The sequence below is a fragment of the Schistocerca gregaria genome, chromosome 5, assembly GCF_023897955.1.
Source record: "Schistocerca gregaria isolate iqSchGreg1 chromosome 5, iqSchGreg1.2, whole genome shotgun sequence".
Taxonomy (NCBI): Eukaryota; Metazoa; Arthropoda; class Insecta; order Orthoptera; family Acrididae; genus Schistocerca; species Schistocerca gregaria.
The window spans coordinates 375,106,094-375,360,239 of record NC_064924.1 but is presented as its reverse complement, the minus strand read 5'-3'; the positions used below and the strand labels follow the sequence as shown (position 1 = coordinate 375,360,239).

The 254,146-nt window shown below is 42.2% G+C and overlaps 2 protein-coding genes and 1 non-coding gene across 4 annotated transcripts; 2 read left to right on the top strand and 1 right to left on the bottom strand.

Annotated features, from left to right (window-relative positions):
• Positions 1-11,415: 11,415 nt before the first annotated feature.
• LOC126272535 (E3 ubiquitin-protein ligase MARCHF2-like) lies at positions 11,416-55,464 on the bottom strand. Of its 2 annotated transcripts, XM_049975450.1 has the most exons (6): positions 55,362-55,464; positions 54,989-55,201; positions 54,687-54,819; positions 29,805-29,968; positions 28,885-29,099; positions 11,416-12,341 (listed from the first exon to the last, which is right to left on the bottom strand). In XM_049975450.1, the coding sequence occupies exons 2-6, from the start codon at positions 55,052-55,054 to the stop codon at positions 12,179-12,181; spliced, it is 741 nt and encodes a 246-aa protein (XP_049831407.1). In that variant the 5' UTR covers positions 55,055-55,201; positions 55,362-55,464; the 3' UTR covers positions 11,416-12,178. The 2 variants fall into 2 exon arrangements, with proteins under 2 accessions (XP_049831407.1, XP_049831406.1); XM_049975449.1 differs by lacking the exon at positions 55,362-55,464 and having other exon boundaries at positions 54,965-55,201.
• Trnas-cga (transfer RNA serine (anticodon CGA)) lies at positions 39,007-39,081 on the top strand. Its single transcript has one exon. It is a non-coding gene; the product is annotated as a tRNA-Ser (tRNA).
• Positions 55,465-55,688: 224 nt separating the features above from the next.
• On the top strand, positions 55,689-200,122 carry LOC126272534 (uncharacterized). Its single transcript, XM_049975448.1, has 4 exons — positions 55,689-55,853; positions 83,273-83,483; positions 83,563-83,693; positions 199,685-200,122. Exons 1-4 carry the CDS (start codon positions 55,795-55,797, stop codon positions 199,734-199,736), a joined length of 453 nt encoding a protein of 150 aa, XP_049831405.1. The 5' UTR covers positions 55,689-55,794; the 3' UTR covers positions 199,737-200,122.
• The last annotated feature ends 54,024 nt before the right edge of the window (positions 200,123-254,146 follow it).

Below are 254,146 nucleotides of genomic sequence, written 5' to 3'. Positions count from 1 at the left end.
TGTAGGTTGGGCTCAACAAAATATTTTCGCATTCGGAAGAGAAAGTTGGTGACTGAAATTTCGTAAAAAGCTCTCGCCGCGACGAAAAACGTCTATGCTGTAATGACTTCCATCCCAACTCGTGTATCATATCTGCCACACTCTCTCCCCTATAACGCGATAATACAAAACGAGCTGCCCTTCTTTGCACCCTCTCGATGTCCTCCGTCAATCCCACCTGGTAAGGATCCCACACTGCGCAGCAATATTCTAACAGAGGACGAACGAGTGTAGTGTAGGCTGTCTCTTTAGTGGACTTGTTGCATCTTCTAAGTGTCCTGCCAATGAAACGCAACCTTTGGCTCGCCTTCCCGACAATATTATCTATGTGGTCCTTCCAACTGAAGTTGTTCGTAATTTTAACACCCAGGTACTTAGTTGAATTGACAGCCTTGAGAATTGTACTATTTATCGAGTAATCGAATTCCAACGGATTTCTTTTGGAACTCATGTGGATCATCTCACACTTTTCGTTATTTAGCGTCAACTGCCACCTGACACACCATACAGCAATCTTTTCTAAATCGCTTTGCAGCTGATACTGGTCTTCGGATGACCTTACTAGACGGTAAATTACAGCATCATCTGCGAACAACCTAAGAGAACTGCTCAGATTGTCACCCAGGTCATTTATATAGATCAGGAACAGTAGAGGTCCCAGGACGCTTCCCTGGGGAACACCTGATATCACTTCAGTTTTACAATCTAAAAACAGCACTCTTTTGTGGTATCCTGAAGTCATATGAACAAAGCACTAAATCTGTGAAATTGACACACACACACACACACACACACACACACACACACACACACACACACACACACACACACACACACTACTGGGTTTAGGAGCTCACAAATTAAACACACACAAGAAAATTCTGTCCCTATGTGCCTGCAACATATGGGAGCTGGCTAACTATTTGCCATAAGAAGATGACTCCAATGGAACACTTAAACATTTGCTGAGTCCAGAAAGTGCCAGCATCACACATCCCATACAATGAAAACTTTCAAGTCACATTGACTGCTATTGTAGCTGCTCCCATAAGGCACCACTTATTTGATGGCTGGTCACAATTTGCCATCACTGTGCCTGTGGTGCACACTCCTCCTCCTGCTGCTGCTCCTCCATCCAGCTTGATGGAGGACAGATAAAAGATGCTGGATTGTCATGATTAATGGCCAACAAGGGTAGCACTGGTCTATAACATAAAGGCTGTTGCTGTAGGTTACAAGCATCTTGCCGGTGCAAGAACGGGCATGACTAAGGTCTCATTTGATGGCCACTAATTCAGCAGTGAAGACACCACATCCATTCGGGAGAAAGCGTATTTCATTGCAACTTGCATATGTGTATGCAAAACTGGTTCATCCACTGAGCCATCAGCAGACACCACTTCAAAATCTGAAAATGTGTCGAGGGCAGCCAGGGACATATGACAAAAACCAGGTCTACTGAATCTTTTGGTCCAAAGAATAAATCAAGACAGATCTGAGAAAGTCACATGTCATGGGGGTGCACACACAATTTCTCCCTGATGAGATGACAGTCATGGAAGTTTGAGTTCAGAGCAGAGACACTGTAGTCTTAACTGCAATTGTGACCCAAGTTCTGGGTCTTTGTTGGGGGGGGGGGATTTCCCTACTAAAAAAAGTTGTTTTGGGGGGGGGGGGGATTTCCCTACTAAAAAAAGACGCTTAGGTAACTGCAAACATGTATGGTGTAACTGAGTAGCCTGATCCATAATGTAGGGACCCCAGCCTCCACGAATTGGCTGTTCACAGGGCTAGTTCGAAAGGCTCCTGGTGCAAGTTGGATCCCAGAGTTGGTGTACTGAGTCCAATGACCACAATGCCATGGGAAATGCCAAACCATATGCCAGACTCTTATAATTACAATGGTACAGGATTTAGTGTCTGTAAAGTTAGAGGGGTAGTTGTGAGTTAATGCGCATTTTGCTCTCATTTAAATATATGGCAGAAAGAGTCATCCTTTAGGAATTGTGAAATGATCCCTGTCGTCCAGGACTGTGTGCCACAAAGAGCACAGCTTCGCCATGAGATGGGGAAATTCACAGACATCTATTGTGCTGAATGAGACCAAGTGCTGCAGTGTGCGAGTGAGGCAGACAGGAATCTACATCATAGGGAAATCCCGTAGCAGCAATTTGTGGCCAGGGAGACGTAGCAGTTTTAAATATGGTGGACCTTAGATCAGGCATAAAGGGAAACATTTATGAAAACTATTTAATTCTGTAGTAATTCAGGGAATTAAGCCAAAGTAATTTTAGTCTACCATCCTTCATAAATTTTCATGGTGATCCCAATAAAACTTGAATATTGGTCGTATCTATAATAGTTTAGGACTTACTGTTAAAGTGAAATTAACAAGTTTTGCAATGAAGACCTGAATGCTAAACTCTGAACGCTTTGGTTCGATCTTAAAGATCGACATTTCATATAGCAGCACATCATTAAAATGACAAATGTTGTATGTATCAACTCAGTAACTTTATTTGTTTAAAACATATAATGAATTTAAATTATCAGTACTTTCAGTTAAGCATCAGATCATCATTTCCTCCATACAACACACATTGAACGATGACAGCATAACACCTTATTAAATCATTAGGTAACAGAATATTTATTGTAAAGTTTAGTGCATTATAGTTACTTTTGTTCTTTATTTATTTATCAGAAATAACATTGGTACAAGGCTACTGGCCGCGACATTGAAAGTTAATAAGGAAATTGTATTTATTTATGTAAAAGAATTTTACGTTTATTATATAATGGATATTATTGTTACTTTATTTTTAACGTGACAGTGGTCAAGCTTTGATTATTTGAACATGTTAAAACGTAAAATAATGTAAAATAAGCTGTAGCCAGGAAAGGGAACTGCCCTAGTCAGTTAGGCAACGATGTTTGGCATGGAGGAGGAAGTTAGTGTTTAACATCCCGTCGACAACGAGGTCATTAGAGACGGAGGGCAAGCTCGTGTTAGGGAAGGATGGGGAAGGAAATCGGCCGTGCCCTTCCAAAGGAACCATCCCGGCATTTGCCTGAAACGATTTAGGGAAATCACGGAAAACCTAAATCAGAATGGCTGGAGACGGGATTGAACCGTTGTCCTCCCGAATGCGAGTCCAGTGTGCTAACCACTGCGCCACCTCGCTCGGTGTGTTTGGCATGCAGTGGATGCGGCCAGAGACAGAGTTCTGGTCTAGACACCAAAGGGTACAGTGCTGGTAGAAAGGCGAAAGAGAATGGGTGGTTTTTAGGTAGCTAGGAAGTGAAACGACTTGGAAAATTTCACGTTGTGTTGTATCATGGGACTTAGTGTCTGAGTGGTGAGCTGCTGCGGGCCTGGTGTGAACTCTAACTCTTTGCATAGATAACTTTTATTTTGTGATGAGATTGCAAATGAACAAACTGTGTCAAGTGGATATGTGCTCAAGTATAACGACCACTTTCGCTATTAGTTTGCTTTCTGATTAAACATTACTCTAACCAAATCCCAACTGTGTGGCCTGCACCATTTATGAGTCACTAATTTAGTTATTATTACTGTTATTATATGTATTCCACAAACTTGCCATCAGCCAGACAATTTAATCAAAGGGTCACAAGTGTATAATTTGGAGCATGTAATGCGACACGTGCGGTTGAACCCCTAAACGAGTTTGAGCCAAGACATTTCAATGAAAAGCAACTGCATGTGAGCCTGAACATCTTTGGAATGTTAGCTTGCATAGTGCTGTCTGCACCCCAGCTGATGTTACTGAGGTGGTGAAGTGTATTTGAGGTTTGCTTAATTTGACAGAGATGGAGAAGCCACGTCACCTTGGCATAGAAGGGGCAGTCCCAAAGGTAATAAGTCTCCACCACAATGAGTAATTGGTTGTCAAAGAAAAGTTTTGGTTGTGGATTAACAGTATAGCATTCACAGAAGAGTGTGACAAATCTTGGCAACTGAAAACTGAAAGCTGTGGGTGAAGGCCCATGACTGTGTCTTTCAAGCAGCACCCTGCAGTCAACGTTCAGCAACATTCACACTAGAACAGCAATAGTAAAAGCTAAACTCGTTAGCATACAAAGAGGGTGATTACAAAGGCATCACAACTGCTGCTACTGTTGGTAACCACTAGAAAGAGAGGGACACTCAATACAGAGCCCTGTGGGACCTCATTCTCTTTGATACGGAGGGGTAATTGTGGGAAGCACCAATGTGAACCTGAAAAGTATAGTGCAGCAAGAAGTTCTGGACAAAAATCTGAAGCAAGCCCTTAAGCCCCCTCACTCATGTAAGGTAACAACAATGTGTGTTGCCTTGAGATGTCATAAACCTTTTGTAGGTCGAATAAGACAGCAATAAGGTGCTAACGTCGGTCGAAGTCTGTCAGGATGGCAGAGTCCAGGCTAATCAAATTAATCATCAGAAGTGGAACAACATTTGCGAAAATATCCAAAGACAGAACCACAAGGGCCCCAAGACTCAAGGGGACAACAAAGTTGCTGGCTCATCATGCATTTGAGCAACTTACAGAGAGCATTGGTGAGACTAATTGGATAACAGCTGTCCATCTCTAGGGGACAAGTTTGCCTGTTTCAGTACTGGGATAATGATGCTTTCTCACCACTGAGATAAGAACTCACCTTCACTCCAGACACGGACCCACACTGGCCAACCTTCCCTATATGAACTGTACTTCTGAAAAATATGGGTAAGTGGTGAGTCACATTAATGAAAAGGTGCAGAGTGCGCTGCAGTGAAATGGACAACTAGGGTATTAAATCATGTACCAGGTTCAAGTGGGGTCTGCACCAGGAAGACCATCAGTGGAAAAGTAGAGGGAGGGGGGGGGGGGGGGGGAAGGTGTGTTGGAAGTCTTCTACGGAAGTAGTGCAGCAAATGGCCAACTCCTCGTGGTAGATGAGCATGCACTCACTAACGAGTTGTGGGCCACCTGGATGGAGGAGGTGGAGGGGGGGGGGGGGGGGGGGGAGAGGGCAACCTGAGGTGTCCATGTTTAAAGTTTCTATTTTGTGTGCTTGGATGTCGTCGTCGTCGTCGTCGTCGTCTTCAGTCCTGAGACTGGTTTGATGCAGCTCACCATGCTATTCTATCCTGTGCAATCTTCTTCATCTCCCAGTACCTACTGCAGCCTACATCCTTCTGAATCTGCTTAGTGTAATCATCTCTTTGTCTCCCTCTACGAATTTTAACCCTCAACGCTGCCCTCAAATACTAAATTGGTGATCCCTCGATGTCTCGGAACATGTCCTACCAACCGATCCCTTCTTCTGGTCAAGTTGTGCCACAAGCTCCTCTTCCCTCCAATTCTATTCAATACCTCTTCATTAGTTATGTGATCTACCCATCTAATCTTCAGCATTCTTCTGTACCACAACATTTCGAAAGCCTCTATTCTCTTCTTGTCCAAACTATTTATCATCCATGTTTCACTTCCATACATGGCTACACTCCATACAAATACTTTCAAAAACGCCTCTCTGACAATTAAATCTATACTCGATGTTAACAAATTTCTCTTCTTCAGAAACACTTTCCTTGCCATTAGCAGTCTACATTTTATATCCTCTCTACTTCGACTATCATCAGTTATTTTGCTCCCCAAATAGCAAAACTCCCTTACTACTTTCAGTGTCTCATTTCCTAATCTAATCCCTCAGCATCACCAGATTTAATTCGATTACATTCCATTATCCTCGTTTTGCTTTTGTTGATGTTCATCTTATATCCTCCTTTCATGACACTGTCCATTCCATTCAACTGGTCTTCCAAGTCCTTTGCTGTCTCTGACAGAATTACAATGTCATCAGCGAACCTCAAAGTTTTTATTTCTTCTCCATGGATTTTAATACCTACTCCAAATGTTTCTTTTGTTTCCTTTACTGCTTGCTCAATATACAGATTGAATAACATTGGGGATAGGCTACAACCCTGTCTCACTCCCTTACCAACCACTGCTTCCCTTTCATGTCCCTCAACTCATAACTGCCATCTAGTTTCTGTACAAATTGTAAACAGCCTTTCGCTCCCTGTATTTTACCCCTGCCACCTTCAAAATTTGAAAGAGAGTATTCCAGTCAACATTGTCAAAAGCTTTCTTTAAGTCTACAAATGCTAGAAACGTAGGTTTGCCCTTCCTTAATCTTTCTTCCGAGGTAAGTCGTAAGGTCAGTATTGCCTCACGTGTTCCAAACTGATCTTCCCCGAGGTCGGCTTCTACTAGTTTTCCATTCGTCTGTAAAGAATTTACGTTAGTATTTTGCAGCTGTGGCTTATTAAACTGATAGTTCGGTAATTTTCACATCTGTCAACACCTGCTTTCTTTGGGATTGGAATTATTATATTATTCTTGAAGTCTGAGAGTATTTTGCCTGTCTCATACATCTTGCTCACCAGATGGTAGAGTTTTGTCAGGACTGGCTCTCCCAAGGCTGTCAGTAGTTCTAATGGAATGTTGTCTACTCCCGGGGCCTTGTTTTGACTAGGGTCTTTCAGTGCTCTGTCAAACTCTTTACGCAGTATCATATCTCCCATTTCATCTTCATCTACATCCTCTTCCATTTCCATAATATTGTCCTCAAGTATGCCGCCCTTGTATAGACCCTCTATATACTCCTTCAACCTTTCTGCTTTCCCTTCTTTGCTTAAAACTGGGTTTCCATCTGAGCTCTTGATATTCATGCAAGTGGTTCTTTCTCCAAAGGTCTCTTTAATTTTCCTGTAAACAGTATCTATTTTATCCCTAGTGAGATAAGCCTCTACATCCTTACATTTGTCCTCTAGCCATCCCTGCTTAGCCATTTTTCCACTTCCTGTCGATCTCATTTTTGAGACGTCGGTACTCCTTTTTGCCTGCTTCATTTACTGCATTTTTATATTTTCTTCTTTCATCAATTAAATTCAATACCTCTTCTGTTACCCAAGGATTTCTACTAGCCCTCGTCTTTTTACCTACTTGATCCTCTGCTGCCTTCACTACTTCATCCCTCTAAGCTACCCATTCTTCTTTTACTGTATTTCTTTCCCCCATTCCTGTCAATCGTTCCCTAATGCTCTCCCTGAAGCTCTTTAGAACGTCTGGTTCTTTCAGTTTATCCACGTCCCATCTCCTTAAATTACCACCTTTTTGCAGTTTCTTCAGTTTTAATCTACAGTTCATAACCAAGAGATCGTGGTCAGAGTCCACATCTGCTCCTGGAAATGTCTTACAATTTACAACCTGGTTCCTAAATCTCTGTCTTACCATTATATAAACTATCTGATACCTTTTAGTATCTCCAAGGTTCTTCCATGTATACAACCTTCTTTCATTATTCTTGAACCAAGTGTTAGCTAAAAATAAGTTATGCTCTGCGCATAATTCTACCTGACTTGTACCTCTTTCATTTCTTACCCCCAATCCATATTCACCTACTATGTTTCCTTCTCTTCCTTTTCCTACTACCGAATTCCAGTCGTCCATGACCATCTGAATAATTTCTTTTATCTCATCAAACGTTTCATCAATTTCTTCATCATCTGCTGAGCTAGTTGGCATATAAACTTTTACCACTGTAGTAGGAGTGGGCTTTGTGTCTATCTTGGCCACAATAATGCGTTCACTATGCTGTTTGTAGTAGCTTACCAGCACTCCTATTTTTTTTTATTCATTATTAAACCTACACTTGCATTAGCCCTATTTGATTTTGTATTTATAACCCTGTATTCAGGTGAACAAAAGTCTTGTTCCTCCTGCCACCGAACTTCACTAATTCCCACTATATCTAACATTCACCTATCATTTCCATTTTTAAATTTTCTAATCTACCTGCCCGATTAAGGGATCTGACATTCCACGCTCCGATTCGTAGAATGCCAGTTTTCTTTCTCCTGAAAACGACATCCTCTTGAGTAGTCCCCTCCTGGAGATCCGAATGGGGGGACTATTTTACCTCCGGAATATTTTACCCAAGAGGACGCAATCATCATTTAATCATACTGTAAAGCTGCATGCCCTCAGGAAAAATTATGGCTGTAGTCTCCCCTTGCTTTCAGCCATTCGCAGTACCGGAACAGCAAGGCCATTTTGGTTAGTGTTACAAGGCCAGATCAGTCAATAATCCAGACTGTTGCCCCTACAACTACTGAAAAGGCTGCTGCCCCTCTTCAGGAACCACATGTTTGTCTGGCCTCTCAACAGATACCCCTCTGTTGTGGTTGCACCTATGCTACAGCTATCTGTATCATTGAGGCACGCAAGCCTCCCCACCAACGGCAAGGTCCATGGGGGATATTGTATTAAGTCCGTTTATATGTAACGTGCTAGCTATGCACTCTATATGGTCTCAACTGATGAGACAAAACCTAATCATTTCAGATAATGTCTCGAACTGAATTGCAACATTTACTGCAAGTATAGTTGACATGGACTTTTAATCTACCACTATTATCAACATGACTACTGTTCACACTTCACAGTTTGGCAGGGGGTTCATAGAAACACTTTCAGACTATCTCCTTACTGTTCCTCTCTCCAGTAGCATGTGGCAGAAGCGAGCACTTCAGTATTTCCACATGAGCTCCAGTTTCTCTTATTTTACCGTAGTCCTTTCTCTTTATGCAGGTGGAAGACAAAATATTTTCACATTTAGTGGAGAAAGTTGGTGACTGAAATTTCATGACTACATCTTTCCATAACGAGAAGGCCTGTTTTATTACTGCCATCCCAACACTCATATCTGTGTCACACTCTTCTCTAGAATAAGAACTTGTATGTCACAATACTTGCCACACAGTAAATAAATAAATAGTGTTTTGTATGAAAAGGCATAGCAATTTAGTGATGGAAGGATGAGTACTTTTTTCAGGGGGGTAATGATGGCAGAATAAAGCACTAAAAACATCCGTTTTATTGAAGTATAAATCAAATTGAAAACTTTTTAAAAAAAAAGACGACATGCCTGCTGGTAAAATCCAATATGACAACTTTATACAACAGTTAGTTTCACTGCTGCCACCAACACATTGTTAAACATAATTGAGGCATATAGTAAAATAATGGTGAGCATTTGTTATGTGCAATGAATCATTAAACACTAAGTATTTATGCAGGTACATATACAAAGCTCACAATGTTTAATCATTTGTGACACACGATGACTATGGTTTATCATAGTTCAGCCAGCCCATCTCAATCATATACCACCAAATGATAATACATCAAAACTAACCACTGAATAAATTTGTGTACATCCACCTTTTAATGGGTACTAGGGCAGTAGCTTCTACATTACATGTAATAATTAGTCAAACTGCAACTTCCCAGTTGTCCTGTTGTTTTTGACAAATGTAGGTGGTTGGAGTACCACATACATACAGTACAGGGAATCTGAAGTACCTGTACAAACATGGCATGTGTCGCATGTGCCTGATACCCATTCCAAGTTTCTTCTGAAGAAAAGATTTGCAAAATTCAAAGAATGATAAATGAAGACTGATCAAATTCTAGGTTTTATATGAATGGGTAAGTACAATCTTGAATGAAATTCTATATACAAAGATGTTAAATGCATAATGGGTAGTAATTTTTTTGCCTCCAGACAAAAAATGATCAGAGAAAAGGGATTTGAAAACTAGAATTAGAGGAACTGAATTATAATATGAAGGTTGTCAACGTCGTTATGTAATAGTCATGTTAGGGTTCTAGTATTACAGCTTTTAAAATATAAGGTGCTCTGAAACAAGTTCCTCGCCACTAACAAATTTTGTCAACATTAAATTTTTTCCCTGCATGGAGACAGTAACTCCAATGAATATAACAACAATTCCCAAATTTTCAAATGACAAAATTGTTGTCTACAAGTGTGATTAGGCTACTTACAGAACACAGCTTTTCTCTTTCTTTTTAACATATCAGCATCAGCAGGAAGAAAGTAACCATTACTTAAAAGAACATTGGTTTCTTCCAACTATACCTTGAAATTAATTAATTGCTAACTGTCATGTTTAAAATCATTGTGAAGTGTTTCTGAAGTACACCTATTTTATGAAACTGCAGACTAAATTTGAAACCACTACGATATTATGAAGTTAAACTCCACTCATAACCATGGCGAAGGTGTAAGTGCATATAAAAATGTGAAATTATTTTATCAGTGGAGAATATGAGGCTGGCTGTTTGTAAAAACATACAAATCATGACAAAGACTTTCTTTTTGCAGAGTTTTGCTGGACAATTTGCATGGCAAGATTAAGCAGAAATGGGAAAGATTGGTGGGCATAAAATGCTGTTGCAGCAGTGCCTGTTGACACACTTGATGTTGCAATGCCAAAAATGGCAAATTTCAGGAGTCAAAATACCTACTTGTATGTAGTACCCTCCAGAAAAGTCCCCGTATACCTGTTCTATTCCACAACTTTAAAAAGGTGTAGAGAAATGAAGTTTTGTAATTAAGAGTTTATCTGAGTTGCAAGTGTAATGGGCAACTGCCTGCTGCTTCGCTCACACAGACTACTGACTGCAGAGCCTTTTTTGTTTTTATTTAATCAACTTTTTACATTGGTCACAAATTACAACACCTAGTCATGATAATTAAGGCCATATAAGCTTGGCTTTTCTGGATGTAATTCTGACAAAAGCGATTCTGGTAGCTGGAGTCCAAAAATTTTGTTAATTGTACCTTTTGCATTCTTGTGGAGATATTTCCTTAGCAACCCTTCATCCCGTAACAAATATTTCTTCATATCTAACCAAGACGTAAAAAGTCAATTTTCATAATTTTATCTTTAAAAAAATCTTAATGTAACAAAATATTTTCTTAAAAATTTTCATCCCCTGTTGCACTCCCTTAGGGGTTGACTTTCAAGGAACATTTATTCTTTTAATTTCTAACCAAATACCAATCGTCAGATGTAGCCTTAAAAATCTTTATAAGTATTTTAGTGATTATTTTCGAAGAAAACTGTCACCCTCTATTTTACCACATTAGTGCTTTAATTTCCAAAAATGCTGAAACTTTTTTATTTCATAATCAAGAAACCGAATACCAGTTTTCGTAGTTCTAGCTTCAAAATTCCCTTAATAGTGACACTTTCAAAAAGCCTTTCATCCCCTATTTCATTCCCTTAGGAGTGGAATTTTGGACAATCCCTTTGCAAATGATGCCTACAGTATAAGAGCCACACCCTCTCCAAAACTTCCTGTTCCTATCCTTAGCAATTTTGGGCTGGATGATGAATTAGTCAGGACATTGCCTCGTATACAGAGATGTAATAGTGAACTACAAAAACATGCACTGACAGTCTCACAGAATGCAGGTTTGAAGCTGATACACAACAAAAAAATATACAACATAGTTCATAAAATCACTATTCTTTCAAAGATATACAAAAAAAATTAGTGTACATTTATCACAACATGATGAAACACTATAAATAATGTTGGTGAATATTATTACAGTATTTGCATGCAATACTGTTACACTTCTTTGTGCTCTTATCGAAACTGAAAATTCCTGGCTGTTCATACTGTTAGTACTTTTTAGAGAAGGTAAGAGACATTTGTAACATTTTGTACTTCAACATTGGTAATAATACTTACATAGGACAAGAATGGTAAATCTGTACTGTTAAAAAGGCACTTAAAATTACTGATTAAAAAGTTAAAGAAATAGAGTTAAAATAGTTGTTTACACCTTCTAAAGCTGTCATTAATACTGGTCATTTCACTTACATTAATCAGTCTAAAAACTGACATCACCTATAATAATGCACAACTGTTATCTGCTGTTGTTTATACCAACAGCCAAGGCACTTCATAAAATATAACATGTATATTAATATATAAAATTGTTAACCGTGTAACACAAGGCACTGAATATTAGAAGAACTGGAGCTCAATTTAACAATACGCAATGGCTGCCTTAGGAGCTCTTACATCTCTTGGATCCCTTATGTCATTATTTGAAGCAATCTGCCACCCTCCAACAAAATTGGTGACAGTGGAATGCTTCAAAACAGACAACTAGTGTTACATTAGTAACTTCCATATAAATAATTAAAAATATACATATTTAAAAATATCTAGCAGCAGCAAATAAACAACATTACAAAAGAGCATCATACGAAGACACTCATTTCGATATCTTCTTGATGAGTAGTGTTTCTGTTTGCTGGTGCATGTTGCTTTTCAATACATTCACTGAGAGTTTTCTTTCCAGTTAACAAAACGTGAACTGTTTGATACTTCCTCTGCCATTCCTTCAGCAGCTTCCAATGATACCTGGAAATCAAAAGCAATACTGACGTCAGGATTCCCTTAATAATTCCTAATTATGGTACAAAAAATGTGAACATTTCATTATTACTTCTGTGCATTTAAATACATTTATCTAACTACATAGATTTTGAAATGAATATACATAGAGTTTACTATATGCCTTTTGTGTCCTATATGCAGAATAGTGTAATGGAATGTGAATATGTGCGCACACACGCACACGCACACGTCCCATTTTTTATTACATATTCGTGCAGTACGTAAAGAAATATGAATGTTTTAGTTGGACCACTTTTGTTGCTTTGCGATAGATGGCACTGTAATAGTCACAAACGTGTAAGTATGTGGTATCACTTAACATTCCGCCAGTGCGGACGGTATTTGCTTCATGATACATTACCTGTGTTAAGGGGACCCAGAACGTCCTATACCTCCAATGTTAAATGTAAGGAACATTTTCTTATAAACTATTAACACAGTCTAATATTACATATATTTAATACCATGTACCATATGGATTTTAATTTACTGGTGTTTTTTGGGAAGATATTAATTATTTTGTTACTGAAAATAATTGACATTTTTTGGCATAGTATCTTTGAAATAAAATATTATCAGTTATGTATCACAAAAAGGCTATGATACAAGGTGTATTTTGGCACTGTTCACATTCGTTGAAAATTTTAAGTCTTTATCTCTAATAGTTTAGCAGAAAATGTTCCTTATATGGCAAAAAAGTGAACTGGTGGAAAAAGAGTTTCAAAGTTTCACTAACATTTTAGTGGAGTCCAGCACCATAAGAGGGGTTTTCACTGTCACTTGACATCTCCCCATCTAGCCTTCTTTTCACACCTTTCATTCTTCATCTGGCTTGCCTTTCTCATTCCTTTTCTTTCCTTTCAGCATCCCGTTTCCTCTCATTGTTTATCAACATCATTGTACTCACCATGTACTTTCCGGGCATCATATCCAACTTCTGCAGCACATTGCACTTTATAATCTTACCTTTGTTGTACACAGCAATGGCATCATATACTCCAAAATGAAGAGTATGAATTTCCACTAACACGTTTTTGGGATTACGGTCCAAATTACATTATTCACACTCCATGGAGACATTTCTTCAAAACCTCAGTTGCAGAAAGATCTCTGAAAATCGGTTTTATAGCCTTCGTGACAGTTTCTGGTAGACTGTGATGATGCTTGTGTACAGGGTGTTACAAAAAGGTACGGCCAACCTTTCAGGAAACATTCCTCACACACAAGGAAAGAAAATGTTATATGGACATGTGTCCGGAAACGCTTACTTTCCATGTTAGAGCTCATTTTATTACTTCTCTTCAAATCACATTAATTATGGAATGGAAACACACAGCAACAGAACGTACCAGCGTGACTTCAAACAAGTTGTTACAGGAAATGTTCAAAATGTGCTCCGTTAGTGAGGAAACACAGCCGTCCACAATATGAGCACGAAGAGTCTCTACATTTGGTACCGCTGTTGCGTAAACAAGAGCTTTCAAATGCCCCCATAAATGAAAGTCAAGAGGGTTGAGGTCAGGAGAGCGTGTAGGCCATGAAATTGGTACACCTCTACCAATCCATCGGTCACCGAATCTGTTGTTAAGAAGCGTACAAACACTTTGACTGAAATGTGCAGGAGCTCCATCGTGCATGAACCACATGTGTCGCACTCTTAGAGGCACATGTTCTAGCAGCACAGGTAGAGTATCATGTATGAAATCATGATAACGTGCTCCATATAACGTGTTTCATTGAGCGTAGGTTGAAGAACATGGGGCCCACTCAAGACATTACCAACAATGCCTGCCCAAATGTTCACAGAAAATCTGTGTTGATGACGTGATTGCACAATTGCGTGCAGATTCTCATCAGCCCACACATGTTGATTGTGAAAATTTACAATTTGATCATGTAACTGACGAAACTAAAATGAGCTCTAACATGGAAATTAAGCATTTCCGGACACATGTCTGCATAACATCTTTTCTTTATTTGTGTGTCAGGACTGTTTCCTGAAAGTTTGGCCATACCTTTTTGTAACACCCTGTATATGTTCAGATCCCTGATATTTGTTGTACTTGCACCAGGAATTGGGTCCCTGTGGGCATAGTCCATGTAGTGGTTCCTCGTCAGTCGATAAGGTGTGGTAGTAAAGTGCCATTACAGCCTTTCCATTGCATCAACACTGAGTATTTTGTCTTATTGCCAGTCCATAGTCTCTCTGCAATCTGTTGATTACCTCGTCTGTCAATCTCTTAGCTCCACCCAAAGGTTTTCCATCACTGGGTACTTGGCCTTTCATTGTGGTCTTCAGTCGACACAGCCTTGTTCCCATACATTTCTGAACGTGACCTATGTGCACTCCTGTTTAGTGATGGTAACGTTATTTCCATAAAATTTCAGCTCAGATACAGAGCAAAAGACTTCGAATCACCATCATCCAGGAACTGTAAGTATCGGGCCTTTTAACACAGAAGAGAGCGACTGAAAATGTCGCTCACACCAGAAACTTCCATGGCCCCACTAGACCCACTGTAATTCCTTCGACAGTTTTCTACATGCTCATCCTTCACTCTTTTAGGATACCTACAGTGGTTGGATTTAATTACAACTTCTATAACTTTTGTAGTATCAGCACTTGTTGCCGTTATTACCCCATCATGTGAAGTGCGCCCGCACTTCTGCCATGTACCATCTAGTGCAGCAGTCAGGTCCCGAGGATTCTGAGCATCTGGAATTTCTTCATTCACCGCCACAGCCTCCTCCGCTGCTTCTTTCATGCATTCTTGGGCAATATCTTCAACACAGGATCCAAAAACCGAGTTATATTTTGAGAATTTCGTTGTTGGTGGTGGTGGTAGATTCATTACTCCACAAAACATTTGGCCAGCAGAGTATCCCTTACTGACTGACCTTAGAGCATAAACACATGTAATATTTACACCATAGTACTTGCTTTTCTCACTATCAGTTTCACCTTGGCCAATTTTGACATATTCTGAGTTCCAAAATGAAACACTGTAGTGACAACTAGTACAATGGAGACAGATTTCTACTGCAAGTCCTATGTGTCGCTTGGCATTTACTGACATGCTCAACTTGCAACATTCCTTACACAGTACTGAACTCTCGGTCAACTTTGAGAGCAATGAAATGTTAATTATTTTGTTCACATTATCCTCACTACACTTCTCCAATAAACTGCAGTATTTTTCAGTTGATCCATGCAACTTCTTGCTTGTGTTAGAGACAGGAGTAGATTTCACTTCATGAATAACCTCACTATTCTCAGAATCATTTCCCAAGGTCAGAGGAATTGTCACAGTTCCACTAGTTTACCTCGGAGGAGGCTTTTTCCTCTTGTAAACTCTGTTACTAAATCGAGGCATATGTGATAAGTTCCAGTTACACAATAGAAATACAACACAAATCGTGCAGCAACCACCAAATGCTCAATGTAAACAACAGTAACCAAAGACTACAATACGCAGACAAAACAATTGCCTATCAAATCGTGTTGCCAACATAATATAAAGTCTTTGGAAAGATCGGATGTTTTGGCAAACGATGTTTTCAATGAACATATATCCATGGAAATTCAATGTTGCGACATGTCCTCTGCAGCACATTATTGAAAATAATATTTTCAATACTTGGAGTTGAGCTACAGGTAAGATTAATATGTCATTTTAAAGAGGAAGATCTGTAGTATTTTATTTCACAATAAACTGAAAACCCCAAATTTCATCATTCTTAGGTTCCAGGTTCCCTTAAAATGGAATGTTTACCAATTGCGAAAAAGGTCGATATTGTGTTGATGTATGGCTATTGTGATCAAAATGCCCAACGGGCGTGTGATATGTATGCTGCTCGGTATCCTGGACAACATCATCCAAGTGTCCAGACCGTTTGCCGGATAGCTACGTTATTTAAGGAAACAGGAAGTGTTCAGCCACAAGTGAAATCATCAACCACAACCTGCAACAAATAATGATGCCCAAGTAGGTGTTTTAGCTGCTGTCGCGGCTAATCCGCATTTCCAGACAAATTGCATGGGAATCGCGAATCTCAAAAACATCCTTGTTGAGAATGCTACATCAACATTGATTGCACCCGTACCATATTTCTGTGCACGAGGAATTGCATGGCGACGACTTTGGACATAATGTCTAGTTCTGCCACTGGGCACAAGAGAAATTACGAGATGACAGATTTTTTTGCATGCGTTCTATTTAGCGACGAAGCATCATTCACCAGCAGTGGTAACGTAAACCTGCATAATAAGCACTATTGGGCAATGGAAAATCCACAATAGCTGCAACAAGTGGAACATCAGCGACCATGGTGGGTTAATGTATGGTGCAGCATTATAGGAGAAAGGATAATTGTTCCCCCATTCTATCCATGGCAATCTAAATGGTGCAATGTATGCTGATTTCCTGCATAATATTCTACTCATGTTACTACAAGATGTTTCACTGCATGACAGAATGGCTATGTACTTCCAACATGACTGATGTCCGGCACATAGCTCGTGTGCAGTTGAAGTGGTATTGAGAAGCATATTTCATGACAGGTGGATTGGTTGTCTAAGCACTATACCATGACCCTCACGTTCACCAGATCTGACGTCCCTAGATGTCTTTCTGTGGAGAAAGTTGAAGGATATTTGCTATTGTGGTCCACCAAGAACACCTGACAACATGTGTCAGAGCACTGTCAACGGAAGTGCTAACATTACGGAAGGCGAACCACTCGCTGTTGAGAGGAATGTCGTTACACATATTGCCAAACGCATTGAGGTTGACGGACATCATTTTGAGCATTTATTGCATTAATGTGGTATTTACAGGTAATCACACTGTAACACCATGTGTTCACAGAAATGATAAGTTCACAAACGTACAAGTATCACATTGGAACAACCAAAATACAATGTTCGAACGTACATACATTCTGTATTTTAATTTAAAAACCTACCCGTTACCAACTGTTTGTCTAAAATTGTGAGCCATATGTTTGTGACTATTACAGCGCCATCCATCACAAAACGAAAAAAGTGGTCCAAATATAACATTCATATTTCTTTATGTACTACATGAATATGTAATAAAAATGGGTGTTCCTATTTTTAAAAAACCCGGGTTACATCCGTTTGATGTATGGCAGCATCATCTAGTGGGCCAACCACAGCGCCATCTGGTTTCCCCCTTGAAGCTAGACGAGTTTCGTTCTTTGTAGTTTTTTCGTTTGACGCTTATTTCGTGAGATATTTGGTCTGGTCACGATCAATGGACCAACTTGTGTGTGTGTGTGTGTGTGTGTGTGTGTGTGTGTGTGTGTGTGTGTGTATATACACACACACACACACACACACACACACACACACGGTAACAGACATGTGTACAAGAGAGTTTTTGCAATTCATTACGTGCTGCATGTCAACGAACCTTCCTTTAACCTGACATAATTATGTTCAGGATTTGGAGATTGTTGGCCTAAACTGGTTGTTGATAAATACACAAACATTACAGTAGCTGAATTTAATTCTTGTAGGGTGGTGGTAGACTATAAGAATGGCAACCCTATCAGAGGTACAGAAGACACCATTGTGAAGTGGAAACAGTAGTATGGAAAGTTTTATTATGGAATTAACAAAAGTGGGCCATCCAAGTAGTTTAGCAACTTAAACCAGAAACTACAATCTTGTGCAGCAAAATAAACACAATTCAACATCTGAAGACCTATAAATCCTCTGGTCTAAGACAGTATGTCTGAGGAGAAGATTGAAGAAATGCGGCAGGAAGGTGGTGGTGGTGTGCTGCATTCATCGTGTACATGAATATGGGAAAATAGGAAGTGGCCACAGTACTTTAAGTCTCTTCACCCTGTTATACAAGCAAGGTGAAATGAGGCACTGCTCCACTATCTAACTATTGCTCCCACAACCCATACAAGTAAAATTTTGCTCTGACTCTTGAACCAGCATTTGAAGTGATACATTCAATATCATACCCTCAGGGCGTCCAGGTTTCGTAGCAGGAAAAGGAACTCTTGCACAGATTCTCAAAATATGAAAAATGAAAAACTGCAAGAATTCTGAGATCCCATCTTCCATCTGCTTCCTTGAATATAGGAAAGCCTTTGACTGTTATCGGGGAAAAGTTGTAGCAGGTGCTTGCAGAGTGTGTGTCTCATCACATCTGACAGCACTGATCGGAAGTCTGCGCAATAATCACTTAACAGCTGTGGAACCAAGTCCTGGCAAGTCTGATTTCTTTGGTGTATCAAAAGTTGTCAGAGAGGGTTGTGTTCTGTTCCCACAAACTGTACAACATCTATGGAGAACATGTCATTAAGAATGATCTTGCTGGTTCAACTAAAGTCATCTCAATCTGTGGTAAAATTTAACAACCTCCAATTTGCTGATGACACCACACTTTTAGCCAGCAGCAAACATGAACTTTCTGTGCTACTAACAAAAGCAAATGACAGTCTATCACATGGCTTAGTCATCAATCTCAGTAAATCCAGGCTCATGATGACTGGCTGACAAATGCACAGGTTCCAACTCACAGGCCGATTGAAGGAACAAGAAATCTTGCATTCTGTCATCTTCCTTTCGATCAACAATCTGAGACATGAGAAGCTATGAAGATGGGTCATGCTACATTCAGTGGCTATGAAGAAACTCACCAAGACCTAGCAAAGCAGAGTGATAACTGACACCACAAATATGCAGCTTGTTGAAATGACTGTTTTCTGCCTTCTTTAATGGTTGCAAAACATTGACCCTTAAGGCCTGAGACAAGTAGCATACTAGTGCATTTCTGCATTTCAGCTTTGGTGCTGGTGCATGAAGTTGCACATAAAATGGAATGAATGAAGGCTAAATTGTACATTATTCAACAACTCAATATCTCTAGCAATTTTCTCTTCATAACAACAAAATTCTCCAGTTCTCTGGCCATACTGTGATATAAGATGGAGAAAACTCTTTAAAATAGTCTTGGAAGAGGACATCGAGGACAAGCGACCAAAGGGAAGACCAGTAAGCAGGTGGTTGGATCAAATCAAGATCTTCTGTCTACTTCTTTAGAAGGCTCTAGGTTCATGGCGGTCACAACAATCGGCACTGAGCACAAAGACTCGTGACGACAGCAGCTTTTAGTGGTTCCGCGATGTCATTCTTGCAGTGTTAGTTTAGTGGCAGCTTGCATTTAGATATGTTTTTTAACAAGATGGAGATGACTATAAACCATACTGTGTGAGTAATAAAACCCATGAAATAATCATGGAATTTACTAAAATGTGAACCACTAATATTAATGTAGAACACTAAATCAAATATATTGCATGCATCTTTTCCGAATCAAGATCCATTCACTTGAAAATTAACACTTTGTGTACCAGTGATTTTTGCCTGAAACCGCCAGTTTATTAATTTTGTTTTGAAGTATCAGTGTCTTTAGCATGAAACGACAACTGCTGCTGTTGCAAGACAAATACATCTAAAGGTACACCGAAATACTTTTAGGAATGTTATGCATTGTAGCACTCACTCACAGCATTCAAACCAACTGTCAGCGCAGTAACTGTGCTACACAATTATAGGAGATTGTGGCATGTTTGACTTTTTATAGTGGCCATACTGAGATCACCGACAGTGATATGTAAGTATATATAAAGTTATTGCAACATAAATCTGAGTATGACTACTGTTTTTACGAGTTGCTTTGAAATGAAACCACTGGAGCAGTATACAACTGTAAGGGGGTTGTTTGTGTTGTGCCCAGGATGATGATTACACAAATGTAATGTCAGGATTTGTAAGGCGGTAGGTCTTTCAGGTACGGCAATACGCAAGCACAAGAAGTAAGTTTAAACAGTTTTATCGACAAAGGCAGGTTATAAAACACACACCCTACATGCACCCATCATCAGTGGGTCTGACACCCTAATTATGGTCGTATCGAAAGGCTCCATGGAGATCTAAGAAGAGAGAGAGATATTCACACCCAAGGCCACGCTAGTTAATACCGCGCACGTCGGCCAGTGGCATACTCTGTGTCACCTCGCACTGCGGCTAGATACTAGTGTATTGACCAAGCAAATTGTCTGCATTCCAGACAGGTTGGCTGGTGAGCACTCCTTACGTACCGTACAGCTGTGTGCAACCCGTAGACCCTTACACAACATTTATTAAATTTTATGCCCATTTTTTCTTGTTATTAAGACTTAAAAAAACTTAAGAATTATGAGTTTATAGAAATTTCGAGATGGGGAGTGTGTCCATGGAAAATATGAATATGCTTTCAAATATAACATGACATGTTCATGGTTGAAAACTATACATTCCAGTGGTTCCAGACTAAAACCAACTCCTTAAAATTAGTTTACTTTTTGCAAATTTCTTCTTATAATCATTGCTTATTATTATGATAATATTTAATGTCATGAAAAATTTTGAAATTATATTGTCTTTCATATTGTTGGGACACAGAGTTAATTCAGCATGAAAGGAAAAGATTACACAAAAACACTGTCACATATGTTAGTAATGAAAGCAGGTGTCCCTTTATTTGGCTAAAAATGAAGTAATAATGCGATGATTATATACACTTATGTTTGTGGAATGGGACCCTGCTATCATTTTAAGTATGCCATGTGGGCTTCATGTGGTTCGATTTATCTATATTGGGCTGTCTCATCAGCAACAAGAACCACATCCATTCATGAAACAGGTTCATCACTGCCACCTGAGTTGTCTGTAGGATACTTACAAAGACTATATTATTAGATGTATAGTTTGTGAGTTTTGGGTCAGGGCCCAATGTTTTCAGTGTCACACAAAGGCTCATTCTTAATGTATTTGAAACAGATGTGTGTAATTATGTTTGTACTATGACTGCAGCGAAATATATATAGGGTAATTTTAAAATAACTGGGAAATTTAAGAACTTTCCAACTCACAGCTGTGTGTTTTTTATATTTTGCATCACACACTTTGAGACCATAATGAACTTTGGTGAGTATGGTACTCTTTCATACTTCACTTTGTCCACTTAGACCAGAAAATTATACTAAGAAATGATCCTATTTTAGAAAATAAGCGGACACTGTGGGTCTAGTTTCTGCAAATGCAGTTCGCAATGTCTGACTGCGACAAATATTGCAGCAGTGCTGGCACACAAGTCCATCTTCTATAAAACAAGACCAAATATTGTTCTCAATAGGCTTTTTGTAAAGTTCTTGAAGTCTGAAATTACTCTGGTAGAAATTGTTAGTTTCTTTTGCCAGGATTGCCTCCTACTTTCGGCATTAATTTTACAAATGTTCTACAGAAAATTTACCCGAGAAAACTGTAAAATTGTGATATAGGTCTAGGTTACGACGTATCCTAAAAGCTTATATCATCAGAACTGACCCACCAGTAACTCAGGACCTTTACATTTGTCAAATTTTAACTTACTACACCTAGCATCTTCGACTGATAATGTGTCTTATTGACTTTTATTGATATAATATGTCACGATTGAACAGTCTACGGGTGTGCTGCTGGTCGATCATATCCAACAGGCACAATATTTTGGGAAACAGACGTATCACCATCATCATGTGCAATGATGAACTGAGCTGCTGAGGGCACATGGCCAGCTTATATCCCCTCTTCCACTGCAAGCCGTTCCCTCCACAATCCACACCCGAGGGTACAAGTCAGCAATCACAGAGAAATTTGCAGTGGCATCTGTGGTAGTGCTGCTGCTTCTTCAGGACGCAATACAGTGCAGGTCATAAATGTCTGTGCCATTACTTAAAATGGTCAGTTACCAAATGAAATTAAAGTTCATTTTTAGCTCTCCCTGTACTCTAGTCGATTAGGCTCAGAGCATTAGGATCACTTTCCCTTTGAGGAGGTTGCTCAAATAGTTGAAAATTAAATTTCTTTCACCATATTACTACAATGAATAAAAAGTAAAGTACAATCTACAGCTTGTGCTGTATCTGCTAAAATATCTGATAATTCAGGTGGCACACATACATTAAAACGTAAATGCTGAAAGGTTTCGGTAATGAAACTGTCCCAGTATTTCTAAGTTTGCACTAAAATTATTGTATGTTCATAGCAAGGCTTGGGAACCACCACAGTCTACTTAAGAAGACGCTCAGCAAACAACAATCTGGAAACTAGTGCAAACAAAGCAACTACATTGACACCACTACAGATGCCGACACAAGCATCTCGGCGACTGCTGACACGTGCCCTTGGGTGAAGACCACAGAGGAAATGGCTTCCAGTGGGAGGGAATATAAGTCCACTATGCACCCTCAGGAGTTCAGTTCATCAGCACACTTTATGATGGCAACTTGTCTGAACACCAAAATATTGTGCATGTTGGACACTGTGGACCGGCAGGACAACTGTTGACTCTTCAAACAACAAATATGCTAGGAGAAACTGAAGACTCATAAGTTAGGCCATGCTTATTGTTCAGTATACTATAAAATTTATGTTAAGATACATTTTTAATTTACTCAGCTGTGATATGTACAGTAAAAGGAAACAGAAACATCTGTCCCAATTCACATACCACCTCTCAAGAACATTCTTATTCCACATCCACTTTTAGTTCTCTTTTCTGTTGTCGAGGAGGGGGAATTGTAATAATATGTAAGGCAAGAAGCTTATGAAAAATTTACACTAGTTGGAGTGTGAAGTTTATGTACAATATTAAGGAAAGGAGAGACTGCTGCTTAGCTTACAGGGGAGATACTGAGTTGCAAGCAGGTAGAATAAAAAGCTTACTTGAATAGCAGTCTTTTTATTCTACCTTCCTGCAACTCAGTATCTCCCCTGTATGCTAAGCAGCAGTCTCTCCTTTCCATAATATTGTACATAAACTTCACTCAGATTAGTAATACACATTGATGGTGGCTATGCGTAGTGCACATGAAGTAAAAGAAAGCATCTACAATCCAAGTGTACAATGAACAATTATAGTTGTACTTGACAGCAAGAAAAGATAACATGAGATACAATGATTGTTATACAGCCCTAAAAATACTGAGCCTCCAACATTGTAGACAATTTATACATGTCTTATTCATTCAGGAACTTCAGTGCTCTGTATATTTGACCAATATAGACAATGACAACATTCAGTAAAACAGAACAGTGTCTTCCATCAAGAGCCAAACACACACACACACACACACACACACACACACACACACACACACACACACACACACACACACACACACTTCATTTTCTCTGGCTGCTGAAGCCGGATTACGAGCTCAGGCACTTTATGGGAGGAGCTACTGAATGGTGGGAGTACAGAGGCGGCTGGGGCGGAGAGAGGGAGGATTAGTTGGGTTGGGGTGGGGGATGGTAAAATGCTGTTTGTGAGAGCATGCAATGATGTGGTAGGGAGAGGGTAGGACAACTAGGTGCAGTGAGGAGGATTGACAGAGGGCTGGTCGGAGTGGGTGGGGGGCAGGTGGAAAAGAGGAGTGATGTAAATAGACTGAGTACATTGGAATAGAAGGCTGTGTAGTGCTGGTATGAGAATAGTGAAGAGATAAGTGATGCTTGTAACCAGGCTGGGGTAGGTGGTGGTTGTGGGGGAATGTATGGGGCAGGTCTTGCATCTATGTCTACTACAGGGATATGAGCCGTAAAGCAAATTGTTTAGCAGTCCTCCTGTTTTGCCTTTCTGCAGTTCAGCATCTCCACTACATTGTGAGTAGCAATCTATCCTTTTCATAACACTGTCATCATTCTAGCCTAGATTTTCCACTGTTTGAAGTCTATGTATGCTGTGTTAACTACCATTTGTTCATGTACCATTAGGTTCACCTTCATTACTCTGACAGTCATTTTCCCCCTACTTATTCAGTAGTAGTCACTGGCAATATTGCATTAGAAACATGTGCAATGTACTTGCTTGATTCTGTACATTTATGATAAGCTTGCACTGGGTGCACACATTAATGAAATGTTTTTCTAATACTGCATTAATTCAGGTGTACAATAAGACATTTTGCATACTGTATGAATGGCTTGATAATCGATCAGACAAGTACTTGCATGTGCTGATCATCATATGGAAATTTAACAAGCATTGCAAAAGGGAAGGAATTTTTTCTGATAATTTTGGTTGATAATAGTAAATTTTAATGTTTATCAGCTCTCAGATGAAGTATGCAGAATTTGATCAATATGTGATTATATTCATTACTGGTTGGTTTTCTGACTACAACCGATGTAACATACTGATGTATTAAAATCAGATTGTTGGTACTATTGCTTATGTGTGTATGGTGGATTTTTCTTTTGAAATTGCAACCTTAATAGAAGTATCAGCTGTACAATTAGCTTACCCGAAGTTTGGGAGTTGTGAATATTCGGGTAATTCAATTCAGGCAACTTACTTTATGCTCTTTTGAGTAACTGTTTGTTGCATTCAATTGAGTTTTAATTTGGTCAATTTCTTTGCTGCTGGGTCAGTATGTTTTAAGAGCAGTTAAATGATCTCATGCTACTGCTGGTTTGAATAATTATCATGATTCAGCACAATTTGTTCTGATGGGATGTTTTAAGATGAAAGCCAATTGTTCTATGTAACTCTCAATTTTAATTTGCTGATCTGTGAAATCCTTTAAATAAATCTGTTTTATCTAATGCATCTGTCAATCAATCACGTCCACTCTTTCCTAATCTATGGATCCCAATACACCACCAATTATCAATTATGTTGATTGTTTAAGTACATAGGAAGGAGAAGTCTAACAAAAGATGAGATGGGAAACAGCATATAACTAGATGAACAGTTTTGATACTACTACTATTAAGCAAATGATGAGAAAGACCTGCCACTTTAAGAAGCAGGAATGGTGAAAACATTTCTGAGTATTCCATATATCAGGGTGTTTCTTTAAAATATGGTTCGACAAGATTGAATCAGAACATTAGATGCAAACCAATCTTCAAACATCACACCAGAAAGCTGCTTATGTTGCGCTGATGAAATTCATAATGAAAGGTCACAAACAATCAGAAATACAAAAGGGAGGAGTTGATATATGTGGCTATGTTCCATTTTGTGCTGTTTTTCTCTTTTTTATGTAAGCATCAACTTTTGTAGCACAATTTTTGTGACGTGACATTATTGTTTCGTGTTACTTATGATTTCCAGGACTGTTTGCCCATGCATGTGGCCCGTTAGTTTTCCTGCTCCAATTGGCCAATTTCCAATAATCTTTCACCTACATTTGATGCAACACATCACTTACACTTTCCATTTTGTTGTCAACATGTGTTTTTGATGTGTAGTGTTGCCAACTGTGTGTGTTTATCAGCCATCTTTTGTTGTTGTTGTTGTTTATGGTTTGATATTTTTCATTTTTTTTTCATTGTGTGTGTGTGTGTGTGTGTGTGTGTGTGTGTGTGTGTGTGTGTGTGAGAGAGAGAGAGAGAGAGAGAGAGAGAGAGAGAGAGAGAGAGAGAGAGAGAGAGAGAAAGTTTCATTAATTATTTATTCTGGTTACATTTTGGATCTCTGTTATTGTTTTGGTAGCTAGCATTATCAGAGTTTATATGGATTTGGTCACTGAGTGCCTTTCCCATTGCAGTGGTTCTTTGATGTGAAAGTTTTGTTGCAGTGTCAGGAGCTTTTTGTTGTGATTATTCACTTTGATAGCTGCCATTTCACATTTCATGTTGGATGGTTTGTATCCATGTTTTATCAGGTGTTCAGCGAAGGTAGAAGGCTATCTTCATATTTTTATCTTCTTATATGTTCTTTATATCTAGTTTTGAAGTTCCTGCTTATCAACAGATATAGTGATTTACCTTCGAGCACTCTAGCTGGTATATAGCTGCTCGTTGGTATTTATCTGGTTTGTCTGTTGTAAATGTGATTGGACTGTGTTTCTTGTTCTGTAAGCTATGTGTAAAACCCTGTTTCTTTAATCTATTTGCTATATTGTGTGTTGCTTTGTGTTTGTATTTAAGAGTGTTCCATTTTTTTCTGTTACTCATGTCATGAGTGTTGCTGTTTTGTATTCCTATTGGGCTGTAGTGTGTGTGGGGTCCTTTGGTGTTTGTGTTCTCTACTTGTTTTCATTTTTCTTTATTTGCATTTTAATTTTTTGGTCGAGTTTTTGTAATATATGGATGTTTTAACCATTGTTTGAGGCTATGAGTTGTATTGTTTGTAATTCTTTTTTGTATTTTTCTTTGCTGAGTGGGATGTTATTTAGTCTGTGTAACGCACAAAAAGCTATAGTATGTATAGTTTTTGTAACAGTCCGGAACTATCAGTTTCTTAGGTCACTGTCACAAATTTCTGACAAATTATTTATAAAAGAATGAAAAACTGGTAGAAACCAACCTAAGGGAATAGCTGTCTGGGTTCTGGAGAAATGTAGGAAGATGCAAGGCAAGCAATTACCATAGGAAGTTTACAAACCCATGATTAAGCAGTTGACGATTTAGAAAAAGCCTGGACTACATGCATTGAAATTTTGAAGGTGTTAAGAGGCAAAATACTGGGAGGAAAAGGTTGTTAATAACTCTTACAGAAATCAGTCTGCAAGTTGTTAAAGGTAAGCAGTAGTAGAGAAGGGAGTGAGACAGGGTTGAAGCCTATCCCTGATGTCATTCAATCTGTGAATTGAGCAAGCTGTGAAGGAAACAGAGGAGAGCTTTGGAAAGAAAAAGTTCTGGGAGAAGATATAAAAACTGACATTTGTTGACAACAATGTAATTCTGGCAGACACAAAAAAGGATTGGAAGAGCAGTTGAACACAATGAATAGTGTAACATATCAGCTCAACATCAACAAAGGTTAAACAGCTGAACATAATTAGTCTCCATCAGGTGTCACCGAGTGAATTAGATTAGGAAGTGAGACACTAACAGAAATAAATAAGGTTTGTTATTTGGGCACCAAAATTCTGAAAGTGGCCAAAGTAGATAGTATGTGAAATGAAGGCTGGCTACAGGAAGGAATGCATTTATGAAAGTGAGGAATTTATTAACATCTAATATCAATGTAAGTGTTACAACATCTTTTCTGGAGAGTCACTTTGTAAAGAAGTGAAACATGAATAATAAGCAGTTCGGAGAAGAGAACAGAAGCTTTTGAAATGTTGTGCTACAGAAGAAAACCGAAGATCAGATGGGTACAGTGAATAATTAATGAGAAGGTACTGAACTGAATTAGGGAAACAAGAAATTTATGGCTTAACTTGACCAAAAGAAGCGATCAGTTGGCAAGAAACTGAGGCATCAATGAATATAAGCCGAGGGAGACTAACGGATGAATACAATAAGCAGGTTGAAATGAACGTAGGTCACACCAGTTATTCGGAGATGATAAGGCTTGCACATGATTGACTAGAATGGACAGTAGCATCAAACCAGTCTTCTGACTGAGGACAGCAACAAATAAACTAGTTACATACTGGTGCAGAACTCCTGTATGCAAGTGGTCCACTGTTTCAGCCTTGTGTTTACTACATTGGAATATGACTTCTTAAATTCCTTTCAGTATTAATATCTGTTTTGTCATGATTTGACAGACTATTACTAATTTTCTCTCACTGTGCTGTTCCTCTACACGAAAAATTATGAAGATATATGTGACTGAACTACTGCTTCTCTGTAGCCTAATTGGGTATTAGGACCAAATTGGTTTCATTAACATTGTTACCTATGAGGACAAAAAAAAAAAAAACCACAGGATGAACTTTACTTTTGCTGATGAGCCAAGTTTGTCACATTACCTAGAGCAGCAAAAATTCTTTATTTTGCTTTAAGAACAAGTTTTTTGCAGCACTATTTATATATTTACTCTTAGTGATAAAAGTTATGGTTCAAATGTCTCTAAGCACTATGGTACTTAACATCCGAGGTCATTAGTCCCCTAAACTTAGAACTACTTAAATCAATTTAATCTAAGGACATCACACACATCCATGCACGAGGCAGGATTTGAACCTGCGACTGCAGCAGTAGCATGGATCCAGAATGAAATGCCTAGAACTGCTCGGCCACAGCAGCAGGCGATAAAAGTTACATGGTGAGCTCATTTTGGCTTTTTGCCATTATTGGTTCATCATTATTTATTACTTAGATGCACATTCGAACATTCCTGTACAGTTCTCAAGTACTTTAACTGTGCAATGTTTTAAATATCAGTACTTTTGACAAACATGAGATGTGGCATAAATGGCGACTGGCGCCATCTGCCAATAATGCTTTGCATATAAATCCTATTGGATATGACCAATTACAAGAGGTGCAACCATTTCTTCCTTAACATAACTTATGTTCTGAGATATGAATAACGTAATATCATAGTTGAGATTTATCAGCAGGTAATCTGCTTCACTTCTAATTCACCACTGGCATGACATTCAAGAAAAAAGGAAATTAATAGTACAGATAGAATATACAATAATTATATCTACTATAGAAGTCTTGCATCAACTGCCACAAAGCTTCACATACCTTGCTGTCACACCACACCACAGGAGGAATACCATCAGCAGGAAACAACCAACCACAGCAAGACCTACCCCTTCCCATGCTCCATGGCTCATATATATAAAGGCGCCGAAACTGCATATATAGACGGAGGCAAGACTTAATGGCGTAAGTAAAGCAAGACACAGGAGATCCCCCAACACAGTTTTTGCTCCCATTTTGTCATTGCTCTTCAACCACTGGAATAGAAATTTCAGATTTTCTGTAATGTAACCTACACTTATAAATAGTAATACATTAGTGACCAGATGGATACATTTACACTAACACAGTACATCATTAAAGGACACACATCTTAGTTTGACACACTACAAAAAGGGTTTCTGCAAGTGATCTAAGGGATCCTGCCTATTCCACAGCTCACAACATGCCCATGTGAAGTGTATAGTTAGATTATGTTTGTAACATATTCTAAAATCTGCTACCAGATATTCCAAAATCTGGTACCACTTGTTTATTACTCCTGTTCCCAACTCTTGCAATCTGTTGCTGCTGTTTGCACTCCAAAATTTCCTTAACTACAAGTCTACCTGTCTCAATGCAGTTAAAAACTTTAATTTTATACCCTCAGTGGATGCACATTTATTATAGGACAATTTGTATTTATCAGTTTTGTCATCTCTCTCACTTTGATTTCTCCTCTACCCTTTAACTCCAGAATGGGTTCCTTGTTAAAAGTGCCAAAAAACAGAAACTAATTTTTATCTAATTTATTTTTTCTAAAGCTGTTACACCCTTCCCTATCAAAGATTAGAACTTTTAAGCTATCATTCAGATTATGATGGCCTCACATAATGATTACTGAGCATGTAAAACAGTACCTTTTGTTATCTGTGATAAAACTATCACATTCAAAGTACAGAATGACACAAAATATTGCTCACCTGCAAAAATGACCCAGGTTTCCTTACAATTTTGAATTTAAATTGGCATATTTCACATTTATCTGTGTTTGAAGTTGACAGCCATTTTTCAAGGCAACTAATATGAATCAGTCCTAGTGTCCCTAAACAGTCACATGGACAAATTAACATGCCAGTCTTGTCATCTGCAAAATAAAGCAATAAAGGTAATGTTAATTAAGATGTCAAGAACATTTCTCTGATGGTGGATACATAAGGTAACCAAGGTATAACAAAACCAATCTTACAGTCTTGTTTGCACATCACAATTACGTAACTGGCAAGAATATGGTCTTGCTGTAACTTCTGTATGTAACTCATTAACATAGTGATGCTATCTTCACAAAGCTGCCAGCCTTATGTGGAAGAAGAAGACGAAGACGAAGAAGAAGAAGAAGAAGAAAAATCATCAATTCAGGTGAATTAAATAATAACAAATTATGTACAATGCCAACTCCACAAAGAATACAGCACTCATTGAAATTTTATCTGTCGCAGGTCAATAAAGGCAGGCAGGCTCAAGCACGTCTTAAAACTGAGTACTGTCCTGTGTACACATTTCTCCAAAGGAATCAATGAATGACAATACTGTTTACTGGGAAACGCATTTTCACTTTAAGTCACATACATCAACCTAAGAAAAAAAAGGTGTACTCAAGCTCATCTAAGTGATGGGCAGCTAACAGATGGGATGGCTGATAACATATCCATTACTGAAGAGAACAGCTAAGTGATGAGTGAAACTATAGAGTATCACACGTAGGTCAAGATCTGTTTCAACAACTGTATATTGAATCATTGATGACAAATTTTTCAGATAAAGGACAGAGGAAGCTGTGTGTATCAGCTTCTTCTGCAGCTAAATAGTAATAATGCATGAGGTGTTTTCTATAGGTTTTGTTTTACCTCTTAAGGAAATGAAGATGAAATTTTGCAATCTGTTATAGAAGGGGGTGAGATACTGAATGTCTTCCAAGGAACAGCTCAATGACTCTGCACAAACTATCACTGCTGAGGAGGGGGAAAGCTTCTCAATCCACCAAGAAAACAAAGCCAACACTATAATGGAAGCATAAAAAAACAGGACACTATTAAGAAACAAACAGTTACTACTCTCAATATAGCAGAGATGTTGAGTAGCAGATATGCACTTCAGAAAGACTTTCTGAAAGTAAGCTTTCAGCCAACAAGGCCTTCATCAGGAGGAGGGATAAAAAATCCCTGGCTGCTTTGTGTGTGTGTGTGTGTGTGTGTGTGTGTGTGTGTGTGAGAGAGAGAGATTATATATATTATATATATGCCTTGTTGGCTGAAAGCTTATTTTCTGACAGTCTTTTTGTTGTTTGCATCTACAACTCAGCATCTCCACTATATGGTGATGTAGCAACTATTCTTTTCATAATATTGCCATTTCAGACAAAAGTTAATATTATTGGTTTGTTAATGCTTATAGGACTGTTTACGTTACAGCATTACAGGCTTCCTTGAGATCATTAAAAGTGCTCTAATATAGGAAATAAAATAAAAACGAAAATAGAATACTATAGTAAAACTGAGGTTAAAACCTAAAGAGATAGAAAGTTATTTCACAACAGAATATAAAAAATATAGATATCTGAAACACAAAACCAGTGTATGTACGCATTACATCTTCCATCACGAGTTTACACACAACATTTGTGCGCTCAAAAAATTTTGAGATTAGCTGTGCTGCCAGTGCACCATTTACAGCCATTCTCTTTGTCACCTTTCTATGGCTGTCTCTAAAGAATGATATTAATGAACATAACTGGTTGCTCTATTCAGCTGTTTCCACATTAGCCTATTTGGCTGCTACATGTGTAACACTGACATTGTTTTATATTTTCCAGAGGTAACTGCAAAGAATTGCCCTTTGTGCTGCTTCAATTTTTATTTACAAGTTCCAGTTTCAAATTGTCTACCAACCTATTTTCAGAAAGTACTTACTTTTAATGAATGTCTGTAGCATTGCGGGGTCTTGTGTCTGTGGCATGGTAGAAAAAGAAATGCTGAATTTGCTGAGGTATCAAGAAATATTTCCATCGTAAGATCGACTTCGATAACTCATCACATCTGATGCTTAACTTGTTACTTTTTTTTTTTGTCTTGCCAGAGCTACACACCCCTTACAATGCTACTAAAACTTTTATTAAAATGTGTACCATGAGACAATGATTTGAAACCAGACATGATAAATGAAAATTAAGGGATCATAAAAGGCAAGTGGTCAATTATTTCCGAAAACCTTTATTAGTCAGAATTGATGTTTCATTTTACTGCTACCATTTATTCTGACAGGACCTGGTACACTTATGTATTTCCTCTTACCCAGATTTCTGAGGGGAAAAAGGGGTATCTTGGAACACTAAACAAACTTCACTGTTTGCTACATTCACTGGATAGCCTATAGAACAACAAGAAAATGGGAACATGTTTGATATTTCAATTTAGGGGCACATCTTCTTTGAGAGTTATAGAGATCCTGTCCAACTGTGTGCAGTGGCAGTTATTCCCTACATATGTATATTCGAAACTTATTCTGTGAAGACAGGGGAGCAACTAACAACTGCCTGGGTTTGTCACTGCTAAAACTTAACATGCTAAAATATTTTGAAATTTATGAAAAGATACAACTTGCATTAATCATCTTTTTGTATCCAAGTGTCTTTAAAATTCTAATTATTCTGCAGATCAAACACAGAAGCTACTTGTTCCAACTTAGCAGGAAGACAGTGTCTACCACACCATGACTTCACTATTTCCTCTAATTACTTTGACTATTGGCTCATTAATGAATAGTCACTCTGTTGATCAGTGAACAATGATGCCAAATACATAAGAGACCATGGCGACTGTCCTTAATGCAAATTTCTTACTGAGGAACTGCAACTGAATTGTTGCAAACTGGGTAGTTCTGTGTAAGTGTAATTGTCACAAGTAGTTCTGGATTAAAATTTTTCCAATAAAACAAACTGATATATAGATGCACTGAAGTTAGCACTTATCAGCTGCACAGTCCCTTTTGTTCAAGCACTTCAGAATATTCTCAATGTTCAATGCTCTCACACTTATGTTTTGCATGTCAGGAAACCAAGAAAGCTTCCATCAAATAGGAGGAACAGAAACTGCAAAGAAGTGCTGATGTAGAGGCTAGCACCCTGAAGTCACAATTAAGATAAATTAAATACTGACTGAGTACGACTGAAATGAATACACTTTCTCTTCAAAAATTTAAAGCTTGTTCTTGTTGCGCTTTTCTCCAACTTCAGTACTTAAGTGCAACTGACGAGCTGTGTGGTTGGAGGAATAAATCAAACAAATAGTGCCTCACTGGACATATGACTAACAAGGTTACACAGTTTTACACCAACAGAACCACATAGCTTTGAGACCTTTCTTTTGCACCATATTTGTAACTAACAAGTGAGCAACTGCTTTGCATGACATGACTGCTGTGTAAGTATAATGCAGCCACAGAGCACTATGAGCACAGTTCAGAGAGACAGAGATAAGAGAGCTATATATACAACAAAATTTTTGAATAGCCACTTAAAGAAGTGGCTGACTGTAAAGGAGGCCAACAATACCCTCTGAACTCAGGGAGTGACAGATCAGTTTCAGTAAGTTAGGAACCCATATGAAGTCTTATTTGGTATTCTCTGAAGTCTTCTCTAAACTGCTTGTACATACGATAATAATTACTTGGGAGAATGTGAACTACTTAGCCAATATCACATGTAAACAACTTTTATTGTTTAATCTTCTTGGCAGATTAAAACAGTGTGCCAGACCAAGGCTCGAACTCGGGACCTTCACCATTCACGGGCAAGTGGTCTACCAACTGAAGCTGTGAGGACAGGTCAGGAGACTTGCTTGGGTACCTCAGTTGGTAGTGCAGTTGCCCACTAAAGGCAAAAATCCTGAGTTAGTCTTGGTCCGGCACATGGTTTTAATCTGCCAGGAAGTTTCATATTAGCACACACTCCACTGCAAAGTGAGAATTTCATTCTGGAACTTTTATTGTTGATTATCAGTTTCAGTAAGCACAGTTACCATCTTCAGATATTGATAAAATATTATTACATGTCTCTTATACCACTTGTACAAGTACTTTTTCGAACACGTTTCCAGGTACGTTAAGAACGAGATGAACAAAGCATACGCACGTCAAAGTTAAAGCCAAAATCGATAGAGTAATTTGCTAAATGCTTGTGTGTGTGTGTGTGGGGGGGGGGGGGGGGGGGTGAGATGGCAACACTACAAGGAAGGAAAACTGGTAAACTTCCAGAAAAGCACCAGCTATGGAGTTCTCTTGGTACACTATACCTCATGCAATGTCAACTTGAGCTCTACTGACAGACATGGCATTATCCAATTCCCACATCAACAAGTGACTGTTGCATTACTCTTTACAATTTATCTAAAACCCAGCTGTCCTTTTTTTTTTTTGCAGCTTCTTGTGGAACAACAGCATAAAGTCTTTATTGCCATAAGAAATTTCATAGAAGTAATTACTAACTGCCTCTCCTGTATCAAGTGATGAGGTTTTAAGAACCCCTTCATTCTGTCTGGTGGGGATATATTTTTATCTGATGATATCCAAGATCCTAATGATAGCCTGCCAATCATAGGTGGCTGGTGTGGCAAGAATAAAAGAATTCACGAACTCTTGCCATTACCTTCACTTGCTGTCTTCAGTTAATCACTGTCCCTGAATGTAGAGCAATATTTGTCTATCGATCAAGAAGCGTATTTAAATTTAACTAGATGGCTGTAAAGCAGAAAATTTTCTTAGCACTTTTAACTGTGGCCTCTTTTCAGGTCATCTGATTAAATAAGTATCAAAATAAAGTTGTGAAGGCTAGAATGAAGTTCAGTGTCCACTCCCTGCTCAACAATGTGGTGATCAGAAGGGAAGGTCAATGGCAAGGAATAAAGCTGCTGAGGAAAACTTAAGTGACCTCTGTTCGAAAGGCAGATCTCTTCTGATAAAATGCGAGTAAAAAACTCAGCCCCCGGGCAAACATTCCAGTCTCAAAGCCCATGGTGTGCCTTTCAATCTTAGCCAGGGATGAATAGCCAAGGTAGGTCACGATTAGAGAAGAGGTGCAATTCGACACACTTTATCAAGTGGAGATGAGCCAGGACATACATTATGTAGTTAATACGTGGCACATGGATGGCAATGGTTACTGCATGCAAGCTAGTAGTAGCATTTGGCACAATCTTCAAACAGTGAGGTCAATAGCCCAAGGTTACTGTTGTCATAGACATCACCAACCTCCACAAGACATCATAAGAAGGTTATCACATTGACAGGGATCACAGACATAATATGGCCAATATACCTCAACATCTAGCCGAGCACAACCACTTTATAGTGTTGAATTTTCTGGACCAAGACACTCTTGCTCTTATCTGCATTTGGATTGTTATACTTGGTAGCTGATTGAAGTGACCATGGATTTTAATAATATACTACCTATTACATTTACGTCAAGGAACAGGTTGGTTCTGTAAGTTATCACTATATTTCGTGCTGCGTACAAAGTAGTGAAATAACTTCCTACAACAATTAGGTGTATCAAAGGCAATGAGGGCTATAATTTAGTGTGAGTGTTTAGACAGTAGACACTTTGAAAGCAACCACAGGCACAAGCACAAACATCGCAGCAATGTGAGTAGCAGCACACTCAACTGTAGGCAATCCTGGAACAACAAGAGGAGGAGGCTGCACTACAGCACTCCACTACAGTGGCTCATCATGCCAATACAGCAACCACTGCACCAGTCACAACATTGCAGCCAGAAGGTGGAGACTAGGATTCTTACTACAGATGTCTGTAGCTTTGCTTCCAGACTAGTAATAATAAAACACCTTCTCTGACAGATGGCACCCCTATCAGACTCTCTAGTGCATCTGCAGCTGAGGTAACACCTCTTAACTACAATCTATCATATATCCCTCAAACAAAAAACCATGTGCAGTTGGTTGATTGGTTGACTGATTTGGGAGAGATGACCAAACAGTGAAGTTCATCGGTCCCATTGGATTAGGGAAGGATGAGAAGTGATGACAGCCATGCCCTTGCAAAGGAACGATACCAGCATTTGCCTGAAGCAATTTAGGAAATCATGGAAAACCAAAATCAGGATGATCTGATGTGGGTCTGAACTGTCATCCTCCCAAATGAGAGTGCAGTGTGCACTACATCACCTCATCCAGTCCACATCCAGTAGCTGGAAGAAAGCAGGTCATACCCATCTATCGAGAAGAGTAGTAGAAATGGTCCATAAAACTGCCATCCAACAACCTTTACATCAATTAGTTTTAGAATCTCAGAACACATTCTGAGCTCAAACATAATGAGGTATCTCTAACAGAATGACCGTCTGCACATGAACTGGAATGCATTTCAAAAACATCATGTGTGACCAAACTAACACTTTTCACACACAAAGTACTGCAAGCCTAGGATCAAGGCACTCACATAGATGCAGTATAATTCAATTTCCAAAAAGAATTTGCCTCAGTACCACAGCTACACCTATTGTCAAAAGTATGATTGTATGGGGTATAAAGGGAAATTTGCAACTGGACTATTTTTTGTGGGGAGGCTGCATGTAAAGCTATCTCAGATGGAGTGTCATTAACAGATGTAAAAGAAACCTCAGGCATGCCCACGGAAGTGTGTCAGGACCCTTTGCTAGTCATGTTTTACACTAATAATTTTGTGGACAACAGTAATTGTAACATCAGACTTTTCACAGATGATGCAGTTATCTATAACAAAGTACCGCCTGAAACATCTTTCTTTCAAGGGTTAGGCTGTTGCCTGTTCCGAACTCACAAACAAAATCATTCCCATATTTTTCTAGGTCTTCTGCTATCTCATTTCCCATTCAGCTTTTCAGGATCTTCAGAGGAATTCTGTGATGTGAAATTCTCATGAGGTTATTTTCAATATTTATGACCTTTTTGAATTTTTTCATTCGTGTGGAAAATACTTAATTCTGTTCTAATACCTTTGTTTCTAGTCATCTCTTTCTTGTGCAGCCTTTTGTCTTTTTTAGAAACCTCATCTTAGCTGTTTGCATTTTATTTTCTTTCCTTTGTGGTAACCTAGCTTTTGCTTCTGTAGGATAACATTGGAACTGCCATTACTTTACAGAATTTCATGATGGTTTCTTTTTGTACTTTATGGCCCACTGTACTGCTAACAGTACCACATACATGCTTGGAATTTGTGTGTTTTACTTTCACTAACTATCTGAAACAAGCTGCATAAATATTCAGTCAGACTTTGATAAGATTTCAGACCAGTACAATGACTAGCTACTTGCTTTGAATGTTCACAGATGTAAAATTGTGCACTACATAAAAGGAAAGTACCCTACAACAGTAATATCAATGAGTCACAGCTGGACTTATTCAACTGATACAAATAACTGGGTGTAACACTTTGTATGGATATGAAATGGAATGATCACACGATTATTGTAGGTATAGCAGGCGGCAGACTTCAATTTATTAGTTTACAAAGGAGTCTTGTACAAGTCACTTGTGCAAGCAACACATACTACAGACATCAAAAAAAGTTTTGCATCACCCTGCTTCCCAGAACTGCTGAACATACACGTTGACTGTGGATATTTTATCACAGGCACAGTGCCTTTGACTGTTCAGAGATGTCACTAAACCCACCCAAAGATGTAAACAACTATGTAAGAGTAGTGCCTATTAGATGGAGGTGGTCCGACGGCCATTCAGTTCCAGTCATTCCACCAGGAAGGAGGTACATGGCTGGTGTTGTCTGTAGTTCAACCATGCCTAGACAGTCAGTACCGTGGATCCATCAGGTCCGCATTGTTACTCTGTGCCAGGAAGAGCTCTCAACAAGGGAAGAGTCCAAGTATCTCTGAACAAGATCACCCTGGTTCATTCTGACATGGAGGAGATACATAGAGACAGGAAATGTCGACACCTCGCTCAGTCCGCCCAAGGGCTACTGCTGCAGTGGATGACTGCTACCTATAGATTATGGCTCGTAGGAACCGAAACAGCAAAGCCACCATGTTGAATAATGCTTTCATGCAGTCACAGGACATTATGTTACGACTCAAACTGTGCACAATAGACTGCATGATGTGCAACTTCACTCCCGACGTCCATGGCGAGGTCCATCTTCACAACAACGACATGATGCTGCATGGTACAGATAGGCCCAAAAATGTGCTGAATGGACCACTCGGGGTTGGCTTCATGTTTTCTTCACTAGAGTGGCCAGCATGTTCTCCAGACAAAGGGCTGTTTATGGTTGACATGACTTACCAACCACACTGAGTGAGCTACACTGTATCGCTGTTGAGGAGTGGGACAATCTGGACCAACAGTGCCTTGATGAACTTGTGGATAGTATGCCATAATGAATACAGACATGCCTCAGTGCAAGAGGACGTGCTACTGGGTACAAGAGGTACTGGTGTGGACAGCAATCTGGACCAGACCACCACCTCTGAAGGTCTGTATGGTAGTACAACACGCAATGCGTGGTTTTCATGAGCAATAAAAAGGGCAGAAGTGTGTGTGTGTGTGTGTGTGTGTGTGTGTGTGTGTGTGTGTGTGTGTGTGTGTGTGTGTGTGTGTGTGTGTGTAATACTGCTTAAGCGTCTGGGTATGGTACCAAATTGGACTAATGGACTAATGGGGGTGTCGAATGTATACAGGGAAGGATGTGTCTGACACTCTTGAGAGGCTTACAGAGATGCTGAAGAAACTTAACTGGCAGATTCTTGAAGACAGATGTAAACTATCCTGAGAAAGTCTATTAACAAAGTCAGTTCAAGTGTTAAAATGAGAGATGTAAACTATCATATGCTCGATTATCTGTACAAGACATAATAATTAGGTATGCACCAAATAAAGAATTTTGTTCAAAACCACCTGAACTAGCAAACTGCACCAAGGAAGTGTTAGCAAATGCAAGAAACTTCTGAAATGAAACTTCCTGGCAGATTAAAACTGTGTGCCGGACCGAGACTCAAACTCGGGACCTTTGCCTTTCGCAGGCAAGTGCTCTACCAACTGAGCTACCCAAGCACGACTCACGCCCCATCCTCACAGCTTTACTTCTGCCAGAAGTGAGGACAGGGCATGAGTCGTGCTTGGGTAGCTCAGTTGGTAGAGCACTTGCCCACGAAAGGCAAAGGTCCCGAGTTCGAGTCTCGGTCCAGTGCACAGTTTTAATCTGCCAGGAAGTTTCGTATTGGCCCACACACCGCTGCAGAGTGAAAACCTCATTCTGGAAACTGCTGAAATGTCTAATGCAGCCAGCAATCTTTAGATGAAGCTGATATGTCTTCTACAAAACTGTTCCCATTCATGGCACACTATGCACGATTAAAACTCATGAGGTTCATCATCTTTGTAGGTCTCACAGTTCAGACCCTGACATCCAAGTAATGAAAAAACTGTTATTGAAAGCACCCTTGCACTAAGTGGACATATAAGGAAACCAACTGTGTGCACTGTTATAAACACAGATGCAGAATGGAAAATTGCTAGGCCATATTGAGTGCACCCATCAACAAAGCCCCAAGCACACCAACATAGCAGAACACAATCTTCAGTCAGAGCTGAATTCTTTTATGGCACGACCACAGAAATTTGGTCTTCCACAGCTAATGAATTTTCTTGCCGATATTAGTGCAGCGGTCTACGACAAATGAAGAAGCCTGAGTATAGACTGGTTCACTGGCATTTCATCCTATTTCTGCAAGACTGAAGTTCTATAGCAAAGATTGCATCACATTTGGTGGTGGACATACAGTAAGAAAATTGTAAAAGAAGCCAGCCGTTCAGTTGCGATTTTTTTTGTGCCTTCAGTAAAAGCACAAACCTTAACTGAAATTGAAGCTTCCATTGCTTCCAGGTTTCTAATAGTAGATGACCCACACATCTTATGTGCTATGGTATCATATGATAATCTCTGAACATCAAGCATTGGATTTTCTGATCTCTGTTCTCCCGGTTTATGATGTCTCAACAATTATGTGGTACACATTCAGTTAATAACTTTTGCAACACTTCATTATTTCTAAACCTGACCAGCCCCAGTAACATAACAAGACCACCACAAAACACAGTAAAACTGTTCAGTGAAACACAATGTCCTCACACATATCACATCTAGTCAATGGGCAACTCTTAATAATTTTATGAAAACCAAATGGTTCCTTCCACATTTGCAGTGGTTTCAAAGCAACTGAACACATTAACACTGATGTGTACCCCATTACAAAGCCAAAAGAGCTCTTGTCAGAAGTGCCTACATTTCCAAGATAAAGCCAGCTGCAGCATACTGGCAATTGCAGCTAGATAAACAAACGTAAAACCTGTAATGGTTATTAAAATGTCAGTCAGATCACACAGATTTAACAGACTACCTTTCAAATCTGTAGCACACTGCAATTTTTGCAACATTACTTGCAATACCAATTCAAATGGGTCTTAACATAGGTAACTACTCGTAGATGTAGTTGTCACTAGTACAAGGGGGACGCCAACCAGGAAAACCCATGTATGCTCTTCCACATGTTACGGCAAGGGATCGAAGTGTAATCTAAACTGAGAGCCAAAGAAACTGGTACACCTGCCTGATGTCATGCAGGACCCCTGCGAGCACATAGAAGCTGCAACACGAAGTGGTGAGGACTCTTACTAATATCTGAAGTAGTGCTGGAGAGAAATGACACCTGGAATCTTGCAGGTCTGTCCATAAATCGGTAAGAGTACGAGGGGATGGAGACATCTTCTGATAAGCATGTTACAAGGCATCCCAGATATGCTCAATAATGTTCATGTCTGGGGAGTTTGGTGGTCAGCAGATGTGTTTAAACTCAGAAGAGCATTCCTGGAGCCACTCTGCAGCAATTCTGCAACTGTGAGGTGTTGCATTGTCCTGCTGGAATTGCTCAAGCCCATCGGCATGGATTCAGGTGATCAGATAGGATGCTTACGTAGTTGTCACCCGTCAGAGTCGTATCTAGACACATCAGGGGTCACATATCACTCAAACTGCACACACCCCAAACCATTACAGAGACTCCACTAGCTTGAACAGTCCCCTGCTGACATGCAGGGCCCATTGATTCAAGAGATTGTCCCCATACCCCTACACGTACCTCCCCTCAATATAATTTGAAACAAGACTCGTCCAACCAGGCTACATGTTTCCAGTCATCGACAGTCCAATGTCAGTGTTGACACACCCAGGCGAGGCGTAAAGCTTTATGTTATGTACTCATCAAGGATACACGAGTGGGCCTCTAGCACCAAAAGCCCATATCAATGATGATTCATTGAATGGTTTACACACCAACACTTGTTGATGGCCCAACATTGAAATCTGCAGCAGTTTGCAGAATGGTTGCACTTCTGTCGTGTTGAATGATTCTCTCAGTTGTCATCAGACCTGTTCTTGCAGGATTTTTCTGTCCACAGTGATGCTGGATGTTTTACTGGATTCCTAATATTCACAGTACACTTGTGAAAGGGTTGTAGGGGAAAACCCCACTTCATCGCTACCTCAGAGATGCTGTGTCCATCGCTCACACGCCAACTATAACACCGCTTTCAAACTCACTTAAATCTTGATAAAATGTCATTGCAGAAACAGTAGCCGATCTAACAACTGCAGCACCTTATTCTGCCTCTGTATTTGAATATGCATGTCTATACCAATTTCTTTGCGACATCAGTGTAAATAAGCATGATTTTTTTTCCCCTCCCCAAATCCAAGTTGAATGTCTAGGTTATATCTTGGGGTACAGAGGTTAAAACCAACCATATGTAGAAGCCATGGACAGAAGCCAAGCGCCTACAAACTAAAAATACCTCCAACAATTCTTGGAAAAAATTAATTATGCCAAATTTATAGCAAGTGGTGCCCAGATTGCCAGACTCAATGACTTATAGAGGAATGGAGTAAAATATTAATGATCCCATGGCCCCAAAAAAATTATCAAAAATTAAAACTGAGTCATATGTATGATTTCTGTCTATCAACTTACAACCTGTTCATGTTACTTATCTTGGCTACTGATGCCTCAAAGAACAGCATGGGGGCAGTATTCATTTCAGATACTTTATTCCCACACGGAAAAAAGTTCCTGCAATCTGTTTTGGGAATCAAAAATTTCACCCATGTCTCTACAGTCCTAAATTCCACCTAATCACCCATCTCAAACCTTTAATTTTCTTTTCAGACTCAAGAATTTGCTTTGCTACAGTCTGTAATTTTTTTGGTAATGTGAAATACATTAATGCAATGTTCGTACTGCTGTTTGCTATCAAATATGTAAATGACTAATGTTGAAGTTAACTACTGTTTCCACCAAAGTTCGACTAAAGCACCAATGTACATATGGGCAAATGAAAAATTGAATAATGAGAGGACAACCCAGTTTGTATAGCCTCCTAATGGGTGGTTCCATTTTAAAATATTGACTACACTTCTGCCCAAGGTCCAAACAATGCATGTCACATTAACCCAAATGAACTTTGTTGCAAGTTTAATAAATGAGCAGGAAGTGGCGGTGAAATAAGGTTCACTTTTATAAAGACAATTTACTGTAGAAACATTAAATGAAATGTCCTTTCACTCTACCCACAACAGTTTAATATTTGTGAATCACTCAATTTCTCAAGAACTTCACTGTGTAGAAAAGGCACAAAAAAGCAAACATCTTTTTTAAGTACTTTATGTACCTTTTCTGCACGATATCCTTAGATGAAATGGTGGCCAAATGGTTAGCATCACGGCTTCTTAATTTTGTGCCCCGTGTTTAAAGCATGATTATTGTTTTAATTTTATTTTTATTGTTTTCATTTACTTACCATAAGAGATTACTACTTTAACGTTTCTTATCAAATTAAGGGATACAAGGAGGTTATATTACTTGTAATGTTACAACTGGACTTCACAATAAGTTTCACACTTTTATTATATTATTCATGTGTGTGTATGTATGTTGAGGGGTTAGAGTCCTTTTTGATTCTCATATCAGTTGTTCTATTTTATTCGTATGGTCATTCTTCAAGAATGATTTGGTGCATTCACTTGGACAATACCAATCATGGGAAAATTCAAAACACAGATTTCTGAATACCACAAGCATTGGGCGAGGGCAGATTTGACACAGCAAAACATCTTTGTATTAATCTAACTCAGGAAAGAAATAAGGTTAACAATGGTGAATATTTCCTGTTCTTGTTGTGGTCTTCAGTCCTGAGACTGGTTTGATTCAGCTCTCCATGCTACCCTGTCCTGTGCAAGCTTCTTTATCTCCCAGTACTTACTGCAACCTACATCCTTCTGAATCTGCTTAGTGTATTCATCTCTTGGTCTCCCTCTACGATGTTTACCCTCCACACTGCCCTCCAATGCTAAATTTGTGATCCCTTGATGCCTCAGAACATGTCCTACCAAGCGGTCCCTTCTTGCCAAGTTGTGCCATAAACTTCTCTTCTCCCCAATTCTATTCAATACCTCCACATTAGTTATGTGATCTACCCATTTAATCTTCAGCATTCTTCTGTAGCACAACATTTCGAAAGCTTCTACTCTCTTCTTGTCCAAACTATTTATCGTCCATGTTTCACTTCCATACATGGCTACACACCATACAAATACTTTCAGAAACGACTTCCTGACACTTGCATCTATACTCAATGTTAACAAATTTCTCTTCTTCAGAAACGCATTCCTTGCCATTGCCAGTCTACATTTTATATCCTCTCTACTTCGACCATCATCAGTTATTTTGCTCCCCAAATAGCAATACTCTTTTACTACTTTAAGTGTCTCATTTCCTAATCTAATTCCCTCAGCATCACCCGACTTTATTTGACTACATTCCATTATCCTCATTTTGCTTTTGTTGATGTTCATCTTATATCCTCCTTTCAAGACACTGTCCATTCCATTCAACTGCTCTTCCAAGTCCTTTGCTGTCTCTGACAGAATTACAATGTCATCAGCGAACCTCAAAGTTTTTATTTCTTCTCCCTGGATTTTAATACCTACTCCAAATGTTTCTTTTGTTTCCTTTACTGCTTGCTCAATATACAGATTGAATAACATCGGGGAGAGGCTATAACCCCGTCTCACTCCCTTCCCAACCACTGCTTCCCTTTCATGCCCCTCGACTCAAACTGCCATCTGGTTTCTGTACAAATTGTAAATAGCCTTTCGCTCCCTGTATTTTACCCCTGCCACCTTTAGAATTTGAAAGAGTATTCCAGTCAACATTGTCAAAAGCTTTCTCTAAGTCTACAAATGCTAGAAACATAGGTTTGCCTTTCCTTAATCTATTTTCTAAGGGGCATAGACTCAGTATGCCTCATGTGTTCCAACATTTCTACTGAATCCAAACTGATCTTCTCCAAGGTTGGCTTCTACCAGTTTTTCCATTTGTCTGTAAAGAATTCATGTTAGTATTTTGCAGCTGTGACTAATCAAACTGATAGTTCGGTAATTTTCACATCTGTCAACACCTGCATGTGTTGGCAATAATTCCACAGCAAATCATGCAAAACTGATCACTCCTTCAAAAACTGGCACTTATAATTGACTATGAATCAAGATAAACAACAGTAACCGAAAACAGTTTCAAATAATTTTCTTGTTCTTTTTTTGTTTTTTATTTCATTCATCAGACAATTAGTAGACAAGTTGGTACGAGCGGGGGAGGGGACCAAACGGCAAGGTCATCAGTCCCATCAGATTAGGGAAGGGTGGGGAAGGAAGTCTGGCATGCCCTTTCAATAGAACCATTCTGTTACCTGCCTGAAGCGATTTAGGGAAATCGCAGTAAATCTCTATCAGGATGACTGGATGTGGGCTTCAACCATTGTTGTCCCGAAAGTGAATCAAATGTGCTAACCACTGCACCACCTCACTGTTAATAGATGATTAAGGACAACCTTATGTCAATATATATTGTAAAACATTCATACAGTCACCTGCAACCTCAGTACACAAATGAAAGAAGTAATAATTGGTTTCGACTATAGAGTGCAAAATTAAAAAGTGGTGATGCTAACCGCTAAAAGCCACCATTTTGTCTGGTGATACCAAGCGGTAAAAGGCACAAAGTACTTCAGGAATACCTCAAAAACTATGACTATTTTCTCCTCCTCCTCCCCCCCCCCCTTTCTTTTTTTTATTATTTATTTTCCCCCTCATCCACTAAGCGAAATTTTTCTGAAATCAGGTTATGGCACTTACTGTTGTCTCCTTCTACAATGCCTAATGCAAAATGGCTGTGGGGTCGTCATCTTGCTATCACTATCTCACCATATCACCAGCCTTCTGCATTATGACCGCTGGCAGATGGTCAACACCTCCGTGTCAGGTGGGAGAGCATACATGCTAACTTTTCCAACCAGTTCCTCTGTGTCTAGGATGAACTACATATCCCAATCTCTAAATTCTTTTATCTAGTGTGAACAGTACCATATACAGAAGTAATCATAAGAGCCTTACAGAATATCTTTGCCACATACCGCATCCTTGGGAACCACTGTGACAGTCAACAGTCCTCAAGTCACTTCCAGTCTTATGCACGCGAAATTGCGTAACCCACCTTACAACAATGTCACTCCATCCAGCCTCCAATGGGGAACCTGAGAACTTCTTTCATTTGTTCAAAATAAAGATGCATAAAAACACAGTCTCTGAGCTTGCAACTCAGTTCCTGGCTTCATGTAGGACCACACTGGCTGCTGTGTGATTGCCATCATTGGACACTGTTAATTTTATTTAACTAACACCTCGGCCACACCAGCACAGCAACAGCACATGTTATTGTGCGAGTTCACGTCCACTCTTTTGGCTAGGTCCCAGTCTGGCTCCCCAGCAACACCATAGACACCCACAACCAAAAAATGTTTGTAACAAAGGCAACAGCACGAGGCTGGAGGGAGGCACACAAATCAACTGCATCTGCTAACTGTGGCACCATCACTGATGCTTTAGCTGGCCAATTATGACTCAAGGCCACATCGAGCCCCTGACCAATATCACAGGCCAAGAGATGTCAAAGCTGGATATCAACAGAGAGGGATTCCTTTCATTATCTGAACAGTTTGCTTTCAGTGAGAAGGCAGTCATCTGGATGCCAACATCTGACTCCAGTAATGAAATATCACCACTGCTATATGCAGCTGACACTGTGATCACGGAGCCTCTACCACCGACATTGCCCTATGTCAAGCTGGCTCCACCAACACATTACTGGCACACACACACACACACACACACACACACACACACACACACACACACACACACACACACACACACACACTCTTCCTGCCCTTCCTATTATGTCAGTCCCATTGTTGGTAGGGGCACTTAATCCTATACGTTAATTAAGGTGATTTTTTGGGGGGCGGGGGGTGAGGGAAAAAAGGTTATACATCTATCTTCAGATAGCAAGATCAGTAACCTAAGATCATTGCTACCACATACTAGCAACTGCTTTAAGATAGCACAGCACGGTTAGCACATGGATAGAATCACCGACATTGTCTACCTCACATGCTCTTGTCACTGCCTAGCAGAGCAGTATCGCTTCAGACTGTCCTGAGCTTTTACTGACAACTCTCGCTGGTACCTTGATAAATCTACCTGTGACATTGTTATATTTGGTGGCCATTTTTACTCTAGCAGAACTGCAAATTTACTTTGTGGATCTTTTGGCTGACAACCAATGTTTACAAGACGTGGACTGGCCATTCAGGCTATCAGTGTATTCTGTATCATGCAAAATAAATAGCTTTTTACGTTAACCAAGTATTACAGTATTAAGGAAGACAAATGAAGAGCAGCATGTATTAATGTCACGTGCCTGCCTTCCTTCCTTCCCCGTTTTCTCCTGAAAGGTAGATGAGTGATAAATGGGTTTTAACATCTTTCTGTGTAATTATAATGCACAATTTGTTCACCATCATCTAAAACTAAAGAAAGTGCGATTTCAGCTGATGATTCCCCTCATCTCTGTGGACCTGAAGGTACAAAGATGGATACTTCATTGGCTGGAACAGAGTGGGAAACAGTGACTGGCTTTAGTTTATTATTTTGAATGTTTGTCACTCAACAGAGCAGCAGCAGCAGCCTTGACTGCTCGGCATCAGTGCTTGTACTGCATACTTCGCAAAAGCAATAAATGGGCAGGCAGTGATAAGGTTGCTTGTCATTGTTTCTGCAGAAATATGTTAACTTTGACGACTAGCTGCTTTGGGGCTCCACAAATGAGGCAGTGAATATTCTGTCCAATTTCTAACACTTAAAGCAGTGTAAAGAATACAGAACATACCAATATACCTACATACTCTCAGACGACGGCACACAGCTTTTGAAAGTTTTGGAAGTACAGGAAAGTTAGTTATCTATACTTCAAATTACTATTTATGACACACACAATTTCAGCAACATTTTATTTTCCACTGCATCTTCATCTTTATGCAATGTCGCTCTGACACTACACTATTCCATCATTTAATTTAAGAGTATCATGTGGCCCTGACACTACAGGATCCACAGAATTTCTTGGATTTCAGAAAGTTTATCACTTACTGGCTGTAGCAGTATTGATAAGGAGAATGCCACTTATCAGTCTGTCTGTATTTAAGTGTGTATACAATTCCAATGGATAAGGAACATGTAGAGACAAATGTGTCCTCATATTTAAGCTAGACTTAACACAGTCTGTATAGATTGCAGTATGCCACATTCATTTTCTCTGTGATTAGAAACAAAAGCAAACTTAACAATGCTACCAGTATGGTGATGTATGATCAGTTTTGTAGAAAACAAATCTACAAAACATTTTGAAGCAAAGCAATAGCAAAGCTCTGTATTTTGGCCCTGACAGACCAGATGGGACTGACCGACCACTTTGTCATTCTATGCCAACTGTCTCTGGACACGTATGGAGTGGCTTGTGGTCAGCACACCACTATCTCAGCCATTGTCAGATTTCTTGATGTTTGAGCCATTACACTCAAGTCACTCCTCAGTTGGTATCACTAAACTGAGTGGGCTATGTTCCAGTCGTCCTACAAAGGAAAATCCCTACCAGCACTGGCAATTGCATAATAACCAGACATGCTGACCACCACATTACAGAGGCATACAAAACTAAGAGAATCTATTTTCCATCTTTCAATAAATTTATTCCATTGACACAAGAAAAATATAATCCATAGCTTACAACAAGCGCAAGACAAATTCCAACAACCATCCACGAGCTGATGTAGAATTTTGCAATGTTGTTGTTGTGGTCTTCAGTCCTGAGACTGGTTTGATTCAGCTCTCCATGCTACTCTATCCTGTGCTGCTTCATCTCCCAGTACCTACTGCAACCTACATCCTTCTGAATATGCTTAGTGTATTCATCTCTTGGTCTCCCTCTACGATTTTTACACTCCACGCTGCCCTCCAATACTAAATTGGTGATCCCTTGATGCCTCAGAACATTACCTACCAACTGATTCCTTCCTCTGGTCAAGTTGTACAACAAACTTCTCTTCTCCCCAATCCTATTCAATACTACCTCATTAGTTATGTGATCTACCCATCTAATCTTCAGCATTCTTCTGTAACACCACATTTCGAAAGCTTCTATTCTCTTTTTGTCCAAACTATTTATCGCCCATGTTTCACTTCCATACATGGCTACACTCCATACAAATACTTTCAGAAATGACTTCCTGACATTTAAACCTATACTCTATGTTAACAAATTTCTCTTCTTCAGAAACTCTTTCCTTGCCGTTGCCAGTCTACATTTTATATCTTTTCTACTTCGACCATCATCAGTTATTTTGCTCCCCAAATAGCAAAACTCCCTTACTACTTTAAGTGTCTCATTTCCTGATCTAATTCCCTCAGCATCACTTGACGTAATTCGACTACATTCCATTATCCTCGTTTTGCTTTTGTTGATGTTCATCTTATATCCTCCTTTCAAGACACTGTCCATTCCGTTCAACTGCTCTTCCAAGTACTCTGCTGTCTCTGACAGAATTACAATGTCATCGGCGAACCTCAAAGTTTTTATTTCTTCTCCCTGGATTTTAATACCTACTCCAAATGTTTCTTTTGTTTCCTTTACTGCTTGCTCAATATACAGATTGAATAACATTAGGGAGAGGCTACAGGGTGTCTTACTTCCTTCCTAACCACTGCTTCTCTTTCATGTCCCTTGACTCATAACTGCCATCTGGTTTCTGTACAAATTATAAATAGCCTTTCGCTCCCTGTATTTTAACCCTGCCACCTTTAGAATTTGAAAGAGAGTGTTCCTGTCAACATTGTCAAAAGCTTTCTCCAAGTCTACAAATGCTAGAAACGTAGGTTTGCCTTTCCTTAATCTAACTTCTAACGTAAGTCGTAAGGTCAGTATTGCCTCACGTCCTGCAGTATTTCTACGGAAGCCAAACTGATCTTCCCCAAGGTCGGCTTCTACCACTTTTTCCATTCATCTGTAAAGAATTTGCGTTAGTATTTTGCAGCTGTGAATTACTAAACTGATGGTTCGGTAATTTTCACATCTGTCAACACCTGCTTTCTTTGAGATTGGAATTATTATATTCTTCTTGAAGTCTGAGGGTATTTCACCTGTCTCATACATTTTGCTCACCAGATGGTAGAGTTTTGTCAGGACTGGCTCTCCCAAGGCTGTCAGTAGTTCTACTCCCGGGACCTTGTTTTGACTCGGGTCTTCCAGTACTCTGTCATACTCTTCACGCAGTATTGTATCTCCTATTTCATCTTCATCTACATCCTCTTCCATTTCCATAATATTGTCCTCAAGAACATTGCCCCTGTATAGACCCTCTATATACTCCTTCCACCTTTCTGCTTTCCCTTCTTTGCTTAGAACTGGGTTTCCATCTGAGCTCTTTATGTTCATAGAAGTGGTTCTATTTTCTCCAAAGGTCTCTTTAATTTTCCTGTAGGCAGTATCTATCTTACCCCTAGTGAGATAATCCTCTACATCCTTACATTTGTCCTCTAGCCACGCTTTCTTAGCCATTTTGCACTTCCTGTCGATTTCATTTTCGAGACGTTTGTATTCCTTTTTGCCTTCATGTACTGCATTGTTATACTTTCTCCTTTCATCAATTAAATTCAATATTTCTTCTTTTACCCAAGGATTTCTACTAGCCCTCGTCTTTTTACCTACTTGATCCTCTGCTGCCTTCACTACTTCATCCCGCAGAGCTACTCATTCTTCTTCTATTGTATTTCTTTCCCCCATTCCTGTCAATTGTTCCCTTATGCTCTCCCTGAAACACTGTACAACCACTGGTTCTTTCAGTTTATCCAGGTCCCATCTCCTTAAATTCCCACCTTTTTGCAGTTTCTTCAGTTTTAATCTACAGTTCATAACCAATAGACTGTGGTCAGAGACCCCATCTGCCCCTGGAAATGTCTTACAATTTAAAACCTGGTTCCTAAATCTCTGTCTTACCATTATATAATCTATCTCATACCTTTTAGTATCTCCAGGGTTCTTCCATGTATACAACCTTCTTTCATGGTTCTTAAACCAAGTGTTAGCTATAATTAAGTTGTGCTCTGTGCAAAATTCTACCAGGCGGCTTCCTCTTTCATTTCTTACCCCCAATCCATATTCACCTACTACGTTTCCTTCTCTCCCTTTTCCTACACTAATTCCATTCACCCATGACTATTAAATTTTCGTCACCCTTCACTATCTGAATAATTTCTTTTATTTCATCACACATTTCTTCAATTTCTTCATCTGCAGAGGTAGTTGGCATATAAACTTGTACTGCTGTAGTAGGTGTGGGCTTCTTATCTATCTTGGCCACAATAATCCGTTCACTATGCTGTTTGTAGTATCTTACCCACACTACTATTTTTTTTATTCACTATTAAACCTACTCCTGCATTACCCCTGTTTGATTTTGTGTATATAACCCTGTAGTCACCTGACCAGAAGTCTTGTTCCTCCTGCCACCGAACTTCACTAACTCCCACTATATCTAACTTTAACCTATCCATTTCCCTTTTTAAATTTTCTAGCCTACCTGTCCGATTAAGGGATCGGACATTCCACGCTCCGATCCGTAGAACGCCAGTTTTCTTTCTCCTGAAAACGACATCCTCTTGAGTAGTCCCCTCCGGGAGATCCAAATGGGGGACTATTTTGCCTCCGGAATATTTTACCCAAGAGGAAGCCATCATCATTTAATCATACAGTAAAGCTGCATGCCCTCGGGAACAATTACGGCCGTAGTTTCCCCTTGCTTTCAGCCGTTCGCAATACCAACACAGCAAGGCCATTTTGGTTATTGTTACAAGGCCAGATCAGTCAATCATCAAGACTGTTGCCCTCGCAACTACTGAAGAGGCTGCTGCCCCTCTTCAGAAACCACACATTTGTCTGGCCTCTCAACAGATACCCCTCCGTTCTGGTTGTACCTACGGTACGGCTATCTGTATCGCTGAGGCACGCAAGCCTCCCCACCAACGGCAAGGTCCATGGTTCATGGGGAGGAATTTTGCAATATGTTGCACTAATACTATAATAGCCTCTTTGGTTTCCAAATTAATTGGTTCACAGAATGTCTATGATGCTTTGAGAAACAGATCAGTCTCCTTATACTGGCAGCAGTTGTGGTGGGCATATACAACTGTGGAATTCAAATAGAATGCTTGGAAGATTAGGGGTGCCAACTGTGGTTGCCAAATCAAGAAGAGTAATATTTTCACCAAATGCCTTTCAAAATAGACTGCCAAGCTGCATATAGCAAATGCTTTATTTCAGTTACTGAAGTTCAAAGGCACATTTCTACAGCTTCCTTAAATATGTTACACCAACGAGATCAATAGGCACCACAAACTTCATAGTTTATGGCATATAAGTGCAGCTTTTCCGTTAAGTCTTCATATCTTTTTCAGATGTTCTACACAACATTAAAATTCCGTATTTTGTAGGTAATCAGAAATATGGGTTTAATAACCCTTCTTATTAAAGATCGGGTTGATTCTCATGGAAGCTCAACTAGCACAATGTAGGAATGTAAGCTGGTTGCTTCAGTTGTACCATCACACAGCCATCAGAAGTTTGTGTTCTTCAAGCAGCTGGCAAAGCCACAGATAGCTGCTGCTACTGTGTGCTGGACCATCATGAAAAATAAATATTTTAATGATTGTCTTAAGGGAATGCAGCCAACACACTCATAACCAACTCAACAAAACTAAAAATAACCTTTCTGGGGGCGCCACCTTGAAGTACTGGTTATGTTGGTGGAGATGCTTGCACGTTCTCTTGAAGCTGAGGGCTATGCTGACTAGTGCAACTACTATTGGGGCCTCCCATGCCAGACAGACCTCAGTGGATGAACCGGACAGTGTGTCTCACAACAACCATCTCTCCCATATACAATTCCATAACCCTTCCCCAATTCCCAAGACACTCACTCCAAGGTGTGATGCAATCCATGCCAAGGGCTGCATGGCAGTGGTGAAATTGTATCATTGATGGTGCCTCAGGGATAACAGGCAAGCTGTGGGGGGGGGGGGGGGGGGGGGGGGGGTATCCAACAGGGGTATCCACTGATCCACATTACCTTACAATGGATGGAGGTTGTTCTGATGGCTCTCTCTGATAAGACTTGATGGCACAAATCCAGACCCCAAATTCAGGAGAGTCTCCCTGGACTAAGGTGCTTTACTTTTTGTCTGGGAGGGAATGGGAAAAGTAAATGGTGCCTAAGATAGTCGTTTGGACATTGGTAACAGTGCTGGTCGAGACAATAGCCGAACTCTTCCAGACCACAAAAATATCAGTTTGGAACAAACTTTGAGGATATTCCTTCAGAGACTGTTTGAGAAACTAAGTGAAAATGACCAGAGTCAGAGAGATTGTTCCACATTTTTCAAATTCCTTTATTACAGCTTTCTACCACGTTTCATTAAAATCAGCAGCAGCAGCGCAGTTGAGACATCCAGTAGCCTACTGCACGTGTATGCACAATGTTCTGCAACGCTGATAGAGCATGGTGTGGCAGAGTGGTGGCCTAATGTCACTGCTTCTGTCAGCAACCCTAACTCTGGTAGTATCTTTTTGCACTTTCCATTTAAGGCACTGGTTCCCGAAGGCTACTACTCTGATAATGACCAGTAATCTGGTTGACCTGCATCATCTTGTCTGATTTATCCCAGCTGAGGACAGGTATACCTATTAACCTTTCTTCCTCCTAAAGCCCCTGCTGCAGTTCATTTTGCCTATAGTAAACATTACACTACACTTATCTATTGCTGCTCTGCCTACAACCTCTCACTTGTTATTCTGTGCCTTCTTTTATCTTTTCTCTTTCCAGTGTGGCCCTCCAATTCCCAGAATAATCTCTGGACAGCACTGAAAACATTTCAGACATCCTAAGTGCACAATTGTCATTCTTGTTGACAACTGAATCTTGCAGTTCACTTGTCATATTGCTTCCACAACTTCGTAAAAGATTTGTCTTCCCTTTGTAGGGTAAGAAGTCAACAGAATCACCCACTGATCAATCTCGTATTGCAGCATTCTTGCTCTATGGACAATGCTTCCTCTTGCTTTTCCATTGCCTATGTATTTGCCCTGTGCAACCTGTTCCATATTTCTCCTATCACCCTTGCAAACTTGTTAACTGCTACTATTGACTTCCCATTCTCAGTTCTGAACATGAAGAATGGTGATATTTTACAACCATATACTACCTCACATGGTGACAACACTGTATTCTTGGGACGCTTTGAGTTGCACACTGAGGCCACATACCTGAAATAGATATCCCAATTGGTAGGGTGTGCACCCATATAATGGCCTACTCTCCACTACTCTTCTGTTGGTAGCCCTATGTCCTCCACAACCTGCTAACATGTGATCATGTGTTCCCTTGTAGCACCCTAGCCCTCAGTTTTGCTGGTACTATTACTTATGGCACTAATTTTGTTCCTCTGTACAACAACCCATCATGAATATACACCAATACAGAGTACAAATAGCTGGCATCTGATGATATCTCTAAGTTTTCTTGGCATGTTTAATGCCATACTTTCTGACGTGCAGTCAAGTTGTCTAGACAGCGACCATGTGTAACAACTCATAGCGCCTGCAAAGTGTGGAAAGGACTTTGCATCAAAATACAGTGCATACAAACGAAATACGTAAAAAACTCTGATGAAGACATAAAAATACACTTTTGAAATCTCTTTCAAGCTTGCCTTTTGTCATCATGCAAGCACCCACACCTATGAAGTATTTATTGTATGATTTTGTAAACTCTTTTGTTGTAAGCTGCCTACCGTTTGTTACTATTCTTACCACCAGGTTACTTGATAATGCCCTAGAGGGCAAACTTAGCTATTCAATGAAGTAATTAAGAATCAATTCAAATAAAATTGGCCTCCTGCAAATTCAGGACTACTACTGAAAAATTTACTGCAGGTGCTGACAAGCATAACGAAACATATTTTCCGCTCCGAAGGAACTTCTGTTTTCCATTCAAAACTGTACACCTTCACCAGAACATATTAAACTATACTGATAATTTTCGTTCCAAGTGAACTGCGAGAAAAGAAGGCTAAAGAAATGCACCATAATTTTACTAAAAATACGTACAGCTTTGGACAAGTTTCTATTTGCTCCTGCAGTCTAATCATTAACACTTTTAAAAAGAATAGAGCAGATACGCCAATATAACAGACATATTTGTTAAATTCAGTTTTGCTTATAAACGATTAAGGTAGGGCATACCATCGTGGCAAATCCTGCATACAACACTCGAGCTTGAAGAAGTTGAATGGAGCGATTTCGACACATTTCCTGCACTTCTTGGCTCATTTTGTTGCAACTGAATCACAATTGGGCTGACGTACAAACGACTCTCCTGGAATAAATTATATTTACTCCGTTATTATGTCATAACATATAATATCATGCTCCTGTCAAGCATGTCCGACGAATGTTGGTAGTTTTGTACTTCTTTTAACTTCACTAGCATCTTTCCTATGAATAGCTTTTGCCTACCTTACCTCTGTACTACAAACAGAGCTTGCCTGGGGCGTATTTGGTGAATCAAACAGGTCGTTGCAATGTGAAATTCCTTTCTTTTCTCGGTCCATATTTTGGTACTCAGCCCACTTTATATCTTAAACGCTTCGCTCCAGTAAATTCTTTCGTGTCAATCCAAAAACTGAACATTTTATGAGCAATCTTGAGGTACATCATAAAATCAAACGTAGCTACAACGTTAATCTTTGGTTCACGAGCTGTCAAAATAGTCAAAGATGTAAAATAGAAGAGACGCCAATGATATTTTACAAAATCAAAATTATTTTAGTTATTCATTATGTGATCTATTATTCTTAAATAGGGTGTTGATATTGTTTTTCTTGTACACTCTTAATGTCACTATTTGAATGAACGCACCCAAATGATTAAAAAATTACGAAATTTTTGTAAATAGTCACTAGATTCGTTAAAATAGATTTGTAAGTCACTACTGTTAACGTGACGTAGGCAACAGCGCAATGAAATTGTAATCTGAGAGGAAGAAAGTTCGTTGTCAGTTGCACATATCAGTAACTCTCCCAACCGAAAAAGCCATACGAATCAGTGCACTATTTCAAACAAAAAAAAATAAACAAAAAAGTTTAAAACTTTTTGCATGTTGAGTTCACAGAAATGTATGCAGTTCATAAGCATAAACAATGGTAATAGTTAAAAAGCTCCGTTTTGACTTATTTAAACCGGAGATAATACAGTACACGTCAAGTTGTTATGGTGGTAACAAGTTTGTTACTTTGACTTGCAAACGCTTACGAAAAATGAATTTGCAAGAAATTAGTAAAAGTTTCATAAAATGAAGAATAGTGTTTCTTTCATCTGTTTATGTTTGTACTGCATTCTGCTTATGCCAAGGTCAGTTTTTTTTCCTCTGTCATAAGCTGTATGTTAGTAAATACAATTTTCGAACGAAAGACTGAAGGATTATTTTGTAGAGCCAGTAAATAAATGCTGTTTTCTCCCATATCATCATCATTGCCACGAAATTATTTCCATGGATTATATGTGTGTCCGCAATCTAATCCAAATTATATTAATCTTGTAAAACCAATGTCGCATTCATTGTATTCTGCACCCCTGTCTGCCCCCTAGCTACTAAACGTTATTTACTTTTATTGGCTGATGAAGTTGGTTTGCATTCGTCTACATTAGACTTTATGAACACGAGTGATTTGTGGGTTGCGTTTTAGTCCTGCGGTTCAGTTTTCAGTTAATTTTTATACTCATGTTTTATTTACTGGTAACACGGTTTTTTTCTGTTACATTTGCTTATGGCCATTTTATGGCTTGACATTTAGAGATAAAACCAGGTATTGACTGCACATTACACAATCTGGAAAATAACATTTCCCCTCAATGCTGACAGCATAATTAACTTGAGGGCCTACCCGTTTTTACTTCTGATATTTGAAGACAGGAAAAACAGTTAAGATCCTGGATTTCCTTTGTGTTTAAAATACTATTGCCCTTCTTGAATCAATGGATTTCAGGCTTTCTCAGTCTACATTTATTTTGGCATTCAGTTTTTTGTGTAAAATAATCTTCCATCTGAGATGTGCTCAAAAACTGACATTCATGACAGTGTTGAAGGCGTTCAAAATCAAAATGGTCTAATACAGTCATTCTCCAATTTTTTTAAAAAAAGAAAGAAATAGAACATAGATGCTGCTCTTGCTGTCCATAATTTGTTAGTAAATGTGCTGGTCATTCTGCATGCACATGTGTGCCACCTTTCTGATGCAAATGCAGAATGGTGTTAAATAAGCAGATATTTATTGGTGTGTTGGTGTGTTAATATGTACATGAGGAATAATCCAATATTTTACCTTTGTTCATAATTTGTGTTTTAGAAAATGAGCAGTGGTACTGAAATACTTATCACCCTTACTTCGGAAAAACTTAGATTTATTGGAAAACTGTAATTTCAATTAGGACACTGATCAAAATCTTCCAGCTCCATACGTATGCTTCCCATGTGTTCAGGTTAATGAGATAAAAGTTAACAACAGCAAGTTCTCAGTAATATAATCATTCTACTAGTGTGTAGTGTATGATCCCCCAAACTTTCCTTACCTCCATCCCAACTCTTGAAATCCTATTTGTGGTGACAGGCTGCACTGTAGCATATACCAAGCTCTACATTTGGTAAGTGACACCAACAAATATGAAGGTTGTGGTAACAGACTGTCCTGAAGCTTAGCCAGTTATTTACCTTCATATCATATTTAATGCACTTGGCCATATTTAAAACACATTTCTTCATAAAAACTACAAAGTAAAATCAGAAAACCTATATTAAATAATGGACATGGCTCAGGTGAATATTTTGATGCGTAGTATTTGCATATATCTCACAATGATCCAGTGCAGAATTATGATATTTAGCATATACATACCATGAAAATAGAGAAGTTTTGATCTAGTGTAGTATGTACACTAAAAGTTATGACGTAGTACTTTGTATTCATGAGTACTCTTTTTTTTCCAACATTTCAGTGCCATAGTTTTAACGTTCCTCTGTGAGGCTGAAAAAATATTGGGAAGGATGGTATTGAACATAAGGATGTTCTGTAAAAAGCAACTTTTTAACTTAAATGACAGTGCTGCAGAAGCCTAGACTGTCGGTATGATGTACTGTTAAATTTCAGTATTTTAGAAGCAGGAATCTGAATGACATGTTAGTATAACATAATGTGCAGTGTGTTAATTTATGAGACAGAGAGGTGAGCCAGACCCGGATAACTGTTCGTAGGCTTTCACTCTGGCCAACCTGCATGCAGTTTTTAAGTGGTTCCCCTCACTCGTTTAGGCAAATGCTAGGCTCGCTCCCAAATTCTACTTCAGAGAATACAGTAAGCAACCAGTTAAGATATGATAACACATAGAACAAAATTTACACAATTAACAGACAAGGCTCATACGATTCCCCTCCCTCAGGTTATCTTGATGACTGTGATGTCAGGGAGGACATCCAGCCCAAAGTTAAGAAATAAAATAAAATTTGCCAAATCGTGGCAAAATGGACTTTACACTAGATGGGACAAATACTAGGGAGAAAAAGAAAAAAGCAGGAATGAAGAATAAAAACTATTTGCCGAAAGAGCACTACTTGTCATTTCCTTTCCTGTCCCACTCACAAATAGGTTTCTTGTATGTTATCTTCGTGGTCCTTACACACAATGTGTGTTAGCAGCAGCAGAATCATTCAGCAGTGAGCTTCAAATGCCAGTTCTCTAAATTTTCTTAATAGTGTTTTTTGAAAAGAACACTGCCTTCCTTTTAGGGATTCCCATTTGAGTTCCCAAAGCATCTCTGTAACACTTACGTGTTGTTTGAACCTACTGGTAACAAATCTAGCACCCCCCTCTGGGTTGGTATGACATCTTCCTTCAATCCAACCTGGTACAGATCCCAAACACTTGAGAAGTACTCAAGAATAGGTCGTACCAGCACCCTATATGCGGTCCGATTTACAGGTGAACTACCCTCACCTAAAATTCTCCCAATAAATTGAAGCTGACCAATTGCCTTCCCTACCACAGTTTTCACATGCTTTTTCCACCTCATATTGCTTTGCAGCATTGTGCCCAGATACCTAAATGACTTGTCTGTGTCAAACAGGATACTAGTAATACTGTAACTGAACATTACAGTTTTGATCTTCCTACTCATCTGCATTAACTCAGATTTTTCCAACTTTAGGGCTAGCTACTATTCATCACATCAACCGGGAATTTTGTCTAAATCGTCTTGTATGTTCCTACAGTCACTCAACTTTGACACCTTACCGTACACCACGGCATCATCAGCAGACAACCACAGATTGCATCCCAACCTGACTGCAAAATGATTTATGTATATGGAGAACACCAGTTCTCAATTCAATCACACTTCTGTGGGGCACTCCTGATGGTACCCTTGTCCCTGATGAACACTCACTGTTGAGGACAACATACTGAGTTCTATTATTTAGAAAGTCTTTGAGCCACTCACGTACCTGTCAACTTATTCCATTTGCACATTCCTTCATTAACAGCCTGCAATGGAGCACCATGTCAGAAGCTTTCCAGAAATATAGAATTGTGGAATCTGCCTGTTGCCGTTCATCCATAGTTCTCAGTATATCTTGTGAGAAAAGGGCAAGTTGACTTTCTCACGAGTGATGTTTTCTAAAACAGTGCTAATTCATGGATATAAGCCTCTCAAGCTCAAGAAGTTTTATTGTATTCAAACTGAGAATATGTTCAAGGGTTCTATAGGGATATTGATCTGTACTTTAGCAGGTCCATTCTCTTATCCGTATTATATACTAGAGTCACCTGCACTTTTCTCCAGTTGCTTTGGACTTTCTACTGGGCAAGAGATTCACGATAAGTGCAAGCCATAGAGTACTCGATGTAAAATCAAAGTGCGATTCCATACAGACTTGGTGACTTATTTGCTTTCGAATCTTTCAGTTGTTTCTCTACACCAGATATACTTGTTACTGTGTTGTCTCTATGGGAGTCTGGGTGACGGTCAAATGATGGAATGTTTGTACGGTTCTCCTTTGTGAACGATTTCCTGAATGTTAGATTTAAAATTTTGGCTTTCATTTTGTTATCTTTAACTGCCACACCAGACTGGTCAACAAGGGCCTGAATAGAAGCATTGTATGTGCTTAAGAGTTTTACATAGGCCTATGACCAGAATTTTCTCATGTTCTCTGCCAGATCTTTTGCTAAGATATAACGGTGGTAGTTATTCTATGCTTCACACACAGATCTTTTCACAGACACGTGGATCTCTACCAACTTTCGCTTGTCATTATTTGCACATTCCCTTTTGAACCGAGATTGCAACGGCCTTCGCTTCCTCAGCATCCGCCAAATTTCATTATTAAACCATGGTGGGTCTTCCCATCCTTCATCCAGCTCACAGTTGAAACACTCTGCTATAGTTATACTTGACAGTTTTCAGGTCGACAGCAGGAAATACCTTAAATTTAATAAAAGAGTAAGGGTATTGACAATCATTGTTTATGGATACTTTGGATGATTTCCTGTCAAATATTAGTAATCAAGAACCATGAGAATTGTTTATATTCATCACTATATTATTTGCACAATATAGTTCCCAATAATTATTTAAGATTTTTGTGGCTTTCGTGAATCAGTTCAGGAAAATGGTGCGGTGGTTTCTTCAGAAGACCACAGTTGGTGGCTGGCCCTATCATCATAAAACCTTACTTATATAATTTATTTTCAGTGTATTTTTATGGAAAATCTTATATCATTGTGAGGTGACCCTCGGAAAAACAATAAATAAATAGGTCATTTTGCAGCTTGTTTATAGAATCCCAACTTTCCTGAGTTCCATGTGAAAAAAGTTATTAAATATTGTTTCCTCTGACAATGTCTAACATAAACAGCTTACACTACACTCGTTCGTCCTCTGTTAGAATATTGCTGCGCGGTGTGGGATCCTTACCAGGTGGGATTGACGGAGGACATCGAGAGGGTGCAAAGAAGGGCAGCTCGTTTTGTATTATCGCGTTATAGGGGAGAGAGTGTGGCAGATATGATACACGAGTTGGGATGGAAGTCATTACAGCATAGACGTTTTTCGTCGCGGCGAGACCTTTTTACGAAATTTCAGTCACCAACTTTCTCTTCCGAATGCGAAAATATTTTGTTGAGCCCAACCTACATAGGTAGGAATGATCATCAAAATAAAATAAGAGAAATCAGAGCTCGAACAGAAAGGTTTAGGTGTTCGTTTTTCCCGCTCGCTGTTCGGGAGTGGAATAGTAGAGAGATAGTATGATTGTGGTTCGATGAACCCTCTGCCAAGCACTTAAATGTGAATTGCAGAGTAGTCATGTAGATGTAAAAAAGGTGAGTGGAATATTCAGATAAATTTAGGGTTTTCAACTGCTTGTTGCTTGTTGTTTAATACATTCCACGATATTTCAACTGGGTACTTACCAGTCATTCTCATCAGAGCCATTGAAGATTGACAGTGACCTTTTCCACAATATGCAGGGTATTTTTTTTAACTTGAGACAACTATATTCTTGGTGCAGAGTTAATACTGGGAAAGGTGCCATCTGTCTATAACCAACTGGATACCTCCTTACCACACCACCAGCACAGGCAAGGTCAACTTTGTATTTTAAAATGGAAACATCCGATTTTTATTGCATATTCAGATTCTACAGCAAAAAATATGTATGGTTTACTCAAACTATTGTTTCCCATATGTGGTAGGTGGTGCTCTAATTGACAAATATCAAATGTACCTGTTTTTGCACTTAAGAACTAATTCTACCTATCACTTTTGTGACATGAATGTAAACCTTTGTGTTCTGACAGTGTTACCAGTGTGATGATACAGTACAAATAATATGGCTAGACATTGACATTTCTGTCAAATAGGCTACTTTATGGTATGTAGTTTTCCGTTCTCTATGGGGTTGATTTTAGTGTGTCCGCAAACCACCAAAATGCTTGATTTCAATGGCTGCCCTTGAAGCCTGGCATCAGGCTGTTTGTTTCCATCCAAGCACCATAACTCTCTTGGTGCATGCTGTGGGGCTACCAACATAACACTGACCACAATCATTGTAATAATGTAAAATCTCCATCAAGAGATAGTGACTGGGGCACCTCTCATGGATACCTACTGAAATAAAGGTGAGGGGCAAGAGGAGTCACCAATATCAAGCATCCTGATGGGAACAGGAAACTATCTTGGATGGTGGGTGGCAAACCACTTTCATCTAAAAGACTGCAGGCCTTCTGGGATCAGTGGAGGATGCTTTTTACTGTGGAAGGCCAGAATTTTCAAAACTCCTTGCAGTGTGGTATGGCTTACATAGATCAGACAACGTGCACCATGAAAGAATGCCGCACTGATCATCAACAATGCACTCTCCTTTTACTGCTAAGTTAGTCTGCCATTGTCAGACTTTATATTCCCATTGGGCGTTCAAAAGTGCATTATAAAACAATTATTCTGACCAGAGCAATGCCTTCTTGAGATCCTATTATTAAAGAATCTGTGGAAATATACCCTGGTGGAAAATCTGATGAACCACAATAGTTGCTATCAGCTGGTCAGTGCATGTGAAATCCTATGATCTCCACGATTTTCTCTAATCGAAGATGACAGTGTGTCCCCTGAGGCCACAGTGAGCAGTAACTCAGAGGACAGCTGAGGTCTGCATCAAGCAAGGTAGTGCAGTGGTTAGCACACTGGACTCCCATTGAGGAGGATATCAATTCAAACCTTTGTCCAAACACCCAAATTTAGGTTTTTCATGATTGCCCTAAATTAATCCAGGCAAATGTTGGGATGGCTCGATTGAAAGAGGATGGCTGCTGACTTACTTTCGCATCCTTGACACAATCCAAGCTTAAGCTCCGCCTGTAAAGACCTTGATATTGGTGGGACATTAAACCCTATCTTTCTTCCTTTCCTTCTGGAGTTTGGCAATTCTGTGAGGGTGGTACCACCAGTTAGTGAGGTCCACATGTCAAATTGATTTTGACTCAGGCAGGAAATACTCACAGACATCTTTGCCAGTCTCCAGTGGCTCCCCAAAGGATGACTGGTAGTGCCCACTTGAAATACTATGGACTGTATTGAACGACAACCGCCCTCAAGCCCAAAATTTGTTTGCACGTAATCATAACTAAATACCCAGTTTCAATGCTTAGAGACATTATGTGGAGAGGATGTGGAATAGATTTACAAGGAAGTTACCATGGATGAAAGACTTAACTCTCTCTGAAACATATTGTGTTGGCACTCTGAACTATTTCTACCATTGAAACAAATGAGGATCAGATTAATCATGAGGAGAGATAAGGGTAGGATAATGCATGGGATTAGAGGGGGAACAGTTGCTAATTCAGTGAACAAGCTGTAACCTACATCTACATCCATACTCTGCAAACCACTGTGAAGTCCATAGTAGATGATACTTTCTCTTTCCATTCATCAATGGAGTATGGGAACAAAGACTGCTTAAATGCCTCAGTGGCACTATGATTAGCAAAACTTCTGTGTTTTTTTCCCCCCTAAGAGGTGTATGTTCTTAGATTTCTAATTTAATATTGGTTCTTGAAACTTTGTAAGTAGGCACTGTGGAGTAATTAGTACCTTTCTTGAGGCATCTGCTAGTTCAGGGTTTTTAGCATTTCTTTGCATTACTGTCCTTCTCAGCATTCGATAACTGAAGGATCACTTCATATGGGCACAAAATCACACAGCCAAGTAATAAGGTAAAAAGTCAAATGATACTTAAGATCACCTGTCCCTGGTGAATTGTCGCAACTGGTTTTCATAACAGCATCACATAGAACCATCACTGCTATGGAAAGGAGCCATTTTAACAATTTTCATAGAGCTTTCCAATTTTTTTTTAAGTTTAACATGTTTTACCAGTGCATTCTTAAGGAAAAGCTATCATGCTTGGCATGTAATGCACCTTCTTGATAAACATACGACCGTTAAAATTTACTGTTGTGTTCATTACACATCCAACCAACCTAACAACTTTTCTGATATCAATATTTACCACATGGAAGTGCCACAATGTGTGAAACTACTGCCTCAAAATGAAACACCTTTTTTTCACATGCCAACTTTCAAGTGCAGCACTCTTTTTTAGTGATGTCACACATCACATGATAATTACAGTTGCCCTCAGTGGCTCAGCATTCACTGGCTGGGTACAGGATTGGTGACGCCAGGATTCCTGAGCTGGGAACTGGTAAGCGCCCCAATCCTCTGTCACTGTAATCTCTGGGCATGCTTCAGCGACCACTGTGTGGCACAACAGTGGAACATTGTGTGTCACAGGGAACAGGGATCTTGGGTTGAACACTTGGATCACAAGGATGGTAAAAACCTCTACAAAAATACCCTCAATGTCAAGGGGTGCTGTGCACTGGTGAGATGCACGGATGTTGAGGTGGAACAGTTGTTAGTGGGCAACCTCTGGAGAACCTGCCACACCCCACTTGTATAAGGCTTACTTAGCCACATAGGGCTTTGTCTAGGTTGACTTTTATTTTCCAAACTGCTCATGGGACCAAGGTGAAGCCCTCAAAATTTTCCTCCCAGCAGAATGGTTGGCTCACCGGTAGGTACCAACACCCAAGCAAACAAGAGGATTCATGGAGCAAGTCCTCCAGATTTTGGGTTTACACAGAGTTCTTCATGAAATAGTAACAGAATGCATACAGTTGCTCAGAATGTGTTGTTGACTGTGAAATGGAAAGTGGGCAGCTTTTGAAAGGTTTTGCCTTTTTGCATTCAAAAAGATTTAAAAGGCTTCACAAGTCCATTAAAATCAGTAAAGTAATTTGCATAATGGCACGCTGTTGGTTGAACTGTTAGTTCCTGACGAGCAACCAACCACCTAAAAGCTAAATGCCTTGGGAAATATGCCCTAGAAATGGAGCTTTACACACCTTGAACTATAGTAAAGGTGTTGTGTCATGGAGAGATCTAGTAGACATTCCCAAGGAGGAACTTGAAAGATGAGTGGACTCAAGAAGAGATCATTGATGTGCAAAATATATGGAAAAGGGTGAATGGGGATCTAGTAAAATCTGTCTTCCCCCATCCTTATGTTTAGTAGCACGAAACTCCCATAGCATATCAAGCAGATTTCCTTTGCCTAAGTATATGGCTTAATGTCCCCAACTCAACACGCTGTTCTAAATGCCAGCACTTTGGGCACGCCATCTTAGGATGTAAGAGTGGAGCCACTTGAGAATCATTAAAAAGCCTAGTTCCTCAGCCAATGCGTCTGTACAAAAGGAGGTTCTAGTGTTAGTACTAGTACCTGCATTTGTCAGTGCACTTGTAAAGCTGCAGTTGCTTCAGAGCCCACTGCCATCCCTAGAACATCAAATAAAGCCACACTTCTCACCATTGTGATACTCCCATTATTCCAGTACCTCCCCATCATGGCAGAAAGAAAGAGTGAAAGTGCAACCCCAGTGATAAATGGCTCCCATACCACAGTGGAACATAAGTAGGTTCAGGACTCACGTGTAGGAACTGAAACTCCTTGCAGAGGCACACCCACTGTGTTTGTATTTACAGTAAACACAATTCTAAGTCACTGATGCCTTTTGCTATGGTGCTGTACCGTAATCCGAAAGGATGGCCTGACTGAGGGAAGAGCCAAGGGAGAGGTTGCTGTGTTTGTTCATAATACACACAACTACCCTGCTCTCTCCTTGGTAACTGACCTAAAATCGGTATCCATTGCAGTTCATGTGGGTCAGAAGCTCACTATCTGATTACTGTGCTTGCTTCGCGATAGACTCTGAGGCTCTCACAGTTCTTATTGCACAACTCTCCCACCCATTTCTCGTACTGTGTGATTGAAATGCCTATAATTTATTATGGGGCTCAAACTATTCTTACTCTAGGGGTCAAGTCTTGGAGACCCCATCCCCACCCTCCCACTCACCACCACCCTCCCTGCTGGTTCGGGGGTTAGAATAGACCTGAGGTATCACTGCCTGTTATAAGAGGCGACTAAATGGAGTCTCGCACTTTTCAGCCCTATAAGTTCAGGTCCCATTTTATGGTTTGACCTACCACCTTCCAAATTATACATAAGTGTGGGCCATATGGGAATGGATGCCTTACATGGTGCATGAGTCATCCATAGTGCCCTTCGATCTGAACCTCTTGTCATGGATTTGCATCTCCACCTGCAATTCAACTATTTGGGTGAGGACACTTTCTGGGGTGTGTCATCTTCTTCCATTGTCTCCTGCCATCTTTCACTCCCATGACAATATTGGATTTCTCTGCACCCAATATCCAGCATGGTAGCCAGTCCGTTGAGGTGGGGCCATCATGTACACATTTGGATACAGGGCTCGCACTGCTGATACCTGAGCTGTAAACTCTCCATGTATGCCAAGGAGTAGATGCCCGTCTTCCTGGTGAATCAGGACTCCTGGCAACGGCCATCATGCCAGGTGGTCTTTGCTGTGGCTGGATGGCGCCCGTGTGGAGAGCCCCTGATTGGAGTGGGTGGAATCAGGACGGATGACCCGCAATGAAGCAGACTAAGTCATCTCTTGCTGGTGACCATATGGCGCCAACAGTCTCTAAGAAGGGAAAGATTGAGTACAATGCTGACACATATGACCCTACATTGTTTTCTCCCTCGCTAGACCATGGGAGGAAAGTAGGGCTACAGAAAGAAGAGAGCCATATTCGCTTCGTATTTAGTGTGTAACAGAATGAGCAGGGACTTCTTTCTAGCTATGAAGCCTCAATTTTTTGTTGAACATATTGAGTATAAATTTGGGGAAGTGACAGCGCTGTCCAAGATGAGAAGCAGTGCAGTTTTGATTCAGATAGCATCCCCAGCCCAATCCCGGGTGTTACTCACTTGTGAGCAGCTGGGTGATATTCTTCTTTCCGTCACTCCCCATAAAAGCCTCAACATGGTTCAGGGAATTATTTTCAATCGTGACCACCTCTTGCAGTCTGATGATGAGCTCCATGCCAATCTAGAACAGCAAGATGTTCATTTCATCCGGCGCATTTACAGAGGACCCAAAGACAACAGCGTTGCTACAGGTGCCTTCATCTTGGCCTTTGAGGGTGATTCATTTGCGTGAAAAGGTCAAGGTGATGATTTACCCCTCTGACACTAAACCATGCATCCCTCCCCCTATGTGGTGCTTTAAGTGCTGGAAATTCAAGCACATGTCTTCCCGCTGCACTTCTAGCACCACATGTCGAGACTGCGAATGTCCAATGCATCCAGATACCCCATGTGCGCCTCCTCCCACTTGTATCAGCTGTGGAGAGCAGTACACCCCCTGCTTGCAGACTGCACAGTACTCCAAAAGGAGCGGAAGATCATGGAATACAATACCCTGGACTGGTTGGCTTACCAAGGGGCTAAACATAAATTTGAATGATTACACTCTGTTTGGTTTACATCCACATATGCTGTAGCTACATTACCATCGCCGTCACAAATACCAGTTGTACCGCACTCTGTGCCACGAACAGTGGGCCCTGTGGGCCTCCAGAATACCTTGTTGGTAGGGGGAAAATCTCCTTCCATTGCTCCCAAGTACCTACTTTGGGAGCAAGCACCCCCCCCCCCCCCCTCCCTCCCAAATGCAGGGGACTTCGGTCCCCTCTCGCCAGCCAGAGAAGCAACAGCCTCCTCCAGCTCCTCTCATGTGGAAGGGGTCCCACTAATGCCACAGCTGACAGCCACTACTGGCTAAAGGAGCCAAAAGCTGCTGGACAAAGAGCTTCACGGTGTTCCTCTGTGCCTGAAGCTACTTCAGAGATGTTCTCCCAGCAAGCCCCTATAGAGAAGCGAGAGGGCAAGCAAACAAAGAAGTCTGCTAGGAAAAAGGACCCTCCAGTGACCCCAACACCACCACTTCCTACCAATTTTGCACCTGAGGATGAGATCTTAGCGTCCCCTGAGGAACTGGATCTCACTGATGCCTCATCCACAATAGGAATGGATACAAATACTCAGTCAGTGGCAGTAGGTCACCTGAGGTGTAACCTGTCTCCTTGCATGCTTCATCTGTCTCCTTGCGTGCTTCATCTGTCTCCTTGTGTGCTTCATGTCTTCCCAGGCTCAAGATAACATCATCCTCCAGTGGAATTGCTGCGGTGTTTTCTACCACCTGGCTGAGCTACGGCAACTGTTAAGATTTACACCTGCTTTAGCCTATGCATTGCCCTCCGGGTTCCCAGCAATGCGGACCGCTGCCCTGCGCAGCTATAGGGGATATTACAAGAACCGTAGCAACTATAGTAGAGTGTCAGGTTGAGTTTGTGTCTATGTTTTGAACTCAGTATACAGTGAACCTGTGCCCCTTCAAACCCCTCTTGAAGCTGTGGCTGTCAGGAAAAGGATGACACAGGAAATAACTGTCTGCAATGTATATCTTCCTCCAGCTTGTGTGGTATCCCTGAATGCATTGGCTGCACTGATTTCAACTGCCTAAACCTTTCCTACTTTTGGGAGATTTTAACGCCCATAACCCCTTGTGGGATGGCACCATGCTGACTGGCCGAGGTAGAGATGTTGAAACTTTCCTGTCTCAACTCGACCTCTGCCTCTTAAATACTGGGGCCCCCACAAATTTCAGTGTGGCTCATGGCACTTACTCGGCCATTGATTTTTCCCTCTGCAGCTCAGGACTTCTCCCATCTGTCTGCTGGAGAGCCAAGATGACTTTTGTGGTAGTGGCTACTTTCCCACCTTCCTGTCGTTCCCCTATTGCCATTCCCCATATGTCTAACAAGATGGGCTTTAAACAAGGCAGACTGGGAAGCTTTCACTTCTGCTTTCACCATTGGATCTCCCCCACATGGTATCATAGGTGTGGTAGTTGAGCGGTTTACTAGAATGATTGTTTCATGTGGTGGAAAACACGATCCCTTGTTCTTTAGGGTACTCTGGTGAAAGTTAATACCTTGGTGGTTGCCAGAAATCACTGAGGCCATTAAAGGGCATCAGTGAGCTCTACAGCGACATAGGCAACATCCTTCCCTAGAGCAGCTAATAGCTTTTAACCGGATCCATGCCCATGTTCACCAGCTTATAAAAAGACAGAAACAGGAATATTGGGAGAGCTACATTTGGACCATTGGGTGCCATACGTCACCTTCCCAAGTCTGGCCGAAGATCAGACGTGTTTGTGGGTACCAGACACTGACAGGTGTCACTGGCATTAACATCAATGGTGTGTTATCTGCCAATGCAAATGCAATTGCTAAGCACTATGCTTGAGCCTCCACACCGGAGAATTATCCACCAGCATTTCGCACCCACAAATGGCGGACAGAAAGGAAAGCCCTCTCGTTCACTGAACGTCACAGTGAACCCTGTAATGCTCCATTTACAGAGTGGAAGCTCCTCAGCATCCTTGCACATTGCTCTGACACAGCTCCTGGGCCAGATTAGATTCACAGTCAGATGATCAAACATCTCTCGTCAGACTGCAAGTGACATCTCGCCATCAGCTTCAACCGGATTTGGTGTGATGACGTTTTTCCATCACATTGGTGAGAGAGCACCATCATTCCGGTGCTCAAACCAAACAAATATCCGTTTGATGTGGATAGCTATCAGCCATCAGCCTCACCAACATTCTTTGTAAGCTGTTAGAACATATGGTAAATTGGTGGTTGTGTTGGGTGCTGAAGTCATGTGGCCTACTGCTTCCATGCCAGTGAGGTTTCTGCCAGGGTCACTCTACCATTGGTAATCTAGTTTCCCTCAAGTCTTCCATCCGAACAACCTTTTCCAGACACCAACACCTGCTTGCCATCTCTTTTGATTTACGAAAAGCTTATGACACGACCTGGTGCCACATTGTATGAGTGGGGCCTTCAGGGCCCACTCCCAATTTTTATACAAAATTTCCTATTGCTCTGTACTGTCCATGTCCAAGTTGGTGCCTCCCACAGTGCTCTATATTGAAAAACAACATTGAGAAATTTACTTTCTAAGTCTTAAGTTACCATTAATATTGACAATATCATGAAAGGATAATTGCTACTCACCATATAGCGGAGGCGCTCAGTTGCAGATAAGCACAATAAAAAGGCTATCAAACAAAGCTTTCGGTCAAACAGGTGTTCGTGAGGATTAGATCTCACACACACACACACACACACACACACACACACACACACACACACACACACGGTCACAGTCACGCTCACGCACACATACAAATGCAAATCACGCACACATAACCACAATCTCTGGGTGGGGGGGATTATAAAGTGCTGCTTGAGGGAGCATGCAGGTGTGAGGTGGGGAGAGGTTAGGCCAGTTAGATGCAGTCTGTAGGTTAGACAGTGTGGGGGGGGGGGGAAGTAAAAAGACTATGGGTGCATTGGTGGAATAGAGGGCAGTGTAGTGCTGGAATGGGAACAGGAAAGGGGATTGGTTGGTAAAAAACAATGAGTAACATAGGCTGAGTCCTGTAGGATTACAGGAATGTAGAATATATTGTAGGGAGACTTCCCACCTGCACAATTCAGAAAAGCTGGTGTTGTTCAGAAGGATCCAGATGATAAAGGCTGCAAAGCACTCATAGAAATGAAGCATGTCATATTGGGCAGCATGCTCAGCAACTGTATAGTACAGCTGTTTCTTGTCCATAATTTGTCAGTGGAAATTCATGCGGAAAGATGGCTTGTTGATTGTTACGCCCATGTAGAATGCAGTACAGTGGTTGCAGCTTAGCTTGTAGATCGCATGACTAGTTTCACAGGTAGCCTTGCCTTTAATGGGATAGGTGATGTTTGTGACTGGACTGGAATAGCTAGCAGTGCGAGGATGTATGAGACAGGTCGTATCCCTGTAATAGACATAGATGCAAGACCTGTCCCATATGTCCTCCCACCATCACCTACTCCAGTCCAGTCATGGGAATCACCTATTCCATCAAATGCATGACTTTGTGTGAGAACAGTCATGTGATCTACAAGGTAAGCTGCAACCACTGTGCTGCATTCTATGTGGGCATGACAACCAACAATTTGTGGCCAAGAAACATCTGGACCACCCAGTTGCTGAGCCCATTGTGACTGTGGTTATGTTGATATGAGTGAGTAAGAGGAACAAAGTGGACCAGCCAAGAGCATACTGATGAGTGCAATATGCTCAACTTTATTGGCTGTTTCACAAACTCAGCCATCTAGATCTTCCTCTCCAGTAACAGTAGATGGGAATCGTGTATACAACAGATCCTGCCCTACATTTTATCAGGCATCAGTCTCTGCTAGTGGCTGGCCCACACATATCTCGATTGCTGTCCCCACTTCACTCCCTTAGTATTCACCCACATTATTCTCTTCGTGGTGATTTTAGTGTTGATCGTATGCCTTTTGACTGCTCAGTACCCCCATATATTGTGAGTAATTACCCTTCATTTTGCCATTATTTGCTTTCTACCTAGGACACTGTATTATCATATTAAAATTGAGTCAGTGCATAGATGAAATAATCAAGAAGCACACCACAGCCTGTTTTGCACTCCATAGTGTCACCAACTGGGTTGACTTGAAGGACAGGATGATAGTTTATTTTGCATAATTTCCTTCTTTGTTGTCTTACAGAATTGCCTTCTGACAAAATGTTGCTAACGTAGAGAAAGGAAAGCAGCAAGTATATTGTATTATATAATAACCATTCATCTAGCAGAGGCCCCTTCAGTAATGTGGGAATTCTTATGCTCGCTTACTACAACATTACTTTACTCCATATTGTTGTTTGCTGGCAATAATAATAAAAACCGAGCGATGTGGCACAGTACTTAGCCACTGGACTTGCATTTCGGAGGACTATGGTTGAAACTCACATCTGGCCATCCTGATTTGGGTTTTCTGTGATATCCCTAAATCGCTTCATGCAAACGCTGGGTTGTTTTCTTTGAGAGGGCATAGCCAATTTCTTCCCCATACTTCCTGCTATGTGTCTAATGATCTTGTTGTTGGCAGGACATTAAACACCAGTCTTCTCCTCCTCTTCCTGGTAATAAAATCAGTTTGAGTTGAATGTAATTTACCGAGTCACAAAAAAGATATAAAATAGACGTTGACTCTTTGCCTAGAGTTTAGAGTGGCGTTTTATATTCTGATGTGAGGACCTTCGACAAGCTCCCATCAGACATAGAGTCAATCTGGAATCCCTCTAAATTCGAAAGAAAGTAACAAACATACCCTGCTAGACACTATTTATACAAATTACCTGATTATTTAGATTCAGAACTAAATATTCCTGTTAGCCATCTGACAAGTAGTAATTTTCAATGTCCCTTGTAAACAGGCATCCAGGTCCACGCTGAGTTTTATGCGGAAAAACTAACCCCCAGTTAATGTTTGGTGGGGAAAAACTAATACCCAGGTAGACAATGAACAACAGTTCTGTTACTAATAACAGGAATTCACTCTCCTCCATTTAGGAGCATAAATTCAAAAGCACACCAAAACAGTTTATCAAACAAAGTCTATGTCTTACTAAACACTTCTTCTAGTTTACATCAAAGTTGAACTGTTCACTTAGAATGGGTAAATCCCAAACAATATGACAGAGTAATATTTTAAGGACAACTCACTGAGACGACCACCTCTAAATACAATCACAGTAATGAGCCGAGGTACCAAAGTACATGATGCCTGACTGTTGAGAGGCCAAGGCTCTGTGTAGTCAAGATAATGATTGCTGGTGGCTCCAAGTAACTCTAGAAGACATCAGTTGTAGGTTGACTGTGCTACCAGATGTGCACCGTGCAATGGCTTAAGTACTGGTGGGTGGATGAATTGATCATGAAATATTTGCAGCCGCATGGTGTGATGACGGCAAATAGTTCTGCGCTAGCTGCACCTCCTAGGTGTGGTGCTGCAGTGAGGTGAGTCCCTGGAGTTGTTGCAGTGGCATGTGGAGTTGTTCTCTATAACTTGGCTTGTTATTGACATAATGAAACATTTTGTTTTGCTTGTGTTGTTTTGGCTCCTATGTCTTCAGGCATAGGTAACTTGTGGCACAGTACTCTCATGTTTGTGGGCTGTGTGCCCTGATACAGCAATTCTTATGGCAGGTAATTGTGCTGCACTGAAGTGTGCAAAACATAGCTTTGTGCAAGAGATGCACAGATATACAACAAAAGCTACAACCTAGATTTATTTGGAACAGGTTATAAAATATTTAGTGATAGACATAATGCAGAAATGAAGAATAGAAATTAACAACTGCAGTAGATTCCCAGATTTGGATTGGAGGATGAAAATTGCTGTTGCTCGCAGGTTGTCACCCCGGGCAGTGTTTTCTTGCAGTAAAATGTCAACTCCTATTGGCAGTTCTGTTGTGGCACTTGTTTATTCTAGTCAACCCAGCTCTTTTGGAGCTGTTGGCTGGCGAGTACATGCAGCGCAGTGGACTGGAATCGCACGCTCTCAGACCTTGAGCAGCTTGTAGTCATCCATCCTCTTCATGCTGTTGGGGTATTTAATAATTTCAGGAGGCTCCCTTACGTTTTGGTGCAGCATCCACTGCTGCCAGAAAAGGACACGAGCTTCTTGGAAATTGATAGATTAGCCACATTCCTAGTGGTGTTTGGTTATTGCTTATTGTCTGTGTTGTCCATTTTTATGCAGCATTCATACCCTGCCATGTGGCTGCTAATTGGATTCACCGATGTAGAGTTTGCTGTTCCACAGAACTCAGGTTCACAACCAGCTACAAGGGAATGAGCATCTTGCCACAGGAAAATGCTGGCCCTGAATACAAGCTGCCGATTTGCTGAAGACTGTCACTCACCTGTTAGAGTAGACAGGCAGTAGTCTATCATACAGCCACTTGTACACAGACATATTGACTTCAAACTATCCAGTGACATGCCAGAAATTGACATTAGTTGCCGTCTGATAACTGAAATAAGACTGCTTGTATAGGGAAGACCATACCCAGAACCCAGCAGTTTAATCATCCGAAGAGGATCACTGCAAAGACAGACGAAGCATTGGTTTCATGTCATTTTAGCATTTCATAATGACCCAAAAAGATTTTAATCTGATTGATAGTGCCCCAACTCTTTTCATCTCTGAACAGCTGCTACAGTCTACATGCACATGTTGTAGTCCAACATTGAGCTCCCTCTGCAATGTATAGTCTCCAATGTCCATTATTTGTTCTTCTTTGTTATTATGAAATACATTTCTTTAGTTGAACAAGTGTTTGTAGCTCTTAAGGTATGCGTGTCAGAGCCCATGTTTACTAGGCTGTTTTGCTTTGAGTGATTGTTCATGTCATATCCGTAAAAAATGACCAGTCCTCCTGGTACACCCTGTCAGAGCCATTCCGACTTATTACAGTTGTAGCAATATATCTCTGAATTCCTGGAACATATGCAGACCTGCATGATAAGTATCCAACTACTGGAGCAGTCCTCTAGTATAGGTGAAACCAATGTCTTACATGGAATCTATTTAATAGACTTACATGGTATTTGTAAGAGAGTAAGTGTTTGACAATCCTCCTAACAACTGTAAGTGTCCCATTTGCTTGTCTACTATTTACATATGTTCACCCAATTTCATATTGTTTCCCAGGCACTGATATGGCATGGCCCCTAATATTGTAAACTGATGCATGTAAATGGTTATTCTTATTTATGAATATTTTCTTGCAGCACTCTATACCTAAAGAGAACTGTCACTCAATACACAATAGGGAAGTGCAGTCTACACTGAGCTGACAACTCATGGGATAGTGATATGCACATATACAGGTTGTGGTAGTATTGCATACACAAGGTATAAAAGGGCAATGCATTGGCTGTCAGTCGCACTCTGGTGATTCATATCAAAGGGTTTCTGGTGTGGTTATGGCCGCACTTTGGGGATTAACAGACTGTCAACACAGAATGGTAGATAGAGCTAGATGCATGAGGCATTCTGTTCTGGAAATTGTTAGGGAATTCAATATGCTAAGATCCACTGTTATCAAAAATATGCTGAGAATACCAAATTTCAGGTATTATCTGTCACCACAGACAACACAATGGCCAATGACCTTCCCTAAACCATCAAGAGCAGTAGCTTTTGTGTAGAGTTGTCGGTGCTAACAGATAAGCAATATTGTGTGAAATAAACACAAAAATCAATGTGGTATGTAGGACCAATGTATCTGTTAGGACAGTGAAGCACAATTTGTCATTAATGGGCTGTGGCAGCAGACAACCAATAGCATGACATCACCTGCAGTGCCTCCCCTGAGCTTGTGGCCATATCGGCTGAACCCTAGACGGCTGAAAAACTGTACCCTGGTCAGATGAGTGTCGATTTCAGTTGGGAAGACCTGATGGTAGGGTTTGAGCGTGGTGCTGGTACCTCAAACCCATGGATCAAATTGTCAACAAAGCACAGGTGCAAGCTGCTTGTGGCACCGTAATGGTTTCGGGCGTGTTTTGATGGAACTGACTATGTCCTCTGATCCAGCTGAACTGATCATTGACTGGAAATGGTTACATTCAGCTACTTGGAGACCATTTGTGCCCATTAATTGAATTCATATTCTGCAACAGCATTGTAACTTTATTACATGAAAAGGCATAAAGACAAGAGAGACAAAGTGCATACAACAGACACCACACAAAGTGGCTGTTGGAGCCTTGCACTCTGACCTGTATTTTCATTAGATCCAACAACGAGTGCAGCTGGCAAGCTGTGCACACAACTACTGTCATATTAGCAGGCTGAGTGGCCTCTGTTCGCTGAATCAAGCACATACTTTGTGTGCAAACTGTGAAATGGCATGGATACAAGTGTGGTAGTTATAGCACTCCTCTTCCTTTACAAAGTAGGGAGCACTCTGTTCATGGCCATTTCTTCTGCTGTTGACATTGGTTGTTGAGTCACATGAGGCACTGCCACTGGTGCGAATGGTTGGAAGTGGCGTGAGCGCGGACAGGTTTGAGTCCTCTCTCCCTGTGAGAGACCATATGGTAGGACAAGTGACATTGGCATGGTTTCTTTTTCCATGTCCAAGTCTAATGCTGGTGAAGAAGGCTACAGCGAGGGTGGCTGAACAGGTGGCGCCAGCTACGAGGGAGGCAGCAGCGGGGGAGGTGTCGACTGCAACAGCACTGGAGCTGGTGTCCCACCTTGGCTCCCGAGAGCTGAAGGGGGCACCCACAGCAGAGGAGACAGTTGTGAACGCATTGGAAGTGGCAGCTTAGAAGGTGAGGAGACTGGCTGTGATGTTGGAGGTGGCCTGGCAGATAGAGGATGCAAGAATGGCAGAGGCACTTCCGGTGCACAGCCATCTACGCAAGATCATAGCTGGTTGAAGTATCACAATGCCCTTCCCTCAGCAGTGCAGACAACACGGAGACATCAGCCACAGTGACACTTGATGACTGCCAGCACCCATTTCGCTCGATGACCAAAACGAAAAGTCCAAACAGCTATGCCAGGCTGGAAGCTTTGCGGTGCCAGTGTTGGTGGATGCCCTAGCATAGTTTGAAGCAGATATAGCAGAGTCCAGGACTGACAGCTGAGCAACAACACTGCTGGACTTTTATATCCAATCAGGATAAACCAATAAGAACTGAGGAATTGGTCAAGAAACTCCTCCAGTGACTCTTCCGAAACGTATTTTTTCGTCTGAGTCTTAAATGTTTGTACTAGTCATTCTACTTTTTCGTTCGATTGAGGGTGGAAAGGAGGAGCCGTCATATGGTGAATACCACTTTTTTATAAAAATCTTCAAATTCCTGAAATATGAACTGAGGGCTGTTACCTGTAACAAATGTATAGGGAAGACCTTCCATTGCAAAAATTTTTGCAATGGAAGGTTGAAATTGTTGTCATGGAAGAAGTAGACAGAGAATACACCACATATAGAAACTTAGAATAAGTGTGAGTTACAGGAAGCCAATAGAAATTCCAAAGAGGCCCCATAAAGTCTACATGAATTTGTTCCTAAAGCTGCTGAGGTGCTGGCCACTGTGACAGAGACGGAAGGGGGGGGGGGGGGCACCTGATGATGGGTGGCACACTGTGGGGAGGCTGCAACAACTCACACTATTTCCCAATCAGTGCCTGGCCAAAAATCTTTTCTGCATGCTAATGCGGTTGTATGTGATACATCCCAGTGGTCCACATGTAATAAATGCGTAACATCATGCCAAAGGGTGGATGGGACTACAGCCTGGGGAGTGGTGTCCTCTGCAGCTAACAGCTGAACTCAATCCCAAACATAAAGGATCACAAGCATAGCCTGGATGTTTGTTTGGCTAGACATGATGCACAAAAGAAACAACGTTACGAAAAACAGTATCCTTGGCTACTAGGACCACAGTTTTAGTACTAATGATAGGAAAATCAACAACAACATTCTGGGCTTCCACATCTAAAAGAAAACAAAGCATTTCCTCTGTATCAAACTCTAGATCCAGACCATTCGCAGAATGCAATAAGTTGTCAGTTGGTATGTTACGCTGAAGGTCAAAAATGTATTTCATAATTGTATTATGACTGGAAGACAGCTCACCGCTGTAAGTGATGTGCAGCTTTGTCCAGCAAGGATGCTGAAGCATTAAAAAGATACTCCAGAGATTTGTGGTCTGTGATCAGGTGAAACTTAGGCCCATACAGAAAAACATGAAATTTAATTAGAGCATACAATGTTACTAATAATCTTTCCCTATCTGAGAATAATGCTGTTGCACTGAATTTAAGTTTGTAGGGGTGTGTGCAGTAGGATGTTCTATCTGTCCACATACTTATGAGCAAGGACGGTGCATAGGCCAAACTGAGAGGTGCCTGTGGCTAACACAAGGTGTTGTCCTGGCTGAAAAGTGACCAAATAAGGGGCCAACTGTAGCTTAGATTTCAACATCTTGAATGCTTGCTCACAAGCCGGGACCATTGGAAAGGAACATCTTTACGTAATACCACATGGAGTGGTTGTGCCTCCGTAGCAGCATCTGGAATGAATTTTTTGTAGTACGCTGTTTTGTTTAAAAATGCCTGAAATTGCTTGACAGACGGGTGGTATGGCAATGTGGCGGTAGCATAAATATGCTGACACAATGATTTAATGCCAGCACTTGATACTTTAAGACCCAAATAAATAATAGATGATTGGAAAAATTGTCTTGTCCAAATTGCACTTTATCCCTGCTGACTGTAAAACATTAAATAGAGCATGAAGTTTCTGCAAATTTCCTTCTGTAGAGGCACCAGACGCTACTGTGTCATCTAAATAGTTGATGCCGCATGAAACTGATGCAATAAGTTGCTCTAAAAAGCACTGAAAAATAGCTGGTGCACTTGCTACACCGAAAGTCAAATGCTGGTATTGATAAAGCCCAAATGGTGTATTGATAACTAGAGGGCTATTAGATTCCTTGTCTACTGGCAGCTGTTAATATGCATTTGCCAAGTCAATCTTTGAAAAATAATGGCCCCTCAATAGTTTTGTGAACAGCTCGCCAGGGCATGGCAAAGGGTAGATATTAATGATTGCCTCTGATTGTAAAATGTAAACTTTCACGGCCGGAACTGTCATGATTAATAAAATTCTTTTCTGGGCTATTATGCCGTGGTCTGATGGATTTCGCATTGTAAACCAACGTTTCGTCCCCATCTGCGGAGGACATCTTCAAGGGGGTTCGTGGCTTCTGTTAACCTCCGAAACACACACTGTCTCACTACTGACTGCAGCAAATTTTTGTTTTCGCGTGCTCCCGCGCATTGGCGTGACGTCACATGTTTTGAATACGCGAGCGCAATTGGCCGTTGTCGGTTGCCGCCGTCCGCTGTTGCTATCATCCCATGGCGGAAGACTGGTACACATCTTCTTCAGCACCGGCATCCAGATGTCATTTAATTTCACGCCCTCCTCCTTCCTATTAAAATTCCTGGGGTGTTTCATAATCTCTATAGCCTCTCTGTAAAGCCTTTCATGATATCCGCTTGTGGCTGCCAGTACTTGAGTTCTATCAAAATAAATGTGGTGGTCTCCTGACTGCAAAGCGTGTTCCGCAACAGCTGATCTATCAATCTCTCCCCTTCTACAATTGCCCTTGTGCTCTTCTAGTCGTTTTTTGACCGTTCTTTTTGTAGTCGTTTTTTGACCGTTCTTTTTGTGGTACCCACATATACCTCCCCACAACTACACGGGATCCTGTAAATTCCTGATTTTTCCAGCGGTTTACGAGCATCCTTAGCCAATCTCAGGTGTTCTTGTATCTTCCGGGTAGGTTTGTAAATCACCGCGATATTCCGTTTTTTCAATATTTTCCCTATGCGGTCAGTGACGTCCTTAATAAAAGGCAGGAAAACTTTCGATTTTGCAAGCGCTTGTGCATTGCTATGATTTTCACGCGGCGGTCTTAACGCTCTTTTTATCTCAGCAGCCGAGTAACCATTCCTGAGTAATGCATCAGTGAGGTGTTCCAGTTCCGTATCCAGTAGCCCAGGTTCACAGATGTTCCTCGCTCTATCCGCCAACGTTTTTATTATGCCTCGCTTTTGTTGTGGGTGGTGGTTCGAATCCCGGTGTAGATAACGGTCCGTGTGCGTGGGTTTCCGGTAAACTGTATGGCCTAAGCTACCATCCTGTTTCTTGTAAACTAGCACATCCAGAAAATTTAGTCTCCCTTCTGCCTCCTCCTCCATGGTAAACTGAATCTTCGGATTAATACCGTTTAGATGTTTGTGAAAACGGCCTAGTTCCTCTCTGCCATGCCTCCACAACACAAACGTATCATCTACGTAGCGGAACCAGATATTCGGTTTTTTGTTGGCAGTTTCTAGAGCCTGCGCCTCGAATTTTTCCATGAAAAAGTTAGCTATAACCGGGCTTAAGGGGCTCCCCATTGCCACGCCATCAGTCTGTTCGTAGAACTCATCGTTCCATTTGAAATATGTGGTCGTAAGGCAATATTTAAATAGTTCTGCAATGTCGGGAGGAAAAATTCTATTCAGCTGTTGCAACACCTCATTGAGAGGAACCATAGTAAATAGCGATGCCACATCGAAACTGACTAACATGTCCTCCGGCTGGACCACTATGCCGCTTAATTTACTGATGAAATGTGCAGAATTCTTGATATAGGAGTCCGATCGTCCCACATGCGGCCGTAATAGCGTTGTCAAAAACTTGGCAATAGAATAGGTGGGCGAACCGATGGCACTCACTATAGGTCTCAGAGGAACAAGTTGTTTATGAACCTTCGGCAAGCCATAGAGTCTTGGTGGCAGCGCAACTGAATTGAACAGACTTTTCTGAACATTCTGTTCGATAGAGGACTTCTTAATTAACCGCGTAACCGTTCTAAGAACTTTATCAGTCGGGTCTTTACTCAGCTTCTTGTAAGTCTGCGGATCTAGTAAGTCATTAATCTTGCTGTGATAGTCAGTAACATTCAAAACCACCGTCGCATTTCCCTTGTCAGCGGGGACAATGATAATACTATCGTCCTCATTTAGGCGTTAGTTCTTAGAATGGTTACGCGGTTGCAAAATCCAGTCCTGGGGAAAATAAAGAGGAAAATTGTACATAGAGAGCATCTAACTGTTGATATGGAACTTGATCAGAAACCAGATGCAATTCGTCACCAATGGAGAATCTGAAAAGTGTAAAAATGTCCAAACCAAAAGGATTTTCAGTGTAAACATTGTCCATAAATATGAATGTTAATGAATGAACCACAGCCTTGTTAGTCACATGTGCAGAAAACTGTCCAAGAATGGGAATCTATTGTTTGTTATAACTCAACAGCCATCATGACATTGGAGCCAGAGGACAAGAACCAATTTCTACATAAGTTTGAGAATTCGTCAACATTGGTTCTGCACCCTTGTCCATCTGAATTCTCATTGGTTTATTGAATGCATGGACTTCAATGTACAACTTGCTTAGAGATACGATCACTGTTGACACACTGTTCACATCCATATTTGCTCCTCCTCAGTTGGGTTCAGAAGAAAATTACACACAGAAGCAGTGTGTCCTTTTTTGTGGCACCTATTACACATTACCCAGTGTTTGGGGCACACAGTCCGTTCATGTTGAAGCACGGGTCTGTTGCTGTTATGATGTGGACTATTGTTGTCATGAATGATAATTACCTTTATGATGCTAAAATGTATGTTAAACTGCTGTAGTAACTTCGCTGTTGCCTAGCAAACTGACTGAAGACTTGGAGGAACTGATCTGTGAAACTTAAGACCAGGCTTCTATCTGACTACCTGCAGTATGTGAAACTTCAAATGACTGAGCTATGTTAATGCTTCCGTAAGTGTAGGATTTTCACACTGCAGAGCTCGCTCTAGAAGTTCCCTATCAGGAGCAAGGTGTATGACTGCATCTAAAACTGCCTGTTCTGCATGGGATTCCGTATGAACATTTGTCATACAAGGATTAAGTCCATGTAGTTCTGTTGCCCATGCTCTGTATGATTGTTTTGGTGGCTTTTGGCGATGGCAGAACTGTACACTGCAGCAGTAATGTGAGTGTGTTTACAGTGATAGGTAGAAAGTAACTTACACATCTGACCAAAAGAAAGACTTGAAGGTTCCTGTAAGTGGGCAAGCTGACACAACAACTGATACACGCGAGGTAAGATCCATGACAAAAGATGAGTCTTGCACAAGCTTGCGTCTGTTACCCTAAATGTCTGGAAATGATGTTGCAGTCATTTTTTGTAAGGATCCCAATCTTTTACTGCATTGTCGTATGCAGGGAATGGCGGTGGATACATGTCATTCTTGGGGCCTGCACGTTGTGCCACTGTAGTTGTTAAACTGGAAATAGCAACTGACAGTGCCTGCTGTTGCTCAAGAAGCAATATAAGCATTGCCTCCATGGAAATTAAACTCAAAGGAACAATGACTGAAGTGAAACATGCGGAGTCGAATCCCATCCTCAGCATCAAAGCGTTATAACCCAAGGACCCTGTAGCTTTATTACATGAAAAAGCGTAAACACATGAGAGGCAAAGTACATAAAACGACTACACACAAGTAACCTGAAGTTGTGCTGTGTTATTTCCAGTGTGTGTGTCATCCAGATTTGCACAACTGGTACATTTATAGTGTATGATGGTGATTATATGTGATCTAGAGGGCACTGGAGACGATGAGGTGCCTTTCTGATACCAAATTCTGTTATCTGCACCAACCCCTAAGTGCCTTTCAGGCTATCGATTAAGTGTACCCACCTGAAAAATATCTTCAGATTGATGACACTCTTTCCCTCTTACAGAGGGATGACTAGGAATTGTCATTCTACTGGGTACCAGGTCACGTTCACATTCAGGGTGAAGAAGCAGCAGATGCAGTAGCTAAGGATGCGTGTTCAGAAGTGCTGCCCCTATTCATGCAGCTACTGCACTATTGAGAAACAACATCATGTGTCTATGGGAGGAGGAGCAGTTAGGATTTGTAAACAACAAGCTGAGTCCTGTGAAACCAATGACAACCGTGGTGTTCCTCCTTCCGCCCACTGTGATAGGAACAAGTACTTTTAATGCAGCTCCAGACAGGACACTGTCCTCTGATGCATGAATTCCTCCTAGAGCATGAAGAACCAGCAGTTTGCAGTGCTTGTGGTGTACAGGTTTCTGTACACCATATTTTAACCAAATGCTCTTTACACCAAACTATGAGGGCCACTTACCAATTGACCTGCTGTCCATTGTAGGTGGTGATGAATCCAATGTGGTGCATGTTCTAAGATTCTGTGTGATGTCTGGTCTTCTTAATAGTGGCTTAGATAGAAGGTTTTAATGTGTTTTTGGGGGTGGTTGCTTCATATTTTATTTTCCAGTGGATCGTGTAGGCACAGCTACTTGTTCCAGTATGTCAGATGTTGCATAGTTACATTTGTGTTCTTTACTTACACACTGCCCTGAGACATCCATCTTGTGTGTGACAGTGTGAGTGAGAGAGTCCCAGGTTGGCTGTGGATCCCATTTTTTAATTTACATTTTGTTTAGGCTTCCCACAACTGATAACCACACTTCTACTCTTTTAGTTGAGTACAGCCGCTGATGACCTCACTGTTGAGTGCCCTATACATACCACCACCACCACCACCACCTGTTCGCACCTCGTGGTCTAGTGCCTAGTGTTGGTGCCTCTCGATCACGGGGTCACGGGTTCAATTCCTGGCCGGATTGGGGACTTTCTCTGCTCATGGACTGGGCATTTATATTGTCCTCATCATTTAATCATCATCATCATCATTATCATTCATCATAGTGGCTAGATTGGACTGTGTATGAAAATTGGAGTATGTAAAAATTGGGACTTCGTATGGGCACTGATGACCACGTAGTTGAGCGCCCCACAAATCAAACATCACCACCACCACCTCCACCACCATATGCATCACAAATGGCTGACAGAGCCTTTCACTCTGGCCTTTATTGTCATTAGTACTAAGAGCCAGCAGGTTGCGCAAGCAACTGCTGTCGCACTAGCAGGCTCGGCGGCTTCTTATGACCAAATCACGCCAAACTTCATGTGTGAACTAGGAAGCAGAACACACACTAATCTGGTAGTTACAGCATGATGGAAGTCTGGCTTCTTCTTTATCAGAATTAATGACATTTAATTCTGCAAAAGGATTCCACCTGAGCGTAATTTCCTCATATCTTTCAGAGATAAATATTTTTAAATGCTGCCGATTAAAAAAAAGATTTTATTAATATTATAAGCTGTTTTTTTCTCTTTTTCAGTTGTCTAGTTTTACTTGTGGAAAATCCTGAAAAAGCTGCTCCAAAGCCACATAGAGTGATAGGAGAAACAGAACATAGTAATGGCCAACAGTTTAACCACAATGAGATTGAAAAAGAAGTTCCTCTTAGAGAACAAAACTCAGATTTTCAGGATACCAGAGATTTGCCTGGAATTGGTCTTGAGAAGGTGACGCTGAAAAGAAATGAAAAGGTATTTTGTTTCTTTGCATTATTTATTTCATAATTTGTGTTAGCTAGGTAAACAGTATTTTCTTTTCATTTGATTTCAGAAAGAGGAGATTACTACTGCAGAAATACACTCCAGCTTTGAAGAAGCAGTTCCTAGTCAAGCACAAGATGTCCACTTGCCCACTCAGATTAAACAAGAAGAAGATGTTAAAATTGGAGATGTAGCCAAAGAGTGAGTACATTCTTTTTTGTGATTACTATATATACTCTGGAGAACAATTCCTATGAGAAAATTACAAAAAGACAGGATGTCTGGGTAGTACTTATCTCGATTTTTAATGTGTATTTTGTCTATACTGGAATTTTGCCTCGAGAAAGCCAGCCACTTTGCCTCTTTGTAATTTTATATTTTTTCCTATAAAATCATCCTATAAAGCTACAGGGTGGGTGTCCAATACTTACCTTACAAGTTAAATTCCAAGTACTGCAGATAAAAATATATCTCCTGTTGTCCTCAGAAAGGTTGGGTCTCACTTAACCTGGTGTCCTGCTGACCATGCCCTCCTTTCCAACCTACCCCAACATATCCAGCTTTCCTCTGTGATGTAGAAAATGATAGTTCTAAAAGCTATAATTTCCTTATACAATACTTTGAATGGTATCATTGGCAGTACTTGTATTTCATCTCTTGAAGGTACGTGCTGTCACCTGATGTATTTTCTTAGTCAATTAACTTTATGAGCTATTCAAAAGTTTTCACTATTCTGTGGATGTACAGATTTAATTAATGTTCATTTTGTAACCATACTATGAGTAGATTTTTATCAGACAGAACCTATGGTCTGTATTATTTCAGGATTTTATGCAGATATGTGTTGAATTCAATTTATTTTCTGAAATAGTCATGTGTAAATCGGAAAGTTATGACAGCAATGTTGATATTTGTGATACATTACACACTGCAAGAGATGTGCATCATCGTGCCGAAAAAGTATTGTGTTTTAACAAAAGCATCATGCCACAAAATGAGAAGAAGATGTTATGGGTGACTGTTTTCTTGCTAAGTTACTTAGGAGAAACTTGAAATGTGTATAACCTCTCTTGCTTTTTTCCAGTGGCTCTCTAGTATAAAACTCTCTCTACATTCTAGACGCATCACATTTGAACCAGGCACACATTAAGTTATGCAGTCGATCATCTCCTGACGCTGAAGATGGTGTAAATCTTTGAAAGCTTAAATTTCTACTCAAATGTGGTACGACACGGGAGGGGAAAGGCGGGGGATTTTATACGTGAATTATGTGTGACTACAGCTTGGTTTCACTGTTCCTTTGCCACCTTCTGATGTGTGTCACTTTTCCCCTGCAAATGTGTCATTTAAATTTTGAATGTACATTGTTGTCCTATATGGTAGGATTTACTGTTGGCTGCATCTTATACTGTTAATATCTATTCAAAAATCTAAATTAAATTGACCTCTTTCTTCAGCTTTAATGGATTCATTTGTAAAACATCTCACTAATGTAATGCTGTGTTTACTTATCATATGTTAGGTACCCGTTTTAAATTTTCAGACAGATTTTCTGCTGGCTAATGCTTTTGGAGCTGGGTTTTGTTGATTCTGTCCGTGAGATAGTAAAACTATTGTAGAATAGTGTTGTGATTAATAATGTATCTAAGATGGCATATACAGTTGTTTTATTTCTATTAAACATTGCATTAGATTCTGCTTAATATTGGAAAGACAAATCAAAAATGCTGTTTCATATTCTCGTGAATCAAAAACTCATTTGAACACACTCTTTGAAAATTAGTTTGAGAACAGTATTCTGTTTCTAGTAAATTAAAAATTATGTCATTAATCAACTTGATGGGCACTCTGCCATATTTCTCGAAGAAGTGAAATCCTTGGACCACATTCTGTGTTTTTGACTATGTCACATCTTCGAACCCCTAGTGTTTTAAAGTAGTACCGAAATATTTTTACATCAATACTTTTATGCAGATACCAGTTTTGCTCCTACAAAATTTGATTATGAAATTTAATAGAATCAGCTGGTTTTTTTACAAAAGAATATGTGTGTGTGTGTGTGTGTGTGTGTGTGTGTGTGTGTGTGTGTGTGTGTGTGTGTGTGTGTGGTGGAGGTGGGGGTGGACAGGAATAGTGTTTTTTGCACAATTATGCAGTATGTCATCCAAGCGAAGCTAGATATTGTCAGTGTGATAAACTTTCAAGAGCTTCCAAGCCCTCCTTTTCAGCGGTGCTCTTCCTTTATAACTTGTACGCCGTTTACAGTCTGGAGTCAACCTTTTTTTCATTATAAAAATAAAGGAAGTGATACTCATGACTGAAAAACAGTTTGACGACTCCAGTGACAGCATCTTTGAGTGTCAAAGAACCATTTTGGATGATACAGATTCTGATTCATCTTCCAGTGTTGATTTATGTCCACATGACCAGTCTGTATCCATGTCTCATAAACAATTGGTTATGAAATGCATTGGTTGTCAGACTCTACACTTAATCACACAGCTCATCACAGGATAGAACAGGATCCACTTGGTGTACTTGTACCTGCTGTGTTGCTCAGTTTTCAGGCACTGCCATGCAATCTTGTTACAAGGAAAACTACCAAACCACTTTGTGTGTAGCGCAAACTTTCATTAAAGAGGTTGTGGAAAGTTATGGGTTCATATTCTGCATTCTGTTCTGTGTGAAAGGCATGCTGCAGTTGATTTGTAACAGGCACCATTTCTGACTATCTCTTGGAAAGAAGTAATAATGATCTCTGGCTTCAGTGGGCTCTGGATAACTCTATCAGATCTTCTTCATAGTGGATCACAGAGTGTGAACAGAAAGACAAACAACAAAGAAATGGACAGTTGAAGATGTCACTACAGATAAACAAAGTCTAATGAGTAAGGTTCAATACCCTTTCTTCCAAATCCATCAGAAACAAACGCAAAATAATTTTATTTAAAAAAAAGCGGATTAAGTGTCACTAGAAGCCTTCCTAAAAGACAATCTCCATTCCTTCTGAACTGACTATGCAAATGTAGACGAGATGTGGCTCAAATTCAGAGATACAGTAGCAACAGCAATTGAGAGATTCATACCTCATAAATTGGTAAGAGATGGAACGGATCCCCCGTGGTACACAAAACAGGTCCGAACGCTGTTGCAGAGGCGACGGAAAAATCATGCGAAGTTCAGAAGAATGCAAAATCTCGAAGATTGGCTAAAATTTACAGACGCGCGAAATTTGGCACGGACTTCGATGCAAGATGCCTTCAATAGGTTCCACAATGAAACATTGTCTTGAAATTTGGTAGAGAATCCGAAGAAATTCTGGTCGTATGTAAAGTACACAAGCAGCAAGACGCAGTCAATACCTTCGCTGCGCAGTGCCGATGGTACTGTTACCAACGACTGTGCTGCTAAAGCGGAGTTATTGAATGCAGTTTTCCGAAATTGCTTCACCAGGGAAGACGAATGAAATATTCCAGAATTTGAAGCACGAACATCTGCTAGCATGAGTTTCTTAGAAGTAGTTGCCTTAGGGGTTGCGAAGCAACTCAAATCGCTTGATACGGTCAAGTCTTCAGGTCCAGATTGTATACCGATTAGGTTCCTTTCAGATTACGCTGATACAAAAGCTCCCTACTTAGCACTCATATACAACCGCTCACTCACCGATAGATCTGTACCTACAGATTTGAAAATTGCGCAGGTCGCACCAGTGTTTAAGAAGGGTAGTAGGAGTAATCCATCTAACTACAGACCTATATCATTGACGTCGGTTTGCAGTAGGGTTTTGGAGCATATACTGTATTCAAACATCACGAATCACCTCGAAAGGAGGGAGGATTGATACGTAATCAGCATGGCTTCAGAAAACATCACTCTTGTGCAACGCAGCTAGCTCTTTATTCGCACGAAGTAATGGCCGCTATCGACAGGGGATCTCAAGTTGATTCCGAAATTCTAGATTTCCGGAAAGCTTTCGACACCGTTCCTCACAAGCGACTTCTAATCAAGCTGCGGGCCTATGGGGTATCGTCTCAGTTGTGCGACTGGATTCGTGATTTCCTGTCAGGAAGGTCGCAGTTCGTAGTAATAGATGGCAAATCATCGAGTAAAACTGAAGTGATATCAGCTGTTCCCCAGGGAAGCGTCCTGGGACCTCTGCTGTTCCTGATCTATATAAATGACCTCTGGTGACAATCTGAGCAGTTCTCTTAGGTTGTTCGCAGATGATGCTGTAATTTACCGTCTAGTAAGGTCATCCGAAGACCAGTATCAGTTGCAAAGCAATTTAGAAAAGATTGCTGTATGGTGTGGCAGGTGGCAGTTGACGCTAAATAACAAAAAGTGTGAGGTGATCCACATGAGTTCCAAAAGAAATCCGTTGGAATTCAATTACTCGATAAATAGTAGAATTCTCAAAGCTGTCAATTCAACTAAGTACCTGGGTGTTAAAATTACGAACAACGTCAGTTGGAGAGACCACATAGATGATATTGTGGGGAAGGCGAGCCAGAGGTTGCGTTTCATTGGCAGGACACTTAGAAGATGTAACAAGTCCAGTAAAGAGACAGCTTATGCTACACTCGTTCGTCCTCTGTTAGAATATTGCTGCGCGGTGTGGGATCCTTGCCAGGTGGGATTGACGGAGGACATCGAAAGGGTGCAAAAAAGGGCAGCTCATTTTGTATTATCACGTAATAGGGGAGAGAGTGTAGCAGATATGATACGCGAATTGGGATGGAAGTCATTACAGCAAAGACGTTTTTCGTCGCGGCGAGATCTTTTTACAAAATTTCAGTCACCAACTTTCTCTTCCGAATGTGAAAATATTTTGTTGGGCCCAACCTACATAGGTAGGAATGATCATCAAAATAAAATAAGAGAAATCAGAGATCGAACAGAAAGGTTTAGGTGTTCGTTTTTCCCGTGCGCTGTTAGGGAATGGAATAGTAGAGAGATAGTATGATTGTGGTTTGATGAACCCTCTGCCAAGCACTTAAATGTGAATTGCAGAGTAGTCATGTAGATGTAGATGTAGATCTGGAGAGAGAAAACCTGAGATGTAGTGAAATCCAGTGATTCATTATGACGACAAGATGATAGTGAAGCAAATACACTGCTGAGTCTGGTGCCAGTGCTCAGTGAAACTTAGGGTGACTGTTAGTTCTTACTGGCCAGAAGAATGATATGTCGTACCGTAGTGGGCATTGCTAGCACTTGCAGATGCAGCAGCTCCATCTAGTGGCTGAGGTCCAGTTCTGTATTCTCTGTTGGGCTTTCAGAGTCGTCAGGCCAGGATATGAGATTCCTTCCCCATGAAATGGATGCTTATAGCCAGAAATGGCCTGGATGATGTTTTCGAAGGTGAACTGGTGGCACAGTTGGTGGCAAAGCACTTAAGCCCACCACTGTTGTAAGGAACCTGGCATGTCTGGAAGTATGCTAGAACGTGGCGATGAGGACATCGTTGGCTGTGGTGGCGGAGGTTGCATGGAGGGCTCCACATCTGTGCCGAATGAAATTGCCATTGTTATTCAAGGCCACAACTTACGTGGCTGAGGATGTGGGACTGGCAGTGGTGAGCTTTCTAATTCAGAGTGTACCCTGGGTGGTGATGCAGTTGGTATGAATGGGGAGAGTTGGTTTTGTATGAGGACACTCCAAACCTTTCAGAGTGTCAATTGAAGTAATGCACTGCGCATGTGCTTTAATGGCTGTTGCTAGCGTCCAAGTATCTTCCGCTCCATACACACATTCCTACACTGCAGTGCCTGGCAGACATTGCCCTGAGTGCCGGGTCTAGCATTCTGCAGGGCTTTGGGGTCAGGAGATGAAGTTCACCAGTGAACCAGGGGGCAAAAAATTGATATGGTCTACCTGATACCAGGCAGAAACTGAACAGTTGCGCACCATGGCTTCCATGGCCTTGTTTGGAACAAGCCAGTAAGCATGTTACCTTCTAAAACTTTCACCTGTGATATTCTCAAGGCTCCTGACAGAGAGGCCACAGGGTGGCTAGGGTAATGACTTTGTATGCATCTATCAGGTTCTAGTGGGAGAACATCATTGTTAACTGACAGACAGTCGTAGATGAAGGGTCAAGTCTGGAGATCTTGAGTTTTATTCTTTGAAATGTACGTGGACCAATCAAGAAGCACACAGCGCATGACTTTTCGCAAGATCGGATCACTTCATTTGTGTGCTGTGGTTCATGGAGGTTTTATGGGAAACCTTTGAAAGGACTGTCTGCATTCTGCTCTGTGTCGAAATAAGATTTCCTGCTGGTCAAAGGCTAGTCTGCCTATGCAGGAAGGAGAAATAGAGCGTTTGCTTTTGCTTGTTCTGCAGTTGGCTTCAACTTAATGGCGTAATTGTAGGAATTGAGGAAAAATTCCTGACATTGGGGCCATTTCACTGCCCGTTGTGGAAGACTGGAGCATGGCCCAAATAGCGCGCAGTGTTTGCAGTCCATAATTATTGTGAACTTAATCTCAAATAGGTAAATTTAGAATTTTATAATTGTAAATACAGTTGATGACACCTTCTTTTCTGTCTGTGAGTAGTTCCTTTGAGAGGATGTCATCATCTTTGATGTGTAAGTATTAGGTTATACAGTACCATAATTGTTTGTAAGTGCTAGCACTGCATCAGTGCCATATGGAGAGGCATCCATAACCAGAACGTTTAGTTGACACAATGGTGAAAATGGTGTAAGACAGTGTGTTGATTACCGCATATGCTTCAACTGCTTGGTAACGGTTCACAGGCAACTGTCCACATGTACTAAAAGTATTCTACAATTGGTCTAACCCATTACTTCACAGTGTTGTGCAAACATAACACTAAGGTCTTAAATTGCAGTCATAATAAACTTATTATATAAAACTCCTCGTGGATGTATTAAAAAGCCTTTGAAAGTTCTCTGTCTGTGATTTTTGTGTTTCACAATTAGTCTAACACCCCATGAAAAACATAAGCTACTGGAAACTTCATGTTGCATGTATGCAACACTGGGAAGAAATGGATTAGTGGATGCACAATGTTGGGTGATTGTGGGACGAGCTTTGAATAACTATTCACCTTATCCAAAAAAGTTTACAGCCCTTGTACATTTAGGGGGCGGAGTAGAGTGTCAAGAGCTGTGACGTTGCATGGTATGTTGGATTCCTTGTTTAGCGAATGCCTGAGGTTTTTCCCTTGCTCATCAAAAATTTGACGCTTGTCGAAGCAGCACCTTAGCCACAGTAAATAGTATGCAAAGCTTTAGCAGGTGTTACTGACATATGATGCCCATGGCAGTAAAGTTGTTGATATAGATATTGCAGGTGGGTACAGACATTGTTACTTTTTCCACAAGAATAGTTTCCAAATAGATATAAAAGTCAGTAAGTTGACATACACTGTGTATCTTCATTCATTGATATGAATCTAGCTTTGACACAGGAAAGAGTGAAACATGCAGCTATAAAATTCTTTGGAAATCTACACACGGAAATAAAATGTTTTGACAGATAACAGCAATGTTATCAAATGTAGTTGATAGAGCTTTCTCCTCCATAACTCCTTCTATATCATAAAGAAATTCTTAATAATTAATTGTTAAAGAAAAGAAGTCTATTGAAGGTCATCAAGCAGCCATATAATTGTTATTTTATTTTTTTATTTAATTGTTTATAGGTATTCTACGTTTGTTCTTTTGACACCTTGTACATCATAATTTTTATCATGAATTTCATCTACAGAACAAGTAACTAATTAACTCCATGGATCTGTGGAAGGCTGCAGGACCAGAAGAGATTCCAAAAGGCAAGCAGTTATATTTATTTTCGTTGAAGGGTATTGAAAACTGCAGTATTTTGTGACTCTCCATCCAGAGGTATTTTCAAATATGTGTCGGCAAGAGTGATTTTACCAAAATATTTTCCTCGCAAAAAAATTGGTGAGGAGGTGTTTTGGATGTGATATAGAGTAGGTTTCTACTTATGCCTAGACATTAACTGTTGATTCAAAATCACCATAAATCACTGATGGGTGTGTGGCCCAAGTGCTTGTTTTAACTGGTCCATCGCCCTAGTCTCATGAAGTTAACAGTGTTCATATTTAACAGCTGTCTGGAGACCAGAATGGGCCATGCTTGGTAGAAACAGGGCACTGCATCTGGTCATAAGGAGATATGAGCCAGAAAATCTGTGGTGCAAATGTGGCATGAAGATCATCAAGTTCCTGGAAAGGAACCATGTCAGAGATGGCCTGAATTTCGGCAGTGATGGGGAATTAAAGTGAATCCAGACTGAAATTGTTTCTGACTGACTGTCTACAACAAACAGCTGTATCAGCCATGTGACCTTCCTGTAGGCTTTGCCAATCGTGAATTTAGCCTGAAGGGGAACTGCCTCCTTATGCTACTAACATACAGAAGGGTTTGGTGTACTCTGGGGAACCTAGATGAACATACATTTGGAGGTTTACCAAGGACACAGGTCTTGGATGTCTTCGTTTGCAGCTGTGAGGTTTAAAAATCAGCTGTTAAAAGGAGCAACTATTGCTTGGAGTTCATGCACCATTCCTTGATGCACGCGGGGAACTGAATGTCACTCTCATGACAGTTTACAGCCTCTTGTTCAGAGGTATCTAGCTTTCCACAGTGGGTACAGTGTGCTCAGTGGTCCAGATACTCTGCATATGCATGTGCTGTAAAGCAATCTGAGAATGACAGAAAACCCCACCGCCCACGCCAATGGGATATAACTGGTTGTTCGGAGGTCAGTGATAGGTATGATATTGATGAATCACATCGCAACCATCTTGGAAGTGGTTTATGGATATTTCACATTCCTGTGGTGTCTTGACTCTGGCTACTTGTAGTTAGGCCATGAGGCCCTCATTTTCTGCCTGTGGGATTCTGAAAGACTGTGCAATTTTCCAAGTATCTTTGAATTACCGGTTGACTAGTTTGAGTGTTGACATATGTACTTCCGGACTAGGGGTGAAATGAACCATTATGTCTCTAATTAAAGAGTCAGTCGATAGGTTAATATTTATAAATCAACCATCCATGAGCGATATGGCTGACTAGGTTGTTTGTGGTATTGATGAATCCAAGTCGCATTATGGCCACGTAGAACTGTTGTAAATAGTAATTATAAAGCAACGTGCAGATATCCTTGAATGTTGGGACGACTGGATGCGAGAGTGGAGTCAACTTCAGTAAGAAAAACGTCTCCGGGGGAGCTCAAGATGGAAAGAGTGACCATCTGAAACTGTAATCAGTGGCTTGTTGAAAGATTGGGAAGTGCTGTTTCAGACATTCCAAACATGTCACAATCGTTATATGGAGGGAACAGGGATGGGTAGCTCTCTGCCTGGTACCTGACTACTCTCGATATTGAGTGAGTACCCTGTATTTGCAACTGATCCTTCAGAAGCTGAATTTCTTGATTGAGTAACTCATTTAATTGCTGCTGTTGTTGCTATTGGAACTGGAAGGCCAAGACGGAAAATGCTACCATTTGAGACTATCAACAGTGACTTGAAAGGTGGTGAAGTGCTGTTTCAGCCATTGAAAACAGGTCAAATCGTCCCTGTTATCGTTACATGGCGGAAACACGGATGGCCAGCTCCCCACCTGGGAACTACTGCCGCTTTTGAGCGAGTACCCTTTATCTGCAACTGATCCTTCACAAGCTGAATTTCTTGATGGAGTATGTCATTTTGCTGTTGCTGTTGTCGCTGCTCCTGCAGTAGCAGCTGTTGGTGTTCCAAAAGTTTGACAAGTTTTGTGTCCATGGAGCTCTGCTAAACTTTTACCTCGTCGCCAGTTATAGTGAATGGGATTCGACCTAATGTCAGCAACAGCTCAAAAGTATCCCACTGAGGTTGGACCGACCAGCCCGGTACCGTCAACAGCGGCCCGCCGAGTGTGAATAGAAAAACAAACAACGAGAAAACGCACAAGTGGAGAGGGCACCACAGATAAACAAAGTCTACAGAGTAATCTGGGGAGAGAGAGAACTCAGGACGAAGAACCAGCGGTGAGTTAACAACAACGAGATGGACGAGGTCTGTTCAAAAAATTCTGGAATATTCGTAATTCCGAGCCAGTGGTGTATTGGAGCGAAATGCGGTTGGTATCCCTGCACACGCCTTCGTTTAATGTGGAAGTGCCGGAGTATCGAGTAGAACATTGTGTTGCACAGTTTGTGAATGTAACCTCTACAGAGACACACGAAATGATGCAGGAAGCCTACGGCGACGAGTGCTTAAGCAATACTTGGTGTTTTGAATGGTTCACACGGTTTAAAAGTGGCCGGACGGAAGTTAAAGATGACTTCGTTCAGGAGCCCTTTCGCCGTCTACCAGCATCGCTCATGTGAGGGATGTCAACGGAATTGTGCGTGCCAATCGAAGACTGTCCGAGAGATTGCAGGAAAATGTAACATTTCAGTTGGCTCATGTCATGAAATCCTAACGGCATCGTGGAATTCATCATGTTGCTGCCAAGTTCACCCCACGGCTCATGAATCTAGACCAGAGAGACTTTCGCCTCGCAATCTGAGAAGAGCTTTTGGATCGCGCAAATGAGAACGAGATGTTCTTTAAGAGAATCATAACTGGTGATGAGACATGGGTCTACAGTTATGATTTAGGGTCCAAGGTTCAATCTTCACAATGGGTTGGGGAAGGTTCTAAAAAAAACTATCTAGTCAGGTCAAATGTCAAACCATGCTAATAGTTTTCTTTGACTTTGAAGCATTCGTAACACAGGGACAAACTGTTAATCGATGGTACTATCGGGACGTGTTACGACCCCTGCGAGTAAATGTGAGAAGGAAACGGCCCCTTAATGCGGCGAGACAATTCATGACTCTTGCATCACGATAACGCATTCATCCCTGTTGGTGCGTGACTGTTGCACAGAAAACGAAATCAGTGTGCTGCCTTATCCTCCTTATCCTCCATATTCTCCAGACCCCCTGCGAACTTATTTTTTATTTCCAAAGTTGAAAACCTTGTTCAATGGACGGATATTTGCAACAATAGAAGAGCTGCCAGATTGGGATACCAGAATTCATTAAGCCAGGCCATTGTCAATACGTTACTGTATTCTCGTTCTTTTCTAGTTGTTCAGTCTATAGTGACCTCGATACGTCTCGGTAAAAAGGAGGGGGGGGGGGGGGGATAGTGCATTGCACATTGCATTAGGTACAATGGAACCGTATGCTCAGTTTGAAGAAAAAAACTGGCGCCCAAAAGTACTTGGTGCTAAGTAAGTTGTCAGTAAGATAACATTATGACTGCGTCTAAGGTGTTGTTATGAGAGTGATGAGTATTTGAAACGAATTTAACAGCGAGTATGTGATTTGGCCAATTACATAAGATTTTTTTTCGAGATGTCATATATTCTTTCCACTCATAAAAAATCAAAGTGTGTCTTTTAGGAATTAAAGAGAGCATGCAAAAGAACAGTAATATGGGGTGCACAGTTTTGGACGGCATAGGAATTATATAATTATTCACTTGCAGAAATCCCTTCTATTAGTAAAACCAACAACCTTTAGATCTTTGGTCTTCTTTCCATTGCGATCCCAAAAAATCGTGTTTCCAGAAACAGAAATTTCACTAATCCTGTGTGGCATTTGATACAAATAGTTCCAAATTAAACATCAGTGCGAAAAGATCTGCTTTGCGTAACATGGCTAGAAGATTCCATTTGAACTTTCATATTTCCTCCCAGCACTTCAAACACTTAGTTGTTTCCCGGCTCAATCAGACTTTCACACTTTCCGCTAGAGGCGTAGAATTATCACACCACTTCGACGATAGAACAACACAACAAATCACGTGTTCCATCAGAGAACCAGGATTCTTAAAGCGTGCCGCCAGAGGAAAAGTTTGGGGACCCCTGATCAAGACGAAATAATTTATTTTTCTTTGGGGTAGATTTGTACCAGGTGAGACACTTAATAAAGAGAGGCCACTCAAAATAAACTTCGAACGAGTAAATACATCGAGACTCTGTTTCCGCTAAGTTGTAGCGAACAGTGTGGCAAAGTTTCTGACTCATGCAAGTAATTTTCATCATTTATAGCCCCCGAATTATGCACCAACTACATTCTTTCTTTTATGGTAATGAATCATTTTTTCGTGGCACGGGAAATAACCTATAAAAGGACTCCAAAGGGGTAACATTTGTGGAACTTGAACTTATAGTAACAAGAGAATGACGCCGCAAACTAGTGTCTCGCCGTCAGTAGAAATTATCCCCGAAGACATCTACCCTGATGCACCACAATTAAGCAAATACTTTAACTCCGATATGGTTCATGTATTTATTGCTATGGCTTTAGTATGGAGTGATCAAAGTGTTGACCTTGAGCACTGACCCACGCTGTAAAGCATTTACAGAGAGATAATGCTGCACTTCGCATATCATCCGGGCTTATCGCAGCACAGGGCCATGTTTTACAGCATTTAATATTCACGAAAGTCGTAAGCTTTTCCATGTAGACTTGTTTTAATTTTCCGCGTGGATAAAAGTGCAGAGCTTTTAAGTCTGGCGAACGTGTGTTTCCCGAACGATTGACACAACTATCTCCAAGTATTTTGTTAACAAGGTCCATAATTATCTGTGCGGAATGGGAGGGACATTCATTTTGCTACTTAATGTCCAGTGGGATTTCTTCCAGTGATTCCGATAGCATATCTTCTTATGGTAGATAGAGTTCCATAAATACACTCCTGGAAATTGAAATAAGAACACCGTGAATTCATTGTCCCAGCAAGGGGAAACTTTATTGACACATTCCTGGGGTCAGATACATCACATGATCACACTGACAGAACCACAGGCACATAGACACAGGCAACAGAGCATGCATAATGTCGGCACTAGTACAGTGTATATCCACCTTTTGCAGCAATGCAGGCTGCTATTCTCCCATGCTGACGATCGTAGAGATGCTGGATGTAGTCCTGTGGAACGGCTTGCCATGCCATTTCCACCTGGCGCCTCAGTTGGACCAGCGTTCGTGCTGGACGTGCAGACCGCGTGAGACGACGCTTCATCCAGTCCCAAACATGCTCAATGGGGGACAGATCCGGAGATCTTGCTGGCCAGGGTAGTTGACTTACACCTTCTAGAGCACGTTGGGTGGCACGGGATACATGCGGACGTGCATTGTCCTGTTGGAACAGCAAGTTCCCTTGCCGGTCTAGGAATGGTAGAACGATGGGTTCGATGACGGTTTGGATGTACCGTGCACTATTCAGTGTCCCCTCGACGATCACCAGAGGTGTACGGCCAGTGTAGGAGATCGCTCCCCACACCATGATGCCGGGTGTTGGCCCTGTGTGCCTCGGTCGTATGCAGTCCTGATTGTGGCGCTCACCTGCACGGCGCCAAACACGCATACGACCATCATTGGCACCAAGGCAGAAGCGACTCTCATCGCTGAAGACGACACGTCTCCATTCGTCCCTCCATTCACGCCTGTCGCGACACCACTGGAGGCGGGCTGCACGATGTTGGGGCGTGAGCGGAAGACGGCCTAACGGTGTGCGGGACCGTAGCCCAGCTTCATGGAGACGGTTGCGAATGGTCCTCGCCGATACCCCAGGAGCAACAGTGTCCCTAATTTGCTGGGAAGTAGCGGTGCGGTCCCCTACGGCACTGCGTAGGATCCTACGGTCTTAGCGTGCATCCGTGCGTCGCTGCGGTCCGGTCCCAGATCGACGGGCACGTGCACCTTCCGCCAACCACTGGCGACAACATCGATGTACTGTGGAGACCTCACGCCCCACGTGTTGAGCAATTCGGCGGTACGTCCACCCGGCCTCCCGCATGCCCACTATACGCCCTCGCTCAAAGTCCGTCAACTGCACATACTGTTCACGTCCACTCTGTCGCGGCATGCTACCAGTGTTAAAGACTGCGATGGAGCTCCATATGCCACGGCAAACTGGCTGACACTGACGGCGGCGGTGCACAAATGCTGCGCAGCTAGCGCCATTCGACGGCCAACACCGCGGTTCCTGGTGTGTCCGCTGTGCCGTGCGTGTGATCATTGCTTGTACAGCCCTCTCGCAGTGTCCGGAGCAAGTATGGTGGGTCTGACACACCGGTGTCAATGTGTTCTTTTTTCCATTTCCAGGAGTGTAAAAGAGGGACCAACGATGCGATTCTTGACATGTACGGACCCTACGTTGACAGTCGAAGATCATTCTTTATTCTTTTTTTTTTAACTAGCTTAGATCCTCTGCTTATCAGTAGTGCATACTGCAAAGAATGATTGTCCCGTGGCTTGTAATCAGTAAACAAAATTTTGTATAAAATCGCCGCATCATTTTGCAGTTTCCAGAAACACCATACAGCTAAAGTGTAACTGATTTTTGAAAACATTGCTGATGGAGTGAAATGTGGAAAGGCTGACATGCATCTGAACGCAGAATTCAGATGTCACCGCTGTGGTTGATCCTACTGGCACTCCAGAGTTTCCTTGTAGCGTTAGGTGGATTTTGTTTTACAGCCGCTGAAATTTATTCTTCGATTGCTGTTCTTTTTCATTGCCGCACCTTTATTCCTAATATCTCCACTTTCTAATTTTTTTGTATAATGTTTGCATAGGCAGATCGTGAGGGCTTCTCACTATCAGGATACCTTGAGCACTGATCCACGCTGTAAAGCATTTCCGGAGAGATAATGCTTTACTTCGGATATACAGAGCACAGGGCCATGTTATACGGCATTAATATCCACGAGAGTCTTAGGTGTCGCTCTGACTGGTAACATTCGCCGTAAACTGAAACCAAATCCACTTGTTATACTGCCGTTTACATTGTAAAAGTCTGAATAACTTCACGAGCAAGTTGGCTGATCGCTACTACAGCAGAACACAGACTGAGCCGCTTCAAGCGAACACGTGAACCGTCTGGAGTCACATTTGGTGCATTAGGACAAAAGTTTGCGGCACCTCTTCCGAGAGCCTCCTCGGTGTATATAAGTGTTCTAGAAAGATATTTAGTGGCTTGTAGTTGCGTCACCCCGTATATTGAAACCATATAAGCCTCACGTATTGATTCATACACTTTCTCTATTACCTTGAAGTATACCTCCGACATTAGAGAGTGTCAAGTTCCTGTGTACTGATAGGGGTGAAGCTTACTGCATTGTCTTTAGTGTTACAACGGATTGTTTCGTGTACCGGTAAACAGAAGTTTCTGTGAGTTCGTACATACGTAACTGTGAAGGTATTCCACTGTCCATGAATCAAGCATGGTATGGATTTTACGTGCTCTCGACGTCGACAAGACCGAACACCAGCTCCGTCTCGACAAGTATTGAGGAAGGAATCGGCCTTTCTGTATGAAACAAGTAATTTGCACAAGACTAAAGATGAATTTCGGTGCTCAAAATAAATAGTTCATTTGCCGGAATTGTGAATGGATGCAGTGTTTCTCTCATCGTCATAGTTCACACAGTCGCTGAGTTCTCCAGCCATCGCGGATAAGATTTTATAGCTCTTCCAAAGTTTGAAAGTGCAAGTGTGCTGCAAGATTCGTTCAACCTCATCCCGTGTTCCATTATCTAGTTTGAAAAATTCCAAATCATTTGAATTTTTTTTTTAAAGAAGGTTATTCCCCGTTCTTTAGACTCTGTAGCTGCACAGGGAATGAAAACGCATTGAATGTGTAATAGTCATCTGGTTGGCCATGCTTTGTGCCCATAGCTCGCAGTTTAGGTACGTCCCGTGCACGCATTTGGGTTTTAATGTTTACCAATAGTCCGCTTCCCACTGCTCGTTTTCCCACGGCGGCTATTTTTTTCTTTACATCGAAATTATGTCTTGTGGAAGATACGTTACTGTCTGTTCCAAACTAATCTTAAATTTTGTATATAGATTCCTAACTGTCCGGCGACGGAATTTTTTAATTGATAGACTGGAGTTCGCACTCATGCTTTTCACTCAAATGCACGAAAACTAAAGCTGTGATTTTTCGTCACAACCTGCCTCCAGCGGTTATTGCTCCAGGATTCAATTAAAAAAAAACTAGTATGTTTTATATCAGAATAGCCTCATGTCTTTAGCCTCATATCTTAGCCAAGCATTGATCTACTCACTTCGTCAGTAATACGTATACTAAATGAGATGGCGTTTTTTTTAATTTTTTATTTTTTTAACACTGGACTAAGTTCATGCTAATTTACGTTACCGCGGTTACCTCTGCTCTCGAATGTGGCAGATTCAAGATTTTCATGGTAATGGATTAAAGTAGCAGTAAAGCGCCTTTTTACAAAAAAAAGAAAAAAGAAATGATTCAAATGGCTCTGAGCACTATGGGACTTAACATCTGACGTCATCACTCCATTAGAACTTAGAACTACTTAAACCTAACTAACCTAAGGACATCAGAAACATCCATGCGCGAGGCATGATTCGACTGAAGCGCCTAGAACCGCTCGGCCACACCGACCGGCGCCTTTTTACACCCACCCTCAACCATGCACCCCTTATCCCACAATTTAAAACTCAAATAGTGTTCAGTCTTGCCAGACTTCGGTCGACCTGTTCATGTGCAACAAATGTGTTACGCAGGCGTGACCATGTGTGTACGTTTTTATAGTGGTGTCATTGTTAAGTGTTACAAGCGTAACTCAGCCCGAATGTTGGTTTGAACACCACAGGTCTCTTCTACAAATTTGGTCCTGTTGAATGCGGTTTGTCGTGTTTGTCCAAACTATGTACTGACGTATGTAACGAATTGTAGGGTAATATACAATTTAACGTAGTTTCCGAACCAAAGTGCAGTACAACATTTTTCACATAAACGTATTATTTCCAGGGGTTAAAAAGCAACTACAACTAATGAACGCAGACTGCAATAACAACAGTGGAATTATACGCCCATATATACACCCAAATGTTTTTTTTTATTTTTATTTTTTTTTTAATTTATTTTTTTTTTTTTAAGACGAGTCGCATATGATTGCTCTTTTAATGCTCACTAAGGGCGAATATTGTTCCAGCACACTATATTCGACTGTGCTCAATTACTTTCGATTCGTTGTATCAGTGGTGACCACAAGAGAAGGCTGGAAGTTAGGTTTAACGAGACTTCTGTCGACTGAACACTTGCTCATTTACAACGTGCGGACCGTGGCTATAATTAAGGAACCACCCCGGCATTCGCCTTTGGTGATTTGTGGGAATCGCAAATCGTAATAGCCAGGCAGTACTTCGATAGCAACTCCTCGCCAATATGTTTACAGTCTCTTAACGATTGACTCTTGTCGCTAGCGCTGTCACTCTAAAAGTGTATATTCAGACAGTAATGTTTCACCCATTTCGTATATTTACAAATAGAAAATAGAGTACGTGGTAGATGTGAAGCGAAACATATGGAAACTGATTATGGTAGAATGCAAAAGACTACAGAATTTATATATCCAAGTGAAATAATACAACCAAATGCTTTAGACAAAGAGGCTAACTTAGCAAGGGCAAGGAAAGTGGAGGTGGCTTTTCGACTAACAAAAAGCGTGTATAACAAGAAATCTGTTTCCATAAATGCAAAACATCGGCAGTACAGTACTGTCACTAAACCAGAATTCCTTTATGCACCAGAATGCCTTTCGTTAAAAACAGCCAACAGTGAGGTGAAATAGAAAAGAAGCAAAGGAAAATAATCGGGAATATCCTGGGACCAAAACATGGGACTGGGAAATGGAAATTAGGAAGTAATAAAGAAGTTTATGAAAAAATAGAGCGAATATCTGTCAGGAAGAGGAAGAGAAAGAGTTGCATCCTGTTGACACCTGAAAAGGCTTCATGAAAACAGGATAATAAAAAGAATTTTTAACTTCCTTGACAGAAATTCCAAAACATCAATCAGATGGATAAAATAAGTTAAAACAGAACTGAGGGATATAGAAGTAATGGAGGAAGAAGCAGGAGAAACAGAAAGGTTCACAGCAAAAGCAAAGGGTTTCAAGGGCTTCTTGGAGGATACAAAGAAAAAAGAAGATGCAGTGTGGACAGAAGAAAGCAGAGAAAAGCGTAGAGAAAGAATGAAAAATTACTGGAAAGAAAGAAAGAAGAAAATAAAGATCAAATAAATTATTTCACCACAACAATTACAAAAAAAAGGCCGTGTATATTCTGCCGCCATATGTCCTGAGTACTTGGGAGTTCATTTGCGTATGCTAACCATTTTCGAACTAATCCAGAATTATGAGTCCTCTAATTCCGTAAGTTGCAGAAGTTTATGCCAGAGCTCCAGATATTTCCACTTGCAAAGCATGAAGGATGGATACATCTGGTGGAGGCCAGGAATTTGTTTTGAATTCAGTTTCCAGCAAGTGGCTAGAAACTGAGCGCGTGATCGCGCCGTACCTCAGCTTTTACGCTTCGTGCACTCCTTAACATTATATCATAAGCATCCATCTGTCTTATTCTACGACACAGTTGTATTTTCTCACTTTGTCTAGTTAAAACATTCTAGTCCAATGAGAAGCCAACCCTTTTCTAAAAGAAATCCATCATGTTGCACTAAAAGAAGGAAACCAGAGAGGCCAGTTTCTTCTTTCCCTTTCTCCTCTATTTGCCATGTCAGCGATTGGCTACCATTTCAGATCACTTTATTTTCGAACCGATCTGTTATTGACATGTTCCTGTGAAAACATTAACATTGTCACGTACCAAGGTGTGAAAAGAGACACCGTAGATTTTAGCAGTGCTAGATTTATACCATAATCATGCACCTGGCTCCACGATTTGTGATTTCTAGTTTAGTCGCCTGCTGTCTTCTCTACTTCATCCCTCAGAGCTACCCATTCCTGTCAATTGTTGCCTTATGCTCTCCCTGAAACTCTGTACAACCTCTGGTTTAGTCAGTTTATCCAGGTCCCATCTCCTTAAATTCCCACCTTTTTGCAGTTTCTTCAGTTTTAATCTACAGTTCATAACCAATCCACATCTGCCCCTGGAAATGTCTTACAATTTAAAATCTGGTTCCTAAATCTCTATCTTACCATTATATAATCTATCTGATACCTTTTAGTATCTCCAGGATTCTTCCATGTATGCAACCTTCTTTTATGATTCTTGAACCAAGTGTTAGCTATGATTAAGTTATGCTCTGTGCAGAATTCTACCAGGTGGCTTCCTCTTTCATTTATCTCCCCCAATCCATATTCACCCTCTATATTTCCTTCTCTCCCTTTTCCTACTCTCGAGTTCCAGTCACCCATGACTATTAAATTTTCGTCTCCCTTCACTACCTGAATAATTTCTTTTATCTCATCATACATTACATCAATTTCTTCATCATCTGCAGAGCTAGTTGGCATATTAACTTGTGCTACTGTAGTAGGCAATAGGCTTCATGTCTATCTTGGCCACAATAATGCGTTCACTTTGCTGTTGGTAGTAGCTTACCCGCGCACTCCTATTTTTTATTCATTATTAAACCTACTCCTGCATTTCCCCTATTTGATTTTGTATTTATAACCCTGTATTCACCTGACCAAAAGTCTTGTTCGTCCTGCCACCGAACTTCACTAATTCCCACTATATCTAACTTTAACCTATCCATTTCCCTTTTTAAATTGTCTGACCTACCTGCCCTATTAAGGGATCTGACATTCCACGCTCCGATCCGTAGAACGCGTTTTCTTTCTCCTAATAACGACGTCCTCTTGAGTAGTCCCCGCCCGGAGATTCGAATGGGGGACAGTTTTACCTCCGGAATATTTTACACAAGAGGACGCCATCATTTAACCATACAGTAAAGCTGCATGCCCTCTGGAAAAATTACAGCTGCAGTTTCCCCTTGCTTTCAGCCGTTCGCAGTACCAGCACAACAAGGCCGTTTTGGTTAGTGTTGCAAGGCCAGATCAGTCAATCATCCAGACTGTTGCCCCTGAAACTACTGAAAAGGCTGCTGCCCCTCTTCAGGAACCACCCGTTTTTCTGGCCTCTCAACAGATACCCCTCCGTTGTGGTTGCACCTACAGTACGGCCATCTGTATATATGATAATTACTATTTAATATTATTTACGAATGCTACCAAACTAGAGAAGTTAAAGTAGAATAATATCTACACCAAAAACACCAAAGGCAGTTGGCATCACAAATTACAGAACCTTATACACCTTATAACATGCATTCAATGTTATCCCAAATTTACCAAAAACACAATAAAAGAAAACAATTGTTTGGGTTTAGAAGAGGTACACGAACAAGCGAAGTCATTACAAACACTAATGATGCTGTAAAACATATGGCCGTATGTTACCTTCATTGATTTGGAAAGTTCTTTTGATAAAGTGCACTGTGGAATGGTTGTTAAGCTTATGAAGGAAACTGAGGTGGACTGGAAAGTTAGAAGAATAAATTAACTCTACAGAAACTAGAGCTCGAAAGTTGTTATAAATAGGATGTGAAGCTGGGTTGAATCGGGAAAGGAGTAATACAGATTTTTATCCTCTTATTTCTTTTGTATATGTATTGAAGAAGCTACGTAAACAATTAAATAAAAATTAAAGAAATTAAGTTCAGTAATGCAAAACATCAGACTGGTTATTTATCGACAGTAGCAGATGCCAAAAAAGGAAATAAACTAGTTGAGATTGTCATCTTATTCACTATACAGAGAAATATGCAAGTAAATAAGAAAGAAAATGAAATAACAGCAGTTAGAAAAAAAATATTAAAGAGATCGACATGGAGTTAGGACTGACAGCATTGAAATTAATCAAGTAGAGTGGTTCTGCTACGTCGTCGATGTTACAGAAGATAATGCATAATAGTGAAAATCAAGAGAGAAATGTTACTAGCAATACAGGCAATCGTGGTTATTAAAACTGATGTTTCAAGTAAATGCATCAGTGTAGGAATACAGAAATCCTTCGCATAGGCCTAATTGTTTGTACGGAGTGCACCTCCGTATAAATATGAATGTTGGTGACTGGGAACACAGTTTAAGACCCGATTGTAGGGAACAGAAATATTGAGACAGTGGAAGATGAGAGAACCAAGGTGAAGGGAAAGAAAAACAAATGTAGAAGCACTACGGTAAGTGACGGAGGACAGGAGCCTGATAAAAGAAATGACAATAAGGAGTCTGAATCCGATGGGACTTATCTTTAAACGCATCGCCTTTGGCGTAAATACAACACAAAGGAAGGTGTTACGCAAAACACTTAGAGTATACGTGAGAAGCCTGAAGAGCGATACATAAGTTATGGGAAGATAAAAGGAGTAGTGGATGATAACATAGAACGGTTGCTTCGACGAGGTATAGGTGTAGAAACTGAGTGAATTAGAAGAGGGGGTAACGTCCGGAGAAACGGGAAATATTGAAAGTAGTAGTGGTAGACCTGACGAGTTAACAGAGAGGAAGCGTGGCAATCTCTGTGTGTAGCTCCTTACCATTTTAGTTAGCGAGGAACAGTGGTCGATTAACAGCGTGCATTTGCCGTAAAGGCATGTTACGAGAATGTTATGTCTGACGTTGCTCCATGGGAATTCCTACATCATTGCGATGTAGGACGTCATGGTCGCGTTCCATATCGCCATGCCATCTGGATAAGGGTTAAAAATTTCGATGAGACGGATTCAGCTCTGAAAAAGGTTACACCGGGAGGACAATGCACTCAACCAATACCAGAAAACACTGAAGAACTTCGGGCTTCATTCGGAAGGACCCCACGGCGATCGGTAAAGTAACACACTGCAACGTTAAACAGAACTGCATCAAATTCTCCACAGTAATTTAAAGTTGCACGCTTATAACATGCAAGCTGCGCGGGAACTGAAACCATGAAACCATCTGACCACATTGCGCGACAACAGTTTCTTTTTTTTTTATATACAGTTGTTTCATGTCGCATGAGGCCCCATTTCCATATTAGTGGATTTGTAAACAACCAGAATGTTAGATGCTGGACACCTAAAAAAGCCTTATCTATTGCACGAACAACCGTTAACAGCGTAAGTGTTACTGTTGGGTGTGGCGTATGAATGGGAGGTGTGGCGCGGCCTTACTTTTTTGAGGAGAGATAGTAATGTCAGAACAATATGAGGATATGGCCGAAGCTTTTGTAGCAGAACAGTTTCAAAACTTTCCCAATGTTCATAATCCTTAGTTTCTGGAAGATAGAGCCACGTCTTATATTGCCATTGCATCAGTGGCAGCCAGTCGACATCATTTTGGTAACTAGATAATTTACTCTCTGGAGACATTCGTTGGTCACCAAGATAGTCAGACTTGTCGGTGTGCATTTTTGTTGTGGAGCTACCTCACTCAACGGCTATTGCTGAGTTGAAAACAAGGATTCGAGGAGAAAGCTGCAGTTCCTTGGAAGTCTTTCAAAGCGCCATGCAAAATCTCAATCGTCTCATCTGGAATGCAAACGTTCGAATGATCATCATCTAACCGATCTTACGTTTAGGAAATAATTTTTTGTTGTTGTTCGATAGTTAATGGTTGTAATTTATTGTTTGCCATGAACAGTATAACTTGCAAATTCGTTTCCTTTACTTTTGTGGAAGTTATTTACAGTTTTCCTGTTTCCTTGTTTCCATGTGTTTGAAGCAAGAAATTGGATGAGGTGAGAAAATTTCGAAATACACTGTCGGAAATGGAAATTGTAACTCCGTGGACACGTTGACGGAATGCTTCCAAGCTGGTGCTCAAATACTACCATATCTGATGGATGTATCAGTTAAAATTTCATCCTCATGCAAACTAATTTACAGTGCTGAAAGAAGTAATTCCTAAAGGCGAAGAGTGGTGTGAGCTCACGGTGACTACTGGTACCTCTGACATTACAGCAGGGTAGAGATCGCAACCTAGAGGATGTGCACGTGCAGCTTATCACCGTCTTTCGGATTTTGAGAAGAGCTGAACCATTGGCATGAGAGGCAAGGGGAGCATCGTATCGACCGAAGGCACAAGCAGTTAGTTGGCTGTAATGCAGTGAATGCCGTACAAGTGGTGACGAGGCGGGCCCAGGACAAAAAACGTGGAGAGAAAAGTAGTCACAGGTCCCTCAAGAAGGACTACACCGCGAGAAACCCGCAGGACTGTTCAACTGGCTCTGACGAATAGACAGATGCCAGCAGCTGAACTCTGGGCAGGGGATACAGGCAGTCACTGGAAGGTTGATTTTAGATTTCGACATGTTCTGGCTACAAAGACTTAAGTGGTTTATAGCCTGAGTCAGCAGGGGCAGTTGATATCATTCTGTACTATTCACCAAAGAGACTTGCTTATGTTTGTGACGGTTAGGTGGAGTCCAACGTGTCGGCAGACGATCTGGTGAGAAGCCATAGGAAGCAGCAATTATCGGGATCCGTACGTTGCTCTCTAACACCTGTGACCACGGTTGTGGCGAGCCTTTGGATATGACAAGGGAACTGATTTGGCAATTGTTGAAGATAGGCTGAATATTCGTCTGTATATGATAAGAATGGTAAATCCTGTAGTCAAGTGGCAAAATCCAGTAGGATAATTCAAAACGCCAAACTGCACTTCATACAGCAAAGACCTTGAGGAATGTACGCATCCGTAATTCATCTGTCCCGTCCCCTGATTTTTCATCCATTGAGCATACCTGGGTACCATTGAAAAACGTGCATTATTGTGCCAACCTCTAGCCAAAAATCCTCATGAGCTGACATCCATATTTCATTCATGCGAAGAAATTTCTCAGGATGACATTCGGAGCCTGTTTGCTTGCATTCCTCGACGATTATAAGAATATATGCATGCCTGTGAGGGTGTTGATGATGGACATCAGTTGCGAGTGGAATGAAAGCTTAGTCATTTAATATCCGTTATGTGGTGAACATGTTCAGTAATTTTGATAAACATCGGACTGTGGTCCTTCATGGCGCGTAATACTTTCCACTCCGTCAGTATATAATGAATGAATGGCAAGAACTCTGAGAAGGGATTTCAAATTGATTCCGTATTTCTAGTTCTACAAAAGGCTTTTGATACCGTACCACACAAGCGGCTTGTACTCAAATTGAGTGCTTATGGAATATCGTCTCAGTTATGCGACTGGATTCGTAATTTCATGTCAGAGCGGTCACATTTCGTAGTAATTTACGGAAAGTCATCGAGAAAAACACAAGTGGTTTTTGGCGTTCCCCAAGGGAGTGTTATAGGCCCTATATACAGGGTGATTCAAACAGAATACCACAACTTTAAAAATGTGTATTTAATGAAAGAAACATAATATAACTTTCTGTTATACATCATTACAAAGAGTATTTAAAAAGGTTTTTTTCACTCAAAAACAAGTTCAGAGATGTTCAATATGGCCCCCTCCAGACACTTGAGCAATATCAACCCGATACTCCAACTCGTTCCACACTCTCTGTAGCATATCAGGCGTAACAGTTTGGATAGCTGCTGTTATTTCTCGTTTCAATTCATCAATGGTGGCTGGGAGAGGTGGCCGAAACACCATATCCTTAACATACCCCCATAAGAAAAAATCGCAGGGGGTAAGATCAGGGCTTCTTGGAGGCCAGTGATGAAGTGCTCTGTCACGAGCTGCCTGGCGGCCGACCCATCGCCTCGGGTAGTTGACGTTCAGGTAGTTACGGACAGATAAGTGCCAATGTGGTGGCGCTCCATCCTGCTGAAATATGAATTGTTGTGCTTCTTGTTCAAGCTGAGGGAACAGAGCCAATTCTCTAACATCTCCAGATACTGTAGTCCATTTACAGTAGCACCTTCGAAGAAAAAGGGACCAAAAACTTTATTGGCTGAAATGGCACAGAAAACGTTCACCTTAGGCGAGTCACGTTCATACTGAGTTGTTTCCCACGGATTCTCAGTGCCCCATATACAGACATTGTGACGGTTGACTTTCCCGTTAGTGTGGAAAGTTCCTTCATCACTAAACACAATCTTTGAAACGAAAGATTCATCTGTTTCCATTTGAGCAAGGATAAAATCACAGAAATCAATTCTTTTAATCTTATCAGCTGCAGACAGTGCTTGAACCAATTTCAGACGATAAGGTTTCATAACTAACCTTTTTCGTAGGACTCTACATACAGTTGATTGTGGAATTTGCAGCTCTCTGCTAGCTCTGCGAGTCGATTTTCCTGAGCTGCGAACAAATGTTTGCTGGATGCGTGCTACATTTTCATCACTCGTGCTCGGCCGCCCAAAACTTTTCCCTTTTTACAAACACCCATCCTCTGTAAACTGTTTATACCAACGTTTAATACACCACCTATCAGGAGGTTTAACACCATACTTCGTTCGAAATGCACGCTGAACAACTGTCGTCGATTCACTTCTGCTGTACTCAATAACACAAAAAGCTTTCTGTTGAGCGGTCGCCATCTTAGCATCAACTGACGCTGACGCCTAGTCAACAGCGCCTCAAGCGAACAAATGTACAACTAAATGAAACTTTATAGCTCCCTTAATTCGCCGACAGATAGTGCTTAGCTGTGCCTTTTGTCGTTGCAGAGTTTTAAATCCCTAAAGTTGTGGTATTCTTTTTGAATCACCCTGTATATAAACGATTTAGGAGAGAACCTGAGCAGCCGTCTTGGGTTGTTTGCAGATTATGCTGTCGTTAATCGACTAGTAAAGTCATGAGAATATCAAAACAAATTTCAAAACCATTTAGAACAAATATCTGTATTGTGCTAAAATTGGCACTGAACCCTAAATAATGAAAAGCCTGTGCTCATCCACATGAGTTCTAAAAGAATACGTGAAACTTTGGTTACACGATAAATCAATCAAATCCGTAGGCCGAAAATTCAGTTAAATACCTAGGAATTACTTTTGCGACCTATTTAATTTGTAAAAAACACATAGAAAATGTTGTGGGGAAGGTGAACCAAAGACTGCGTTTTATTGACAGAAGACTTGGAAGATACAACAGATCCACTAGACTGTCTACACTACGTTTGTCCGTCCTCTCTTGGAGTACTGCTATGCGGTGTGGGCTCCTTACCAGACAGGATTAACGGAATACATCGAGAAAATTCATAGAAGAGCAGCACGTTTTCTACCATCGAGAACTAGGGGAGAGAGTGTCACTGACACGATACAGGATTTGGGGTGGACTTCATTAAAACAAAGGCGTTTTTCGTTCCGGCGGGAAATCTCAACATTCTGAAATCTCAACATTCTGAAAATATTTTGTTGCGCCGACCTACATAGGGAGAAACGATCATCATAATAAAAGAAGGGAAATCACACATAGGTGTTCTTTTTTCCGTGGGCTCTTGAAGAGGAATAACTGAGAATTATTGTGAAGGTGGTTCCATGAACCCTGTGCCAGGCACTTGAGCGTGACTTGCAGAGTAGCGATGTAGATGAAGATATCAGCAGATTGTGGGGAATAGGGAAATAAAAATCTGTTCATATTGACATTCGTGTTTTTTCTACGTCGTGAACGTGGAGACGCCAACTAGCAGTGGAGAAAATGAAAGAGCGTGACGCTTAGCGAGCCAATTGGCTTTGCATCGGAGGGCTACACTCATTTCTTGGATCGTCCCAGCAGTAAACAACCATTTCTGGACTTCGTTATCCGCGAAAATCTTCCGTGAGGTTGTTGTCTTAGCTCCTGTGGCGGGGGATCCCCCTCTCGACAGAGGTTCTGTCCCGCACTCAGGTCGCGTCGCGTCGCTACGCGGAACTCTGACCGGAGGCGTGTCGCTGACGCGCGCCGTGACGTTTCGCAGCGGCTGTGTGTGTGGGTCGGCACGAGCCGCAAGGACGCAATTCCAACAAGGATCGCGCCACGTCAGAAAGCGTAGCGTGGCACTGGCTTGAGCGGGCACGTCCAGCAACCCAGTACAGGCGCGGCCCGCACCAGAGCAACACTTGCTGTTACGTCAGCGAGTCGCCGGTGATCTCGGCGAGCGGCTATGGCAGGCGTGAGTACGGCGTCTAACTTGCGATGTTTCCTAAGCACTCGCAGTAGTGGCTGAAGCCAAATCGACATTTATATCAGAGAATTTGTCCAACTCCCCCCCCCCTCTTCCCCCCGCCACTCTCCCTTGAACCACTTTCTGAATCTCGCTGAGCACGTTCATTGGAAGGTCGCAAGCCAATCCGAAGGATTATGCAGTGTACCAAGAACGAACGGGAAAGTCGTTAGACTCGTTGGATATTGCCTTGACAACGATCTCGTGTGGTACCGGGCATGTGCTAATTCAAACGCAATGATTCATTTGGTGCTTAAGAGGACTATCGGACTGAATACTCGTGGGTTCGTAAGCACGTAACGTAACAAGAATATGCGTTGTAACTCGTTCAGGATAAGCAACTGCGAGAATACCGATTAAAGCCGCGAAGATCATCTTGAGCATTCTTTTAAAGTAATTTGTCGTGTTTATATAAACTAAATGTGGGTCAGCCTCTAATCTAGCATTTATCAAAAGCAATGACAGCTTCTATTTATGACTTCTTCCAAAGTAAGGAAACTGTCGGAGGAAAACGTGCATCTTTGCCGTTTTTCCTCGACCGATGGTGGTACTTCTGTGACCATTTCGTTTTTTCTTCACCGAGAAAGGCGCTCTCTTCTTTAGGAAAAGCAGGGCTGATATTTCCGTCCGACCATCTTGATGTTGACTTTTCGCCGTTTTTCGTCGTTACCTGTGTATAGATTTCTGTTATAAAAAACGACAATGCCCGATTCCCAGCCACGACGCATTACATTTAAGCTTATTCTGCCTCTCCAAAGACCTCGATGTGATCTTAAACGCTAGACCCTTTTCTTCCTGTCTTTTAGTTCTCCCCAGCCCCCCATACAACTTACGATTCATTTCATACGATAGAGATTTTGGTTTTGAAAGATGCTGAAATAATAGTGTACACTTTTTTTTGCGATTTTCTGCTTGCGTCTACAGTGCTTCTTTACATAATTCCACCATAATCGAAGTATGGATTTTCATTTAGTATACCAGCCCACACTTACAGATAGAGTGACGAATTACTTTTCCCCTTTGGCTTACGCGGCATCTTACTACCCCAAGCCCGTGTCTCCTTAAAACGAGGCCGATAACAAATGCTTTAGTTTGGGAAACAGCCAGTCGTAGTGTGACAATCATATTTCTTTTTGTGCGAAGTGTATCTACTAACTTCACCACGTTCAAGGGTTACAAAGTAGTCACCTTTCCTCTTAATAATGTGTAATACTTTCATGAGATGTGATAAGAGTTACGATTCGCTATAACGAAACCTGCACAAGCTTCTGACTAGAAGACATCATCACTATCAAACCATTCCTACCGTGAGATCCTGTGCAGCTGACCAGGTTATGTGTATATCTTCTCTGGCTTGTGGCGCATTTTTCCAGGCTGTCCCAGAGATTTTGCAGTTTGGTCAGATTTTGGGGACTTGTGAGCCCGAGACATTACTCATGCCATGCAGTCTTAGACTTAGCCAGACTGATGCGAATATCATATTGGAAGATAAGTCTTCTTTTAGAGTGTACGGAAACGGCAAAATCTGGTAGTCCAACAACTCGTAACCGTTCTGAAAATCACATGAAACCTCAAACCAATGTCCAGCTTCCTCATAGTTTAAATATCCTCAGAACATCACTTAGCTACAACCAGATTTTTCTATAACTTACTTCCAAACCTCTTGATATCCTTGCTATCGTTTATGATCGACGTGACAATATACTCGTAATTCACATATTACTGGATTGGTAATTATGACTAGACATACGCTCTTCTTAATGCAACACTTTTTTTTCTGGAAGCAGGTCGGTTTTATTCAGAATTCCAATACATTATATTGTTCCCCAGTCCTTTAGTTACAAAACCATATTTTTTTTTAACATAATCCCCGTTCAACGCGACGACCGTCATCTTACTGGAAGGTTGTGTTTGCTCGCATGGTACCACTCTACTGGTCGACGTCGGAGCCAACGTCTTGCTGCACCAATAACTTACCTATCATTCACGTACTGTTTACCGCGGAGTGCATCCTGCATTGGGCCAGATGGAGGTCAGAAGGTGAGAGATCCGGGCTGTAGAGTGGATGAGGAAGAGCAGTCCAGGGTGATTTCCTTAAATTGCTTCAGGCAAATACTGGGATGGTTCCTTTCAAAGGGCATGGCCGACTTCCTTCCCCGTCCTTTCCTAATACGATGGGAGACCTCGCTGTTTGGTCCCCTCCCCCAAATCAACCAACCAATAATCCAGGGTTTGCGCGACCTTGTTGCGATAATGGCAGATGCCTCGTCCAACGACTCACCGTAAATTTGTTCACTGTCAGGTCACTAGACATTCTGCAAGCGCCTATGAATATCCTCAATACTCTTTCCGCCAAAAGACTTATAGATGCCGTTTTGAACGTTGCGTATATCGCTGCCACGTATCGGAACCAGGCAACTATAGGGGCTGAAGCGGGAATGTTCTACAATGCCCCATAACAAATCCCACATTTTTTCAACCGAAATTAGCCGAGAAAAAAATTGTTACATTACTTATTGAATGCCTTTCGTACTGATGTATATTGCAGTGTCTGTGTTTTTAAAATATACTCGGCAATGTCCTTCATACATGCATGCAGTTACAGCGACCACTCGCTTAAAGCGGGAAATCCGGGTCCGAGTCCTGGACCAGCATAGATATTCATTGTCACAAACACATTGTGCAGCTGGAGTCTGATCATATTCGCAGTCTTGTACTTTTTAATCTCTTTCTCGAATCAGTTTTTGCGTTTTAAGCAAACGCAATTGGCCGCTTTTCAGTGGTTAGTAGTGGGCAACTCTGCTCCAAATATCCTTGTGATGGGATGCAGCAAACCCTGCCTCGAACGGAATGAATTTTTAGTCACGAGCCGTCCTGTTTTGTCGTGATGACCTTCCGGTCGCCATTTTGATTTGAATGTAATATGCAAAAGCATTTTCAATATCGGAGGTAAACCTGGACTGTACACTGTAATGAACCTACAGAATCCAGCACTTCGTCGCCTTCATGGACCTTTGTACCACTTCGTCTCATTGTTAATACGGCTCGTATCACACACGACGAACGAGACCTGCGTTTCCCTTCGCCACTCTTGATTCGTTCGTAGTAGTTTACACTTACCACAAGTCGCGCCACCTCGTTACATACGATATACAGTTTTAATCATGTAAGCTGTTGAGTTCGTGTATTTCCGCAACTATATAAATGTATATAGGGAAACTGACGATTACAGTATTTTAGGAGTTAAAGGTCTACTGCTGGCTTATTACACTCCTATACGATAACGCCCGCTAAGTGAACAATCCAGTTGATTCATTGCATTACCTTCACCACCTCGTCATCCGAAGAAAACGTGGATTCATGTAAGTAATCCTTCATCCGACAAAAAAATGTTAAAAATACTTGGAGTTAGGTAAGTGTTCCAACATCTAGATTGTTCTCCCAAAGGGAGTTAACGTATAGCCAATTCAGACCTTCTGAAAATTTCAATCTCCTCTTGGATTTTATTTTGGGCTACAGATCTCGCAGTAGCTCACAGCAGCTGCAACTGTTCGCTGTTTGCCTTGTAGGAGCGTAATGAGTCAGCAGTGTACCTTTCATTCCCAAACGCGACAGTGTTATTCTGTAATTTGTAGTGACGTACTCAAGTCTGATCAACGGTTACAATACGACAGAGAAAGACATCTTCTTCCTGTTCAAAATACACTACGTGATCAAAAGTATCCGAACGCCGCCAAAAACATATGTTTTTCGTATTAGGTGCATTGTACTGCTACCTACTGCCAGGTACTCCATATCAGCGACCTCAGTAGTCATTTGACATCGTGAGAGAGCAGAGTGGGGCGCTCGGCGGAACACACGGGCTTCGAACGTAGTCAGGTGATTGGATGTCACTTGTGTCATACTTCTGTACGCGAGATTTACACACTCCTAAACATCCCTAGGTCCACTGTTTCCGATGTGACAGTGCAGTGCAAACGTGAAGGGACACGTACAGCACAAAAGCGTACAGGCCGACCTCGTCTGTTGACTGACAGAGAGCGCCGACAGTTGAAGATGTTCGTAATGTGTAATAGGCAGACATCTATCCAGACCATCACACAAGACTTCCAAACTGCATCAGGATTCTTTGCAATTACTATGACAGTGAGAAAACTTGGACTTCATGGTAGAGCAGCTGCTCATAAGCCATACGCTTAGCTCATAAGCCAAACGACGCCTCGCGTGGTGTAAGGAGCGTAACCATTGGACGATTGAACAGTGGAAAAACTTTGTGTGGAGTGACGAATCACGGTACACAATGTGGCGATCGGATGGCAGGGTATGGGTATGGCGAATGCTCGGTGAACGTCATCTGCCAGCGTGTGTAGTGCCAACTGTAAAATTAGGAGGCTGTGTTGTTATGGTGTGGTTGTGTTTTTCATGGAGTGCACTTGTACCCCTTGTTGTTTTGCGTGGTACTATCACAGCACAGGCCTGAATTGATGTTTTAAACACTTTCTCGCTTCCATCTGTAGAAGAGCATTTCGGGGATGCCGATTGCATCTTTCAACACGATCGAGCACCTGTTCACGGCCTGTGGCGGAGTGGTTACATGACAATAACATCCCTGTAATGGGCTGGCCTGCACATACTTCTGACCATAATCCTGTAGAGCACCTTTGGGATGTTTTGAAACTCCTACTTCATGCCAGGCCTCACCGACCGACATCGATACCTCTCCCCAGTGCAGCACTCCGTGAATAATGGGCTGCCATTCCCGAAGAAACCGTCCAGCACCTGACTGAATGTAGCCCCCAGGGGCTCAGCATTCACTTGCTGAGTACGGGCTTGGCGACCCCGGGGTCCTGAGCTGGGGACTGGTCTGCGCCGCCAGTGTCCTGACACCGTAACCCCCAGACATGCTTCAGCGACCACCGTACGGCGCGGCGGTGAAACGTTGTGTGCTGCGGGGAATGGTAATCTTGGCTTGACTGCCTGGATTGCGAGGAAGGCCAACCTCTATAAAAACCCCTCAATCTTTCGGTGTGCTCCGCGCCTAGAAGATGCATGGCTGTTGGGGTGGAACAGTCGCAAGCGGGCAACCTCTGGGGCACCTGCCGCACCCCAGTTGTATAAGGCTTACTCAGGCACGCGGGGCTCTGTCTGAGCGGACTTTTAGTTCCCTAGCTGCTCGTGGGACCACAATGGACCCTTCGACCTCTACTTTTCCCCCTACCAGTGGCTTGGGTGGGCCGCTGGTAGGAAAACACACCCAATCGAAAAAGCGGCTACGCGCTGCGAGTCCTCCAGCGCCTGGTGTTGCTAGAGATTTAACAGAATGTAGTAACGGAGCACATGCTGATAATCAGAATGTGTTTTTGATTATTAAAAGGAAGGAGGGTAGCTTTGAGAGGGTTTCTCCCTTTTACATCCACAAGGGTCTTGAGGGAATTACAGGAACACTGAAATCTGTAAAGCGACTGCGCAATGGGACTCTGTTAGTTGAAACTTCTAGTTCCCGTCAAGTCGCTGCCCTTCGGAAAGCAAATTGTCTAGGAGAGTACGCTGTCGAGACCGAGCTCCACTCCACTTTGAACTATAGTAAGGGTGTTGTGACGTGTAGGGACTTGGTGGATATCCCCATAGACGTGCTAAAATCTGAGTGGGCTGACGAAGGAATTGTTGACGTGCAGCACATTATGAAACGAGTCAATGGGGACCTCGTCAAATCTGACTCGTTTATTCTCACATTCAGTTGCCCGAGACTCCCGGAGCATGTTAAAGCGGGTTTCTTACGTTTGTCCGTACGGCCATATTTCCCCAACCCAATGCGCTGTTTTAAATGTCAGCGCTTTGGGCATACTACGTTGGGGTGCAATGGAATAGCCACGTGTGGTAAATCTGGTCAGCCTGCCCATGACGGAGCCGATTGTTCCTCGCCTGTGAAGTGCGTGAATTGCTCTGGGAGTCACCCTGTCTGGAGCCGGATCTGCCCCATCTATCTCGAAGAGCGGAAGGTACAGGAGATTAAAACCTCTAAGCGCATCCCCTATGGTGAGGCCAAGAAGATCTTTAAGGCCATGCAACCTCCTGTGTTTTCCACATCTTTCGCTTCCGCTCTCAAAAAACCGGTACAACTGGCCACTGTTGCTACACAAACGGAGGTTGCTAGTGTTAGCACTAAAACCTGCGCTTGCCAGTGCACTTGTGCTGCTGCGGTTGTTTTGCAATCTGCGGCTCTCCCCGCTACATCGGACAAGGCCGTGGTTGCTGACATTGAGGTACTTCCAGCCTCCCCCCATATGGCGCCTTCTGCCCAGGCGAGTCAACCTCCAACTGTTGACAAGGCTCTGCATTCCAAGCCCCCCAAGACAAAGCCTCAAAAGATGAAGGTTCTGCCACCTGAGGAGACTAGTCAGCGTCGGTCCGATGATGATGCCATCGTACTGTCTGACATCTCCCGTGGGTCGTCATCGGATCTTATGGACATTGATGTCGACCGGGGGCGATCTTCTCGCCCCAGGAATAAATCTCCGGCCAGTACGGTCTCTCCTCCAAAGCACAGAGGCAGGGTGAAAGTTCAGCCACCCTGATCACTGGCTCCCATATTACAGTGGAACCTGAATGGTTTCAGGACGCATGTGGCCGAATTACAACTCCTCATACGAGAGTGCCCCTTGTGCTTATGTCTCCAAGAGACACGTTTTCGGGCCACTGATTCTCCTTCTTTACGCGGCTATACCGCATATCGAAAAGATGATCTGACGGGGCAAAGGGTGGTGTTGCAGTTTTTGTCCGTGATGTGCACCCCTCATCTGAGCTCCCTCTCGTCACCGACTTGCAAGCAGTTGCAGTTGACATTCTTGTGGGTCGGAGGCTCACAGTCTGTTCTGTTTATTTACCACCTCCGGATGCGATAGACACTGAGGCTCTCACGGACCTTATTAGCCAACTCCCTCGCCCATTTCTTCTTCTGGGGGACTTCAACGCTCATAATGTCTTATGGGGCTCTCCGACTACTTGCCCCAGGGGTCGCATTCTGGAAAGCGTCATGATGTCTGAAGAACTGTGCCTCCTCAACTCTGGTGCTCCCACTCATTTCTGTACTGCTTCCGGATCGTCATCGGCTATTGACCTTTCCTTTTGCTCTCCAGCACTCGCGGATTCTGCTCTGTGGGAGGCTGCAGCTGACCTCCATTCTAGTGACCACTTCCCCCTCTGGATTCGCCTCTTGGATGAGGCTATGGCATTACCAGTGCCGCCCCGGTGGCACCTTTGCAGAGCTGACTGGACACTTTTCAGCCAACTGGCTGTTTTGGAACACCGTGCCAGCGTCCACGAATGGGTAGACCATGTTGCAGCCGTGATCTCTCATGCTGCTGAATTGTCCATCCCACGGTCATCCGGTCATCCCAAGAGGCGTCCTGTCCCTTGGTGGACCACTGAGTGCCACTCAGCCATCCGCGCCCGCCGTGCAGCACTGCGCCGCTTCAAGTGCCGTCCCTCAGCTGACAATCTTGCGGCCTTTCGAGTGGCAAGGGCCAGAGCGCGGCGGGTGATTAAAGAGAGCAAACGACGGTCATGGCAATCGTTCTTGAATTCCATCTCTCGCTCCACTAGTTCTACGAAAGTATGGGAAGCCATCAGGAGGATTTTCGGGAAACTCAGCCAGCTACCTGTCACGGCATTGCTGCATCAGGGATGTCTCCTCACGGCGCCGAGAGACATTGCCCAGACACTGGCCATGCATTTTGCGGAATCTACCGCCACTATTAACTGTGATCCAGATTTCTGCCGCTACCGCACTGCCGTCGAAAGGGGTCACTTGGACTTCCGGTCTCTAAATTCTGAACCCTATAACTGCCCCTTCACAATGTGGGAACTGGATTCTGCGCTGTCTGTGGCTCATGATACTGCGCCTGGTCATGATCAAATCCGGTACAGCATTCTGCGGCACCTGTCGCTGCCACCCAAGGAAGTTCTCCTGAACTGTTTCAATATGATATGGTTATCTGGCACGTACCCTGACTCGTGGAGGGAGGCAATTTTGATTCCCCTCCTCAAACCAGGGAAGGACCGAACGCATCCCAGTAGTTATCGGAGTATTGCCTTGACGAGCTGTGTTGGGAAGACGTTGGAACGCATGGTCAACCGCCGCCTGGTTTGGCTGCTCGAGACCAGGCAGCTCCTTAGCCCCTCTCAGTGTGGCTTTCGGAGATGTCGTTCCACTATAGACAACTTGACCCTGCTTGAGGCCGCCATCCAGCAGGCCTTTCTACGTAACCAGCATTGTCTAGGGGTCTTCTTTGACATTAATAAGGCGTATGACACTACTTGGCGCCGCCTTATCCTCAATCAACTCCATGAGTGGGGCTTTCGTGGCCGTCTCCCCATCTTCATTCGGTCCTTTCTTTCTCACCGCCTCTTTCGGTATCGGGTTGGTAATGTGCTATCGGATTTGTACGTGCAGGAGAATGGTGTTCCTCAGGGCAGCGTTTTAAGTGTCACCCTCTTTGCCGTTGCTATTAACAGTATCACGTCCACTATCCGGAGTCCTGCCCAATGCTCCTTGTTTGTGGACGATTTTGCTGTTTTCTGTTCTTCCTCCAGTCTTGTCAGTGCTAGTCGGCAGTTACAGCTTACGATAAAGCGCTTAGAGGCATGGACTGCAAAGACGGGTTTTACCTTTTCTGCAGACAAATCTGTGTGTGTTCATTTTAATCGTTCTCGGCGTCTTTTTACCTCCCCTGAATTGCGTCTGAGGGACACCGTTCTTCCTTTTAGAGACACTGTGAGGTTCCTGGGCCTCACTTTTGATTCCAAGTTGTCGTGGTTGCCTCACCTTAAAGACCTCAAGGTGCGGGCCCTGAAGGCACTGAATATTTTGAAGTGTCTGAGCCATCGGTCCTGGGGAGCAGATCGGGCGCGTCTGCTGCAGTTTTATAGGGCTTTCGTCCTATCGCGTCTTGACTATGCTTGCACCGTGTATGGGTCAGCAAGGCCTTCGTATCTGAAGATCCTTGACGCAGTACACCATGAGGGTATCAGGCTGGCCACTGGTGCCTTCCGTACCAGTCCCATCCCCAGCCTGTGTGCTGAGGCAGGGGAACCGCCGCTCGCCATCCGGCGGAAACTCCTCATGGTGCGACGGATGTGTCATTTCCTTGCCTGTCCTACCTCCCCTGCGTACCCTACCGTTGCCCGACCGCCTATGGAACGTCTCTTTTCCAGTCGTCCCAGGGCAACAAAACCATTTGGGATTCGTGCCAAGCATTTGCTTGAGTCCCTTGGTGTGGAGCGTGTGGCCCCCCAACGACAAGGTTTTACTCGCCTGCCTCCCTGGTTGCTCCAGAGGCCCAGCATCCTTTTAGACTTGTCGGAGAACCGGAGGAACTGCACTCCGGCGTTTGTTTTTACCTCCTTATTTTACGATATTTTAAACCAGCATGCGGACCATGTACCTGTATTCACAGATGGCTCTAAACAGGGGGACACTGTTGGTTGTGCTGTTATTTTCCCTGATCGAGTCGTCAAGTTACGGCTTCCTGCGGTGTTTACCATCCTCGATGCCGAATTATTTGCAATACTGCGGGCATTGGAGCAGATGAGATGTGTTCCCAGTATTAAGTTCCTCATCTGTTCTGACTCCCTGAGTGCCCTTCAGACCATTCAACACTTGTACCCAGCGGATACGGTCGTCCAGAACATCCATGATGCCCTACTCCACCTGCAACGGCAGGGGAAGGAGGTTTCTTTCTGCTGGGTGCCGGGGCACGTGGGTATTAGGGGCAACGAACTGGCGGATGTGGCTGCCAAAGATGCATGTTCCCTCCCTCACGTTGTTGAATGTGCCGTCCCCCTCCATGCTGTAACCTCCCTTTTGCGTTTTCGTGTTATGCATCAATGGGAAGAGGAGTGGTTGGCAGTTTCTGACAATAAGCTGCGTCTGGTAAAGGCCACTACGCGACCATGGCGTACGTCCTACCAGTCATACAGGCGGGATGAGGTTCTCCTCACTCGCCTCCGCATTGGACACAGTCCCTTCACGCATGGTTTTTTACTCCGGCGGGAGGACCCCCCAATCTGCAGTGCTTGTGGCGTCCAGATTACTGTCCGCCACATTTTACTTGACTGTCTTTTATTCTCTGACCAGAGGGCGGTGGTTTCCTTGCCACCGGATTTGCCCTCTATTTTGCAAGACGACGCAGCGACTGTGGTTAAGGTTTTACGGTTTTGTGTCCTGTCCAATCTGTTGCCTCGGATTTTAGGGAGAAGGTTTTAATGTGCTGCTGGGTGACTGGCTCACCCAGTTTTTAGGTAAGAGGTCCGCCAGTCACGATTACCTCCTTCTTTCACTTCGGTATCTGTTCTCTTTTCCTTGTGTTTCCTTTCCTTTTTTAGTGTGTTTCTTCTCCTCTTGTTTTGCCTCTGTATGTGCGCATTTGGAACTGCGTCAGGCCTGTGTGTTTTAGCCTTTCTCCTTGTTCGGCGTCCGTCTTCGTCCCTTCACCGCCTGTGTTCCTGTTTCTATGCGCTTGGGCGCTGATGACCACGCTGTTTAGCGCCCGTAAACCTCAAACACACACACACACACTGACTGAATGTATGCCTGCGAGAGTGGAAGCTGTCATCAAGAGTAAGGGTGGGCCAACACCATACTAAATTCCAGCATTACCGATGGAGGTCTCCATGAACTTGTAAGTCATTTTCAGCCAGGTGTCCGGATACTTTTGATCACACAGTGTACCTTAAATGTGACTTCGACAAATCCAGACGTGCTTGTTTGTCAGTTGAAGGTCCTCAAGCGAGGTACATGGCGTATTCGAAAAGTGAGAGCTACTGGACTTTAGAAAATATATTCGGAAGAAGCTTTTATTCGTATTTTAAATTACCAAAGACTACTTAAATTCCTCATGCAATTACAGTTCGCCGCGCGGGGTAGCTGCGCGGTCGTAGGCGCCTTGTCACGGTCCGCGCGGCTCCCCCCGTCAGAGGTTAGAGTCCTCCCTCTGGCATGGGTGAGTGTGTTATCCTTGGAGTAAGTTAGTCTAAGTTAGATTAAGTAGTGGGTAAGCTTAGGGACCGATGACCTCAGCAGTTTTGTCCCATATGACCTTAACCAGCTTAGGAAACGATGACCTCTGCAGTTTTGTCTCATAAGACCTTAACCACAAATTTCCAAAAATTAATTACAGTTCACTTCTAAGCACTTTTGGTAACATTATTCTAGCTTCTTCAACAGCTCTGCACAAAAATTCTTCGTTCGCAAAGTGAACCGGTTGAAACTGGCGGTCTCGAGTTCCTCAAATCACTGTACACCAAGTTGTTATTTCCAGTTCGAGAAGAGATAACAGGTTGAGACTGTAGGATGGTTGGCCGGAAATTCCTCATAGAAATGCTGAATCTTATCTTAGTTCCGGAGTTGTGTGTGATTTCTGTCTCTAATGACTTCATTTCGACGGCTCGCTAAATCCTGATCTTCCGTCCTTCCTTTCTTCCTGTGCGATCTCATATTGTTGTGGTGGAAGATTGACTACAGCCAGACAATTTGCGTTATGTGAGCTTTTCCGTAACAGTCGTGTAAATAGGAAATTCATCAGTCAGAGTATCAATCATCTATCGGATAGCAGTTTTGGCTCCATTTGTCGAATCGGTCTGGGTAACAGGCCCACCACTCCACTCTTCATCATACTCAAGTGTTACAGCCACCATTCTCTAGCATTTCCTCTACTTATTTCTGTAGACGTATAAATCAGGTGCAACTGATGAATTTGAGGAGCTGCAGATCTGTTTGTACACAGCCGACGAATTACAGCACGCCCATAGTAACTGGCGGAAGAAAATATTTTCGAAACAATTATTATTTTCTTCCATTCATAATCAGGCAAATACTGAATCAAAGCAATGATTTATGTAGCTTCATAAACATTCAGTAGATCGCGCTGCTTTCGTTCAATCTCTTTCTAAACTGCCTACGTATAAATACAAGCAAACGGCTGTTACTTTTCTGTAGGTCTCGTATGACCAACGATTTGACGAACCCATTATATACCTTTACGAATTCGGAAAAAGACGTTCATGATATGCAAGCTTATAGGATTCGCTGAAATACTTTTTCCATCCCACGTAAAATGACACTGAGCGACCACTGACCACCTGGGATTCTCAGAACTGAAGTGTTACTTGATGGCACACTGTCACAGTACAAATCTGAAGGGACAGAATTAGAGCCATCATTGCCTGGAGAATTATTTCCCACACTTAATGTGTCTCCCACCTGTGACAATTTTCGTATCTGTGTAATAATTCAAGTTGCAGAGAGAATCTGTTACACGTTGGACAGAAGGAAGTCCAATACTCGGCTAGGTGAGTCTGTTAACAGGTCTGTAAAAGCGAGCGCGTCGCTCGCTGGTAAGCGCCATTATGCCTGCTGATGACTACTTCTCTTAATGGTGTAATATTGTTTGAGACGTGGTTGCGACATTAGACTCGTGTTCTGGAGGGACGGGATTCAAATTTCCGTATGAGAATCCTGATTTATACTTTCTGTGGTTTTTATTTATTATTTGAGTTGAACGCGGACGAGTTCCTTCCTCGTCTAGTAGCTGATTTTACGTTGCGACTACAGTGCATTTTAGACGGGCGTTAAATTCTACTGTTGTTTCCTTGTACACATGACATGTTGACGGACGATTCTCGTATGGCCTGTTTGGCCATTATGGATTCTCAAGGAGCTCGCATCTCGTGGTCGTGCTGTAGCGTTTTCGCTTCCTGCGCCCGGGTTCGATTCCCGGCGGGGTCAGGGATTTTCTCTGCCTCGTGATGGCTGAGTGTTGTGTGTTGTCCTTAGGTTAGTTAGGTTTAAGTAGCTCTAAGGTCTATGGGACTAATGACCATAGATGTTAAGTCCCATAGTGCTCAGAGCCATTTGAACTTTCTCCAGAATGTTTTGAAGAAGAGGTCAAGTTTGCTTTTAATTAAAACCTTATTTATAATATACCCAAGTGTATTTTATTATTATCATCTTTCTTTTTTCTCAGGAATATAACATTTCTGCAGGAACTGTACCGAGCGAGATGGCTTAGTGGTAAATCACTAGACGATAATTAGGGATAATAACTGTTCGGATCCTCCTCTGCCCGTCCATATTTACGTTTTTCGTGGTTTTCCTAACTCATTGAAGGCCAAAGTTGGAATGATGCCTTTTAAACTAAAATACCCGATCACCTGCCCCGTTTAGGAGGTTGTCCGCCGTATACAATCTCCTCGTCGTCAGTAGTCCGTTAAACTCTAAACTTCACTCTTTTTTCTAGTAGTTGTTTCTTTAAGTGTATTCGATTTGATTCCAAAGAAGTGGATTCTGTGAGTGTCAAAACTGCTACGCACGATAATGCAGTGATAAGGAAAATGTCGGATACTTCGAAAACCTCAAGCATAAATGTGGAAATATTTTCTGGCTTCGCAATTGAAGAGCGGCTGCTCTTACTGCTGATGTTAAAGACGCGGAAGGTAGCTACAAAATGTAACCCTCACGATTTGGTTACTTAGTGAAGCAGTAACTACGTTTGATCAACGTAACATTTGAGATCAATCGATTGAACACTGTCGTGCACGCTGCATCATTGTTGTTGCCATACTTTCTTGAAATTCCTCAGTCGAATGCATCTCTAGTCCCACTTATCCTACTCAGCTTACAACATAACACCGCGGCATCGTTTTTTACCGTAATCGATTGCAGATATTACCTATAGACATATTCACAAGACATACTATGGAGGAAATTTTGCATCGAGTGTAGTTCCTTAGCGTAAGCAAAGCGCCTAGATTCTAGCACGAACCTGGACTTGATAAACTACACTCCTGGAAATTGAAATAAGAACACCGTGAATTCATTGTCCCAGGAAGGGGAAACTTTATTGACACATTCCTGGGGTCAGATACATCACATGATCACACTGACAGAACCACAGGCACATAGACACAGGCAACACAGCATGCACAATGTCGGCACTAGTACAGTGTATATCCACCTTTCGCAGCAATGCAGGCTGCTATTCTCCCATGGAGACGATCGTAGAGATGCTGGATGTAGTCCTGTGGAACGGCTTGCCATGCCATTTCCACCTGGCGCCTCAGTTGGACCAGCGTTCGTGCTGGACGTGCAGACCGCGTGAGACGACACTTCATCCAGTCCCAAACATGCTCAATGGGGGACAGATCCGGAGATCTTGCTGGCCAGGGTAGTTGACTTACACCTTCTAGAGCACGTTGGGTGGCACGGGATACATGCGGACGTGCATTGTCCTGTTGGAACAGCAAGTTCCCTTGCTGGTCTAGGAATGGTAGAACGATGGGTTCGATGACGGTTTGGATGTACCGTGCACTATTCAGTGTCCCCTCTACGATCACCGGAGGTGTACGGCCAGTGTAGGAGATCGCTCCCCACACCATGATGCCGGGTGTTGGCCCTGTGTGCCTCGGTCGTATGCAGTCCTGATTGTGGCGCTCACCTACACGGCGCCAAACACGCATACGACCATCATTGGCACCAAGGCAGAAGCGACTCTCATCGCTGAAGACGACACGTCTCCATTCGTCCCTCCATTCACGCCTGTCGCGACACCACTGGAGGCGGGCTGCACGATGTTGGGGCGTGAGCGGAAGACGGCCTAACGGTGTGCGGGACCGTAGCCTAGCTTCATGGAGACGGTTGCGAATGGTCCTCGCCGATACCCCAGGAGCAACAGTGTCCCTAATTTGCTGGGAAGTAGCGGTGCGGTCCCCTACGGCACTGCGTAGGATCCTACGGTCTTGGCGTGCATCCGTGCGTCGCTGCGGTCCGGTCCCAGGTCGCCGGGCACGTTCACCTTCCGCCAACCACTGGCGACAACATCGATGTACTGTGGAGACCTCACGCCCCACGTGTTGAGCAATTCGGCGGTACGTCCACCCGGCCTCCCGCATGCCCACTATACGTCCTCGCTCAAAGTCCGTCAACTGCACATACGGTTCACGTCCACGCTGTCACGGCATGCTACCATTGTTAAAGACTGCGATGAAGCTTCGTATGCCACGGCAAACTGGCTGGCACTGACTGCGGTGGTGCACAAATGCTGCGCAGCTAGCGCCATTCGACGGCCAACACCGCGGTTCCTGGTGTGTCCGCTGTGCCGTGCGTGTGATCATTGCTTGTACAGCCCTCTCGCAGTGTCCGGAGCAAGTATGGTGGGTCTGACACACCGGTGTCAATGTGTTCTTTTTTACATTTCCAGGAGTGTATATGGTGTAGCGACACCGACGATCTGCAGCTTTTGGTGGGATACCCTAATGATCTGTGTCAATTACCGTCGCTTATGAAGTCTTGCCACTTAAGCATTGCGAGTCTCAAAAAGGACAGAGCAAACTGTATTGCTTGCTGTTGAGAAGGATGGGATATAGAAGCGGAATGTTCATTTGAAAATTGATCTTGCGTTATCCACTTAGCCGGTATTATTACAATATATTTTATGATAAATTCTGACCACCATTTCTTTTAGTATTCTTCAGGTTAAGTATGATACTGAATGTTAGTTTATTCTAGTGTTTGATAGATAAAATATTTATGGATCAGAATCAAGTAATTTCATTTCATTTGTGATATATGTATTACTAAAGTAGTTTCGTACTTAAGCAGATTTTCAGGGGCCAGCATGGATTTGAAAAACTTAATAATTTGTATGGGCGTGGCACGATAAAAAAGTGCCCACATTTTCTGCAGCATGCTATCTATTGGTTTAGTCTTCATATTTAAATCAGTCGCAGTGCAAATGCGCAAATAGTTGAGGGAAGGCAACGAAGCTTTATGGTGATAGTGATGCTTTTGACGAAAAATGTGCCCTTGAAAGTTCTATCCGAACGCTTCCACGGTCTGTTGAAGCCGAGATTTGTGGCTAGCGCCTGACATTGCATCACACGAGATAAGGACGCCAACGCATGGTTTTTAGACATTGCGCGGCATTTTTTGGCAACATTTGAATATTCTGAATCTTGCGTTTCGGTGTATCCTTGCCAGAATTTTTTTGCGTTATTTTAATGAGAGGCGATGAAAGCTGTCAGTCGACAAAAAAATTTCGGTGGACTCCAAGACATGTTTCTGTATTTCGTCTCGATAGAACTTAACAATAATGACTAATCGATAATTTTGGTGTTCTTGTGTACTAATATTTCCTCTGTCTTTAGGAACAGAATTGTTCGGAAGAACCTTAACAGCTTAGGAAGATTAATCCCTAATGCCGATTTTCGGAACATAGTTCAAATGTAGGGCGAAGGAGCTAAATCAAATGGTCAAAGGTGTGAATTCTAAGGGACCAAACTACTGAGGTCATCGCTCCTTAGACTTACACACTAATTTAAACTAATTTATGCTAAGAACAATCTGTTACATGGCGCCTCTAACCGCGCGGCCACATCGTGGGGCTAGAAGGAGCTAAGAAGGACGCACCGAATCGAGTGAATATACAGGGCGTTTCCGTAAGAGCGTGCAAAAATGTGACAGGACGCAGAGATTTCTCCACTGAAGAATTTTAGGTCTACCGCGTTGTCTAGCAATACTGTTTTCCAGCTCATTTACAACTAACATGCGAACAAGTTTGTATGTAGTGTGCTGTTTATTTACGAGTACATGTACATTCTTTTATTTCCTGCGAGGAAACAGGGAAGACGAGTCTGATGCAGGTTTTGTTTACTTATCCATAACGTGGCCGTGTCATATTGTATTTACATTGTCCCCTTAGCTGTTCGTGAGAGGACGTGGATACAACATGACGGTGCACCGCTTCACTTCAGTGTGGGTGTCCACAAACCAGTCCTCTATTTCCTGGTCACTGGATTAGAAGGGGAGGTCCTATTCCATGTCCTGCGAGGTCACCTTGATTGTTTGCCGGCCGCGGTGGTCTCGCGGTTCTAGGCGCGCAGTCCGGAACCGTGCGACTGCTACGGTCGCAGGTTCGAATCCTGCCTCGGGCATGGATGTGTGATGCCCTTAGGTTAGTTAACTTTAAGTAGTTCTAAGTTCTAGGGGACTGATGACCACAGCAATTGAGTCCCATAGTGCTCAGAGCCATTTGAACCATTTGATTGTTTCTTATGGGGATATCTAATGTCACCTGCGTACGAGACCCCAGTGGATACGGAGATGCCAGAATTGTAGCTGCAAGTGATGTGATTCGAAACACACCAGGGATATTTTCCAGGGTGCATCAGAATCTTGTTTGGAGATGTCATGCTTGCATTGAGGTTGGTGGCCGTCAGTTTCAGCACATTTTGTGAGATACAACACATATGGTTCGTTCATTGTGTCAGTGATGGTATTTGCAGTTAACTGTAAATAATGTATATAAAAAATACACAGTAATGCGATATTATTCCTGTTATGTCATTAAGCTCGCTTCTCCGACCCTGGGTTCCCTACCTTAAATTTTTCAGTGGAGCATGCTCTATGTCCTGATAAATTTTTGCACACACTTACGGAAACACCCTGTATGGAGGTGCTGCTTCCACTCATTTGTAGACGACAACGTGGCGAATTTCCTGAACACTCAAGTGATTTTTAATGTTTGCAAGCTGTGCAGGGTAGCCGAGTGGTCTCTGGCGCCTTATTACATTCCACGCGGCTCCCCTCGTTGGAGATTCGAGTCCTCCCTCGGGCATGGGTGTGTGTGTGTGTTGTCCGTAGCGTCAGTTAATTTAAGTGTAGTTTAAGGAGTGTGAAAGCTTACGGACCGACCTCAGCAGTTTGGTCCCATAAGACCTTACCACAAATTTCCAAAAGTTTTTGCAACTGCAGAATTATGACAGTTATTTTTTAATGGAACTTCGTATTTTTTGTTGGATTGTAAAGAGTCTTCGAAGGGGGACTTCTGCGACGCAACATATGCATGGGACAAACCAGTGTCCCACCGTCACGAAAAGAGGTTCCGCAAACGTTTGCCATAGTTTATCAAATGTAAGCAAACATTACTCAGGTACGGTTCGTGTGTTTACCTGTTCGCATTAATCCCTTCAGTCTGTGCTTTGTTGTTGTAGCGACCAGTCAGTTTGCTTGTGTACCTGTTCACACTTTCAGTATACGCCAGTTGCAAACACATTTTTTTTTATTTGTGGTAAATTTCACCAAAGTGTCAGAGCAGTGGTGCGGCTGTAGGCAGAAAGGTACGCTGATAGTGCAAAGCCTTCACGATGTAACTTAGCAAGTACTATTAAAAAAAGGGGCTGATGACCTCAGATCTTAATTCTTAAAGTGCGCAGAGCCATTTGAATCACGAACGCTGCCTGTTGGGAAATCGATCCCTGTACAGCCTTTCAGCATCGAGAACATTGCAATGTTCTTCCCCATGTACAAGATGCGTGTCAGTAAGGTCTGCGAAACTGTACCGGTGCAGTTCCATCGCATTGTGCTGTATGTCTCTGAATAGCACTGTGTAGTGAATGGATCTGTCGTTGATTCATAGTGCGTTCTGTCGCGGAACAATGTAAATACGTTACAACAGAGCCAACATATGGACAAATAAAATAAACAAGACCTGCACCATGACTTCCTAGTAACCAGACTCGTCCGCCTTGTTACCTTGCAGGGAATGAGGAATGTACACGTAAATAAACAGCACAGTACATGTAAACTTTGCCGGCCGCTGTGATCTCGCGGTTCTAGGCGCGCAGTCCGGAACCGTGCGACTGCTACGGTCGCAGGTTCGAATACTGCCTCGAGCATGGATGTGTGTGATGTCCTTAGGTTAATTAGGTTTAAGTAGTTCTAAGTTCTAGGGGACTGATGACCACAGCAGTTGAGTCCCATAGTGCTCAGAGCCATTTGAACCATTTTTGAAAATGTAAACTTGTACGCATGTTAGTTGTAAATAATCTGGAAGACAAAATGGTAGACAAGTTTACTGCCGGCCGCGGTGGCCGAGCGGTTCTAGGCGCTTCAGTCCGGAACCGCGCGACTGCTATGGTCGGAGGTTCGAATCCTGCCTCGCGCATGGATGTGTGTGATGTCCTTAGGTTAGTTAGGTTTAAGTAGTTCTAAGTTCTAGGGGACTGATGACCTCAGATGTTAAGTCCCATAGTGCTCCGAGCCATTTTGAGAGCCAGACAAGTTTACTAACTTAAATTGTTCAGTGGAGCATTCTCTATGACCTGTTACATTTATGCACGCTCTTACGGAAACACCCTCAGATAATAGCAACAAAGAGGACAGATAACAAGCAGATAAACCTCGTGATGCATAGCTGCAACCACTATCATTGCATGCACTTTATATTTTAGATCCTGGACTTTGACGACAGTGCTGTGCGTAGTTACTCATGGCATGCGAGTTTTGTATGACGACACGAGGTCGACGTGATAATTACTACGTTTGCGAAAACACTGCATCCAGTGTAGCTGGATGGTTTTCAAGTTGTAGCTTTCTTTTCATTATTGTGTGTTATGTTTTTTGATGCAGTTGGAAATGGTGCATGCCTGGTAACAGTAGTGCTGAATAAAGTAGAATGATATCATTTATCAGATTTAGCGGGGCTGCGGTGCTCACCCAAAAGAAAATTATTATTGTTATTAATTATTTTATTTTTTCTGTAAGATATTGTAAAAAGAAACAGGTTCTGATAGTTACTTAATATATGGTTCAGTACTTTCTTATTAGGTAATGTGACAGGTATTTTCCAAATTTTGATTGTAATTTTTCATTTCGGTACTGAGATTTATCTTGGTTGCCGTCAGGACCTCATAGTGATTATTGGCCTTCATAAAACAGGAACGTGCAGGTGTATAGGTGTGTCCTACACTACCCTTGGGCTCTAAACCATTTAGAACCCTCATTCACTGGCACAAAAATGTGATTAATTATAATAATTTAGCACTTCGTTGGAAATAGCTGCTCTTTTCGCCCTGGGCTCTTCCACCTTAACCTTTTTCATAGCGGTGAAGCATCAAGGGTAACAGAGGGGGAGAGAGAGAGAGAGAGAGAGAGAGAGAGAGAGAGAGAGAGAGGGAGGGAGGGGTATGGGGGAGTGGGGATAAAAATTGAAAAATGTAGAGGCAGACCAACATTTCTGTCTCCAGTAATCAGGTTCAAGTGGATGTACGTTGCAGTAGTTATACCGAGGTGAATAGTCATGCACGTTATAGAGCTGTGTTTGCAGTTGCTTGAAAGCATACTTTGACACAACAGCAATAATACTGACATAGGCCAGGCCAACGAAATGCGATCGAGCGCGAACTCACTCCCCATCCCACGCGGTGTTACCAGAAGGACCATTGTAAACCTGCCGCTTGTGGATGCTGTGACGGCCTACATGGCGCCCACCCCACAATCAGCCCTATAAAACCCCTTTTACACGGTAAACTTCTTTGCCTCAGTTAACTACTCGATGCAAGTTTAAATGTGAGTGAATCCCTAAGGGACCAAACTGCTGAGGTCATCGGTCCCTAGACTTACACACTACTTAAACTAACTTAACGCTAAGGATAACTCACACCCATGCCCGAGGGAGGACTCGAACCTCCGGCGGGAGAGGCCGCACCATTAGTGACATGGCGCCTCTAACCGCGCGACCACTCCGTGCGGCTCGATACAAGTGAGTCTACGGCAGCGCCCATGGCGTTTTATTCCTGTACTGAGTATCGTCTCTTTCGAGCGGTCATTTTCCGTCAGTTTCGTTTACACATCAGCGGCAAAATTGCGTGTGTTGTGAGAGCTGCTTGCTGTGCAGTTTAACATCTTAACAGTGAAAATGAGGTTATGAGGGACTACCCTTTTTACGAAAAAAATAGAAATATAGCAGCAAAATATTAGCACAAGGGAACAAACAATGATAATAGAATTTATCTATGTCATCGGCAGAATTCATAGTGGAAGTTCTTGTCAAGGTCTTATGGTATATTCTTTAAACTGCTGAAAACTGAAAGAATAGTAAAACTGTCATCAAAACATTTCAGAACATACCGGGCGACATTTGTGTGCTCCAGAAAATTTTTACTTGCTTAAACGCATGACACTATATCCAGAATGCAGTATAAAGAGTTTTTGCTTTATGGTCGTTTTGCTTTATTCTTTATATCTTGTTTTCTTGTGAACTGCCAAATAACACCGAGAATTAATTTTATCGTCAAATAACTCTGACCTTTTCACGGTTGATACAATTTTCATGAAAACACGTTTATTTGCTTATGTTCATATTTCTGCTTAGTGTCGACTTTTTCTCTGTTATACGTAAATACCTTTTTGATATGAGAACACTAATAGGAAAAAAAATCAGATCCTTGTGTAACATTGCAGTGCGTCTCAAAAGCAAAGCAAACAACACAGTGAAGATTAAGGACACAAGAAATCACAAAATCCATTTCTATAATAAGAGTGAGCTCGGTCAGAATAGGTTAACTTCCGCTGTTGGCAGACGCCACCATAGTGCCCCGTTTCTGCGCATGCGCATTATATATGCAGCACACTCGGAAATGTAGAACTCCACATTCGGCACAATCTATAATAATTGACATCATAGATACACTCGCATCGTGTTTGGTTGCTGATTTACACGCAGGCACAAAAGGTGCACGCACTTTGGGGAGTCGATTTTGACCAGAAAATCGCTCGCGCATGAAGCACGACAGTGTTAGGTTTTATCGGAAAGTGTTAAGTCCTATCAAAGCAACAGCAAGTGCGCAGTCGTCTATCATCAGCAATGTATGACTTATGTCTCGAAACATTAATGTATAACATGTTTTCTGTAGGGCATACTCATACTTCTCGGGAATGCCCGACATTCTCGTTTCGTAACGGAAGCTTTAATTGTCATGTTTTATGGTAGTTAATAACTTCCACCTACTTTCTTGTATATTTGCGATATGATACTTATTTCATATTTCTATGAGCCAAAAAGGAAGAAAGCAGCATGAAGTGAATGTCCATGAGTGTTCAAAACACAACACACTCTTGTTACCAGAGAAAACCTGCTGATAATAGCAATAAGAAGCCTGAACTGTCCAAGATTGTAAATTTTTGGTGCCTAACACGTGAAAAAAGTCAGTATGACTGGCTTCTGGACTGTAGTCGTAGAACAGATAGAGAATATCAACAAATCCTCGTAAAACATTACAGTAGAGCTTCGACGGCCACAGGACTTCTGAAATCGCTACTTGTCTTTTTTAACATCATAGCGTTCGATCACTACGAGAAAGTGGCAAATGAAGAAATTCGATATGTTCTGGAAATTAGTTGTTTCCATATGAGTATAAAATATCACGATGATGATAATGTCGAAGAAGCAGTGCTTCGTAAAAGAAAGAAATTCAAATTCTAACTTACCAATACTCGATAAGCCATGTACAGTAGTTTCTTGTGGTATGAAGCCTCCGATTTTGATTCCTCGTTGAGTTCCCAGTAAAGGCTTACTGCGAAATTAAAGAAATTGTCACAAACGCTACACGTGAGCGATGTTTTTCGAAACCAAAGGTTTGTAGAATTGTAGACCTTCTGTGATGCACGAGCGACGGAACTTGCTTCTCATTAGGTTCTCTGAAAACAATGTGTTACAGAATATAGACTTCCATGAAATCCTAAAATATTTTATAGCGAAAAAAGGAAGAACGAATGTTCATACAGTGATCCTTAAGCAAAACATTTTTATTTTTATTTTTATAATTGTCATGTAGTATTATTTTATCAAACTCGTAATTTATTTTTGTAAGACATTACTAGCTGTTGTTGTCTGATTTTTCCAGTATAACTCATATACCAAAATTATAAGTTACCAAAATGAAAAGCTTTTGGGGGTTAGTTTTGGAAGGCGGTTCCAAGAATGACTTTGCCTCATTGCTCCCACATGGTTTAAACAGTTTCTTGTGTCACTGAGCAGTTTCGCGTGTTTTCGTCCAACACCGACATGTCACATTTTATTCGTAGGTTTCTTTCGATAAGACAAATATTACTGACAGCTAAAATTCCTAACTAACATATGCAGTCTTCTGTCTAGTCTTTTGTGTATAATTCCCTGTTCTACAAAGCGTATGCATATGCTAATTCTGAGACATGTAGCTTGATTTTAATTTTCTTTTTCGTGGTTTTCTGATGTATTCCCGATCTGTTTGGTAACGTGTAGCCTGTTGTGTGCCTTTCACATCTTATTTTTGGCTCAACTCAATTCCTGCTTTGACTTGTTGCATAATCTGTTTGCGTGGAAACTGCGACATCAAGGGCAACAACTTGAGCGGGCAGTGGACGTGTGGTTTTGCGGCGTATCCATGTGCAGCTTTACAGTGAGTTAAGATTACGTCACCAGCACCGCTAACAGTTTATTTTTGCTCTTAAAACTCTACCCGCGTATGCTACCCATCCAAGGAATGTCATCCATGGTTGACGTAAGAAAACAAGGAGGGATCGAAGAAGTTAATAACATTGTACGTAACGTTTGCTTCGTATTTAGCAATGAACGTGCAAGTGGAAATATCTCCACCGTTATGAGCTGAAGAGGTTGGCTGTCGACACAGACATGCAACGCTGCTCTAGAAGCGCTTTTCTTCTGAAGAAAGACACTCCCTGTTCGCTTCGTAATCTGAACTGCATTATTTACGAACGTCCAGCTTCTGAAAATTTTGCTGTGGAGTGATATGCGGCATCTGCTTGATTGAGAGCGAGCCAACGGAAGGGATAATTGTGGTACTTGCGTGGTCAATGCGCGTCGCATGCATCAACCTTACTGTCAGTTCGCAAAATGCAGGAGTACCTGCCTTCATATCAGGATGTTGTGCCGCACTGCGATATCCAACTGTGATTACATTTTCATTTTTTGAGCTCTTTTCGCGATATAGAATCCGATACTCTCACCCAAGATTTACGGTGCATCTTGAACACACTGCAGTTCAATGATGCATTGGAACAGATTAACAGCAAATTGTTTTACAGATGTGCTGACTTTCAGTATTTCAGTCATTTGTGTAAAAGATGTTGCAAGATACCTTAACTGTGCTATGTCAGAAATTACCATAAATCTGATGATGAAAGTAGCGTTGTTAGAACTAACCTCTAGGATGTCGCCGCGCGAAGGTAACACTATGCGTTGTAGTGCATCATTAAGTATGTGAGATGGGAGAAATACGATAGCAGATAGATCCTACTTTTTCTAAAATTGCCATCCGTAAATAATGTACACAAGTGTACGATGGAACTGAACAACAGCCACATGCTAGGTTGTTTTCCCGTATTCTCCGCATGTGTCACATTAGAACTGTGTAAGAGAAAAAAGCAGTAGCCAAATGCTGCACTGTGTCGACACGAATATCACTAAAAACAACATACGAGTTCATTTTTCGGAATAAATACAGAATATTTCAAGAGACAAACATACACCGTCCGTCCAAGAAGTTCCAACACGTATTTTATTCCTGGTGTATAAGCCACGTGTACGCAGTAGTGGCAGCATAAACTAACAGCTGTAAACAAGAGCTGTGTATCCGACCAGATGGTTGCGAGCTGCCAGTTTTTTTTTTTTTTTTTTTTTTTTTTTTAAAAAGGAGTGAACGTGTGACAGTAGTTTGTCAACGGTGTTGTCACAAGTCGCAGTGGAAAAACATCTTAAAATTAAGTGTTCAGTACTTCCTGCAGGCCGGCCCAGGTAGCCAAGCGGTTCTAGGCACTTCAGTTTGGAACCGCGCGACTGTTAGGGTCGCAGGTTAGAATCCTGCCTCGGGTATGGATGTGTGTGATGTCCTTAGGTTAGTTAGGTTTAAGTAGTTCTAAGTTCTAGGGTACTTATGACCTCAGATGTTGAGTCCCATAGTGCTCAGAGCCATTTGAACTTTCTCCAGAATGTTTTGAAGAAGAGAAAAGTGTGCCCACAGTTTGTGCCGCACACTTTCACTTCCGAACAGAAATGACTTGATTGAAATGCAAAGCAGGGACAATGGTTTCCCGGAGAAAATCAACACGGACGAGCCAGTTGAAGAATATCCCAAACGAGGACTTTCCTGACAGTTTTACGAGGATGTTTGAACGTTGTATGCTTTGTATTCAGAGGGACGGAGGTGGGGGGGGGGGGGGGGGGGGCTATGTAGAACACTTTAAGCATTAGACTTTTTGGTATGACGGGATACATTAAAAGAGATATACCACTTCAAATGTAAAATGTCATACGAACTTCTGTTCTTTTATTAACAGGTACAGCTATTCGACACTGTCGGCACTGGGAAAGGCGAATGTGACGCGCGGTTATAGCTTGTTACTTTGTGTGTTTTCGTGTGTTTTGCTATCAATTTCCTCTGGCGACTCTTCATCGGAAATGCTGCGTCAGCTTCGCTGTATTTTGCTACTTATAAGTTGACAGATAGATTTCTGGTTTGAGACCCGGTCCTATACACCGTTTTAATCTGTCAGGACATTTCAAAACACATCGCTTCGCTGCTGAATGGAAGATTCATTCTGGACATAACACTTATGGCGTGGCTAGGTGCTAGCCCAGCAACGTATGTATGAGAACTTCTGTAAAATTTGTAAGACAGAAAAGAGATGGTTGAAAATGTAAGTTTTGAGAACGGATCATCAGTCGTGCCTCGATAAGAGCACTTATTGTAAAAGGCAAGTTTCCGGTTTCAAGATCCGGTCCAGCGCACAGGTTTAAACTGTCACATGGTTTCGAAACAAAACAGCATAACTCCGCTGCAGAGAGAAAGTGTCATTATGTTCCATACCTTTTTCCATTGTCTTTCGATTCAATCGAACTGGACTGCAAGCTCTTGAAATACAGGAGGAGGACAGAAATATGGAAACGCCACAAACACAACATATTACGATGGCTAATACTGTGCGGAAAAAGCGTTGGCATTCAAAACACCTTCCACTCGCCTCGGAATGGGCGATATTCAAGGGAATCGTGCACCATTCCGCCTGCTAAATAGTGGCAAGTTTAGGTAACGATGACAGAGGTGGATAACGATCACGCGCCCTTCTCTCCAAAGTAGACCACAAAGGCTCGATGATATTTAAGTCTGGTGGCTGGGCTGGCCAGGGGAGATGCAACGCTTCATCCTCTCGCTCACAAAACCAGTCCTTGAAAGTCTGAGCTGTGTGAACCGGGACCCTGTCATTTTAGAACACATCATCACCATAGGGGAGGAAGCATTGGCACATCGGATGGCCCTGATCAACCAAAAAGGTCGCATAATCCCTGTCTGTAATGCGACCTTGCAGAGTAATCGTGGGAATCATGGAATACCAGGATGTGACTGCCCAAATTATCACCGAACCCCCTCTGTGTTTCACTCTTGGGGCGTTAAGCTCGTCCTGTAATTGGAAACAATGTAAAACAAGACTCACCCAACCAAATGAAAGTCTTCTATTGCTCCGTATTCCAGATTTTGTGGCTTCGGCATCAGGTTTTCCTGTTACGAGCATTTGCATCACTGACGTGTGGTCGTGGAATTCCAGCTCGCCCTGCAGTTCTCTGCTTCAGGAACTGGCTTCGTGTTCTTTTGGTGCTCACAGGGTTTGCGAGAAGCGATATTCAGTTCTGCAGTGACTTTTGCTGTTGTCGTTCCCTTATTATTATTATTATTATTATTATTATTTTGTCACAGTCCGCTTCAATGATCCTCCGGCACGTGATGATTTTCCCGCTTTCCATTTGTACGATACGGTGTCTATTGAAACACCAAACACTTGGGCCACTTTGGTTAGATAATTATCTACCATACACGCACTTATCTCCGACACAATGCACCCACAATTACACAGCACACTGTTCTGACCAAGACTGACACTTGCAACATACTGAAGACATCGCACAGGTGCCGTTCGTGGTCAAATACAACAGCGCAACGTGCAGACTTGGCTAGCTTCTGCATTTAGATTCAAGCATGCATTTCGCACGGTGCTTGCATATGTTTGGCCAACCGCTGTTTAGTGTCTATGGTAGTTTTGACATTATCGATGCAATACAAAGGCTGCATTTGAACTTCGAGGCAAAAACTCAAATATGTAAAATTAGAACGTTTGTTTCAGGCAGTTTTTATTCAGTTTCACTTTTGCCAGTTTTTTGGTCTATAGCCCAACTCGTTGACCTCAATAAATAAGGCAGATAAGTATACAAGTGCAAACTAATTAACAACAATGCTCGTTTTATCATTCGACAGAACCGACTAGTGACTCCTCCTGCCGCGCAGGTTAACCGCGCGGTCTCGGGCGGCTTGCCACAGTTCGCGCGGCTTCCCCCGGCGGAGGTTCGAGTCCCTCTTGGGCATGGGTGTGTGTGTTTTCCTTTGCGTAAGTTAGTTTAAGTTTGATTAAGTAGTGTGTAAGCATAGGGACCGATGATCTCAGCAGTTTGGTCCCATAGGAACTTACCACGAATTTCCAAATTTTGACTTCTCCTGATTTACGCATGGGATGTATGTTATTCCTGAAGCAAACACGCTACCTGCACTCTCTAACACCGTGCCAACTTCTTCAGCGTCCTGCATCAAGAATCATCTGATACTCTGTTACATAATACTAGGGAGTAGGCTCCTGTCTGTAAACGTTTCATTTGTCATCTGCGTCATCGGTAGGCGCGGATCACTACCACAATATGGACTGTACGCCGTGAACCTCTGTGATTGTAGTTAGTTGTATAAAGAACCATAAAACTCTCGTCACTTTGTATAAAGCCTGAAAGAGTGTAGGAAATCAATTTGCGTTATGTGATCACGATTCTGTTTGAACGCGGCAGGAAATGGCGTGTTTCTAAAGAGCGGCGAGGACGAAAGGTGTGAAAAGCAATGAAATATGAAGTAGTTGCTGCATAAACAAATTTAGTTCACGATAAAATGGATCATTACTGTTGAATCGGTTCTAAAGTATTCCTTTTAGTCTAGTTGTGGCTCAAATTTCTTGTCTCCCTAATTCTGTTCAGTACCACTCATTAGTTATGTAATCTACCCATCTGATCTTCAGCATTCTTTTGTAGTACCACATTTCAAAAGCTTCTATTCGCTTCTTGTCTAAACTGTTTATTGTCCACGTTTCACTTACATACATAGCTACATTCCAAACACATACCTTCAGGAAAGAGTTCCTAATACTTTAGTCTATATTTGATGTTAACAAATATCTCCTCCTCAGAAATGCTTTACTAGCTATTGTCAGTCTAAATTTTATATCCTCTCTATTTTGCCCATCATCTATTGTTTTACTGCCAAGATAACAAAATTCATCTACTACTTTAAATGTCTCGTTTACTAAACTAATTCCCTCAGCATAGCCTGATTTAAATCGACTGTATTCCATATTCTTTGTTTGCTTTTGTTTGTATTTATGATATATCTTCCTTTCAAGACGCTGCCCATTGCGTTCAACTACTCTTCCAAGCCCTCTGCTGTCTCTGACAGACAGTGTCACGGGCAAATCTCAAGATTTTTATTTCTTCTCCCTGAATTATAATTTCAACTTTAAATTTTTCTTTGGTTTCCTTTATTGCTTGCTCATTGCACGGACTGGATGATACAGGGGTTAGGCTACAACCCTGTCTCAATCCCTTTTCAACCACTGCTTTCTTTTCATGCCCTTGGACTCTTATAACTGTCGTATGGTTTCTATACATGTTGGGAATAACCTTTCGCACCCTGTGTTTTACCATTGCTACCTTCACAGTTTCAAAGAGAGTATCCTAGTCAACTTTGCGAAAACCTTGGTCTAGGTCTACAAATACTATAAACATAGGTTTAATCTATGTTCTAAGATAGTGATAGGGTCAGTACTGCCTCGCGTGTTCCAGCATTTCTCGGAAATCCAAACTGATCTTCCCCAAGGTCAGCTTCTACTAGCTTTTCTGTTCTTCTGTATAGAATTCGTGGTAGTATTTTGCAAACACGACTTATTAATCTGATAGTTCGGTAATATTCACACCTGTCAGCAACAGCTTTCTTTGGAATTTGAATTATTACATTCTTCATGAAGTCTGAGGGTAGTTGGCCTGTCTCATGCATTTACCCAACAGATAAAAGAGTTTTGTCATGGTTGGCTCTCAGGGCTATAAGTAACTTATGCACATCAGCCTCAATAATTCTCTTTCGGCACATATGTGAAGTCATGAACCCCAGCCCCTCTCGAATGTACGACTTTCATTTAGGAAAAAGTGCAGTTCTTTTTCTTCTTTCTTTTTTCTACCTGTTATCGTTGTGGAGCTAGAAGTATATTGCGCTCGATCCGTGTCCTCGTTGGCAGGGATTCAAGTCTCTGCAAACGAGGCCGATCGCCGTTCCGTGACTCTTTTCGCATAGCTCTAGATGGTTTGCCAAGAATTTTGCGCCCTACCGGGAGAGAGAAATAACGTCTAGACATTCTGGTCTTCCGCAGTGATGGGGCTCTTTGTTTACAACTTCGACTGCTTTCCAAGCGATGCCGAGATTCGTTTCATCCCCTTTCAAAACAAAATTTAATTCAAGGTGATTAAATGTAGTATTTATGTACTACATCAGGGAGAAATGCATCCGCAGGTTCTAATGTAAATCTCTAAAAGAAGCTGGGAAAAATGAAAATCGTTACAAGCTGGCACGCGAAAAATGATGTGTGGAAGAATACCCCTACCCACAACTTACACAGGCAGTGTGAGCAAGCAGAACTGAAATATGCTATTAGGTAATTTATTTCACTGTTTCCGGCGAAACAGCCACTCTATCTTTATCCCTCGCTTAAGTAGTTCTGGATTATGTTTACGCTTATAAGAAAAGGAGTGAAAATAATTAATACTTAAAAAGAATACTTTTCCAATATCCAACTGCCAACTTGATTTACAGTTAGGTAGCGTGACCCACGAGATGGTCAATTGTGTAAGGACACCGCCAATGCCGCCCGATATTCTAGTGAGATCTAATATGACGCACGTCTGGCGTACCTGTCTCCGAATAGGTCTTGATTAGTTACTGTACTAATATCTCCCCTTATCTTTAGCGTTTATATTTGCAGAGCTTACGTTTGTGGAATATATAATTAGCTTTCTAGAGGCACATATACACTGATGTACCAAATGTCCGGAGACACCCACCTAACATTGTGTACTGTCGCCTTCAGCCCGCTGCTTCGGGAAGGGTCATAAATGGTGTCTTTAAGTAGATCATGGCTAATGTCTTTTTCAGTCATTGCACAGTTGAGTTAGTGCTCCATCGTTAATGACCTCGATTTCTAGGGGACGTTTTACACCAACTTTCCTCGTGTTCTCCGTTCTTGCAGCTCGTTAATGTGCGTCGATACTATGGAACATGTACTCTACTTTTAGGCGGAAAACGCGACCAGATACATTCAGCCATGTCGTCTCGATAGTCGCCATGGTCTTGTCGATATCGACAGGTAGTATTGTACATTCTTCTCTTACACATCCCAGCGCCCCTAAATATTGCTGATATACTGGTACGTTACTCGCGCATCACTTATTGAATGTTGACATCGAAGACGAAATGTCGCCTCTGATATCTATCGTGAACAGGCGTTGCCGCTCACAGCTTTGGATTTGGTGAAAGGCATGACATTCGAGGTGCTAATTTTTCTAGCTGGACACAGTGAAATTGCGATAGAGCTTCTGTTCCTTAACCCAACAATAACTTTAATTTTGTTAGAAAACAAGTTGCAGAGTCTGATTTAAATAAGTGGTAACGCTTTACCGTTGGTATGATTTTACATTAGATGTGGTGTTGTTATGATCTTGAATGCGTAGACTACTTTGATGCAGCACTCTAGTCTGTCCTGTGCATACCTCTTCATCTCTGCGTAACTCAACCACCACACAAGCTTCCCTCTAGTTTTCAAACTGACTATTCCTTGATACTCCAGGGTATGGGATATGAACCATGTCCACTTGCAGTCAAATTGTACCATAGATTTCTTTTTTGTCCACTTCTGTTCAGTACCTCCTCGTTAGTTATCTGCTTTACCCGTCTAATCTTCAGAATTCTCGAGTAGCACCAGATTTTAAAAGCTTATTTTTCTTCTTGTATCAACTGTTTGTTAATGGCCCACTTTTCAATTCCTTACAAGGCTACACTTCTGACAGATATCTTTAGAAAAGACTTCCCAACAAAATTTTTATTCGATGATAACAAATTTCTCTCTTCCAGAGATACTTGTTCTTGCAACTTTTTTTGCATCAGTCAGCTTTACTTATTTTACTGCCCAAATAAATTTTAGTTTCTCATTCCCTCAACATCGCCTGCTTTGATTCGACTACCTTCCACTACCCCCCTCTTTTTTTAAATTTTGTTGATGTTATATTCATCCCGTAATTTGTTTTCAAAACACTGTCCATTCCGTCTATCCGCTCTTCCCTGAGATACTAGAGCGAATTTATTTGTTGTCTGCTATTATCTCATGACTTTCGGTAGTTTTGTGATAAGTTAATCTTTTATCCATTAAATAACAATTTAGGTTCCTTATGTGTTGTAGATTTCCTAGAACTCCTCAGATCTGCGCAGTTAAATGTAAAAATTTACATTTCGTCCCATACTGCGGTTAGCTAGACTTGAGCAGCCGTCTTGGAATGAAGACACACACTTGATCAGTCATTACACTCCTGTTTGCTGGGGCTTTTCTATAATTAACATTAAAAATTTTGCTTCTTGTCAGGCAGGTGTGACAGTACGAATGATGGGAGGTACTAGAAGAAACAAAAAACAAAATATGTGCATATCAGGGAACGGATTGTAATTGAAGACGGGATCATGAACGCTGAAATGGAGGGAAGCGGGACATACAGCCAGGCTAATCGAGTAAATGTCTTTCCTGCATGCGAAGATATGAGAAAAAATAGGAAAACAACTTAGTGGAAAGTAGATGGATTCCATAAAACATACGTGAGCGGCATTGATGCGCTCCACTGAAGACTGTAATGCATGGAATAATCTAGAGGCGACCTTTATCCGACTGTCGATGTCAGTTGATCATGAAGATGATGTAACCAACGAAAGACTCAATTGAAAATAAGAAAAATCTCTTCTCTGTCCTTTCTTAGTATTTATCCCGTCGTATGGAGTCCACTGTTTTTCAGTATTTCGCAGATTTATTTTATTTTAATTTCTTGACAAAATGCCCTTTCTGTTGTCACATTCGTCAAAACCCGAGGGAGGGAAGTCGTGTGCGCTGTCTTTTGTGAATCATGTGAACTTTGCTCTCTGTGTTATCGTATTTTAACTGTCTGTGTATCGTATCTCCTGAGTCGGAGACTGGGAACCAGCCCTCCGTTTACCTAAACGAGCGTAGAAAATCGCGTAGAAACCACACGCAGACTGACCATTTTACTGGAGCAACGGGCATTAAACCGCTGCTCGGACCTAGCGAGGTGGCGCAGTGGTTAGCAAGCACACTGCACTCGCTTTCGGGAGGACGGCGGTTCAAACCCGCGTCCGGCCATCTTGATTTAGGTTTTCCATGATTTCTCTGGTGCGAATGCCAGGATGGTTCCTTTGAAATGGTACGGCCGACTTCCTTCCCCATCCTTCCCTAATACGACGGGACCGATGTGATCTCGTTGTGTGGTCCCCTCCGCCGAATCAATCAACCAACCAACTATCCAACCAGCCAACCAATGGGATTGGTCCGGGTCCTGCTAGGCTAGCGCACTGCGCGCAAAGCTATGGAAGCTGGCGAGGAAAAGTGCTGTGGTAAGGTGAACTAATCATCTAAGCGTTTACATCGCACGATACAAAAGTTTCTGTAAAATAGATTTATTATCCCTTTTGATTGTGTTAATTTTTCAAAATGACGTCTTTCGGTTCAGCTCGAACCATCCTCGGATCTGATTGTATCGGTTACAAGAACAACCCGTCCAACTGTCAGAAAACTTTACATGCTATGTCACGTAATAATCATTTCATGTAACCGAATGAATCAGATCTGAGGATGGTTCACGTTGACCCGAAAGCGGTCATTTAAAAAAAATTAATGCAATCAAGACGGATAATAATTCTGCTTTAAATGCAGTGATTGCGATTTTACCTTCAAGGACATTAGGTCAATTTTTACAAGTTTTTCCGTTATTGGAATTTTTGAGGATAAGCGCGTGTCGTAATGATGGAATCATAAGTGTTCATGTAAATATCATAGCAGATCGACAAAAAAGGCGAAACTTTGTAAGAATTCTAGATTTTTATTATGAGTCAGATTAATTTTGATTATTTTGCTTCGTAGGTAAAGGCGCTTTATGTTGGCTTTTTTCAACGGTGAAATTTAGACATACAACCTACTGCTCAAGTCAGACAAATTTCCTGTTTGTATCAATATGTTACATAATTGTATCTCGTATAATGGGCTTCGCCAGAAACCAGTGTGGAGGCGTAGGTATATAACCTGTGATTACAGCATAGGGCCTATGTTACTGTGATATGTCGCTTCTTTCCCTTCACTGATGAAACTGCAAGGATGACAATTATTTTTTTCCTCCACAATTAAGATCAGCTTCCTCGGGTTGAGTGTCGTTGTAGCAATAGTAGCAAGAGACCTCCTTCAAGAAGGTTGCTCTCCGATAAAGGGCACACTTGAAAGTAGCCCTTTTCGCGCAGGAAGCTGTGAGATAAAGCTTGCAATAGGCTCGTCGGGCACTAGCTGTTGGTACAAGCCTGGCCTCTTTCTCTCAGGGCAGCCAGGTTATTTTTATATGAATAATAAAGTAAATGTAGATTTTTTTCTCTGTCCCCCCCCCCTCTCTCTCTCTCTCTCTCTCTCTCTCTCTCTCTCTCTCTCTCTCTCTCTATATATATATATATATATATATATATATATATATATATATATATATATATATATATACCTACGGCCCTCCAGTGCGGGCTCCCCACGTCTGAGGTTCGAGTCCTCCCTCGGGCATGAGTGTGTGTGTTGTCCGTAAGTTAGTTTAAAATAGATTAAGTAGTGTGTAGGCTTAGGGATCGATGACCTCAGCAGTTTGGTCCTATGAGATCTTACCACAAATTTCCAACTGTCCTCCAGTAAGTATATAAAAACGCACGTACGTTCGAATGCAATGTCTGGTCAAAATTTCTTAGCCATTGGTGGAGAATTTTCGGATATTTACGAGTTTGTACAAACGAACATTTACATCTATATAAATAAAAATATATATGTTCGTGTATTCAAAATCTTGAATTTTCGAAAGTTTTTCACCGATTACTTTTAAAATATGACACAACGTTACGTTCGAATACGTGTGTGGCCTTATATACCCGTGTATAGTATATATAATATAAAAGTAAATTTGTAGTACTTAAAGGTTAAATTTTATTACCAAAAATGTCAAGTTCTGACCGATTTACTACAGATTTTTACACACTACGGACTTACATTCGGACGGATATAGGCTATTATATGAAACGTTGTTAACAAAAAGGAAAGTCGTATTTATGGCCTGTGGGTTTATAATTAGAATAGTACTACAGAGTCTGAATAGCAATTAACAGTAAATAAAGCACAATCTCAGATAGAGGAGAGAGAGAGGGAACAGGAGATGGACAGAGTGGTGGAAGGAAATGTACAAGGAAGAAGAGTGGAGGAGGTGGACAGAGAGGTTGAGAGATTGTGGGACGGCGCGAGGGAGGGGGGGGGGGGGGGCGGGCGGTGCAGGAGTAGATGGAGAGAGAGGGTGGGGGGGGGGGGGGAGCAGCAGAAGATAGACAGCGAAAGAGGGGAGGCAGTGATAGACATAGAGAGGGGGAACGAGGAGGAGATGAACAGAGAGACGGGAGAGGAAGGGGATTAGGACGTATATCCATTTCCCATACACGTTAGAAACGTTTGCCTTGTGTTTTCTTTCTTTCCCATATAACTAGTCTGACCCACAACAACGAGTGGTCGGGAAACGTTAGTAGCTTGTAAAAGAAAAGACCGTGTAATAAGTTGATGTGTCGCAGAAATGACACCAAAGTTGATGGCAAGCCACAAGAAATAGTAGTAGTAGTAACCACTACGGCACCACAGAGTAATTAACACTATTTTCACAGTAGCTAATTATTGCTATGGTGCACAATATTGTTACGTAGCTGAGGTTGGCAGACAGTGTAAACATTCCGTAGCGGCACGAATTCAGCGGACTGTCACCGATCAGAAAAGGACGGTCTGAAAGTGTGCGAAACAGAAAATGTGGCGTCACTTTGGACGATATTCGTCGTCGCCCGCGGGGCTCGCGACGTGACGTGGCCAGGCGTGGCTTCGCGGCGCCGGATCACGTGCCTCGGCGCAGTTTTGTCGTCATCCAGGCAGCCGCCTACGCGCGGGCGCCCCGCGTCGCGGCGCTTGGTCGGTGCCGCAGTGGGCGTTAATGGGCTTTTCTAAAAATGCAGCAGCCTGCAGCGCCGGGACGTGTCAACAGGGAGGGGGGCGGCCACTGCTGGAGACAGGCAGGCGGTGGCCCGCCGACAACGCTGGGCGTCAACGTGCGTTGCGGAAGCAAAGCCGGCGGGGTAACTGTCCTTTTGAACATATACAGTGAGGTGGCAAAAGTCATGGGATAGGTGATATGGACATACACAGATGGCGGTAGTAATGCGTACACAAGGTATGAAAGGGCAATGCTATGGCGGAGCTGTCATTTGTACTTAGATGATGCATGTGAAAAGGATTCCTCTGTGATTACTGGAATTGACAGACTTTGAACGCGGAATGGTAGTTGGAGCCAGACGCATGAGACATACCATTTCGGAAATCGTTAGGGAATTGAGTATTCCGATATCCACAGTCTCAAGAGTGTGCCGAGAATACCAGCTTCCAATTATTACCTCGTACCGCGGACAATCAGTGTCCGACGACCGTCACTAAACATCCGAGAGCAGCGGCGCTTGCGTAGTCAGTGCTAATAGACAAGCAACACTGCGTGATATAACCACAGAAATCAATGAAGGACATACGACGAACTTGACTTTTAGTACAGTACGGTGAAATTCGGCATTAATGCGCTATGCTAACAGACGACTGACGCGACTGCCTTAGCTAACAGTACGACGTCACCTGCAGAGCCTCTCTTCGGCTCTATGGAACCGAACTGCAGTGGAAGGACTCCATTAAATTGCTCGGAGTGACTATGGACAAGCAGCTTACATGGAAGCTCCACGTCGACGACATCCGCGCCAAAGTGTCTCAAAGGTTAGGGGCACTTCACCCATTCATCAACGGAGGTTCGGACCTCTCGATAGCAAACGGTCTACTGATATTCAGAATGTACATCCGCCCCATTTTTGACTTCGCCAGAGAGATATGGGGCAACACAGCAAAGACACATCTTCAGCGCCTTCAAACGCTACAAAATAAGGTACTTCGTCGTGTTTTCCACGTTCCCCTGCAGTTCCCGCACCGGTACATCCATGAAGCCGCAGATGAACTGGAAGTGCCTCAACGACATCAACAGATAGCTCGAAGATTTTACAACTGGACTGGAACTTCCGCCAATTCCCTGATACGAAATCGGGGAGCGCCGCATCAGCCAAGGGAGCGCTATGCGCGACCCGTTGCCATGCTGGAACAGAACGTAAATAATCCGAAATAAGACGGAATCTGCACCAAAGACAGAAGATAATTCGTGCCCGCCCACCCCCAAGACACACAAGCAAATAAAGATTTTTTCGCGCCGGGCATGTGCTAATTCAAGCGCAATGATTCATTTGGTGCTTAAGAGGACTATCCGACTGAATACTCGTGGGTTAGTACGCACGTAACGTAACAAGAATATGCGTTGTAACTCGTTCAGAATAAGCAACTGCGAGGATACCGATTAAAGCCGCGAAGATCTTCTTGAGCATTCTTTTAAAGTAGTTTGTCGTGTTTATATAAACAAAATGTGGGTCAGCCTCTAGGACAACTTTTTTGGAAGTGATTATCACAGCCATAAGAAAACCTAAATCGGGCAAGGTAGAAGAATCTTTTTACCCATTCGCCAAGTGTACAACTTAGGTGGGTCGACAACATATTCCTGTCATGTGACGCACATGCCGTCACCAGTGTCGTATAGAATATATCAGACGTATTATCTTGTGGAGGAATCGGTTGACCTATGAACTTACGATCAAATGTTTTCGGTTCCCAATGGAGAGGCACGTCCTTTCATCTACTAATCGCACGGTTTTGCGGTTCGGTTGCAAAACACAGACACGAAACTTATTACAGTGAGCAGAGACGTCAATGAACGAACGGACAGATCATAACTTTGCGAAAATAAAGAAAGTAAACAAAACTCGAGGGAAGACTTGAACCAAAGACTTCTCGTTCCGCAGCTGCTCATGCTAACCACGGGACCACGACGCTGTTGAACCTATGCTATCCTTGATGTTGCCTGGACTACTCAGTTTGTATATTTTGCTTATTTTTTTCATAGTTCCACACAACTTCTTCCTGTTTTCTCGATTGATCTGTGTTCAGTTTTTCAAGGCCTATCCACTGTGCCAACTTATAACTAAATCTGAGGGGGGTGCGGTGGGGAGATGCTTTATGATCAGGTTTGTCACTACCTTTCAAAAGATTTTAGCTACTGAGGGTCACACCGAAGGTTTTAGCGGCATCTGTTGCAGTTGTTGTTGCAATTGCCAGTCCGAAGACTGGCTCGATGCACATATCTGTGCTCGACTCTCATATCGAGTCTCCTCGTCTCTGTACAAATACTGTAACCTACATCTACGTGGACCTGCTTTTCAACAAGTGTAAGTGCTCTGAAGAGCTGAACCTTCTCTTGTAATATAGACATTGTGAGCCTCAATTATATGGGCCAAGATGAGTATGCGTGCGATTTATTTGGAGTTTCCCTTGCACTTGCCTTTATTTTATAACCAAATCCAAAATCTCGCATCTGCGTTCTCTTTTCAGACAGGCTATATAAAGCTTATTTCAAGACCATGAATACATTTCGCACCGTTCGGATATGGTTGGTTTGTTGTTTTTATGAAAGTATAGAGGATAAAGAAGTTAATAACGTCTCCTTTTTTAAAAAAAAATAACAATATTCACTCGTCATCCTTGATAGAAAATACGATGGTTGTTGTATGTTTCGTAGCATTTCTCTTCTTTTGGGAGGTCTGTTTGATAACGGTAGAACTTACTTTAACAATGTCGCTGGTCTGATTGGAAAAGTGGACTGCGTTCCTGCTTTGATGGGAAATCTTTACACTTTCCTTCGTACACTACAAATGCGTAACTAAATGCAGCGAACGTATCACTTTGAATGCCTTTGTATTTCTAATAGGACAGCCATTTTTAATTGGCGTTAGAGCTGTCCACCTCCAAAAGAAGAGTCTGTTGTAATTTAGTGCTTGTATGTGAACTTGCAATCAGTCTTCAAAGAAGACTGCTTGCACAATACTTGTGTGACGCAGCCTTGAACATTGCTCAGGAGTGTGAAACCCATTCAAAAATTAGGACGTTTGGGGGATATCACAACGAATGTTCACATAGATAGACGTCCGCTATCCCACGAAAGCGTACGTCGGAGTATTAGGTGAGGAAACTAGGAGTTTTGTTACAACCCGTTGCACAACAAAGACTACTGTGGAGAATTGCACCATCCTAGTCTCTGGGTTGGGAAACACCTGTGTGTCGCTCCCTTAAGGTCCGGAAAACCAAGATTACTCGAATTGAGGCGTATAATCAATCACTATCCCCCCGCTGCATACGCAAATCGGATGGCTGAAACACTGATACGTGGTAAAATGGGAAGTACCCTCTACCATGCACTGCAGAGTAAATAGCACAGTACAGCGTAGATGTGCAGTGCCCGGGGTAAATTTAAGTGGAGCAGCGGTGCTGGCGTCTTTTATGTGCTTGGCGTGGTAGGCTACGCAGGCCCTTGGGTTTATGCTCAGCAGGTACGAACATGCTTGCATGAGTGAGAGGGTTGAAGCAGCTGCCTAAACTCCTGCACAGTACGTGTAACCAGTGCCTGCTCTGACGACGGTGGTGGCAACCAGTCTTCTTCAGCTAGCCTCCAGTTACTACTTCTCTTGACCAGGTTTGTTCTCGAAGTCCACTTGGCTATCGTGTTTCATATGTCAACAAATGCCAGCGACGTAGGTTTGTCGATAACGTTGTGCGGTCGGCAAGATAGAGTGTCGTCACGTGAAGCATCTGAGTAGTGGATCGTTGCAGGTAATCATTCACACGTCGACATATTCTAATGGATAATTATTTTTAGTTAATCCCACTTCAGTAGACCGTGAAGAGATCTCGCGATCATATTTTTCTATCTGGTGGGTTAAATTTATTGTGAATAGGTGATGGATTTTGTAAGGTCAAATTCGACATGGAAATGCCACACCAATGTTTCACTTTTTCGTCCTCGGTCTGCAGTACTTCTGCTTGCAGTTAATTGGTATTGTATGCAGCCGAGTCGCCTACTGTCGATTAAGCCTGCGAAGCGTAACCTATTACGCGATGCGAGTGCAGTTCCCAAAGGAACATGTCGGTAATGAAAACAGGCGGCGCACACCCATAACCATAACATAGGCAGCACCACGAGGGAGGGTTTCGCAGTTGTGTACTCGCTTTCAGTATCGCATTTCCGCTTGGGCTGTGTTGCGTCATGTCTCGAAGTCAATACCCGGTGTATTCTGCGTGATATAACTCGCCTTTGCATTGGTTTGCCCTTGTCGTTTCAGAAGCACGCGTTGCCTCTGAAATGATCCATTAATCAGCGTGATAATGTTTGGAAATTTACTTGGGCCGTAGGTACCGCACTGAACATAAACGAAGACGTTATCTTTCGTATGCAATGTTACTCCGTTTGTTATAGCGTCGGAAGAGATGGTGTCAGAAGGTATCCTGTAAAAACAATCACACGAAATGTGTAAATTCGCAATTCGTTATTAAAAGAGGGTTCGATCTAATCAAGAGATATTTATGGTCTCTTAGATTTTTCTCGGCGCTGTTGACTGATGATGTGCTTCCGGGTGCTCTGCCGATTTTTCGAAATATTGTGCTTAAAATAGATACAACTCCGCAGAACACGCCGAAGATCACTGTTAAGCAAATACATATGCTGTGCTGCAGGTACGTCTTTTAGCATTCCTGTATCGTTAGTATTCTGTTAAGAATGATGACGTAAATTGCAGGCTTTTTTAATGAGAATATTGATCCTTTGCACTGTTCTCTGGCGTCTGTTGCGCTAGATGCATTTCAATGGATGTACTAACTTTCAGCTTCCACCTTGTTACTGTGTATTACTCTACGACGCGGGCGCTCCTGGCAAACATCCACGGAGATGAAATTACCTGCGCTGCACCCTTCCGGTTATAAATAGCGTCCACCGTCTTCGCTGAAGCGAAAAGGTGTTTTTACGTCTTCGTTCCCCAGTCGTTTGAAACGTTGCAGTCCTTAAGAACGACAACGGGGATTTGAGATATTTTAAAGACGTCCGTGACTTTAAATCCTTAGGAGAGCAATTTCAAATGTTTACCTCCTCATATATTCGTCGGTACCATATCCCACTGATGTTGTGGATAAAAGTGTTATTCGGCAGCATCAATTTTGTTGCACAAAACTGGACTTAAAGGCTAACAAGGAAATTATGTACATAAAAAAATTCCGTGGGATTTTGAAAGTACTGGTTCACCGTGTGTGCGAACCAGACGACATAGTTTCAGGAATGACAGACTACATTAGGTTTTTACGAAAGAAATGAAACGTCGGAATTAAAGAGGCCAGCAGTTGTTTATTTAGACCAGGGATGCACAGACTTCTGCCCTCCGTACCGCATGTGACCATCCATTGATCTGATGGGCCGTTTGTTCTTTTTTATTTTATTTTTACTGATGTATCATTCCTTTCCTGAAAGGAGAGGGCGATTCCTTATATAACTAATTACATAACTTTTTTTCCTTCTTGCAGCCCTTACATAGTCACAGGACAGTTTGCGGCCTGCGGCACTAGCAAGTCTGTACTCGCCTGACTTAGACGAAACGTAGATTCATACTTATTACACTCTAAGAAAATAATATTCAATAAGTATTGTCGAATAAAACTGCCGGTCAAATGTTTAAATATTCTGCTCTGCAGAGCATTGGCGTATAACAGCCCTCCTCTTGTTAAAATACTGGAGTGCAAGCTGTTACTGCTTCCCCTCCTTGTTTCTTCGGCGTACAAAGTTGGCCAGGTCTTAAATTCACTTTGTCGAGTATTGTAATAAACACCGTACCAGTATAAATGTAGGCGAGAAAACGCCGAAAACAAGTCATCTGAAGTATGAAGAGTTCCTCAGGATGACACACATGAATTAACAACATTATCTTTCGTTGTAGGCTAGTTCATATAACTAAGGCTGTTTTCGCTTTTTCGCCTTTCAGACGCATCGCACATGAAAAGATTCGCTAACAATATTTAGCATTATCACATGTAAAATGTCATGAGTAATTTAAGTTTATCCAGCATCTTCTGTGAAATAGGTTTATCGAATAACATTAATTGTAATAATTTTATTTGTTTCTACGTGTTTTATTTTTATTCAGTTGGCTGTTGTTGTTGTCGTTTCAGAATGCCCAACAGTATTTGCAAGCTGAGACGTAGTCACGAATAAAGAGAGTGATCCAGAAGCACAGAAATTGTTTCTTTTATTTTAGTTGATGGCCATAAAAACTGATGTCAGGCTATCAATTTCGGTCCCTAATGGACATCTTCAGATCTGTAAAACGTATCTTCTGAATTGCCGACTGGCTAATTTCATTTCCGAAAAACTACAGGGTGTATCAAAAAGAATCATCCGGTCTAAAAAAATCATAACTATTATGTTATTTGAGATATGTGCGTGAACAACGTACTATGGAAAGAGCAGAGTCTAGAGTTTTACAGCCGGCCGCGGTGGTCTCGCGGTTAAGGCGCTCAGTCCGGAACCGCGTGGCTGCTACGGTCGCAGGTTCGAATCCTGCCTCGGGCATGGATGTGTGTGATGTCCTTAGGTTAGTCAGGTTTAAGTAGTTCTAAGTTCTAGGGGACTGATGACCACAGATGTTAAGTCCCATAGTGCTCAGAGCCATTTGAACCATTTTTTAGAGTTTTACATGTTTTCCGCTAGGTAGCTGCAGTTTGCACCCACTTCAGTTTCAATAAAAATGGTGTCGGGACAACAGAAACCGTTTTGTGTTCTACGTTTTGCGCAGTGCGGGTCAGTAATAACAGTTCAGCCTGACTTAACGTACTAGGTATGGCGTGGGGTGCTTGTACAGCACAGAGCATTAGACGATGGCATGAACAATTCCGAGAAACAGGTTGTCTGTGTAAAGGCAAATCGACGGGTAGTCCCCGAGTTTCTGACACAGACGTCTCACGCATCATTCACAGTTTCTCAAGGAGTCCGCAGAAATCCGTTCGCCGTGCAGCTCAACAATTCAGCATGCCCCATGTCCGTCTGGCGTGTGTTGCGTCGACGTTTACACATGAAACCATACAAAATTCAGGTGCTGGAAGCTGTTTGTGAGGGTGACAAACAACAACGTGTGGAGTTCGGTAATTTCGTTCTGCGCTAGATGGAGGATGACAGTCTTCTTCCACGCTTAGTGTTTATTGACAAGGAAACATTCCAATTAAATGGAAAAGTGAACTGTCACAATGTGGGAATATGGAGTACGGAACAACCGCATGAAGTTGTACAGCGGCATCGCGTAACAGCAGCTGTGGAAGCTGTAACTCAGACATGCTCGCTGCAGTGTGGGAACAATTTGAATACCGCATTGACATATGCCGTGCATCTCAAGAGGGGACATTGGATACCTATGAAAAGATATGAAGAAAACTTTGAGTTTCCTGATCATCAAAAAACAAAATTTATTGTATATGTTTATTAGTTTCAGAAACATAGACGTGCAAAATCGGATGATTCTTTTTGATGTACCATGTATATTTATCCAGGTGCTATGGACAGGCTTCACCCAAATTTGAGCCCACCTGGTTATAGTACGTAGACAAATGCACCTTTCGGAATTGAAATTGACGATATAGTTATTTGGGGGACGTGTACCACAAAATACGGTCATCATAGACCGAAATCGATTGAGCAATTTTTTATGATTATCGACTGAAATTAAAGTAACAGTACCTCATGTCACACACACCGAGCGTAGCTACGTAAGAAAAGGCAGTTCGAAAATGAGAGTAAAATGATGATACTACGTCATAAGAATTAACTGTATTTTACAGGTAGTATATGAGGCAAGAGGGAATAGTCGCCTGTGATTTAACAATAGGAAAAGTGCGAACTCTCAGCAGTCAAAACCAAAGCAAAGCTAGTTGAGAATGATGTAAACAAGCCGATAATCTTTTTTTATGAAAATCTTTCGTATTTCTCATTGTATGTTATTTGCAAGTCAGTCCATCAAGTCTGAAGTAGGTATATTATATGAAAATTAGTATCTACTATTCATTTCATTTCGTTCGCTAACATGCCCATGGTACAATTAAGTGATCCTAGTTATCCCTGCAGGGAATAAGAATTGTCGAACAAATCGATGGCCACGAATGTTTCTTTCTTTAGGGTATCAGAAATATGGAAATCGCATGGGGAGAGATCGGGACTGTATGGAGGATGTGTTAAGGGTTTCGCAAAGAAACTTATGCAGCGTACTCGAAACAAATTTGGCAACACGTGGGCGGCTGTTTCGACTACACTGCAGAAATTTCTCCAGGAAGCCCTTACATAACCTCTATACAGTCCCAGTCTGTCCCGATGCGATTTCCATATTTTTGGGTCGCTGAAGGAAGACATTCGTGGCCGTCGATTTGCTTCGGACGAAGAGGTGCGCGTCTCGGTATAATCATGGTTCCATAAGCAACCGCAAACATTTTTTCTTGAAAGCATTGATCATCTAGTCTCACAGTGGAATGATTTTTTAACAGTCACGGCGATTACTTTTGAAATACTGGAGAGTTTACTTACTTTTTTTCCATCTGTATCGTTTTCATGTGACTGCCTTTTATGCAATTCATGTAGCGGCAGTGCAAAGATGAAAAGAGAAACCTAATTCGTTCAGTGTCACTAATGAATATACTATACTCGTGAATTATCCGCGATTTGCGTGTCAGTGGTCTCATTTGTCATGCAACGCTGCTCAGTAAATTCTCCAACCTCAGCATCAGTGAAGTGTAGAAGTGAGATTACGAGTATGTTAAAAGAGCAAGGACTAGGGCAAAATAGGCCAGCTGAGCATTAAACGTATAATAATTTCAGCGATCAGATTTATTTTCAGAAACTTACCACAGTATCCCTTACGTTCCTCGGTAGTATTTGCTCTATTTCCTATTCTTTTTGAAATGCTGAGCTGAAAATAATGAGCAGAAAACAATTAAAACAATCAGGCAGATGGAAAGATTGTGTGAGCCTCAGAGGGTAGCAGCCAACATGCCTAACAAAAGTGTTGTATCTGTGTGTAAGAGTAATCGAATAAATTTTGCATTCAGTGACAATCAATTCAAGTTTTATATACTAAGTGTTCGCACCATTAATATGGTTGTCACTTATATTTAGACAAATTATATCATTGTCGATCCATTTGCAAGATTTGGTATATGTAAGAAGTGTTATCGGAATAGTAAGGATGCTAATTAATCACCTTCGCTAAACTACTTAAATTAATGACTAATGTTTCGCAGCGCAGAGCCACTGTAAGAGTTTGGTGTGAAAATTATAATATGTACCCATTCTGATACTTATCCAGTTTTCACTGGTTGGCTTTATTTGTGCAGCTGCTGAACTGTATTTGTTTAACCGTCTATATCTCATAGGCCACTCCCCCCCCCCCCCCCCCCCCAAGTTCAGAATTAGCCACATAGATAAAAGTAAGGAGAGTAAACCGTTATTCCCTGCACTATTAACTGGAAATCACTTAAAGAACCGCTTTTCATTCTTATATGTCTTCCCAGACTGGCGCCTCAGGCAATGTCACAAGTTTGTTGTTACTTCTGGGTACAGTCATGCTGTCGGTACTGGCACAGCAGATCCGAGAGTAATTTCTCCCTTAATTTAGCAGGTAGTTGCAGCAAACTAACAAGCCTCTTTCTGGCTAACTCCTTGCACAAGTACAAAGAAAATCTATTGCTGTAAAACCAATAGGGCGGTCGTTGACAGTTTTCCGTGGCACTTTACAACTCAACATAGAATAATGATTAAGGTTCAAAATTTACCTCCAGTGATATTTCTAAAACAGGGCACCCGCTCTTGACTCGCGTATTCACGCCAGTGCTGACTTGCGCTGTGATGTCGGGGCAGGTCTGCTTTAAACCCGGAAGCAGTACATGATTAAACCGCTGAATACGTTGAATAATAGCCATGGTATATAAATGTATAGATTTAAATCGTTGTCTGTCTGACTTTAAATCCAGTCGTGCTGACTCCATTCGATAACGTAATAATAATTTATGATAGAAATACACATTCGCTCTGAAGATATAAATTATTTTCCACGTTAAGGTGCGGCGAATGACACTCCAGGTGCTCTCAGGGAACAATTACAATCGATGAAAGCTATCATACTTGCTTTCTAAATATTACATGATATTTGAGAAAGACTTGTTCGAAATTTACTACTCATGCCGATCTCCCAGGCTTAAGCCAAAGGTTTTTTTCCACACGTTTCCATATTGGTTTAGAGTAAGATTATTTCGGGACTGCGTCATTGAAAATTACAGTAGAATTCAACATTAGTAGTAAAATAAGTGAAGCAAACTTTACGCAACTACAGCATTTTTAATTTTCTTCATGGTGGCTTGTGGCTGCTAGGTTATATACAGGGTGTTACAACAAGATACGGCCAAACTTTCAGGAAACATTCCTCACACACAAAGAAAGAAAATATGTTATGTGGACATGTGTCCGGAAACGCTTACTTTTCATGTTAGAGCTCATTTTATTACTTCTCTTCAAGTCACATTAATCATGGAATGGAAACACACAGAAGCAGAACGTACCAGCGTGACTTCAAACACTTTGTTACAGGAAATGTTCACGATGTCCTCCGTTAGCGAGGATACATGCATCCACCCTCCGTCGCATGGAATCCCTAATGCGCTGATGCAGCCGTGGAGAATGGCGTATTGTATCACAGCCGTCCACAATACGAGCACGAAGAGTCTCTACATTTGGTACCGGGGTTGTGTAGACAAGAGCTTTCAAATGCCCCCATAAATGAAAGTCAAGAGGGTTGAGGTCAGGAAAGCGTGGAGGCCATGGAAATGGTCCGCCTCTACCAATCCATCGGTCACCGAATCTGTTGTTGAGAAGCGTACGAACACTTCGACTGAAATGTGCAGGAGCTCCATCGTGCATGAACCACATGTTGTGTCGTACTTGTAGAGGTACATGTCAGAGCAGCACAGGTAGAGTATCCAATATGAAATCATGGCAGTGAATCGAGGAAGTACAGTACATACTGACGAAACTAAAATGAGCTGTAACATGGAAGTTAAGCGTTTCCGGACACATGTCCACATAACATCTTTTCTTTATTTGTGTGTAAGGAATGTTTCCTGAAAGTTTGGCCGTACCTTTTTGTAACACCCTGTGTACACATTCTGGACACTCGTGCAGCAAACTCGGGTCATAAAGGGTGTCTCAAAAAGAACGCCGGTCTTGAAGCTACTATAAAAAGAATGTATTTATTTGCTATAAGCACTTAAAACACTCCATTCTCTTCAGGAGATGTTGAGGTTCAAACATGAAACACAATATCAGTCACATGACACCCGCCCTCCCTCCATCCCCTCCTCACCCCCCCCCCCCCCCCCTCCCAACTAGCCATAAACACGATCGCTCGGTTAAAGAACTTAACAATCAATCACTCTCTCCTCCCATAAGCTTCGTCGAGAACACGTCGAATTTCTTGTCCGATTTCCAACAGAGTACGGGGTTCGTTCTGAAAAAATTCTTGACAGCGTACCCCCATAGGAAGTCACGGGGTGTCACGTCACAAGATCGAGGTGGTTGGGATTGATCTCCTCGAAACGAGATTAATCTGTCCGTGATCTTTTCACGCAACAGAGATTGTGTCTCCTGAAGTGTGGCAAGTTGTGCCGTCTTCTTGGAACCATAAGTAGACGATGTTCATTTGAACCAAATGGGACAAGAGGAAAGCATCGCACAATAACGTATTATTTTCACTGTGACAGCCCTTTTCTTTTCCATCTTCAAAGAAGTGAGGATCGATTAAGCTCCCACTCCAAATCCCACACAAGGCCTTCTCTGATCACCACAGTCGGCAGTTTCTTGAGCACGACGTCGGCGTGACTTTCCCGGACACACAGTAACAGGATCACGCACCCATTTGCGTCACTCCGGCCACTTCGATGGCGCTCAGGTCTTTTGATGTCTAGTGTTGAACCGAATTTTTTCAGATTTCTTCTGCAATCCACCAACAGTGGATTCATTTGGTTTGTGTCCAAGAATACTAAGAAATTTCCGAATAGCTTCCTCGATACTTTTGCCACTCTTGTTGTGAGGTTTCACAATCAGCACTCGCTATTCCATACTGTATCTTTCCTTGCCGATACTCCATAAATACCTGGAAAACCAAAGCACAGTATCAAACATGACCTCAATCATTACTGATAACAAAATATGCAAAAACAATGTTGCCAACAGCAATATGTAAAAATAACGGACGTTATATTTTAGACAACAATTAGTTTTTTTGAGTGTCGTCTTATATAAATGAATATCTCTTAGCCACAGTCGCCGGGTTGTACACAGAACTGACAATCAACGGAACTACAGGATCATTTCTTGCAATATCTCCTTACAGATACAATATAAAAATCTTGTCTTTCTTGGAGCTGTAACAAGCAAAACAGTATAAAACTTTAGTAATTTTGTCGAAGATCTTAAAGTCTGTTTTGAGCGATACTATTAATTTTTGTTTAACACTCATAGAAAGTCCTCAATTTTGAAATAATACGTACTGGACACCACTTGAAGAATTATCGCACAAAATCATTCTTGTGAGGAAACATAACAATTAGAAAATCCGCTCACTGCAGTTCGTAGTATGCGTACAATGCTTGAAATGCTATTCCCCAGTCGCGAGTTATTCTTTATGAGGATTTTCGCTTAAGCGGGGATACCAGTACCGGTAGCTCTGAGGCCATCCATTTTGGTCATTTGCTCATTTCGGAACTAAACCTTTGCAGCTGAGATTTGCCTCCTTGAGTAATCCTGTTTTCAGAGAAAAATAATTTTCATGTTTCTCTATCTTCCGTGTGTTCTGTGGCGCAGCCTTGTGAAGCTATTTTGTTATATGAAGCGTAAGAGAGCAAAATGAAAAATATCATAGGCTTAACAGAGAGGTAAATTAAATTTGGTTTTTGTTATGTTGTTATTACCTGAGTAATGGAGCTGAAGTGTCAGCTTGATCTGCGACATTGTTTAATTGGTACGATTGTCTAAAACAGTTGTGTGTTTTCGTACAAATGACGCGGATTACCATGCGTCATAAACCTCTCTTTTAGACAAGTTGTCAGCAATACAAATTCAGTCGTGGTTCATTTACGTTTATTTTTAATCCGTAATAAATTAATGACTCTGTTCAAATGCGCTGTAATTCTCTTAAAACTAGTTTATTTGAAGGACGTTACAAACTGTAACGAAAGATTAAGCAGGTCTAGGAATTCTACAGTGCTGGATGATCAGCATAGGCTAATGTTTTCTGAGACGCAGAATGGATTTTTATGGATTACTTGCAAGAGATAAATAATTAGGTGGCGAATTACACAGCTTCCTTTAGCAAAAGGATGTAAGAAGAGACTGGATTAAAGAGAAAAAGAAGTGTATGTGCACACTATAATGCTGTATCAGTGCACATCCACGATATCAGATTTTTTACGCCCCTCTGACTTTTATCTACTCCCAAAACTATAGTAGTATGTGACTGGAACGAAAGTCCAATGGAGACATCATAGTTTCTGTAGGAAGGTATTTTGGAGATCATCTGTAATCAGACTTCTGTTCACTAGGGAAGCAGTGGTCAAAGTTCCGGGATTGCTTTGAAAGTGGAGAACATTAATTACCTAAGAAATGCAGTCTATCACTGACAGGGCAAAACAGTTTCACTTTGTCCGCGAAGATACAAATCAGTACCAATATTTCCCTTTGCAGCAGAATGTCCACTAGGGTGTAACTTTCTGAAAGATTTAAACTGAAGATAGGAATGATGCTCGTTAACCTGTTGGTGTTGTGTGTCAGAATGGCTCAACTGAAAAATTACTGACCGCAGAGACAGGTTTGTGGTTCGAACGCTGGTCCGCGACACCGTCTTATTATGACTGAATAAATATATTCAGTTTGTTTAACTTTTAAACAATATCTTTACTTCTAGCAAGGTATTCGTTTCAGTTCAATATACTCGATAGAATAAGTACTGTGCCAATCGTCGACTCGCACGCCTGCCTTTCGCGAGCAATGGCCGAACACTTCAACCTTTCACTTTCTCTCTCCATCTAGCCCAAACTCTGTACAGTTCAACCAAGATGCCGAATTGGTAAGACACTGGACTCGTATTCAAGAGATTTGGTTCAAATCCATGTCCAACCATCCGGATTTCGGTTCTGGTTGTGAAAAACACTTTACCTTGCTGTAATTTTGTAATCACTGACTTAAAAGAAACTATGGCTACATTCGGAATGCCCATTTTCAGGTAGGATGACCAGTCACTAATGGAAACAGCTGCATTAACATAGTGCTATTTCGCTCATATGTAAATTAGTATCTCTACGAACGAGGAAGGAAGATATATTTTCGATCTGTGTGTGTGTGTGTGTGTGTGTGTGTGTGTGTGTGTGTGTGTGTGTGTGTGTGTGTGTGCGCGCGTGCGAATTGTGGTTCGTTATGTATAAGTGCCAATTCATAATTACCGCAATTGTTTACTGATAGTTTTCCAGAAGTTTACATTGAACTAACAGCTCCAAGGAGGCAAGAAAGAAAAAGAATTATGGAATGGATAATGATCCACTGTGAACCAAGGTGAAAGTTAAAACTATATTAATGCGACTAGATATATACCTTGAAACGTAACGGAGATAACAGATAATTTACAAACGGACGTTGAGGTCATATGCTGTAATAATCGTGGATAGTTAAGTTCTTGATAATATGATTAATGTAAAAGATAATTTCAGTAGTTATCGAGCTGTCTCTATACCTCTCGTCTTCCTATTAATCCTGCCCCTTCCCTTCCTCCTCCCCCCCCCCCCCCCCACACACACACACGTGATAAATTTAGTAGATAGCGTGTTAATTCCTGCCGGAAGCCGGAATTTCATTAACCGAAAGTGTATTGATTGAAGCTCTTGCATGTTCCTTGCCGACTGGAATACAGTAATAAACACATTAAAGTCCTAGTTTACGCTAATGGAAAAACGCTCGCAGTGTCAGAACCTTGTTCGGACGAACAGCCTTTAATTGCGTAATAAAATAGGACACATTGTCGATCAAGACGCGTAACTTGATTAGTTGGCTGACAGGTGGTACAAATTTTACTTAGAATTTTTGCGTTCCTTCACGCCCATTTTGTACACTTTCAGACTACTAACTAGGTGCCCACGCTGCACAAGGACTCAAAAGCAACACAAAGAACGGGGGTATTTATTTTAAGAGCTTGCTCCCTGTTGACTCGGATTGAGCAAGATTGATGAAGGAATCGGTGGGATCTTATTCGAGATGTCACGCCCGCATTCTCATGGAGTTAGGAGAAATAAATTCCCGTGGAGTTATTAGGAAGAAATAAACTCCCGTTGAGTTTTGGAAAAAAATTAATTCCCGTGGAGTTATTAGGAAAAAATAAACTCCAGAAAGCATAAATAATAATAACCCAATGAGAATCTGCATCATGCTTCTTCCGAAAGTTAGAATAAAGAGAATGAGGGTTTAACGTTCTGACGGCTTCGGTGTCAACAGAAAGAAGGAAGGTTAGTGTTGAACATCCCGTCGACAATTAGGTCATTAGAAAGAGGGCATAAGCTCGAATGCGAGACCAGTGCCTTATTATTGCGCCGCCTCGCACGATTTAAGACATTACAGACCGAGCACAAGCTTGAACTGGGCAAAGGTGGGGGAAAGGATCAGCTGTAGCCCTGTTTTAAAACACTATCGTGAGTTTCGTCCCAAAAAAATCAGTGAAACCACGAAAAGCTAATTCTATTGGTCGGATGTTAATTTGAACCCTGAATAAGAGCCAAATATCGTAATCTCACTCGAAAGGTTCCGTCTATATTCGAGTGTCTTAACTATGTTTCTATCTCACTCGATTTGCGTTATCGATAAACGAAGAAGAAACATTTGTGGTTAAAACCCTTCGTGAACTCTAGAATACTGGTGTGTTACTCAGGCCAGTTCTGTTCATGTCAGGCGAGTTCTGTGTTTCTTAGGCATTCTCAGCTATTTGATCACTCGACTTCCCTGCAGGGCATGCCAAGAGAAATAATTGTTTCTTACTTTTGGATGATCTTATGTGAGTTTTTATATAATTTCACGGGCTATTTAGTCTAATATTTTTTTATTGTGCCCCTGTATTGTACAGGTAAAGCTCCAGTGTGATGCGCCGTCGTAAGTACTGTCCACAATTTGCTTCTTTTAAACAGCACGTGGTAACAAAAGGGCATGTACCAAAACTGTCATGCTGTGGACGCATGAGCACAATGTTGTCCAACGTTCTTGTGATGTAAGACTGGAGTTCTGCTCGTAAAGCTGATCTACAGAAGATACGGTTATGCATAGTAATTCATAAGGTATTTTTTGAAACTGAAAAATACATTATATTTGAATTTTTATTACGTTCTTATGTGATGAAATTGTTTCACTATAGTATTTTCTTATGTATAAAAGTAAAAGAACGGCATTACATATTACCTATATTGATTTGAAGGATTAAAACTTAAAGACTTTTCGTTGACAAGTGGGCAAACGGACGACGAATCACGCACTGTCGTACCATAAGATTGACATATAAATTGCAGCTTAACGCAAGCATCCTTACCTTATTGGAACTTAAATTTCTCAGTTTGTGGGCTGTTCAGTTCTCCACATTAATATTTATACGAAGATAATCTTTTGAAACGGCCTTTCTGAATAAATTTTGACCCCTCTGTAACTCTATAAAGTTCTTTGTTGATAGGCATTGCTGACATATACACGTCATTGAACGCTACGATATAGCCGTTAACTTCGTAAACAGATGCTGTTGTTGGTCAAACAATACAGATGTTTCGTAGCATCGTCAAAAACCTGTACACTGTGACACGCGTCTTCCATGTTCGACGAAACACGCATGCGGAAATGCGTTACACCCCAGACGTGTTGAAAATGTCAAGCACAAGCGCTAATTTGAGCAGAAAGAAGCTTTGCCTGGATGCACGTTTGTGCTCGTGCTACTATATATGTATGGATTACTCAATATAATCTCTGGGCAGGGATGTTTATTGTGTATACATCTTTATAGCCCGAGACAGATTTGTAACTTGATATGCTATTTCTGGCCGATTTATCACCTATGGCGAGATTTGATGGCTGTCCTTCAGAGTGCTGGGGCCTCCTTTTGGTAAAGTGTACTCAACGTCCGAGGGGAGTAGTGGTGAGGCAGCCTTCAAGAATTTGCAAATAATCGTACTTCTCGGGTCCCGGAAGGCGACTGCACCGGGTTTGGAACTTCGCGCTTCCCTGAACTAACCTTGGGGGATCGTGTTGTGTTATGCGGCTGTTCCTTGTCTGTAAGCAGATACCTCAACGGCCTTGCTTAGTCACACGATACTCTTGCATTCTCTTTAACTCTGCAGCTCTGTTGCTACCTTGTATTTGCCCCACAACGGTAAGAGGGAAGAAACGGCTTGTTCTATACCCCTCCTAGTCAAATACGTACTTACAAAACAATCTGAGAAAGTGCCGCTCGGTGACTGACTGGTTAATTGTGAGACTGATAATCCAACGTCTCGTAGTTCAGTCCCCTGTCATTCCTAGAATTTTTTTGTGTCACTTATCGGTTGTTTCATCTTTGACAGTGATTCGTGTATTTGAAAACTGCTAAATTACAATTGGCTCCGAAGTTCACATTAAACTGTACAACCCCGTATAAGTAACCAAGCTTAGTAATATACTGCGATGTTCAAACAAAATATTTGGTGGAGGACAGAATGTATAAAAGGAATGTAGCGTGCGCCTTATTTTGAGGTCGTCTCGTACCAATGCTATTTAGACATTATCTGATACGATTCAAAACTGATTAACTCGATCTTCTGTATACTAAAGCCGGCCGGAGTGGCCGAGCGGTTCTAGGCGCTAAAGTCTGGAACCGCGCGACCGCTACGGTCGCAGGTTCGAATCCTGCCTGGGGCATGGATGTTTGTCATGTCCTTAGGTTAGTTAGGTTTAAGTAGCCTAGTTCTAAGTTCTAGAAGACTGACGTCCTCAGAAGTTAAGTCCCATAGTGCTCAGAGCAATTTGAACCATTTTGTATACTGATAGCTCTTTTCTCGTGGAATCTATAAATTAAGGAAGTGCAGTGTGTATTGACAGTTTCCCTAATCCCCCTAATACACACAAACAGAGAGAGAGAGAGAGAGAGAGAGAGAGAGAGAGAGAATGCAGTGGAAAGGCGCTGGACGTGGCGTCGACGTCGGCTACTGAAGCCGACGCGGGGCGTGTTTCTCTCCGTACAGTTCTGGTAATAATGGATTACTGACGCCCCACATTGAAGTCGGCAGCTATCTTACACTAAATCATTGATCGCCTTCGTGTGGCCCTATGGAGGCGACGTGACGTACGTTCGTGAAACACTGGGGCCGTCCTACGCGGCGGTATACGCTTGGTGGAAACGTTATTTTTTGTCTGACATCTGATATGATATGAATAACGATTCTACCCTCGATGATCATTCGACGTTCCAAGGCGGTTAACTCGCGCCATGTTGCCATATTCACTACAGTCGGGCGTCATACATGACAAATCTTCGAATAGGACAAACCTTCCGGTAAATTTTGGCCTCATGGTTTAATTTATCTAAAATATCTAGAAAACAAATGTAGCTGTTATGTACTACTGTTCTTGAAAAGTTGACCCTATAAATAATGACAAGTCGGTAAAGAGGAGCATCAAAAATTTTAAGTGCGGTTGCGCGAATCGAACCCGGGCATCTCGTTTGTGAGCAAAACATCAGTATGTCACCTTTTCTCACCTGTATAAGTAATGTTAAATTTCTAATAGTCCAAGTTAAGTGTCTTTGCATGTGAAATACTGTGTGTTGTTGATTGCATAAATAATGAAAAACACGACCACACCATAACGCCACGGCCTCCGAATTTTACTGTTGGCACTACACACGTTGGCAGATGACGTTCACCCGGCATTCGCCATATCCTCACCTTGCCATCGAACCGCCACATTGAGTGCCGTCATTCGTCACTACCCACAACGCTTTTCCACTGTTCAATCGTCCAATGGTTACGCTTCTTGCACCAAGCGAGGCGTCTTTTAGAATTTACCGGCGTGATGTGTGGCTAACGAGCAGCCTCTCGACCATGAAATCCAAGTTTTCTCACCTCTCGCTTAACTGTCATAATACTTGCAGTGGATCCTGATGGAGTTTCGAATTCTTGTGTGATAGTCTGGATAGATGTCTGCGTATTACGCATTACGACACTCTTCAACGGTCGGCGGTCTCTGTCGGTCAACAGACGAGGTCGGTCTGTACGATTTTGTGCTGTACGTGTCCCTTTACGTTTCCTCTTTACTATCACATCGGAAACAGTGGACTTAGGGATGTTTAGGAGTGTGGAAATCTCGCGTACAGACGTATGACACAAGTGACACCCAAACACCTGACCACTTTCGAAATCCGTGAGTTTCGCTCAGCGCCCCATTTTGTTGTCTCACGATGTCTAATGATTACTGAGGTCGTTGATATAGAGTACCTGGCAGTAGGTGGCAGCAGAATGCAGGTAATATGAAAAATGTGTGTTTTTGGGGGTGTCCGGATACTTTTGATCACATAGTGTATGTAAGTAGGTGACACTCACCGCCACTGTGGAGGAAAGTAGAAGGGGGACATTTGATACAGCGTCGCCGCGAATTAGCATCCTTGTAAAAGAATGCGAACCCTCAGAACGTACTGTTCATCGCAAAATCGTATTAATAAATCTACGGGGTGAATCAGATATCCACCGACAGACTTCCAGAGGTTTTTCAGGCATTGCTTCTAAATATTTTCGCAAAAGTGACCCACTGTCCCAGGCGGCTCGGTCCAGAGCAATAATTTAATTATGATTTATTCGTTTTTTCACCGCAGCCACCCTTGTTTCTGTGAAAATACTTTCACACAATAGAAAAATCAGTAATATGCAACAACCAAAAACGTATATCACACAATACAGAGTAATGCGACAACCCTCAAACGAAACACGTACACTTTTATCACATTGTGTTCAGTCTGCTCTGTCAGTGTGCAGTACAGCACGTATCAAATGCAGAACTGTTCCGTTGAAGGTATTCTTCCAAATTTCGACCACCAACGTGACGGCAGAGTCTATAACGACACACTGTTGACCGACTTACACACTCAAGAATTCCAGGAGTTTGGCGTCCTACTTCCGTGGTAGCGATAATCGTAAAAACCAGGTCCGTGCGAATATCGATCACAGTCGACGGAAATCTCATCGTGTTCATTTAGCGAGACTTATGTGGAAAGTAGTAATGTGTTGGCTGACTCATCTTGGAATGTACACACCAAGCGAGGTGGTGCAGTGGTCAGCACATTCGAGAGGACGACAGTTCAAATCTTGTGACGCACCACTCTTCGTTTGATAATGTCTCTCTCTCCTGCCCAGTAAGAGATCCCAGTTAATGAACAGTACTCAAGAACCGATCGAAATATTGTTTTGCAAATGAATTCAATTGTCGATTGTGTTGGAAATCTGACAGGGGATCATATCCGTGCCTCTTCTTTCCTGTAATTTTACTTTATGTGCTCATTTCATTTTATGTCGCCCCGAGTGATTGCTCCTAGGCATTTTAGGTAGTTACTGTTTCCAGTTACTTGTCGCCAGTAACGTAATCGAACAGTAATGGATCTCTTCGCCTATTTACGCGCAAAACATTACATTTATTAACATTCAGAGTCAGTTGCCAGTCCCCGCACCAATCTTCGATCCTCCGCCGGTCTTCGTGCATTTCGCTACAGTCTTCTGGCATTGCAGCCATCCTGCCGGCATCATCATCCGCGAAAAACCTCACACTGTTCCCAGTGTTATCCGTTATTGTTTATTGATTTGTCATTTTCCCAACAGATAAGTAGGATTTTCAGCCACATATGTAATAGCTCACTGAAACAAGGCATTTTTGCCGATGGACTTGAATAAGTTATTGTTAAATCATTGCATAGAAAGGGGGATAGGTCAGATGCCTACAACTATCGTCCAATCTCCCTTCTGACATCCTCATCCAAAATTCTTGAAAAAGTAATGTATCTAAGAGTAGTTTCACATACACTGCCGATAAAAAGTATTAGGACACCCTTTTAGATGTTTCCAGTTCACTCAATATTTATTGTTGCAACACTTCATGTGGAGTTCACGATATGATTGCATTTTCAGATCAACGGCACAAGCGGTTCTGAGCTACCAGGTACCGATACATGCAGAAACACCCATATTAGTACATAGTGTAACCTCCACTGGCGGCTGTGCAGGCGCTGACTCTGGCATCCAGACGATCGTACAGATGGCGATTACTGCCCTGGAACACGTTATGCCACACGTGGTCGACGTGTTCACATAGTTCTGTAAGAGTTGTTGTTGGTGATGAGTCGCACGAGTCACTTCTCGTCCCATCATATCCCACACGTGCTCGATTGGAGCCAAGTCCGGAGACCGTGCTGGTAGGGGAAGTTCTTGCACATTTTTTAGAACACGTTGAGTTTCACGGACGGTGTGGTGGCGAGCATTATCCTGTTGGAATTACAGTAGGATGGGGCTTGTGTGTCTTGGACGAGTGCACTCTACATTATAGCACTCCCCGGGTCTACGTGGTACACGCAAATGACCATCACTTGCATGAGTGTCAAATCTGCTTTCATCACTAAAGACCATGGCGCACCATTCCATCTTCCAAATGATCCTCGACGGCAAAAGTCCCTGAGTCGTGCACGTCGATGCTGTGGCGTGAGTGGAAGACGGGCTAGAAGTGTGTGTCCCCGTAACCCCACTGCTAATAACAGGTTCGCAAAAGTTCGTGTTGACACGTCTGGGCTCACAAGCCCTCTTTTCTGTGCTGTGGAAGCTGTACGATCTGCCACAACTGTCCTTACAGTACGACGACCCTGGCGGGCGTATGTGCTGCGTGGATGTCCAGAACTTCGGCTACGGATGTGACAATGTTCATGTCACCACTGATACCAGCGTCGTCCCACAACTGATGCCGAACGTCCATTTTGAGTAGCAATTCTCCGAAATGACCACCACGCCACTCAGAAGACCACAGTGTGAACCCTTCAAACTCGCTGATGTTGGACACAGCATATCGGTGGTGTGTCGCTTCTTTCTTGGGTGGTCTGTGGAACACTCCCACTCCCGTAGAACACGTTATGGACGTTCGCGCAGTACAGACGCACGTCAAGATAGACGTGTTGTGGGAGCGGCGGAGGCCGACCGAACATCGCCCAATGAAGAAATCAGAGCACATTTTGCGTCTGCTGTGTCACCAAGGACCGTTGAGAACCGTCTGCCTGTAACAGGGTTAAGATCACAAGTGCCTCCGCGGACGCTACTGCTGACACCGCCGAACACGGCTGCTTTGGTGTCGTGAAAAAGCCGACTGGAGAGCAGTACGACATTCTGTTCTGTTCAGTGATGAGAGCAGCTTCTTTCTGTATGTGGGTGATGGACGTACACTTCTACGGCGTAGACATGGTGGGCGGTCTATTACGGAGTGCATGCTCCTACGACACACAGGTCCCACCCAGGCTTCATGATGTGGGAGAGCCATCAGTTACAACCAGCGGTCATTTCTCCGGCAGGAGGGTGAAGTGCTTTTGTAACAGGACAGTGCATGTTCACATACGGCTGTTGCGATGCAACATGTTCTTTTTGGCTTACAATAAGTGTCATGATCAGCAAGATCACCGTATCTCTCACTAGTTGAACTAATAGGATAAGTGTGGGACATGTTCAATCAGGAACTTAGTCGTTCTCCAGAGCCTGCAGGAACCAATGTCCAACTGCAACAAAAGGTGCAAGATGATTGGGACAGTCTATCGCAGAACCCCATTCGGCAGCTTTATGATCGTTTGCATGCGAGAATACACGCCTGCGTGGCCGCCAACGGTTGATACACGGTGTATTCATGCGACTGTTTGGGCACCCTTTCCTGTGACATTTGTGTTTGATTCTATCTGAATTTCGTATCGTTCACTCCTACAACGATGAACTACCTGTCAATAAAATGAAATTGTCGTTGAGTGAGTGAGTTTCATCTGTATTTTCCAGCAGTGTATGCACTGTGAACAGTTCGTTGCTATAATGCTTCTTTGAGTTTCTCCCGAAATTACCTTTTCATCTATCGATTCTTTCCCTTTAAAACGATGTGTTGAGTTCATTCTGCACTTAATTACAAATTTGGGCCCGATATTCGATAAGTCGTATTTTGTCCACTGAACGTCAGTCCAGAACTGTACCGAATACCTTCCGGCAGTCAAGGTACACGGCATCAACCTTGGCTCCGTTGCCTACGGCGCTCTGGATCTTACGTAAGAATAGAGTGAGCTTAGTTGCATAAGATATGTTTGCGGAATCCATGCTGACAATCATAGAAGAACCGTTATAATTGGTGAACACATAAAATGTACCATAATTCTACAAAAGAAGATCGTCAGCAATATAGGCCTATAATTATGTACGTCTGTCCGATGAGCGCTTCTTCAAATCGGGAATCACCGGTACATTTTTGCAACCCTCGTTACTCTAGGGACATATGATGAAACTACTACTAGAAGGGGAGATATCTCATTCGTGCAGATGAGTTTCCATTTTTTCATATAACACACAAAAAGTCTTACTCTCTTTCTATTTCAATTCGATTTCATCGAATTGCTGTTTTCCTGCTACAGTTAGTGCAGTTCTATTTCGAGCTTCTTATAACAACTGAAGATTAGGGGCAGGAACAGTACCTTCCGCGCATCTGTTGTTATCAAGTAAATATTGCAGTTATTATTTTCTCATCGTCTAATGCACGTAAATTATAGCAAAGAAAGTTATGCAAGACAGCTCTGGAGAGAGACGTTTTCATATATCTCATTGCATCGCCGTTTCTCTGGTTATGTGTGCATTCGGAAGCCGGTAAACTAATGTGATCTTGTCTGACGATCGGCCATCATTGAAAGCAGTGTGCTTCCCATACTGAAAGTGCTATCGAAAAATCTTCTCAGTTACGTAACAGATTCCCAAGCCGATTTCAAAGCTCTCTAGGTCGCTCATAATGCTGTTGTTGGGTCAGTTCAGTTTGTGCTTCGCTTTGGTGCATCACAACATTTATTTTCCATCCTTTAATGTAGTTTATAAGCTCTTAGCTCCAACTGAAGATATTAAACATCAAGTAAAATGATAGTTTCCGAAATGCTTGGAATTATTTGTTCGTAAAAGTTACGTTAGTTGCGTACTCTGGTTCCAGATAAGAAGACTGATACCATAATCAGGCGTCAGATTATTTCTATCGTACGCTTCGAGGAATTCTTTTACATCGTTTTCTCCGTGTATACTGCACGTTTCAGAAGACATGTTGTATTTCCTTATTGGCCACTGGCGTTCTTAATAACTAACCGATAGCTGATCAGTTCCTTATTTAGTGGTTACGTATGGTTGTTTTTACTCTGACATTTCAGTACAACCCGTTGTCAATAGTGCACATTATTGTAATACCATTTCTCCTCTTTTCGCTTCTTTGTACCTGCATGTTGTTGTAAGGCTTTTATAGCTCCGAAAAATAGTAGAATTGTCCATTTCGAAATTTTCTTCCTTAAGGTGTTGCACTATTGAACAACGCTGACTTTGGCATCAGTTTTCAACTTCTCCATTGAGCCTCATGGTGTTTTAATCCGGCCGTCTTGGACATTTTCGTTATTTTGACGTGGAGTGCTCTTACACTGCGAAGCTGACAATACCATCTGTTCTGTGACACTCAACAAGACCACAGGTAATAGCATTCTACATCGATTGTGTTGACGTAAATTGGCAAGTTTTCTGCCCGCGTCCGCACACGATTTGATTTAAACCTACGTCATCACACAGTTGCCACAAAGGCCCAGATCGTGAGTGGGAGCAGTTCTTTTAACGGATGTTTTGGTTCATCGATTTTCTGAAATATCTAATTCTTTTCCCTGTTTCATGGAATAATGCAGACCCTCATAATGTAATGAAGTTGAACGGCAAAATGCAATTTGAAGTACGGTACGCTACTGTTCTTTCCGATGACACTATCCTGGAGTGAGCAGTAAATTATGTATAACGCCGTTGAACACATTCTTTTACAATAAGATTCTTCACCAGTTGAAAAGAGGCACAGCAGTGACTGTCCTTAACTGCTAATATTTCTCCTAACAAAACGGACTTGATTAAGCAGTTCTTATTGTAATAGTTATTAGGAATTGACACTCATTCTGCATCTTTAACAGTCGTGTCTGCATTAGAATTTGTGGTACATTAGGTGAAGAGATAAAGAGTAGTTTTTATCCACTTTCTCGTTACAACAGATGTGAGCTCGAAGCAAATGCACCAGCTGAATCGGCGCTAAATGGGATAACTCAGTTCTGCTCGGTACAGTAGTACCAAAGCAATTAGTGGTCGGGGTTCCAGCAGTGTTCCTAGAGATAAATATGCAAATTTCGTAACACGTGATTCGCGACATTGGCCAGTCCAGTTGTGTAATCAGTTTGTGGCGTGTTATGTTGAAGTCACATGGATGCGTGTGATGTAAGTCCACAAGTCTGTGTCACATGACTATTAGTCTGCACTCAACGTAGTTACGCAGCTTAATACTGCAGGTTAGAGCGACACTAGAAAAGGACAATAGAGCTTAAGAATTTTGTGCGTCTGTTTGGTGCTTCAAAGTACAAATTCGTATCGTACTAACGTACAAATTAGTGTGAAGTTTGCTCCACTAAACACTATACATTGGTTGGTAGAGTATAAGTATATAGATGCGCTCGATATAAGAAATTAATGCTTTCATCATCACAACTTTGTGTTTTGCAGCAGCAATGAAAGAGTTCCTCCAAAATGTGACAGTTCGTGAGTATAAAACAATAGATCCTTGTAGTATGGTCCGTTATTTATAGCTTGACTTGGGTGAATGGAAAAGTTCATTTCCACGTTAATATACAGGTAACGTACGAGTTGCAGTGCAAAAGCTAAAGGTTTCCTAAAATTTTACTGTTGAATGAACTGAATTTTTGGAGAAGTGCCGCCGGAAAAAGCAATGACGAAGAATGTATAATACCAGGAAAACAAAAATCGTATTAAAAATAGAGAACAGACATTTTTAGACGAAAAGGCTTTCAATGAATTGAAATGAAGATTAACATTTATGAAAATGGTTGTGTAATGCAACGAGTGGAAATGACACATTACAGGAATAAACAGAATGAAAGAACTGTGTCCGGTTCACAGTTGTTAAATGCACCCGTATGATTCGAGGCGACATTCAGCGGGAGATAATGCTATGCGAGGAATTTTTGATTAGCTAATTTGAGTTCATGACAATTAAGGATATATTGCGCATATTATTCATGGATTGGTGTCCAATAGCTAAGGCTACATGGGGTGACTTTCATAGAATGTCGAAATCAGAATATCCCAGAAAGCTAGTAAAGACTGAAGAGATCAGCCTATCCTCATTCAAGTACTGATATGGCTTTGAGTTCAACTGTCTCAGTGCTTCCATGGAGGCATGAGCCATTCCCCCTAGTCTATCAGCTGTGTTGCAGAGCGAAGTTTGCAACTGTCCTGCTTCCATTGTTCCTATGGCCCTTCACCGCAGAGTCCGGTAGGCGTCTTCTCTGTGTCATTCTGCACTATCTGTGACTGTGTACACAGCAATTGTGAATGTGGGACTACACAGCAAACACTACTCCGTTTGATAGGTGCCCTGACGTCATGTTTGGCGTGCTTTTCCGTTGATTGAAATGCCATTTTCCGTGGAGAACACCATCGTACGGACATCTGTTGACAATTTATATGATTATATCGTGAATTAGATAGAGGAAGGAGAAGTAGCGGTTTGTTGCTTTAATTTTGGACACCACTGTATTTAACGCATTAAGAGTGAAGCTGTTTTATACGTGACAGTTCGATTCTTCAAAGAATCAGGGGTTACTGGTATACGTTCAGTCGCCAAAGGTCGGGGGAAGGGTCCGAGATGTACGAATCAGTCGTCGACAGACGAAGCCTATGTGGTGAATTTGTCCCCGTACAGCCCAGGCAATTACGGATTCGTGACTCCCCACATCCAAACTGCCAGCGATCTGACTCAGAGTACACCGTCGATCAACTTGCGAGACTACGGAGGCGACGTGACGTCCGTTCGTCAAACACTTGTGGGCATGGTCTGGATAGATGTCTCCGTATTACAAATTACGACCCTCCTCAACTGTCGGTGGTCTCTGTCAGTCAACAGAAGAGGTCGGCCTGTACGGTTCTGTGCTGTACTTGTCGCTCCCCGTTTCTACTTCACTCTCACATCGGAAACAATGGTCCTAGGGATGTTTAGTAGTGTGGAAACGTATGACAAACGTATGACACAAGTGACACCCTATCACATGACCACGTTCGAAGTCCGTGAGTTCCGCGGAGCGCCCCATTGAGCTCTCACCATGTCTAACGACTACTGAGGTCGCTGATATCGAGTACCTGGCAGCAAGTGACAGCACAATGCACCTAATATGAAAAACGTATGTTTTTGGTGGTGTCCGGATACTTTTGATCACATAGTGTATCACACCGTACACCTCATCTACCCGTTTCATTCTTGTGCCACACACGGCACATTTTCAAACGGGACAGCACTTCCCGCGATTTCTGGCCAGTCAGTTTATTTAAGTTTGAACTGAATGTATTGAGTAATGAACATTTGTGAGAAGTTAAGCCGGCCTGGGTGGCCGAACGGTTCTAGGCGGTACAGTCTGGACCCGCGCGACCGCTACGGTCGCAGGTTCGAATCCTGCCTCGGGCATGGGTGTGTGTGATGTCCTTCGGTTAGTTAGGTTTAAGTATTTCTAAGTTCTAGGGGACTGATGACCTGAGAAGTTAAGTCCCATAGTGCCCAGAGCCATTTGAACAATTTGAGAAAATAAAACTGTCTGCAGCATCGAGAGTCGAACCCGGGTGTCACCTTTATTCTGCGGGTAGTGTTCTAGCAACCCGCTTCGCGAAACTACTCAAGGGTTCAACTTGACGTAAATTCTTTTCCATGTATTTCATATTCGGCAAACCCTTTCTCGCATTGAACTGGGACATATCACACGGGAGTGAATTGGTCTACCTAGCCACAGTCTAAGGTATGTTTCTGAGATGACACACGTTTATTCCTTTGCGCAGTACACGCCACAAGTAACATTTGTGGCAAGTTATAACGAATCTTTATTCTCAGTTTCGTCGAGAAATGTTGAAAGAACGTAGTTTTTACCACTAAGACGCTTCCTCCTTCTCGTAGTTTATTCTGCAATTTCCGGAGTGATATGGATTCTGCGGTGCTTGTATTCTTTTGTCGCAAGAGCTCTAATTTTAAGGAAGGAGGCTCCGTGTCTTCGTTAGATAATTAATTTATCTCATTAGACTGTAGTATGCTCTCCCTCTCTGCGTGGGTGTGTCGCCAGCGCCACGCACGTCGGCTGAGTTGCGCCAGCGGGTGCGAGCGTTGCGTACGTGATGCAGCGCACGCTAGTTGCCGGGTGCTCGGCCAACGTGCTCTCAGGCTTGTCCTGTGGCGAATCTGGGCTAATTGAAGCGTCGCCCCAGCCGCTGTGGGGGGATACTTCCAGCCTGGATCAAGCGAGACGCCCACTGGTCTGCTACAGCACGTTCTGGTCGGCATAATATAGGGAAATAGCAACAGCAGCAGAAAAATGATATAACGGGTTAGGAGTGGTTATTAATATGAAGGTAGCACAGACGGTGATCTGTTGTGAACAATTGAGCCATAGTGTTACTCCCATCAGTACCGACGGCAGCTTACATATACTAGCTCCTAATTTTATCAGTTTAGTTAACCATTACTGTCGCAATTACATACGATATCGTCATTGCCATGGAAAAAAATTCTCGCATCTGCATCATCGAACGTCATCAGGATACTGGAGTGCTAATGACGGTGAACACGGCATGAAAAAAAAGAACGCAAAAGGCATTGTACGATGTCAGTGTAATTTCGTTCATCTTTGTAAATAATTAGAGTTGCTGTTCTCTGTGACAAGTAGAGCTATCACCAGAGTGCGTTAGTGTTGTACATGTTTAGTGTAGTTACCACTCCTGGTAGGGTATATAAGGGACGTGAACAGCGTCAGATGTTGTGTTTACTGTGGAAACAAGGAGACGCCACGTACTCATATGAGACAGCATTATCAGCACCTGAGAGCTTGTGAAAGGAACCTCATGGTGAGTCTCCATTTCGCAGATGGTTGAATCGTGCAATATCCAGATGTGTGGGCATTCGGACTGAATGGGAACGTGAGGGCAGGCATACTCGTCGTCAAGATACAATGGACCACGTCTGACCACCACAAGGGAGGATCGTGCCGTATTATTCACCGAGAACATCGTAACGTCTCTACACATGTGTTTGCCATCCGAAAACAAGTAATAGACTGCTTGAAACACTCTGCGGCATCCTGCACATTGGTCAGAAACTATTAGCATCCGGATTGGGCAATTACTGTCACATATGTAGGCTGCTGTTAAGACCACAACACAAACGGCTGAGTGTGGAGTGATGTAACCGGGAAGCATGGACTGCCGCATTGAAAGGCGTCACATCCTCAAATCTATTCCCGATAGAACATGCGTGGGTGGACGACTCCGTGCCAGTGCCAGTACCCATATCCAGGGGTATCGAGGACCATCTTGTCTCAGAAGAGACTCTCTTCCCAAACGAGTCAATGCCAGAGGTGAGTGCAGCGTCTTACTGATAAGTGGGTTCATATTATCAAATTATTTCTAAATTTGACTCGATTTTGTTATCACTGCAATAGCGTCACATACCCTCTCAACCCGTCGTGTTTCATTTCGTTTCCGTCCTGGCTACTTGACATTTTTCGTCAGACTGTGTAATTAATTCCCTTCCTCTTCACGATAGTTATCATCACATCAACGAAATCAAATAAACGTCTTCGACTGTTGTTCAGATACAGAGGCTGACAAAGCAAGCATACTATGACGAGATAGAATGAGTATACGAAGGAACAGTGTGTACAGGGAAAAGAATATCGTAACATCTTGGGGAACGGTATAGGTGGGGAAGCATGATAGAGCTACAGGCGACTATGGGTTCGGTAGTAGAGGCGATGAAATCTCCTTGAACTCTGCAATAAATTTCATCTGTTGTAGGAAATATAATGTTCAAGATTCATAAGAGTAGGAGATGTAAAGACCAGGAGACACAGGAAGATAACAGATTACGGTAAGAGAGAGAATCCGAAATCAGATGTTGGATTGTAAGGTGAAATCAGCAGCTGCGGTAAACTCATATCACTATTTACTAATGATGAAGACCAGGCTCAAGTTTGAGAGTCGTCAAGAAAAGTCACTGTGTAAGGAAGCGGGATACTGAAGTACTGAGGAATGGTAACGTGCTACGTGCTACACAACGTATCTGGGACTGTAGATACTACGGTAATGAGTGTCACGGCCGGTAATTCAGTTGAAGAGGAATGGTTTTCTCTAAGAATGCTAAATCACGGAAGTCGGACAGACATACATACCTACAAGGAAGGAAAAACCCTGTATAACAGAAGGAATACTTCAACCGATCGACGAAAGAAGGAAAGACAAAACATTGAGTTAAAAAAGGAACACAGTAAAATAAGTCACGTAGAAATGCAATCGCCAAAAAATGCAGGGAGGGTAAAGCGGATTGGCTGCTGAAAAATTGTCAAGAAATCGATAACGAAATGGTTTTCGAAAAGACACATTCATCGTGTAGAAAATTCAAAATAGCATCCGACGAAATTAAAGGCAAGGGCTTCATTGCATTGGTACACACAGAAGAGAGAACGGATAGGTGGAAGGAGTACACTGAAGGCATTTGGGAGGGCGAGGAACTGTCCGCTGAAGTAATACATCAATAAATGTGTGTCAATTTGCAAGATATACGGGATGCATTATTACAGTAAGACAACGAGACAGGAGGACAGATAACATTCCTTCGGAAAACCTAAAATCATTGAGAGCAGTGTCTCCAAAACGATGATTCAAGTTGTTGTGTGGAATCTATGGTCAGGAGACATTCGGAGGAATATCATCTACTCAATCCAGAAGAGATAACTGGGGGGAACTATCGTACAATCAGCTTGATAGCTCCTGCATGTAAATTGCTAACAAGGATAATCTGTAGAGGAATAAAAAGAAACACTGAGGATCTGCTAGATAGCGATTATTTTGGCTTTAGGAAAGCTTTAGGTTGCGCTTGATGATGGAAGCAAAAGAAAATCAGAATACTTTCGTATCATTCGTTAACATAGAAAAAGCGTACACTCCACACAATCACACCCAGAGGATCGCACGCAGCTAGAAGGCTTGTCTTCCACGGGCTTTTTTTCCTGCATTCTGTCGCCAATCGCCGTCTATGCCGATCCGCATCAAGTGCTCATCGATTCCGTCTCTCCACCTTTACTTTGGTCTGCGTAGAGGTCTTCTTCCGTGGGGAGTAAAATCCATGGATTTCAAAGTCAACGGGAGTTTACCCATTCGAGCGACATTCTCTCCCCGTACTAGTCCCTCGCAAAGCTTTTAAGGCGAATGCAAGGATGGTTCCTTTATTAAGACCACTAGCGATTGCTCCTGCCGTTCTCCTCCAGTTTAGTCAGTGCTCCGTCCTCGCTAAACTTATCTCTTAAATATATTCGCGAGCTTAGCGCAGACCCTAAAGATAAGCTTATGGTTACTACAATGCCAGTTTGTCACGCCCCTAGAGGATCTGCGTTGTACTGAATGGAAAATTTTAACAAGTAGAAATAGTCTCGTTCATTACTAATTTTCCATTATTTTATTTCGTTTGTTTATTTTATGTAAACTGCTGTATAGGTACGATTTTCGGGTATAGTCTTAATGTTTCTCCTGTTTGCTCCTTTTCCACTCTATTTATTTATTGCACAACTTTTTACCTTTTAAACTGCATTACCACCACACTATCAAAGACGACATATACTGTGTTTTTGTCCCTCAGTCTAGATGAGTAACATCTTTTCCAGTGTTATTTATAAACATGGTAACTTCTTTGCCTACCATATTTAGTTAAAGCCTGATGATGGCCTTATAAGCCGAAAACCGATTAACTCAATAAACTAATCGTGTAGAACATAAAGCAATGTAGTGCTTTTCATTTGTCAAGATTATATTAGTTATTGTTGCTGTTACGCGATGGCAGAAGCTACGGTCGCAGGTTCCAATCCTGCGCATGGATGTGTGTGATGTCCTTAAGTTAGTTAGGTTTAAGTAATTCTAAGTTCTGGGAGACTGGTGACCTCAGCAGTTGAGTCCCCTAGTGCTCAGAGTCATTTGAACCATTTTTTTGCTGTCAGAAATACATACGACGTTCTGTCCGTACTGTCATTTAAGTTTAACAATATCTTTGTCCCAGAGACCCGTAACGGACATCGATATAAAATTTTATTAAAATCCGGTTTCTGCAATTTTAGATGTTACTATTTCTTAAGATACACTCCTGGAAATTGAAATAAGAACACCGTGAATTCATTGTCCCAGCAAGGGGAAACTTTATTGACACATTCCTGGGGTCAGATACATCACATGATCACACTGACAGAACCACAAGCACATAGACACAGGCAATAGAGCATGCACAATGTCGGCACTAGTACAGTGTATATCCACCTTTCGCAACAATGCAGGCTGCTATTCTCCCATGGAGACGATCGTAGAGATGCTGGATGTAGTCCTGTGGAACGGCTTGCCATCCAATTTCCACCTGGCGCCTCAGTTGGACTAGCGTTCATGCTGGACGTGCAGACCGCGTGAGACGACGCTTCATCCAGTCCCAAATATGCTCAATGGGGGACAGATCCGGAGATCTTGCTGGCCAGGGTAGTTGACTTACACCTTCTAGAGCACGTTGGGTGGCACGGGATACATGCGGACGTGCATTGTCCTGTTGGAACAGCAAGTTCCCTTGCCGGTCTAGGAATGGTAGAACGATGGGTTCGATGACGGTTTGGATGTACCGTGCACTATTCAGTGTCCCCTCGACGATCACCAGAGGTGTACGGCCAATGTAGGAGATCGCTCCCCACACCATGATGCCGGGTGTTGGCCCTGTGTGCCTCGGTCGTATGCAGTCCTGATTGTGGCGCTCACCTGCACGGCGCCAAACACGCATACGACCATCATTGGCACCAAGGCAGAAGCGACTCTCATCGCTGAAGACGACACGTCTCCATTCGTCCCTCCATTCACGCCTGTCGCGACACCACTGGAGGCGGGCTGCACGATGTTGGTGCGTGAGCGGAAGACGGCCTAACGATGTGCGGGACCGTAGCCCAGCTTCATAGAGACGGTTGCGAATGGTCCTCGCCGATACCCCAGGAGCAACAGTGTCCCTAATTTGCTGGGAAGTGGCGGTGCGGTCCCCTACGGCACTGCGTAGGATCCTACGGTCTTGGCGTGCATCCATGCGTCGCCGCGGTCCAGTCCCAGGTCGACGGGCACGTGCACCTTCCGCCGACCACTGGCGACAACATCGATGTACTGTGGAGACCTCACGCCCCACGTGTTGAGCAATTCGGCGGTACGTCCACCCGGCCTCCCTCATGCCCACTATACGCCCTCGCTCAAAGTCCGTCAACTGCACATACGGTTCACGTCCACACTGTCGCGGCATGCTACCAGTGTTAAAGACTGCGATGGAGCTCCGTATGCCACGGCAAACTGGCTGACACTGACGGCGGCGGTGCACAAATGCTGCGCAGCTAGCGCCATTCGACGGCCAACACCGCGGTTCCTGGTGTGTCCGCTGTGCCGTGCGTGTGATCATTGCTTGTACAGCCCTCTCGCAGTGTCCGGAGCAAGTATGGTGGGTCTGACACACCGGTGTCAATGTGTTCTTTTTTCCATTTCCAGGAGTGTATTTAGTGGCACGTCGGACTGTCCAGCTCTGAGCGCTGAAGTGTGCGTAGATTTAGTACAACTGACGGGAGTGCAAGTCTTGTTGTTCATTCTGAAGCTGATTGAGGTAGTTGTCTATCTCGTCTTTTTCGTGTTTCCTGTGGTCTCGACTTCTGCCTACATCTGTACAATAGTGTAAATACGTTTAGCGATCCTCGAGGCCCCCGACAAATCACGAGACACGGCGTCAGTGTATGAACTAGAAGGTGCACTACCAGCATTGTGACACGTGACACACTTGATAACGCGTGTAAAATATGCCGGAAAACCGGCACAAGCTGGCACCTCAGTATACAGTGTCCCTCCGCTGGTGGCAATCAGATTACAGAACGCCAATCGTGAAGTGAGATGGCCTCGGAAGGTAGTATACAGTAGAATGCACTACGTCTTATAAATATTGTATGTTCTAGCAATGAGCGACTTCATTTTTTACGGCGTGAGCGTAAATTGATGAAAGGCTGTTCAGTATTAATACGTTAATATTCACTACCATTCTGAACGTAGATTTCTGTCACGGACAAGACGGCAAACTTGACTTCTTAGTACAGCGAACTGAAGAAAAACGTTGGTGTATATGGTGCTGAGGCCAATGTACTCAAACTTTGTTATCAATAATTATGTATGAAGCGACGAGCTGATAAAACTTGTTTTGTGGAAAACAAGGACTTGTGACAACGGAAATATTACATAAGACAACCTAACAGTCAGCACAAAAGAAAGGAAACGCCGTTTTGTTATTGTTTTGTGTTCGTGTTGTTTCCTCTGTTTGGATTTGAAGTGCCTCGGCAACAGTTGCGTTATGGATGACGCTCCTTAGAACACGAGAAAAATTTCAGCACTGACGCATTGTAAAAGATGCATTTCGATCAGCATCACATTGTATTTAACACGATTTTACTAAATAAATCACTCCAGACACTCCGCTACAACACTTTGTTATAGGTCTCCGTGGCTGGGATTATTATTTCCTGTTGTTTACGCCGCTCTTAATTATTGATAATTAATTTTTAACCTCCCCGCGGGGCGTAATCTTCGCAGACTTAGCCAATACATTACCTTGCGAGACCATCTACATCAGGGTTTCCCAAACTGTGTTCCGAAGAACACTGGTGTTCCGCGGAAACTGAACAAGTGCTCCGTAAAAAACTATCAATAAGAACGCGTTTGTTTCGAGGTATGGCGATATAGTTTATGATTTTTAAAAATTTTATTATGATTTCTCTGTTGATTTTTTAAAATTTTATTGTGATTTCTGTGTTATTAGTTACGGTTTAAAATTGAAATAACCACCGAGTAAAACAAGTTTTTCTCGTTTCTGAAAATTATATCAACCCTCAAAATAAATAAGGCGCTCCATCAATGTAACGTAATAAGAATATGGACATTACCTATTCACAGCCTCTGTCCTTATCGATTTCAGTGGAACCAACAGCCGGCCGCGGTGGTCTCGCGATTCTAGGCGCGCAGTCCGGAACCGTGCGACTGCTACGGTCGCAGGTTCGAATCCTGCCTCGGGCATGGATGTGTGTAATGTCCTTAGGTTAGTTAGGTTTAAGTAGTTCTAAGTTCTAGGGGACTAATGACCACAGCAGTTGAGTCCCATTTTTTTTTTTTTTTTTTTGAATCAACACTTTTGAAAGGGGGCAAAGATAGACGATTGGAATTTGGTCGTTAATCAATTGCATATTGCCGAATAATTCCACTGGTACTGTTTATTGATGAAGTCACTTCCACTCGTGGTGGTGTTATCAGTAACATGACGGATAAAATGTTCCAGCATGGATGGGTCCCCACACATTCTAGCCATCAGATGACACACCTACACATGACACTCCCCGAAAGGTTAATCGGCAGAAGTAGTCAAGATTATTAGTTTCCGAGGTCCCTGAACACAAGAGACGAATCGATCGTACGGATTATGAATCGTGCTGCCCTCGTAAAATAACTTCAAGGTTATCCTAGAAGAGCTGTACTTGGTGGTATCAATAGAACTGGAAAGTCCATTGAAGTCAGAGGTGGCATTTATGAAAATCAGCTTTGAGCTTAATCATTTGCCTTTGTTTAATACATCGAAGAGCCAAAGAAACTCGTACATCTGCCTAATATCGTGTAACGCCCCCACGAGCACGAAAACTTGCTGCAACTCGAATAATGTCTGAAATAGTGCTGGATGGAATTGACACAATGAGCTCTGCAGGGCTGTCCATAAATCCGAAAGAGTACGAGGGGGTGGAGATCTCTTCTGCACAACACGTTGCAAGGCATCCCGGATATGCTCAGTAATGTTCATGTCTGTGGAGTTTGGTGGCCAGCAGAAATATTTAAACTCAGAAGAGTGTTCTTGAAGCCACTCTGTAGCAATTCTGGACGTATGGGGTGTCGCATTGCCCTGCTGGAATTTCCCAAGTCCGTCGGAATGAACAATGGACATGAATGGATGCATGTGATTAGACAGGATTCTTAAGTACGTGTCACCTGTCATTATCGTGTCTATATGTATCGGAGGTCCCATATCACTCCAATTACACACGCCCCACACCCATACATATCCTCTTCCAGCTTGAATAGTCCCCTGCTGACATGCAGGATCCAAGGATCCATGAAGTTGTCTCCATATCCGCACACGTCCATCCGCTCGATACAATTTGAAACGAGACTCTTCCGACCAGATAGCATGTTTCCAATCGTGAACAGTCCAATGTCGGTGTTGATGGATCAGTTTTAAGATTGTTGATGGACCCAGGCGACGTGTAAAGCTTTGAGTCGTGCAGTTATGAAGGCTACAGAGTGGGCCTTCGGCTCCGAAAACCCATATCGCCCATGTTTCGTTGAATGTTTCGTACTCTGACACTTGTTGATTGCCCAGCATTTAAATCTGGAGCAATTTGCGGAAGGGTTCCACTTCTGTCACGTTGAACAATTCTCTTCAGTCGTCGTTGGTACCGTTCTTCCAGAGTCTTTTTCCGGCCGCAACGATGTCGGAGATTTGATGTTTTACCGGATTCCTGATAGTCACAGTACACTCGTGAAATTATCGTAAGGGGAAATTCCCAACTTCATTATTACCTCGGAGATGCTGTGTCCCATCGCTCTTGCGCCGACTATAGCACCGCGTTCAAACTCACTTAAATCTTGATAACCTGCCATTGTAGCAGCAGTTAACGATCTAACAACTGCGCCAGACACTCGTTGTTTTATACAAGCGTTGCCGACAACAGCACCGTATTTTGCCTGTTTACATATATCTGTATTTGAATACGCATTCATACACCAGTTTCTTTGGCGCTTCAGAGTATCTTCTGCGAGTATTTTGTTTGGGTTACATTCTACCAGCTGCATCTGTGTAACCAATAAGCAATTGGCATATATTATGTGGAATTTTTTTATTCGAAATACTCTAGACGTACCATCTTCTAAAATATTTACTGCTCCTCCCGAACCTCTTCGTATGACAGCCTCTTTGTCAGAGTGGGACTGACTTGCATTGTGGCAGACAAGTGAGCAGTACCCCCGCCAAAACATTATAGAACACGTATACTCGTAATAGTCAGCATCGATTGTACTGGTTTCCGACTGTGTGGATACACGTTGTTTCTCTATATCCAAATTAGTAGTGTGCAGGGTTTGAAAAAATAAATGGTTAATGGTTGCATAGCGAAGTTAGACGGAGCTGCTCGAAGCTTCACGAGGGAATCATCTTTTCAAAGAGCTTTGGAAAGTTGTGACACTTTCTGGTTCATGGTTACGTTCTTCGGAATCACTGTGACTCGGTCGAGTTTACACTTTTTTCCCCCTACAGTTTAGGGACAGTAGGCATGTAACACCCGAGGAGTGTGTGCTCCAAGTATTATAAACAACCAAAGTAAAACTAATGTGTTATGGTTATTATTTACCATCAGTAATTATAAATTTCAGTCCCTCCACGCTTTGTCTTTCATTTGTATTCCAGCCAACGTTGCTAAGGATGCTCGATAAACAAGTCCAGGGAGTTACTGACTGAGAATACCGACAACAGTTGGCATTCGTACCTACAATGGCCAATGCGAATGCCATTCCTTTGTGGGCAGACCCCAGTGTAGCATCCCATTATGGTTCTAATGGACAGGCACCGCTCGCACGTTTTTGATGGTTCTAATGGACTGGGAAACCTCGCAACCTTCACATCTTAATAACAACAATATGTTATTGTTGTACTCAAATTAATGTTACTTTAGCGAGTTTTATTAAAACCAGATAAACTGGCTGAAGTAGGTATTCGAGGGCTACCGTTTATGTCACAGTTATTAAAAGAGCAGATAAACCATTGTTTTAACAATTTTTCAGAGCTTAGATATGATAAGGGATTCGATTAACTTATCTTACACCAGACTGCGATGAGTAGAGTGGATTACGCGATTACCTCATCGGATAATGATGTCGTGTAATGGAAGCTTTCGTACGTATGCATGACAGGACAGTGGAGAAGTAAATGCGGATCCAGAGGATAGAATGAAGTATGATTAGCTCTAGCTGCGATAGGAGTAATCCTTTTACGCTGATTAAGTCACACCGAAAATGGTGTCGCTCCGCGTTTCTTGTCCTGCAGTTTCGGCCAACAACTAGCCAGCACGAGAAAAAGAAAGAGCCAAAGCAACCACTGAAAATTTCCGAAAGAAACGTAAAAGGTAAATGCGTGTGGCAAAAAGTCAAGAGTGTGCACTCAGTAACAGAATGGAAATTTCTCGACAATAACTTCTTTTGAGCGACTGAGGTATCGACATATTACACACAGCTGTTATTGAGTTTTGACCTATATTACTGATCCCAAAAGAAATTGTGTGTTTTGAGCCGTTGTGTGCTGGTCTCGAAAAAGATCTCATCCCTTACTGTCGGAATTCTGTAAATAAAATATGACTATAGAAACGTCACTGTCCTGTACAGTAAACCAGTATGGTCGTCATTTCTAATAAAGTCATAATTACCTAGTGGCTAACAGTGCCAGATGTCAGTCAACGTCATACGGGTGCTCGTACAACCAGTCATATTACTTCTTAAGTCCTTTTACTACTGCTGGAAGGATAGGTGCAACTCACGTGCTAAATAAACGATGCAATACGGATAGCGAATATCGTCAGTCCAGTCAAGTGTACTTTCTGTGACACTGTCTACATTATAGGCTTTCACAGCGTTTGCATCTGACAAGAACCAGGGCTGCAGTGTGCATCGTCTCTGTCGGTTTTCTCCGTCTTTTCGGAATTGTGCAAGAACGAAGACACATTGTGTCCTCCAGGGATCGTCTTCTGCTTATTTGATCTTCAGAAATACACCTGATACGTTGGCGTTACGGGCGAAATCTGATCGCGAACAACGAACACGGTGGTTGTAAGGTACGTCTAAGTGTGTATTAAGCTATAAGGTGTTTATGGACTTCTGGGGCACTGCGCAGATATAGAGGTTCTGTAAGCGTTTATGACATCTGCAGTTAGGTGAAGACTGCACACATACATTTTCCAGTACTAGATGTGGGTTAAGACAATTCGCCGAGCACAACGTCGGACATATTACAGATTTTAGGGGATGTTGTACTCCGCACAGCCAACTGTTTGCATAAACAGTAAACTATAATTGCATATCCAGCAGTACGAAGTTAGCTGGAACGTGCCTCAGAATTTTGTAATCTTCATCATCTAGTTCCACTATCGGCTTGCTTTTTTCATAGATGCAACACGAGGATGTATACCGTATATCATTATCTCTAAGCAGTTTCTCTTGACATTAGAAAGTTTCATCATTCCTCGTTTTGAAGATTACACGTCTTCTTACGATGGTATGATCAAGTTTAAAGTAGCGAAATGTGAAGTATTAATTCTATATCCAATAATATATTTAATACATCTTAAATTTCGAAAGTATTTCACACTTTGCGAACACTTGCCTAATTTCACCTCCTGTAAGAGATCCGTGGCTATGAGACTGTGAATTTCTGGCACAGAGAGATCACACCTATCAACTTTCTTCATAGACTGGGTGTTGGTTTTGGCGCTTTCACACCTCTTCCTATCTCGTCATTAAATTAATTTGGCTTGTGGTGTCTTGGAAAAACAAAGAGAGTCATATGCTGGACGTACGTCATCACGTGTACTTTTCTCGATACTGCAAACCAAGTTCATTTATCTCATCCTTAACGAATTTGGCTACGACTGCAACCCTTGGAACTTGTGGTGCTATATCGGACTGACTCTATCACTGCATACAGACTGGTTTGGTAGATGTTAGTGGAAGGGGCCTTGTGACACTAGCAAAAAAAGATATTTGTATCCATGTAGGGCGTTGTATATCCTAGGCAAAAAAGATAATCGCCTCTCACAACCTCTAACCGGTGTGGAAACTCACTTAAAATTCTTAACATATGTAGAGGAATATAATTGTAATAACAGTCGTATGACTTGGCATGGTGGCTAGAGTGAGAGAGAAGATTGCGTCTTAAAATCACATCTACGACGACGTAATCAAGAGACGGAACACTAGCTCGAATAGGGCAAGGATGGGGAAGGAAATAGGCTGTGTCATTTTCCAAGGAACCTTTGCGAAATTCGCTATAGTTCGAACCACACTCTTCCTGAATTCGACTTCTCTGCGCCACCCCGCCCGATACTCTTGTGAGTGTGAGGCTAGTAATCCAAAGGTTCATGATTTGAAAAGCCAATTTGCTGCATACTTTTTTACGCTTAATATGAAGCTTTACATATAGGAAAATTGCGCCTCCCGGAAAACAAATGAAATACAGGTAAGCAAAAACTTCATGTCCAAATGCGTGATCCGCTTTAATTGAATAATTAAGTAGTCACCAATATTGTGGGTGCTGCCCTGAAGATGCTCTTTGTTTATCACATCTTCTTTAGAGAAAAAAAAATTGTTAGTCAGAAGGTAGCGAAAGATGGCGGTCAGTTTACGCGCTAGTGTCGACATGCGTTGTACTCTCGCATAACCGCTCGATAGTGGAAAGGTCACTTTAAGCGCGTCAATAATTCCAGTGCTTGTCGCTTTGCAAGGTTAATCAATATTCGCCTGTTTTACAAAAATCGTTAATTCGTGTGCCTCCCACCAATGCAGACAATGATTCTCGCGTACCTGTTTAGTAATCTCTGGGAGAGAAATTTAGATATTTACGCTGTGAAAAACAAATATGTAATTGGAGTAAAGAACGTTAACGCGTGAAGTACGCTTGATGTACCGACCTGCGTCACCTGATATAAAGTGATCAAGGAACTTGCCACAGTAGTTTTTGTTCTTCAGGGCGGTAACTGTGATGTGACGACTAGGAACGTGTCTGCGCTACGAAGGTGATGAAATTTCCTCTCAAATCTGAATGCGCAGACATGCAAACAGCTCTCCTGCAGTTTCTCGTTATGTTATCGTAGTACTGAGACATCTTTCTTAACAACCTCTTGCAAGTCACCACCTGACTTCAAGATGGGTGCTGTAAAGTATAATGAAGATTGTTTGAATAAATCATCACTCGCAATGGGAGCAGCATACTTTTAGCTGATAATGACTGCACAAGATGTGCAGAACGGAACGTTTTGTGAGTTACAGTATACGGAGTGGATATCAACGACAATCAGCAATGCTTTAACTAGCACAAGCAGCATGTAATCAGAAAGTACTCTGCAAAATATTCACAAAATTTGCGTAAGGGAGATTAAAGGCTAACTCCTTGGCGCTATGACAGCGATCACAATCTTACCTATCAACTCCTATATAACACACAGTCAGTTTCACATAAGTCGATGAAGCAAATCAGTGCAAAGTGATGTGTGCAGCTCCTACTTTATGTTTCTGGAATGAAATTTTCACACTTCAGCGGAGTGTGCGCTGATATGAAACTTCCTGGCAGATTAAAACTGTGCGCCGCACCGAGACTCGAATTCGGGACCTTTTCTTTTCGCGGGCAACTGATCTACTATCTGAGTTACCCAATCACGACTCTCGACGAGTCCTCACAGCTTCAGTTCCGCCAGTACCTCGTCTCCTATCTTCCAAACTTCACAGAAGCTTTCCTGCGAAACATACAGAACTAGCACTCCTGGGAGAAAGGAGAGCTTCTGTGAAGCTTGGAAGGTTGCAGACGAGGTACTGGCGCAACTAAAGCTGTGAGGACGGGTCATGAGACGAGTTGGGTAGCTCAAATGGTAGAGCACTTGTCCGCGAAAAGCAAAGGTCCCGAGTTAGAGTCTCGGTCCGGCACACTTTTTTTAATCTTCCAGGAAGTTTCCGAGTCTGTGTTGTTTATCTTGAAAGTGACAAACTCTCAACACATAGCTATAGGTAGAAAAGTACTTTTGTTCCTTTGCTCATAAGAAATACTAGCACACTTACCGAGGATGGTTGTGGCAACTTGTTTCATGGTAATATGAACTCTAGCGCAGGGTTTTGGTGTGCGAATCATGAATCAGGGTATGGTCAGCTATTTTTCCTCGCTTGGGGCCAAAAATAATTTACATACATGATACGCACCATCGCACTGTGCCCTGCTTGTTTACTATAATTTAAAACTACGCAATTAGTAGTGTATGTTCTACATTCTGTACGTGGGAGACAAGGCAAGATACTGCGGACTTTCCGCAAAACAGTGAATAATACGTAAACCATTTTGTGATTCGAACGGCCGGCTGCTGTGACCGAGCGGTTCTAGGCGCTTCAGTCCGAAACCACGCAGCTGCAACTGTCGTAGGTTCGAATCCTGCCTCGGGCATGGATATGTGTGATGTCCTTAGGTTAGTAAGGTTTAAGTAGTTGTAAGTCTAGGGGACTGATGACCTCAGATGTTAAGTCCCGTAGTGCTTAGAGCCATTTGATTTTTGTGATCCGAACAAATGTATCACACCACCGATGCCACAACTGTCTCACTACTGCTCGCGGGTATCATATCCTGACTGTGCGTCTCCTATTGCAAGGTCGTAGCTCTCAATTTAAGAATTTTCGCCAGCCATTGAAAGCACAATATTTGTTACATTTATTGACATTAATACGTTTGTGTTGTTTCGCAAGAAATTTCAAGTTGATCTGTCCTTCTCATCTCTTTGAAGTTTGTGAATCAGCTACCGTTTGTCTGCAGTTCGTTAAGTTTGCACGTCTGCTCTGCGTTCCTTTCCCGTGAACTAAGTGATAGGCTACTATGAAACCCCTTTTTTATGTTCGTCAAATGTTCCTCCACGTAATAAATTACTGCTATCATATTTTCAGGGGAGTACTCATTAGCGATGATACTTGTTCCTTCTTTGTTTTAAATGAACTGCATTGTATTCCAAACGTACGTTGTCTTGATGAAACATACTGTATCTATATGATACTCCACTGCCTCAGCTTCATAAACCCCTCTCCTCTGAAGGTCCGCCCAGTGCTTCCTTACGAATTCGTAATTTTGTAAGTGCACTGAAAAATACCTTCCAACTTTATCTCTGTTTAACATCGAAATTTCTTTGGTTTGGCGTTCAATGTTTGTTCTGTAGCAGTCTTTCACCCGGCGCAAACTAGAAATGCAGGCTTTAAGACGGCGACTAGTAGCTCAGTTTTGATAAGGACAAGGGAAGGGCTCTGTCGCGGCGCTGTCGTAGGAACAGTAAAGGCATTATCCTCAAATGATGTATGAAAATTACGAGCAGCTTAACTAGGAGGGTTAAATGGACATAATTAATAACATTATTACCATTACACAACGTTGCGTCGCCTCATGATACATATCGCCTCCCTTATGTTCGTCCAACGTTGCCATTAGCAACAAATATCTCACATGCGAGATAGACGTCGACTCTGATTGCGTAAACACCATTTCGCGCGCGCGCCTTCAAACACCATAGGTTCCTTCAGAGTATGGGGCTGCAGTGGCTGGTCGCTGAAACAGCTCAAGAAAAGCGTAGGCCGAAGGCTTACGATTTAGAGTTTTCCTATTTTCCCTAATTAATTTAGGTGTGTCATCATTATGGCCTCAGTCTGGCCACAACTAATTGAAATAAAGTTACATTTATAATAGCTCTCAGAGAGATGTTAAGCGCCACACCGTTGAGAATAATAATAATGATAATAATAAAACAAGGGGATGTGACGATGACGGAGGGGGTGGGGGAAGGGGGCTGTACCCAAGATTTTGTATGAAACGTACGGAGTTTGTTAGGTTCAGTAACAGAGTAGCAATACTAAGAAAATCATTTGTTCGGCTGCTGACGGTCTAACATTCTAACATTTCAACGTAAGCGTGATCTCCCAATGACCGACAGACATTCGCCTGCTGTATACTCACTCATGACATCTGAGTCTGCAGATTCTTCGGATTTTCAAGTGCCCAAACTTTCATCATAGTTCTAAGCGAATAACTGATGACAGATTTCGTTCTGTATTTAGAATAACAAGAAGATCGCGGATGATGCAGTGCATTCAAGGAATGCAGGCGGCGGCCCAGCGATGGTAGCTTAACTTCACGTACACGAGGAACATCATTTGGATGGAAAACAGTTGACCTGTATGTGAGGAGATAGATTTTTGTAGTCATGTTTAGGTGATTCCAGATCTTGCGCTCCAGTTTCATCACAATACAAATTATGGAAACAACCTGAACGTAAAAGAACGCACGGAACACAGTTTACATTATACGAGGCGTTCGTATCCAACAATCCATTCGTCACTGTCTTGGTTAAGAAAAGATATATTAAATCGAAACTTTTTGCAGTATTTAAGCTTCATAGATACGTGTGATTCCACGTTGACAAGAAACAGAAAACAGCGTTGTAGAAATGACACACGTCGGCTGTCCAGTTGACCATGTCGAAGATGATTCTTGTGCCTTAGGATTATTAGACTTCGACTCTGACGGATGTTTTTGAAATCAGTGATAAGAAGTAGACGACATAGTGATACAGTAATGACAGCTGCTTCTGTTGGGTACATTTCAGAACTGAAGCGTTTAGTTTGTCAATGGACTAACAGCTTGAGATAAACTTCGCGGGACTCCCAGTCAGTGCAAACCTTCTTCACTTCTGTAGCATGAGATACGGCGAGGAATGTAAAAAGTCACGACCTTGTGTAATGTAAAGAGGATAATTCATTAACCCTATCTTCCCCGAAGATAAAATATCTCAATTTCGTTGTCAAAAACTGCCACATCTCAGACAGATAAGATAGCGTCACCGCATCGCATCATAGCTGTAAATGCATATGTGTGTGTGTGTGTGTGTGTGTGTGTGAGAGAGAGAGAGAGAGAGAGAGAGAGAGAGAGAGAGAGAGAGATGTTTCTCTGACTGACTGTACGGAATCAACACTCTGCGTTGGTAGACATTATCTCAGTTTAAATTTACATACACTTCTGGTTGCAATTATAACTTCTTGATACCCCATTTGCGTCCCATCCAGTAATGGTAAACGCGGAGATTCCATGATGAATCCAGTTCCTAGCGCAACCGGCCCCAGAAAACCGTAACCCTGTCCATTCTTCAGCTGCCACATTTTTAAGCGAACCTAGTCAGTTATGATCAACTATAACACGAAGCTCTAATAGTTGTTTTCCTAATGTTGGTGCACTTTTATAGGTAACCAAACATTGGAAACCAAGTGAACAACTTTGAAAACCGACTGTCAGTGGGCTCGTCTCTGCTGTGTAGTGAGTGTGAATGTGACAATAGATGTCGAATTGATCTTCATTACTTTGATCGGAATCAGAAAATTTCTTCGAGAACGTTTTTTCAAATGTTTGTCTTTATGATGACTGTGTCATGGTGCATTTAATTACTCACGTACTACATTTACATGGGGTTCTAAAATTCTGTTTTCGTAAACGAATATCCTAGAACCGCTTTTGTTTCTTCAAGTAAACACTCCAATACTGATTTCGGAAAACCGATTTAAACTGCCAGATTTCCTCGTGCAAAATCGATTTTCACTCCAATGTATCAGCTCAACCGTTTTTAAAACGTTCATGGATTGCCGACTTTCGTCTTGTTTTGAAAAATGGTGGCTAACTGGACTGCAGCTGAAGAGATTCATTTATCCAAGAACGTCGCCTCGAAGAAAAACATTATCATACAGTAATACACTGATGATCCAAAACATTATGTCCACCTGCTTAATAGCTTGTTTGTCCATCTTTGGAACGAAATACATCACTGATTTGCATATCATGGATCTGACGGTTTGTTGGTAGGTTCGTGGAGGCTCAATAGGATTTACGTCGGGCGCATTAGATCACCGTGACAACAGCGTGAGTTCACTGTAATGCTCGGTTCTGGCTCCGAGACTTGGAAGATTTTACTGCTGAATGATGACATCGCCGTCGGGGAAGGCATCAACCATGAAGACGTGCACTTGGTTCACAGCTGTCAGCATGTCTTCGATTACTACCACAGGCCCCATGCAAGCGCAGGAGAATGTCTCCCATTGCATAATACTACTCCCACCAGCCTGCGTCCGTGGCGCGCTGCATGTTTTGAGCCGCCCTTCACCACGATGACGGCGTTTGTGGAGAGGACCAGCGACCTGGTGTAGCAAAAATGTGATTCACCTGAAGAACCGACACGTCGCCATTGATCGACGGTCGAATCCCGATAGTTCCGTGTCCACTGCAATCATAATTGACGAAGTTCTTGGGTCAGCATGGTAAGACGTGGGGTGGGTCTGCAGCGGAGCTCCATATTCAACTATGAGGGTGTATACGCCCCGCCGGCCGCGAAGGCCGTGCGGTTCTAGACGCTGCAGTCCGGAACCGCGGGACTGCTACGGTCGCAGGTTCGAATCCTGCCTCGGGCATGGATGTGTGTGATGTCCTTAGGTTAGTTAGGTTTAAGTTGTTCTTAGTTCTAGGGGACTGATGACGTAAGATGTTAAGTCCCATAGTGCTCGGAGCCATTTCAATTTGTATACGCCCCAAAACAACCTGGAAATCTGGGAAAAACCCATGAATTTTTTCGTACGGGAGAAATCCGGGAAAAACTCGGGATTTTTTTGGACTTCTGGGAATTTTTCATTGTGTAAGTTTTCAGTTAATTTTTTTAGTTTTGACTTGTAAGAACTGGTACTCTATCGAAGAATTTTACTTTAGCCCGCTCCTGCAGAATAATAGTGCTGCAATAAAACGAAAACGAGAGTAACACCTGAATAAAATTTCAGTTGCAAATAAAATGCACCATTTACAACAACAAAACAAAGTGCACACACAAGCATCTACCAACGGCAAAATGTCCCACAGACTTTGCAATACTTCGTAACAACAAACTGCTTTCGATGCGTCCTTCATGTAAGCCTTGCTTCGATGAGCGTGACGTGCCAACTGTTTACATTTCAAACAATAGTAGGAAAACATTGCGAATGGTGGTTTGAGAAGCGTTACTTTCGAAGTAAATTTCCTTTTAAGCAGGATGAGTTATGTTACATGCGAGAATGTGCCATGAATTTCTTACATCGTGGAGTGTTAGACTGTCATTCAAAAGTTAACACTGAGGACCATGCAATGAGTAAAACGTCGGGCTCAAAAGACCAGCCATTTATGGCATTACTTAAAATTTTGCTGGCACATTTGTGTTTCATATCTTACAGGGTAACATACGCTAAAAAAGACCAAGTTTTGAAGGTCAGTTTGTCATATTTCTTTTAATTCTTTCATATTGACAAATATTATATGTGAAAGCTTACTTTTCTTGTAGCTATGTGTATGAATATTAATTTAAAGCATTAACTTTTCTCATTTGATTGTTCGCGCTACTTACCAGTGATTTTACTATTGGTTGACTACATCACATATCCTATCGCTCTGAATATGTGCTGTTATTGGCTGCCGAGATCGCGTGACATGAACTGTAATTGGCTGACAAAAGCGGGTCGCAATCTAGATTTCAGTGCATCGGAAGGTATCGTGTTGTATTTCGTGAATTTGTGTTTATACTTTCATAATACGAAAATATGCACTGTAATTGTTGCCGTATTGTTTCTTGGTGAGTTTCATTTGCTAATGTGCCGGGAATTTCTATGCCGGTATAGAAAACCTTCACTATTCAAACGATTGATAAGTTTTACAGCGTCGAGGGAAAGTATATGTAGTCACTTAACACGGAAAAAAAAATACTTTCACCCGGCAAAAAGTGTATTTTTAATCCGGAAAATCCAGTTTTTTTCCCCCCTCGCGTATACCCCCTGAACAACGTACGATGAACGGTGTGTTCCGAAAGACTTGTTGGTGCACAGTATTGTGCTCTTTCGGGAGAAATGCCGCAGATCACCATCTATCCTACTTTACAGAGCAGGCAAGCCCCCGAACCCTTCGTTCTGTGAAGAGTGGTGGATCTCCAACCATTTAGCCCGTAATGGTAGTTTCACTGTCATGCTACCTCTTTCCGTAGATGCTCACGACAGTAGCACATGAACATTCGACCAGCTTCGCCGTTTTCGAAATACTTGTTCACAGTTTCTGCGTAATAATAATCCGCCCTTTATCTCAGTGGATTCCCACATTTGCAGCTCATATCATCACTAGAGTGATCCCCCGTTACGTGTCTGCTCCGCTTACATACTTTTGTTGCCGCTTCACGTGCCCGCAAAGCCACCAGGCGGCATCCAAGGTCGCGGTTGGCAGTGGTCATAAGTTTTGGCTGTTCTTTGTATGTGCGTTGTTCGGACGGAAATGCTGCACCAGCTGCCTTGTCTGTCTCGCAAGGTTTTCGCCACGACCCTACTTATTTATGAACGAAAAATAGCAGAATATTTTCAACCTGCTGAAGAAGCGATGTCATACTCGTATGAGATACGTAACGTGGCAGTCGGTAAGTGAAGGGGCTGCAGGGGCGTGGGTGGTGGTGACGGGAAATCAGGCGATAGAAGCGACGCCAGTGACGATGCAGTATGCTGTGCAGGTTATCAGGGCAGACGGGCTGTGAAGAAGAGTTAGCCTCAGCACAGCCATAAAGATAGGCTAAATGGCTTCTCGGCGTCAGCGCAGCGAAATTGCCCCACCACCGAGTACTTACCTACAATAATTTATTTAGAAAATCAGCAATGAGCCTCGTGCCCATTATCGCTCCTTTTTTTTGTTCCATCCCAGTAAAATTATAGTTAATTATTTCCTAGACACATTATGTTATCATCCTGACAGAGATAAACTACGAAACACGTGAACACGAATGCACTTGTTCTGCTTATCGCCGTGCAGGACTATTTTATTTCTCGTGTTCAGGTAAATGTAAAAGGACACTCCGTTCCCAAAATGAATCAAGTTTTGACACTATGACGTCGCAAAGTACATGGATCTGTTTAAAAAAACCTCTAATTATTCGAATTGTGTCTGTTACAAACTTCACAGCTAAGAGGATACGCGAGACTTCTGGTTGTGTGATCATAATGTTGCTTATTAGAAATAAATTAACCATGTAGATGTAGATATACTATTTATGAAGTCTAGATTTAGGTTGCAGAGCGCGAAAGGAAATAAAAAGAAATCAGAAATCTTCATGAGAAGAGCTTCGAAATTTTACGTGAGTAACATGTTCTTCAAAACTCTACTACAAACATGGAGTGTTATACAAGTAAACCGCAGCGGAGACATAATAAATCACGACGGCGCCTTGAATGCTAGTTGAATAGAAATTTTGACAACGTCTGATACAGTACACAAGGACATAAGGGTGAAGACAAAGAGGAGTCGCGTAGTAGCAGCTCATTCTGTCAAGACACAGTAATAAGCGTCGGAAAGGATTATGTGGGTGCTATTATTATGCTTCTTGCAATCAAAAATTCTTATTTATATTCATCGGTTTTTCTATTTGCAAAATACAGTCCTTCATCTGTTCCTGTCTTGAGGCAACATTTTTTCATCTGTACGCAACTGAACAACTTTGACAATCGTTGTGTACCTCTTCGGTGTTGCCTTCCTCTAAACTCCATATTATAAGGGGTAGTCAAATGAAAATGTTGTTGTTGTTGTTGTTGTGGTCTTCAGTCGTGGGACTGGTTTGGTGCACCTCTCCATGCTACTCCATCCTGTGCAAGCTTCATCATCTCCCAGTACCTACTGCAACCTACATCCTTCTGAATCAGCTTAGTGTGTGCATGTATTGGTCCCCCTCTACGATTTTTACCCTCCACGCTGCCCTCCAATACTAAGTTGGTGAGCCCTTGATGCCTCAGAACATGTCCTGCCAACCGATCCCTTCTTCTAGTCAAGTTGCGCCACAAATTCCTCTTCTCCCCAATTCTATTCAATACCTCCTCATTAGTTATGTGATCTACCCATATAATCTTCAGCATTCTTCTGTAGCACCACATTTCGAAAGCTTCTATTCTCTTCTTGTCCAAACTATTTGTCGTCCATGTTTCACATCCATACATGGCTACACTCCATACAAATACTTTCAGAAACGACCTCCTGACACTTAAATCTATACTCGATGTTAACAAATTTCTCTTCTTCAGAAACGCTTTCCTTGCCATTTGCAGGCTACATTTCATATCCTCTCTACTCCGACCATCACCAGTTATTTTGCTCCCCAAATAGCAAAACTCCTTTACTACTTTAAGTGTCTCAGTTCCTAATGTAATTCCCTCAGCATCACACGACTTAATTCGACTACATTCCATTATCCTCGTTTTGCTTTTGTTGATGTTCATGTTATATCCTCCTTTCAAGACACTGTCCATTCCGTTCAACTGCTCTTCCAAGTACTCTGCTGTCTCTGACAGAATTACAATGTCATCGGCGAACCTCAAAGTTTTTATTTCTTCTCCATGGATTTTAATACCTACCCCGAATTTTTCTTATGTTTCCTTTACTGCTTGCTCAATATACAGATTGAATAACATCGGGGAGAGACTACAACCCTGTCCCACTCCCTTCCCAACCACTGCTTCTCTTTCATGTCCCTCGACTCTTATAACTGCCATCTGGTTTCTGTACAAATTGTAAATAGCCTTCGCTCCCTGTATTTTACCCCTGCCACCTTTAGAATTTGGAAGAGAGTATTCCAGTCAACACTGACAAAAGCTTTCTCTAAGTCTACAAATGCTAGAAAAGTAGGTTTGTCTTTCCTTAATGAAAATGATACTGATAGGAAAAAAGTTAGTATACTACTTATTATTTCAAAAGTGATCGCCAGAACTGTTAATACATTTATCCTACTGTGAGACAAGACGGTTGGTGCTTCATGGAAAAATGTTTGCAGTTGACTACGAAACCATGACTGTACCAAGCGTGCGCCACAAATGTCGTTTTTTCAGGGCTCCAAAAATATGGAAATATCATGGGGAGAGATCGGTACTAAGTGGAGGACGTGTAAAGGGCTACCAGGGAAACTTCTGCACCGTACTTGAAACAACCTCGACAACATGTGGGCCGCCCACAGGCTGGCAAGGTTGCTGCAGAAGCTTAGTCGCGAGGAGGGTGGTCTGTGAAGGACGTCGCTTGAAATATTACGAGGGCCCTTTGATAATCCTGAATGACTGTAGTAATGCCTTCGGACCATCGTAGCACCGGCTGGAAAGGGAGGAGTCTATACAAAGGGAAAGAACGGTTCCAGCGGGTTGAGTGATCGTTTCCAAGACGTCTCCTGCAAACTCCGGCTGCAGCTCCCCTCCCTCCTCCCCCCCCCCCCCCCCCCGCCTTTTTACCCTCCACTTTTGAGTATAAATTTCTGCCGATGCTCTTGGTTGGTGATAGATCATAAAACGTGTTCTGGACAATAAGTATTTAAACCGGGTTTTTCATATTATTTTGTCCAGGAAGAAAGTGGGATTATTGCCTCCTTGTTCGCGTCTCGATCCACTTTGTCGCTAGCGGCCTCGTCGCCGACGGGACGTTGAAATCTAATCGTTCTTCCAGTAGACTACTCTATCGTTCAGGGGAAAAAAAGGGGCAACAGAACAGAAAATAGTTGTTCCCAGGGGCGTAAAGCGTAGATAGTGAACGGACGCATGTGTCAACGTTCGCAAAGCCCAACTGAGCGAGTTTCCGATAGCGTATTTCCTGGATATACGGCTGCTTTGTTACGCTACAGCACGTGTCTGCTGGCGACCGAATCGGCATTAGGAAAAAAATACTACGATTGCTGGCGGCAGGATAGTAACGGTAGTGGATGGTGTAGGACTCCCAGCGCATTGTGGATCTGATCTTCTGGCTCATCAGCTGGGTGACATGCTCATTCCATTAAATTAATAGTTACTGGTCGGAATATGCCAACGTAACGGTCTTTAAAAAAGGAAGAAATACAAAAGCGAACGAAAAGTTGTAATATCTGAGTCAGTGTTGGTAGAACTACAGTTCTGCCAGTGAATATTGCTTTAAATATGCTAGCATTCTTTGGCATCGCATTAAGCTACCGATGTATTTGAAACAAAACCGTAGTTCTGCATCCGTTCAATTCTCCTTTAGTATATGCTCAAGTAATGTACGTCTTTCGAGACTATTCTGTTGGTATGGTTCAAATGGCTTATTATTAGCTCTTCTTTTAAAACAGTGACAGTTCTACTCTGTAAAACAGTACTACAGGATGTCAAGATTATACTTACTTGTTTACCGGTTTAGAATGAGAAATGTACAGCAAAAATCCATTTGATTCATCTGAAAGACTGATGCTGTCCAAAAGTGAAAATACTGTGCATGTTGATTTCATTTGTTCGGAGGTCACGTCTGACACGAGAAAATATTACTGTATACAGGTGCTACGAAATTTGTGTTACGTAATATTTCTCATTCCTGCTGAGTTTCTGTTATGCAAGAAAGTACTTATTGCAGTTTTCATCCTAAAGAGAGACTTGGACACACAAATTCGAAAGTTTTTGAGTGTATCTGTTTCAGAGAGAAAACTTAGGACATACGTTCGTAGGGGGAAGAACGGCCACACTAACCCACTAAATATAACCAAAAGTGAAAACAGTATCCCTATATCCCAACAAGCTATAATACATCCATTTTATTGATTTTTGAGCTCCGTGGCTGTGGATTATATTATTTTAAGAAATACAGCAACCAACTACTTTATATACTTTTATTTATGCCGGGATGCGTTTCAGGCTTTCAACGATCTTCAGTTGCCGTGTTTCTTATATCAATCTTCACTAAGTACAAAGTTAAAAATCAACAGCTATATGGACGCTCCATTGACTTGTGCCAAATAACAGTTTCATTTACTTACTGCCGGCCGGAGTGGCCTTGCGGTTCTAGGCGCTATAGTCTGGAGCCGCGCGACCGCTACGTCGCAGGTTCGAATCCTGCCTCGCGCATGGATGTGTGTGATGTCCTTAGGTTAGTTAGGTTTAATTAGTTCTCTAAGTTCTAGGCGACTGATGACCTCAGAAGTTAAGTCCCATAGTGCTCAGAGCCATTTGAACCATTTTTGTTTACTTACTGTGCATCCGGAGTTGTATATTCATGATATATTTCTTGTTAGACGTACGTACTTCTTACTCTGCGTGTTGTTGCTACTGATTTTCGTATTTATAATCGTAGCACAAACCCTTTTTACACGTGTCTGTTGCACATAAACAGCGCAGTATCGGCCATGGTGCCGAGTGACATCTTTGTTTACATCGGAAAATCACGACGACTTGCTGAAACATAATGCCCCCGAATTTTTATGTGAACTCTCTTAAACTTTTAAAATAAAACAAAGGTTATTACCATTCTTCAATTTTATTCTTCGAGGAAAGCATTTCTCTTAACGCGAGACCAGTTTGTTAACACCGTCGCTATCGATTGTTTGACTTTTTGATACCGTCACTGCGGAATGTTTGACTTTGTTGATGGAGCCGCAGTCTCACCTCTGCTTGCTCCGCTTCATGTCTATGAAAGTGAAGTGCTTGAAGGTGTTCTTTAAGTTTTGGAAGTAGATGAAAATAGGAAGGGTCAGATGATCGATGACAGCGAACCCAAGACGTGGGATTGTTGCAGATGTCGCAGCACTCGTGTGTGGTCCGGCATTGCCATGCTGAAGGAGAAGTGACGAACTCTTCGAACCCCGATTCCAACAAGCTGTTTCTCACGCACCGACACACTCACGTTACACACCGCCGTGTTACACGCTACAATTCGGAGCCCTCTAGTGGCAAAGGGCTGCACATATACAGTAACGTTTGATTTAGAAAGCTTTCTGAGTTTTTACACGAAAAATTCGTAGGCATTAGTTTTCAGCACTACCTCGTATGTCTGTGGTACAAGTTACATGTTACTTACTGGTTCTGAAAATACTATTTGTAGCTCAAGCTTCTGTCTGACTAAAATATTAAAATTGCCTAGCATGAATTTGCTGAGTGCTGTGTATGGTTATTTATAAGTGCAGTAGCGACTGGTTAATTAAACTATACCGAATATTACGGAAATAATATAGTTCAATTTATATAAAAAGAATTTATATTAAATATTTTTTCACAGTTGAGTGACATTTTTAAGCAATAAACGCACAACAACTGACTTACATGATTTAGAACAACTATATTGCTTGGATGCGCTCACTTAAGGGTATGACAACAGAAATTGGTGGTCTTTTTATTTATTATTAGTATTATATTTTTCACGTGTGTAATTAGTGTGTTATTGTAAAAAGTAAGTTCTGGAAATTCCCCTAGAAATTTTTTTGAGTAGCGTTGGTTGGTCATTTAGGATGCACGTTTGGGAATGCACATTTATGAAAATAAATTTGTTTCTTCAAGTAAGTTTATACTTTTTCCTTTGTTGGCCAGGTGGAGTATTTGTAAGTTGTGAACTATGTTGGTCTTTCGGTATTCATCTTCAGCTAAACGGGTGAGGCAAATGTGGATTTGCTTAAGTTTTGTAGACGAAAATCATCCATGATTGATATTGAAATTTCTTCGGGAAATTTTGTTACGGGAATTTCCGAACAATCTGTTTGTGTGGTGTCTGTTATATATATTGCATCAGTAGTGTGTGGTATATGTTGAGAATTGGGGTCTTATGGGAGGGCGTGCTAGGGTAGTCCTTGCGGTTCTGGTGATCACTGTGTCTGGATGGCGTAGTGGTCAGCGCATCTCCTTAATAAGCAGAAGACCCGGGTTCGTCCCGGTCCGGCACAAATTTTCAAGTTTCCTCATTAATATAAATCAGTACCCACTGGTAGCTAATGTCTTTAATTCAAATGAGTGTTATGCATTGCACATAAATAGGCGGAAAGAGCCATTGCTGTTTGGATACAGAAACAAGCATTTCTAAGTGTATCCAAGGAGCAACTGAAAGTGGAATATTAACATAAAACTAGTTGTAGCAGAAGCAGATGCCAGGCTAAGTTTTATTGGAAGAATAATAGGGAAATGTATTTCACTTACGAAAGAAATAGGCCGGCCGGGGTGGCCGAGAGGTTATAGGCGCTACAGTCTGGAACCGCGTGACTGCTACGGTCGCAGGTTCGAATCCTGCCTCGGGCATGGATGTGTGTGACGTCCTTAGGTTAGTTAGGTTTAAGTAGTTCTAGGGGACTGATGACCTCAGAAGTTAAGTCTCATAGGGCTCATTGCCATATTTGAAACAAATAGTTTAGGAAATACTCGTTAGACCCGTTCTTGAATATTGTTCGTCACTCTGTGTTCTTTATAGAGCAGCACTAATAGAGGGTATACAGGAGTTCCAAAGAAGAGCTGCGCATATCGGCATTTATTAATCGCGAAAGCATTAGGAAGAGGCTTATCAAGCTCCAGAAGCAGACGCTACAACAGAGCCGTTATGCATTACGGAGAATTTTACTAGTGGATTTCTCCGAGCGTTCGTTGCAATGAGAATTAGGTAATTCATGCCAAATTTTTCTCACTATAGAGCAGAACGGTAAAATGAGACAAATTTTAGATAATTTGGGGCTTATCGACGACAGTCGCCCCCAAGCGTCTTTCGCCAATGGAACAGGAAGTGGGGGAGATGATAGCGACTCCAGGTGCACCTTTGCAAAGCACTGCAAGATTGGTTGTTTGATCGAATGTGTGTGAATGTGGAGTATTCATCTGAAGCTTGGACGACTGAGCTACGGTGGCACGTGCAAGATTTGTGGTAAGTTATACAAAGTAGCAGGGGCGCCTGAAGACGGCCGGTGCTGAAAGAGGGGGACCGGAACGCCTGCAGGCAGCCGTGGCACGCGCGATGGGCACTGCGCCACGTGCTTCGGAGGTCCGCTCCACTCCAGCGCGGCCGGTGCGTCGCTAGGAATGCCACGCCGCCAGCACCAACAGATAATCTCGCCACTCGCCACTGACTCCCAGGCAGGGATTCTGCCTGTTCCTCGTGTGGTGTTCCGAACTCCGGCGGTCTTTCTCAGTGTTCTCATTTTCTAGCCCACCAGTAACACCCCCTCCCCTCCTACTTTAAAGAGTCTATCTGCCATGTATAAAACACGTCTAAAGTCTGATAGTTTTACAAATGAGCTAATTCGTTGAATATTTGACGTTAACGTGTAAACGTAAAAGGTTGTAAATCATTTGTTCAGTTTGTTGGAGTCGCTGTAAGTGCTCTCATTCACTGGATGAATACACTGAAGTGACGAAGTCATGGGATAGTGATATGCACCTGTATAGACGTCGGTAGTGTCGCGTACAGAACGTATAAAGGGACAGTGCATTGGCAGAGCTGTCATTTGTACTCAGGTGGTTCAAGTGAAAAGGTCTGTGACGTGATTACTGCCGCACGACGGGAATTAACAGACAACGCGTAATGCTAGTTGGTGCTAGAAGCATGGCACATTCAGTTTCGGAAATCGTTAGGAAATTCAATATTCCAAGATCCACAATATCAAGAGTGTGCCAAGAATACCAAATTTCAGGCATTACCTATCGTCACGAACAACGCAGTGGCCGACGACCTTCACTTGACTACCGAGAGCAACTCAATTTGCATAGAGTAGTCAGTGCTAACAGATGAGCAACGCTGCCCGAAAAAAAAATACACGTAGAAATCAATGTGGAACTTACGACGATCGTATCCGTTAGGATATTGCGGCCAAATGTGGCGTGAATTGGCTGTGGCAGCCGATGACCGACGTGAGGGCTATTGTGAAGGCCACAGCGTCCCTCCTGGTCTCGTGGCGATATCAGTTGGACCGTAGAAGACTTGAAAACCATGGCCTGACCAGATGAGTACCGATATCAGTTGGTAAGAAAAAAAAGTGTGTGAAATCTTATGGGACTTAACTGCTATGGTCATCAGTCCCTAAGCTTACACACTACTTAACCTAAATTATCCTAAGGACAAACACACACACACACACATGCGCGAGGGAGGACTCGAACCTCCGCCGGGACCAGCCGCACAGTCCATGACTGCACCGCTTAGACCGTTGGTAAGAACTGATGGTAGCGTTAGTGTGTGGTGCAGACCTACGAAGTCATGAACCCAAGTTGTCAACATGGCACTGCGCAAGCTGGTGGTGGCTCCGTAATGTTGTGGACGATGCTTATATGGAATGAATTGGGTCTTCTGGTCCAAGTGAACATATCATTGACTGGAAATGATTGTTTGGTTACTTGGGGACCATTTGCAGCCGTTCATGGACTTCATGTCCCCAAACAACATGTTCTTATGGATGACAATGCGGGACAGGTCGAGCGAATGATTTGATCACCCACATCGCCCAAGACGAATCCCGTGCACTATTTATGAGACAGAATCGAGAGGTCAGTTAGTGCACAACACCTTCGCAGTCATAGACGGCTACAGAGGCAGAATGGCTCTACATTTCTGTAGGGGACTTCCGACGACTTGTTGAGTCCATGCCATGTCGAGCTGTTGCACTTCACGGGAAAATGAGGTCGGACACGATATTAGGCGGTATCCCTAATGCACCTGAGAGTATAGTCTGGGTAATTTCCGCGCCGTGAGATACGCTGCCTCAAGACGTGTACGCAGTTTATGTCTGTAATAATCGTCCTACTGTGTACTTTAACTACAAAATTGTACCTCCTGACGCATAGACTATGAAAAAAATTATAGTCTTAAATTCATGAAATAGTGAAAAGCAAGTTTTTGTTGCCCCTGGAAGCTGTTAAATAGACAACCTGCAACTGGAATGTGCACCATGAACCATGTTAGCAGAGTAGTAATTTAGATCCTGAAACAATAACACTATACCTAATGTGTAATTGTAACCCTTCTATATCGATGACACTCTGTATGTACACTACTGTTAATTCTACACAATGGCATAGTTTTTTAGCTGTTAGAGATCAGAAACGGGGCTAGTACGAGTCTAATGTTCGGTTGCATACTTTACAAATCAAGACGCTGCTGTTATATCAGGGGTCACGGGCTTCCTTCGTTCCCTTTCTAGTAGGTGAGTATGAGGAGTCTGAGAACTGTGGCGCTGCAGTCCGTTCATACTCGTCGATTCGTTCCCTCTTACTGAAGCATGTAGGAGTCTAAGGCTAGTTGTGACTTACTGTTAGTACGGAAGATGAGTACACGATCTTGCTGCTGTAAAGTAGCACCGACAAGGCGAAATGACGGACTGTCGGGATCAGATAGCCTTTAACGAACCTGCGTCCTGTGCGGCTGTGTAAAAGACGAAAATAAATTGATTGATGCAAATTACAGAACAGCAAACGTATTCAATTAGAGGAGGAGTGATATATGTAATACGTTTTACGCTATAGTTCACGCTTCAGACGAAAAACATACAAGTTTCGTCCCAACCAAACAAAATGGTTGTATTCTTGTTTATTTCAACTCCACCTTGAGAAAAAGTGTGTGGTGTGTGAAACAAAAACTGGGCATAGAGCAACATCACTGTTCTATCCCTACAACAAAAAGCACGCTATTTTTGTATTTATTTGTTCATGCCAACTTGTGATTATAGACTAACAACGGGTTATATAGCTTATCCTTCTTCTGGAAAGCCTGGAATTCTCAGGGAATTACATTTTACCTCGAAAAATCAGGAAAGTCTCAGCGAATTTCAGGAATTCCATAAAATCTCAGAGAATCCTACGTTTTTAGCCTACCATTGAAATTTAATTTTATTGAGTTTTACAAATCACAAATTTTAAAATACTTCATAGTGTGTTAGTTATTTTAACGTTGTTTCATATAAATTATCGATGTTTAAAAACTGCGGTTAAACCACTGCTTATGGCAGATACATAGCTCTGATGAGAGGAAAGAAAAATCATTATTGTCGTATGCTGCTCCCTCCTTTCCCCGCTCATCATTAATTTCTCAGGAGCTTCTTTGCAGCATCTTCCTCCTCACGCGTAGAAATTTCAAGGAATTTTTTTTCCATATTTGAGTAGCCATCCTGTTACCATTAATTCTTGTAATTTCTTTTAATAATTAAGCACCATTTAGAAATTGCCCTTCATCCTGATGGCATGTTTCATCGTACTGTCGTTACACATTCGGTAACTCATCGAAAATGTGTGTACGTAATTCTTAGAATTCTGTTAATACATTATAAATATTTAAAAAAAATTATCTATGTAAACATATGTACAAACATAACAAAATACACTGTTTTTCGATCAGGTGTATAACTTGCTTCGGTCATTTAGACAGGTCAGACATTTTGTGATATTTCAACTTGCACTTGAGAAAGGATATAAAGCCCTAATCACGATTGTACAAAATAAATGAGTAGTAATTTACATTTTAATGGCGGAAATTTCTTTCAAAGCAGTTGCGTATGTGGCGGTAGGCCGCGAGTCCGCGGTTATATTTGCGAACTTGTGTACTCGCTCTCCTTTCTGAGCGAGTCGAGTCCACCTGCACCACACAACAGACTCAGGTGACGAGTGGACTGCGACGGAGACTCTAGAGTCCAGTCTGCGGGCGCACGGAGGCGGTGAGTTCGGAGATGACGTCACAGGACTCTCTGACGAGTTTAAAGCGAGTATACGGAGCTCATTTCTGATCTCTATTTGCTATTCATCACGCCATCGGTTTATGACGGACAGAAAGAAAGAATACATAACGTAACAATTGCGTTGAACATTTTGCATTGCGCTCGTAGCCACTGTCTTGGAAGTTGCATGAACGGGTGAATTCCTTCTTCCTTGGTTCCTATACCCCTTTGTAGACCGACAAGCAAGATCACACGAAGTAGCTTCACAGTTATGTGACTGTCTTGAGAAGAATGTTTGCCAATGGAATCCATTAAATTCTACGGAACGACGAAATCAACGTAGTGTGTGCCACATGGAAACGTTGTAGTACCACTATCGTTCTCAATATCGCAATAGTGTGGGGAAATGTGACGACGAAATCAACGTAGTGTGTGCCACATGGAATCGTTGTAGTACCACTATCGTTCTCAATATCGCAATAGTATGGGGAAATGTGGTACGACTTACGACTGTATTCCCATTCGACGTAATGAATCGCAACCATTATGAATGAAAAAAAAAAACACAACACTGTTGTAACATTCTACAATGTGTTAGAATATTAGGGCAGTGTCTTGTGTTTTTTCATTCATGATGTATAAAATATTCTACCAAGAAGCAACGGAACACTCAATCAATGCAATTGCAACTGTGTTTAAATGTGAATAAATGCAGGTTAATGAGCAGTGAAACGACTCGATAGTATCCGATTACTAGATCACTTGTAAACTTTTGGGGTCTGTCTCATCGTGGGAACATTTGTAGATACCTTACGGAGCAAGATGAAATGAAACGAACATGTGAGTTTAACCTACACGAAATTATAACTGTGATGATCACGGAACTTAAACGGAAATATTTGAATGAAATGCAATGTTGCTGTCACGAAACCCTTCTTAATACATTTAGAATGCCGGTGCTAGAGTGAGACAGCGCAAGAGTTACGTTGTTTCCGTCGCGGGTATCACACAGTAGTTATGGGAATACAATAAGATGAATTAGTCATTTTTCTACAGCTTAACAGAACAGAAACATAATTGGAAGTCACTAGTATTAGTACGGTAAACATAGCACATTACACAGTAAAAGTCGACCGCAATACTATTCAACTTGAGAGTGAGGGCGATTCGGTCGGCTTGCCTTGAGTTGGGCATCATCTGGATTGGTAGGATACGCACGACTAACCTTAAAGAGTTGATTGTGCCGTGTTTTTTCCTTAGTTGTCGCTGTAATTGTTTACCGCATGTTTCCGATAACGGCGATGTGCGGTAAGTGACGGTTGAGTAGTAATTGTAGATAATTGTCCGCCACCAACAAGTCTCCAGTCACATAGTTTCATAAACCGCTGACATCCAAGAGCGATAGTCATCGAGAATACAACCAAGATTTCGAGACTATGTGTCATAAAATAATGTCTCATATTGTTTTTGTAGTTGATGCCACTTCAGAACGGCACTGGCACATTTCAAAAGATATCAACGCTGGACCCGATGTCTTTGAAGATTGAATTTTCACCATGTATCCGACACGTATCGCCGAGGGAGGAGACGCAGTGATTATGCCAATAATATCAGTGATCTATGCGTTCTTCTTACTTGTTTTCTACTTCTCCGGTTGTTTTTCGTTCAATGACGCTGGAAGTACTCTTCCCATAAGATCATATATCTGTCTAACTGAAGGTAGTCACAGGCATTCTGTTAATTACTTACTCTCTCTCATTCACAGCAATATCAGAATGTTTGGCAGTATCAGATCCATCTAACAGGTAGTAGATTTTTTACTATGAAGAAACAAAGAACAAAGACTGACTTTCAGAGGTTATCGATAGGCGCAGCCCAAACGCTACCAGTAAGCTTTCGGATGGTGTTATTCCGGGCCCACACTTTAACCTTCTCGTCCTTAGTGGGAGGTGTAAAGGTGAAGAGTGCGATCTACTCCTGAACTCTCGCACATGGATGTGTACGAAGTGGGAAGCAGCTATCCACACCGGATTGTCGTCAGCTTTCTGTTAGCTTCACAAGACAAATCCGTCATTCGTGTCATACTCTCAATTTACAGTTAATCTGGTTGAAACTCGTTTCCTTGGAAGCAGCGCCTGCGATATAGCAGTGTTATTTTATCGTGATAACGCTGTGTTCGCATGTGGTCGTAAATTTACTGTGCAGGGAGCGGCGCTAGATTTCTGCTGATCGCTGCGGGAATGTGACGGACGTCACAGCCGCTGCTGTGACAGCGCTTTGTTTTCCAATCGATCACGGGGAGCTACGATGAAGAATCGCTTGGGGTAGGCGCGACGAAAGGCACGTGGCGGGTATATCGTAAAGCCTGTTTTCTGTTGCCGCCAACTCAGTCAGATTAATCGTGTGTTCTGTTGCATATTTGTCAGTGTCGCGGTTTTACTGTTACTGAAGAACATTTTCGATTCGGTTGCGAACCCTGGTAGTTAGGAGTGACACGGCAATGTTGCAGCGATTTTACTTGCGCACTCTCTCTGTTTATTGGTTCAGAGATGCGAGTTATACGCTGTAGTAACGGAGCTAGCGGAGGGGCCAGCTGAAAAAGCACCCGGTATCAACCGCTTTTGAGGAGGTCGTTTCCTACTCTCTGCATCTGAGAAGTGTCACATGAGTATTGCCCTGTAGCGTTACGTGCTTTGAAGACAAACAAAATCATCTGTTTCGACGTAAAAACGCAGTTTTGAAGAGAAGAATTTTGAACAAGGCTTTGATGAATGCGCTCTAGGAAAGAAACTATAAGCGTCAGTAGTGTTCGTCATACCTCATAATAACCATAAGAAAGACATTTACAGTGTGTAGTTCATATGAATCAAATGCTGACAGTATGATATTCAAGAATAATTATCTTGTTCGCTAGAGTGTATAAATATCTTTTACTTTCTATGGGAATGAAGACTGGAAAACATATCTTCTTATCCCCTGTCCGCAATTACCCCTTACAATTTTGCGACTAAGAAGACCGTCTACACAATGTTTAGCTACTTAATTTTTACTTTGCTGCCACTAGATACTTCTTGCTTTATTTGTATCATAATACAGTCGTAGTTTTGTTGATCGCCCTACCAGATTACCAGTTTCGCCGTTGTCTTCACGTGAGCAATGACAAGCCTGTTGTCAGTTTTGTTGTCTGTTCGCCACACACCTTTATTTGTACGTTTTGCCATTTAAGGCCATGTACACAAACATGTACATGGAGACCTGCATCAAACCAGTCTCAGGACTGAAGACCACAACAACACAAACAACAGGTGCGCTAAATGTCGTGCGCGATAAATAAGACGAACACAACGATCAGAAAACTGCCGGCATAGACAAGGAAATCTAAACATTAACGAGAAAGTCGACTCTTTGATAAAAATAAAGCGAAGCGCTTCGAAGAAAAAAAACTAAGCACTGAAATTTAGATTTTTTAAAAATCAACTGCAAAATCGTTGTAGAGGCGAGCGATGAGAATTCTCTTTGATCAGTAGAAACACATATTACGAAAAACATTATTGTGTACGCGTTAACTTACTAGCAGAGACCATCTAAATGTTCTTGCCGTCTGTCTATTTTTAATAGAACCATTTCATATGGGAGGATAAAACATGGACAGTGTAACAGTTCTATCGCGATGATTTGACTACTCACGCCGGAATTTAGCTTGCAATTTCATCAGTTTAACAACCGATCTTAGCCGAAAGCGAGCGTATCTCTACATAAGTTGCCGAACCACATTCGCAGTCGCCCGTATAATTTCCAAAACAGAAAAATATCTCGCCGATTTGAACGGCAGTATTCTTCACCATGTCGAATCGACAATGATTACGAGTGTGTGGCCGTTTTAATGAAGTGTTTACCACGCGATTTACAAGCAAACGAATCAGTGATCTCATACATACAAGAGATGCTGTCGCTAGTGCAGTAATGGGCGCACCTTGCAAAATTTCTAACATAGCAGTAACAGATGGTAAAAACATGTTGCGTAAGGAACAGGTAAGAAAGCATATCGCGACTCAGAGCAGGGCAGCGCCACTCACTTCACTGTCTCTCTCTGCTAGAGGCTGCATTAGCGAGCCAGCATCAACAGAACGAGGTAAGGCGCTCTTCCTGTTCGAGTAGTGGTAATTGATGTGAGAAGCGAAGGTAGGTGGAGACGGGCACAAATGCAGCTTGGCAGGGAGGAGGGATCGGGGAGAAAACGCAGTAGAGCCTTAGCGAATAATGTGGGAGGCATTTTCTCTTTCTCTTGAGAATTCGTGCTATTAATAACTTACTGGGAAGCTAAGAACGGCAGGTCATCGAGAAGAAAAACCAGGGAGGAGAGTGTACCCTCAGACGCTATGTTCTTACCGCTATGCAGTGGAGTTAAATGGCTATTAAATTTTCTAAAGAAAGAACAAACAGTTTTGTGTTGATACCGAATAAACGGTTTTCCGAGCTTAGACATAATGAGGCATCTGGAACAGAATGGCCTCCTGCGTGGCATCCAGCATGGGTTCCGAAAATATCTATCATGCGAAATTCAATTTGCGCTTTACACACATGCCGTAAGGAAAACCTAGGAGCAAGGGAATCAGGTGGATGCAGTATACATAAACTTCCGAAAAGCATTTGCCTAGGTACCACACAAACGTTTTTTAGCAAATTTCGTAACTGTATCGAAGATTTCTTAGTAGGAAGGACAGAGCATGTTATCTTGGATGGAGAGTCATCGACAGAAGTAGAAGCAACTTAAGGCATGCCCCATGGAACTGTGTTGGAACCCTTGTTGTCCATGCAGTATGTTAACGACCAGACAAACAGTGTGAACAGCAACCTCAGACTGTTTGCGGATGATGCAGTTGCACGTAATGAAATACTGTATGAAATATACAGGCGGATCTTGATCGGATCTGAAAGTGGTGCTAAAATTGGCAACTTCTTGTAAAGGTCGGGAAATGTAAAATTGTGCACTTTGCAAAACTTAGACAAACGGTATCCCATGAGTCAGCTTATATAAATACCTGAATACAACAATTTTTAGGGATATGAAATGGAATTATCTCACAGGCTTAGTGGGAGGTGAGGTAGATTGGAGACTTCGATTCATTGGCAGAATACTGAGAAAATGCAGTAAGTGTACAATTCACTTCTGAAACCCATACGAAAGCGGACTAACGGGGATACTCAGCCTATACAAAGAGGGGAGACACGAATTGTAACAGCTTTGTTTGAATTACAGGTGAGCTTCACTGAAATGCTGAAAAACCTGAGAGCGGAATGAGTCTTGAAGATAAGCACCAATTATTTCGCTATATCCTACTTACAAAGTTAGAAAAACCAGTTTTAAGAGACAAATCGAGATTTTTCAGCCTGGTACGTATCGCTCCTGTAGTGACCTCGAAGACAAGAGTAGCGTAATTGCGTAAAGAGCTGTTTAACCTGTAATTCTTCCCGCGCCCTATACGCAGTTGGAACTGAATCTACATCTACATCCATACTCCGCAAGCCACCTGACGGTGTGTGGCGGAGGGTACCCTGAGTACCTCTATCGGTTCTCCCTTCTATTCCAGTCTCGTATTGTTCCTGGAAAGAAGCATTGTCGGTATGCTTCAGTGTGGGCTCTAATGTCTCTAATTTTATCCTCATGGTCTCTTCGCGAGATATACGTAGAAGGGAGCAATATACTGCTTGACTCTTCGGTGAAGGTATGTTCCCGAAACTTTAACAAAAGCCCGTACCGAGCTACTGAGCGTCTCTCCTGCAGAGTCTTCCACTGGAGTTTTATGTATCATCTCCGTAGCGCTTTCGCGATTACTAAATGATCCTGTAACGAAGCGCGCTGCTCTCCGTTGGATCTTCTCAATCTCTTCTATCAACCCTGTCTGGTACGGATCCCACACTGCTGAGCAGTATTCAACCAGTGGGCGAACAAGCGTACTGTAACCTACTTCCTTTGTTTTCCGATTGCACTTCCTTAGGATTCTTCCAATGAATCTCAGTTTGGCATCTGCTTTACCGACGATCAACTTTATATGATCATTCCATTTTAAACCACTCCTAATGCGTACTCCCAGATGATGTCTTAACAAGTGGTACGTGTACCCTTTGCCACACAATTCACAGTGGTTTGCAGGGTATAGATGCAGATGCAGCACAGTGCGCGACGACGATATTGGTGATTTCTTGTTCTTGATGCAGGATCTTCTTATGAAATAAATGTCAATGGTGCTGGAAGGTAAAACGCTAGTGATTAAATTGCATTAGGGATGTAAAGGTGTAGGTTAGGGATTATGGAAGTTTGTGCCGATGGTGAATTCAGGTGGGGAAATTGTAGGCAGGGAGAGTTTAAGGTACGAGTACTATGCAGATGAGTTCCTAGAGATGAAAGAGGATGCATGTAATCAACAATCAAGATTATGATTTTGGTGGAACTTATCGTTCAAGAAGAAGAGAATGGAGAGGGAACCGCTGGTGTACAGTAGGAGAAGAGGGAGGATGGGGAGCCTTGATGTGTATTTTTTAAATTCATCGTTATTCTTCTGGTGGTGCATTCCAAAACAGCGATTAAATATGTATCGGAAATAGTAAAAATCTATATGAAGTCAAAAGAAAATGTAAATTCAACAGGGGAAATAATATATATTTATGGTGATAACGGCAGAAAAGTACAGTGTAGCTACAAAGGAAGCAGGCTGTTTGATGCTTGTGAAATCTGCCTTTTGAGTGCTAAGCCTGTGTGTAATCCTCCCAAGTCAGATTAAAGACGACCGCAGGCGATGAGTGGTGCTAGGTTTTGTGGAACCAATCAGTACAATCACAATGAGAGCGTCGCTCATATGCCCAGCGATTTAATGAAGAACGACGTTCTATTCGGGACGCGGTATTCAGAATCTTTAAAGAAATGATGTGATATCAGGTGTTCCCCAGGGAAGCGTCCTGGGACCTCTGCTGTTCCTGATCTATATAAATGACCTGGGTGACAATCTGAGCAGTTCTCTTAGGTTGTTCACAGATGACCAGTATCAGTTGCAAAGCGATTTAGAAAAGATTGCTGTATGGTGTGGCAGGTGGCAGTTGACGCTAAACAACGTAAAGTGTGAGGTGATCCACATGAGTTCCAAAAGAAATCCGTTGGAATTTGATTACTCGATAAATAGTACAATTCTCAAGGCTGTCAATTCAACTAAGTACCTGGGTGTTAAAATTACGAACAACGTCAGTTGGAAAGACCACATAGATGATATTGTGGGGAAGGCGAGCCAGAGGTTGCGTTTCATTGGCAGGACACTTAGAAGATGCAACAAGTCCACTAAAGAGACAGCTTACACTACACTCGTTCGTCCTCTGTTAAAATATTGGTGCGCGGTGTGGGATCCTTACTAGGTGGGATTGACGGAGGAGATCGAAAGGGTGCAAAAAAGGGCAGCCCGTTTTGTATTATCGCGTAATAGGGGAGAGAATGTGGCAGATATGATACGCGAGTTGGGATGGAAGTCATTCGTCGCGGTGAGATCTATTTACGAAATTTCAGTCACCAACTTTCTCTTCCGAATACGAAAATATTTTGTTGAGCCCAACTTACATAGGTAGGAATGATCATCAAAATAAAATAAGAGAAATGAGAGCTCGAAGAGAAAGGTTTAGGTGTTCGTTTTTCCCGCGCTGTTCGGGAGAGGAATGGTAGAGAGATTGTATGATTGTGGTTCGATGAACTCTCTGCCAAGCACTTAAATGTGAGTTGCAGAGTAATCATGTAGATGTAGAACCACTATTCGTTTAAAACTGTTGAATGATTCTACTGTCTCTAACGTTTATCTACATCTACATAAATTCTGTATTCTGTAATAAGTTACTTTACGGTGCCTGGCGGATGGAACACCATATCAGTATTATCGAAGAAAAAATGTATATCTGTATGACTATGTATATATCCTGACTTGGGTTATCTTTATCATGGTCCCTACGTGAAGTACACGTTGGTGGAAGCAGAATGGTCGCACAGCCCACTTCGAGTACAGGTTATCAAAATTTTGCGCACCAGTGTTTCGCGAGAACTACATCGTCCATCGCGTTGGCATTACAATTTACGTTGCCCAAGCATTTATCTTAATTTTCGTATGCATTGCATGTCTCAGAATTCGCTCGATCTCTGTTGTCATGCCTACCTGATACGGACTTAAGGGAATAATGGTGTAGAAATGGACGCACTAGCGCGTTGTACGCGATTTGTTTTATAGATACAATACATTTTCCCAGAACCTTAGCAACAAATCTAAATCATCCATTCGCCTTCCATAATATGGATTTTACGTCGTCGCTCCATTTCATATCACTTCTTAATACCACTAATAAATATAAATGCTTTGTTGTGTGGTCAATATGTTCACTGGTTATCAGATATTTTCGAGACGTGAAATGGAATGACCACACAGTCTCAGTCGTGGATAAAGCAGTTAGCAGACTGTGGTTTAATGGTAGAAGACTGGGGAACTGCAGTCATTCACTCTTGAAGACAGACGGAAACTATCGCGAGAAAGCCTACTTAACAATGTTACTAGAACCAGCTTTAAAGGATGACTCTGGGAATAAACTACAACCCCCCTACGTATCCTCCTGTAGGGACCGTGAGTACAAGATTCGGTTTATTGCAGCACGCACAAATGCATTTAAATAGATTCTTCTCACGCTCCATACGTTAATGGAACGGAAAAAAACCCTAGTAACTGGTGCAGTGGGACGTGTCCTCTACCATGCACTTCACAGTGGTTTGCAGGGTATGGATGTAGATGTACGTTTAAAGAGAGTTGCCATTCATTATACCAAGTGCAAAATTTATCAGAAGTATTTCTCAGCTCCCCTACAATCGTCCAACAACGATACTTTTCTATATGCAGCATCATTGTCTGTGAACAGTCTTATTGTGTTGCTGGTCCCATCTGATAAATCGTTTACGTAGACTGATAACATTAGAAGTCCTATTGCGCTTCTTTGGGGCACACCCGAAGCTACTCCCGTTTCTGTGAAACATTCACCGGCCGAAAGAACCTTCTGGATTCTATTACTCAAGTGACGTCGACCCAGTCGCGTATTTGTGGAGATCAAGTGAACGTAACTTGGTTAGTAATCGACGATATGGTACAGTGTGGTACGCCTTTCGGAAACCTAAGAAGACGGAGTCGACTTTTTCACCTGCATCTGTTGTGTGCAATAAGTCGATTTTATGTCACACGAGAGTCACAGCAACATAGAGCAGAGGCGCATATGAAGATAAACCAGGCGGATACTTCCCACGCGCAGTGTCCACGAATGGAAGGAGAGAGGAGGAGAGTAGGAAAGGAAACGACAAGTAACAGTACAAAGTACCCTCCACCAAGTACTGCACTGACAAAGAACGTCTCGCGGCTCGAACAGGAATTTGCATTTAAGCATTTGTACACCGACCCATCTCTCACTTCTAACGACGCTTGCAACGGCGTGTAATTGTGTTGCTCTTGGTGTGTATACAACAGCACTTACAATCTCGGAGGAAGGCGGTTTAACAGGCCGGTCAGTCAGTTACCTCAGTGAGTAGTTGACGTGTTCAGTATGCGTGTGTCAGTATTGTCATATATGTATACAGTAAAAATGAACGAAACCGTTAATGTTTGGAAGTTTTATATATTGTTGCATCCAAGATAAGAAGGCGTAATCTAACGGAAGACGGTGTAAGACAGGATGATGACACTTTCACGATGTTTTTGGTGGATCTTTTTATTCGGGAACATGAATATTGATTTGACCACTCAACTGATGTTGCACTGAAGAGGCTAGTGGATGAAGAAAACGACTTTACAGACGATAACGCGGTTAAAAGTGTTCAACATCGTAGTGCTGGTGGCAGTGGCGGAAGCAGTACTCTTCAAAGAGAAACTGACAGTTCTGCTGACTATGAACGTCCACCAGAAAAGAAGTCCAAAATTTTCGGAATAGCATGTTGAATGCATTTATGATGATTATCATACGCCTCCACGTAAAATGACAACCTACAACTCGTTATTGAAGAGACATCAAAATGTAACATCAAAGTAACATTTGATTATGTTGAGAAAAAAGACGTAATGAACACATTCCGAGGAAACAAGGCAATCAAAGAAAGGGATAAAATGGCCCATTGTATCCCAATTTGACATAGCAAGAAATGAAGGAAAATGTGCTCATTATTTGTACCTGAAATTTTGTGTAATGCAAAAAGCTAGAGAACTTGGGCACACAAGGTTTAAATGTTCTGCATTTTTCTTAGCACGTCTCAAGAAAGAATATAGAATGTACCGGAAATACAATACTGCTATCAAAACAGCAATAGATGTACGGGAAGACAAAGATATTCGCCAGTGTGGGACCCGTTTTGCCGAAGATGTAAACAAGAAACCTGCGAGTTTCCAGGTACGGCCACACTGCATTTGGAACATTGGACAAAGTGGATTTAGTCATAAACTAATTTCTAGTGCGACTCTTTGAGTTGACACCTAACTAAAAAAAAACTGTACATTTTTTTCTTCAGGAAGTACTTTCAGTCCGATGAATAAAAAGGCTACTGAAGACAGTCTTCCACCAAACATACAGGGTGAAAATTATTAAACAATATGAAATAAAATCGTCTTAACATCTGAACGCTGTGCATTAGGACGTTCAAACTGCACGGTTGGTCATGGGCATGATGGGAATTAGTGTGCGATGTATGGTTTGGTTTAGCGACGAAGCCTACTTTCATTGGACGGGTTCGTCAACAAGAAAAATTAGCGCATTTGGGGGGCGGCTTGTGGTGTGCAGTGTCCAGTCACGGAATAATCTGTGCGATATTCCTTGTTGCAGTGAATACCGAGTTGTACGTGCAGGATTTGGAAGATGATTTCATCCCCATTATCCAAAGTGATCCTGATTTCGATAAGATGTGGTTCATGCCAGACGGAGATCGACCCCATCGAAGCAGGGGCCGCATTTCGGCTCGGGGGTATCCAGAGGCCACTGGCATGGGCCTCAATTGGCCACCATAGTCTCCGCATCTGAACACATGCGATCCTCTTTTGTGGGGCTATATTAAAGACAAGGTGGACAGCAATAACCCCAAAACATTTGCTGAACTGAAAACTGCCATTCAGGTGGTCATCAACAGCATCGATGTTTGGACACTTCAGCGGGTCATGCAGAATTTTACTATTCGTCCGCCACATCATCGAGATTGATCGCAAGCATATAGAACATGCCATAACCTAAACCCGAATATCTGTAGTGACGTTTACATATTGAATAAAGTGCGTCGACGCAGTAGTTTGTAACTAATTTACGTTTCATGTAGATCAACAATTGTCATATTGTACATTTGGAGGTCAGCACAAGTGGAAGACCATTTAGAATCCTTTTTCATGACTGTTGTTAATGACAATGTCACAAATAACTGAAGTGTATACTACTTTGTCATTCTTGGAGTGCTCACAAGGAGACAACGATAGTAAATGATTCATTTGCGGGTAAACGCATTGATCACTCCGCATGAAACAGCAAAATACGTACAGCCTAAGGATGTATATTTCTTTCGGTAATATAAAATGTATGCAGGAAGGAAACAAATTCTGTAAGGACACTCTGCAGTGACTTCGACTCTCAGTAAAGAAATAGAATTTTCATTAGGAAAATGCATTTTGTTATTCGTAATCGATTGCCTGTTCCAGTGTATCAGCCTATGCTTCAGTATTCGTGGCAAGCGGTTGGGTACAATATCCCCACACATGTTGCTGAACTCAAGAACGCAATTCAAGTGGCATTTGATTTTGAAGTTCAGAAATGTGATTCTCAGGATCGTCCAGATATTGCTTTCGCCAGGGGTGGCTCTTGTCATTCTGCATTCTTGTTTCATACATTTTGTTGAGGAACCTCATTTTCATTTTTATAATCCAATAGTGGCCAAACTAAGAGTAAGATAATCGAATGCTTTCACCGTCGTAATGACAGTGGCACGGAAAGCTCTTAAATTCAGCTGGAACACCAAGTCCTTGTTCGAACCGAGAGACGTCCCTTGTGAGATTTGCAAAGTGTTTATGCAGCTCTAGATGCAGAGGAGAAAGAGGGAAGAGGGAGGAAAGGGCTAAATATGATTTGCTAAGGATACGCCGAACAGATGTGCAGAACTATAGACCCATATCCCTAACGTCTATAAGTTGTAGAATTTTGGAACACGTATTATGTTCGAGTATAATGACTTTTCTGGAGACTAGAAATCTACTCTGTAGGAATCGGCATGGGGTTCGAAAAAGACAATCGTGTGAAACCCAGTTCGCGTTATTCGTCCACGAGACTCAGAGGGCCATAGACATGGGTTCCCAGGTAGATGCCGTGTTTCTTGACTGGATACGGATTGGAAGGGCATATGGTCAGCACATCACTTTCCTGCGATTAATTTTATCAGGAATCAGATGATCACCTACATCTACATCTACATCCGTACTCCGCAAGCCACCTGACGGTGTGTGGCGGAGGGTAAGGCGTTCGATACAGTTTCCCCCAGTCGTTTAATGAACAAAGTAAGAGCATATGGACTATCAGACCAATTGTGTGATTGGATTGAAGAGTTCCTAGATAACAGAACGCAGCATGTCATTCTCAATGGAGAGAAGTCTTTCGAAGTAAGAGTGATTTCAGGTGCGACGCAGGGGAGAGTCGTAGGACCGTTGCTGTTCACAATATACATAAATGACCTTGTGGGTGACATCGGAAGTTCACTGACGCTTTTGCGGATGATGCTGTGATATATCGAGAGGTTCTAAAAATGGAAAATTGTACTGAAATGCAGGAGGATCTGCAGCGAATTGACGCATGGTGCAGGGAATGGCAATTGAATCTAAATGTAGATAAGTGTAATGTGCAGCGAATACATAGAAAGAAAGATATCATATCATTTAGCTACAATATAGCAGGTCAGCAACTGGAAGCAGTTAATTCCATAAACTATCTGGGAGTGAGCATTAGGAGTGATTTAAAATGGAATGATCATATAAAGTTGATCGTCGGTAAAGCAGATGCCAGACTGAGATTCATTGGAAGAATTCTAAGGAAATGCAATCCGAAAACAAAGAAAGTAGGTTACAGTGCGCTTGTTCGCCCTCTGCTTCAATACTGCTCAGCAGTGTGGGATCCGTACCAAACAGGGTTGATAGAAGAGAGAGAGAAAATCAACGGAGAGCAGCGCGCTTCGTTACAGGATCATTTAGTAATCGCGAAAGCGCTACGGAGATGATACATAAAACTCCAGTGGAAGATTCTGCAGGAGAGACGCTCAGTAGCTCGGTACAGGCTTTTGTTGAAGTTTCGAGAACATACCTTCACCGAGGAGTCAAGCAGTATATTGCTCCCTCCTACGTATATCTCGCGAAGAGACCATGAGGACAAAATCAGAGAGATTAGAGCACACACAGAGGCATACCGACAATCCTCCTTCCCGCGAACAATACGAGACTGTAATAGAAGGGAGAACCGATAGAGGTACTCAAGGTACCCTCGGCCACACACCGTCAGGTGGCTTGCGGAGTGTGGATGTAGATGTTCACAAACTGGGATGGCGGCTAGACTGTATTGCTTTGTGGTAGGATGCCAAGAGTGTGTAGATTCGCACACTGTTGTTCCCGTAGGCGTGGCCGCGACCTTTGTTCTGAGTTTGATCATCATTTGGGAAATTCGACTTCCCGCTTCTATTTATTGACTCAGCGAGTGGTAGACCTATGGTACTGGGCAGATGTGACAGGTTGGGCGAGGGAGGAAGGAGAGAGGACCTGGCAGGTTGTGGCAGCGGCGGCGCCGTCTAGTCGCGACGCTCTGCCGACGTCGGCGTCGGCGACGGCATTGCCCGCATCCGCGGAAGGCCAAGCCCGCGTGCGAGATCGATGACAGGCGGCGCTTGGCGGGCCGGCCGCGAGAGCGCGCGCGCGTCGGCGGGCCACGCCACTCTGCGCCAGGCGGGTGACTGCGGCCGGCGGAGCAGGAGCGCGCGCCGCCCTCGCCCTTCCAGTCCGCTGCCGATGGCACGTCGGCGCGCCGCAGCGCTAGCGCAGGTACTCGCCGCCACGGCCCACGCTGCCCCGCTTCACCTTGCTGCATCTCTAGGCACGCCTCCTACTAGCGCCACTTGCTATATTGACACCCTTATCGACGAACCACTGTCCGCTTTGGACTTTGAGAGCGCATCACAAACTTCGAGAAAGGAGCGTCACCGGCGTCGTATCCACGGCAAGCGGCGTGTGGAGGTAAATGGTGAGCACAACCGGTCAGCTCGGTATTTCCGGCCTGCTCCAGTGTTCTGCTTATTTGAGCTAAAGCCAAGTGGAAGAGTGGCGCGAGCGGTCTTGTAAGTTGCCATAAACTGAGTTTTGGGTGGAGTCGTGTGCATGCTGTTACTGCCGAGTGCAATAACTTTAAATGATAGAACACACAGTGGAATTAATGTTGATACTCTCAACGTTTTTCGAAGTGGAACTATGTCAAATTCGTCATTGTCTTGGATCGTCAGTGAGATGCCTCGTCATTCACGTTTATGTATCTGCTACCAATGGGCTACCACCTTTCCAAGTGTGGACTGCTTGCATAATTTGAGGGATTCGATGCTTTATTGCACCTGGCTATATTATCAGCACGTACACAGCATTGGCCTATTAACCTGTAGGGTAAATGCATGGTGCATGGTTGAGTGCGCCTTGAGGCGATGCAGACATAATTAACGCCTTATGGGAGTGGGAACTATATAGAAGTGGTAGAAAAAAAGAGGTGTGTGTGTGTGTGTGGGGGGGGGGGGTGTTGTTTAGTATTGCATATATCCGAAGTGATCACGGATTCTTACGGACCCAGTGCCTTCTTTTTTTCACATAGGCACAGGTTAATAAAGAACGCCTTTCACTTGTGTTAAAGGCAAGTACTTCAATCTTTTGTCATGGGTGTAAACAATGGCGAGGCAGCTATTAAAGGAAGCAGTATATAGTATTTTTTTTTTTTTTTTTTTTTTTTTTTTTTTTTTTTTTTACTGTATAAGGTTGACATTTTGTTTCGCTACCATGCCTTTACTACAGTATACATATGTAATGCACCTTTTTCTCCGGGGGACATATATTAGCAGTACTAGCATATTAAGCTACAAATTATTTTAAACCTGTGGTCTCCCTGGCGTGCCTAGTCGACCACAAGTCCCCGTCACACTGTTCACACTAACAGAGTACATACAGGATTGAAGACATGGAGAGAGAGAAGTATCATCACAATTTGAATTTAGAGTAATATAACTTTCTCACCTTTATTGGTCGTTGTTGCAAGCTCGTGGTCCAGTGATGAATCTCGTCATCAGCTGTTACTGTGACAGCAAACTGTTACTGTATCACACAAGAATGGCAAACGCTTTCTCTGTTGACAACTATCACTCATTCGATCTACAGGCAGTATTAAACATCTGTAGTCTAAGTGATTACTTGGTTGTCATTGCCACTGAGAAATCATGAATTATGCTCAGAGCGTTTTTTGATGACAGGCACATACTGTAAAGTGATTTTAGCATAAACCATACTGTCAGTCAGACTTTCTATCATTTGCCCCAAATCAGTGTGTAGACATAGCATCTATATACAGTAATGTAGTTCAGTTGAGGCAGCAAGGCACCACCATATCAGCGAGAGTCCATGTTCAGCATTACAATACCACAAGAGGCAGAAATACAATCGTTACTCCTGATAGGATACAGTGACCAAGAAACTGTATCATGTACGGAAACATTGTCTGTGTGGTTGTAGACGCTGGATATATGTTGAAAATATCAGCGGCTTCTGACGCAGAGAAGTCACTTCATTTAAGCGGGACTATAAAAGCAAATAACATACTAGAAAAATCAGTTCTGATGCTCAATGTATTTTTCGTAGTACGCAGGTTCTTGAAGTGTAGGAGGTACTGTTACGATAGCACGAACGTTCTGGACACTTTAGGGCAAAAATTTATCTATAATTTAGTATGTTTTTGCAAAGCATGTAATCGGCTAAATTCCTATCTCAGTAGATTTGGGAAGTGTATGTGCACTTACCTGGGATAATCTGCATCTAGAAGCATTTAAGTAAAGCGACAGGTAGCATTGTGTTAAAGAGACCGGACTGGAATTGGGAAAAAGTTAATTGAAAAGCGCCTCCGTCCATCCTAATAGTGTTTTCCCGTTGTTCCCTAACTCACGCTAGTTCGAATTTCTTCCCTTGAAATGGTTATCTTTTTTAATTCTTAGGTGTGGTACAGTCGGGGAGAGGCGATTTCCTTTGTAAATAGCAGTTATTTCTTGTGCATTCTATAAGGACTTCGACATGAATAAAATTTGCCTCGTGTCTGGTCAGATTGGTGAAGGTTTCATTTATTCGGTTCTGGTAGGTAAAGTTGTATTGAAGAAAATTTTATCCCCAGCTGAGCTTCACTAATATTTGACGTGCGCATTTAATAGCACGTGCGGTAGTTGGTGTGTATCGCAGACATATATTGTGGGACCCAAAGTCTCTAGAAATGTACTTCGTTTCAAAGAAACCAAAATTTACACCATTGATCTCCGGGAAAGCTTTACGTTAAGTTCTGATACATCCAGATGCGTGATGAATAGTTTCCGGTATTATGAACGAATTGATGCGGCACGCAATCGACGCACTAGTTGACCTCTTGGATGTTTAATGGGGTAACTTCTGGGATTTGATTAGGGTGCTATAGCAACTGCAGCGAATGATTCTGGCTTTTGCGGACAGTCATTTACTGGTCCAGCAAGCAGTGGCGGCGTTGTTTCCACCACTCTGACCGTCGTCGCTGCTATTCGTCTGAAAGACACCCGCGCGACGCTTAAACCAGTCAAATTTTCTCCGGACGGATTATTCCCACTGACCGGGCGTCAGAAGTTGTCCACGGTATTCGACATTTGTCTACCGTTTTGTTGGGACAGTATGGGTTATATTTTTTAGGCCTATCAAGGGATGATTTGCGCCCACCAGGCGTGTCCTTCAAGAAACTCTGTAGCGGTAGAGCTGTGTTTCTCTATCTGTTGTGATCTCTCCCGGAATGTCCTCGCGTTTGCTACTCTGCAGTCTGCCCCTTGAAAACAGTTCTCCGTTGTCAGAAACCGGATGTACGACGGACGATGGCGCATTGTGACAAAAAGAAACAACTCACATTACTAACGAACTATATCGTATTGTATTATTGCGCTACCGTTCTTAGACCTTGAATTGTTTTCTTTCACTGCGACAAATTCCATTAAGAAGAACTCAGTGGCAGTGGACGGGCAATCTTTCAAGACGATTACACCAACAAACATCTGGGAGAAATGTTTATTATGTTTGACAAGATCGGTTACAGTGCTGTCTAACAAGATTAAGCATACATCACTCTGCGTTAACTACTTCCTTGCTCTCATAACCTTTGTGGTAAAGTGGAACTACACTGTCAGTTAGTAGTGAAACCGGAAAATCAGTGAATTACGCAATGTATTACGAATTTAAAACGATCTGTCTTCAGTAACACCGATTTACAACCGGTACATCCTGAAAAAACCCGAAAATTCTCGTATCCAACAATAGTATTGTGATCTAACAGCCATCAAGAAGCAGCTGATGTTAAGTTTACCCCAAGTCTCCAGTGCTATCAGCTGTTGGAGACATAGTTCAAATGAGCGCCATATCCCTGCCCTGTTTTTTTGTTGAACTCTGAAGTTAACGCTACGATGTGAATAATTCGTGTACTCACTGCTGTGCCGATACACATCTTTTGTTGCCTCCTCCGCAAACCGGTTCCAGGCAGATTGCCACAAAGTTGCTGGGAATAAAGTTGTAAAATGGCAACTTCACGGTAAAAGGTTGCCCGTGCAGTAAAATTATTATCGCTCCTTTACTGCCAGTCGTTGAAGACGATGCAGCATTATCTCCCACAGAAACCTCGTGTAGCTTCGGATGTCAAGGGAGAAAATCTGGCTGCACACAGTGTCTCGAATAATAAGTATTGTCCAGCAGAACGATCAGTCATGCGGTTGGTTCCTTTTCTGTTATTAGGAAATAGTTGTCAGGTAAATACAGCATACAAACTCACAAAATAGAAATTACGTAAGGAAAAGTACCCTCTTAGCGACAGCTGTGTTGGATGACTGCGATAGTGAGATACGCTTTTGCAAGATGTAAGTGAAATAGAAAACTGTTAGGAGACTGTCAGGTTCAGCTTCCTAATTGTAAGGGTTTTCATTTTTTGTCACAGTGGCAGCTTCCTTTCACGAAGTGAGTTGCCTCAAATATATCTATTGTGTGTAGGTAACTGATTAGCGTGTATGGGGAATGCGTCGGCGACGGACAGAGAAGGGAGAGGGTGAAACCTGGCGCCGACGTACAGCTCACTCTCGAGTAGCAACCAGGGGACTGCAGAGCTTAACTTCCCCATGTGATGGACACTTGTCCACATTCACGGTGACAGGTGTTTGGAATGTAACCCAGCACATTGGCGGATTCGGGTTATCAGCAATTGGGCACTCATCATTCCTCGGCTCGCCTTGAAACCAAGCCAACTGTTGGTGATGCAATTTTCCTCTGTCAGAAATCGAACAATTTGAGTCGAGCGCCATGGATAAGTGTGCTATAGCAACCCCGGATACGGAGGCGGATAGCTCAGTGAGACGTCATGAGTAGTACGTGTTTCCTTAAGATAAAAATGAAACTGAGTAAAAAGACATCTTCTGCTGTCACACACCCAATCTGGATGCTCTGTGAGGCTTTCGGTGTGGGTTTGCAGAAGCACGAAGCAAGCGGCTCTAAGGTTAAAGGTCGAGGAGGAACTTCGCTTCGGTCTTCAAAATAAGCACAACTCAGGACATATTATATGAAACCAGATGTATTACCGCGAAGGTGCTCCTTTGTAGAATCGCAAGCAGTGTCAGTACAGTTCGACAACGTATTAGTAGTACAGTTACGTCTAAATAGTAAATAACCAGCTTAACTAAGCAAGACTCGGCAAAAACGCAGTTAGCGGTGGTAAGCGGAAACAGCCATTTTGAAATCGTGAAGTCGCTGTCAATACATACAGGACCGTTACCAATGGCAGTTTTTGTAATCAGAAGCGTGCATAATTCGGACCTGAAATATTCCGACAAAATGTATCTGCAATGTCACTAGCGCTTCCGTCCTGGGTTACAAATGTGACGGCAGTATGCTTGCGGAGCATTTTTCTCCTGTCTCTTCGTGCAGCTCACGCCACACAGTATTAACTATAAACTAGTTTACTGTTGATATATGAAGAAAGGATAGGTTCTCTTAGAGATGCTGCGCAGCTATTCCCTACCTGAGAGCAGAGTGGATTTTTTCCTTTATGGTAGTCTAAAAACTGGAAAAAATAGTGTTTACAATATTATTCCTGTTAAGATAACTTATAGATACCACACTGCACAAGGTATTAAGATTAGTTCCTCGTTAGTCAAATTGACTAAAGTCGAATAAAACTTGTTTCCATGAGACGTGTAAATTTCGTCAGTGACAGTAGCTTTGATATGTTTTATAATGTGAGCCTGTTATCAGTTTTGAAATCACGTGGTTTACTGATTCACGCCAAGGAAAAGTCATTGTTTTGTTTCTTCATTGGCTGTCCTTATTAGCAGTCTACATTATAATTTCTACGGAACATTTCCGTTTTAGAGTAATTGAAACGTAAAATATTTCCCTCGTGGTGGAGTTAATTCAAAGCGCAATTAGTAACCCTCATCCGCAGATATACAGTATAGTGTCTTCAGCGTGTAGGATGATTCCGGCTCTCTAATTTTTTGCAATGACGTACGGTATTGTTATATGCAGGCGTAAGACTGCCATTCTGTTACTGGTTATGTGTCTGAGGTACGTTCCTTCCCTCCGTGCTGAACTTAGTTTCCGAAGTTACACAGAATTAACCAACAGGAAGTCTCAACACAGACCGAAATCTACCTTACAGTTGCTCCCGATAACTGTAAATTTCCAGAACAAAAATAATTAACCTCGTTGACAGTTGAAAACTGTTGGCCATCTTGTAACGCGAAACCGAGATTGTGGCTAAAGCGGGCAACTTTCTGAACTCTGATTTCACCTGACCTGGAAGTTTGTTTCGGTACAGACATCGCTGTAGAGTGAAAGTTCCATTTGAGGGTGATATCAAGAATTTGGTGGTGTGTGGGCATTCTGCGGACTCGAGCTGACACATTACAATCAGACTGAAATTGTCAAAAATTAGGTTTTTGTTTGCGCGTAGTGCTGAGTAAATTACGTCCTGGCAAAAAATTTTAGCAGAACTCGTTTTTCAGACAAATTTTCCTAGTATTTTTGTGCAAAGTTTAATTTCACTTCTTGTTTGAGAGGTGACTTTCCAATGTGTCAAATCCTGTACATTAAATTACCGTAGCTCTTCATTATTATTCGCCCTTTAACCAGTAATCACGTGGTTGACATAGTCTAAAAGGTGAGACAGAAGACACCACAGTTTGTTTGCGCAACGTCCTTCAGGTCCCCGTTAGTGCAGTGAGAGCGTTACGTAAGGTAGGAACGGGACACCCGTTCTAGCATTTCTCCGACAGCCGGCGTTCATCGGAAATTGTACCGCGGCGCCTTTCACATGTATTGTTTCGTTATTCCTCACGGAGCCATGGCTGTTGTTAACTTTACAGCGCCGGGCATTTTATACCCCATACCCCATATCTCGGATGTACTTTCCACCGCAATCGGGACCTACTTTCACGCGTGGAAGAGCTACGACTCAACTCAGGACTCATATCTCTGGCTTTGTCACGCTGCATTACACAACTTTAATACGTTCATTTGCACATTGAAACCGAACTGTGGAAACATTCACAATCGTCGACCGATGACCTCAACAGTTTGGTCCCTTAGGAATTCACATACACAATCGTCGGAACAATGCGCCGGACATGAACTACAGGGTGCGGCGCTTAAATGCAGACAAGTTTCTTCAGGCCTTATCGTAGTTCCACCGGAGGTCGCAATTGGCGTTCATGAAAGCCACGGGCATCTAGTAAAGTCAGAACCTCAAAATGGCAGAGATGTTATGGACAAACGCAGAGTACGATCGAAGAGCCGCGATCATCGAAAGTATTCACGCTGGGCGTGATTCTTCGGGTACCAGAGATCAACTGTTCACGATATTGTGGCCAAGTAAAATACTTCGGAGAAGTGTGGGGAAGGTTCCCCTAACACGACGAGGAAGTCATTCGAGGAAACGCGTGTCGTGAACTGCCGCAGTCGTCAAAAAGGTTTAGGCGCTGATTTCGGACCCGGGGCTATCGCCGAGGTAACTGGCGTCCGTATAGAGTGTCAGCGAGTGAACAATGCGTCGGATGGCAGAGGACTACCTGATACGAGCCATTTAGTCCAAAACTGGCTCTCGCATAACATTGACATGTTCTGGTCGAAGGAGTTCCGGATCCCGAATAGCCCGGATTTGAACCCCCGCGACTACTATGTTTGGAGCGTAGTCGAAAGTGTTACCAATGAGACCTGGCACCCTAATGGCGCATCTCTACACACCTCTATCTGAACAGTTGCGAATATGGACAGAACTCGTTTTAGAGTGTGTGCGATCGCTTCAGTAAAAGATTGGAGGTTGTCATTGGGACTGAAGCGGATTATATCGACTAATGTTATTCTTGAAGGATAATACTTCTTAATGTAAAAGGATTTTCATTTCTATTTTGTTTTAATAAATTAGCTTTAAAGATGTTCATTTGTCCGTATTTAGGCGCTCCACCATGCATGACGCAATATTGTATCTGGATGTACTGTCTGAACCATTCCGACACGTCTCATGCACTGACTGCATTCTGATTGAACCACCGTTGGGCCATCGCGATTTTGGTTTTCGGTAGTTGCCCTAAATCATTTTTTCAGCTGTCTGACTGCCCCTTCAGGTAACTGTCCTCGTGCATCCGTGTGCAGTTGAGGGAGAACTACCGTTTTTAATTACCTCGGTCTCAGACGGACTGTAAATTGATTTCTCAGCGACCTTCTCAACTTTTGAACTTATGGCTTGTTCCTCTCGATATTTTCCAATTTTCAGAAGCTCGCCTGTCATACAGGGGGACGAGTAGTCCGGAGAGAAGAGTCTTGTTGTTGTCAAGGAAATTTGTAATCTCTGTAAGGAGAATGCAGACATTGTACGTCTTCACTGAGATCAAAGCTAATATTTTTTTAAATAAACTTTGTAAGCAGCAGTTCTGGACAGCAGATGAGGTCGAGAGAGCGAGGATGTATGTACAAAACATTCTCGAGTGTCACAGCCGCAGTGGTCTTGGAGAGATGACTTGGATGATGCGGTAGATACAGACTTCATTTTCATGGTCAGTGCAACAGAGAGCAGTAAGGGCATGAACAAAGTAAACCAGATTGAGGGTGGTCAGGCGTAATCCGTCAGTTAAGTATGTTAATGGCGCTGCAACGTCAGAAAACTGTAAAAGCGACATAGACTTCTTGGGACGTCTGTATAGTTAAAGGGATGAATTGGTAATGTACCGTCAACAGAGGAAGTGTACAAAGCCATTTGAGGTATGGAGAAAGCGAATGTGCCGGGAGATAGCGTTTGTATAGCAGAAATGATAAAAGATTGAAGAAAACTGGCACAAAATGAACTTCAAAATATTATTTGCGTAATGTCTGCGATGGAAGACACTTGCTTAAAAGATGGATTTCCTTTCTTAAGAAGAGAGAAATACAAGAATCAGAAAAACCATAGACCAATTAGTCTATCGGTAATACACAACATAATAGGGCCGTCACTATTTTCGTACATAAGACACTAATATTTCAAATTTTGACTCCGTTTCAACCAAATCTGTACTCATAGCCTCTGAGACAAGTCATTTAAGCAACAGATATGCGGTTGGATAGAAAGTTTTCTAACAGGGAGCAGTATGTCGTCCTGAATGGGGAGAATTCGATAGAAACAATCGTAACATCAGGTGTGTCCCAGGGCATCGTAATTAGACCGCTGCCTTTTATGATTTACATAAACGATATGGTTGATGGCATTGACAGCTGCATTAGACTGTTTGCCGATGATGCTGTAGTCTGCAGGAAAGTAGTATCACACGAAAGTTGTGAAGAATATACACGTCCATTCGACTTAGAGGTCAGTGGTAATTCCAGGATTGAGAAAAGTGGAGCAGAGAGGTCCAATAGCAAAATTACTCTCAGCAGCCCTTAAGGAAGTTTTCGCTTCGTTAAACTGGGCAAAAAGGATGAAGAATACGTTCCATTGGTACATATCTGAATCACCTTAGTTTGGCTGATGACGTGGAACCGTTTACCTATAGTGTAGATAAAAGCGAAAAGAGTTTATTAGAGCAAACTTGAAAGTAATGCTAAAAATCAATCATTACGGTTAAATAACATTTAATCGAGACAGAGAAAATAAAATGATACAAATTGACAGTGGCGCTGTCGAGTGTGTTCATGTGTTTTACGAAAGAGTAAAAATGGCTCGTTGGTTTTGGTAATCTAATTGATGTCTTGAGGAATTGAAACTGGATTTTGCTGAGTGAACATTTTTGTCTCTACTAGCAGAGACAGAACAACCAATGTATCAGAGACATACTGGAAGGTAAGATAAGCACAGCTTAGTACCAAAATGCATGGAAACGCCTATAGGCGGCTATCATCCTGAAGTGGGTGTCAAATGATACATGATACGCCTCATGTATTGTCATTTGCAATTATTACGCTAAAAAAGTTGAGAACGTGTGAAGGGAAAACCTGCAGTTATACAGTTAATTTCCATGAGTAGAGGCATAAATAATGACGATCGATCATGGTATGAGGTTCAAAATTTGAGAGATTGAGATTAAATAACAAATAAGTAGTCCAGGTAAAACACTGTAAGATGAATTAGTGTAGAGTACTGCAGGCTTAGCACGTTCCTACATGCTTGCTATAGAGCCATTATGATAGTATATTGTTTTTGAGAACGCTCAACCGCAGTAATAAATTAGCGTCTACGACAGAGTCGGCAAGAAACACGGAATTGTCATACATCTTGTGACTGTAGGATTTTCGTAAGTTATTTTCCTTCGCTGCCGCCGTTATCAGCTCCTTATGAATTTGAGTAGTGCCGTTCCTCCAGTTGGTAAAGTGTGTGTGTGTGTGTGTGTGTGTGTGTGTGTGTGTGTTTAACGTGAACGCCGAACTTGTTAACAGGATGAGATGCAAATGTAAAAAATGAATGCTGCACTGTAGCTGGATGCCACGTATGTCACGAGTTGACATGTGATTTCCTGCTCCATCTGTCACACGTTGCATATGCAAATTGACAACTTGCGTGTCCTGACTGCCGCTACACAGGATGACTTATTTGTTTCCGCTCTTTCGTGCTAAACAGCGAAATTTACGTCCAGATCTCAGTGAACTGCATTTTACTCCCAGATTCAATGGCATGTGAACGTAGCGTTGAACCATTTATCTTGAATATTCGTCTTTGTTGTAGAAACCCGTTCTGGAGACTGCCATAACTTTTATAGGCTGTTTTTTTCGGCCGATTACTCCCTCCTATTGCAGCTAGCTTCTCCAGGAACCTGAACCTGTTTCACGGCCTTCCTATTTTTAAGAGTCTTTCTCTCTAGACGCAGCGGTTTTGTTGTGTCCTCGATAGTGGGCAATTTATTTTTATACACAACGTGCTGCAGCTTCAGCTTTCCCTTCTAAGATTCTACCAATGGGCGATAAATGGATGTCGGCATGGTTGGTTCCCAGTACAACTTGGGCTAGTACAAGGAGGCCGTGACCGACGTCAATCAGTAACTCACAGAAAACAATGTTATTTCGTTTTGTATTATACAGTTGCAACTTTTTACAGAGTCCTTTCGGTATTTTAAAGGACGTTTACCGGTTATCAGTCTCGTTGGGACCAGTTTACGGCGAAGAGATTTAAATTACCAGAAATTTTTTACGTGCGATCCATTCTTCAGCAGGTGTATTTGGACCGGGATACGTTCACAATAACCAGGTTGATAGGGAAGCCGCTTAAATACAGAAAATACGAATGTCGTGTTTAATGTAGAATGTATAGCTTCAAGGAAGAAATAGTGGCTATTACTTCCAGGTCCGAACAGTTTCGGTGAAGCGATTGTGAACTGACGGTAGAGGACATGCGATTGATATTATTTTAGCAGTATTCTGAACCAATAAATAGTAAGAGACTTTATCTGCAGGACTTCGCTATCGAAATACACTAAAAGCTGGCGGTTACTTCTTGCCTTCTTGTGCTTTTGGATGAGAACGTTCTTCTATTGTTCACTTTCAAGTGATAATAGACTGAGGATGGATACCATTTTCGTGAATAAAGTTGTATTGCGTAACTGATAGTGATGAGTCGTATTACCGATGGTTACACAGGTATGCAAAAATATTTTTTGAAAGTTGTTTGAAATATAACTGACTTTTATGTACTATGTATTTCAAAAATGCAATCCATTTTTCTGTCACGTCAAGTTTTCTCACAAAAAGGGAGTATTTTTGGTTATAACAAAAATTTAGCTATGTATCACATTTTTCCAGCGTTATAAAATTTTATTTATAAATCATGCTCTAAACTACATTTCCAGTACACTTCCATTTCTCTTTCTCTTAAGTCCTTATAATAACGCTTTCACCTTCTGTCGAAGCTTCTTTTATTTCTTTTCCAGCTGTGGACTCGTTGAGGGCCATCTCTCTTTACCATCCAGCAGTAGTCCGCAATCATATTGACGTTCCATCTTCCTTGATATCTTCTTTCCATTCCTTTGATGTCTTGGTGGAATCTTTCGCGGTGTTCTTTACATACATCACCAAGGTTTGCGGGGAAGAAGTCAAGATGGGAGTGGAGGAAATGGACTTCAATGCTAATGTTACAGCCCAGCCTCTGAAAGTTGTCGAGCATGTCTGCGACGATCGTCTTGTAGTTTGGATCTCTTTTGTTTCCTAGGAAACCGGTAAAACTAATGTGATAGATGTCCATGCTGCCTTTTCTTTTGTTTCCATTTTGTCTACAAAGTTGGGATCTGTCCTTAGTTTTGTAATGTCCGGTGCGACAAAGATTCCTTCCTTTACCTTTGCCTCGGATAAACAAAGAAAATGTCCACAAAGATATCTGAAACACTCCCCTTCTTTTGGCTATGCATTAACAAATTGTTTCAGCAGCCCCAATATAATGTTAAGTACTGGAAGTAACACATTTTTGGGATCCACAAGGCTTTTCCTCTCAACATTTTTAACAGCTACCTCTAAGGTTTTTCTTAAGGGCCAAGCTTTTTTGTGCTTTGTCCCTACTGCCCCATTCACAGAGAAAGCTAGGGAACTTCGCATAGCCACGTTGACCAAGCAGCTTTGAAATCACCACATAGTGTCCTTTAGTGGTCTGAATAGCAGAGTTTGCTTAAAACCAGTTCAAGTTTTTCGTAACATTCTTCTAAGTGAACAGTGTCCAACTGATATAGAATCATACTTATTGCCATTGTGTAGTACTGCTTTAAGGCTTCTTTTTGAAGAATCAATAAAAAGTCTCCACTCATCAGGAGCATATTCTATTTCGAAACGTGCCGTAAGTCCAGGAGCATCACTGCAAACACCAGGCCACCTTCTTGAGAGAAGAAAGATACAAACTCCTTTTCCATAGATCGATACCAAGAAAGGATGTAGCCGGAGCCAACATCAATCTAGATCCTAAAACCGTCTGCAAATTCTATAGAAAGGCCTAGGTCCTAGGTCTCTAACTAAATCGTTCACTTCCGATTGTGAGAATGGAATGGGATCGGTTGTGCCAGGATCGTAGTAATCTGTCTTCTTCACTATCACCTCGCGATCATCTATATCATCCAAAGAACGTGGAGGAGAGGGTATTGGTACTTCAGGTCCATTAGGAACGGGGCGAATGGCTGAATGTTAGGGTAAGAAATATCCTTTTTGTTTTTCAGATTAAAACCTCGTACGTTGCAAGAGCAAAAATAGCAGTCATCACTATGATTTTTGGGCTGCCTCCAAACAATTGGCATTCCAAAACGTAAGGACTGCTTTTTACGTTGAAACCATTGCTTCAGTTCTTCAGCACACACTGAACAAACTGTGTGGGGACCAAGGCTTATCTTGATAGCCTAACTTTATACCAGAATAGTTGAAATATACTTTTTCAACAAAAACGGAAATGTTTCTTTGTTGCTTTTTAATGGTATAGTTAAATGTAGGAGAAGCAATCTGGCGGGTTTATACATCCTCTGGTAGCCATTGTCAATGGTCCATAAAACAACTTCACAACACAAGAAAAAAGTCACTACTTTAAAGCACTAGTAGCAACACGTGAACAGCACAGAGTGAAGAGGTACTGTAAACTGAAGGACAATAGCAGAAGCTCACTGCTTGGTGATGGCAGGGGAAAGGGCGGCGCAACAGACAGGCACTGACAGGAAAGTACTGCTGGTTTATCCTAATTACTCTTTATTTTACGTATATCTTGTACAAAACGGCTAAATAAGTTTATGGAGATCCTAAAAACCAAAATTCAAACTCACTAGAGTGCAGAAATATCGATAAAAACTAAAACTAGACAAACAGTTTGTGAAATAACTGTACGTGATGGAATTTTTTCACTATTTTTACAGAAATCAGCGTTGAAATCAGTATAAAAATCGCTTAGAAAATTTGAAAGAATTTTTATGTCGCAGAAACCTTTGTTATGAGACTATCGCGATTTGCGTTGCTGGAGCACCAGGTTTTGCAGCTGAAAGTAAAATTCCAATTGCTTGCGTGCGTATTGTCTGGAGACGAACTGCAGCACACTGTTTATGGAAGTTGTTCACACCTTGTGATGCTTTCTCTTTAGAGCATTTTAGCTTTTCAAAAGTGGTCATCGTGCTTAAAGTGTGTGTGTGTTTCTCGATAACATTTGCGTTAGCAGAACTGAAAGATTGGGAAATCGTAACAGGCAACTAGTTCCGTAACGTGTTTTCATTTATTTTATGGAGGAAGAACATAACAATTTTATCTGTTTATATACCGTGAGGATACCCGGCTGTACACGCTCCCTTAATGTCCTGCGAGTACTCAGCGGTACTTTCTTGGAAGCAGATCGGACCACCCTCCACAATTTGTACCGATCCGTTTTACGTCCGAAGCTAGACTATATGAGTGTTTCGTTTATGCATATGTATGTCTGTCCATTTTACGCCGCCTTAATGCAATCCACCATTGTGGCATCCGTTTGGCCACTGGCGCCTTTCACACTAGCCCTTTTGAGAGTCTGTATGCAGAAGCTGCCGAACTACCGCTGCCACACCGACGTGATGTTCTCAGCGAATACGCGTGCCGTTTGTATGCCATGCCTGGCCACTCATCCTGTGCATCCTCCTTTGACGACTTCTTTGACCGCCAGTGTGGGGCGCGTCCCTCTTCTGTTACCGCATTAAGCTCGCTTTCGGCTATTGCTCCTGCAGCTTAACTTCACGGTCCTTGCCACATTCCCGATGGATGTGAACCCTTGACCACTTTGGGTACGTGCGGCGGCCCTTGTTTACCTTGGACTTCATTCGTTTCCTAAGGAGGACACAACTCCAGACTCGCCCTATCGCCATAAGTTTCTCGACCTTCACATGAAACTCCGCGATAGTACACTTGTGTACAATGATGGCTCTGAGTGACCGTGGTGTCGGGTTGCCTTCGTCATTGGCACCGACGACGTCCGGTATCGGCTTCCGGAACACCGTTCAGTATTTACAGCGTAGCTCTTCGCCTGTATCAGGTCACGCATTAAATCCGGCGACACAGGTTTTTCAATTGTCATTTGTCGCGACACTGTGTGCCCTTGAGAGCCTCTATGTGCTGTACACCGTCCATCCCTTAGTGCATCGAGTCTAGGAGAGCTTTCACTTGCTAACTCTTTATGGAGCCACTGTGATGTTTATGTGGGGGGGATTCTGACGGGAAACGAGGTCGCTGACGCTGCTGCCAAGGCTGCAGTTCTCGTACCTCAGCCCGCTAGTTGTTCCATTCCTTCGGATCTCCGTGTTGTCTGTCAGCAGTTGGTGGCACATTGGTATCACCACTGGTCTTCACTTTATGGGAACAAGTCCGGGGGATTAAGTCTCTCTCAGCGACTTGGCCGGCCTCTCACCGCGCGGAGATCGGTTTAGCTAGGTTGCGTATTGGGCAATGTCTTTTTAATCATCGCCATTTGTGAAGTGGTGATTCCCAACACTTTCTCAGTGTCATCAATCTTTGACGATTCGCCATTTGCTGACGGGATGGCCTTTTTTAACCACTTTTGTTCTAATTTCTTCTCGGCCGTTTTGGCGAACGACGCGTGGGAGGTCGACCGCGTTTTACTTTTTATTCTTCGTAGTACTGTGGCGAAAGACATTTAATCTTTAGTTCAGGACCTCCGTTGTCTGTTGTATATTTTATGGCCGTTTCCTCAAGAGAAAGTTCCTGTTTTTAGCTGTCTTGCCTTCCGTCAACTGGGTTTAACGTGTTGTCGTTTTTAACTACATTTTGTCTTCGTTTCCTACGGTTCTGACATGGGCGCGTATGACAGTGGTTTTTGCACCCTAAAACAAAACAATCCCTTGAGGCTGTACTCTTCTGTACTGTACAGTGGCTCGAGTTGTTTTCTGCATCCTCATATTGATAGCTAAATCTTCAGTCACTATAGTAGGTTTTTTGATCGCTGTTGTCTGTAAGATGAGTACTTCATCGGGATTGCTCAAGATAATTGATCTTCAATCGCTGGGATCGAACCTGGATCCTTTCTTGTTACTGCGGTTATGGCGTTACCTCACCTGCCTACGGCTTCCGCAAACAAATGGCACCCAAAGGCGGTGGTGCCATACCGTATGCTCTTGGAAGCATCTGAGTCGATCCTAATTGCAGGAATGACTCAAGATGTCACTTTGAACATTAACCGAAGTAACTGCGAGGATGTAAGAAAAGAGGATGGGTGGTACCGGTACCACAGTCACAACAACAAGAGGCCAAATTCGACCCCTTAATTGCAATATATTAAGCATTCAAAATTAAGAAGCCATCAGAAGACAGTATCAACCATCGGCGTCGGGAGGAAAGAGGGCACTAGTGCTTATTATAAACTTCACGCATTATCAAGCACCACTTCAAATAAAAGTTACGGAAATGTAATCAGCGAATCCCCTGTAAATTGAGACAAGCTTGTGAGAAATGCTAACAATGAGCAGCAATAATGGAGTGTGATGGCGTGTTAGGTAGGCTGTAACATCTCGCCAAGTTGTTCGGACGACGGCTAGCGATTGTCCCCCGAGATCGTGTGTGATGGAACCGAATGCTAGGTGTTTACTGCTCCAGAACACCGATAAAAGTGAGGCTAAGTGAGCCTGTTGGGTCCTATTTAAAAGCTTGGTCCCACAAGAACAGAGCAGCCTCTCAGGGTTGGTAGTATATGCTATTGCCGTTCTAAAAGGTCGTTCCTACAAAAGGCTGTCTCGCCAGCGAGTTCTGAGGCACTCTCTAGACTAGTTAATTACCAAGCTGGTCCTAACCGCCAACTAGGTGCCAGTTATGTACCCACTGCGCTCCTGGCGTACTTCAAAAGAAGGGGACTGACTGTGTGGGTCAACGCGACTGAGGTATGAATGTGACAATGTCTCTTTAGCGATTTTACCAATGTTCGTTTCCTTTAATGTTTGTAATGGCGCTGGTAACCTCGCCGTTGACCGCCCTAGCCCCCCAAAACGTCAGTGAAACGAAGGGCCCTCTGTAACCGCCATCTTGGTGACTACCAATAATTATAGTTTGCTTGGCATTGCCATAAAATTAATCAGGTCCAAAATTGTTGATGCCCAGGGGTTAAGTAAATCCCGGATCAGTGTCGTTTCGAGGAGGATTAAAAAGGTGGCAAGGTTGTTCTAATTCCCTAATAAAATGTATCGCACAGTGAGCAATCGACTGCTTACATTGAAGTACATAGTTTGTGTGTTTCAGGGACCGATTTAAATTTGAGAGATGAGAAATTAGTAACCGAACAACAGACCACTGATAACAGGAGCTTACACTACTGAAAATAGTATCGGGAGGTGCAAGCCGAACCTTATTCAGAAGAAATGTAATGGGAAGTTGCAGACGAAATTTAACGGTTCCGGTGCGGTTCCGCCAGAGCGAGCAGGCGCCGATCGCCAGATAAGAGGGTGTGCCGATCTAAGAGGGAGAACTTTCCATCGGCTCGCAATTAGTGCCGGTTAGCCGCTCGTGACCGGACGGATGGCAAAGGCGAGGGTAGGCGTGTCCTGTCCGCCGCCGCTGCCGCCAATACCGGTAGGCCGTTCACCCTGGCCGGGGCGGAGCGGCTATCTCCGCGCCGCGCCGCGCTGATACCGTCTGGCGGGCACTTTCGCCGCTTCCTGGGTGCAGCGGCGGCTGACTGGTGCAGCCTGCGACCGGTCTCCCGTTGGCCGAGTCCATTGTGTTTATACGTCCAGCCGCCGCCGCCGCCACTGCTGCAGCCGTGGGCGGTGTCCGCCGGAAGCAGACGCACAGTCTGCGCTGCGCCTCAGCTGTCGTTGATTAAAACCAGGACGCCGCCTCCGGCGCTGAGCTGCGCTGCGCGGCTCGCCGGACCGAGATTCCCACTTGAGAAATACGGCTACTGGTTCCCGAGCGCGACGGGCCAGCGTGCACTGCTTTCTACGCGCTGTTCCGGACGCTGAAGATGATCCAACATTTGTCGGTTGGGGAATCGCATGATGCAATGGCTCGCTGGATTTCACACACTGTGTTCTTGCGTAGGCACTTAGCAGAAGCATTTGTATCAACAAGGATGTTGCTTAAAGGACATCATGAAGAAGGCGTCATGGTTACAGGAAAGAAACTACACGACGAAGTGCGTGCGGACTCTAAAAGTAAGACGAGTAAATGCAAGAAGTCACAAATATGCAATTGCACCCAAGAGGGTTACCTCGTTTCTAGCATCGTTGTGCGATGCGCAGCTTCCATTGGCTCTCGTTTGTTTGCTACTGTCTCATCTTCTGAGATATTGTTACACTAACAAATAATCACTAATTTGAGTTAAATGCTTCTCGATTTCAGGCCGCCTCATTATATCACAGTAAAACGGCTATAAAACTTCCATTTCGCTCGTCTTTGCAGCGGTCCTCTTCAGGTTGGCTAAACTGAAGCTTTTACCAAAGGAAAATCGCCAATCACCCGTATGTTTTGAGAAGTTATTTTACGTAGACGACCAGTTTCGGCATGTGATTAATGCCCTCTTGAGCCCCCCTATGCACCCCATGTGTAGACAATATATCGATAGATGAATAACTGGGGCAGTCAATATTTGGATGCTGTGAATTTGCTTGTGGAGTGTATACTTCTAAGTCTTGACTTTATAGCTATTCAAGTGTTTCATAATGACGCCGCCAATCACCGTAAAAGATTTAAGTTGACACTGAGCGTGGAAACCTCCATACTTACCTGCACTGTCCCAGAACTCGACGGACTATTCTACAAGCGTTCATCGCCACTGCCTTCTGTAGTTACAAAATGATGGAAAGATTCCGTTTTAAGCCTTTAGGGCTCTTCAGTCCCTTATGAGATAACGCTGGTGTCAGTCATTAGCATAGGGACGATGTGCACAGACCGAAAATCTCATCTACCAGATCCCTTTATTGGGCCAACCTCTCATTGCAGTTGTTCCCTTTGCTCAGTGCCAAATATTCTCCACTAAGTTTACCCAAAATTTTCCGTACTATGTCTCGCAATATAGTTCAACAGTGTGACTAGGGTCTATGTGAATTTCAGCTATTTTAATTGCAATGCTTACTCAATTTCTCATCCGCTACCACTATCACAACCAATACTTAAGGGAGGTAGTCTTAGTTACAGAATGTAAAGTTAGGCTTATCATATCCTCATTGTGATATCTACGATATTCCACAGTACTTGAAGCACACATCGTAGCTCTACGCCATCCTTTCATCCTTGCCGATTCAGTTATGTTGGCTGAATAGTCTTTTTAGTATTGGAAACGTGTTACCACTGATGTTTTGTCTACGACAGGTAATAAAGAGGAAAATTGCAGTACGCCGCGCCTCCTGACTCGAATCTGAAGTGTAAGACGAGAGTTCCAATTTGATATCTTTATTGAATGACACACATACTGCTTGAATTTCTCTTTTTACATAAAAGGAGCTAATGAAGTGGAATTCCATCATTCTTAGTTACTGCCACATACTTTGAACCTTGTATTTACTGTAGAGATCACATATGACGACTTTCCATAAATAGCATTAGCAACAGAAATCAAAAGGGCGTCATGGTGATGAATGAACCTGTGTAATTGAAAAGTGAGACTGTGAGAGCAGATATCGATATAAGGCCGACAAAACTGAAAAGATCTGTTGATGAAATTGTCAGCAAGGGGAGGGCCACTCAAAGAGGCACAGAATGAAAGATACAGTTACTGTAGTACTCGTGGTAGCCGGGCGGTTCTAGTCGCTGCAATCCGGAACCGCGGAACTGCTACGGTCGCAGGTTCGAATCCTGCCTCGGGCATGGATGTGTATGATGTCCTTAGGTTAGTTAGGTTTAAGTAGTTCTAAGTTCTAGAGGACTGATGACCTAACATGTTAAGTCGCATAGTACTCAGAGCCATTTGAACCAAGCCATTACTCTAGTACTTTTTCAAACACACTATCTGAACACTTAAGCGAAAAAATGCATTGTAGTTAGCTGTTGCATTTTTAATGTTGTTCCGCACTGAATTACCTTTAAACATGAGCTCTGTCAGTAATGTAATCGTTGTGAACACTCTTAGACTACCTTTTGTAATTCACTGTTTAATTGGAGTGTTGTCGCCTGACTGAATCCATCGCTGGCCATTTTTCTGTAGCAATTACTTTTAAATGATATTTGTGGAAATAATTCGTTAATAAAGATCGCATCTATATACTTACATCGGGTAACGACAGTTAAGTTTATAGAATTTAAACTGGAATCTTGCTATTTTTGCTTGTTAAGAAGGTAATTAATCAGGGAGGAATTTGGCTTCGTATTTTCAAATTGTTGCATTTTTGTAATTGTTTGACCTAAAGGACGGGCTTTGTTCAGTGCTAGTTCAGATCTTCCAGTGAAAAACTTAGTGAGAAAGCCAAATGTAAGGCTTTAGCGACATGTAAGACGGGACCAGTGATAAGAGAAAAACAGTATACCTGTTGCGGTGCATTGTTTAGCTGATAGTGGGTGAAACTGAGAGGTCACGTACGACGTACTTATCATACTATCTTCTGACTGTGCATCCTATTTCGTAGAAATCCTGATACGCAGCACCGCTCAAGAGTTTTGGTACATCAACCCATAAAACCACGAAAGTCCCACTTCAGTTGATATAATAGGTTACATTTCTTTGTTGGTTCATAAAACTGAAAATTTTCGTACAGTTTCTACATTCATGTCTAACTCATCTTGCAAACTTCTATTCCCTTTCGTAAAGTAATGGGATTGATTTTCTTCTCTTACTTCTGTTAACCGTTTCTGAAATAAGGTCTGGCATTTGAATCTTTGTCACGAATAGTTACCGACATTTTATTTTCTCAGTATAAGGACCGCTCCGAAAATCTATCGTCGGCAGATCAGTCGCAAAATTTTTTTGAATGCTTTGAATTCCCTTATATTCATAATATAGTTTTTTCGACCGAAAAGTAACGCTTTTTATTTCGTCACTGTTTATCTCGCCATAAATTGGGCTCTTCTGTGTCTTGTACGATGAGAGTGCAGAAACGTTGATTTTGATGGTATGCACAATATTTACACGTATTGATAGGTACTGTCTTTATTTATTCCATATGTCAAGACGATAATCTCCATCACCCAATCCGGTAATATTTTATCATAAGGTGAATAGTAACTAACCAACTGACAACTGGGAACAGAATAGAAAAGCTCTCTAACAGAAATCGTAGCTCTATTCAAATACATTTTCACTATGGTTGCAGAACAACTAAACAGTGGCATCACATACTTGTCTTCAAGAAGGTTGTTCAGTTGCTCCCTATTCATTAATTACGGAGTGTTCTGCTTTCGCTTTTGTATCAGATATTTATTGAAATTTGTCTTTTAGTTTTGTCAAACGTAAGCTCACTTCTTCTTTACAGACGTAACGCCACTAATTCGTGCGTAGGTTCGACGTTATTTTTGTCATGTAATGGTCCTGTCAGCGCACTACCTAGACAATAGTTCTTGATGTCTGATACGCTTTATCAATAATGCGACTTTACTGGGAGGACCTATTTATTTAGCAGCTGTCTATAGTTGAAAGACCATGTGGAACTGCGTGACTTACTTCCATTGGACATGTGATGAAATAAGAACAGCAATGTATAAGTTGAAGACTGATCATTGACGAGCCCAAATGAACAGCTGAAAAACATTAACTGAGGAAAAACGCGTCCATGCAAAAGATGACGAATTAGCTGTTTCGCTGATAATCCGCCAAATGCTATTCCCCAGTACTTTTTTGCATTTTACATCGATTTACATGACACTATCAAATTATTAACATAATTGTTTAATAATCCAACAATCAGTTAATGATTTTGTTTTTATTTATCTTCCTCATCAAATATTCAGACTTGTGTCTTTCAAATACAGTTCACCTACATGAAATGTTACAATAAAACATACAGTTACGAGTATATATAGGTCGAAGTTTTTCCCCCTACTTTCGATACTTCCATCTTTAATGTTATTGAGCAATAAGTCCTCAGTTCCTACTGATATTAAGAGTTTTTTAGGTTAGATTTGTCTTATGCATCCGAATAAAGGCAAACGTGTCTAGCAAAACGTATATTGCCATTATTCAATTTATATAGAGGATCCTGACCTAAAAATCATTAATATAAAACTGTTTTGCTTACTACGCAGAAATATTTTTAATGAAAGTCAGCATTATATTTAACATTGTTATTCAGTCTCTCAGTAGAAGCCAGCAGCTTGAAAAAATATAAAATAGCAAATCTGCAACATTTGAGTCTGTGGAAAACTAGTCTGCTCTTTCAGTTTGATGTACGCAGAGGACAGCGTTTTCAAATGGTTCTGCTCTCGACATGTCACTTAATGATCGCTGTGTTCTTTGCAGTAGGTCTATTAAACTTGGATGAACTTAAATCGAGCAGAATTGCCGATTGTGTAATTCAGGCGCTCTGTTGCGAACTATTTGCTCGTTTCGTTAACGGTCGCTGGCTCCCGCTGGATTATGTTAGGCAAGGTCTTACATGGACGACGACGTAAACATCTCGTTGACGTCATCCGCGTACGCAGTGCGCCCTCCGACGAACAGATAGGGCTCTACCAGGGTCCAGACGGAGCTGGGACGAGAATGTAAGAGCAGTTTTCGGAAAGAGACTTCACGTACGTGGTAAGTTTCGGAGGGTCTTTGGAGACTGGATTATACGCAATCGGACATTATTAAAGTGCAATAATTTACTAAGTTACGAAAAACATAGGACACTTCGTGATGTTTCAGCTGTCGTGTGTAAAGAATGAAACTGAGAAAAATATATATCTTAATATCTGTGTAAAAATAATTATTCTGTCGCAGGTAACGGTTTGTGATACTGGTGGAAATGTACTGACGTAACTATTGTCTTTGTTGGAAGCGTTGCGAATGAAGTTCCTTTCCGTTTTGTGTGTGCCGAAACTTCAGATTATATAGGACTAATTGTATTCGTAAAAATTATTGTAGTGCCTAAATCTGCGCCTCAGCGAATTATGTCACATTTACGAGATGCAATATAGAAACCCGCAGCGGTTCTCCATATGCACGTTTCCATGCGGATGTAACACAAAACAAAAAGGTGGACCAATGCATCACAAATTTTAAACTAGTGATGCATAAATGTATTGCACTCTTTCCGTGCTTTTCTGCCTAGATAAAGTAATTAACATATATGCGCAAAAAGTTAACAATTTTCCTTAATTTTTGTGATATAGGTGACACCATTGGCGTCTTGTTCATCTGGTACTCTACAGGAAATCTTTTTCCATGAAATGGGGAGTGATCGGAAACGTGGTTTATCGATGCGATTCAAACTAATAAATACATCTGCAAACAAACAAAAACCGATTTTGTGTGTGCTGTTGTTGTCTGTTTACCTCGGACGCCGGTCTACCATTACTCATACAATTGGTATCCCAGTAACTCATTTTACATGCATTCTGCCTAACTTTAGCCATTAAAAGGACAATACTCGTCAGTTGTATACATGGAAGAACCCTGGAGATACTAAAAGGTATCAGATAGATTATATAATGGTAAGACAGAGATTCAGGAAACAGGTTTTAAATTGTAAGACATTTCCAGGGGCAGATGTGGACTCTGACCACAATCTATTGGTTATGAACTGTAGATTAAAACTGAAGAAACTGCAAAAAGGTGGGAATTTAAGGTGATGGGACCTGGATAAACCGAAAGAACCAGAGGTTGTACAGAGTTTCAGGGAGAGCATAAGGGAACAATTGACAGGAATGGGGGAAAGTAGTACAGTAGAAGTAGTATGGGTAGCTCTTCGGGATGAAGTAGTGAAGACAGCAGAGGATCAAGTAGGTAAAAAGACGAGGGCTAGTAGAACTCCTTGGGTAACAGAAGAAATATTGAATTTAATTGGTGAAAGTAGAAAATATAAAAATGCAGTAAATGAAGCAGGCAAAAAGGTATACAAACGTCTCAAAAATGAGATCGACAGGAAGTGCAAAATGGCTAAGCAGGGATGGTTAGAGGACAAATGTAAGTATGTAGAGGATTATCTCACTAGGGGTAAGATAGATACTGCCTACAGGAAAATTAGAGACCTTTGGAGAAAAGAGAACCACTTGCATGAATATCAAGAGCTCAGATGGAAACCCAGTTCTAAGCAAAGAAGGGAAAGCAGAAAGGTGGAAGGAGGATATAGAGGGTCTATACAAGGGCGATGTACTTCAGGACAGTATTATGGAAATGGAGGAGGATGTAGATGAAATGGGAGATACGATACTGCGTGAAGAGTTTGACAGAGCAATGAAAGACCTGAGTCGAAACAAGGCCCCCGGAGTAGACAACATTCCATTAGAACTACTGACAGCCTTGGGAGAGCCAGTCATGACAAAACTCTACCAGATGGTGAGCAAGATGTATGAGACAGGCGAAATACCCTCAGACTTCAAGAAGAATATAATAATTCCAATCCCAAAGAAAGCAGGTGTTGACAGATGCGAAAATTACCGAACTATCAGTTTAATAAGCCACAGCTGCAAAATGCTAACTCGAATTCTTTATAGACGAATGGAAAAACTAGTAGAAGCCGAACTCGGGGAAGATCAGTTTGGATTCCGTAGAAATACTGGAACACGTGAGGCAATACTGACCTTAAGACTTATCTTAGAAAATAGATTAAGGAAAGGCAAACCTACGTTTCTAGCATTTGTAGACTTAGAGAAAGCGTTTGACAATGTTGACTGGAATACTCTTTCAAATTCTATAGGTGGCAGGGGTAAAATACAGGGAGAGTGAAAGGCTATTTTCAATTTGTACAGGAACCAGATGGCAGTTTAAGTCGACGGACATGAAAGGGAAGCAGTGGTTGGGAAAGGAGTGAGACAGGGTTGTAGCCTGTCCCCGATGTTATTCAATCTGTATATTGAGCAAGCAGTAAAGGAAACATAAGAAAAATTCGGAGTAGGTATTGAAATCCAGGGAGAAGAAATAAAAACTTTGACGTTTGCCAATGATATTGTAATTCTGTCAGAGACATCAATGGACTTGGAAGAGCAGTTGAACGGAATGGACAGTGTCTTTAAGGAGGGTATAAGATAAACATCAACAAAAGCAAAACGAGGATAATGGAATGTAGTCAAATTAAATCGGGTGATGCTGAGGGAATTAGATTAGGAAATGACACTTAAAGTAGTAAAGGAGTTTTGCTATTTGGGGAGCAAAATAACTGATGCTGGTAGAAGTAGAGAGGATATAAAATGTATCCTGGAAATGGCAAGGAAAGCGTTTCTGAAGAAGAGAAATTTGTTAACATCGAGTATAGATGCAAGCGTCAGGAAGTCGTTCCTGAAAGTATTTGTATGGAGTGTAGCCATGTATGGGAGTGAAACGTGGACGATAAATAGTTTGGACAAGAAGAGAATAGAAGCTTTCGAAATGTGGTGCTACAGAAGAATGCTGAAGATTAGATGGGTAGATCACATAACTAATGAGGAAGTATTGAATAGGATTGTGGAGAAGTTTGTGGCACAACTTGACCAGAAGAAGGGATCGGTTGGTAGGACATGTTCTGAGGCATCAAGAGATCACAAATTTAGTATTGGAGGGCAGCGTGGAGGGTAAAAATCGTAGAGGGAGACCAAGAGATTAATACACTAAGCAGATTCAGAAGGATGTAGGTTGCAGTAGGTACTGGGAGGTGAAGAATCTTGCACAGGATAGAGTAGCATGGAGAGCTGCATCAAACCAGTCTCAGGACTGAAAACAACAACAACAACTCGTCAGTGGTCGGTTATTTGTATACCTTGATCTGGTCAAATTTATAAGCGTCCTTCTTTGTTCGGTAAAATTGTGTACAATATAACTGCTTACGTTTTTATCTACGTAATGATTATATTAGACTGTTTAACTACGAATTTTGTAGGGTAGGTAATAATTAGGAATCTCGTTTCATAACTATGGAATGCAACATTGACGGATGGCGCCTTCAGCACAAACTGAAATGATTGACGATAGCTCGCAGTAGGCAGTGAAATAGCTGAGCGGCTCTTGTTGGCGTGAACCGTGGACGTGGCCGAAGTCCACAAGAGGGGGTGCGCGTCACGTCTGGAGCCCTAGCGAGTGGTTCAGTTAGAAGCTGATCTCTTGAACAACATGCACTGCAAGACGTCTGTTATTGACAGTGACTGTTAGCTGTTAAGTTTACATCTCGGGGAAGCAATTCGCAGCACAAGACAGTCATTGTTCCACCAGATGTATAAAATTATCTTTTGTGGATGTACGCTAGTCTTCGTGTGGAGAGTTACTGCTCTGTTTGGGCTCAGCCGTTCCTTTTTCCTTTTGAAAGCGTAGATACACCATTTCTTGTCAACAGTAGCGATGCAGGATAGAAATGATGGATGTTGTTCACAAGCCAATTGATGGCGAACAAGGGGAGATGTACATAAGGCCACCTGCTGATTTTTGTAATTTTGGCTTAGAGCTTGCGCTGACCATGCACACGATTTTTGAACCTTCCCCATTGCATGCAGATGCCGCACGATGATAGGTATGATCAGGTTCATCACATTTGTTAGTTCTCGAGTAGACAGGCGTGGATCACAGTGGATCAATGCATTTCAACGATCTTCTTCAAACCCGAAGGTCTTACTGTATGTGGAGAGTCGCCGATGTCAAAACGATCATTCTTGAATCGAGAAACCCATTTTCGTACCCGGTTCTGTCCAATGACATTATTCCCCATCTACACAACGGCGCAGACGTTTATGGCTGCTTCCGACTGATGCCACCCCTCTATTGAAGTCAAACGGAACAATGTCGCAAATGTTCAGATGTCTCCACTTGGTACTCCATTTTCTAGCGTCCACAGCTCCATTCACTATCTACAAATAACAAAAAGACTATTTAAACTTAGTGACAGTGAACAAGAAATGGAAAAATAAGTCGATAAGTAAACCCGTAGCAACTGGAGTACCAACACGCAAAACAAAAACGCTACAAACTTATGCACCAATGTAATACATGACGTTTATGTTAACATGTTAGCTGTCAAGGCTTTACAATATCAACAGTTAATTATGATACACCACTACTCGTTACAGGTGTCTTTTAATTGTTGATAGTGGGATCAGATTCAAGTCGGTAGTTTCTTGGTCATCTGCTGAAAAATTCTGAAATAGCGGAGGTGTTATGCAGCAATAAAATGTAATTTTATCAGACCTAATACTTTGTTTACATTATTCTATCTCCTGTGGTATCTTATTTTGAGGCAAATCTGTGCACTCATAAAGAACATTCCTAGTTCAATCAGGCGGATCTGTGATGTCATTTCTCAAACTTCGTGTAGGGACTGTTAATGTGTCCAGGAATTCCAACTCTGCCAGCTCTGTACCTATAATCCATCACGGGATTAGTTGTTGGCAGTATCGACTTAAGAAGCTGCAACAGTTATTCAGTGAATGCTAGACTGAAAAAACATTTGCTCTTTGGTAACACTTCCTGAGACATTGTCCACGAAGGTGTCTTCTGTTCTGCAGGTTTAATTTTCAGTAGGCTTCCAGCAAAATTGGAAAAAAAGTGATTAACCCCAAGTATTCAAATTCAGTTGAAAGAATTACTTGACACACTCTGTCTTGTAAGGATTTCCTCGCAGTAGCTGCGAAAGCTTCTCTATCATGTGGTATGCATTCGTATACTCCCACATTTTTTGTTTCTTTTGCTTTACAAATGTTGCAATCCGCATTTTGTAGGCTATGTAATGAGTCGTTCCATTACCAAGTAGCTTTGGCTCACACAACTCTACGCAACGTGCTTATAATAAATAAACAAAATTAACAAAGCATACCATGGAAAGAGCTTACGGTTTGACTAATATCTCCAACGATAAAAGCATGTCTAGAACAGAAAATTAAAACAGTGCCACAGTGGCAAGGCCAGAATGTCTATATGCGTGTTGATGCTTAAAGATGAATTATAATGTGGACAGAATAAAAAGACTTCGAAGACGAATTGTGGGAACAATAAGTGCAAATCAAACTACAGGTCATCGGAAAATGAGTAATAAGATGTACCAAAAAAGAGGAGATACCACAAATAATAGCAAAGGGGAAGCTACTCCTCCATGGACCATCTAACAAATGAATATGGACAGGCTAACCAAATAGATATTTCTGTATTCCGGGAAAAAAAGTTAACAGTAATAATATACTAAGCAGGCTTCCAAGCAGAAGAAATAAGAACTTAGGAAAGACATGGCTGGAAGAAAGGAAGGCAACATGCGAAAAAACGGAGTACTGATAAAAAGGGAAACAAGAAGGATGATTCATTTGAATCTAGATGGTCAGTACGAAGCTACAAAAAGTGTAACTCATTATACTTACAGTTGCTGATGGTCAGTGCGGATAAGGGCTGTTTCTGTTAAAGCAGGGTATGTAATTTTGCCCGTTGATTTTATTAACTTCAATGAGAAATCACCTCATAGTTTGATTCACTGTCTCCTGGTGTCAGTTTTCAGCTTCACAACAATCTTCGGCATATTTTAACATTATCACGCTTAATTATCAAATTTTTCGAATAGTTTTATCGATCTCACGTGGATACAGTGTTTCCTCAGAATAGTGGAATTTCGTATTTATCCAAGATCGAACTGGTGTTGTGGGTTGTCTGAAACCGTACGCTCTGGTTCTGTGATCTGTCAGCGACAGTATGCAAAGGAGTTTCAAAGCGGTTCAAGGTTTCTGTCTCGACGAAGAGGCAAGGTTGCAGTTACAAGGTCCGTACGTTCTAAGCTGCCCACTACCTTCAGCGTATTTCGCTTCTGTGCCAGTCAATCTACATCGTAGGTAGCTGTGTTTGTTTCTTTACTATCAAATGTTTTTCTTTAGAGTGATCCATCCGCCCGCTGAACGAATGTGAAAACATATGGTCTTAAAAATGAAGCGTCCGTCGACTGCGACAAATGCACTATGTTCGTTCTTTATGTAGAACTCAACACCTGTGGTCGTTGTGCCCAAACCTGCACTGCATTCTTATTACGCACACTGTTGCCTGTAGCTTTATCTCACTCCTATGTGGAAAATGACAAGCTGCAAGCATACAACATGATTTTTGTGTAATGTCACTAGCCGGTCGTGTGGCCGTGCGGTTCTAGGCGTTTGTCTGGAACCGCGTGACCTCTACGGTCACAGGTTCGAATCCTGCCTGGGGCATGGATGTGTGTGATGTCCTTAGGTTGGTTAGGTTTAAGTAATTCTAAGTTCTAAGGGATGATGACCGCAGATGTTAAGTCCCATAGTGCTCAGAGCCATTGAACCATTTTTTTTTGTAATGTCACTAGATAGTGCCGCAGGAGGACGGGTTGGGGGAATTAGCTACAAACAAATGGATTTAAATTATTTTTGTTTTTAAATATAAAAAGTCTCGAGCAGGAAAATTTCTTCGTTAAGAGTTGGGGGCCCAAGCGTAAAGTATTTTAAAATGACGTTTTTCAGCAACTGTCAGTTTACATTTTAAACCTCATCGTCAGCTCATCGTGCTTCGTGCTGTTGACATTTGAAAGTAATTCTTAAGTGAGTTGAATATTTGGAAATGAATCTGTACCAAGAAACGTGCGGTATGATTATTAAAAAGAGAAACTTCGTGTGCCATTTTTCGAGATTTTCCATTTAGTATTTCATTCGTCACCACCTTAGGCGACTAGAAAGGCTTTTGTGGCTAACATAGAAAAATAACAATTATTTCGCAAAATGCTACAAAACCGTAGTGTTGCGAAGCTATCGAAACTACGGCACTTCGGTATTCAGTTTATAGTCCGCTCCTCGTTAAGATCGGCGTGTGGTTCCGTAGAAAGAACTTAGGTAGTGTGTGTCTGAAGCATTCGCAGGACGAGTTCTTTTGGCTACGCGCTAATGCCGGCTTGGCGACGCGCCAGTGTGCAGACAGGAGGCGAACTGACATTGTTGTCTCACCCTCGTCTGGCGCCACTCACAAACAGTTTCTAAAATGTGCCCTCAGTACGTGCTCGTTAGACATCAAGCACAAGTGGCAGTGGAGGATACAGCTTTCGTTGATGTAGCGTTTGTCGGTGGTCAGAACAATGTCTAGACGCTCTCCAGTACACGCATTACTTTGCGCTCTGATACTGCGCATGATAAACATTTTTCTACACTTGTTACTGATCTTTCCGATTCTGCTGTCAAAAGGGAGCAGTCTAGAAGGGTAGCCAGTTATGACTAACTACTTTCACATTGTTTGTGATTATTCTCGTAGGAAAGACTGTATACTATGGAACGCATGATTCATACTGATCATCTAACAATATTGTTTAGATTTTCTTCATATCTAGATTCTGGAAAGCGTATATCTCTCCGCATTCGTCTCCACGGCGTAACTCGCCAAAGGCAAGGTAACGGCGTGCGGTGCCCGATACGCATAGGACCAAGTTGATAGGGAGCGATGATAAGACGTGCGGCACCTTTCGTAATATCAGAGGGGTCCAGGCATTGTTCACACACCTGGTTGCATTTCATACTGACATATTCAGTCTGCTTTTGAGAGATCTACACTTTATCGTGGACTTCCGACCACGGTGGAGCTTAACGCTTTCATGTATACGTATACAAATAATTGTCAGAGGTGAAAGAAGTAGTAATTCAAGAAGAAAAACAAAACAATCCTATGGTAGTTCGAATCCCAAAGTTTTAAGATTGTAGTGTGATACCAGATTGTCTTAGCATTGTTTATATCAAACCTATTTATGTCGCAATTGTGGTGTAACCTCTCTACAAAAAGAATTATATAGTTACATAGCATTGACATTTAGTGTAACCTTCAAACAGTAAAAAATAAGTGTAACATTCAGGGTTACTACCCAACAGTTTATTATTCAGTAACCTCACAACAATAAATGGTCTAATCTCTCAAAAATATGGCTCACTTATAACCTTTCAATAATTGACTGAATCAAAACTGGTAAATTTGGACGTCAGCAGCGATGCGTCATGGCCCTGAAAGATCATTCTGAATAAATTGAAAATTCTTACCTGAATGAAGTCGCCGAAAACGCGTATATATCTGCTCCTATAAAAGAAAATTGTGGCACAGCCCAGTGCAATGCTGGCCGCTAGATTTGTCGTGTATAAAAGGAAACAACTGATTTTTTACAATGATCTGGATGACCATGGATTGGAGAAGTCAGTAATCATTAAATTGAGATGAATGATTGTCAAAAGTAACTTTTTATAAGAAAGATTATTAAGAGATTTTAAGACATTTACATGGGACTTGATATAACAATAGTATATATACGCGAGGCTGCTTTTACCTTGTACTACATCGCTCAGGCACCGCCATCGCTCCCCACGATCGGCCCAGCCAACTTGATTCACCAGACGGCTCGTTACTACTTACTCCTACTGCCACACAGTTCCTACTGCAGCCAGCACTGCTCTCTGGTCTGAGATTCTCTTATAGCTTACATATCGCAGGCAGCGGGCGAGCAATCCATCGAAATTACATCTGATCGAGCGCGCTAGCAATAAATTCGTTAGTCATGGACCTCTTACAGTGATATTTTTCATCCTAAACGTACAGTAAGAAATTACGTGTCTGTCTAGCGCTGTATTGGAAGTTACTCTCAAAACGATTTGCTGTACCCTTGATTGCCTATTGATATTATCGCCATTGCGTTTATACGTCCTGGACTTTTTTTAGTTTAGTTTAAAACGGAATGCCGTGTATACAAATACGTCAGACGTTTTCTAGGCTTTACCTGCTGTCAGCAACAGTGATACTGTAAGCAACTGGGCTTTGTTTTTTCCGAATTCTGGTAGAAGCCGTCTAACCAACTCCTATAATTGGCAGGTATGCGGAAGAGGTTAAAGGCTTGTATCGGAAATCACACGTATCGGGCCTAGCGCTGCGGCATTAACTAGCTCACTGGCTAGGAACCAGACACGAATACGTGACGACGATGCTGTCACGACGTTGTGGAAATTTCTCCCGAAGTGTTATTACGTGACTGGAACGTAATACAACCTAGTACACTTCACTCTGCTCCATGGCTGACGTCATTGCTTGTTAGTAGCTACAACGGAAGCAAGGCTAGCTTTCACCTTACCGCACTATTGAGTTTCCTCATTAGCGGAATCATTTTTCCCGCCCCCTTCCTCCATAAAGGTCCGATATCTGCGCTTTATGGCGACACTCGGGCGCCGATGTAGGGGAAAGGTCTTCCAGGGAACAGACGGCAAGGTAACCATGCGTTCCGCCGTGGAGGCATGGCGGTTGCTGCTGCTGCTGCTGCTCCATCGGCATTCCGCGGCTTTCCACCCGTTTTAATTGCCAGCAACAGTGAACGGAGAGATCGGGCGCGGCTGTTGTCCGCACAGTCTCGCTCGTCAACCAATGCGTCTCCGCTGCTTTCTCCACGTTCGAGTTACTGCCGACTCCGTATAAGTGGCAGTGTGCGACTCCTGTGATCTAGTTTACAGTGCCGTGTGTCGATTCTGAAATACCCTCGTGTCTTTATGAATAGTCTTAGCTTAAGGTTAGTTGAATAGAAGGCATGCAGATTGTAATATGAACATTAAAGAAAGTAAAGCAATAACAACGGGAAGTTGTCGAATTAAATCAGGCGATGTTGAGGCAATTAGGTCAGGGAAGACGTCAAAAGTAATAAAGGTTTCTCTATTTAGGCATTAAAGTGACTGATGACAGCCAGAGTAGAGGACATAAAATGTAGACTGGCGGTAGCAAGAAAGCATTTCTGAAAAATACGAATTTGTTAATATATGACTTACATGTGTTAGGAAGTCTTTTCTATAGGCATTTGGCTGAAGAGTAGACTTAGACGGAAGTAAAAGGTGGAAGATAACCATTTGAGTAAGGAAGAGAATAGAAGCCTCAGAAATGTGGTGCTGCAGAAGAATGTTGAAGATTAGATGGATAAAATAAGTTACTAATGAGGTAGCGGAAAAAGAATATTATGGCATAAACTCGTTAAAAGAAGTGGTCAGTTAATAGGACGTCATGAAGCATCAAGGAATCGGAAGTTTGGCAACGAAGGGAGGTGGGTGGGTGCGTGCGTGTGGGGAGGGAGGGGGGAGATCGTAGAGAGTGAACTCTAAGCAGGTTCAGTTGGACGTAGGTTGGAAGAGTTAGGAAGAGGTTAAGAGATTTGCACAGGATATACTAGCGTGGAGAGAGGCATCAAACCGTTGTTCGGACTGAAGACGACAGCGACAGGTGACAGTATTTTAATACATCGTGTCCCAGCTATCCAGTTATTCTAGCACTAATTCTGTACTGCCAGTCCCCTCAGCTAATTTCCGGCGGCCGGTGAATGGCGTATTTGTTCGGCCTGAAGCACACTGGCTGGATTTTCCGTAATCCTTCCAAATGAGTACGGGTTCGAGGCGACTATGACGGCTTGCACGGTAAGAAATATACCAATGACGAATGGTGCAAAAAGATTTATTGATGCTCTGCCACGAGGCAGCAGCTAGCTGAAGTGCTGTAAACAGGAGCATAGTAACTGTCTGCTCGTGATTCTGATTGGTTGAAAGACCTATGTTAACACGTTGACTGCCTCACCCATTAGTGATGGGTTGTTTCAACGCCAGGCCAGGCACACAGCGATAGGCATGAGGCTCTGCTGTGGTCACCGGCGGCCACACATCATTTAACGTGTTTAAACAATTTGGGGAGCGGGCAATTCAGCTATCGTGGCAAGTCGTGGACCACCTACCGGCGGAGTTAATGATTTACTATTTCGGAGTTGTCGAGTGATTCTACATTATAAAAACGTTATTGCTTTCCTGGTACGGAAGCCGACGAAGCATTCGAATGTGAGTTCCCGTGCGCGGTCGTCGAATTGCACTTCGGCACTGTCCTGCTCTTGTGAGCGAGACATGTGAATTAGTGAGCGGGAACCTTTTCGGTAAAGAGGGGTCTTAGAACTGGTCATGGTGCCATTACCTGCCTGGAAATGGTGCTAAAGTGACAGATGTGGCTGGGGCGAACTGGTACTAATGACGTTCGTTACCAAGCACATCCGAGGGTGACGTTTTATGTGCTTCGTTTCGTGCTGCTTTGAACAGTATAGCTGTGTTGTTGTGGGAAGATTATCGGAGTTGTTAGGAGCCAGTTGGTGGCAGAATATAGTTGATAGCGGGTGAATATATATCACAGTTAGTCCTGTGGTCGGATATCTGACTCGTTACGATAGTAGTTGGATTGCTACTGGGCTTGTAGTTATTGACTTTAGAGCGATGAGAAGCTTAACCCTGTCTCGTGGATCAAAGCGATGCTGACAACCCTTACTTAGACAGATGTAACAGACGTGCAGTAGTGTAAGAAATTAATCCGGGTCCGAAATAAAAGTTTTAGATTAAACTCGCAGAGAAGTACGCCGCGTAATCTGTTTCGCGCGCCGGACGTCGCCCTGGTACGTTGATTCTGGCCGCAGGAGCGAGTGAGATCTCGCGCGGGACTGCGGGAGCTTTGAGGTGGTTTTCAGTATTTCCTCTGATTATATGGAACGATGACCTAAGGGTTAAACCCTCTCTAAATATGTCCGGCACAGGAGTGATCACTATACGTTTCTGGATTAAGGCTGACAATTTTTTTGATGCTTCGAACAAGATTTTGTTTTTGACTAAGACTCATATCAGAATGAGTGGTGTTGCTGAGTAGTACAGTACTAACCGGTTTTGTGCATTTGACTAACATTTCGTTGCTGTCAGAATGAATCTTTCACTCTGCAATGTGTTGTGCGCTGTTGTGAGAGATTAAAACTGCGGTACTCG

What these genes read in the sequence shown, in the direction of transcription:
- LOC126272535 (XM_049975449.1), bottom strand. Translation starts at nt 55,054, where the DNA reads ATGGACCGAGAAAAGAAAGGAATTTCACATTGCAACGACCTGTTTGAT. An exon ending in AACCTGGGTCATTTTTGCAG is followed by an intron (nt 29,100 to 29,804) that starts GTGAGCAATATT and finishes TTTCTATTCCAG; the next exon opens with TGGTTGAAGAGCAATGACAA. An exon ending in TGGTGTGGTGTGACAGCAAG is followed by an intron (nt 12,342 to 28,884) that starts GTATGTGAAGCT and finishes TTTGATTTCCAG; the next exon opens with GTATCATTGGAAGCTGCTGA.
- LOC126272534 (XM_049975448.1), top strand. Translation starts at nt 55,795, where the DNA reads ATGAAGAATAGTGTTTCTTTCATCTGTTTATGTTTGTACTGCATTCTG. An exon ending in CGCTGAAAAGAAATGAAAAG is followed by an intron (nt 83,484 to 83,562) that starts GTATTTTGTTTC and finishes ATTTGATTTCAG; the next exon opens with AAAGAGGAGATTACTACTGC. An exon ending in ATTGGAGATGTAGCCAAAGA is followed by an intron (nt 83,694 to 199,684) that starts GTGAGTACATTC and finishes GGATTGTTGCAG; the next exon opens with ATGTCGCAGCACTCGTGTGT.